We start from the raw sequence: 288,358 nt of genomic DNA on the forward strand, positions 1-288,358 counted from the left end.
TTATTAGGGAGAAGGAAGTTTTTCAGACTCTCTCCCAGAATGTCCTTATCTTTTTTTTATTTCGGAAAAAAATCTAAGAGAACTTAGCAGGTAATATATTAGCAATGGTCCCTCAAAAATTTTAAAGTAGCTATTGTATTTCTTTTCTTTAAATTGGGAGGTCAGAAATCGGGGCCTATTCCCCCACCTAATGTCAGGGTCTGTTTACTGAATAGGCCAACTAGTCCGTGGCCTAGAGAGCCTGCTATTGGGGGACTACGAGAGGGCCCCAAAGAAGTGCTTGACCTACGACCTCTGATAAGGGGGGCTCTAGCCCCCCCCCCCTTGGAAATTAGAACTTCCCTTCTTTTTGTGCTCTTTTTCTTTGGAAAAATTTATAAAAATTATTTCTTCTCCAGCCATTAATGAATAAATAATTAAAAATGTCAACTTTTAATGACTCTAATCTGTCATGAAATCTGCCTCCATGGGGAAAATATCTTGCTAAACCATGGTTAAAATTTCTGAGCTCCCCCTTACAATTTTTCATATGGACGCCTTATGACCTCTGATATCTTAATCGGGTGCCCTAGGCTGATATAGGTAACAAAATAGGTAAAACAAATGTAAGCATTTAAAACTAAGCTTGGTTTACGGAAAAAATTAATAAAATTGAATGAAAACAGCTAAAAAAATTTCGGGCCCCTTCCAATTCCATCCTCCCCCCTCCCCCCAATCCAGATCCTTCCCAAAAACTTTTCTTGGCCCCGATACGGTCTGGACTTTTTCCTTCTTTTCCTTTTCTTTCAGGAGTTTTCCCTTCTTTCCGTGGCAGGTGGCCTAGGGAGGGCAATCTGGTACTTTTTGCATCGAATCAAGGTTTGGTTTTCGCATAGGGAAGTTGGGTTGAGAGCCCCCTTCCCCTACTCAGCAGGGCCTGTTTACTGAATAGGCCATCTAGGTCCTGACGTAAAGCTCCTGCTATTTGCGGGCCCCAAATGGCTAAGATTGTTTTAGCAAGTTTATAGCAAAAATTGTAATTTTGGACTACATGAGGGCCTCGAAAAAGTTTTTGGCCTAGAGCCCCCAATTACTTAATCGGGGGATCGGTCAAGGTTCTGGGGTTCTAAGGGGTTCCCCAGAACCACTATAAGCTTTTAAAACTAAATTTGATTTTCGGCGAAATTTAATCGAATTGAATGAAAACAAAGCTCAAAAATTTTCAGGTCCCTTCCGATTTCCCTTCCCCTTGCGTTGCGGGGTCACGGCGGTATGTAGTTGCAGCATACATTAGACCCTTTTAGAAGCGACACATTTGTCAGAAATAACAACATTTTCCAAAATACTCAAAGTTTTTAAACACTTGAAAATATTTTTTTTTTTCATTTTTTTTAAAGAACGAATAATGCAGTTTTTTGGGAGTCCTCCCCCCCCCCTCCAACAACAGAATGGGGTCCCTAAGCTGTAACTTAAGCAGGGGTTCCCACCCCCCTTAGAGCAAAGGCGCACCCCCCTAAATATCGCGAAAACCACCCAAAAGCCAGAGCCCCCCCCCCCCCCATTGATGGCGCCCAATCAACGGCACCCAATCTTCCCATTTTGCACATTTTTCGCGGACCGGTACCGATCCTCTGGAGCAGAGGTTGAGAATCCCTGTTTTGGAAAAAATTTCAAAGCAAAAACCAAAATGCTCTCCCTCTTTTTAGAGGGTACAAGGAGATGGTTCTATTTTGGTTTTGATGCCCATAGCTCAAGAGCGGGAGGGGGGGGGGACTGCAATGGACCGTTCTCTCTAGTTCATTAAAGGTGCTATATATCTCAAGAAGTTAAGCTACGTTTCAGATGAAATTTGGAATAAATGCGAACCAACGCACGGAAAGAAACACTGATTAAATTTTGGCGCCAATCGTTTCAATTGGGTGTTGATATTGGCTATTTTTGTGCGAATAAAAATAGCTGAATCAATACATTACTAAGAAAAATAAAATATGTTGCACAATCGCACCGTTTTTTCGTAAGGGCAAGCTGCGAGTCCGTGATCTCCAATTCTTCCAAGGGAGAGGGCAAAGGGAATAAATTCAATGCAGGTTGTATAAAAAAATAGCAAAAATTACGCCTACTTATACAAAAATACATTAATTTTTCAAGGACAATCACCCCCTCCTGAACTCCCTGTACACGTATCACCTTCTGCTAAATTAGTTAAAGGGAGGGTCTCAGAACAAATGCCTCTGAACTTTCATACTCCAAGTTGCTGAATGTATAATGTAAAGTAATGTAGTATGTAGTCAAGCCGCTACGCGCAAGAAGCACGTAGATAAGCAAATTTCGTGCTACCGGTGTTTGTCTAATATCTGCCTGGTTAATATCACTTTTGTATTATTAAAATGAGTATCACAAGTGTTTTAATAACTGGCGCCAACAGAGGGCTCGGTTTAGAATTTGTCCGGCAATTTCTAGCATTGCCCAAGCCTCCAGTTCATATATTCGCATCATGTCGAAACACTGACAAAGCAACCGTATGTATGCTTGATATTTTTGTGTGATGTGTTGTATTTTTATAGTCATACTGTTGTATTTTGTTGGTACAATTGGGTTGCATACTCGCAAAGAAGATGCCGCAAGGAAAATGTTGCTGCTGTAATTTTGTTTTATGCACACGTTTCAAGGAAGAACGGCCTAAAAAGTGACAGAGGAGGGGTGTGTCATATGTGGAGGTTTTCCTAATTTATACAAAAAACTAGCCTATTACATTTTATTTTCTCATTTTTTTATTAACCATAGTTTTACACCTAATCATGCATGCTCAAATATTAAGAGATGTGACAAAATTTTAAAAAAATATACAAATAAAAATATGCACGTCTACATGTGCCATTACACCTATATGGGTTACATTTGGACATGCTTGAGGCACATTTGGACAACATAAATAAAACAATATTAATTACCAGTAATGCACTGCATATCCCGCCTATCCGACTGATTTTTAACTATCCGGCAATATCTGATCAGACCACTCCCCTCCAGACAGGATATCCGGTACTGTTGGAGTGATTATCCGTTGTTGATGTGGGGGATGATGTATATGAGGGGGGTTTAATTGAAAATTTTCTATTTTTGTTGAACCTTTTGGATGATGTAATAACTTTTCATGTTTTCCTTCATTAATTTCTGCTTCTAAAACAAATTTAGTTTATACCTTCAACTTTGTACTGAACATGGAAGCTTTCCACACATTTTGACTTTTTTCAAATTCCAAATTGAATGTTTTTTTTTTCAGCTTTAAAAAAAAAGAAAAAAGTTTTTAAAAAAAAGTTAAAATATTGTATAAAAAAAGCTACAAATCCTAGTAGACATGCGGCAAAACTTTTTAAAAAGAACTTGTAAAGATTATAACACATCTGTGTTTTTTTTTTTTTTTTTTTTTTGAACAATGACAAGTTGCTTATTGCCCTCACTTAACCAAAGTTGTTATTGCCATGATGACAGTTGTTTTCAATATTCATTTAGAGAGCGACATTTCTGTCATCATAGATTGAAATCGTCTGTAGTTTGATTTTATTCATACTGTTTTCAGGGCTTAACTCAAGCTAACTTTGCATTATAAAAGTTTTTTTTTTATATAAAATTACATTTTTCAGGAAAAAGCACCAATAGATGAATTCAAACAACAAAACTAGTAAGGTCCTTCCTATCGCAATTCGTGTTTACGAAAAACGTAATTTGAATTCAAGACGTCAAAATTCAAGTGATTTTATTGTGTTTATTTTTTTAAATTTATTATTATATTTTCTTTCTGTAAGTATCTATGATGGTCATAATCATTTGGTAGCTATTAAAATTGATCATCACATCATTATTAAAATTCATTTTTCAAATTATTTTTTGCATTGTGTTCTTTTATTTTTCGTTTTTGTACTTCTGGCAATAATAAATGCAAAATTTTAACTTGTCAACGATTATTGCCTTAATAATAAATAACGTAAAATTAATAAACTATCTAATCTTGACTATAGTGTTCGACTATACTTGGGGGCAAACGTAACCTGTAGTGCTGTGATTAAGGATCTGCATAGCGATCACCACAAAGTTAGGTTTGCTCCTTAATACAGAAAACATTGATTCTCAATCGGTATTCTGGCAGACTGGAACTGGCCCACAGAAAAATTTGGTTAGTGCCCAGAGATTTTTGCTCAACCACTTACTTAAAAAAAAATATCCATAATAATAATAATATTGATATTTTTTGCATGAATTTTGCAAAACTTTTCAAGGTTGTCTTTGATTTTTCTCAAATGCTTACTTTCTTATGCATAGTTAAGTTATTGAAGCATAGTTATAGAACTGATTTTGTTCATTTTTACTTTCTTCTATATCTAATATATAGAAGAAAGTATTGGATTCGTGCAAAATTTCGAATTTTGACGGATTCGAACGTTTTGAGGTGTGCTGATTCCATTTCGACTATTTTTGGAAAATGTCTGTCTGTGTGTGTGTATGTATGTGTGTCACGTCTGTGTGTGACCAGTTTTTTGTGGCCGCTCTACAGCAAAAACTACCGCATGAAATTGAACGAAATTTGGTACACATATGTGCCCTTATGTGAACTTGTGCCCATTGGTTTTTGGCGCGAATTCCTCCAAGGGGGGTGGAGCAATGGGACATTTTTTGAGTTACGCCTGCTTGCTATTCCCCAGGAAGTAACTGGCGGAATCAAACAAAATTTGGTCCATATGTTGCCCCTAGCAGGAGCAGGTGCTGATTCAATTTTGGTGTCAATAGCTCAAACGGGGGTTGAGTTATAGAACGTTTTTTGTCGTCAATTGTGACTGCTGTATCTCACGAAATAACGAACGGAATGAAAGAAAAATTTATCGGGAAGTAGCCCTTATTGGGTATAAGAGCTGATTTTATTTTGGTGTCAACAGCTAAAAAGGGGGTAGCGCAATCGCCCGTTCTTTTTTTCCATTGTGAGTGCCCTATCTCAAGAAGTAATGCTACGTTCTGGTTGAAATTTGGAATATATGTGAATCCATAAGTAAACAGGCTTTGGTTCAATTTTGACTCCAATCGCTCCAAGAGGGGTTGATTTTTTTTTTTTGTGAATAAAAATAGTTTTATTAATGCAACAATAAGAAAGATAAATCGTAATAGATTGTCATCTGCGTATTTCTCGTGATTTTAATTGTATGGAAATTTTGTTTTTGTTAGGAATATTGCTTCCTCGTCAAGCATGGGGAGGGATCAGAAAAAGGAAAAATATAGAAGAAAGTTTCGTGATGGCCACAACATACTAGTTTTTTTTTTGTTCAGTGGCTATTGCTGAGTTTTAGTGTCATCAATAAATTCTTTTGAAATCAGACGCTAATTATAGTCCGAAGGCATAACAAAAAGATTGTGCATTTTGAGGTAAAAGCAATTTTTTTTTAAAATTATGGTCATTAAGGATCATTTTTAGCCACGGAGGCATTCGCTACATCATTTGGATTGTTTTTATAGCATCTCAAAGTTTTATTTTGCACGGGGATAGGACTTACCTTAGGTAATTTGTTATAAATAGATGTATTTCGGCCAATAGTGTGTGTAAATCCGCCTTTTCATGTCTTCTTATAATTAATATTGTTGAAAACAGTGAGTATCAAGCGTGCTTTCGGAAGCAAAACCCCAGGGGTTCGGCTGACCACCTAATCGGAACATCTGCCTAGAGCCTGTGATGCGTAAAGTAAGCCTTGGCACCCATAGGCTTTTGTGCCACTAGGTTTGGTTAAAAGCAGGGATAGAAAGACGTTAAAAATTTTGGTTCCTGAAAATGTGTCTCAAAATGTGCACTAATGATCTTCAACTTAACTGTTTAGAAAATAACCAAATTTCAGTCAAAAACATTTTAAATTGTGATCCATTAGGTGTTTATATTACAAAAGCAGAGGGAACAAATCTGATATACCCCCCTCTTGGCGACTTTTTCCTGTTGGCGCCAAAAAAGCGTCGCCAAGAAAACTATGTATGACGTCATATGTCATACATCGTTCTTAGCGATGCTTTTTTAGCGCCAACAGGAAAAATTCAAATTATGTCATTAATTATTTAATGAAATTAATGCATTAATTTTTTTCCGTTGTTTCTCCGGGATACGAGCCCTCGGTCTCATAGTACTTTCGTAATGAGACCTCGGCTCGCCGGCCCTGCCTCGGTCTCATTACGAAAGTACTATGAGACCTCGGGCTCGCCAGGACCGAGCGGCAGCGAGGTCCTGGCGAGCCCGAGGTCTCATAAAAACGTTATCCCTCCGACTTTTAATATACATCACAGTCGGATATAAGTCACAGATCTCCTCCGTTCAGTATACAATAAAGTCACAGATTTTATGTGAAATTAACACCATTTTTGTGCTACAAAAATGCCAACCAGACCAAAATACAAACTACCAGAAACACACTAAAAACACAATAATTCAAAATATGTTCACTTACCTTTTTTACTTTTCTTTTACTTCCTCACGTGAGGCAGTGCACATATGTTCCGCTCTTAGGGAAATTATCCCATTTTTTATTATCATTACTTTACAAAAATATTTAAATTATGTTTGTTTTGACAAAAAAAATTCCAAAAAAAAACAACCTTATTTTACTTGTATTTTGTACTCCACCCAATTAATTTCGCGAATTATTTCCAAAAACTTTACAAACATATCCTCATTTTTGTATTCACAATTTTTTTTGTATAAATAATAAGCTAAATAAAATTTAAAATCCCCTAATCTATTATATGTTGGTAGAGTACTTTTAACGTGTCTCCATGTGGATTCAATTGTGTTAGTGTGACATTTAGTTTCTGGATCTACAAAATTTAGTTTATGGTCGACTGTTAAATGCTCATACCCCTCCTCCCCCAATGTATCATATGCCCTCCAACAATCGGAGTGCACCGTCGTGCCTGGTAGTATCCACTGCTTAATTGCCAAAAATAGAGTTTCCCTACCCCTATCCCCAACAGCAACCAAAAAAGTTTTCCCCGAACCCCGTTCAACCCCCCCAAAAACCCATTGTCCCTCAACTGCATGTCCCCGATTATATTTTCTTTTCCCAAATTTAGATTCATCAACTTCAATAACTTTCCCAACCCCCCCTATTTGTTCGGATTTTAATTCAATGTAATTTAATATTTCTTCATTAATATAATTTCGCCAATCGGCTAAAGTTTGTGATGAAAAAAAATATTGACTTTCAATATCAGCAGTTTTGGTCCCAATTAAAATCTCATATGTTATCAAAAAAATCTCCTCTATTTTCAACTTGCTAGAACTAAACCATGACCCACTCCTGATCGTTGCTTCTTTTCCACAAACAACACCCCCAATAACCTTTCTACAAAAAAAAATTAACCCATCTGAACATTTTTTAGTTTTTTTAATTTTCATAACAGAATTACATCTAGAACATAACATTTCATTCTTAAGTAAACCAATTTCCCTTAAAAATTCTAAAAAAACCTCTTTATTTTCAATTAGTTTAAATATAAAAAATCTATTTAGGACTCCGGTACGTCCAAACGTTGGACGACCTGACGAAAAAGAAAAAGAAGATTCATTCAAAAATTTCAATTGATACATTTGGACAACATCACAAGAACTCATAATTAAAATAGAAAATTCAACTAAATTAACATTAAAAAACAACAAGAAAAAGAATACTCTAAAATAAAGTTTGAATTGAAACTTTATTTTAGAGTATTCAACTTAAAATCTCCCTAAGAGCGGAACATATGAGCACCTACCTCCTACCACACAGACACGTGCAAAAAGACAGACTTCGAGAAACTACTTTCCAGCGTTCAAGTTGCAAAACCAGGGTTGCCAAGTTATCGCCTTATTGGCGATTTTCGTATCGAGCGAAAAATTAAAATCTCGCCAAGAGGGGGGCATATCAGAGGAGAGCCAAGCAGAGTTTAAACATTTACTGGGAGCGGGTCTCATCATTTTCACAAGAACATTTACACAAAGTGTAAGGGATGTAGGGTTGAAGGAAGCATTTCAGACCTCAGAAATATCTAGCAGAGTAGCAGTTCTGTTATCATAGTCTAAGTCTGAAAGTCCCCTTACTTGTCTTGTAACTCTTCTTTGAAACCTTTCCAATACAGAAATAACTTTCCTGAGATAAGGAGACCAAAACTGAACAGCATACTCCAATTGAGGTCTCACTAAACTCCTATATAAAAGCAGTAGAACCTTCTTAGTTTTGTTTGAAATAGATCTGTTGATAAACCCAAACATTCTATTTGCTTTGTCGCTTGCAATGCTGCACTTGACATTTCCTTACATTAACTGACATACCCCACTTTTCCGCCCACTTACTAATATGATCTAAATCCCTTTGAAGCTGTTTTACTTGTTCCTCATTCTCTGAAATCCCTTAACTTTCACATTATCAGCAAATCATTTTATGTTTCCAGAAATATTTTCATCAATGTCATTTATAAAAGTAATAAACAGAAGAGGCCCTAAAACTGATCCTTGAGGAACCTCGCTTAAAACCATCGAGAATGATTTCCCCTCACAACTACTCCGTTTCTTTCCAGTCAGCCAATTCCTAACCCAAAGTAAAGTTTTTCCTCCTATTCCTATACGAATATCAGTTAGTTTGCTGAAAAGAGCAACATTCAGTATCTTATCAAAAGCTTTTTGAGAATCAATATAGACAACATCCATACACTTTTTGTTATCTAAAGCAAGTTAACCTTGTCATAGAAATGCAATAAATTAGTAGCACAGGATTTACCTTTCATGAAACCCTACTGCAAATTAGTCAACAGACTATTTGTCTCTTAAGAAATTCATAATCATAATTTTGATCAAAGTTTCAAAAATCTTACAAACCACTGAAATCACACTTACAGGTCTATAATTCCCTGCATTACCTTTAGACCCTTTCTTGAAGAGTGGCTATATGTCAACCAGCTTCCAGTTCTCTGGCAATGCCCCCGAGTTATAAGAAGCATTGGAAATATTTAAAATAACATTCACTAATTCCTCTGCATATGGGGCATTCCAAGGTATTTTTGACATTTATGTAGAGTCCGCAACATGACCTTTGTTGCCATAACTTTTTAATTTACTGTTTGATTAGCATATTATTTTATTTTGATCTTTACCAACCAACCTACCAGCTCAAATTAAAATAATTTGCAAATCAAACGGTAAATTAAAAAGTTATGGCAAAAAAAGGTCACGTTACGGACTTTACATAATGTCAAAAATACCTTGGAATGCCCCATATTCAACTAAAATTTTTGGATAAATATTATCCAGTCCTAGAGCTTTAGTTGCTTTAATTTTTTTCAAATGAAATAGAACCTCCTCCCATAAACTTATTCATAAAATTCTTTTAAAGTTGATCTATATCATTTCATCCAGGCTGTAAAACTTTTGTTCTCAAATCTTTATAATTTTTCAAAAATTTATTCCATCTTTTAAAAGCCTTTTAAATTACAAATAATTTTAATGCAGTGAAATTCTGTTACAACCAACTTAAATGACCTCAGATTTTGTTAGTTTTATTCAAGAATTTTGTTGTAATGGAATTCAAGCAACATGACAGAAGTTAAATCAGGACTGAAACTTTAATTTGTTGAAACATATTTTGTTGTATTGGTATTCGTTGTAATGGTGTTTCTCTGTTTATGGTGGATGTAATGTTTCATTAAATAATAATAAAATACAAACTAGTTATTTAAAATGTTTGTAGGAACTTCAAGCGATTGCCAAGAAAAATTCCAATGTGAAAGTCATAAAATTGGGTAAATATGCTTTTACCATATGCTACTTGACAATATAGTAATTTGATTGAAGTGAAAAACCAACGTAAATAAAGCACAAATTTTGAAGAAAATACAGCATATGGGGCATTCCACGGTATTTTTGACATTTATGTAGAGTCCGTAACGTGACCTTTTTTGTCATAACTTTTTAATTTACTGTTTGATTAGCATATTATTATATTTTGATCTTTTCCTACCAACACACCAGCTCAAATTAAAATAATTTGCAAATCAAACGGTAAATTAAAAAGTTATGGCAAAAAAGGTCACGTTACGGACTCTACATAAATGTCAAAAATACCTTGGAATGCCCCATATAGCAATTTCAAAGCTACAATGGAGCCTCTTCATCAGTGCAAGAAGCTCACCAACACAACCAAAAGTCGCGAGAGAACTGACAACAACCAAGTAGACACCGGTGTTTATACCAAAGAGGGCAAACCAATAGGAATTCAGGACACAAGACAGCAACCAACCAATCAACGAACAGCATGTCAACCCCGGGCTCAGAGCAGTTCTCTTGCGACTTTCGGTTGTGTTGGTGAGCTTCTTGCACTGATGAAGAGGCTCTATTGTAGCCTTGAAATAGCTATATGCTGTATTTTCTTCAAAATTTGTGCTTTACTTATATTGATTTTTCACTTCAATCATATTGTAGCACAAACTTATGTGATAATTTTTCATTTAATAAAGTAATTTATTTTGCATGCTTAAAATTAATAACTTATTTTAATCATTGGTTATTTATTTAGCAAAGATAGCTTGCAGTTTTAATGAATTAAGTAAAATATATGTTCATCTGATACATTTAAATTTTAGGAAAGGCACAAGTTTCCATTCAATGCAAATAAAGTAGGATATTTAATCACTAAGAGGCATAGCTCAATATTACTCACGAACCTCTCAAACTGCATCGGATCATTTCACAATCAAAGAGTTCTTTGTCCCCTCATCAAGTGGGATTTAGAGGTGCACCAAATGTTTGCTTGGTATACTACATATTCGGCAGACAAACTGAATATTGGGTTTGGCAGAATACTTCTATATTCGGGAACCGAATAGTAAACATTTAAATATGAGATGATTGGTAAACAAAGAGATTTTTTTAAAGACAATGAAAATATTTAGTATTATACTAGAGTACAAAAATAATTTATACCTGGTACTTATCAAGTTTATTACATTCAAAGCAATTTAATGTAAAAGAAAATACTTAAATAACCTTTATTAATTTTGTTGCTTTTCAATTTTTTAAAATCTTATGACACATTTTATTACTATTACTCACTCATTGAAGTATGAAGCAGTAAAAGAGGGAAACCCTTGGAATAGTAAGTTTTCATAAAAATATCAAGTCAATTAACTGATATTTTTTAGAAATAAAATATGCAGCTAAAAAAAGTTTCTTAATTTCACAAATGCTTATATATGTGAATGTGATACATAAAGGAAACACTTTTGGACATGTCATTTTGAAGCATTTTACTTTCCAAAGTTTTACCTTATTAAATATTGTTCAAAAACCAGCTAATTAAATTAAGCATTGTGATCAAAGTTGAATAATGGAAAATTATCATGACAAATTTTTTAAACGAAAAAAAATGTTCCGAAGAGTATCCTTCCCCCAAAAGTCCAAACTAACTTGTACCAAATTTAATAGCTTAAGGGCCTTTTGTACGTAACAAAATGGTCATTTTGTACAATTGAAAAGTGGTTTTTCAATTTAGAAAAATTAAAAGTACAAGCTTTTTAATTATTTTTGTTTAGAATTTATGACATCTTAAAATCCCGGAAAAACGTTCCTCCCTGCACTGTTTCAAGAGTTTACATGCGTGCTACACGAAAACTAATGAGTTCAAACTCACAAAAATATTAGAATGTATTCACAATAAAAAAATACTCTTCTTCTTGAATGGCACATCAGCCCAGGGTGGGTTATGGCGGGGCCATCGTGAAGTCAGTCGGTTTCCCTCTTTCTACCGGGCCTGCTTCAAGCGAGCGAATTCCTGGGATGAGTCATCCAAGTGATCCCATGGTCCCCAACCCTACGGCCAGCGGCTATCGACAGAACGGCGTTTGCTTACAAAGGGCATTTAGTTCGAGTCGAGTTTGCTGTCCGTTACAGACATGCAGACTTGGATGAGAATTAGAAAATTCAAAATTCTAACAGGAGATAATGCCTTAAAAATTGAGTAAGTAATATTTTTCTTTTTATAGTATTATTTAATTTATTTATTCTATATTTCGTAAAAAACGTGTGAGGGTATCTGCCTGTTAATAAAAGAGCAATTTAAGTTTAGTCTGAATCACAAAAAAGTGACTACATTTACATGTACTAAAAATCGTTCAGAATTCTGATTATTATCATTTGTTAATCAAATTAATGTTGTGATTTAGTTAATTTTCGTTGACAGGAAAGAAAGTTAACAATAAAAATTGACAGTTCTAAAGGTTAATATGTTTGAAAATGTAAGATTTAGGTCATTTTTAAAGATGAGTCTAATTGAATTTATTTCAACTAATTTTATGCGGAAAGATTTTAAAAAAGGTACCTGTGTGACACGATGTGTAAATAGTATACATTAAAGCACAAGTATGTTTAAATAGACCTTTTCAGTTTCAATAGTTTTAAAGTACTGTGTTGAATGTACGAAATCGATAGGGGGTGATTTTGAAATATATTCCTAAAAATAAAGTCCTAATAGATATCAAATATTTTAAACTGATCAAAATGCGTTTTCTAATTTTTCTGAGTTTACTATGAAATATGAACATATACAATGGTTATATATTTATTAAATATATAATCATAATAAGCCAACAGGTTTACACAGCATAATTTTTCAAACAATGTACTGTGTATCGCAAATAATTTCATCCAAGTGTTTGCTATTAAAAACTTAAAAGTACTTTAAAGACAAAAATACGAATTTCATTCTTAACAACTTTCAAGTATCATAGTGACTGTCTCAAGTGTCATATTAAGGATTTGAATTGGTTAATTAGAAACCTCATGTGATTACATTTCTAATTTCTCATGAATTTTTTTTTTCCATAAAATAGTTAAAGAGGCAGTTATATCTCAGATTTCATATGAAACTTGGCTGGAATTCACATAAACAACCATTATTGCAATTAATAAATGTGTTGGGGAATTATGTTCAAACTCCTCTGAACTTACATTTTTACGATCATTGTTATTGTTTTTTAATATTCAAATTTTTGAAAACTTGAGAACACAAACCCTTAGTTTGTAGCTTATGTGTACATTAGTAACTTTTGTGCTTATTAGTTTTGTCACATCGTTAGTAACAGATTATCACTGAATTTGTTCAATTTTAAAGCTGTTTTATGCTATTTTTATGTTTGTAAATAAAGTGTGTACTCTCGAAATGTGTTATATGTATTATTTGAAAAAAAAAATTTCTCACTGAATTTTACTCTATTCTTGAACGTTCTGGTTGAAATTTTCAGATTATTTCGATCAAATAAGATTAACATAATCATAAGCAAAAAGACGAAATTTCGTAAAATCAGGATCTTACTTCTAAAATGTTAATAAATTTTAAAAGGTCTGAGAATTTTCGAAGTTGGTCATTTTAAACACCAAATTTAAACTGATCAACTACCAAAAGATTTATTTTCAGATTATTGTATCTCACAAATTTCAAAAATGTAATGAATAATCTGTTTTCTTTATTTAAGTTTTGACGGCAGTAATCTGAACTTACAGCATTTTTGTCGCACTCAATTAAAATTTAAAAGAATAATTACAATTCAAAACATAAAAAGTACATATGTTAAATACTTAAATGTATGATAATCAAAAATATCATTGCACTATTTATATTGCTTTCTGATCTTTTTTCAATGAAATATGTATGAGAACTATTGTTTGCTGTGTATATGTCAAAATCAACTGAAGATACTGAAGTTTTAAGACTTTCGTGCTCCATATCGAATTGTAAGTTTGAAGAGAAGGGGTGAAGCGCTTAAAAGTATGGGATCACGTGGATTGCGCAATTAAATCTTGAAGCAGGCCCGGTAGAAAGAGGGAAACCGACTGACTTCACGATGGCCCCGGTTATGGCCTTCTTCAGAATGGATTTCCAGGTTGTCCTCTTTAACTCTGAACATTTTGGGCTTCAGTGGGATGAAAATTTTCTGCAACCTTTCATAGCAGTTCGTTAATACACACAGTATTTCAAGCTATTTTTTTCATCCTTATCTGAAAGAACACCATCGAAAAAAGAAAAAACCTTTTTTTTTAAACAGGAAAAAAATATGTTCTTTCAAATGGTACTAACAAAAAGAAGAAGCAAGGTGACAAACTTGAGCTACAGCGAATTAAAAATTGGCCATTTTTCTTGTGAATGATTTTGATAGCCACTTTGGATGACAATATTTGTTAGAAAATCAATATTTATTCTCTGAAGCTGTAACATGTTAAAAAAATATATTTCGATCACAGAATTGAAGTACAAGCCTTCAAATTATTTTTGTCCAGAATTTATGATAGCCAAAAAATCCAGGAGGTTAAAAAAAAAAAAAAAAACTTGATTCTTGCATTCCTGTAAGGAAGATTTTGCATTATAGCAATGTGTATATATGCAGAGAGAGAAAGAAAGTTGTGAATGTTATAGCAGTGAAAATAACTCGCATTTTTTAAATTTTACAATGCATCATCATTTTATTTCTTAATTTAGACGTGAAAGATGTGGAATCGTTTTCATCTCTTCGTCAACAGTTAGAGCTGGATTTGGGAGATAAAGGTCTAAATTTGCTGCTCAACAATGCTGGCATATTGTTTCGTGATTCACTCGAAGAGGTAACCAAAGAGACAATGATGGAAAATTTTGAAGTCAATGTTGTTAGCCCTTTATTGTTGACTAAAGTAAGTGTGTTATTAACTTGGTAGTATCTATTGTGTTAAATCTTGTTATAGCACTTTGTGTTATGCTGTAACCGTTCATTTGTCAAAAATTCTTCAGATTTTTATAAAAGATATGATAGTGGCTATGTACAATAAAAACCAGGTGTTCAAAATTTATAAAGTTATTTATCAAAAATAAAATGGCTGACGGATCTTGTTTTGTATGGTAATGGTTTACCATACAAAACAAGATGGTAATGGTATGGTAATTGTTGTTACGTATTGGTAATTTTTGTTGACGTTATGGTAATGGTATGGTAATTGGTTATTTAGGTGCTCACTCACCTAAATAATAAGTAATCCGTTGTTAGATCTAACTGACAAACTAATTTGGTTCATACCACAGTTGGTTGATTTAAGTCATGATTTAAAACAAGACATTTTTTTTTTAAATCATTGATTTGAATCAAGTGATTTTTTAAACAAAATCATTGATTGAAATGGGTTGATTTTATATTTTTAATTTGCATATTTAGGATGTGTTTCTCTAAATTTAACTATACTGCATTTTAAAATTTTAACTTCAACTGGTAAAACTCTCCCTCGTCATCCCTCTTTCTATGTGTGTAACAGATTTTCAGACCCTTGCAATATTGTTTTTACTTCAAAATTGTTTCAGAGCAAGATAAAAATTAGCAGTTTTTCTTACATACCGTGACTAATATAGTTAAGAAAAATAATTGTTCAACATATTGTTTTACACTGAAAAAGGACAAAATGATGGAAACCTTATCTTTAAGCAAATCATAAAACAAAATCACAAATCCAATCTAAATAATAATGTATTTATAAATCTTAAAAAAATTATTGAATATTTCGAGAACTTATACTAATTGTAAGAGTAAGCTGAATGAATTCATTAGTTCCATGGTTGAGCGATTCAAGTCAGTTGATTTTTTAAAAATAATCATTGATTTAAACCATGGGGGGATTTTTAAAGAATGAATTTTTAAGTTGAAAAGAATAAATTTAATGGGCATAAAGTTCAGAGTATTTTTAATAGAAAAAAAACTATAAACAAGCAAATATTAATTATAAACCACCTTACCAAAAGAAAATAAAACTGTTTATATAGTTATAAAATAAAGTCAATTGAAACCAAATAAAAATAGTCATGATCTCAATAAAATTGAAAAGAAAAATTGCAAAGGATATATGAACTAAGACGTTTGTGTTTGGAGTTAGGAGGGATTCATCTGTTAGGAGTTAAGCTATTAAAGTATTCATACAAAAATGAGCTTGTCATACAATCCTCTTCAACATTCAATAAGTCAAAACAGTGTTAAAAAATAAAATATACATATGAATAGACAAGAATTCGAAAGGAAAAAAAGTCTGCTTTTCAGTCCTTGATGAATTGCATTAAGGATTTAAAAGTCAACATGTAGGTGTTTTTTTTCTCTTCTTTTTTAAATCATAAATTTATCTTATGGTTCTTTAAAACAGAATTAAATAAATTAATGAAAATCATTATTTGAAGAAAATAATTCCAAGCTCTATGTTATTTTTATTCTTTATTTCCACAGTTAATATGATTCTATATTATTTTTTTATTTATTTTATAATTTTTCAAATAGAAAAGGCAAATATTTTTAATTTGATTGTTAAAAGATGTCTGGGAAATAAATTCATCTGGATATGAAACTTTATATTAAAGCAAGTTTTTGTCAAACTCTGATATGCACCTGCAGTCCATGGTTGCCAGAAGTGGTTAAAATTATCCTATCTGACTAAGTTTGAACTTTTAAATATGCAACAGGCATGGAAACAAAAAAGCAGCCAAACTTGTTTTCATTTAGAAATCAACTTAATTCCTGAATAGAGAAATAGTTGTAAAATTTTCATGCAAAATGAAAATTATTCTGATTATCCCTTAGTCTACTTCATCTCTCTAACAATTCTGTGGTTGATGGAGTAAAAATCTAAATTTCTTTAGCATTCTTTATACGATATAGATACGTAAAAGAAGGAAAAATTCGTACATTGTAAGCAATTATTTTCTGCTAATTTATTAATTACTCTTATTTATATTTTTAGTTTTATCTCTTTTTCAATTTATGTATAAAAAAAGAATCTGATTTAGACATGCAACTTGGAAACTTTAATTTGTTAGTAGTAAACATACTTAATTAATCTTAAACTAAAAAAAATCAATTAAAAAAAGTTTTTTTTTTTTCTTTTCTTTTTTTTAATCGTGATTTTTTTATCAACCCTGATTAGTTCAGATTGCTTCCCAATTGAACAATTGAATCAATTTCAGAACTTTTGTTGACTGTAAACTGATAAACATTAAAAACTGCCAAATTAAAAAAAAAAAAAAAAAAACTTTTAAAAAGTATGGAAATTATAACTTTAGGAAATAGTGGTAGTATACCACTGTTCCCTAGAATTATAGTTGAAAGAATAGTGGTTGTAGCTAGGGATGAGGGGGGGGGGGGGTGGAAATGTTAAATTTAATTTGAATCATGCTTTGTATTAAATCAGTCTATTTATACCTATTATTAAAAAATAACTAAAAAACTGCTTTTTCATTTGTTATATGAAACATATTATGTTTATAAATGTAAAGTAATAAATGTCTATAAACTTTTGTAGATTTAAAAAAAAAAAAAAAGAAAATCTAATTTAAATTTAAAAAGAAATTGATTTTTTATTTTTTAAACAAAAAAATTACAAACCCTGGTTCATATAAATTAAGCTTTAATGTGTTATAAGGATAGATTTTTTATTCAATAACTTGCAATAACATGCACGGACCACAGCGCTGTGTCAAACTGTACCAATTGAAATACACTATAACACCAAAAGGGTGATTCTCGAAAAAATGTCCCGTGCGTAACGCTAAGTTTTTTATTTTTTCCAGCTAACCAAAGCATTCAAAAAATAATTCTGTTGGGGAATAATACATGCTTTAATATATTATCAAAGCATAACAGTTAATTCCATATTGAATTAATAGTTAGTTGAATAAAATAAAAAACTTAGCATTACGCACAGGACTTTTTTCGAGAATCGCCTAAAAGTATTGGTACACTTTCACATTTTTACACATTTCTCGAGAAAAAAAAATCAATTGCTCTGTAATTTTTTTCACATGAAAGGTATACCCCAGCTGTCATTTTCCAATAAAAATGAAGTCTACCATTCATTTAGGGGATATGAAACAAATTGAAGAAACAAAAAAAGGTTTTTGATCATTTTTCATCGTAAATGGCTGGGAATAAGCTTTAAATTTCAAAAAAAAGTTGAAAAACTAACTAAAATTAATTTTTATATTTTCGTGAAAGTATCTCTTATACCCATGGAGATATAAGCATTTCTTTCAAAAATACAAATTTTTTTTAAGGTTTTTGGTTCATATCACACAGAGGTTTCTGTCAAACATTATTAAACTTTCAGAATACTTGACAGCATATCAGAGAAATATAATAATATAATTTGAAGTTAAAATATTGAAAATTCAATGAAATATGAGCGTTTAAAGCAATTAATTTTTCATTGTGCATGTGCAGAAAATAGCTTTTATAATCCAAAGCTCAGATAGATCCTGCAACTCATAAAAAATTCCACCTCAATATCTTTACAATTAAAAAAGTTATCAACGATCTAATGAGCCGAATTTCTATAACTCTTGGATAGGCGACGAACAGTGGCGTGCCGCCCATGTACTAGAGGGACTAGGCTGGTCCCTTAAATATTTGCCCCTTCAAAAAAATTACCTTGCAGAGTAATTTATTAAGAAAAAACGTGAGCAGAAAAACAAGTTTATTAGAAAGCGCTACTTCTTTTACTGCCCCTCCCTCCCTTTCTCCCCTGTGTGCGACGTCTTAAATGGACTTGTCCGAGGGACTAGCTCTTAAGAACCTGTTCCCCAGATCTCATATAGCCATAGCTTTGTTAGATCCTTGGCGTTCGCTCGAAAGCTTATTTGATTATTTCATGCATTTTTTAAACCGACGGATAAATTTTTGTTTCCGTACCTAGTGTACAGGTTTCTATGTGAGCTTCAGGAAACAACAAATTCACTAGTCAAAGCTATTTTATTGCGTCCATTGTGTTTTTCTTTTGTAATGGAAGGGGACTCGGTTGAAAAAACAAGTCCCCAACTGGACGTAGTTGAGCAGCATGCGCAATAGCACAGACTGCCCCGGAGCTCAGAAGAGAATTGCTGCCTGCTGGACGTTCTCGCAAACCGTTCGTTCGGAGCTTTGACTTGACCAAGAGAAAGCTCAAACACTTTCACAGAGCAGGCCTACTCCTGACCTAGCAATGTCTGCGAAGCTAAAAAATTACAATCGGCATTTTAAGAAAAATTACTTTGAGACTGTTAAATGGCTGACTGCTTGTAAGTCAAGAAAAAAATTATTTTGCTGGCCCTGCGTCCTTTTTGAAAAGGAAAAAGGCGTCTGGAATGCCAATGAATGGATTTTCAGAGATGAGCAATTTCCGCAAGGCAACGATTCGTCATGAGAAAACCCAAGGACACTACCAAGCCATTACTCAGTTGAAAACTTATGGTAAAACTCGAATAGATTTTCATCTTAGTGAGCAATGTTGCTCATCAACTTTGAAGCATTACACTGAAGTTGATAATAATAGGGAAGATAATCTATATATATATAAATGGAGTTTGGTAAATTTGTTCCCTAAGATCTCAGAAACTACCCGGCAGATTCGGCTGAAACTTTCACCGTTTGTTCATTTTGGTACTGGGAAGGTTTATAGATCAGTTCGAAAAAAGTCCGATTGATAGTTCCTTTTTTATTCCAAATTTAGTCCTAATTTCGCATAAATGCCCCAATATGGGGGTGGAAAAAAACGTGCACATATTAACATTATGTGTTCATCGAAAGCGCTAATTTTTCTGCTGAAGATAGCATCTGTTCGAAGTTTCTAAGTTGTATAAAAAACAATTTATGAGCTTTTTTGTTCCCTGTTCGAAGGCTTTCATCAATCCAATTCATTATTTAGTGTATCATCTCAACTCCCAGTCGATAGCTAGAATTGTTGTATTGTTGAATATTTTTGCTTTTCGTCTGACTTTTTGAGGCTTTTCTCAAGTCAAATCGCAAAGTAACGTTTTCCCACAAGATTGGCTAAAAATAAATGGATTTGACTGATCATTTTCCATTTAAACGGAACTTAAATGTAAACGGTTTTCTTATTATTATTTATGCGGATTGGACACTTACTCACTATCCAATCAACCAGCAGAAATATCGCCAAAATTTTTGCAGAAAGATTTCAGTAGCTGATGCATTTGGTAGTTTTTTCAACTGTGGCAGTTTTTGAAGCCAAAGGCTACGTAATAATGTTTCTCAACTTACACCATGTAAACAAAATATCGCCAATCAAAGAATCTTAAAAAAAAACTTTTTTACTGTGTAAAATAATCCAGCAACTAAATTAGGCAAATCCATAAAGAGAAAAAAAACTTTCATAAATTTTTAGTTTTGCACAATTTCAAACAATCGCCAAATTTTACTACTTATTTTGGAAACATTTCGAATGAAATCAATTAGCACCATTTTATTTTGACCAAAAGTATCTCAGCATTTGGCGACAATATTTCTATAATAAAAATTAGTAAGAAGGGGGAGTATTATCGAAATTGTCCCAAAATGATTCTCGCAAATTTGGTAACATTTTAAACCGCACCAAGTGCCTACAATAATTGAAATTTCCCAAAATAACTAAAGCAAGTGTAAGGGGAACACGGGCGGCTACATTTTTTAAAACAGTTCATACATCAATGACCATACAGAGAAGGTTTTAGATGTTAAAAAAAAGTACTAACTGATAAATCTTTTTAAACATATCAATTTTAATTTCATATTTCGGAAATTCTTCAAATTTGTGCATGCTTAAATGTCGTGCTTTCGTTTCTAAATGAATACTATTTTGTTCTTTATACTTATTGCTATTTTAGTTTTATATGCAAGGAAGAAGCTCGATTTGTAATCACGTCAAAAAGGTTTGTTTTGAATTCTTTCGCTTAAAACAGAAAGCAAAGGCAAGTAACGATTGTTTCTCATAACTATTACTGACCCAGGCAACGCCGGGTATTTTTGCTAGTATATCTATAAATATTTTTACTTTTGTGTATCGTAATTTACCGTAACCAACTAGTCCCCTAAAAAATATTGATCTGCACGCCACTGGCGACGAATGGTAAGGGGTCGTTCGCAAACAGGCAACAATTTTATCTCATCTTTGCAGAGTGATTCATTATAAAAACAGATTATTTGTGAACGAGGCCTCACGAATCATCGTCTAGCCAAGAATCATTAAAACTCGGCTCATTAGATCGCTGATAACTTTTTACATCTTAAAGATATCAAGGTGGAATTTTTTATGGGTTGTAGAATCTATCTGGGCTTCCGATTATGAAGGTTATAAATTGCTATCTTTCGCGCAAGCAAAGTGAAAAATTAATTACATTAAACATTTATTTCAACTTCAAATTTTATTATTATGTTCCTCTGATATGCTGTCAAATATTCTGAGAGTCTAGTGAATTTTGACGGAAAACTCTGTCTGATAAGAGTGGGAAAACCTTTTTAAAAAAAGAATTTGTATTTAAAAAAAAAATGCTTTTATATCCTTGGGTATAAGAGATATTTTCACCAAAATATAAAAATAAATTTTAGATAGTTTTAACTTCTTTCTGAAATATATAGCTTATTGCCAGCTATTTACAATGAAAAATGATCAAAAACCTTTTTTTGTTACTGGTCCCTCAAATGAATAGTAGGCTTAATTTTTATTGGAAAATGACAGCTGGAGCGTACCATGTGAAAAAAATTAGAGAACAATTGGTCTTTTATTTTTATAGTGCATCTGATATGATATTAAGTGATACAAAAGTTGTTTTCATGTTTTGTTGCGCCAAAACCTTATATTTTTTCCTGTATTCGTTCCGCAAAAGATCTACTTTTGTTACCCAATGATCTGCAAGGTTTCCGAACTCTTATAGTCACTGAATGTTGCTTTTATGTTGATCTCTGAGCAAAGAACTTGTGCTTATTATTATTATTATTATTATTTTTAAGCTTTTCAAATGTCAAATCCAAATCCCAAGCTAATCTTGAAATAAGGAAAATATACTGCTTCAACAGGGTTGTAGGTTTTTGGAATAGTTTACCAGAAGCAGCTGTTACTTGCAGTGGAGTGAATAGTTTCAAGAGGGCTCTTGATCTTCCTTGAAAATTGACTATGACCAGTCTAGCTGGGCCCAGAGCCTGTTGCTGGTCTTCACTTTTATATTTGTATTTGATATGAGTAATAAAAGCGGCAAGCAAAGCAAAAAGGGCAAATAAAGGAGCTTACTATTAAAGAAATGGAAACTGTTGATGACAAAAGCTGCTGAAAAGTAAACAACAAAATGCATAAATAGAGATTGTAGAAAGCTATTAACATGCTATGTAAAATATTGTTGTGGTGATTTGAAACTACAGTTGACTTGACTTCACTTAATTTGATTTTCCTCTTGTGTCTTAGTATTTAGATGGTCCCAAATTGCTGTATAAGTGTTGAGTGTTAGATTTTTTTTCCATTTAGTCTAAATCTCCCCACTTCTCTCACAGTTTCTCGCAACTATCTTTTAAAATTTGTTGTCCTGAGTTAGCTTATCAGGGTTGCCACGCACTTGGAAAATGTAAAACCTGGAATCGTCAGGGAAAATGAAAATCACCTAAAATGGTCAGGGAAAGTCACAAATTATTGAAATATCTGGAAATGTCATGGAATTCCTTCCCAATTTTTCCATCTGACGGGTGAAACTGCTGCAGAAAATGCGGTAAATGTGGCACTCCAGATAAGCGAATTTTCCTGATAGTTGAGAGGAAGAAAATTCAAGCTCATTTTTAAGTACTGAATGTAATAAAGCTAAAAATAGAAAACAAATACAAAAATCATATTATTTTGCATCTTTTGAAAGGAAAAAAAAAAGTCAATCTATGCTTAGCTGGATATTTCTAATATTTTCTGCAAATATTGTTTGGTCTGACTAGTATTTTAATAGCTTTTATTCTACGAATTTTCTTTCCTTCTTTCATGATATGAATAATCATAAAAATTTAAAAGTCTCAAAATTTTAGCTTTTATAGGTTAAAACTTGTTCTTTTGGAAATATACCAATATTGAAAGTGACTGCCTAAAATTGCTTAGTGTGTTTGAGGTTTCAGTCCTTATGCATTTTTCAAACTTTTTCCGTTATTTTAACGGTTGGAAGTAGAGACGTACCGAGTACTCGGTAACTACTCGGTACTCGGCCAATTTGCCGAGTACTCGGTACTCGGCCAAATTTTGATCCGATACTCGGCCAATACCGAGTAGTTGCAAAAAATTGAATATTGTCCAAGACAGATATTAAAATTTATAAAAAAGTGCATGCATATATAATATTCTGCAATCATTTATAGAAGTCAAATTTAAATTTTGAGAATAATGAAGTTTGTAATGCTTCAATGGAATAAATCTCTATTTTAATGTCCCCAAAGTAAATAAAACTTATTTATTAAAAATTGTGCAAAAAAAGTAAGTATAGAAAATATTGAATTTTTATATTAAAAATGGATTTTTGCTACAAACAAAAATTAGTTATAAGAATTATAAAAATACCTTTGCTTAAAAAATAAAAGGAAATAAAACAACGTTAAAGGAGTTCCTTTTTCAATGCACAAAGTGTGAGCTCGTGGCTTTAAAGGCATCCGACAAAAGTCGGATTCTTTTGTCAAATGTCTTCACATTCTTTAGCTCACATTTTATGCACTGAAAAAGACGTTCCTTATATCGCAGAAACATGTGTCTGCAGTGTTCCTGCACATTTGTTTTATTTGCTTTTAAAAATTATTCATGTTTGGCAGACTATAACTATAATTGGTATAATTTGTTTTAATTCCAACTTGATTCATACCTTTTATTTATGTATTTTTAATTTTAAATATAATTTTTTTGTAAAATTTTTGACATAAACAAAATGTTTTAAATAATGCGTAATTAAATTTCAGCAGGAATTTAGTTTTAAAAACTATTATATATACAAGGAGGTCTATACAACTATTCCAATAAGTTCAAAATTCATCACGTGTGTCGGTGGTCCTTCTTAAAATGTAATTAGTACTTGGTAACTCAGCCGAGTAGTGAAAGGCTGAGTACTCGGTAACTCGGTACTCGGCCGAGTAATGAAAGGCCGAGTACTCGGTACTCGGCTACTCGGCCAAAGTGCTACTCGGTACGTCTCTGGTTGGAAGTTATTTTAATAAATTCTGAATTAAAATAGCTTTATTTATCTATTTTTTTTTGCACACTTTAACTGTTACAGAGTTAATTAGCAATTACATATTTTTGTTTACTAAATTGTAAAAAAATGAGCATTTAATTTTTTAGTTCTTCATTAGCTTTGAAAGCTAAGGATGTGTAAAAAATATTTTTAAATTAAAAATAAAAGTCTATTTTAGAAGAATAGTGTAATAATTTTCTATATTTTTATGTATTAAGAATATAAATTTAAACTAATCATTATTGCAGAAAATATTTAATTTTTTTTTTTTTTTTAAAGATAGAATGAACTATGATTTTTATGGATACTTGCATGCCAAAGAAAGATTTGTTAGGATTTTATCCCTTTATCACATTGCTGATAATTTTTTTACATGTTTGTGTTACTGTTGAGAATAGATGTTGATGCTTTGGAAACTTCGCGGTTTTTGTAAAAACATTGATGTTTTAATTTTGAAAATCTTTTTTTTTTAAATCATCAATGTTTTTCATAGATCTTGCATCACTAGTTGAGAGTATAGCACCAACAAGGGCCAATTGGTCAAAATTTATAAAGAAAAGTCTTGTAGCATTAAGGGCTGACGGAATTCTGTTATTCCAGGCCGAAAGGGAAACTTAAATGAGATTTCTTACAATATGCTCAGTTGCTTTAGAATGGCCCCTAACACATATCATCATGCCATAGTAAATGGTTGCAAATTAAGAAAAAGAGTAAAAGAGGAGCTAAAAAGTTTTGAGTAAAATAGAATGTTGAAAGGGAAACAAACTTTTGTGCAATTCAATTGCAGAGATTTAAAAATAAAAGTATTACTAATTGGAAATATCTAGTCTTTCAAAGTTTTTTAAAGCATTTGGAATTTAATTTTAAGTTTGTCTTCATTTAACCCAAATTTCGACAGCAATTATTGGTAATGTTTCAAAGCATTATTTAGTTTATAGAGTAGGTTTATTTACAGTAAACATTATATTGTATTGCTATTAAATAACAAAGTTGGCAATGATTAACCTGGAATTTTTTCTAAAATCGACTGGAAAACCTGGAAATGTCAGGGAATTTCATTCTTGAACTTTTGTGGCAACCCTCCTTATTTGATTTTTAGTAATGAAGCCGACTAAACAACAGGGGAGGACAACAGTCAAAAGAAAGCTTTGTATTGCTAATCCCGCACAAAATCAAAAACAAAGAAATCTTATAAACAAAGAAAGAAACAAACAAACACCGTCACCTATATATATATATATATATATATTTAGATTTCAAATCAATAACAGTTTTATTGAATTTATGTCTGTCATTTATCACACTTTTCGCAATTGTGAGAAGTTTTGAACGCTTAGTCTGTTGTCACTTTGCTCATAGTGATTCTTTAATACTTGACCTTCAAACAGAGAAAATTCTCATCATCATGTTTACTGTTTGCTTTCCTTCTTCAACCCTTACTGACATTGAGGGCGGCAGTTTGACAGGTCACCGCCTCTTTCGACAAGAAAGACCCTCCTTCCTGTTATAGATTTTCTTAGTCATTACTGAAAGATAAGTTCTTTTCAGTGGCTCTTTTAGAGCTTGTACTAAAGGGGAGATAGAAATAGAGTTTGATTTTGGTTGAGATCAGCAATACAAAGCTTTCTTGTGACTGTTGTCTCTCTTGTTGTTTTGTTGGTAGAAATCGTCTACAATGTCATCCCCTGGGAGAAGGCTAAACAAGTTGAATTGTTCATTTGAAAAAGTCCAGCTGATTGCAGATTTTAGACACACAACATTCAGTTAATTGCTGTACATTTAACTTTTTAAAAAATTATTTCCTTCACCAATATTATTTATAGTACATTTGTTGCAGGAATTATTGCCATTATTGAAAACTGCTGCTTCTAAATCAAATGAAAAGAAATTGTCATGTTCACGAGCAGCTGTCGTCAACATTACATCGAAAATGGGATCTCTTGATGATAATACCAGTGGTGGTTGCTATCCCTACAGAACAAGCAAAGTAAGTTTCAGTGCTCAGGTTTTGACATTATTTGGGGAAAATTGCAAATTTAATTACAATCATTTAATTGCTATGAATACTGAGTTGATTATGTTTGAAAGTATGTGTAGAGAAAGGTGTATTTCAAAAATTGTATTTACAAAAATCCAGTTGAGGAAAATGCATCTGACAAAAGTAACAAAGTAGTTTAAGCTGTGAAGTAGAGATTAACCAAGCAAAAAAGAAGAAAATTAGAAGACTGAACATAATGGAATGCAAACCATGTCAAGAAATGTTTTCCAGCAGGTTCAAAAAAAAAAAGCAATAGTTATTCCAATCAAGCAGAAAATGTAAAGAAATTTGAACTGTTAGAAAAAAAAAGTCATTGGAGTACAGTTAACAATTGCTATATTAATGTCTTTCAAGAGACAGATGTAAAATAAGTAAACATACTTTTTTAGTCCAATTGTAAAGTAGTGATTACTACTTAAAATACAAATGTAGTAAATTACCCTCTACAAAATACCATGCTTTGCCATCAATCTTTGAGTTGAACCGCACCATTGCTGAGGTCACTCATCTGGTGTGCTAATTCTACATTAGCTAAAAGTTTGGCTCCCTTAAGAGGTTTTTTGCCTCCAGCTCATGTAATTCCAATTCTGGGCTGATGAGTGCTAAAAAGCATGAAACTGCAGTCCTCGGATGGAATAACTGAGCTGGTGGTACATTTTAAGTATTTCTGCCTTAGCCCTGGCTTAGGGCGGTAACTTACTACAAAATAGTGATTACTACTTTGAACAATTAAATAGGTTAAAATAGTGATTTTAAAGTTATCAGAAATAAAATATTAATGTATTAATGCAAAAAAATTTTAATTAAAAACATAGCAACCCTGAAGCAGACTTCTGGCAAGCTATTGTCTTATCCATTAGCCTTTTCCCTTTGTTTGTTTAACAATCCTCACTGACGCTCATTGTTAGATGAGAAACTATATTTTTCAAATGCTTTTCAAATTTTACTTTGTTAATCTTGTACTCTAGTCAAACAAATTTTATTTTTTTCAAAAATGTGACATTACTTTTTCGAAAGTAAGTTTTTAAATAAATTAAGTAAGAACAAAAATTGACGTAAAAATATAAATTAAAATTTTTCACTGACAATGGGCGAGAAAAACATTATTCATATTCCATTAAAATAATTCCACTTGTCTATAAAATTTTTTTTCTTTGCCATTACAAAAAAAACCCAATTGATACCGCAGGTGATAATTAAATAAAATAATTGTTTATTCCAGTTATTTCAAAAAACTTTTTAACAATAATATTTATTACTTCCTTTATATAGCTGTTGATTTAGTATTATCACATTTTAAGACAAATGTTGTCAATTTAGAAAGGCAAGAAATATTTCCTTGCTTAATCGAATAATATTTCTTGGAACCGACGATATTGGATTAAGCGAGGCCAACACTTTACTTTAAATACCTTCATTTTGAAAAATGCAGGGCTCATTTTCCTCCTACTTTTCCTACTTTTTCCTATTTAAGTAGGAAATGTCCTACTTTTCAGCAAAAGTTCCTACATTTTAGCAAAAAATTCCTATTTTTCAGCTTGAAAATTTCTTCAGAAGACTTTGAAATTGATGTGATTTCAAGAAATTTGCATTCAGAAATTAAAAATTTGTTAATTGTAAATTGTTTGTATTTAATATTGAATTTATTTCACAAAGTTATACATGCATGCAATTTCTTCTGAATTATCTTGCTTGTATTAAGAAACAACTTTAGTTTTTAAAAAGTACATTGTGTAAAATCTATCAATATAAATACCAACTTTTGATAATTATACTTGATTGTGTATGTTATTATTATTATTATTATTTCACTGGCATGTAATGTAGTTATTATATTTGAATTTCAATTTAAACTATACTTGAAAAAAAAAAGATTCTCTCCCCCCCCCTCCCCTTTTTCAGTTACATTTTCTTAAAATTCAAGAGTTTTGTAAAATAGACATAATTTTTAGTATAGCAGAATGAAGTTTAGTTTAATTAGAGAAACTTTTTTTATAAGTAAAAAAGATTTAAATTTGAAAATTCATGTTATTTCTGACCTAAAATATTTTATTGCATAAGTACTGAGCACAATTAGTTCAAACTTTCTGCCTTCTTTAAATTGTTTGGTTTTAAGATGTAGTAACACTTTACAATAAAATGCTTCAAAAGGGTTATCATGTACTTGCCTGAACCAAAAAAAACTTCTCTTTCCTCAATCGACATTGATTTTGAAGCTGGCGCTTTGTAATAAGACAATAATTCTGAAATGTTCAATATTGCTTAAACTTCATTTTCATTGTCCTAAAAATGTTCTAAAATTTCGTCTAAATTGTACCATAATTTCTTTAAACGAGGAGGGGCAGAAATTCTGAATTTGGCGAATGATAAAATACGTTTGTAACACATAAATATAACTAATAAAAAGATACATTTGTGTATTAAAAAATTGCAGTTATGTCTCAAATTTGCCAAATTATCAGAAAAAATTTGCCGAATAAAATTTTTTTCGGAAGGTTATGCAACCTCCCAGTGGAGCACTCTAGGCTTGACTGCACAGTAGTAGATTTTGATTAAATTTAACATAGAGGGTGATATCGATAACTCATAAAAAGTCTTTAAAAACATTTCAAAGTATCCATTCATTTTAAAAGTACGGCAGTGTAAAAATCCCCTCCCCCCCAAAAAATCAATTAACTTTGAAGGCTCAATATCCAAACTGTTCCTGAAATTAAAATTTTAAGTAAAGTTTTTATTTTTTACAAAAATGCATCTCTTCAAAAATTAAAAAAAAATGTATGTATTGAAATGGCATGGATCATTATGGGGTTCATATTTAAATGTAAAAAAAAGCTTTCTATGAATATGTAAACATTACCTCTGCACCAATTTCATTGAAATCCTAAATGCTAATGTACATTTTGGTAGAAAATTGTATTCATTTGACAACGAATGACCCACAAGTTCTTGAACGAATTTTTGAGTGAAACAATTTTTGTTGCATAAAAAGATTTATTTAAAGGTGGTGCAACAAAAACTGTATATTTGATTTAATGTTTTAATGATGTGTATTGAACAAGGTGTCTTATTTAAAATAAAAGAAAAAAGAAGGGAGTAGGTTCAGAGAAATAGAATAGCATTTGATTTTAAACAAGTATTTAACTTATTCTTATTCAGGGGTGTCCTCTTAGAGTGGTCATGGGTTTGACTGCGGCGTTGTAATTTTTAGGGGGAGGGGAGAGTGTGTTTTAACACTATAAATATGGAGGGGCTTGTGTGGCCCTTCGCATACTTTATTGTTCAATAACTCGAATAATATCTGACGGAGCTTAGTCAAACTTTCTGACTTTTCATTAAGTGACACTACTTGAATGATGGTTTAATTGTTTAATTATTCACCTCATAGTGCTGTAAATATTGATCCTTATACCTAGATAGACCGAAGGGGCCACAGTGGCCCCTAAGCTATTTTACAACAAAAAAAAAAAAAGATTTTTTTCCCTTTCTCCAAATTGTTGTAGAATAAAAAAAAATTGCTATTCATTTTAGTTTAACCTATAACTTCCACTTTATGCATCCTGTAGGATATCCAAATACTACAAACTGTACCGAATCGCTTAGCAGTCACACAGTAGCCAATGCTCTAGGAAAGATAAACTAATTCTACCTTTTGGTGAGTAAAGAGAGAAAAACAGAAAGCAATTACGTACTAAGTTTTTATTTAATCATTGAAGAAGGTGCATTGATCATGTGGACTCACTCAGGAAGAATTCATCGCAAAAATGGGAAAGGGCCAGTTGTATATTTTGCATGTAAGATATGTACTGAGGTGTTAAAAATGTGAAAGGGAAGTTTTTTATTAAAAATACTTTTCAATTAACTTTTTAATTTTTTTGAAAATTTCCTATTTTTGCATTAAAATACTAGTTTTACATTTTCCTATTTTTTTTGTAAAAGTGTCCTACTTTTTTGCGAAAATATGCTACTTTTCCAACTTTTAGACAGTCAAAATGCGCTATGACCCCTGAAAATGTAATCTCTTAACATCCAATTCTAAAAAAGGTTGTGAAGATTGTTGTTTCACAGAACTTTAAATCTTGTTTATTAGGTTGTTTCATTTCAAAGCAATTTGAAAATACAAAATAATGTGTGATATAGCCGAATAAATAGTTTCCTTTTAACTAGGGCTATGAGATAAACAAATCAAATGTAATGAAATAAACTCATAAAATCCTTATTTTTTGAATCTTAATTCAGAATTAAGTTGTGTCCAGATATCTTCTAGAAAAGTACTCATGGTCCTTTCTTTTACTTAAAATAATCAAAAATTCAGGAGAGACAGCACTTATCTTTAATTTTTTGTGCAATATTTTAAAGTTTGTTTTAAGTTATCTAAAATCTTTTGTTGTTTTTTTCATAGTTTGTAAAAAAAAAATGTTTTGTGACATAAATGCTTTGAGCGCTGGTGCTTTTGTCACGACCTCCCTTTTCGATACTCACTTTCTACGGAATTCTCTATACACCAAGGTAGTAGACGAAATAACTTTTCACCGATAAAACCGTGCATCATGGAAAATTATTTGAACTGAATCTAAGCAGCTTTGAAGCCACCTAAGTCAGTCAAAAGTGCCTTGTAAGGGATTACCTTATTTAAAACCTGACCATATATCCAATACTCCATAACATTGATTATCTATTCAATGAGCTGAGACTAAGAAAAAGGGACCTTATTGTGTGGGATGAACCTTATCTAATCCTGACTGTACTATGGTTGCAATACAGTTGTAGAATGTTGCCAACTGGGAGACCCTTAGTTTCCAAAAGCGAGAAATCCATTTCATTACCATTGTGCCCTTATCTATACTCTAGCAGCTTGTTTTAAAAGTAGCTTTTTTATGTGTTCATAAGATAGCATCAAATCAGGCACGGATCCAGAGGGGATCATGAACCCCTAAGCGACAAAACATAGCCTAAATCTGAATTTTTGATGCTTATGTGTCAGAAAATTTTCCCTAGGCCCCCATTTGTGCCCTAAATTTCTTACCCCCCACCTCCAGAAAAAGATTTGCCCCTGCATCATATAGTAACAATTTCTTTCTGCTTTCATTTCAGACTGCATTGAACATGGTGTCGAAGTCTTTGTCTGTGGACTTGAAACCTCACGGCATCTTGACTTTCGTCATACATCCTGGATGGGTCTTGACTGACATGGGCGGGAAGAATGCGCTCATCACTCCCGAGACAAGCGTCGGGGGCATGATTGACGTCATCGTCAATGCGAAGGATGACCACTGTGGCAATTTCTTCAATTATGATGGCAAGAAAATTCTCTGGTGAAAGTTAATAATGTTTTATAAACCTGTTGCCTAATTTTGTAAACATTTTTGGAATAAATTGTTATGTTTTTTTAATTTCGTTTAAGACAGCGTTACATTATTCTCATTTTTTGCTGCTGTATAAAGAAAATACAACTGTCGTATATTACAAACAACTTTGTAAAAAAAGAAAGTCCTCTTATCTGGATGCATTTACCCTATCAACAAAACTATGCTGTGAGTTCCGTGTATGATTGGCACAGAAATATTAGGACAGTCAGAATTATGACTTTTATTACAACAGTATAAATACATATTTATATATTTACATAGTGTTTAAAAATGGCTATACAGTACAATGAAATGCAGTGGAAACAAATGTATATCAACAAATCGCATGTGCTAAAACTATTCTACATGCATATGTACATTCAGATGGAAATAAATTAAGATGAATATAAATTATTAAAAATTTAGTTTTGATTAATGTAATCTTACTAATTTGAGCTATGCTTTTTAGAATGGTTATAAAGGTAATGAACAAGAGAGTATTAATGATAATCCATTATTGACTTTCTGCAAGTTTTACTTACAACTTGCATAACATGTTGGAAATGAACATGGTATAACATTTCACACCCAAGTTTCGCTCAGTTAAAAAAAAAATATACATGCATGGCACTAATGAAATATGTGTTGAATCCAACCGTTATTCATCACAGATTAGGCTTTTCTGTTTCTGCTGACTTTTAAAAGGACCTGTTAACAGCAAACTGTTTGCTTAGCATCATTTAGGTAATATTAATATTGTATAACACTTTGAAATAAATGTTAGACACATAAGTCATTCAGCAAAACTTTTTGTAAATCATAACAATCTTTGAAGAAGAAAAATATAAATTGATGAGATATATGAGCCTTAAAAGCTTTGCATCTCTTACAGAATTGTTTTTAAGAGAAAATTTGGTAGCGGTATGTTTATTGCATAGATTAATTTTATTGATGTGTTTATTTTAAATTTATTAAATGGCTGAATACTGTATTGAGATATATTTTTCCTTTTGCAGAATTTTTTTTATTTCAATTTTTCAATGAGCTTGAGGTACAGTAATGAATGGCACATGTGAGCTTTGTGAATATGCTTTTTTTTCATGGGTGTGTTTGTAATTTGCATGGGAGCTCGCAAAAGCTCATTGCCTCCTGTTATTTTCATTTTTCAATGAATATTTACATATTAAATGGAATTCAGACTATTTATGTGTCATATGTTCTGAGACATACAGGAGATTTTGCCCTTATTTTAGTTAAGACTTTGTTTATCATTAGTTGAGTAAGTTGGATTTTTTGCATTAAAGAAGAATATTCAATGAATAAATAGGAATCTTGAGGGGGAAAAGGCCAAAAAACCTAAACAAACAAAAAAAAATATTCAAATTCATCTCAATTTTTTAATTTTAATACTGATTTGGAAATAAATTAGACACTTTAGAAAAGTCACACTTTTGAACCCGTAATATGGTGATTCTTCAAATGAAATTTGGAGGGGCTACGTTCATTGCAGTCTATATACTTCTGATCAGCCATGAATGCTGCCGGAATCCTCGGCCTCTGCTTGGAATGTGTGAACATTTTCCGCGGCAGGGAGCCAGATCCATTCGTTCCGGCCGAATTGTACTCGAGCAGTTCCGGGCTGCGGAAATCAATGTACTCTGAAGTCGGTCTGGACCGTGGTGAACTCACTGTGTGCCTGTAGTGCCTCTTGTTCGAAAGGGACATCTGAGTTGGTTCGGTTAGATCGTAGGGAGACTGCCCAGACGTCCGGTCAGCCATGAACAAGCTCTGGTGGAATCGGAACTGCTGCAGGTGCTGTTGTATTTCCTGGAAGTTCATGTAGTGGCTGTAGCGGTTCGGATCGGCAAATCCTTTTCTGCTGCCAGGCCTGAAATAAATAGAGTTCTTCAAATTTGTTTCATGTTGGAAATATTTTCACAAGATGCATTGTAATAATGAACTGATTTATGAGTTAAGTAAAATATTTAGTTTCACATTGTGTAGTTACTTACTTAGACATCTCTTTATACATTTCAAATGTTTTAGACTTGGAAGATAGTTCACAGATATTCTCCTATAAAGATAAGCATAACTTTGTTAATGAAACAATTTATTAGAATTTCATACAATACAGGAATTTTTTATATGTCATGCTGCAAGGACATTGAAAACTTGAATCTCTAAATCAGCAGACACCCTGAATTATTTACATTATAAATAGTCTGGTGTTACAATATCTTAAATAAAATAGAGAATAAAAATAACTGGTACTAGAATAAATGGATTATTTCTACTCTATTACACTCACTTTTTAAGGCATTGTAGCCCAGAAACAGAGAGCACAAGAAACAGAGGATGTAATGGTCTCGCACCCTGTGGTTTAAATCATGGTGAGAGAGAGAAAAAAAGGTTAAAAAGGCAGCATGCTCCCCTCTAGAATGTGTTGCAATTTTTAGAAAGCAATTAAGGGCTTAAATTTCAAAATAATTCAATAAATTTAGTTTTTTTGCATGAATTTTTCCCCAATTTTGTAGATTTTGAAAATTTCTTCATTTTTCAGTTTCCTAAACTATAATATTGCATGGGGTAGTTTACTCATTTTAAGAGCAGTTTCATTAAAAATGAAATTTACTTACCCTAGAACGATCTGACATCTGGTGAGGTAGTGGTGGCAGAGGGCGATTCATCTGAAAGTAATCATAGAATCAAGATCTTTTCCAATTGTTCAAACAAACAAAGAATACATGATACACTCAAATAGTATAAGTATATTAAACTATGTTACGAATGCACATTAGGGTGGATCGAAAAAAATGAAATTTTGATTCTTAATTTGGAATACCCCCCAAAAGCTGTGCATGTGTAAGAACAATACACATGTAAAATATTATCAAGTTTAAACAACTCCTTGAAGGTCCTACCAAGGCTTGAATTTCTCCAAAAATAGGAAAAAAGGTCAATTTTCCAAAATTTTTATGAAAATAATAGGGTTCAAAATTTTTGTTCTAATACCATTAAAATGTTTCCTTTTAACACGCTTTTCATATATCTTCAAAATTATTTGCATTCTTTGCAGTATTAGGTTCGCACACAAATTCGTAAAATTTCCAAAAACTTGACTTTTTTCAAGCCTTTTTGCACATTGCAATATTTTTTCTTTTAAATTCCATTTTTTTTTTTGCAATGACTGTGCAGAATGCAGTTTTAAATGGAAATGAAATTACACTTTATTATATTAACAGCCCAGCACCTACGACAAGGAGCGCAATTGCTTCAAACTGGACCAGTCATAAATTGTCGCACTTGTCTAGCAATTTACCTATTGGGCCTGCGAAAATTCACATGGACCAGCAGTTTCACCATCAAGTAATGTGAACAGGTGACGCATGCAGTTCGCAGATTAACTATGGGACAGGATGTCCAATTTTATTCTCTATGGCCGCAATTGCACCGTTCGTTTTTCTGGTATTCGTGGCCATGCCATCACAGCCAAAAGCTAAAAGATCCTTAAGGCTTAAACAAATTTTCAGTTCAAAAATCATATTGCTGTCACAACATGTTTTCCCGTTCCAGAAATTGGTATCACATGACCCAAATAAAGAGAATTGGATTTTTCAATCATGGATTCCTCGCTTATGGTTCTTCTATGATATCTGTGTCCAACCATTTCTTTTTGTCATAGTTTTGTCTTTTTGGTTATCGAAAAATGTACTTTTTAAACCCTTTCACTTCTAGTTTGCAGGTTTTGAAGAGAAGCACGTACTTTGTAACACCTGTGACACTTCTGTCGCTGTCTTCGAATTTTATTTCTATCAACGACTTTAGAGAGACAATTATTTGACACTGTACCAAATCCTGTAATCTTTCTTAAGTAATTGCTGCAGCACATCACACATCTGTCAGAAATGCCGTACTGGTAGCACACTCTTGATAGCGTTGGCAGAGAAAGCCTCATTTGTTCCACTTTTGAAGTGACATCAACACCAAAAAATGTTGATGGTTCTGTTGACGGGAGTATAGCCGTTGCAAATTTTTCTTCTTCCAGAATTGAAACAAAACTTTTGCTGTTCCTCATCAGTGTTATTACAGCATTTCGTTACGTAAGTGAAAATCTGAAAAAAGTATTGATCCTGTCATTCAACGAAATGCCTATTTTTACCACCCGGGAAAATATTCTCTTAACAGTGATCACTGATGAACAAAGTACATCAGAGAACTGGATTTGGGAAGATTTTAAAGGCCAGACAAGTGGCTTCTGTTCATGAAGAAATAAGAGAATTCTATTACTCAAGGATTAACTTTAATGCATCAGACTAATATGATGTTATCAACCGGCAAGAATGTGCAATAACTGCCACTCCTCTCCTATTTTAGCTGGCATATCTAATGAAAGTCTTCAACAATAGATTGAAAACACCAACGCCAGTTTTGCGTTCGTTTAGTTCTGTCACACTCAGGCGGTGGAACGCTGTGCTAATATGGTGACAGAAGCTTCTTTGTGATTAGTCAATCAGCAAGAGATGACTTCAGAAGAGCAAAAATCAAATCTCGAAGTATATCATCATTTGAATCAAAAAATGATTTCAAAGAGGTTTCATGAATGGATGTGACGAACTGACTATTTTCTGTGGCTTTAACTAACTGATACTTTTCAAGACCCTCATTTCGTGAAATATTGATGCTTATATTTTAGAGCGACTGTGTGTGAGTAAATATACATTCTTTGTAACCAATGCACTTCTCTCCATGTTTTTTTAGTTAATAAAACTAAATCATTTTGATAGTTTACTTCTAATGTAAAAATGAGCAATAAATTTATACTTAATACATGTGGCTCGGCAGATGGAAAAGGTAGAATAGAACTCGAAATGCAGCCACCTGTTTTTAGTGGATGCTGGGCTGTTAATGTAATAAAGTTCAACTTCACTTCCGTTTAAAACTGCATTCTGTACAGGCGTTGTAAAAAAAATGGACTTTAAAAGAAAAAATATTTGCAATGTGCAAAAAGGCTTTAAAAAAGTCAGTTTTTGGAAATTTCTCGAAATTTTACGAACTTGTGTGCGAACTTAATACTGCAAAGAATGCAAATAATTTTGAAGATACATGAAAAGCATGTTAAAAGGAAACATTTTACCCATATTATAACAAAAAATTTATACACTAATATTTTCATAAAAATTTTGGAAAATTGACCTTTTTTTCTATTTTTGGAGAAATTCAAGCCTTGGTAGGACCCTCAAAGAGTTGTTCAATTTCATTGATAATATTTTACATGTGTGTTGTACTTACACATGCACAGCTTTTGGCAGGTATTCCAAATTAAGATTCAAAATTTCGTTTTTTTCGATCCACCCTAATGCACATACAGTATACTCTTGATATCACAAAGTTGAAGGGAAGGTAAAAAAAATCGAGTTTTTGAGATAATAAGATCATAATCATAGTAATATTCTGAAAATTAGTCACAGTGGTTAAAAATAAGTGAAAACATGAAATGAAAGTTGAAAAAAAGTCTTAATACAATAACAAAAATTTTAATTTTTAAAATGAGCTAAAAACAATGAAGAAAAAAGAACGCCCTAGTGAAGTAGCAAAATGTTGTGTTTTACCACAACTAAACTTATCAACTTATCAAAGATTTGGATTACCAAGTTGCAGAACGGTTTCAAACGAGTTTCAAGCGCCCTAGAACAAAAGAAATTGGACAAAGAATTGCACCATTCCCTGTGACCAGTACTCTCCATTCCGTTTCATCAGGAGTTAAACTTAAATCATGGCTCAAGATACAAAGTTGAAAAAAAAAAGGTGGTTCCGGTTCATCTCCCCCTTTTTACGTAGGTCGAAATAAGAGTCAAAAGGTCCAACAAAATGGTATGAGAAGGGGGCGAAAGGTTGTAGGTTGGTTTCTTGGGCTTGTCAGGACTTACATTTTCTGACACCCCTGGACTCTAGAATGAAAGTGACAGTAGATAAGCTTCTCCGAATTATTCCTAACCCCTGAAAGAAATTATAAAGGGTGTGAGAAATTTTTGGAGACATTCCTTGAGTTTCTTCGAGACAATAAACTGCGGCTTTTCTGGAAAACTTAGGTTCAATTTCGAAAAATATTTGACATAACAAGGTTTTGATTGAAAACTCTTTGACATAAGAATGAAAAAAAAAAATGTTACATACACAGGCAAAATCAGTGGTGGATCCACCATCAAGGGGGGGGGGGGCTAAAGCCCCCCCCCTTGAGGTTTGAACTGACAGACATAATCGAAATTTCAGAGACTTAGTACTGCAATACATTTGCGAATTTAAATGAACTACTATATATAGTGGCATATTAATGGAAGGAGAAGGGGGGCTGTAACCCTTTCCCCCATTTGATCAAAACTAAAAACCGATTAAATTGTGATTTGTAATGGAATGGAAAGGCTTGGAGGAAATAGTTCCGTTCTGCAATCTTTTTTTCATCTGAAAGTTAGTACTTTCAAATTAAACCAGCCATATATATTTTACTTTGTTCCCAGGCTAAGAATGCTGTAGCACCCCCCCCCCCCCCCTTCCGCATGAGGTCAGAAACAACCCTATACAAAACCCAATGCTTTTGCAAATTTAAATATGCATTATATGTAAATAAATATATACACTATATATGGTGGCGTATTAATGTCGAGTTGGGGGGGAGGGCTATAGGAACAGTAGCCCCTTCTCCCATTAGGTCAAAATTTACAACAGATGACAATGTGATTTGCAATGGTATGGAAAGTCTTAGAGGAAAACAATTCGACCTCCTGTCGAAGCTTTTTTAACTGAAGTTATTAGTTTCAAATTAAGTCATATATTTTACTCAGTTTGCTGGCTAAGGGGGCTGTAGCCCCCCCCCCCCCCAAGGTCAGAACCTACGCTGGATAAAACCGAATTTTTAGAGATTTTGAATACTGCAATACTTTTACAAAGAAGAGAGCCTAAAACTGTTGTTAGGTCTCTAATTTCGGAACATTTTCACAGGTGAACTCCCGCTTCCCCCTAATGTCATCAAGATTACTTAACATTGCATTTTTCAAGCACTATTTTTGATTATTTCTAGAGGACATTTTCTATCTTTTTTTCCCCAATTTACTCAAATCTTCACCCCTAAATTGGACAAACATAGAATAAAATTTTATTTTGGCTTTTCAATTTCAAACTACTTCTGGTGTGAAACTTCTCTTCCGTATCTATTTTTATCCTCGCCTAAGTTAGATTTAAAATATGTTTTTAAGAAGGTGAGAAGCTCCCGAAACTCCTTCCCCTAAGGTTACCATTAAAAAAGCTTAATATTGCTTTTCTAGCTTTAATGTCAAAAAGTAGGGAAAGTGGTCATATTTGGATTCAGGGGGATTTTTTGCATAAAAATCAAGAATCAGCAAGAATAGATTGAGAAGCATTTTGAGAGGGTTTTTTTCCCAGTATAATTATTACTCTCATTATATCAATTTCCATTTACTGTCTGTATATAGAAGTAATGATAAGGAAAGTAAACTAAAATTGTGCCAACAACATGTTGTGTTTATGCAACAATGCAGAGTATATACTTTTACTTGATTACCCATACAATAAAGCTTACCATTTTTTTAGTATCGATATTTTGTTTCAAGTGTGCTTCATATAGTTCCTCTCGATCCTCTTGAGGGTAGAATCCGTTACGCTGCTGGTGCCTTCTTTGATGTTCTGTTCTGAGGAGATGCATTTTTGCTTGGCGGTCGTAAGCAGTCATGGCTGAAGGGTCATTGAGCATCGGGAAAACATTTGCATTTCGAGGAAAAGTGAAAGATAATTTTGTGCTCACATGCCTGTTGATTGGAGATTGAGGTTTTTGATCATGATGTGTTTGATGATTTTCTGCTTCTTTTACATATTTCTGGATCCTAAATTATTGCACAATAAAAGAACTTGTTACTTTCAGTTTTTTGAATTTATATTAAATAAACAAATATATGAGAGGGAAATTTTTGATTGAAGTTCTTTATCTTTTGTAGCAGGTTGCAAAAGCAATATTCATGGGACAGACTCATTGGAATAACTATCATAAAGTAAAGGAAAAGTTAAATAATATTATAGATTGAAAGATATAAATAGTGTTTAGTATCTGGGTTGAGGTAAGTTTGCTGATTTAAATCAACTGATTTTTTTCCCTTTAATTATTAATTTAAATCATCATTTGACTTTTTTCTCTTCCATTTTACATCATTTCATATTTTATGTCATCCACAATTTATGGTTATTAATATACAAAATTGAAATTCATTTTTAAAATATAAATATTGCAATCTTATTATTTTTATAATTTAAATTACTGTATATACTCACATATATATTGACTTGCTAAAAGCAGAATAACATTTCTCTGAAAAACTTTTTTTTCTTCTACAACTCTGATAAATCATTTAATTTTTATATTTAAAAATGACATAATTTTACCTTTTTTGTTCATCCGGAATTGCAATTCTTTGTTCTTGCTTTTGTTCTGTAGAAGCTAATGGTGATGATTCTTTATTGGCCTTTTTACTGGACTTTCCAAATCTGGATATCAAAAAAATATTGAACTAGATATTTCAGCATTCTTAAAGCAAACCATGTAAAGTACTTTTATAGTAGTTGCAAAACATTTTATTAAGAGGGATTCATCATTCATTTTTCTGCTAAATAAACTAATACTATAGTTACGCTCTCAAAAAATTAAAAAAAAAAGAATAAATAAATGTTTAAAAAAAGCAAAAGAGGGAAAAAAAGGATATGTGATTTGCATAAACTTTAAGTAAAATTAAATCATCCAAGATTATCCCTGGACTACAACTTTCCAGTGTAATTTCTGAACATCTTCACTTTTTGAATTAAGAAACATCAACAAAAAGAAAAAAAAAAGTCTTAAAAGACTCGAAACTTTCTTTCTTGTTATTTATTATTTAGTTATGAGTTTAGTATTCACTTATTTTGGGAGAACTTGATCGTTGAAAGTGCTAATTTAATTTCTGTAAAATAACCTTGGCATTGGTTTTGATATATTTTTGCAAAGACTGTATTCGTAATTTTAGTTTTTAATATTTATCATTTCTCTCTCTATTTGGTTGAAATTTGTTCTGTAGGGTGATGGAACGAATTATAGAATGACATCTTGCTTGACCTTGGAGCTGTCCCTGTTCTAAGAACTGTGATACATCTATGCAAAGTAATGCTTAAGAGACGCAAAATGTTACAGTAACCCCTTGTTATATGGCGCTTTTCCAGGGACAACAAAAAAGCATGATATATCAGATTAACTCGATATCACCAAAGTTATGAAACTATTCAGCTTTCATAGAGGTTTATTGTCATATTAGAATTTTTTTACCAAGAACAAAAGAAAATTTGCGAATCAATTATTGTTTTTAAAATAATAATTTAAAATAATTATATTGATTTATAGTGGAATGTGTGTTGAAAGTTGCAGCCAGAATTGTAAATAAATTGTTGTATGGGAAATATACCAGCTTTTTTCATTGATTTAAAAAAGAAGAAAATGCTTTGTTGTGAAATATTATATTTGATTTTCTGCAATGTGAAATGTAAAGCAACATTTTAAAAAATATAATTCCTCGGTGGACAAAGGAAAAGCGCGATATATTCAAATAAGTGATATAACAAGGAATTACTCTATTTTCAAGTTTTAAAAGCAAGTATTTTCAAAGACGATCTCTCCCATAAAATTATCGTAAATTAATCTAAGAAGAAAACAGAGCTCTGTAAAGGAAATCATTTTAAGTAATTTAAAAAAGTATACCTAAAAACAGATCCGAGGCCCCGAAATATTCCTTTCTTCTTTGCTGGTTTATCTTGTTTAGCATGAGTTATTGTTGCTGAGTCTACTGTTTTGGCACGGGTATGGTTATGAGTAGTCTTCAAGTTTTGAATTTGTGACACTTTAGCACCATTTAAATTAGCAGCATCTGAAATAAATTTTAAATTTTTACCTGAAAATGACCCATCAAGTTACTTTAAGAACTACATTAACAATGATATCAACTAGATCATACATCACACATAGTTACTGTTTTATTTATATAAATGCCTGGCATTAACAGTTGAGCTGTTTGTCTTCTGGCTCCTCAATACTTCTGCACAATTCAATTAAAATCTTTAAGTGAAATGCATGTGTCTAAATTAAAACTGTTCACTGAGGGTCCAGAATCGCATAGGCTGCAAGCCGGTGAATCCTTGAGTCCTGTTTTAAATAAATTTAGGCAATTGTGTCCGGTTAAAAGCCAATACATGGCAATAGCAGTACTTCATGGAAGGTCAGGAACAGTTGATTCACTATTCCAAAGACGTTGCCTTAGATAATGTTAAACTACCCAATTTAAACTTAAATATTCAAATTCCATTTTGATAGAATTTTAGCGGAATCAAATGTCAACAGATTATTTGGTCTCAGTAAAACAGTCATACCTTTCTTTGTGAAATAATCAGCTGTTGCATAACCCTCAACTCCGCAATGGGAGGGAACCCACTGTAATGCCACAGAATTGAAAAGTGAATTCAAAAGAGACTACAGTCAAAAAGGCACTTAGAGTTATGAATTTTATTATTGAAGATGGCTTGGAGTCAGACAGGATAATTGCATTACTGAGTTTGTTTCAGCTCACTAATTTATTTCAAGGCAGTATAAATTGCCCCCAGTTCGCCATTGAAGCTTGTAGAAACCTTGCCCACAGCTCTGTAGAAAGTAAAATATTCACACACACACACACACTCAAAAAAAAAAAACCTCTGGCACCAGCTCCAATATATCTGTGAAAGATGAAGCCACCTGTGTAGAAATCAGTCAAGACATTTGTAGGGTATCTATTTTTAATAGTAGTATTTGCAGTGGCATGAATTTGAGAGTACAGTCAAACCTACCAATAGCGGACACCGTCAGGACCAAAGTTTTTGTCCGTTAATAGGGAGTGTCCGCCAGTGGCGTAGCTAGACCCGACTTTCGGGGGGGGGGGGTTACTTCTTTTATATATATATATATATATATATATATATATATATATGTGTGTGTGTGTGTGTGTAATCGCTTGGAATTTTTTCCTTTTCTTCTTTTTTTTTCTTTCTCTTCTCTCTTCTTTTTCTCTTTTTTTTTTGAGACTAACTTTTCGGGGGGGGGGGTTGTCCCCAAACCCCCCCCCCTTAGCTACGCCCCTGGTGTCCGCTATTGGGGAGTCTGAATTTATGATGGCATTTTAATTTTGTATTTTAAACCTAAACATACAGTGTATAGTAGGGTGGGCCGAAAAAACTTTTTTTGGAAATCTGTTTTTGGATAGTGCGGAAAAGTTGCTATATGGGCCCGTTATTACCCATAAAAAATTTCGCTAAATTTGTTTAATATTTAGCCGGCGCTATTTGACCTTGAAAAACTGAAAAAAAGGGCAAAAATGCACTTTTTTTCAAAAAAAAGGGGGAGGGGGGTCGAAAAAAAAAGTTTGAAGCTAGTTTCAGCAAACATTAGAAGTATCTGTCAGTGAATTAGTTGAAATCCTCAAAGACTTTAATACATTTCGTAGAACATTTAGCTACGCTTCTTTAAGGCTGAAACATGGGAAAAATGAAAAAAAAAAAAAAATTAAAGTAGTTTTGAAATAAGTAAATACTGAAATGTTACGCAATACGTTACTTAGAAAAAACAGTGAAAATTCAATCAGTTTTATGCGACATTTGTACGTCAATTTTAAAAAATGGTATACAACACGACTGTTATGGAGAAACGCGTGAAAAAGAAAGTAACACGAGCAAGCACAAGTAGTCTTCTATTTGGACCTGGAAAAGATTTGTCTCCTCCCGATGCTTTATTTCTTCCAACATATGAAGACATTATCAGATGTTATCAAATCACTAGAATGCAAATAAAGGGAGAAGGAAGTAAGCAAACATCTTCTGCAAGTGTGGCCGCTGTAGTTGCAAAAAAGTTATTGATATTTGGGAGCGTGCTTCCCTTCCCGTTGCTTCGATAAGGAGAGTGATTGCCATGATTTTATCCTATTATTATAAATATAATAGTGCAACAAAAAATGCTAAGAATATAAAGACGCAACTTTTATAATCAAAGCTAGGCAAATTTAAAGCAGAGGCTACGACTTTATTTGACATTTGTGCCTGCAAATGCGCAGATTTATATTCGTGTAATTTCAGAAAAAAAAAGCAAAAGTCCCTGATAGAGAAAATCAATTTCTAATTGATCAAAGGACAGTAAGAAAAATGGCTATCGGAAAAGTGGATAAGGTAACAACCCAGAAACTACGAAAGAGAGAAAAAAGATGCCAGAAAATTGAAACAAGTGTTGCTTTGGATGAGTACACCAGCACAAGTGAATTTAGGGTTAAGGAAAGTCATATTACATTGAATGAACCTGAAACAGAGCTTGAATCAGGAGAAAACACAGAAAATACAGATGATGATTTTAAATTGAATTATCCGCTTTCAAGAAAACATAAGCGAACTGATGCGCCATCAACAACGACAATTCAAATGAGGACTTTCTATGCCTCATACAGCTTTAGCAGCAGATCTAACTGGCGCTTCAAATAGAGCAGTGACTAAAATTGCTACAGCAGTTCTCGCTGATTTCGACTTAGTTTCTCCTAAACAAAACAAAAATATATAGTCGATAAAAACAAAGTAAGGAGGGAAGTCGATAAAAAAAGGAGCGAGCTAAGAGAAAGGTATTTAAGAGCAGTTAAAGGGGCAGCTATAAAAAGGTTGTACTTTGAAGGTCTCAAAAATGACACACTTCAAAAGACATCTGACCATCAAAAATTAGCATCTGAAGCACATGTAGCACGGATAGAAGAACCAGGTAGCTAGTACATCGGTCATTTATCACTAACAGTTGGTGAAAGTGCAAAATAAATTTCGCAAGGTATTACAGGCTTTGCAAAAAAGTATAATATGAGCTTGCTTAACTTATCGGTTATTGAATGTGACGAAACAAATGTAAATACGGGATGGAAAGGTGGAGTAATTCGTTTACTTGAGACATATCTCAAAAGACCTGTACAGTGGAAAATAAGTCTGCTGCATACTAATGAGTTGCGACTGAGGCACCTTATTCTGGAATTGGAGGTTGCACAAAGGGGCCACATTCATATTCTGGAGCTATCGGACAATTTTTTAGAGATTATTAAAAAAATCCGGTGGTCAAATTTGATAAAATTGACAGCAATCTTCTGGTTTTGGACATGGAAGATATAAAAAATTTAAGTATATATACAATACTATATTTGTATAGAATATTTGTATAGTACTATACAATATTTGTATAGAATCTGTCTTGCCGTAAAAGATGGTAGTTGTCCTTCTAGCGTGGCTTACAGTAGCCCAGGCAAACTCAGTCATGCGCGATGGCTGACAACTGCAAACCGTTTGTTACGCTTGTATATATAGGCACTCCAACTCCATCAGAAAATCTTAAAATGCTTGTTATGTATGTAATGCTAGTTTATGCTCCAATGCGGTTTGAAATAAAAATGAAACCAAACTGCCAGTATGGTGCCCAACATTTTTGGAAAATGATTTCTCTTGCAAGGCAGTTTCCAGACAACGTTAAGGAGTTAATTTACAAAGTTCTCTTAAATAATGCATATTTCGCTCATCCTGAACTGCTACTGTTGACAATGTTGTTTGACTCAAGAAAATACATTCGGGAATTAGCTGTTAGGCGCATTCTGAACTCTAGATTTAAGAAGACGAAGAGTTCGGATGGTATACGATTTTTTAAGCGTCCTAAACTCAATTTTGAAGCCGTTGATTATGTTAATTTAGTTGATTGGCAAGCTGTGTTGTAACAGAGCCACCTCTTACAATGCATCTAAAAGACCAACAATTGAAAGAAATGTGCAAAGAACAGCCTACAGAGTTCACTTTCGAGAAATTTCCCTGTCACACGCAAGCTGTGAAACGTTGTGTGAAACTAATAACCGAAGCAGCAATAAAAGTTCGCGGTGAAACTGCACGAGATGGATACATTCGTGCCAAACTTTAAGCTAGGAAAGAACTTCCATCATTTGAAACAAGGTACAATATTATTCCAAAAAGTAATATTCATTATGCATGAGGTATTATGAATCAAATTTGAAGATTTCTTTTTCAAAATTTTATTGTCTCTATATGTAATTCTAGAAAATGTATAATACTATTGCGTGATAATAATTACTATGATTAATAGTGCTATTTAATTAATTAGTCTATGATTTAATTTTGAAAAATAATTTTCACATTGGTTTTTAAAGAAATTCAATATTTTTTCATTTTTCTCCAATTTTTGATGTCGGAAAGGAGCGGTTAAATGCTCATTAAAATAAATGAAACATTTTATGGGCTCGAACTGGCTCAATATATAACATTTTCGGTGCATTCCAACAAAATATTTGGAATTTAGTTTTTTAAAAGAAATTTCGACAAAAATTCATTTTTCTATTTGTTTTCGGTTTTTTAGTGTCAAATAGCGCCGGCTAGATATTTTTTAATATCCAAGAAATTTTTTGTGAGTGCTAACTAGCTCACTACACAACTTTTGCGCGCTATCCAAAAATTGATTTCGAAAAAAAAAAATTTTCGGCTTATTTCGGCCCACCCTAGTGTATAGTTCTAAATTAAATGAGTATTGCTTACATAAGTGAACTTAACTAATAAGTAAATAATCCGCTGAATCTTTCGGGAAAATAAAATAGGAAGGCATTTGTGTAAATTGTTTCCTCTAGCTGAACAAAACCAGTCAAGCACAATGGAATCAACGTCGTTGATTTTCAGCACTTTTTTTCACTTAATCTGGCAATACAGTGCCGATTCCTCATTAAGCGTCTGGTGGGAAAGGATGTGGAGCTGACGCTAATCTCCCAAAATCTAGTAGGAAAGAGGGGGAGGGGAGATGCCGTTAAATTGCACAAGAGTATTTTTTCTCTCCCATGCAAACTGATAAAGCAAGGAACATTGTAAAAGGAGAAAGTTTTTTTTTTATTTTGCTTTTTGTTGGAATTTTGTGCATGAAATGAAAACAAAACTTTCATAAGCTTCAACTAAAAAATTCGACTTGAATAGCTCCTGTTTTCGGAGAAAAAGGGGTGTTAACCCTTTTATCAATACTGGCTAGCCCCAGAACATTGTAAAGGAGTAGAAAAAATGCTTGCCACAAAAGCAGTGTTGAGCAAAAGCTTACCAGACATAGAAAAATAAAACAAAACTCGGCTGATTTACTGTCCGCTAACGGGAGTGTCCGCTAACGAGGAGTGAAATACACTCCCATCTCGAGGGTCTGGGGATTCAGAAACTGTCCGCTAACGAGGAGTGTCTGCTATCTGGAAGTGTCTGTTAATGGAGGTTTGACTGTAGCACATATTTCGTTTGTCAATCACATGTCCAGATCAAGAAACACATGTATATCACAGAAATCTGAGGGGCGCCAGGGACCAGCTAATAACTCGGCTTCCCGGATAACACCAATATACTCTGCTATCTTGTGACTCACTTGGTTAAAGCCATGTTGAGTTTTAAGATTTCTCTGCTTGCTGTAATTATAATCTATGTAATAAGAGTTGCCTGGGAACCTACAAAGCTTTTGCAGAATGATGGCAGATTTTCTATGAGTTTCATATTTTACTGGGAAAAGCTTGGTCAATGACCGTACGACTGCAATAGGGGTGGATTTAACTGCCCCAGTGGAAAAAACATAGCTTGGTTTTGCGGGGGGGGGGGGGGGGGGGGGTTTGAGCAATCACAATTGCTAATTGTTTTCACTTGACCGTCCTCGATGTTTGGTTCTGGTTTTCAACCCCACCGTCCTCAGCAGGCGCGACTCTTCCAGGGTGGCGACAGAAACTGGAAAAAAAAGTTCCCTGACTTTTGTCTGATTAAGTTCACCCAATTTACCTGATTTGCGTTACCAATAATAATGGTTTCCTTTCTTTGCCCTACTTGAAAAGCATTTCATATTAAATAAAACGCAGTTTTTAAAATGGTTAAAGCTGTTAATTAAAAATACATTTTGAAAAGATGCTCCTTTTTTTTTGGTAAAAATAGTATATTAAATTATCGGCAGAGAAATATTTTGGAAATCTAAAACAAAAACTTTACTTTCAGGAACCAGTTAACATAAGAATTCTAAGAAATTATTAAAACTACTCTTAAAGACACATCTAATCATGATAAAACTAAAAAATTTTAATGGAAATAATCCTGAACTGAATTTTTAAGCAGTATAATTGTTGCTGCAATAATAAGAAGTGATAGTTAAAGTATAGAAGCAATGTAGTTTTACTTACATAAATAATACTGCTGTGTGCAGGTAAACGGCAGTATCTGCAGAAATTAGTTTTTGAGATATTTGAAGAAATGTGAGTGGATCCAGTACTAACAATAGGAAAATGTTGGAACTAGACGTTTTTTTTCACGCCTCCTTTTCAGTGGAAACCAAATAAGCGAGTATGTACAATAAAGATAATGTACAACAGATAACAAAAATGCAAAAAAATGAAAATTGAAAAATTTGCAGTTAATTCCCTTTACCTGCACACGGCTGATTAGATATATTTATGTAAAACAAATTGAAATCTTTCAACAACCAGTCATATTGAGCTATTTTCTAATCAAGAACTTAGGTTTTAATGAATGAATACAGCATTTTAACTATTAAAAAATAATAAAAATATTTACTTATGTAAACACAACTCAATTTCAAATGATTTCATTAGGTGTCGAAAAAAAATCTTTGATTACTATAGTAACAAACAACATTGAAATGCAAAATCAATTATTAATTTCAAAATATATATGTATATGGTTTTAAAATAAAAAAGTTCTAATATCTGAAGAAAAAAAAAATCCTTCGTGTTGTCTGAAGTGACAGTGAATAATACCATGGCAAAAAACAAATTTGATTTTCAGTCAAAATTTAATTTTAGCAGTTAAATTTAAAACACCAAGTGATAACTTTCAAGATGTTATCAGCAAAAATTTAAAAAACAGATTTTTTCTTCAAATCATGATTAAATGTATGATAATTACTTCAAGACAATGAGTAAAGGCAAGGAAGCAAAGTCATTAATGACAGCCTCCTCTTCGCCTGTAGGGTTGTTTATTTTGCATAGCATGGAATGCGTGGAAGGAAAATTCAAGCTAGCTAAAATAAACAACTTAACAGACACAGAAGCAATCTTAGGAAGCTAATCCTAAAATTGAATACTGTGACCTTGAGGAAAAAAGATGCACAAATATGTGGCAGTGTATAATCGCACCTCATTAATTTTACTTTTTAAAAACAAATAATTGGCGGAAAATTCATAGGGAATTAAAGTACTTCATTTTGTAAAGAAAAAAAAATTTTTTCTTCATTTAATCAATTTTCCCTGAATTTTTTTTATTTTTTCAAAATTCCCTGATATTTCCCTGAGTGATAAAGTTTCCTGACTTTTCCCTGATCTTCCTAATTTCACTGATCTGTCGCCACCCTGTCCTCTCGGAAGCCGCTTCTCCTGGTCGGTGGCGTCCATGTCCTACACACACGCACGCTCCTACTCATACATACACATACACACAAGCCTACATATACACAACTGTACTCATGTGACTGCCCAAGAGGAGGGACAGGACCAGTTTCTATAGGGTAGTAACCAATGACTTAGTCGCAATCATGATTGCGAAAAGCATATTTTGAATTCAAAATTTCAGAATTCAAATTAATTATACAGTTAACTTAAACAGTTTTTTTTTCTTCCAAGTTTGTCAACAGTCGACTTAGAAGCCGATGCAAGAATCTTATTACTGTTTGACCATCGATTACATGGAAAGGCTGATATCCGGTTTATAGGCGGAAATGGACGTATCTATTAGTTTATAGGGATGTTAGTTGATTTGCTACAGATGTGCACTTTTGCCTCTCTATTATTTAGCCATAGTTTTGTAAAAATGAAAATTTGCTCACAGCAACATTTTTTAAATCTAAATTATATTCGATCTATGTTCTCACGGCAAAAATTAACTGATTTATTTTTTCACAACAAAGTTTTGAGCTTACCATTTTGCTTTTACGTTCCTGAACGAAATGAAAATCTTTTCTTTTTGTTATTTCCATGGTAACTATTTTTGTTTTCCCCTATTTTATTTTAAAAAATGCAATAAATGAATAAGACACTAGTTACATTATAAAAAGCATGCATCAAAATCCCATCGTTATTTTCCCTTCTTCCCTGCTAGATTAATTCAGATAGAATAGTCTTTACTTGGCAGATTGCCAAATTACATACAATCCGCGGTCAAACAGTACCATAGGAAAAAATTGGCTTAATATACATTTTGTTAGAGCAGCGGTTCCTAACCTTTTTCTCTTTGCGAACCCCTTGGAACAGGCAAAAAAATTCGCGAACCCCCTGATGTTGAAATTAGTAACATGTAAGAAACAATAAAAAAACAGCATGCTTGCTTTCCATTTTTTGCAGCATTTGATTGCAATAAACAAAAATATAATTGTAAAATATCATTAAGTGCAAACATTAATAAAAAGTTAAAACTACATCTACAAGAAAAATTATAAACAAGAAGTTTTATAAACCAACTATTTTTTTAAGCATACTTTAAATTGAGGAAAAAATCCTTAATGCGATATTTGTGGCTGTTTGACGGAACAAAGAAACTGAAAGTTTGGTTCAATGTCTGACAGTTTGAGTCTTAAATCAGGCTCTGCATTCAATCTGCTTCGGTATTTATCTTTGAGATAAGTATAGGAGGAAAATCCTTTCTCGCACAGATATGTTGTACAAAATGGTAATAAAATTCGAATTGCTTTTTTTGGACAAAACGGTATAGTCATTTCTTACACTGAGCCAGAAGTCAATTAACGAGAGCTCTTTAAAGGTAGTTTTCAATGAATTATCACAGGATAACTCGATGAGCATTTCCTTTTCAGGTAATGTCAGGGTGTTCTCTAAGCATGGATTTCCTTCAAAAGGATTGCGTATCCAGTTGTTTGAGAGAGGGACGTTACGCCTATTAGGAAAATACTCGTCAAAAGTTAGTTCAAGATGTTGCAGATGTTCACAAACATTTCTTTTAACGCTGTCATCAAGTTTCATTGAGTTTCCTGATAAAAAACTACTAAGAGAAGTGAAACAAGAAAACTCACCCATTTCCAGGCATTGGATCCAGAAATTCAATTTTTTTACCATAGCTTCAATTTTATCATATACAACGAAAATATTAACAACTGCACCTTGCAAGGATAGATTTAATTCATTTAATTTTGAAAAGATGTCAGCTAAATATGCAAGCCTTTGCATCCAAAGAGGATCGAATATGCAAGTGGACAAGTGAAATGGATGATCAACAAAAAATGCTTGGACTTCTGACTTCAATTCAAATAAGCGTGCCAAAATTTTGCCACGGGAAAGCCATCTAACTTCTGTGTGAAGAAGTAAAGTAACATGAAGGCTTCTCAATTCCTCACAAAGTGCGTGAAATAGACGGCAGTTTGTGGCACGTGATTTTATGAAATTTACAATTTTTACCGCATCATTCAAAGTAGCGGATAATTCTGCGGGAATACGCTTACATGCTAATGCTTGTCTATGAATGCAGCAATGAGTCCATTCAATTTTCTCGTTAATCTTCTTTACTCGCACCACAAAGCCAACAAATTTTCCTGTCATTGATTTTGCACCATCCGTGCACACACCCACACCACCCACACACAAAGACCAATCTATTCCATTTTCTTCAAAGTAACTGTTGACCAGTTCGAAAATTGCTTCTCCAGTTGTGTTGGTTTTCAAAGGTTTTGCAAATAGTACATCTTCTTTAATTGTATCGTTAAAAATATACCTAACATAGACAAGTAATATTGCAGCGTTTGCTACATCAGTCGACTCATCAAGCTGGATCGCAAAATTATTCTCTTTTATTCTATTCACAAGTTCTTTCTCCACATTACTTGCCAAATCAGTAATTCTGCGTGATACTGTGTTGTTTGATAGCGAAACCAGGTCAATTTTTTTTGCTGACTTTTCTCCCAGCATACACTTAGCAATATCTTTAGCACACTGTCCAATTAAATTTTCTGCAATTGTATGTGGCTGTCCAGATCTTGCAATTCTATAACTGACTCGATATGAAGCTTCAAGGGCCATTTTACTATCTTCGTTGGATTCTAACAGGAACGTAGAGATGCTACACTTTTTATTATATTCCAATTTTCTTTTAAAATATTCGATAGGTTTGTCCTTGTGTGTCGGATGCTTTGTTTCGAGGTGTCTTCTCAGAAGTGACGGTTTCAAACTGCTGTTCGCTAGAACTTCGTTGCAGAGAAGACAAAGCGGTCTAGGTTCAGACTCTTCTCCAGTAAAATAAAAGTCCATTTGTAAATAGTCACTGTCATATTTTCGCTTTTTTCCTTTTTTCTCCCCTAGTTCACTTTTCTGTTTAGTCGGGGGAGGCGGCAGTTCATTACAGCTATCTATTTCAATATCCTGTGTTGATTCGAAAGTTACTGCTGATGTTGAGGGTTGATCGATTGACTGCTTGTCCATTTGTCGCTCAACCAAACTACCAGTTTTCAACCATCGATCCATAACAGCAGAAAGTTATTAAATCATAAAAATTACCAACACGATTATAACTTCACAAACAGAGTAGCAAGTTCACGTAGCAAAACCAATTGCAAACAAAATCACTTGTTTTCAAGCATCTCTAAAGTATCTCTAAAAACGTCTGTTAACAACTATTTCCCCAGAACTATGAGCATGCTGATGTTATATATTTTTGAAAACGAACAGATGGGTAAAATCCAGTAATAAATTTTAAGTTTGGAGCCTTTTGCTGTTATGTCTGCTATTCGATGACTGAATTTGACGGAAATTCCCGAGTTATATTTCAACCAGATTAGAAATAATACCCCTATGATGCATTGTTTGAGAATTCTTTATTTGTTTCGACACATGCATATTATGTATATTGTTTGATTGACTCCCCGCAATGGCGCCTTTTTAAGGTCATCGTGATCCCTGCCACAGCTTAATACAATGTTTCTGCATGGCGCCTCGCAATAAAGAAGGAAGGATATCTCTTTTTGTTGTCTATCGAAAAAAAAAATGAGAAAATTTCTTTTTAACCAAGATTATAAAACCGCTGAAAGATTTTTTTTTTTTTTTTTTTTTGAGCTTAATACAAGAGTCTGGCGCGTTTTCAAATTAAAAAAAAAAAATTTAGTAACTATATGTGCAAATTGAATATTTTATAATTTTTTACCAAACTAGGAAAAATCCGCCATTGCACCGAAATTTTCGCGAACCCCCTTCCTGCACCTCGCGAACCCCTGGGGGTTCGCGAACCACCGGTTGGGAACCTCTGTGTTAGAGAGTTGCTGTTGATGGCATCCCAGAATTCAACTATTTGGTATTCCGTACAGCAACTGCTTCCCTGATTTAAAACTAATGAATTTCAATTTTACTGCAGCAGATGCATGATTCTTTTTATTGATTTACTTATATTTATTTATGTGAATTACTTTTTTGTTAAAAGCAAGATAAATATATTCAAAGGATTATATTTGGAAAAACATACAGTAGCATAAGGGGTCTTTGTTTTAAGCTATTCAAACCTCAGGCTAACCTAGAAATTAGAAAAAATTACTACTTCACTAGGGTTGTGGGCACTTGGAGCAGCTTACCAAAAGAGACGATAATGAGCAAGGGGGGGGGGGGGTAGGACAGCTTTAAGAGGGCCACTGATCTTCACTGAAGACTATTTAACTGACTAGGACCAGCCTAGCTGGCCCCCGAGCCTGTTGCTGGTAGTCATGTTGGTATTTGCATTTGTATGAATATATTTGAAAGAATGGGGAACACACACAATAGTAGAGAGGTATGTTATGATTTTTGATTTACCAGATTTTAGATTTTAACATAAAATTACCTTCAGCCGGAGCCTCGAACGACTTGTCAACGGCCTGCCGAAAACTTTCATTGCAGGCTCTGGCAGAACAGCTGGTGGAAACAATGCCTCGTTTTTGCTGTTCTTGCACCATTGTTTGTAAGCTCTCTAAACTGCTGGATTTCATGAGACCTAGAGAAGGGCCAACAGGGGTGCATGCCTCCTCACTACTTCCACTCTCCCGCCTGGTTGGTACAGCATGGTAGGGACAGTCTGGGGAGTTACAGGACCCTAGTTGGAAAATTTGTTTCATAATTAGAGATTTCTGTCATCAGTTAAAAATGAATAATATTACAGTAGAATACCTTTAAACTGCTAATTTATGTAACGCAATTCTCTAAAAGCCACACCACTTTTCAGAAGAAAACACCAAGTTGTGTAGTAAAAAAACTCTATTTCTTCCAGGAGTGGATACAAAGGAAGGGTCATGGGGTTCCCCTCCTCCTTGTCCCTTAACATTATTATATGTCCACATTGTGTTCAAACACTTCATGAATAAAATGTAAGCAACTTCAGTAATATTTTCCATTCATTAATTACTTTTAAAAATAACTATTTAAAATATTACTTATTGTCATAGCTTACTTATGAAATTAATTTGTAACGTTTATGCTCTACAAGTGCCTTATACCTGGCTGTTTTGGTGCTTTTTATTGACACTCGAGCAGTTTTTGTTCCAAAAGCTGTAGGTTCATTCTTACATGTGCGGAGGGAGAGGGGGGTCATTCTACAGTGTGACCTCTCTAAAATGATAGTCTGTATCTACCCCTGATTTCTGCATTGCAAGCATACATACATTCTTTGACAAACTACATTTTGAAACTGTTTCTCGTTTCTTTTACTTTTATTCAATGCCTTTAAAAGAAAAATAATATTCATAGAAAAAAAGTACTAGATTGACCTTAGACAAATACAACTGCTATTTAAACAATTGAGTGCAGGATAATGCTCTAATATAAAGTCTACTTATTTTTGAATGATAATTGAATTGCATAATTTGAATTTCTATATTCAATTCAGTTATAACTTCTATTGATATGCAAATATATTGATACCGTCTGAATATTATTTTATAAACTTATGAAATGATCCATACAAAGTCAAATTATCCCAATCTTGATATTTCTGATCTCAAGGTATGGATTATAAGTTTTTTATGTTATGGACTGATCTAAAAATTATGCCTTTGTAGTTTTGACTGAAAAATACCTTTTATTCTAAACTATACAGTACTAGCTTCTTGCATCTACAATGGCTTTGACTACACCTAATGCAATAGCTTCTTACTTATAAATAGAAGTGTCCAGATTTTTTTTTTTAAATTCAAAAGCACAAATCTTTTATAAAATATACTTATGTTACCTTTGCTTTAGAAAACTGAATATGGATAATTGATCAAGGGCGGATCCAGAAATGTTTCAAGGAGGAAGCGGTTGATTTTTTCCCTTACCACTTACTACTTGTCAGATTTATGCATGCTTCAAGGGAAGATGGAGGGGGGGAGAGCTGCTACAACCTTCTTATCTAAAGCAACTTAACCACAGAGATTTAGCCAAGGAGGTCCCTGAACCTATTCCTTTCCTTTTTGGTTGAAAAAGATTTTCTAAAATTGCGTTTTAGAACTCCAATATCATAATAGTTCCGTAGGAATGTGTCGAAACCTCCTCCCCCTAACATTATTGAAGGTAGTAAAATTGCTGTTTTTGGAACTTCAGTTTTGAAAAATTACTGGGGGAAATTCCCTGAATCCTTTATATCCCGCAGCACTACCCACGATGTTTATACAATCAAGTATATATGACATAAATTTTGAAAAATGACGGCGAGATGGCCTCCTGTCATCGCTAAATATGGTCTAAATTTGCTTTTTTTTAATTTCAGGTCTGAAACATTTCCAGCAGGGAAATTCAAATCTCATTCATTTCTGTATGTCATCAAAAATGACCTACACTTGCATTTAGGCCTTCAATTCGGAAAAATTGCCAGTGCATGGTCCTTATAGGGGGAGGGGCGGTCGCCCCCATCGCCCCACCCTTGAATCTGTCTTTGTAGTTGATCCTTTATTTTCTATCAGTAACATCTTAGAAAATGGCTGAAATAAGTGTCACAATATCTTTCTTCCTTTAAAATTATTCAACAATTGAATATTTTTAAAGGCAAACTTTAAAAATATTAGATTTTAAAACTTTCAAATTTTAGAAACTACATGAGAAGCAATGTAAAAAATCAACAAACCGTATAATAACATTTAAAAACAATTGTTAATATAGCAAAAAAGTGAAAATGTAACATTTCAATCTGAAACTTCAATGTGCTATCTTGTGAGAATTTTAAAAGAGTGCAGTGAGTTTAAGCATGCTTTTAGTGCACAATAATTCTACCTACAACAGCAAGTTGGATAGAAGGTAACTGTTGCTCTTTGTGCTTGTTCCAATGCTAAATTGTTGCTTGAAACTGTAGGAGATTAAATGTAATGTTAGTAATAAACAAGATGTGCATAGATTAGTCATATTGAATAAAGACAGTTTGAAAGTATCATGATATTTTCGAAAATATCCGATATTTTGATATATCTATACATATAATAAAATAAGATGTTTGTGTGTGTGTGTGTGGCGCGCATCCCGGGAAAACGGTAAAGCCTAGACAGATGAAATTTGGAATACAGGTGTTGTTTTTGCTGAAGATGTGCACCTCGGGCTTCGATTTTTGATATTTTAATTAGAAAAAAAGTTTTTAATGTTTTATGTGTTTTTTTGCACTTTTTAGTACTTTTTACCTCACAGACCCCAAACCAATCACACTACCCAAATTATTTTTGTACTATAGTGTAGGAAATTTAATTCTAAATATGATGAATGAAAAAAATTTGAAGACAGAGCAATTTTTGTATTTTGTACGAATTTTTGAAAAAACCTTTAATTTGCAGTTTTTCCTGGGTTTTATTTTTTTCTAATATCATCCTGCGAGAAGTATCAAAGCCTCATTTCTAAAATTTAATTTGGTAATAGTAAAAACATTTCGCCCTATTCAGAAGAAAAAAGTTTTTAAAAATACGCAATAGTTTTTTTTTTTACAATTTTTTTAATGCTGAACACATTATGACTTTCCACGCATCGGTCGAAAAAAGGTTCTTCATTTCCTTATGCCTGTGACGTCACTACTTGGATTTCGATTCGATATTTACGACGGAATCTTAATCGCAAACAAATGTTAATCTTTTTTTTTACATATATAGCTTACTTCTACATTTTATGAAGTGATGACCACGGGTTTTTGCAGCAGCGGTTGCTTTTTTTCTTTCCTTTTTTTTTTGTTTTATTTAGGGATTGCATTTATTTCTTTTTCCATCCCCCCCCCCCCCAAGCTGTACGTTTTGCTGTATCTATATTAGGTTACATTGCATAGTTGGCATTGCATAGCGGTTTTTTGAGTGATCTTTGTTTTTATTAGGAAATGGGAGGGAAGGTTAAAATAAGCGAGATTTGTTTTCTTTGTCAAACACTACTTTTTGCACACTACGGGGAATTTTGGAGATAACTTTTTTTTTTGCCCTACTTAAATTTAAAAAAAGCAGTTTTTTGAGTGATCTTTGTTTTTATTAGGAAATGGGAAAAAAGGTTAAAATAAATAGAGATGGAAAAGAAAATTTAGAGATAGATCGTAAAGGTAGATAGCCGCCGAAGGCGGCAATATTTGCGTACAAATGTGAATGGCACAAAAAAAGATAGAGATGGATTGATTAATACTGCTGCCAAATTTATTTAAACAGCTGCCGAAGGCGGAAAACTGGAAGTAAAAAGGTAAATGACATGTTAGGCAAACAGCCGCCGTAGGTGGTTGCCTGCATAGAATGGCGAATGGCGTAAGAAGGCGAACCAGCTGGTCGCCGCAGGCGGCTATGATGAAATAAGATGTTTGTGTGTGTGTGTGTGGCGCGCTTACCGGGAAAACGGTAAGGTCTAGAAATTATTCTATACAAATTAATAATGGTATAGATATAGATTGATTGATACCGCCACGAAATTTCTTTAAGCAGCCGCCGAAGGCGGCAACCTTGGCGTAAAAAAGGCGGACCAGCTGGTCGCCACAGGCGGCTAGGATCCAATATTTTTAATCAGCACAAACTAAAGTCTTCAAAATAGTAAATGCATCCTCAAATCACACTATATATTTTTTGATATTATTATTACAATATGTAGACTTAAAATTCAGGTTTCTTTCATTGTTTATATCTGATATTTTATTTTAAAATTTTATCATATGTAATGCAGTGAATTAAGCATTGGCTGTTTTACTCATTTTTTTTTTTCTGTTCTAACTTTTACACAGTTATATTGATTCAAAAGTAAAAAATATGCATCAGTCGGTGCACAGTCATAAGACATTTTCTTTTTTTTCCAACCAATGTTTAATATTTAATTAGTCAGTGTGACAACATGACAGGAAATAGGTTTTGTTTTATGTTCAGGCAGTCCATTGTGAAAAATCTCATTGTTTCACATTTCTTCTACAGTAAGATCATAAAATCCAAATTTTAATTATGTACGAAAATGCAGCAAAGTTTAGCATTTGTAAGCAAATATTATTCAAATGTTTTCATTTTGTTTCTGTTCAGGAACTTTTAGTACGGATGGTATCATTAATTATTTTATTTTTAATTTATACATCTAAGCGTTTAATGCTTGGAATGTTAAGTAACGATGGCTTTAATATATGGGTGGTGCACTGCTCAAACCCTGTTTAAACCTCCAAGAAAACCTGGCAGTCAATCAGCCGGGAGAGATAGCTAATAAGTTGACCCTGTTCAATGATCCACGATTGAGACAGTGTGAAACAAAGGGATGTAAGTGGATTATTTAAAGTTTGAGAAAAAGGAGTTTTAAGATCAGATCCTAGGTAGGGTTCCAATGATTTTTTTTCTTCTAAATCTTGCTGTATAGCAGCATCTTCTGGAGTTACTAGTAGTATCTCTTGCCCCATAACAGAGAAGAGGTTCTCCTAATATTTGCACTAGATATCTGAAAATTTTTAGTTTTGGCACTTACATACATCCCTTTGCTTCTCACTGCCTCAATTGAGCAATTTTGCCCGTAGCTTGGAAGTTGGTTCTATGCCATTTTGACCCTTCAATTTTAAATCAAATGCAAGTAAGTAAGCAGATCAAATGACCAAAACATAGATAAAATAAGTACACATTGCTTCTAAATATAATGATAGTACTATAAATTATTTTTACAAGTATATAATTCCAGCCTGATTAAAACATTTTTTAAAAATGTATAGCGACTAACCTCTCGTCCGATGAGGCCTTTTAGGATGGAATTTCGCATAAGCTGAAAATAATGATGGAAAAATGGGATTAGTTAGAAATTTAACTTTGAGATCACATACATTGATAAATTAAGTCGGTGGTTTGCAAACTTTATGCTTGCGCCCTTTTTTTCATAAAAAAATTTCTCTGCCCCGCCCCCTTTAATTTATAAATAATATCCCTATGTTACAATATATTTAACGGTTTTGAAAAGCAGTTGTAGTAAATGTTGTAATTATTTATACAAACTTAACTCAGTAACCGCTCAATGCTCATGTGGCATTGCAGTCATTTGCAGCCAATTAATTTTCCTATTAAATCTAAGTAATAATCTAACACCTAAAATGTTTTCCTGGATCCTTTAGATTTTCCAATTTTTTTGGGTTTATGAATATGAGTATTGGTAGTTTTACTTTATTTAACAAATCTTATAAAATTGTTTTTTAGAGCAAATTTTCTAAATTGTGTGAATACCATAGTGTGGTGGTTTTCTAATTCTTACACTCCGACACTTTTTTTTGTACATTCAAAAACAATATTTTTGGTAACAGTTGGGTGCCCCCGCCCCCCTTTGCAAACCACTGATTTAAGTATTACAGAATCATACTTGCCAAGTCTTCTAAATTTGGCAGAACACTTTGAAATTTAATGGGTATTTGTTTTTTTCCTAAATTGTTTACTTATTAGCTAGAGAAATTTTCATTAACTTGAATTTTATTGTAATAGAAAAGCCCTTGATAGTTTCAGTGGATAACTCTGATGGAAATAATTTTTGTGATACTTCTGAAACTATAGTTTTATCTCCCTATCATCCTTTCAGAGTGAACAAATAATTTGCAACATTTATTTTATTTTATATATGCAAAGCATTTTTTAAAGAACTTTGTTATTTCTATCTATTGTTGATCATTCCTTGTTTTGAAATGAGCTAAGTCATGACAATCAGGGCAAATCATGCTAAGTAATAAATTACAGTCATAAAAAAAAGTATGTAAATAAGAAAATATTTATTTTACATATAGTGGCCTCATTCAAATGCTACCAATCTTCTAAAATAGCAACTGGCATGTGACCTTGCTCAAATAGCCTATAATAACTGCTTGAATATCATTGTTATGAGAACAAACATAGCACTGCTGAGGTATTTTGATGCCCTGAAAAGTTTACAGATGATTTTTTTTTCTTGTATAACTGATAATTTTAATTGAATACTCGAAAATCCCTGGCAGATACTGAACACTAATTAATCCTTTAGTGTATGGTCAAAACTCTATGTAGGGGAATATTAATCAACTAAAAGCTAAATCAAATTGTTACAGATTTGGAACTTAGTTCATTTTTCATTTTTTTAGAGATTTTTTTTTTTTTTTTGTTAAGTTGCTCAGCAAACTGGAATGAAATAAGTCATCCCAATTTTAGTCAAAAAAAAAAAAAAAAAAAAAACAGAATGCTCAGTGGTAGTGCTTTGCACATCTCCACCACAGACAATTCCCGGGTTGGGCACGGTCAACTCCTCCCCTCATCCCTTCAGTGGGTCGATAAAATAAGCACCAAGCATGCTTGGCCACTAAACCCTGGGGGTTCCCTGCTTCGGTGACCACCTAACTGGAACATTTGCTTTTGTACCTCAGAGCCCTCAGTCTCATAAACTGAGATGGGCAGAATAGGCCTTCGTCCCCATGGTTGTGCTTTTAAGTTTAGTCTAGTTCATTTTAGTAAAATATTTCTACATTTGAACAAATTCTTATCTCCTAATGGCAGCAAGTATTCAAAATAGAGGTCAATAAATGTAATTACTTTCATATGGACCAACATCTACAGGCATTTCTCTGACAGGCATTCCATCAGAAATATTTTGGCATTCTGGTGATTGCAGGTACGAAATGTTGCTGTTTGAACCATTTTCCTGTAAATGACTGTTAGGAAAATATCTGCTTCTGTAAGCTTGAACAAAGCTTTTTTTCCGGCATGCTTTGACGTCCAAAGCCACTTCGCTTAAAGCAATTATTTTTTTCTTGCAAAGCTCTGAAATCAGAAAATACCATTTTAAAGTTTTCAATCCAAACTCATGCACATGTTAATACATTACTTAAACCCCTTTGGGTAATGACTTTTTCAAAGTATAATTTTCTCTTTTTTTTTTTTTGATTTTACAGAAAAAAATATTTTTTCGTATCAGTACATTCGTTAAAATAAGTATTTTTATTTTAAATCACACCACACTATTATATAATTCGTTAGACAAATTTATTTATTTACTCAACATTGAAATAGTTTTTCTGGCTCTCAAAAATCCTTCAACCAGAAATGCATTCGCTTGCAGTAGGATAATTTAAATCTACTCCCTTCTTCAACACATGCTTTTGCATGGGAAGAAAAAAAAAAGGAAATATTTAAATAATGTAATGTTTTGTTTTTAAATTTGAAACAAACAACAAACTTGCTTTTTTTCTGAAAATTAATAAATGTTTATTTGTAAATTTAGATAATTACTTTGAAAATGTAACTATAAATTTTATTATTTATATTAATGCTTGTTTAGATTCAATGTTGATTTTAAGGACGGCAGGGCATCCACAATGGGGTTGTTTCCAAAATTTTAAAAGTACTTTTTTTTCTGAAAGAGCATGCTTAAAAACATAAGATCTAAACATTTTTTAAATAATTTGACCAAGTTTAATATTTTTAAAAAATTACTTTCATCGGTTCACTTTTATTGTTTACTATTCTGCCAATGACATCACAAATGGTGAAATGTCATTCACTGTTGCCATTCACAGAGCATAATATTTAATTTGCTTCTTTACTCACATGTGTTGATAACTATATGGTTCATAACAAGCCAAGAACACAATATTCAATTCACTTTTTGATTATCATAACGTGGAAACGTGGTAAACAGATGCGCCAAAGATACCAAAGTACATCATTTGTGACCTCATAAAAACCACTACTTATTTTCAAATTCAGGCATTTAAAAAAGTTGATTAAAAATTAATCGTTGAGAAAATGAAAGTTTTTTTTTCCCCCTTGCCCCATGTTTTTTTTTTTTTTTTTTGTTTACTAAAAGTAGTACTTTTGACTGAAGGAAACCACACCATTATTTAAAAAGGTCTATTTTTCTTTGAAAAAATTAAGGATTTTTAAAAACCTTATTTCTTTTGCAATGGCCTCAAAAAACAGTTACACTGTTTAATTTTTGTTTATCTCAGAGGTGGAGCTTAACCAAAATAAGAATATTTAAGCACCTTCATTGATGGAGTGTTCTTTTTTACCATAACTTTGGTGCTTATATTTTTTTAACTTTGCATATATGTTCTATAAAAGAAAAGTTAAGTGGCCATCATACTCATGTCCATACTGTGACACATAGAGTATATTTACATCAACCAAAAAGCTGGCTCACTGCAGGTATTTATCAACTACGATTTAAAAAAAAAAATCTTCATGTAGGGAAAAAAAATGGATCATTGCAGGTAGAATTTTTGACTTATTCCTTACCAGAGATAAAAAGCAAGATAGCTTAGATTTAAGAAGATGCTTAACTTCAGGTTGAAATGTAAATGCATGATATGGAAAACCTCTACTGCCAGCTTTAAGCCAGTTCATTACATTTCCATCGTAAACATGTTAAAAGTAAAGGAACATAACCTTAAAATGCCTTAGTTGCCCCATAAAAATGGTTTTTTTCAACAATTATATTAAAAGTGGAAACCCTGATTTGCCATATAGTATGGTAGAAAGTGCGGTTTCTTCAAATGCAGGGGATTGGAATTGGGTCATTGGATGAAAAACAGTGGCAACCTAAACATAAGACCACATGGGAATTGCATACTGCAGCATTACAAAGTTGCTTATTTATTCCCAATTATAAAAACAAGGAATTTTGGAATTGATCGTGCATTACTTAAAAAAAAGAGACTTACTTTTTATGTCTGTACTCTTTTGTAAGTGATGCCCCATTTTCATTGATTTGCTCCAATGAGGTGTTGGGTTCAGACTGTTGAGAAAAATCTAACCTGACTGGACTTGAAACCGATTTTTTGTGGTTCACAAAACTGTTCAATTCTTCCAGAACATCATCTTGCATTTGCAAGTCATTGTTTTGAGTCCTCATTGCACCTTCAAGTTGTACAGATATTTTATGATAATTAGATGAATTCGAATTATTTACACTCTGCTGATAGTTCTCAGAGAGATTCTCACTTATGAGCCTCTCCAGTATGGGATTGTGATCAGAAGTCAACGTCACGGAAGACATCTCCGTGAAATCATCTTCCTTCTCTTCATCTATATCACTTTCTGTCCTTTTGAAAGAAGGAGATCTGAATATGACAGTATTTGCGGAGTTATCGCTGGTGGAAGTGTCTGGTGTTTGGCCACAGAATTTATTGTTAGTTGGCGAAAGATTTTCATTTGACACATAAAAAGAATCGCCACTTTCACTCAGCAAAGAGTCACTTCTGTCATGACTGGAGCCGTCTCCTGCATCGGACACTGTGTCCCTTAAAATTGATGGGACGCGTCTTGCGACAGTTAGAATTATTGCATTCTGGACGACATTCGGTCCTTCCCCTTGGATCATGGCCCTCCGTAATGTTTCCATGGCTTGCCCATTAGTCATTCCTAATAAAGGAATTCCATTGACATTCAGAAGCTGATCGTTGTTCTGAAGTCTTCCATCCTGAAAATGAATGATCAGTTTTAGTTTTTTTCCCAATTGAAATTTAAAATTAGCTGTCAGACCTTGCAGAATTTTAGAGATATCAAATTTATGGAGCATTATATTTGGCAACCACACCTGCTGACCAAGCTAGATTTGCATATGCACAGGCCCCACAAGGGAAGATCTGAGGGAATGCCCCACTTAAACCCCCCTTTTTTAAGCTAACACACTTGAATTTAAAATACTGATTTTTTTCTATAAAACTTAATACAAATATCTTACCAGGAGCCTCAAAAACGTACATCTCAAATACAGTCAAACCTCCCTTAACGGACGCTCCCAGATAGCGGACACTCCCCCTTAGAGGACAGTTTTCTGAATCCCCAGACCCTCGAGATAGGTGTATAATGTATTTCACTCCTCGTTAGCAAACAGTATATCAGTAGAGTTTTGTTTTATTTTTCTGTGTCTGGTAAGCTTTTGCTCAGAACTGCTTCAGGTTGCTTGGCGAGACTGGAGATAAAAAACGGACTTGGCGGATTAATGTACATTTTAATTGATTTTTAAAATGTTATTTGAACGTTTTGTTTTTTTTATTTGGCGGATTGTTTTAAACTTTAATAAAGTATTTAATGTTTTTTTTCACCGTAATTTATTTGGCGGTTTTTTGCCATTTTAATGCAACTTTTAAAAACAGCTGGGTTGCCAAGATTTTTGAATTTTTTCATCGCGACCTCATTATCCTAACCCTGCCCACTAAATAAATAACAAATGTCATTAGATTGTAAATGTCAACGTTTAATTTTCAATTTTTACCATTAAATACAATTTAAAGCTGCATTGAAAAGCAAATTAGTACTCCAATACAACTCATATCACCACCTCCTACATAGATATATGCTGGTATTTGCCAAAGGACCACTTTACCATTCATTCAGGAGAAACTTGCCAAGTTTATGATACTGCATAAAATATTTGTATGTTCAAATTCATAAGGTATACAACTTTTAAAAAGAGCAAATGTTCAGCACGTGTTTGGATTCTTGGCGAAAATAAAACTTTTTTTAAATTTTTGACGCTAGCTGGGGGTAGTGTGTGTGGGGGGGGGGGAGAGGGTATTTAATGGCTTTCTATATTTTATAACCAGAATATTTTATATTAAATCGAAAGTTTCAAGCTTGTTCTTTTGGAACCCCTTTAAAGTTTCAAAAAATCTTTACCATGTTAAAAAGTTTTTCTGGGCAGGTAGGTTCGATAGTTGAGACTTTAGTTGGGGAAATTTCGGAAAAATGATCGGTTTTTTCATGCATGAGTAGTCTTTGGCGACAAATGGAAAAATTGTCAAGAGTATTAGTCGTGCAAGTTCCACGAAGTTCAGGCTTAGCTGAGTAATACGTAAGGGCCAAGAAGTAAAAAAAAAAGTGTTGATGTTGATGGTATGTTTATAATTTTTAAAAAAAAGTTTAATATAAATTGAAGACCTTCCCTTCTTTAAAACGTTGAAAATGCAGGCCTGTGCTGGTTTTTTAAGAAATTCCAGTCAGTAATTTTTTCCCTGAAGCAAGACTAACCTATGCATTTTTTTTTTCTTTTGGTTTTTTTTTGTTTCTAAAATGGTTGCGATTCAATACAAAATTATATTACATCTAATGCACACAGGGTAATGAATTAGAGATAAAAACAGTTTGAACCAGACTCATAGATTTAATTCTAAAGAAAAATATTCATGCATTTGTTTCAAGCAAAATGCATCATTTTGGTGACCAAATGACTACTTGTCAGTAGCAGATTTAAGGGGGGGGGGCACGTGCCCCCCCCAAAAGGATTAATTAATTTCACTATTTTATTTATTACTTTTTAACTGACCTTTCCTTTGCACTTTTTTTATGTAGCTAATTAAAAAGAACACAAAACACACACACACAGCATATTTTGAATAAAAGCATTTTTGTTTGCTAAAGAAGTATTACTGGAGTCAGAGGCCCAGAGTGTCATCATACATTTAACTCATTGGCTTCAAATTCAAGAAACGGCATTATCGCGATTCGTCCATTAATTCTTCTTTGATGGAATCAATAAATTAACATTTTTTTTAAATGTGTAGATCTATATTAGACGCATCTAAAAGAGTCATTTTGACCTAGGAACCTATTTGCGAAATAATAGATTTCTTTTTCAGCTAATAAAAGATGCAAAAGGAAAGAAATCATGTAGTAGTTTCTTAGAAAAACCATGATTTTTAATAGAAATGGCATGTAGTATCAATATGTTACCTTAACTGTATCATGGCTTTAAGAACAAATCAGCAATTGTTTTGAAATTCACACAGAAATAGTTTCTGAATTCTTCAGTGAAACATATATGTTATGAAGTTATGATTAAATTAATTTTAAAAAGCTCAAGAGAGGTATGGGTTTATTTAATAATCGTGCCCTCATGTTATAATCATTATGATAATGTTCCTAGGTAAAGCCGCTCATTGTCTAGCATTTTGGTGACATTATATTGGGTTTAGTATTTAAATGGCTTGAAACATTAAAGATGTATTTCGTCCACATCCAAAGTGTATTAGTGCATAATATTCATGTACTTAGAAGTAGATTCATTGACCTTAAGGAATCCTAAAAAAATAAATAATAATAAAAAAACACACACAATTTAAAAATAAAGTCGTCAAAACTTTGTTATGAAACATCGAAGGTGGGGGGGTTATTCAATTTCCTGTGTCCCCTCCAAAAGATTTTTCTGTATCCGCCCCTGCTACCTGTCTTGGCACAAACACAATATAACTCTCCAAAACTAAAGATAAGCCTCATTTTATACTCGCAATTTGTAAATACTTCTCGTTGTCTTGGTGTCACTTCGCAAGAAAGTCTAAAAATCAAGATGAGCCTCATTTCAGGTTATAAATCAACTTAAAATGTCAAATTAGGAATGTTCCAACTAACCGCTCAAACTTCGGGCAAAGTTCACTTTGAGCAGCTTTTTAAGAGCTTCAACATGCTGCAAAAATAGAACAAATATGACTTTTTTGTAATCAGATATTCGCAAATTTATAATTTTCTTTAAAATTGGAATAAAAACCACGGAATACTTTTTTTCTAAATGAAAGGTACCCTATGTTCACCATGGCACAATTGACAACGTGTATACGAAATTTCATTATGATCGGTTGGGTAGTTAGGCGTGAAAAGGTAACAAACAAACAAAGTCACTTTCGCATATATAATATTAGTAAGAAAGCTGCCAACATTAAAAAAAAAGAAGACATCATTACAAAAACTGCAACAATATAAAAACCACACAATCAGCCCTGTTATGATGGATCAGAACCTGGGGACCACCCCTTTTTTGTGCCACTGCTCTGCATGTGAGCAACATTTCCTTGCATTTGTATTTCACTTCAAAAGAGATAGATCATACGTACTTTGTGAGCAGCACCACCGTGGAAAATGTTTTTAATAAATATTCCCATATCTACAGCACCATTTGAAGTGTTCGAAGTCTTCCCTTTGACACTGACCCCCAAACCAGCAGAACCAGTGTCATTGAGAGCAACTTGAAGAGTGAAAATGTCTCGCTTTTTGGACAAAGCATCCATTTCCTCTTCACATTTGTCAGGAGGCTAAATAAATCAAGTGCAAAATTATATTAATATCTTAAGAAACAAAGATAACAAAAAATGTAAAAATACAGGTAAAGTACAAAATTGAAGCTATTTGAGCTATACTGCTGTGAGTTTTCAATACTTAATATCTGTAGTTGAATGTTGGGCTTTAATGTTTTTTAACTATGTACCTTCATCATGTTTTATCTTAATTTGAGTCACTGAATATGCCACCAAATGCAGTAATCATGGAGCAATTTTTTTTAACTACTAGATTTTTGATCTGAAATGCATTTTTCTATATTTTACAATGTGTGTTTGCATGTGTGGGTGTTCAGAAAAGTTAAATGAACATTCAAAAGATCTGCTTTAAATTATGCATAGTATTGTATTTTTTGACAACTAAAAGCAGAATAAGTTAAAGAAAACAATCTTTGCTTACAAAATAAAACTCAGACCAAAAATGATTAACAATCAAGTTTCCTGAAACATTTGATCTTTCAAATGAAATAAATTAAAAAGAAGCTATTGATTTTACAGCACTTAATCACTTCAATAGCTCCCATATAGGGGGGTAAGGGGGACTCAAGCCCCTCCTTAGAAATGATAACTTCCTTACTCTTAGTGCTTTTCTCTCTGCAAAAATGTATAAAAATTTCTTTTCCAGCCATTAATGAATAAATTATTAAAAATGTCAAATTTTAATATCTCTAATCTGTACTGAAATCGGTTTCCATGGGTAAAATATTCTGCTAAATCATGGGGGAAATTTTTCAGCCTCCCCTTAAAATTTTGCATATGGGCACCCTTGAATCACTTGCTAATAAATCAATAGTTTTTTTTTTATCTTTTGAAGCAAACAAAAGGATGTTTTCCCTTTTTTGGAAAGCAAGCATTGCACAAAATATGGCAGTTTAAATTTCACTTTTTTAAATTAAAACTAAAAACAAAATGTATTAATAAAAAAGCTTTGCTTCTAACGAGTAAAAGTAGTGAAAGTAAAACATTCAGTGTCAGAGAAGATTTAATGACAAGTGCTTATAATATCCTTCAAACTAACACTGAATAGTTGAAAATAAACAAATATTTTTAAAAACAATAATGAGATTTATTTCTACACTTAAAAAATTAAATTTTAAAAATATTTTTGTAAATTAACACAGCGTACCTAGCATTGTTGACACCCGGGGAGGTAATTTGTGGTGCCCACTTCATCCCCCAACAAATGCAAAAAAAAAAGAGTTTAATGTTCTATGTAAACATGAAATTCATACAATTTTTAGAAACTACATTTGCATTACTAAGAAATTTTAAGTGGGCTAATGTACAAAAGGCATATAAAGACTATGAACACTTTTTATGTAACTTGCCGTAGACGCAAATGTGCAGGCCTTCAAGAGGACAAAAAAGTAAGTGGGTGTAGGAAATGGATGCCCCCTTAACTATTTTAACCATATCTCAAACACAGGGAAATATTTTCAGTTTTTTAGTATCATCATTCAGTTTTTTGGTAAAGAGGAAGTTACTATCAGATCTAAGAAATGACAATGTGAACTAAACCTGGAATATAGTGATCATTCCATGATGTGAGGGTGGGAAGCAAGGGGCTTTCCCCCAAAGAAATTTTCAAATTTGTAGTCTTAAAATGCATTTTAGCTTCATATTTTTCCAAATCTTGCAATTCTTTTTCAATTCTACTTACGGTGTCACTCCCCCCCCCCCCCCCACCCCGACAGGTGACGGGCGAGAGGGACCCCCCCCCCCCCCCCTCTTAGCAACACCACTGATTTAAATGACTGGAGAAGGATAAAATAAACAAAAATCAATGATAATGAATGGATGGAAAATGCTTTTATGTAGGAAAATATAGCTTTTAAGAAGATAATTAAAACTTGAATTTCTTTACAAAATGCAAAACCATAAATAAATGAAGATTGTTTTTTCTACTTGCTTATAACTTTGTTCAGATAATAGATAAAATTTAATAACACAATTGAAAAGTGGAATTTCTTACCAGTTCACGGGGAAGACTTGGGCTAGGTGACAGGTCAGTTTCTTGTCTTGAAATGACAAGTTCAACAACATCACCAAATGGAACTTTCCTTAAGAGATTCAATACTTCACTTTGGGTCATGTTTGAAACATCTACCTTATTCACCTGTTAAACATAAAAAGTAAAGACTTTTATTAATAAGCTGAGCAATAAATATCTAAAATATTATATTTTAAAAACATTTTATTCCCTGTGATTTACTCAACACATTAAAACTTTTTTTTAAGTTTTATTTCCAAAAACGTATGACATTAAAAAAAAAATGCTGTCCTTCTACATAGTTGGTGTAAGGAATCCTAGGTACCTCAATAAATACAAGCAATTCCTATTAAGATAATGCATGAAAGACAACAAATTGTTTCGCAATAAATGAAGTTTATGAACATAAAATTAGTTTGTATAAAACTTGCTCACACTATCAATGTTCCCTAAAAAAGTTTTAATAAAATTTTTAATGTACAATGCAGACAAATTAATAATTATAAATTATGTGACTCCAACTTCCATTACCTCTAACAGCTTATCACCCGTTTTCAATCGACCATCATCCACAGCTGCTCCAGCTGGAAGAATGCTCTTAATAAAGAAAGGTGGACCATTTTCAGGATCTTTGGAAGTAATACTGAACCCTAAACCTTCAGGACCTGTAAATAAAGATATGACTTTGTGTATACGGTGTAAGAAATTTTAGGGCAAAGAATTTGAAAAAAATTAGCCATCAGCTCATAAATACAAAACATTTACAGTGGTAGTAAACCAAATTGCATCACCCCCGAAATCCAAATATTTTTAGCATTTATAAGTAATTATGAAATATTTAACGGTTCTTGCATCATATAACATGAATTGGGATCTGGCATCGGTATGTGACGCAAGCTATTGTGTAAGATTGCATCATCTTTCTAATTGCATAAAAAAAACCAGTTCAACGTTCCACGCATTCATTTATGATCTGGACTTATGATTTTGCAGTATGTCAAAATAGGTTCAACTGATGCCACAAAGGATGGGTGTTGCCACTGCATTGGACAAAGAAGGATGTCGTCACGTTCCATAGCAAAAAGAATAAACTGTTCGCAATCGACTGTTGTTCGACTACTGAATAAGCTAAAGAGCACCGGAAGAACATTAAGAAAGAGTGGCAGTGGTCGTCCACGAATATCCAATGCAGCACATGACAGGTATGTGATACGACTCAAGTCTTTAGAATAGACAATCATCCTTCACAGACCTTAGAACAGCATGGGAAAACGAATCAGGTGTTCACGCATCGACGTCTACTGTACGAAAACCACTGCGTGGTGTGGGTTTGGTGGCACGTTGACCAAGAAGCCATTGTTGACCAAAAAAATGAGGAAACAGCGTCTATAAACTGGGCAAAAGCTTGCCAAGGAAGGACTGTCGAAAAATGGAAATCAGTTGTGGTTTTGGACGAGTCCGAATTCAATCTGCATGGGTCTGATGGACAACACACAGATGCCGCAAAGGAGAGGAATATCATCCCAACTGCATTCAACACACAATCAAGCATCATGTATCCCAGATGATTTGGGGATGTATTTCTGGTCAAGGAGTTGGTGGGCTTCACTTTGTGCAAGGAACAGTAAACACTCAGGTGTATATTGGAATTTTGGTGAAGAAATTGCTTCCTATTATTCGGGATCACTTTACTTCAGTTCCAAACGTCATTTTCCAGGATGATTCTGCTCTTTGCCATAGGGCAAAACTAATAAATAACGATTTAAAACCTTTATCCTGCCATTAGACTTAAATTGACATGGGGTTAAGTAATTTTTTTTCTCTAAACTCACACGCAGGTTCAGAAATGGAAAAATGGGGTCAGCAGTTTGCCTTGGACCGGAAAAAGGCCCTGATCTTAATCCGATCGAAAATTGTTCAAATAGAATGGATGTAGAAGTGATGAAGCATAAGCCAACATCACTTGAAAAAGCTCCGGGAATCAATAATTCGTGTCTGGCACCATGAACTCAGTAATAGAATCCCGAAATGAATGAAACAGACTCATTCAATCACTCATCCGTCCTAGATGTTAAGCTGTCATTAAAGCTAGAGGCGGACCAATGAAATATTAGGTTATATTTTATGATGTTCAAACATTTCCATGTTACTTTTGTTTGAACGAACTAACAGAAAGAGTGTTAAAATTGAAACCTCTACTAACTTTTTTGTCGTCCACTTTGCAAGGTGGATGCACTTCACATTGTACTTGTTACAGTTTTGGCCATGTATTTTCATAAGTAAAGTAAGCAATTAATGGATTCCTGCTGTTAAATGTTTATTTCATAGGCTTTGTAGAATTTCATACATTCATCGTTAATCGGTTGACCAAAACTTCTCACATATCCCATTGTTATGAAAATATGAGGGTGATGCAATTTTTTTTACCGGCACTGTACTTTTCTAGAGAAAAAATCCCTTTTTACAAAACAAGGCTAAATAGGTAAGATAAGTCACCTGTTGTTGCAATATCTTCCCGATAAAATATTGGAAGGTTACGTTTAAGGTTATTAGGAAACACACAATTCAGGTTGATCAATATTTTGTGTGGAGTTGTTTTTCTGTAAACAGCTAAAGCAGCATGCAGTAAGTATTGTTCTTCAATGGATTTTGAACTATCACAAGAGCTAATTAATGCTAATTGTTTGCTGAAAGCAATGACATTGTATGTGATGATTTAAATGATGAAAATGTCGAGTTTTTAGAAAGCGATATTGTTAATTTACTGTGGGGATTATGAAAAAACTCTTGTTGTTATTAATGATGGAAAAGGAAAAAGCATTGCTAATATAAAAATAGAGAAGTGGGGTAGGTAACGGAAACTTAAAAAGAGGTGGAAAAAATCATCAAATAGGAAAAGGAAAGCTAAAGTAGAAAAAAGGTTATAAGAAAGAGAAAAACAAACAAAAAGTTGCAAGATTGAAAAATTAAACTGTCATATAGAAATAAATGAAACATGCACATCAAAATTTTAATTTTCGCCCTCATTCAGATAGAGATAGAGCTGTCTTAACTGGGTGTTTGCCAATTCTATGACAAACATGGTCAGACAGTATAATTAAATCTTTCAATCAAAACTTTTATTAATCTTAATAACAATGGTGGGGCGGGAGAGAATAAAGTAAAATATACCTTTTGAAAGATGAACTAAAATTCTTCTGCCAACCTTTCTGATGCTTGAATGGTTGGGTGTACCTTTGTGAAGTAAATTTGTGGGGAGTTTTTTAGTGGGTGTTGAATACAACAATGGGAAAGATGAATTGTCATTTGAAAGACTAGCATCGTTTTCTTTGGTGATCTGAGCCTCTTTCAGTTTATCTGAATCAAGCTTTGGTGCACTTTTGCTTGGACATGAAACCTTCTTGATGCAATGGATGCTCAAAATGGGTTCTTTAAGAGCATCTTTCAGTATCTCTTGTGCATTTCGGTAAGAGTCTTTGCTCAACTTCAGCCCATTTATTTCTGTGATGCGATCCCCAATGCTGAAACGGCCATCCCGGTCGATCCTTCCACCAGGTTCGATGCCTTGTATGATAACACCTTCATTCCTATTTCAAAAGAAGATTTATATGGAAAAAATAAAATCAATAAAATGAGACATTTACAAGGAGTGAATTTTTGAAATGTATACTATTGTTTTATTAAATTTCTCACCAGGCTGTTGCTTAATGGAATCTTTTAAATATTTTAATGTATGGGGTATGTTGAGTGTAGCGTTATCCATTAGCAGCAGATGAATGATCAGTTCTTGCAAGTATATTATGACACTTTTTTTAACACGTACACAAACACGCGGCCGTAGCCATTCGAACTTTTCTAAGAACTAACTATGTAGAGTGACCAAGTTACAGTTACACATACAAAAACAGATACAAAAGTGACGACCAGCAACAGGCTCTCGGCCCAGCTCGGCGGGTCCTTGTCAATTTACTATCCCCAGTGAATAGCCCGGTCAATTTAGACATAAAAATAGTGATCAAATAACAAAAATTCTGGGAAAGCTAAATTTTTGTAGAGACCTTGGGTTTAGCATTACAAATAAGGTGCCAAAAGTCCCCGTCGATCCCATGTGCGCTAAAAAAGTTATTCGGGGTCAAAGGTCAAAATTTTAGGTTTTTTGGATTTTTCTCAAAAACGGTAAGTTTTATCGAAAAGTACCTCAGACCAAAATTGTAGATCTCAAAATTCTCTATAAAAATGGTCCTCATGATTTTTCTCCAAGACCAAACCATTTCCCTGATATTGCGTACTCTCAAAAGACAGCCAGTCATTTACAGAGTCCCCTCTACTCGCATGGCCTTGAATAACATCTAGTCCGTGTGGCGTCGTTCACATACACAGGGGTGCCCAACCCACTAAGGGCATGGGCACACCCCTCAATATCACGGAGCCCCCCCCCTTCAAAAGCAACAGCCCCCCTCCAAAAACTGAGAAAAATACCTCTCAAAACAGCCCCCCTTGAAATGTTTTTTGAGCTCTCAAACTGTAACCGCATTTCATACAATAAAACAGTTTGGCTGGCGAGTCTCATTATTATCTTCACTCCTGACAATGTTTGGCCTTAGTGATACATTGTGGGTAAGATTTCTGGATTCTAATCTGACTTTAAGTAATCCATCTCTCTTGGTTAGACAACAAACCGTGGTTGACGCTTCTTCATCTAATTTTGCGCATCATCTCACTGCTTTAGTATAACGTGAGGTATTGGAAATCATAAATATAATTCATTAGTTATGCCTTCAAGCACCATTTCTTTTAAAGTTTTATCTGATATTCTTTTTTAAAGAAGATGATCCGAGTTTTCCCACTTCTGCTTATCAAAGAACTCAAGTTGAAATATTGTAAATTTTCTCTATACAATCGAATTCTTCAAACTTGCCATCGTACTATGTTTGGATCATCAGCTCTTGTTCCGCAAACTGGTTACTTTGAGAATCTAAAAAATATAACACTAGGCATTGCGGATGACCATCATCATAGAACTTGTTTTGAGATGGATTACGACGACCAGTTCGAAGATAGACAATGAACATTTATAATTCCAGATTTTAATTTTGAAGCTGAGAGACTACTATGAGCTCATCGATAAGCAGAACTGGTAAAACTCGCCAGCTCCCTCTTTCAAAAAGGGGATTCCCGATAAAACTTTGAAAGGCTTGCTTGATGATGTACCTACTGAGTAGTATAATTTTCAAAACCTCACATGTCATACTAAAGCAGTGAGACGATAGGTAAAATAAGAAAAAGAAATGTCAGGTACAGTTTGTTGTCTAACCAAAAGGGATGGATTTATTCGAGTCAGATTAGAATCTAGAAATATTAAGCCACAATACCATCAAGTCACAATTTCAATCAAGAATGAAAATATGAGAAGTAAAATAGTTCAACTCGCACGCCAAACTTATGTTTTATTGTAATCAATGTGGTTACAGTTTGAGGGCTCAAAACCCATTAAAGTTTCTTTAGCAACGTCTTTTGTTTCAAAGGGTGACTTATGTGGGCTGTTGCAAGCCACATTTTTTTTTTCAAATTTTTATACTTAACCTTTGTTCTCTATCATAGGTAAATTTGACATTTTGAGCCAAAGTTATGGGCTAAGTGGATAATTACCTTTTTTTTTTACTAGATAAGAAATGCTTTTATTACTTATTTTTTCCGTATCTATGTAAGAATTAATTAATATGAAAACTTTTACAAATCATAACTTCTAATATTTTTTCTCTAAGTATAGAGCAACATGATGTTATTCAATTCTGACACTATATTGGTCAAATTCAAGATTCAACACATGTGTGGAACTTTAAAATACAGTTTATTATTAAAATGATCTTATGCAATGTGTAATCTACACAAAAAGTCTGCTCTTAAGAGCGATAACATCAAATTTATCAAATTTTGATATTTGATGAAATTATTATAATTTTTTCTAGTTTTTATGCATTTATGGTCAATTTCAAGGCGCGAGCGACACCTCAAGATATTTTTTGCGGTCAGAATCCTTTTGCATAACCAAATATCGCAACAAAAGGCAACTTTTCCGGGCTATTACTTAGCGTTTATCAGATTTTGATTGTCTTCAATCCACCCTAATGAACATGGCCAGTACTTCAAAAGTAAGTCCATCTCGTACTAGAGCGGGATTAAGCGAATCTGAATCCAGCTTTTGTTGTAAAAAAACACTGCTTATTTTGTGGCAAGGAAGCGGATGATGATGCTGAGAACAAAACGCAGAATTATCGCAGAAAAATTCATAAATTTTCTACACTTGCATTCAAAGAATCCCTTTTAAAGTTAGCTAAAAATCGTTCTGAGATGTGCCAAAAGCTTCCCTTGCACGTTTTAATTTTGAGTATGATCTGGTAGATGCTTTATGAATTTTTCTGCGATAATTCTGCGCTTTCTTCTTCTCAGCCTCCTCATCCACTTTACAGCCACAAAATAAGCAGTGTTTTTAAAAACAAAAGCTGGATTCAAATTCACTTAATTGCGCTACAGTACGAGAAGGACTTACTTTTGAAGTTCTGGCCTGTTCATCCTCACTTTGTTGCAGAGATTGAACTTTTCCAGGTGTATGGTTTTTTGCAATCCACGCGACTTGTAACGGACTTTTGACTTCTTAAATAATCCGCATTCTTATAACTTCTCCCGACACTTGCATCGATTAAAGTTGGCAATCCACGACTGCTCCGCACAACAGTTTCACTTTCAGTCCAAAGTTTATTGCAAATAAAGCAAAATTGTGACATTTTTCTTAAATATTGATCAGCACAAACAACAGTAGATGCTTGTAATAAATACGTTTATTCACTTGAACTGCACGTTTAACTCAAAAAGAAGCAGGTACGTCACCTAGGAGGGGTCATGGCCCAGACTGCACCATCAAAATTTTTGGGGAGATTGTTTTGAGGGGTATCTTTTTATTTGGGGGGAGGCTTGCTTTTGGGGGGATCTCTGCGATGATGAGGGGGGTGCACCTTTGCCCTTAGTGGGTTGAACACCCCTGGGTATGTGAATGATGCCACATGGACTAGAATAGCCAGATGTTATTCAAGGACATGCGAGTAGAGGGGATTTTGTAAATGACTGGCTGTCTTTTGAGAGTAGGCAATATCTGGGAAATGGTTTGGTCTTGGAGAAAGAATCACGAGGACCATTTTTATAGAGAATTTTGAGATCTACAACTTTGGTCTGAGGTACTTTTGGATAAAACTTACCGTTTTTGAGAAAAATCCAAAAAACCTCAAATTTTGACTTTTGACTCTGAATAATTTTTTTAGCGCACATGGGATCGACGAGGACTTTTGGCACTTTATTTCTAATGCTAAACCTAAGGACTCTACAAAAATTTAGCTTTCCCGGAATTTTTGTTATTTCCATTGTCTAAATTGACCGGACTAGAAAATCAATGGCCCTCTTGAAATTATCTATTCTCTTGCTCATTACCACCTCTTCTGGTAAGCTGTTTCAAGGTTCCACTACCCTGCTAAAATAATAATTTTTCCTAATATCCATGTTAGCCTGAGATTTAAATAGCTAAAAACAATGGCCCCTTGTCCTATTTTCAGTGCTAAATTTTAGCCCCGTAACATCTCTCATTCTAATAAATTTAAACAACTGAATCCTGTCCCCTCAGTCTCTTCTTTGCTCAAAACTGTACATTTTTAGCATTCTAAACCTTTAACTGTAGTCTAAATGAGAAAGTCCATTTAGTAGCCTTGTAGCCCGCCTTTGAACTCTTTCCAATACATTAATATCCAAAAACTTTAGTTGAATGTGCAGAGGAATTAGCAGATGTAATTGTAAATATTTTCAATGCTTCTTATAACTCGGGGACAGTGGCGGAGGATTGGATGCTGGCTAACATTACAACACTCTTCAAGAAAGGGTCTAAGGGGAGTGCAAGAAATTATAGAACTGTGAGTCTAATTTCGGTGGTTTGCAAAATTTTTGAAACCTTGATAAAAATTAAGATAGTAAATTTTTTATAGACTAATAATCTATTGGCTAGTTTTTAGTATGGTTTAAGGAAAAGTAAATCTTGTGCAACTAATTTATTACATTTCTATGACAAAGTTAAGATGGCTTTAGGCAATAAGAGGCCTGTAGATGTTGTTTACATTGATTTTCAAAAAGCTTTCGATAAGGTACCGTATGTTGCTCTACTTAGCAAATTAGCTTATATAGGAATAGGAGGGAAATTTTTCATTTGGGTAAAAAACTGGCTGATCAGAAGGAAATAAAGGGTAGTTGTGAGGGGAAATTATCCTAAATGTAGTGAGGTTTTAAACGGGGTCCCTCAAGGATCAGTGTTAGGGCCTGTTTTGTTCCTTGTTTTTATGAACGATATTTAAAAATATTTCTGGGAACATGAATTGTTTTGCTGATGATGTCAAAGTTATGGGGATTGTAGAAAATGAAGAACAAGCAAATCAGCTGCAAGAGGATCTAGATCATATTACAGAGTGGGCTGATAAATGGGTATGGCTGTTAATGTTGGGAAATGTCAAGTGCTACATTTAAGGCATGTAAATAAGTGTACAAGTTATTATTTGTAAGGTTCAATCATTAGTCAGGCAGAAAAAGTTACTGATCTGGGCGTCTTAATAAGTCAGGATTTAAAGTTTAGTCAACATAGTGCAGCATAGCTATTAACAAAGCCAATAAGATGCTTGGATTTATCAATAGATCTATTTCAAACAAATCTAAAGAAGTTCTACTGCCCTTATATATAAGTTTGGTAAGACCTCATTTGGGGTATGCTGTTCAGTTTTGGTCTTCTTATCTTAAGAAAGATATTAATGTATTGGAAAGAGTTCAAAAGCGGGCTACAAGGAGAATAAATGGACTTTCTCATTCAGACTACGATTCCAGGCTCAGAATACTAAAAATGTACAGTCTTGAGCAAAGAAGAGACCGAGGGGACATGATTCAGTTGTTTAAATTTATTAAAATGAAAGATGTTACGGGGCTAAAGTTTAGCACTGAAAACAGGACAAGGGGTCATTGTTTTAAGCTATTTAAATCCCAGGCTAACATGGATATTAGGAAAAATTATTATTTTAGCATGGTAATGGAATCTTGGAACAGCTTACCGGAAGAGGTGGTAATAAGGAGGGAATAGATATTTTTAAAAGGGCCATTGATATTCACTGGGGATTGTAAATTGACTAGGAACAGCCTAGCTGGGCCCAGAGCTTGTTGCTGGTCATCACTTTTGTATTTGTATTTGTATTCTTTAACTAAAAGTCATATAGGAAGTTCTACTGTCTGATTTTGGCAAAAGTTTTACTGATCATAAGTGTCTCATTTAAATTAAAAATATTTACATAAACATGCAAGAGATTTAACACTTCATATTAGTGTAAAACGGCTCCTCTGTTTCACATCATATTCTTAATTTTAATCATTAAAACTTTAATTATGGATCTTGATATATAGTGAACTTTATGAGAAAAGAAAATTGTGTGAACATTTTAGTTGCAAACTTTGTAAGAAAGTATTCTTTAAAAGGAACTTACTTATCAGGGCTTTCATTAGCAGGAACAATTTGAATACCCAAGGGTCCATCTTCATTTTTCAATTTTAGAATTTCTACCATTCTGGAAAAGAAAAAAAAATGCTCTGTAATATCTAAAAAATTCTGGAAGCAATTTAGTCACATCCACTCAATCAAAAGTTCCTTATTATATTGTCTAACACTCCAAAAAGTTTGAAGCTGGAAAATAATTAGGCTTTTTTATCTCTAATCTCTAATGCTTATCACCATCAGTTGTAAATTCATAATTTTGCATTACAGAAACTCCAATGAGAAACAATCGAACGCGGAGTCATAACCAATTTTATGCGGAAGGGGAATTTATTTTTTCAGAAAAGTAGTCAGTTAACAGTCTTTTGCCACTAATTGAACCCTAATCTGCAATTAATAGATTTTGTGTGCTTTCATGACTGCTTTGTATAATATTTTTTTTTATTCTTGGGTTTTCTTATCTTTCTATTAAACTTTGTTCAGAAAAGTGTTTACTTAGAATTGCAACTGAAATCAATTGTTTTTTATCTGAGCCTAAGTGGTGCTATCTATGAGACAATTACCTAACTATAGCGGTAGATCACCTGCTACATGAATAACAGAATCAATTTGATGGCAGTTTTGGCGAATGATTGATTCTTGTCGCCAAGTTAATTCAAAGTTATAAAACACTACTCAGTGATACCGTAAAATATTTAATCTTTTAAAGAAAACTAGTTACTAAATAAATTAAAATTAGTTCCATTAACATGTAAACGTAGCGCATGAGGATCAAATATGGCGGCGATGTGAATGACAGTTTTCTGTTTTCGCCAATTTGGAAACTAAACAAGTCACTAATTGCCATTGAATCTTGAATAACACTGTGCGGCAAAAAAAAAACCTTCAAAATGCTTCTGACACTTCGTTGGCTGATTATTATGTAAAATGACCCCCTGAATCCGAATGTGACCTCCGTTTTCCCCTATACGTACCAATTTTTTTTAAGGCCCCCAAGTTTTTCTTAACTTTCCTTTGTTTCAGAGCAATTATTTTTTTTTTGGAGGTTAAAGCAGCTTTATATTAACTGCTAACATAGCTTTGACGGGCAAGAGAGGTTCAAAGTTCAAGGTCATGGACACCGATCGCAAAAACGGGGACTTGGGGGGAGGCATACCCCCCCCCCAATAGAAAAATCACGAAAAACGATCTTTCTATTCTGCTTTTTAAAAAAGATGTTTATAAAAAAAATTTCGGTGTAGAATGAGAGTATAAGAATTGTTTCTATGAATCACATGTCCAAAAAAGTTTTTGCGACGTAAAAAAAATTAAAAAAAAAACTATCTTATGAATGTTGCACGTTGCATACGAATTGAATTGCAGATCTTCATTCAAAGAGACATTCTTATGGCTAATTCTTATGTAAAATGACCCCTTGTTTCCAAATACGACCACCTTTCCCCCCATCACGCCCCCCTTTTTAGAACCTTCCCCTCCTCTGATTCAGAGCCATTTGTTTTAATTTGGAGGGGGAAAAAGCATTACAATAACCGTAAACATTGTTCTGAATGACTATGATGTGCAAAGCTAAAAATCTTGTGCATATGCAGCAAAAAAGAAAACCTGCCCCCCCCCCACCACCACTAAATTTTATGAAAAGGTAGGGGGGTGCTTTTCTACAAAAATATCAGTACGTGTATGGGGAAAACGGAGATCATATTCGATTTCAGGGGATCAATTTGCAGACGAATCAGTCAGAAAAGCCTCAACAGCATTCGAGAGTTTTTTTGCTGCACAGTGTGTTGAGGGGAGGGGTACCCCCCATGTTTTCCTTTTTGCTACACATGCACAAGATTTTGAGCTTTGCACATCTCTAGTTATTCAGAATAATGTTTACAGATATTGTAGTGCTCTTTTCCCCCTCCAAATTAAAACAAATGGCTCTGAATCGGAGGAAGGGGGGGTTCTAAAAAGGGGGGGCATGATGGGGGGAAAGATGGTCGTATTTGGAAACAAGGGGTTATTTTACATAAGAATCAGCCAGAAGAATGTCTTTTTGGATGGAGTTCTGTGATTCAACTCGTGTGCAACGTGCAACATTCACATGATAGTTTTTTTTTTTTTTTTTTTAATTCATTTTACATCGCAAAAATTTTTTCGGAAATAAGAGTCATATCAGCAAGTCTTATACTCTCATTCTGCACTGACAATTTTTTTACAAACATCTTTTTTAGAAAAGCAGAATAAAAAGATCGCTTTTTGTGATTTTTCTAATATTTGGGGGGGGGGGCTTTAAAAAAATTGGTCTGTATAGGGGAAAACGGAGGTCATATTCGGATTCAGGGGGTCATTTTACATAAGAATCAGCCGCCAAAATGACGGAAGCATTTTAAATGTTTTTTTTTTTTTTTTCCCGCACAGTGTAATTAATAAAAACAATATGGTATAGCTCTTGAAATACGTTTAAAAAAAAATAGTAAATATTTCTTTAAAAAACACACACACACACACGCACTTTTTATTGGATGAATTCGAGCAGTCGCTATCTTCATCAAAGCTTTCTTTTGGTGAAGTAATGGGTCCTCCCAGAGGCTCCTTTCTTTTATCCTTAAAAAGAACAGGTGAATTAAAATATAATTGGAATAAATGGGAAAACAAACAAAACATTTTACTTTTAAAGCGTGGCAGCTAAACTTTGACGATATTTCTTTTAATTCAATTTAGTTTATTTATTTAGATGACTATGCCAACCCTTTTGCTGCTCATAAACCAAACCATGTGACTGGTGGATATCCTAGCAACAGCGGGCGTTGATCGTAGCAGAGGATCAACGCCCGCGAGAAATAAAATAAAATTGATGAAACACGGAAGAATGATCTTTTATGGATTCCGATTTGTAAATTTGTTATTCTAAGTTGTAAATATTTTGTTAATATAGTGAGTTTTTCGTTTAGATAATATTGTGCATTTTTTAGTCAATTTCAATAACTCCCTAAGCAATTAAAGATGCAAGCGCCCAAAAAGAATCGGCAAACGGTTAGATTTTTACCTACAATTTCAATTTAAGATACCGATTAGTACATTTTTGCGTTAACGCGCAAAACGTTTACGCCATTACGTTCACACCAACGCTGATGTAGCAGTTCCAAATGAAATAAAAGTTAGTGAAAACTGTGATCAAAAACTAATTACTAATGCCAAAATAATGCATAACCAAAAGAAAAACAGTTCAATCTCTGCACCTGGAAAAAAAATATAATGAAAACACATTGCGTCTTAAAATACATGTCGAGTGCCCAACTATAGATAATGCTACCATCTTGCAACCATACTGCCAAAGTTTTCGCCAAGCCTCCCACCAATCACATGATGTATCCATGAACCAATTTTTTCATCAGCAAGTCTGGGAAAGCTCGGTCTTTTCTTATTATTAGTCTATGGCTGCACGTGAATTGTTTATTAAATAAAATATTCTCGGCAAATTTGGCGAAATCCGAAACTTTGTGGTAACCCAAGCAGTGCAACAATGAAAAATCGGATCCAAAATGGCTCGACTTAAGCTGATGCACCGGCCTATCTATATAGCGGCTCTAGCACGTTCGGATAAACCTGTGTCTCCCGGCCGTTAAGGAACTCAAAACTGTTAAGTAAGAGAAGGAATGTTTACGTTTCATTTAAATTATGAAAGTTATGAGCGCTCATATACAAAATTTTAAGGGGGGGGGGCTCAGATATTTTCCCTATGGTTTAGCACGATATTTTCCCCATAGACACCGATTTCAATACAGATTAATTTAGTAAAGTTTGAGATTTTTAATAAATTATTCATTAATGGCTGTAGAAGAAATGTTTTTACATTTTTGCAAAGATAAAAGTAATAAAAGCAAGGAAGTTCTAATTTCTAGGGGGGGGGGGTGCTTGAGCCCCCCCCCCTTGAACCCCTATATGGGCGCCCTTGAAAGTAAATCATTTAAAAATATGAGATAGGGCGAAATGGGTTCCTAATAAAATTTTGAATCTTTGGATATCTGGTTCGACTTTCCTCTCCCGGCCGTTCCAGAGGAGATGTTTGAATAGGGAAGAAAATATGTTTCACAGATAGGTCTATTTAAACGATTTATAGCGCTAAAAATGTGAAAGAAAGAAAAACCTTCATTATATTTGTTTCTTCTGTCCAAGAATTTATGTTTTGAAGGGATAAAGATTTTTCTTCACCACTTCCATCTTCTCTTTCACCAGGTGGAAGGTCATCCTCCGACTGTTCTTCGCCCTGCAGATCAAGTTAATAACATTTCAGATCTCCCGGCTTAAATCCAAAAGTTAATTAGTGAAAAACGCGCACTTAAAATATACAATAACTTTTCATAGCTTTTAAACATGCAATAACCCATGCTAACTTTCTGAACTAGAATGTGGTCAATTAATTCACAAGCAATGTCTGTTGACAATTTTTGCGGATAATTTTATTAATTTTGTTCATAATTCATTTGCTAAAAACTGTAAACTTGAAGTGCAAAATAATTCTTTAAAAATTTGAATCAAAAAGTTTTGTTTAAATGGTTTGATTAAAGACTTTTAGTTAGATTTTAAAATAAAAATATGTAACTACAGTCTGCCCACGAATTATATGAAATCGGCAAATGTCCAGGTAAGACGAGTCTATTTGTATGAGGGGGAAAAGTAAAAGTATATTGATCGCGATATTTTGTAAAGGATTCAATTTCGCTGTTAATATATTCGTTACTTGTTGCTTTTATTTTGAAATAATATCAGTACAGTTTTGTGCTGTAGCCATATTATACTATTTCTTTAAAAAAATTTGCAATGTATCGCTACTATCAGGGAATAGTTGCGAAAACGCAGTTTTCACGTAGTCGGTCTTTTCCTGTAATTAATTAAACTTTATTTCAGTCAGGCCATGTAAAATTATGACAGAATGTGTGAGTATTTATTTCTTTAACGCTGTTCATAAGGATTGTACTAAAATCGGGAAAATGTTCACGTTTTCAAATGTTTTTTTCCAAGAATTTTTCGGGAAAAACTTCGGGAAATTCTGTCCCGTATATAAGTCGACCCTCAAACTTTTAGCCTCATTTTTTGCATTAAATTTCTCGACTTAACACGAATATATACGACACTTTTTGACAATTCAACGTGAATAACATGAAATGGTTGCGGCATTATTGATATTTATGAATGCTGATTGACAACAGTGATATTGCACAAAGACGTGTACTGCCGTGGGCAGGTAAAGGGCAACTGCGAACTTTAAATTTTTTGCATTTTTGTCATCTATTGTACGTTAGCTTTATTGTACAATCTTGCTTGTTTGGTTTCCGTTTAAAAAATACGCGAAAAAATCGTCAAACTCCAACATTTCCCTGTTGTTAGTATTGAATCCAACACATGTTTCTTCAAATAACTTGAAAACTCATTTCTGCAGATACTGCCATTTACCTACCCAAGGCAGTGTAAATCTCGATACAATATCGCAGCAACTTTTATTTCGCAAAATGGGATCAGATTGGTAAAGCTAAGTGTAATGTGTGTCTGTTGTTCATGGACGCAGTATTTCTGAAAATTGATGATGTACTTTACCTCGCTGTTTAACTGCTTATACGAATCTCCACTCGCCAACACCGCAGCAGACCATCTTTTGCAATTGTCGTTATTTTGCAAAAGAGAGGGGGGCAACTGATTCAGGGCGGGTTCACTGCCTCTTCGTACATGAAGAGGGAGGAGACCTGAAATGCGTGGAAGAATTCGTTAGATCATTTGACACCACATAATCCTTTTTAGCCCACTTCCACACAAAAAGAAAAGAAAGTTATAAAATTTAAAGGGACGTGACTTTTCTAAAAAAACTGAAATATACCTGCATAGATTTTTTCGTCAGTTATCTCCACGTCCGATTCATTATAAGATGATTTGCACAAGCCATTTGGTATGAGATCCCCATTTTGAAATATGTCTGGACTTGCGGTTCCTATGGAGCTAGCGCTGGTACCATCGCCACCGTTGTGTAGCAAGTACGATGAAATTTCTTCGTCGTAGACGGCAGTTATCTAAAATGAATACAATGATTTTTAAGAACTACGCACTCCAAGTGAGAGGAATCGATGGCACAAATATCAGGAGAGAAAAACCCGTGCTAACGGAGCTAGCGGCAAACGTGCGGAGGGGGAGGCCTCCTGGGTCGCTCTTTCTCAGCTTTTAGTCCAGTGGTCTCCAACCTTTTTTGCTCAAGGGCCACATTGTTAATTTTTGGAGGCAAGGCGGGCCAGCAATTCAACAATATTTCAGTTCATTTGGTTTCGTTTCTGCAAGCTCCCCCCCATCACCCACGTTTTTTTTTTTTTTTTTTTTTTAAATTTTCGCTCAGTAGCATGAGTGCAGCCAGGATTCACTTTAGGTAGGGGAAGCCAAGGTACAGCAAGAGAGTGGTTTTAGCTGTCTCTTTGCCCAGTGCCAAATCTTCGTTTTTTCGAGGCTAGGCAAAGACTTGACGCAACCGCCCTACACATCTTGCTTCAATTTCCTACTCTAAAATTTAATTTATTGAAAAAAAAAAAGAAGTGAATCTATAAAATGTAAGATAAGTTTATTACTGAGAAATTCTTCAAGTGCAATTTATTGCTTTGAAGAATAGATAAATGCCAAAAGTAATAAGTCCTTAGACGCTTTTTACTGCCTTTGAATCAGAAGGACGAAGGTTATGGGATCGCGTCGTATCCCCCGGAAAATTTTCCGAATTTAAGTCCTAAAAATGCAGTTTTAGTCTATTTTTAGTGGTGTTAGAGATGTTCGGGGGACAAGTTTCAGCGTCCACCTCCGGAGAAATTTTCAAAATGCACATCAAAATTCACACTTTCAGACAATTTCAGTAAATTTAAGGGAAGGAAAGAGCGGTTGCAATTCTCTCCCCCAAATTATTTTTCAAAAATGAAGTCAATTTTAGGTAATCTTTAGTAAAGTCAAATGTTTTTCCTCATTACAAACTGTTTTGAAACTAGTTTGAAAGCTACTACAACCAGGGTTGCCAGAATCAAGAACAGTAAATACGGGACAGGAGTGAAAAGGTGGGGGAGGGCAGGGGTATTTTTAAGACGTCTATTCATGATAAATCTGAAAAATTCAATCGCAACAAAGCATTAAACCTCGCAAAAATGTAGCTTATTAAAGTATAAAAATCGTTTTCATTGCGATTGACTACGCATGCGCAGAGATATATTTCCAACATTAGTCAATGAGCAAGGAAGAAGCAACCATTCAGTGCCTCATGGTCTGCCGCCAAAACAAAAACATACAAACCAAATTAAAAGGAGAATAACTTTTGCGTTTGCTGCCACATGATTTTATTATTGCTCATTATTTCACATTTTTTGTTATACTTGTTTTTTTCTCTTGAAGTAATGTCGTTCTGTAAAACATTGCTATCAGCTAAAATACGGGACTTTAGCCGTCCCGTATGGAAGTTCTCCGGGACGCGGGACAATTTCTCAAAATACGGGACTGTCCCTTGAAATCCGGGAAGTCTGGCAACCCTGACTTTGACTATAACCGCTCTTCGGAATAGTAAGGACCAAGAGAAATTCTGGGGTCCTTTCCCGAATTTTTTTTCGAAATTGAACTCATAAAAATGCGATTGTATTGACCATTTTAGTAACAGAAGGAAAAATGAGAGATTCATAAAACATCCCCCCTATTTCTGAAAATCTTAAGTTTTAAAAAATCAATTTTAGGCACTCTTTGGTGATGTTGAGGAGAGAGGGGGATTCGGGACCTCCATAGTATATTTGAAATTTGTATTTCGAATGCTAGTTTAGACGATTTTTTGTGATGTTAGCTGCTGAGTATTGTGCGTTTATGAGGAGAAGACCCTTCGGAACGCCTTCCCGAAAGCAGAGCTAATTTTAGCGCGGGGGTGATCGCTACCGCTTGCAATTGAGACAACCCTAACTTTGGCGGGCATTTAAATTTGCGAAAATGTCTTTGTGTTCTTTCCTTTCGTTTCTAGCTTCGAGTGATCGTCGTCAACGAGGAATCTTCACCTTTTAAACTGAAAATTTCAGAACTATAAATATTGTACTATTTACAGAAAAAAGTGAGGTATTTTGTTTTCCGAATTAAACATTTCTATTAGGGATAGGCTTTCTGAGTTTTGAACGATATCCTTTTAAACACTAACGTCCTATATTCGTTGCCACACAGATTGTGGCATTGAAATACTTAAGGGTTGCGTTCTTTTTGAAGACTTAGTATCTCTCTCTATCTCCCTCTCTCTTTTCCAAAGGGGGGGGGGGGGTGACTCAGCAGCTCTTAGGGCTGGGTCTTGATGCATCTGTATGGATTGTACAAAATTTCAGACCATATAGAGTGGATATACAGTCAGTAGATCTGCAGTGGCAATTATTTTTAAAAAATGCTGAAAACATTATTCAAACAAAAGTTGCCCCCCCCCCTCTCCCCAAAAAGAAAACCTGGTTGAACCAAAGGCGGGGACAGGACAATTGTTACAGAAAGGATTTACATGTGAGAAATAAAAGTAAATGAGAAAACAATAAAAAATCAATCTGAAATATATTAATGCAATTGACTATTAAAATCAAGATTATTTCTCTAAGTATTGCATGAATGTTAATGTTTAGAAATATGTAATAATTTTCGGTGCGTTATAAAAAGTGACTTTGGTTGGAATACTGTTTTAAAATTATAGGTTCATCGGTAGGACCGTCTTAAGAGATGACGACTACCCCCAGGGCGAGTATTTGCCAGTGCGGGAGGGGGGATCTAACCAACTTCGTTTCTGGGGGAGGGGGCAGAAACGAAATTATAACACTTCAGTAGACAGTAGCTTAACGATCCACACGGATTGTCAGGATGTTACACTTCACCTTACCCTCTCCCCTCGTCACATCTCACGCAATGTTCGATGAACATAAGTAGGGAAATAATGAGAGTTCTGCAACAGGAGGCGGTGTTGCGGTGTTAACACCGCCTCCCCCTCCCACTCTTCCTCCCACCGCCTCCTCCACTTCCTCCCCACCCCCTCCCGACCTTGGGGTTGACCATTGCAAATTGACATGATCAATTACACGTGATTGATCATGTCATGCGTGAGATGCGAAACCGTCATCGACATTCGGTGTGATGTGAAAACCTGCTACCATCTTAAAATTACTCGTAGTAGGTCAGGATGAATTTGGAAGTCAAAGTGTTGGCATTTTCTAAAAATCTGAATACTGTGTAAAACAACACAATTCTGCTCAAAAGTTCATGTGATATTCTATGACGTCAGTAGCAAGAGATTTATGTACACTTCTCATTGGTTAAAGTGAATATTCATTGGTTTATAGTGGATGTTTGGAGAATCATTTTCAGGGTGATTCTGAGCTTTGAAAGAGATCGTGAAATTTTATTCTATGTACTTAGGATTTTTCTTCACCAGCTAGTGTTAAAACCTAGTTTGATTTATTTTTCAAGTTCACAGGAAGTTGTTTTAGTATTGTGACTCCTAATCCTATGAGAGTTAAGAATGACTAACGCTGGTGAAAATCATTCTGAAACTTTGAAGCCTGAAGATGAACAGATGGGATGCAACGAACATGAAAATGAACATTGAGGCTTCTCCACAGCCTGATGATATGATACACTTGGGTGATTGTATTTTCACTTTAGGTGAATGCTTTTCGGAAACGTACACGCGTGCATATTAGAAGATATACGTGTGGGAAAGATGGTATTTTTCGACCAACTATGGATGGTATTTCCTTAGAACCAGATGTGTGGAGATCAGTTATTTCAAGCCTACGTAAAAATATAAATCAAAAATTAATCGAAGACCGTGATTTCGTTTTTGTTATAAAAAAGGAGAGTCGAGTGCGAATGGTAACATCTGTGTTAGTGTGCAAAGATTGTTCAAACTGAAACGAGAAGTGTTCCAGTTGATGCCTGATAGAGTTCTACTTTTGGAAAGCCAGATTGACAAATTGTGCTACGCGTCCCCTTGTATCTCACGTAGTGTCAAAGACAAACTTATGACTTATACTCTAAAAGAGTACATCCTTTCGGAAATTGAGAAAAAATATCCCTGTGATTGTCGATGTGATAAAATCAGCACATATACATCACAAGAAGTTCGTAAACTGGCTGATTCTCTACGTAAGTGACTATTTGATGAGCTCATATGCAACATAAACTACCTTTCTAAAAAAGAATGTGTGGATTGTAAAAATGGATTCATTTTTTACATGAGAGTGCATGAATGTGAATCATTAACAAGGGGTCGAAAGTTCGACACTTTTTTCGAACGGGTTCTTTTTAATGTTAATTGGGAAAACTTGACTCGTGACTTCGTTACTTTGAATGTTGATAGTCCATGTTTAAAATGTCATGTGTCTGATTTATTTGATGCAATCGATGTTAAAAATACGCTTGAAAGTTTTGAAGAGTTTTACTTAAGGATGAAAGTTTTTTTAATTGTCTTTTACTGTGTGTGTGAATAAATTGTGTTTATCATTTTAAAAGAGACTTGTGTTTTGATTGAGTTGTTGAATATGGTTGATGGATTATACTTTGAAATCACTCTTACATATATTTTTTATATGCACTTTATTGTAAGTAATCTTTATACTATCGGTGTTGTCTTCATCTTATTGTATGGTTTTGTAATTAAGACTGAATGAAAATATAATTTTTGTAATATTTCTATAGTTTAATGCATGCGAAGGACTTCAAATAATGCTAAGTGGAAAGTCAAAATTAGAACCGTAAAGCTTAAACATGACAATGGTTTGAAAACAATACACAGTTATATTCACATACACAAACTCGTACGTATCAATACACTTACATTAAAGAGAAATATTAAAGACTTATAAATTCTCATATGAGATAAGAACGCTCTTTCTTAACTTAGTTGGTCACATGATCGATAAAAGATCCTCACCTATTTGTGATTTGTCATGAAATAATATACATCGATAGATATGTTACTAAGTGTGTAATAGTTTTTATTTTTCTTAAATTCAAAGTTAAAACCAATTTGTTAATTGTAGGATTATATTAAGTGCTAAAAAAATGCGATATTTTCGCTTATAATTTCGGTTGATAAGTAAAGTTTTATTACAAGTTCCCTCACACGAATGAACAATAACATGCTAGATGGATATTTGAAAGCTTGAGTGGATGATTTGTAAGTATCTTAAACATTATTATTATTATTTGTAATGCGTGTGTGTTAATTAATACTTAGAGTGCAAAGAGTAAATGGTTAAGTGCTATTGGTTATTGATACTAAGAGTAAAGTGATATTGAGTTTTAAATTTAATTAAATCATTTCGTTTGAAGATTCAGTTGAAAAAATTTTATTTTGTAAGTTTGAAAATTTTTGAAAAAAAAAAAAAAAAAAGATTGAAAGGAAAAAAAAAACAATATGTTACAAAAATATTATTATTATTATTATTTTGATTTGAAAAAAATATTTTTGCGGAAAAATTTATTGTTGTAAGAATAAAAATTTATTTTTATATGATTGAAAAAAAAAAAAAATTGATTTTTTTTTTTAATTAGTGGAAAAATATTACAAGTTTGAGAAATTATTTCTTAAAAAACATTTTATATGATTAAAGAAAACAAAAATTTTTGATTTCATTTTCTAAGTAGAAAAATATTACAAGTTTGAAAAAATACTGTTTTGAATCAAAAATCTGTTTTTGAAAGAAATATTCTTACAAGCTGGAAATTTTTTTTTATAAGTTTGAAATGAAAAAGAAATTAATTCGAAACTACGAATTAAAATCTAAAATTTTGTTTGGAAAACCAGACATCAGGCTATTGCCGATCTATGTGCTTGATATTTGAGAAACGTGAACTAATTTTAATTGGTCAGAAACAGTGACATCACTTGAAAGACGTAGGCCAGGTGGTGAATAATACTCGCACGTGGGGTTTGTTATCTGTTATCGGTAAAGGGGTAGATAGCAATATTGATAAAGTCATTTTCTCAATTCGTCTCGGTGAGTGTGGACGATCCGAAGTGCTGTAGCATTACGGTAGTTTTTTTCAACAGCCGAGTTGATTTGCGATATCACGGCATGCGTTCTGCAAATCGACGATGGGCAGCCAGCCGTATGCAGTGATTTCAAATAAAACATGCGTGTAATTGTAATTTTGTGAGATTGAGTTATAATTAACAATCCACTTATTACAATTTCATTCACTGTTTTTAAATAACTTCGCGATAGCTGGTACTTGAGGGATTTCACCCCAAAAAGGTTAGTCTTTTGTACTTAATTTTAGTCAGTATTTAGCTATAACTTAATTTGTCAAAATTTAGATTAAGTTTCTTAATTTAACGTATAGCTGTCCATTTGAATGTATCGTTCGAAAAGGATAAAGACTAAAATAAATGATATCGATTTTGTTAAAGAAATTAGTTGTTAAAGTAAAATATTATTGGGAAAATGAAATAGCCAAAGTGATTCTAATTCATGAAGGTTGAAAATTTTGTTTTATTCTAACAAGAGTGCTTGTATGAAAAAAAAAAATAATAATAAAGTAAAACACTATGCAATAAAATGACTAAGTTAAATACTAATCAAAAATAATTAATAGAGTTGATTAAATAAAATGTGATAAATTAAATGAAACTCTTGAAAAGCATATAAAGTGATGAAATGTAACTTGAGTGCGAAATTTTCTTACTGGAAAAAATTAAATAAGTTGATTTTTAAAATCCATGAAAATTTCTTAATGATAAGTGTTTATTAATGCTAAGAGTAAATTGATTCCAAGTTTTGAAATGAATTTCAGTAGAAGTTATTTTTCGGTAAGTCTATTTTTAAAATTTGCTGACATGAAGTTTTGATACTTGACTTATAATTTTAACATTTCTCGGGTTCTTCATTGATGTTTAACTTTTTTATGTGATGTGTTTTATTTTAGCGTAGGTAAAAATAATTAAATAAAAGTGAAATTTATAAATTGTAATGAAAATTCTGTTAATGAAATTAGTTGGTTGTAAAGTAATATTTTGGAAAAGCTGTAATGAATGATAAATAGTAAAACGCAGTAAGTAAAATAGTAAAGTATGGTAAAGTAAAATAAAATAGTCAGAGGGGATTTAATTCATGAAAGTTTAAAAATTTGTTTTATTCCATCAAGAGTGTTTGCATGAAAAATAAATAAAGGAAAATATGATTAACTTAAATATCGATGATAAAAAATAATTATTAGAGTTAATTAAATGAAATGCGATAAATTAAATGAAACTCATGAAAAGCATATGTAGTGATGAAATATAACTTGAGTGGGAAATTTGGTTACAGTAAAAAATTATTTAAGAAGATAATTTTTAAAATTCATGAAAATATTTGATAGTGATAAGTGTTAATTAATACGAAGAGTAAATTGATTGTAGATTTTGGAAAATTAAATGGATAAATGTATAAAAATAATAACGTATGTGATAATGTAAAATATTAACAATGAAAAAAGAATCAAAGACGATTAAATGAATCTAAATCGTAAATGAGTTGCTATTTTAGTAAACTCAAACTAGAGTGAAAAGCATTTTAGTAGGAACATGTTAAAATCTCTTGTGCTAAGAAAAATAAATAACTTTTAAGCATAATTTTGTAACTGGAATAAATGTATGATAAAATGATTAAGTTAAGTATTAATGAAAAAGTAATTATTAGAGTTAATTAAATGGAATGTGATAAATTCAATGAAACTCTTGAAACATATATGCAGTGTTGGAATGTAACTTGAGTGCGCAATTTGCTTACTGGAAAAAATTAATTAAGTTGATTTTTTAAAATCTGAGAAAATTTGTTAATGATAAGTGTTAATTACTACTACGAGTAAATTGATTGCAAGTTTGACATGATTGCAAAAATTGAAGACATGATAACGTTTTGAAAAATTTGAAGGTTCGATTCCTGTCACTACTTGTGAAAAATTTCTAAGTTTAAAAATATCGGGGAAAAAAAAAACGATAAAGTAAAAACAAGCGAGAAAATGATCAAACTCTAAAATATACTAAAAAAAAATCGAAATCACGAAAAAATAATCTAAGTCTGAAATGCTTGAAATTAGTTAAAGACTAAAAAGTTAAGAAAATAGTTAAAGACTGAAAATAATTGAAAAACGCTAAAATAGTGAAAAAAAAAATCAAAGTGCTAAATGACAGGAAAAAACGTTAAAGTTCAAAATGTATGAAAGAATATTTAAGTTAATTATTTCTTAGAAAATTTAACAAATAAGAAAAAATATTTTGTTGTATGAAAGTCAAAAAAAAAAAAAAAAAAAAATTAGTTAAGAAAATTATTTCTTCGAAATTTTTACAAGTTAGAAAAATTATTTGTAAATTTGACAAAGAAAAAAGAAAATTTAACAAGTTAGAAAAAATAAAAAGGATAAAGTTTGAAATGCATGAAAAAGAAAATCAAAGTTTAAAATATATTTCAAGTCCACAAAGCATTGAAATAAATCTAAAATCTCGAATGGGTTGTATTTAAATAAATCTTTACTTAAGTGAAAACTTTGTTATTATGAAAAATAATAATAATAATGATGATAGTTTCAATTATGAGCTGAAATTCAGTTAATGATATGCCATGATTAGTACTAAAGAGTAAATTAACTGATGGTTTTAAAATTAATTTAATTGTAATATTCGTTGTCATGGTACAGATTCACATTAAGACTGAAAGAGTAATGAAAAATATAGCATAGTGGTTAGCATACGTTTTTGCTAACTCAAAGTTTGGGTGTTCGATTCCCAACTTCAACACTCTGTAAAAATAAAAATAATTAAATTCGTAGAAATAAAAAAATAAAAATAAACCTCTCAATAGATGGCGCCATGAACGTTAAACACCGCATAAGTTAAAGCATAGCAACAGGTGTTGCCATCCAAAAAGTAAAAACTTTGTGGATACCATGACAACAAGTTCAAAATATTCTAAGTCCGAAAACGCGGGAAAAATATCTAAAACGCGGGAAAAACCCTCGTCACCTTCTACGGGTTCTCGCGGCGGCCCCGGTCGTGGGGAGGGTCAACCCCAAGGTCGGGAGGGGGTGGGGAGGAAGTGGAGGAGGCGGTGGGAGGAAGAGTGGGAGGGGGAGGCGGTGTTAACACCGCAACACCGCCTCCTGTTGCAGAACTCTCATTATTTCCCTACTAACATATTGCTATAACAAACGCTTTTATTTGGACCAAAATGTGTGAAGTCACATTTCTTGTAATTCCCTCCTTCCCCCTTGAGACTAACTGTCAGAAATTCATGAACCCCAAACCCTCCCTCCCTACCTCTTTCAAACGTGACATCATTTGTGAACGGCTCCTTAGGTTTGCTCTAAGTCACCAAAATCACACTAACAATTGTTTTAAGGGAAAAGATCGGCTCCCCCCTCCCCCCTGGATAGCGCTAGTCACAATTTTTTTATGATCATGTATGTTTGTAACAAAGAATCATATCGCACCCCGGCAAGGAAAGTGACACAATTCAAAATTTGGGAAAACCGTACCGGCTATTGATTTAAAATCTAAATTTAATGCTCTTTCTCGACACAAAAATCGCAAAGTTAGCTCACCTAAATGGTGCGGGGGGGGGGGGGGCAATGTGCGATATGTTGAACAACTGAATAAGTTGACTATTGCAACGTTTCTTGCTAAAAATTACGCCTTTTACATTCAGAGTCAAGGACGGATTCAGAGACTATTCAAGGAGGGGGTGATTGATTTCACTCCCTTACCCTTTTATAAATTCGCAAACCTCCCCCCCCCCTTCCAAACACCATGAAAGATCGTCTCATTTCAGTTATTTTGGGAAGGGGGGGATTTGATTTTCTACAAAATTGCGGAGGAGTGTACCAAACCCCATCCCTTACCTTTACGCCATCGAAGGTGTCCCATAATAGTTTCTCTTTTTTTTTGAGGGGGGGGATGGGGACTTTTATTTTCGACACTTCACTGAGAAAAGCCCTTGAACCATAACCCTATTTCATATCACTAAAATCGTCTAAAATTGAGTTTTTGGAACTTTGAAATATTTCCTATATAAAGTTCGGATCCCTATCACTAAACTGTTAAGATATGTGCCAAAATTTTATTTTCCAGACAGCAAGAGCTTCGTAAAACTATTGAAGATAGGTTAAAACAATTTTCAACTTCAGTATCAAAAATATGCCGTGGAAGAGTTCTGCATCTCGACTCAAGGAAGGGGCGATCGCCCCCATCGCCCTCCCTTGTATTCGTCCTTGTTCGGATCTGTATTAGAATACAGGCAACAAACTTTTGCCTATTTTACGATCCCCACACGTAACGCTGCTCTGTAAAAGTACTGGAAGAACTGAATTACTTTTAGGGTAATCGAAAAACTTGAAAAAAAAAAAAAAAAAGCATATAGATTTTTTCGTATTTACAAAAATAAATAGGTCAAAACAGTAACATAAAACGTTGTTTCAGGCACTTATTCAATTATTCTGTAGATAACCATATTGGTATGTGAAAAGCTTTAATTTTTGTTTTGTTCCTTTTTTCATTTCTGAAGAATAAAAGCCATGTTGAAAAAAAAATAGTACTAAAGTATTGAAATGTGTTACACAGAGTGCAAAATACCTACTGTGGCTTCCAAAATTGTTCGTACGCTTTAAATGTGTGTGGTTAAAAATGAAGTGCCTAGGAATTAAAATAGTAGTTCAATACTTTTTCATACTGTCTCTACATGATTACATCAATCCAACATTTTTTACAAAATAATGACTTTGAAATGGGCCAAAAATGAGGTGATAGAGAAATATTTTCAGAAAAATTCGAAATTAAAGTTGTCGTTTGTCATTTTCTTTTTTTATTATTTTTTCATTGCAGTGATAGTTAAAAAATCGTTTGGTATTAATTTTTGCTTGTTTACTTCACAAATTCTACGTATTATTTTCAAAATGGCTCGAATTCGCAAAGTAACAACAAACGCAATTCAAAAATGTGTTAATTCTTCATTATACTCGAAGTAAATCAGTTCGAAATATTGCAAAAGTAGTTCATTTATCCCATACTAGTATATAATACTTTAAAAAAAAACGCTTTAAAGAAGAAAATTGGATCGAAAATAAGGTGAGAAATGGTTGACCAGCAAAGTTAACAAAATGCGATCAGAGATTTATAATTAGAAAATGCGTGAAAAACCCACGTTTGAGAGCTGTGAAAGTTTCAGCAGAATAAAATGAAACATTTTCGCTCCAATTTCACCTGTAACTGTTCACCGTGTTTGCAGAAAATGTTTAGTTAGTGTGAAAAACAGAAAGTTTAGGATTTCCTTTGCAAAATCAATGATAAATTAACCCGAAACGTATAGAAATACACTGCAAATCTTAAAATACTTTTATGTCGAACAATTGTCTTTGTAGCACACCTTTTTTCTTAAGAGAGAATGTGGAAGGTGATTTCTTAGAAAATTATAGAACACTCGTCTTCTTCCAACGCGATAACGATGGCCAACTGGCAACCTTTCTCAGTGTTAGTCTGAAGCCTCATCCCCAAAAGACGCATATAGAATCTTCCGATACCACGTGTTGGGGGCGTGACAAAGTCTCAACTGCTGAAAAGCGGACAATAGTCCTATAAGAGACAACAGCGCCGGGGGAGACAATTTTCAGACCCCCCTCCCGCAAATACACAGAGAAATAAAGCTTGTTATAAAACATTTCAAAAAACAGTAAGATGAACATTGACCTTCTTTTAATTTCAAAAACTAGCGCAAACATCTGAAGTGGGCGTATAAGGAATGGAAAAGCAGTGAATGTTTTTATTCCCGTTTTTTTAAACACTAACTGAGAATCCAGGTAGTTGCCGGATGAGTTGACTCTGAAACATAGCGGTATAATGCTTTGACAGCATCACAGGTTGAAATTTACTCGATACATTTCAGATTTTCTTAGCGAAATTAAAATATTTATACATGGACAATGCTCATCTAATTGAAAATTTCTTTTCTTGTTGGTAAAAGATGTACCTAATTTTTAAATTTAACCAGCTGGTACGAAGTTAAGTCAAGAAGCTAGCTAAACTTTACCATTTTCCAGTAACTGTATCCAAAAATTTCGCTATGAGATGAAGTTCATGGACTACCTGTTTAAACAATACGAAATGCTTGAAAGATTTAGTATAATGCATTAACAAACTAATTTTTATCTACCCGAAAATAAAATCAATGATTGTGCCAGAGTTTTCAAAAGTTTGCTACTTATCTGACGTATTGTCTCGCCGACAATTATTCTCGCCAAAAACTTGCAACGGGCGTTTTAGAAAAATTCGCTTATAGATTTCCTTTCTTTTCTTCTCTGTGTGTGTGTGTGTGTGTGTGTGTGTCAGGCTTTTAGTAATCGCCGATTACGTAATTGTAATCTGAGTAATCGATTACATTTTTTGTGTAATCATAATCTGTCGATGAGATACCCCCATAATCGTGATCGAAATTATAATCAGGATTTTCATGCGTAATCGTAACTGTAATCTAAGTGAAATAAATCGTAATCCAGCCTTATAATCGCGTAATCTTAACTTTCTGAAAGTGAAAAAATTTAAGCCGTCCTTTTTCTATTGTATGGAAAGATAACATAGTTCAAAAGAAGCATAGAAAAAGACTTCAAGCTATTCACTGCTCATCCTTGTTTGCAAATGAGAGTCATAAATCGAGACCTATCCTAAGTGTTAAGTATAACCAGTACTCTGTGGGCGCCTTTGACGGGAACGTCTCAGTGCCTCTGGGGAATGACTTCCCAAATCCTTGCAATTGATCATTCATCAATTTCCATTTTCATCTGTCAATGTTCGGTAAAGAAGCGAAGCACATTGCCAACTCAAAATCGTATTTTAGCAGAAAAAGTACAACTAATTTTGCGCAACAAAAAGCTTTTGGTTTTCGTATATATGGTAGAATCCATGTCAATTCAACAAGGGCTGTAACATAATGATCTCGAACTTTTTTGAATTTAGCACGTGTTAAAATTCATAAAAAATTAAGAAATATGTTTTTTTTTTTTTTTTTTTTTTTTTTTTGCCCAGAAAAATTCCTGGGACGAGATACAGGCCACCAAAAATGGCGGTCCTGTCATGATTTATCACTTGGGATTTTCATCAAAATCTTTAAAGTACATTAATCTCAGGAACGGTAGAACATATTTTGTTGCGGTTTGTTTTATTTAAAAGGATATTTTTTCTTGTTTAAAAACATATGCGATTTTTGAAATATGTGCTTTAGTTTTTTTTTCTCACAGTCTATTGAAAATAAAAAATAAAAATAATGTTTTTTTATTTTTCTCAAATTTGTCAATTTCAAAAATTTTCATTTTTTTAGTTTATTAGTACCACTTAGCACCACGTTCCCTGAAAAGGAGAGTTTCCACTTTTTCGTTTAACAGATTTCAGAGGCATTTGAAAAAATGAGGGTTTTTAATGAACTTTTACGTAAAGGCAGACCTGAAAATTCAAAAAAAAAAAAAAAAAAAATTCTGCAGCAAGTGGCCAGAAAACACTTTCAATTCAGTCATATAGCGAAGATTTCATTTTGAGTAGCCATTTTATTCAAGATATTTATACACATATTATAGGACATTTTATACAGCGAATCGGCTGGAAACCGCGTTCTAGTTTTCATAAAAAATAAAACGCCTGGATAAAGTAGAGACTCAAAATGAAAATTTCGCTATATAACTTAATTAAAAGTGTTTTCTCGCCACTTGTAGCAAAATTCTTTTTTGAAATTTCAAGCTATTTGGTTATGTCTATAATTTCACAAGTTTGAGCATACGAAGCGCAAGGAAATTGCTATTCTCCATTTTGCTTCTTACGGTGAATATGTTGCATTATAATCTGTACAATATGTCTATTTGTGATTTTTAACTATTGTTCGCGGTAATTTCACTACCGTGTTTTTTATGTTATCATACATAAAAAAATACTGTAAGCACATTTGCTTATAATTTAACTGTGCATAATACACATATATTGCAGACAATAATTTAGGTTACTTTTTAGTTCCGAAAAGTAACGACTTAACTATAATTACTCTACCCCCCCCCCTCCTTTCTTCAACTATTTGTGTACTAAGTTAAAGAAAGAGCTTTGGACAATGTGTTTGTTTAGATATTAAATTATATGCCTTTTTAACGATTCCATAATTTAGAATTTTTCGTTTTACCGGCAAGTATCAGTTTCAGATTTTTGGTGAAATATCCTGTACAATATTATCCTTTAATTTAGAAATATAATCACTATCCTCCTGCTCCGTGGCGCAACCAGGGGATGAGCACAGGGCACCCCTCATGTTGCGCCACCCTGCTCCCCCCCCCCTCCAGAATGCTGAGTTGAATGTTTTTTCAAAAATATTCTCTATTATTGAAGAGAAAAAAATGCGTCTTTGTAAGACAAAGTGATTTTAAAAAGAAAAACATAATGATTTTGGGGTAAAACTTTATTTTTCTTTCTTTCTTTTTTTTGAAAAGAAATCTTTGAATTAAAAGTTTTCATTATTTACAGCTATTGGTCAGCTACTCGTCCCCCTCCGTCCTATTTCTTTCCTTTTTTCTTTTTTCTAGTTTGCCTAAATATAAGAAAGTCTTAAAATGCTCTACTCCAGTAGCTCTATAAATACTACTCCTCCGAATCTTCCCCTCTCCCCCCACCAAAGCATTCCGGAGCATCTCAAATTTCGTTTCCAGATCTTCAATATCGCAAAATTTTCAGGGAATGCCCCTGAATACCAAACAGCATTGAACTGTGTTCGAAAATCAGCCAAAATAGCGTTTTTGGGAGCTTTAAATTCGAAAGATTGCGGCCCTAATGTTACCAAATATGGTCTTACAATTCCGTTTCTAAGATTTCAATTTCAGAAAATATTCGGCCATATCATCAAAAAATAGGTTTTTTAGACATGACTTACGAAAAATTTAAGTGGAATTGCCTCTGAACCTCTTCCCCTAACATCATAGAATATTGCAGAAGTTTTTAGGACTTTAATTTTGAAATATTTTCTAGGGGGAGCTCCAGAATACCATTATTGTAAAAATCTTCAAGTTGTCTACAAATGCGTTTTTGGAAGTTAAATTTATAGGAAAATTAGAGGGGAGAAGAGGAATTCATTTCTATCTGTTTTTCAAAAAAAAAAAAAAAAAAAACCCGTCAGGTGGAATCCCAGAGTTCTATCCCTTGTTCTAACATCAATAAATATCGCCTGCACCCCTCTTTTTAAAAGATAATGTTTTTTCAATGTGCCCCCTAAAAGTATTTTCTAGTTGCGCCACTGCTCCTGTTGTCATGTTTTTACAGGCAAAGGCATATAAAAGTTTTATTAATTATACATCACTTAGAGATTAGATAGATATTCAAAGTGGCGTTAACTTTGACACTTAAAATATTTTTCTTTTCTAAAACGCATTATTAGCATATCAGAGAAGCTGCTGAACTCAAAATTATTTCAAAATTTGAAGTAAAAATGTACGTTATTTTCCAAAATTAATATTCACACATTATTTTTTTTTTATAAATTAAATGTCAAACGTATATATATGTATTTTTAAATATTTTATACTTTTTTACAAAACCTCGCACCAGGTGTTAACTATATTTTCCCTGAATGTCAGAGCTTAGAGGCGCTCACAAGAAATTTGCACGACGGCGCTGATAAGGCTAGGCTCGGCCCTGCCCCACACTTCTACTTATCTGTTATATATAAACAAACATTCCTCTAAAAATAATTATAAATATCCGTATATTAATATTGGGAGGTCAGGGACCTTTTGAATTCATAAACTTTTGACGCAGTTGCTTTTTTATTTTATTTATTTATTTTTTGTATCTTTGTCCTCCACTTGTTTATATCCTTAACCCAGTTGTACTTTTGTATCTCTAGTTGCCTTAAAATCTTGCCATTAGAAATAAAATTAAAAAAAAAAAAATGATACTGCAGTCTTCCAGAAAAAAAGGAAAAATATATTTTTTTCACTTTCGATAAAAATAATAAATTTGAAAAAGATGTTCATTTCATAAAATAAGTACCTTTTTGCTTGTGAGAAAGGTCTTGTAGATATAGAAACGCTTCTAGGTGATAAACTGAAAATGTATTTTTAAATTATCAATTTGTATTAGTTAAAATTTGAAGATTGAATGTTAAAAAGAAAGTATTAATAGTTTTTGCATTGTTATTAAAGTGCTACTAGTAAGGCATCTATTATTTTCTATTTAAGTTTATTGTGCAGGGTTTAAATTCCTTTGTTTAATTGCATTTTTTTAAAAATACCTCATATGCTTATTAAACATTTATTTATGAACAGTTGTGAACATATATTTTAAACTGTATTTCTCACTTGACGTAGTTTTTAATTAAAATGCAGTGCAATATTTTCAAATTTTAATTAATAAATACTTGAAAACCACTATAAAAAACCACTTCTTTTGAAGATCCTGCTGGGACGGAACAATAACAAATCGCTTGTGAGGAGTTTTTTTGGATGTAGATACGCATCCAGGAACGAAGCAATACTTGTAATTGATTCTACTAGCCATGACAAAGAAAACCAAATTAAAACACAATTCGCAGAATGCATTAAACTCTACAGACAGCAAAGGATTTTCACGCGGCAGTGACGTCAGTCAAAGGACCGATTTCGTGTAAGGCGCCTATAGGGGCCTTACACGAAATCGGTCCCTATAGGGGTTCTAATTTCGTGAACAAGCAAATGACGTCACACGCGCGTGAACTTCAAAAAATTATTTTAAAAAAAAGTATTAGTCGTATCGTAAAATTTTTTTCACAGATGATGTTCACGTATGTTACTTTATCATATAAAAAAAAAAAATTAGAAAATCGAATACTTCCCTATTGCAATGGCATTTTCATTGGAATTTGAAACTTTGGGACAATATCTACCCTCTCAAGACAGTCGGCGTCTCTTGTCAGTACAACGAAGGGGAGAGGGGGAGATTTATTCTATAATGAATTTAATTGGCATTACTGCATTGCGAATGCAAGAAAAGCGTAAAAAAAAATTCATTTCAAAGGAAAAACCATTGCTTTTCTGGACTCAAATAACAACTTTGGACGCCTGTTGCAGCCGAACTAGGGCCTATGCAGTCAAACCGCTTTGCACGGGTTCATATCTAGTGCGAACTGACCTAAATCTATAATTCCATCCAGATCTGTGACTCTCATGGTCGAGCCGTTTAGTAGTTAGAATCCACACAGCCGTTTTCGCATAAAATACGAAAATTATTAATTTTCAATTATTATTATAGTAGTAGTTTGAAAAACTTACCTGTTCTCGATCATCGGCAACATCATTCAATTTGTCATCAGGATCCAAAATACCTCCATCGCTTAGAAGTTTCAGATTGTGAATGGTCACCCAAGAATCCAGAGACTGAAAAAAAGAAACAAAAAACATAAGACAACTTGTATATGTATTACAACAGAAATCAAGAGAATGCAATTATTTTTAAATCATAGATAAGTTTTTTCCAAACAGTATCATAGTTTAAGTAAAAACGTATCCTTCAATGTGTTTTTGAAAAACATGAAATCGTAACTTTTACAGCAGTTAAATAAAAAAAAATAAAACGTTTGCGAAATAGAGAAGCTGGAAAAACTTTCGACCAAACCACTAAAATGATTAGTTAGAAATAGAGATGAAAACAGTCGGAAAAAAAACCGGAAAATTTCCGAAAAAAACGAAAAAAAAACGTTTTTTTTTTCGAAAAGGTTTATTTCTACTCCGGAAAAATTGAAAAAATTCATTTTTTCAATTTTTTAGGAATTTTAATTGAAATTTTCAGCAAAAAGTGATTAGAAATTTCTTATACTCAAATTCTGTTGCAATTTTCTCTCCCACCCCCTCTTTGTATATTAAAATACTATCTAACTTTGATAATGCAAGTTGTTGTATGATAATACAATTTGAATAGAGATCAAAAAAACATTAATTACTTGTTGCAAAAAAATTAAAACAGTATCCTTAGTGAAAAAATTATTTTCCTTCTTCATTAAACAGGCAAGCATAACTTTAATCACAGAACTATGTATCTGCTAACAGTGCGAACCAAATGTACAGGGTGCAGCAAAAAAAGGGGGGGGGGCAAGCAATTTCCTATGTAACTTCATTAAAAATAAATAAAGTGAGAAGACCTTTAGCAATCAATGAATTAATTGGTTTCAAACTGGCCGCCTTTTGAAGTAACTCAAAGGTGCAACTGCTTATTGAAATTTTCGTTTAAGGGCAGCAAGTCCTTTAATCAATCATATTTCCTATAAAGAAATTGGTTTAGAGAGTCCAAACTTATACGTACAGTTAAGGGTAGACCTTTGACTCTAAAACAGACCATACAATGTAATAAATGGGATTGAGGTCTACCGAGTAGAGCATCCACTCTAAAGATGATATCATGTGAAAAACAGTGCTCCTTGCACCACTCTTTTGGCCATATGAAGTGGTGTGGAGTCAACTTGAAATGTCCAGTCTACATTGCTGTGCTGAAGTGCTCTTATGTCCACAGAAGTAAAACAGCTTCTAAAATGTCCTTCTGGGTACACTTTTTGATTCATTTTATGGCCCTCATCCACAAAAAACAGAAATTTTTGGCGTTTGTGCTGATTTCATCACAGACAACCGTAGTACCCAATATGACTGGTTGAATGACAACTTGACTTATTTCTGGTGTTTGACCAAGAAAGTTCTCAGTTATAAAGCAAAATGTTTTTGTTTTTTTTCTAATTAAACCTACCTTTATCTGTATTTCTGTTAAGCAGAAAAAGAAGATATGTGGGTTGCATATATTTTTTAATGCTTAACCCTTTATATGTTCCAAGGAACACAGAGCTATGAAGAAGCCCTATTTTTATTCATTAAAAAAATCAATTTTTCCATTTTTTCCCGAAAAAAAAAACGGTAAAAACATCCGGTTTTTTCCTTCACTTCAAAATTTCTGGAAATTTTACATCTCTTGCTAGAAACCAATAATGCTATTTTCACATCATTTAAGACGGTTACGAAATCTCTGTCACATGCACTATTTGACCACCAATGTGAAGAAAATGCGAGCATTCGGACGCAGAATCGAACGTATCTATTAGTTTCCTAAAATGCCACAGTTAGCCTCTAAATATAACAGAATCTCATTGAAATGAGCGAAACACGCACGTCACAACTCCCCTCCCCCACTCAGATGGTCGCTATAGCTAATTCCATGGCAAACGTGGTCCGTGACCGTACTGAATTGTCATCCTCGACAACGATTTAAGGTTTTCGTAGTTGTCGCCGATCGTATCAAAAACAATCGAGAAACTACCATTAGTTCCACTCACTTTTAATTAACCCGCTCTTGAGAGGCCGTCACCTGCTCATTGACTGTTATTTGTCCCATCATCAAAAATGATGCTCATGTGACTATTCCAGAGGGTTATGATTTGTTTATCACGCTATGACAATCGCCGATTACCGACAGGCAGGGCAATCACTAATTTATTTTACTACACGATGACCGTTTCGGAGGGGAATTGGATTGAAGTAAAAATCAAAGATCTAGTCCCAAATCCAGGGTTTAATTTCTAGCTAAAAGAAGTACGAGGGCATTAGAGTGATTAGAGCTTAGTATTTCTTACCAAAGTAGTCTAATTTCCGTCCAAGAGCTGAGCTTCCGTGGGCCCCTATTCAAATTAAAAGCTGATCTAACCAAAAAGTGGCAGTTGAAAAGGAATACTGATGGGGAAAACCAGAGATTTTACACACATAAAAAGGGTCGTTCGAGGGCAGAGAAGCCCCGATGGGAGGTTACTGAGATCTTCCAAAAATTCCCTTATTCGGCAAATTTTGTCTGGTGATTCGGCAAAATTTGGAGTCCTATTCGACAAAACTATCATCATTCCGTAAAATTGGGAGTTCCATTCGGCAAATTGAGACTTTTCGACCTTCCAAAAATGTAAGTTACAGGGTACCCCTGTTCGAGAGATGATTGTTAAATGGAGCAAAGTAAAATTCGATGATCTTACCAAAAAGTGGCAGTAAAGAGGAGATTGACATACAGACATGACAATATTATTTTAACCTTATTATATAAAGGCGCTTCCAGATCTGCACATTCGTGACGAATGTGACGGGAACTCAGTTCAGACTAGTATCTGCTTCGAGCCTTTTTCAGCGAATGTTTCTACAAATCCACACAAGGCGAAGTATGTAATACAATCTTTTAGTATGTGTTATGCTAATACTTTAAGCTGCAAAAAAAATAAGAAATCAATATTCATGTCAATTTGAAAATCTAACTCCTTTTGTATAAGCGTACAATAGTGAAGACAAAGGGAGAGCTTTAGTGGGAAAATATTAACTTCCACGTGATACCGTCGATGTTTAGACATTCAAATTTGTCGTTCGCAGATGCATATCTAAACTCATTAGCAACACCACATTAAAATATTTGTTTATTTCAGAAAAATGCTAATGAAACTTAACGGATTTTCTCATCCAAATCACAATTTTATCGCGTTCAAAACTCGGTCAGCCGCTAAAATGAAGATGAAAAGATTATTTGGCGACCCCTTGAAGCGCCCTGTTGCCTTTTAAAGCACCCTGGAGCCTTTCCCAAAGTGCCGTTACTAGTACCGCTTCCGCTTCTCACAAAACAGGTCCACCAAAGAACTTAACTGAGCCCTGTGCCAAAAAAAAAAAAAAAAATAATAATAAAAATGCGGGCCCGGGCCCATTGTCCCACTTCTACCTAAAAATTTCTTCGCCAGGTGCCGAGATGAACCACGGGAACCTTCTAGAATGTGTTTGCTTTCCATATGACACGTAGTTTTTCAGTGTAGTTAAAGGTTCCGGAGAGAAAAAAATTGAGAGAAAGGGGTAATGATCACCTCTAAAACAAAACAAAACAAAAAAAAGATTTATCCGCCTCCCCCCCCCCACTCCAATATAGTGAAATCCCGTTGCAATGAACTTCAAAGGACCGCAAATTTTATTCGTAGTACAGTGACCGCGACTTATTAAAATAACATTCGTTCTGAGGGATATTTGATTTTATATAGCGGCTGATTTAAAAACCGGCATTCCTACAATAAAAAAAAGAAAGGTTTTGAAGTTTAACTACTCTAAAAACAAAAAGAATAACTTTCATTTATTTTTGTTTTAAGTACTTCAAAACACAGTTGTCATTTTAAGTAAACTGAGGTACATTTTTTTAATTTGCACTAGGGTCTTAAAATAGTGGGGCATTGTTATTTGGTTAGCAGAATTGGCGAGCAAAGATTCAATATCGTTTGAGAGTTTACAAAATGTTTTGTAACTTCATCATACGTCATCAAGCGCTTTTCTGACATCTATTGAAGATGCAAATTTGGCAATAAGGTTTCCTCATCTTCTGTGACCGATTCCTTCACTTTTTGGTGCTTCTTTATCAATTTTTTACGTACAATGTCCAAAAGTTTGATTTTATAAAACGGCGATAGTGATTTTATTAAAGGATGGTTTTAACATGTTTTGGTATTGCAATGATTCTGTTCTTGCAGATTTGATTTTAAAAAGCGGCTGACTTTATAATCCAGTGGTTTTATTTGTGGCGGGTACTATCGGGATTCAATGGCAATTAAATCGGGACTGGAAATGTATTTCGTTGAAAAGGAAATTCCGTTGTATTGATATTCATTGTCACAAGATTTCACTGTATGTACCACATATCGGAAAATCTGAGAACCTCTTCTTTTTCTCGAGTTTTTTCCATTTAAAATCTTTACAGAGATTTGTTTTGCCAATGAACACTGAAAATTTCGTGAAGGGTCCATTTCTGCGAGCACGATTTTCTTGACGGATCTTGTTTTATGATTGTAAATTTTTGTGGAGGGTGCAAGTTTGCGATCTTGATTTCTGAAAAGGGTAACTTCTAGTCTTGAACATAATAACTTTTTCGCACATTATCTTGCTGCTTGCATTATCAAAGTTAGTGTTTTAAAGTGAAATAATGAACAGAAGAAATTTTTTAAACAAAAAAGTATTGTAAATTTCTAAATACGTTAGTTTGTGCCAGAAGTATTAAAATTTCAAATTTTGCCCCAAAATAAACCCCTTTGGAGAAAACGAAAAAAAAAAAAAAATCGTTTCTTACCCAAACTTTCTATTTTTTCCCCCAATTAATTCTATCTCTACCCCCCCTCCCCAAGCTGATTTGATTTCTCAACCCATCTGATAATCGAAACGAAATGCATGATATCATATATCAATATAACAGGGGTCATCGCGCATTTTGACGGTCAAAAAGTAGGAAAAGTAGGATATTTTTGCAAAAAAGTAGGAAAAGTAGGACACTTTTACCAAAAAGTAGGAAAATGTAGGACCAGTATTTTAATGCAAAAATAGGAAATTTTCAAAACAATTAAAAAATAATTGAACAATATTTTTCATGAAAAACTTCCTTTCATATTTTAAACTTGCCAGTACATATCTTACATGCAAAATATATAAATAAATGAACAAACAAACAAAATTCAAACATAATTATACTTAACTGGAGTACTATATACACTTTTTTTTAGGTTAACTCAACTTCTTATTCGAGTTATTAAAAATTACATTTCTTTGAAGTTTTTTTTTTTTTTTTTTCCAAAATATTCGTAAGCATGAAATCAAAAAATGTATGCAATACTGATGTAGAAGCAATATTAGATTGTTGACTGCAAAAACTTCAAATTATAAGTAAAACTTACAACTTTTTAGAGCTGTTGGTGCATAAAGCTTTGTTATTTTAATTTTACCATTTTTTGAAATTCTAATAAAACATCATTCATAAGCATGGAATCAAAAGACATGTACAATACGTATGTTGAAGCAATATTAGATTGTTGACCCCGGAAACTTGTAACGTTTTAGAGCTGTTGGTACATAAGGCTTTGCTATTTTAATTTATTATTTTTAAAGGCAACATCCTTAGTTAAATGCCTTATCCTAGAGCTCAGTTACATTTCCTCTAAAATTATTCTTTTAAACGAAAATTTTATTAATTTTAAATTGTAAATTTTCTTTTAAATACAGTCGACTCCCGCTACAACGCGATCCGACTTACGCGAAATGGTCATAACGTGATTTTTTCACCAGTAAAGAATTTTAGACCTAACGCGAATTCCTGGCGCAGCACGAAAATTTTTGGAACGGAATCGTGGTGTGTAAGTATCGGCTTTGTTATTGGTTACTAAATTTTCCTTTTTCATCCCTTTAACATCACTGAGAACGGAATTTTCCACACCGTTGCTTATACAAATAACAACTCCTCATTTTCCGTTTATTTTTTTCATTCTAAATGTGATATAATAATAATGTGATATAATAAAATGTGATATAATAGATAATCTCTATGTGATATGTTGATAAAATATAATGACACCTAAGAGCACTGTTTCATCTAAAGTTTGTGAAGATAGAAAGAAAAAGTTTCTGAAAATTGAAGAAAAGCTAAAAATTATATACTTGAATATGCTATAAACTGCGTCGAAGACAGCACGACAATTAGGTATGAGTAAATCTTCCATTTGTACAATTAAAAGCGAAAAACGGGAAATCCGTAAAAGTTTACCGAGTAGTATCTAAACAAAATGCAAAAATTATGAAAATGGAAGCTGCTCTCGTATTGTGAATTTAAGAAATCATTAAGAGGGGTTTTGTCATAGATGGAAAAATAATAAAAGAACAAGTGAAGCAACTGTATTGTGTATTTAACAATATGTAAGAATAAAGGTTTGATCACACAGTATCCATCTTAATTTTCTTAAGTTACAATCATCATTACTGGATATACTGTACATTACAACTATAGTGCATTTGTTTTTCTTACTACATACTGTACGTACTGTAGTGGCTTATTTTATGCCTTTCTTTCCCATTAATCATTGATTTTGTGCATCGTAGCAGTATTTTCTGTGGAATAAAACGTTATGTTTTTAAAAAATGCAAATAAAAACTCGGTTTTTTATGTAAGAAACAGTAATTGTTATGAAATGGTTTTTAACAGTTTGTGGTGGTGTTTACAAAGGTCTAAAATAATTGGGTATGTTTATAAAAGTTTTTATACATACCCTTTTCCACAACGCAAAATTTCAACTTGCGCGAGTGGTCTTGGAACGCATCCCTCGCGAAAGTCGGGACTCGACTGTGCTAATATATAAATTTAACTAAATACTTCTAAAATGCTAGCTAAAAGCATGCAAATAATTTATTTTTAAAAAAAGAAGAAGAAGAAATATAATAGTTTGTCAACTGTAATAGGAAATTTGAGTTTATTGTTTCAAAGCAGTTTACGTATTACCGGTAGAATTTGATATGAAAACATTATTATCCAGTATCACAGGTTGACAGGCAGTATCTTGAACGTAATACAAAGAAATATGTAAAGTTATATCACTGAGCAAGAACAAATAAGTTATGAGCGCCTCCTCGCAAAATTAAGGACGCACCACCCTAAATACCACAAAGAAAACCTACATAGGAAGCCCCCCAAAAACAAATACCCCTTAAAACACCCCCTCCCCTCCCCCCCCAAAAAAATTCAACGACATAATCTGCCCCATGACCCTTCTGGGTGGACATACCTGATTAAGAATAAATACTTTAACCAAATGCTATTCTATTTCTCAGAACCCCCCCCCCCTTTTTTTTTGTTGAGACTTTGTTCAATACACTAGTAGCAATATTAAATCAAATATACAGTTTTTGCTGCACCACTTCTAGAAAAGTCTTTTAAGTCAACAAGAATTTTTTCACTCAAGAATTTGTGGGTCATTCGATGTAAAATGAGTACAATTTTCTACTAAAATTCATGTTACCATCAATGAAATTGGTGCAGGGGTGACACATTCAAAGAAAGTTTTTTTTTTTACATTTAAATATGAACCCCATTATGATTCATGCCATTTCAATACATACATCTTTTTTTTTTAATTTTTTAAGAGTTGCATTTTGAAGAAAAAAAGACTTTATATTAAATTTTAATTTCAAGAACAGTTTGTATATTAAGCTTTCACAGTTTATTGAATTTTTTGGATTTTTACATTGCTGTACTTTTAAAATGGATGAATACTTTGAGACGTTTTTAAAGACTTTTTATGTGTTATCGATAGCATCCTCTATGTTAAATTTAATCAAAAAATACTATTGTGCAGCTAAGCCAAGAGTGCCCCAGTGGGAGGTCACTGGGGTTTTCCAAAAATTTCTTTATCCCGCAAATTTGGGACATAACTGCAATTTTTTGCTACTCAAAAGTCTCTTTTTATTAACACACTTTTATTAACTTTATGTGTATGTATGTATGTATCTTGTAATAGAATCTTGCAACTCAAATTTCGTCCACTTCCTGGAATCAGATTCTTTTTAAATTTGGCATGCGACCTCAGTCCCGATTACAATGCAATATTCTATAATCACACTAATTAATTAACTATTAATTGTTAGTTTATTCCAATTTTAATCAATATTTCGGCATAAATCCAGCAATGTAAAGAAGAAAAATGGAAAAAAATATATATCTGAAAATATCTATAAAAACCTTGGATTTTTTGCACCAGACAATGTTTGTTCCAATGTTCTAAGGTAATTAGAACATGAATTATAATTGTTTTTAAGTTACTTACTGCCAAAATTTAGAGCAGCCTTCAATTGGTATTTCATTTTTGATCAGACAATTGTCGAACAATACTTTTATTAAAATATATCTCAAATTTTCAAAGTAATATAAATATAATTTCCACACACATACATTGATGACTGAGATGGATTAGCTGGATTAGACAATTACTCGACAGGCAATTTATCGGCACAGTTGAATGTTTTTAGAGCTCGTAATTTTGGAGTTCAAGAGACTGCGTTTCGAATGCTGCCCGAGACCTATAGGCACTTTTTTTGGGCAAATTTCATGAATATAAAAGATTTTGAAAAATGTTGAAATGAATATCTTTTTAAAAATAAATATTAGATGATAAAGTTCATTTTGCTACAAAAGCGTGGTTTTTTTTTTGAAGTTTTTTAAACTACTATTTTACTATAAGTTATATTTATATGTTGATACTTGTAATTTATCATCCGCCAAATTCAGAATTTCTGCCATTAAAAAATTAAAACTCGAGACGCCCCTGAGCCAAGCTATTGTCAGGAGCAAGAGCGTTTAAAGAAATTATGATATAATTTAGATAAAATTTCAGAACATTTTTAGGACAATCAAAATAAAGTTCAAACAATATTGAATATTAAACATTGCAGAATTATTATCTTATTGCAAAGCGCCAACTTCAAAATCAATGTTGATTGAGGAAAGAGGAAGTTTTTGGTTTCTGGCAAGAGGGGTACCGAGTGCATGATAACCATTTAGCAGCATTTTATTGTGCTTTAAATGTTACTATATCTAAAGACCTATCTACTTAAAGAAAGCAAAAATTTTGAGCTAATCGCGCTCAGTACTTGGTACTTAATTAAAGTGTTATTAAGTACCAAGTTAATTTAAAGTGTTAATTTAAAGTGTTAGTGTTTTCATATCATTGCAGAACAGATTCAAATTTATTGTGATATATTTTGCATGTACACTTTTAAACGTGTTTGTAAGCAGAGATAATAATCAAACCCATTTGAGCTTGAATTGAATTGAACTGAACTGAAATGACTAACACACAATCATCTTTGAAAGTTTCAAAAAATACGGAAAAGAATTGTTTGTGTACAACAGCTAATGTGGTGTGGCATTTGTAGTTAGTACTCAGAGATATATTTTTATTGAAGAGTAGATTATATCCTATTTGGTGTTATTGCAATATTTAAATTAAATGTAATTAGCTTGGACCTGTCCGAGAAATAAAACTAATAAACAGTGCTCAACAGCTCAACTAATAAGACTGCATTTATCAACGTATAGGAAGGCATTAAGCAAGCATTCTATGGAGTTTGGAGTGAAAGGAATAAATGAGAACTACATCTCAGCAAACTGTTTCTTCATAGTAAGTAAATTTAAAATTTCATTCAAGTTATTACGTTTCATAGCTGCTATTTCATGACTTTCAGATTGGAAACGAGATCTAGTCGTACATAATAAAAATGATTTTTTATTCGGCTCTCCTCTGATATGCCCCCCTCTTGGCGAGATTTTAATTTTTCGCTCGATACGAAAATCGCCAATAAGGCGATAACTTGGCAACCCTGGTTTTGCAACTTGAACGCTGGAAAGTAGTTTCTCGAAGTTTGTCTTTTTGCACGTGTATGTGTGGTAGGAGGTAGGTGCTCATATGTTTCGCTCTTAGGGAGATTTTAAGTTGAATACTCTAAAATAAAGTTTCAATTCAAACTTTATTTTAGAGTATTCTTTTTCTTGTTGTTTTTTAATGTTAATTTAGTTGAATTTTCTATTTTAATTATGAGTTCGGTTTGTGATGTTGTCCAAATGTATCAATTGAAATTTTTGAATGAATCTTCTTTTTCTTTTTCGTCAGGTCGTCCAACGTTTGGACGTACCGGAGTCCTAAATAGATTTTTTATATTTAAACTAATTGAAAATAAAGAGGTTTTTTTTTAGAATTTTTAAGGGAAATTGGTTTACTTAAGAATGAAATGTTATGTTCTAGATGTAATTCTGTTATGAAAATTAAAAAAACTAAAAAATGTTCAGATGGGTTAATTTTTTTTTTGTAGAAAGGTTATTGGGGGTGTTGTTTGTGGAAAAGAAGCAACGATCAGGAGTGGGTCATGGTTTAGTTCTAGCAAGTTGAAAATAGAGGAGATTTTTTTGATAACATATGAGATTTTAATTGGGACCAAAACTGCTGATATTGAAAGTCAATATTTTTTTTCATCACAAACTTTAGCCGATTGGCGAAATTATATTAATGTAGAAATATTAAATTACATTGAATTAAAATCCGAACAAATATTCCTAAGAGCGGAACATATGTGCACTGCCTCACGTGAGGAAGTAAAAGAAAAGTAAAAAAGGTAAGTGAACATATTTTGAATTATTGTGTTTTTAGTGTGTTTCTGGTAGTTTGTATTTTGGTCTGGTTGGCATTTTTGTAGCACAAAAATGGTGTTAATTAATTTCACATAAAATCTGTGACTTTATTGTATACTGAACGGAGGAGATCTGTGACTTCCCTGATCTGTGATATCCGACTGTGATGTATATTAATAGTCGGAGGGATAACGGACCGAGCGGCAGCGAGGTCCTGGCGAGCCCGAGGTCTCATAGTACTTTCGTAATGAGACCGAGGCAGGGCCAGACCGAGGGCTCGTATCCCGGAGAAACAGCGGGAAAAAATTAATGCATTAATTTCATTAAATAATTAGTGACATAATTTGAATTTTTCCTGTTGGCGCTAAAAAAAGCATCGCTAAGAACGATGTATGACATATGACGTCATACATAGTTTTCTTGGCGACGCTTTTTTGGCGCCAACAGGAAAAAGTCGCCAAGAGGGGGGTATATTAGATTTGTTCCTTTTATTCCCTGGCAGATGTCACAAAATATTTGACATGGATTCAAGAAAAAGCTTGGTTTAAACCTTCATTAGTACAGCATTCTTAGATTGAATTTCTACGTAACTTGCTGTATTTTTTTGTAAATAAATAATCAATTTTTCGAAAATTTTACTTATGACTTCTAAAAGTTTTCAGTGTTGAGAGTTAATTGTTCCCTCAAAAGTACTGTTAAATGTAAATCACTTACTTTTTTACGCTGCAGCATTCTTAGATTGAATTTGTGCGTAACTTGACATATTCTTTTTGTAAATAAATAACCGATTTTTTGAAAATTTTACTAGTGACTCTAAAAGTTTTCAGAATTGAGAGTACTTGTTCCCTCAAAAATACTGTTAAATGTAAATCACTGTTTTTTTTTTTTTTTTTTTTTTGAATTATTTCTTCCCCATACTACTTTTTATGCGAAGGGCGTTATCGTGCGTCGAAACAGAATTTAGCAAAATTTGTTGCAACAAAAATCTGCTTCGCTGGGACGGAGTTGTTGAAAACTTTGCGGTTGCAAGAACGAACTCTTCACAAAATAGTTAATTTTACTGATTAATAGCAAAATCCTAAGAACGGAGGAGGAAGCGAATGTTTGAGAGAAACGTTCAGAAGCTTAGTGGGAAATTTTGATGAATATAGGTTTTAAAAAAATGTTTCTGAAAAATTCGAGTTTTTGCAAACAAAAGGATTGTAATTTTGGAACATTATTTATCATCGTTATTGTTTGTATATTATTTTGAAAACTCCCCCCCCCCCTTCCTGAATTTTTATGCTTGTAATTGATTGCTCCACGTTTCTAAAAGTACTGATTTTGTATAAATTTCAGACTATTTGCTTTCCAGATTTTTTATTCACACAGAGGAGCACTAAAACAAATCGGAATAATTTAACACGTAATGTTATAATCAAAAAATAAATTATCGATGCAGTAAGTAATAAGAGCAACTGTAATGTTAAACGAAACATACTGTTAAATAAAATATATGTATTGTATGGTGTTAAAATCAAGGGGGGGGGAGACTTTTTCGATCGTCTGTTATTTATTAAAGCATCCGTAAATCAAGTTTGCTTAAAAAAAAATAAATAAATAAAAAATAAAATGCGAAAAGTTTTATCGTTTATAAATTAATTAATTAATTAATAAACAAAATAAAACAGACAAAATTAAAATAAAGCATATTCCAAATAAATCCGTTCAAAAATCTTTGCTATAAGGATTTGTTAAATTGAATATCATTTGAAGAGTAATCAATTGTAATAACCGTATCTAATCATTTAAGTTAAATAATGTTCCTAAAAATATATTGAAATAAAAATAAGTTAAAAAATTATTCAATTTCAAAAACAAATTGCAAAAAAGAAAGTGAATAAAAAAGAAATGAAAATTAATGGAAAACACGTCAGCTACAATAAAGTGAAAACAATAAGCAATCTTGATCGCTCAAAATAATTCAACTGTGAAAGGGATAGAAAATAAATGGAGGTAGGGGCCGAGTGTAGCACTATAAAATGCCCTCGCAATTCGAATTTGTATTCTTTCCGAAAATGGTAAATCATCGTAGTCAATCAGTCATGACTCTTTTGACGGACTATTGTACAAAAATAGCTTGCACACTGTTATGGTCATACCGAACAAAAAGAAAAGCGCATTAGAATGAAGGCGGGTGTTCTTCCCTAACGGTGTTTAAATCGATTTACGAATGGGTGTTGCTGCTCGTTAATTGCATGAAGTAATTTGTTAATGATGAGGCAAAATAAATGAAAAGAAAACCACATACCCTATATGTAAGACAGGCACTGTGAACTAAAACTAATTACTCACTTGAAGAATGTGCTCAACGTTCACTGTAAGTGTTATTGTGTTGCTTATTTGCTCATCGTACTCCCATTCTGATTTAAGTTTGCTCCATTTTTGGATTGACCTTATTTCTTTTTTTTTTTTAATTTCTTTATTCGATGTATTTGCCAGTTTTTGCGAGCTTTCGCACAAGATTGTTAAGAAAATAGATTTTACTGATATCGAATTTTTAGATTTGCGGCAATGAGAAGCAAAAGGATGAAAGTCCCGAAATTAAAAATTTGGGGGTTACACAAATGATAGGTGAACCTCTCTTCTGTTTTAGAGCAAGAAATAGAACTAGCAGCTCTGGCTGCTATACGGAATGATTTGGAAAAACTTCTTAATGAAAGCCTACCTAGGACTTAAAACGCGTTTTACTAAAAATTTGAAAATATCCACTAACATCCCTTTGCTTTTCACTGCCTCATTTGATGAGAGCTGTAAAAACACTTGCTTTTCGCGAGCCGTAACTATCGCGAAAAGAAGATATCGGTGATTTCGCGAGATGAAAATTTCGCTAATTTTATATGAACAGAACCGGATTTTACAGAACCAAAAGTTTAAAAATCGGCCGCGAAAAAACATTTCGCGAGGAAGTTTCGGGTGACGCTTGCGAAATTCGCGAAAATAAGTGCTTTTGCAGTATATATTGTGCTAAATTGATTTGGTAAAATAAATAAGACATTTGACGCATGATTGTGTTTCACCATATGAATCAAACGAAAAAGAGAACAGTAAAGTTGTTTACTACGTTGAACGAAAAAAAAAAAAGATTGAGAAAGAGAGAGAGAGAGAACATGAACTTGTAGAACTTGTATTCAAAATCTATTTAAGCCTCAGAGGCACAAATATCATTCATTATATGCTAATTGAAAACAATAAAACAATAAAATGAATACCATGGAAAATTAACAATACGATAAATACTGGCCTAAGAAAAACTAGTGGCTAAATTTAGCTCATTAGTATTCAGAGTTTACTTATTAGGATGCATCAAGGTTTTTGAACTGCTAATGAATGCCACAGGAACTTCAGAGTCACGAGTACTTTGGCATATAAACCAGACAATCAGAAACAATGAGTGCTTTGCAGTGCTTTTAATTAGATATCATCATAATTTTATCTTTAGTTCGAGGTCAATAGGTTGGTGAAGATTAGTTGCTGGTGGGGGGCGATAGATATCTCGATTCCCGACGTCGCTTAAGGGGCAGTTCATAAATGACGTCACAATTTTTTTCCCAACATTTCTGTCACCCATCCTCCTTGTCATAAAGTAGTTTTTCCTTACACCGATCACCACCCCCGTTGTCGCATCTTGCGCTATTTTTCCTAAACATATTTTCATTGAAATAATATTACCTCAGTCAAAAAAAAAAAAAAGGTATATGTCGGAACAAATTAGGGACAAGCTGAAGTCTTGGCAGTTGTTAGTACCCAAGGAGGAGAGTATTTTCCCGAAAGTCCCCACCTCTCCCTTGAGCTTTCCCCCGTGGCCCTCCCCTTAAGTATAAAATTACAGGATTTTAAACAAACGCTTATATGTCATCTCCGTTAAATATTATTCAAATCTTTTAAACTTAACATATCTTTAATCCATATAACATGATGAATGAGAAATTACCTTTAAATTTGTTTTACAATTACTAGTTTTTTTTTTTTTTTGGAATTTAAACAAATAGGTCATTTTTTCTTTATTTTTCGTTTTTAATAATACACTCTTGGGAGCTTCTCCCGTCAAATATTTATTATTTGAAAAACATATTAACGCGTACTTTTAAGAGCAGCTTCTGAGCCTGAGTTTTCCAATGATATATACATGTATAGAATTATACAGTTAAGTTTACGCATACTAACGTGCGACAAGACGGCAAGCACCGACTTGCTAAAGCACAAGAAGTTTTCTTCTTACACCAGTCAATAAAAGGTTTCTGTCGCAAGAAATTAGGGACAAACTGATATTTTGTCCGTAATTAGTACCAAAGGAGAGGAACATTTTCTCAATTATCCACCTCTCTTCTAGCCCCCTACCAGTACCCCCCCCCCACTCCCCCAAGTTGGTTTTGCACGCGTATCTAATTATGAGCGAATCTTGGTGACTGTTCACTCGAAATGCATAAATATTGCACTATTTCATTCCTAAAAATTTATTTTTTAATTTTTTTTCAGGAAAAAATTCCTTAAATTACGAAAACGTTTTGATTTCAAATGTGTATTCCCTTTTTATTTTAGAAAACATTTCCTACATTTTTGATAATATTTCAAAACAGTTGAAAAAAAGTAGTAACACATGTTTTTATCTTTTGGTTAGAACAAATCTTTTGTTATACCTTTTGGTTATATCAGAATGCAGCGCAATGTGTATATGTGTTCATACAGGGAACATTAGATCCCGCCAAGTTTTCAGGTACTTTTGTTATTGATAATTAAGAGTGGAAAACCAAACCAAAAAGAGTGGGAACCAAAAGGTGTTTTTTATCAGGCATATCGATAAAATTGTCAAATCTGCATTTGCATTGATTATAACTTATTTTATCGTTCCACATTATTTTTTAGCTTTTGTGCCTGACGGAGGATTTTTAATACCTTATGCAAGATAGTCACATAGCACCACTTATGGAGAAGTTGTAAAACTCTATCGTAGCTATATTGTTTCTAATTATAGATAGAACGTTACTGTAATCTTTGAAGGATATCCAGATCATTAACTCCTAAACACGAAGAGCAAAGTAGAAGAGCCTTAAAGAAAATTTTATGTGCTTTGCACTTTAAGGACAACACAGTATGCACAACACAAAAAGAAAGTTTTTTATGAAATATGAGACGCAAAAAAAGATTGCTGCAAACAATAGTTTATAGATGGGCAAAAGAAGAATACCAGCAGCAGAAGAAAATGCTGATGTACATATTATAGTGAAATTTGCTATACAGAAGTTCAAAGAGTACTCGAAAGTTGTTGTCTTTGCTTGTGGCTCTTATTATAAAATATAAAAAAATGTATATTTTGTAAGATTATAGGTGGCAAGGAACCAAATAACATCTATTACAACATTGGCATTTTGATTCAGCAGCATAGGGAATTAGAGAAAGTCTCTTGTTTGCTCATATAATCACTGGGTGTATCACATCAGCTTTTATGGTTTGGGGAACATTTAAGTCATTAAAATGATAAAATTTTCAACGGAAACTGGGCGACTGACATACAAAGTGCCAGAAACTACCCAGTGACGTAGCAACAAATTTTTCATGTGAGTGTGGGAGGAAGGCACTAAGCACATACATACATACAAGTACATGAATATGGACTGACATATAAAGTCCCGGCAAGGTTGCAAAATAATTTTTTGACTCTAGATTTTGCAAAAAAAAAAAAAAAAAGTGTTCGCAGCTATTGCAACATTAAATAATTTTAGAAGCTACGTTTTTTTTTTTTTTTGAATTTGCAGAAAGTGATCTCCGTACAGTGTATCCTACGCAATATAATAAATGGTGACAGAAATCTAAAAATGTTGTGCATTACAAAGGGAAAATTTTTAAGCATTTCGAAATTTTCTTTCGCCGCGCATTCAAGTTGCCCTACTTTTTACTCAAGTAATTTGTTTTGCATCCCAGTTCTGACGTAGCTCAAAGTTACCCTAACCGACAGGACAGCTTTGAACCAAGCAAATAACTCATTTCAAGTGGATTTAATAACTTTGGAAAACCATACAATAGTTTGGAAGCGTTTCTTCCTCTTAATACCAACAAATGCAATAAAACTATTGAAATCTGAGTGAGGGAATTAAAAATAGAATAATTGTTATTCAACTCAATTTTACCCTTAATAACTGTAATTGAAACGTTCGTTAAGGTTCCACATATTGCCCCATTTTCAAATGTATTTTTGCACAAAAATAAAAAAGCATTTTTTTTTCCAAATAATAATTAGTAGTTTCATGTGCAATTACAGTAATTTCAAGCAACTCAATTTCGTTGTGCGATGTAAGTAAGTGAGAAGGTAAGAAAAAAAGTTTTGTAAATTGAAAATGCACTACTTTCATTTTCATTTATCTTGTCTGGATTCTATTCACATTAAAAGAAGTAGAGCACAACAAAATATGAAGTTTGATCATGTTCTGATTTTCCTACTTAATTGTATAGTTGATTCTTTTCCTCTCAATACCAGTCTTGGTAAACATTAGAAACATAGCTTTCTGCAAAGTGACTTTCATTTTTCACATAGCAAAGTATAGATCCCCCCCCCCCCCCCATCCTCTCCCGTTCAAGAAATCAGAGCAAAAATGTTTTTTTTTTTACTTTTTCCAAAAAAAAAAGCGACTGTTTTCATACAAAGTTCAACAAGACTGTCTGCGAACGAACGACATATTCAAATGTTATACAGTATATATATAAGAGAATAATGCTACGAAAACAAAATAAGATATAATAACGGAGAAACAAATATACATTGCATATTCTTTTTATCTGGTTTTTTGAAACGGGAAAGGAATTGGAGGAGAAGGTCATGGAAAATTCTCTTTTAATCATAGCTTTTAGACATCTAACTTTGATTTCAAACTTCATAAAAAGTTAATTCTTTTTCTATTCAAAAGTTCTGCCGATAGAAAATATAGTTCAAATTACGTCTTGAGGAAATGAATTTTGAAAATTTTCCAGAGGAAATCGACCTTTTCTTTTTCCTTTAACGTCACAAAAGATAGCCAACAATTACATTTTTCCGGGTTCAATGTCAAAAAATATCTTTGTTTCTATACATTTCTGCCCCCAACCCTTCAATAAAAAAAAAAAAAAATCAAGTGTGCAGAAATTTGTAAGGGCGGCAGTTTCAAGTCTGCTCCGCCTCAGAAAAAGAGCTTTCGGCACTTTATATGCCAGTCCATATTCATGTATTTGTATGTATGTACTCGTATGTATGTGCTTGGTGCCCTCCCCCCACACTCAAATGAAAAATTTGCTGCTACGCCACCAGAGGCGTGCGCAAGGGGGGAGAAGGGACCAGGGCTGGATTCAGGGGAGGGTCAAAGGCTCAGCTGACCCCCCTGTGACAAGACTTTTATTACGATTTTCAATTTTTTAGATCCGAAAAAATAGTTCATGGAATTAATTAGTCTCTTACCACACGCCGTATTTGTGTTGTGCGTTTTTCAACTGTTTTTTTAGCTGTAATCTCATATATTCAAAGCTTACGGTAAAATGTGACCATCCTGTCTGCCTAAAATAATGAGTTTTGATGAAAATTTGGGGGGATAAGATCCATGGCGCATGTTGCACTATTAAAAAATTAGCGGGGTGGAATTTGAAATGGTTTTGCCTTCATTTGAGGGGGGGGCGCATTGAACGGTGCACATAACCCTTGGGTACGGGAGGAGGTGATACTTTTTACGTAGGAGGTATAACGTTGGCCGTTGAAACTCGACCCCCCTTACAAAAATTTCTGGATCCGCCCCTGGAAGGGACATCTGTTGGCCCGAACCCGAAGGGGACCCAATGTATGGAAAACTGCGTGAAATATAGAGGTAAACAATATGGAGGGGGCCCGGAAAAATCATTTGTGACGGACCCCAAAATATATGTGCACGCCCCTGGGTAGCTTTCCGCACTTTATATGTCAGTTCATACATACATGTATTTGTATGTATGTATGTGCTTAGTGCCCTCCTCCAACACTTACATGAAAAATTTGTTGCTACGCCACTGGGTATATATGTCTAAAAGAGCATACCTGCAAACCACTGCTTTGAACTCCACTAAAATGTTGTTATGGTTACTATAAATTATTGGAAGACACTTCTGATTATAGAAATCTTGCCACAATTTCGATTTGGGTAATAATTATTTCATGCAATACCTTTCATTTCAAAAATTTGTTTTGTGCAAAAGTAGAAGAAATCCCCAACAGGCTTATTACTTCACAAATTGATTTATGTGTACTCGAAAATGTGAACTTGATAGCATGAACGATGATACGAGTCGTTTATTTTTTTATTGTTCTAGAATTCTCAGACAACGTCAAAGAGAAGTAAGACTATTTTCGATAATGAACTGCAGTCAGTACATATTCTTTGAAGTTAATCGTTAGGAATGCTTTTGTTTCTCTCTGACGTAAAAAAGGAAGGCGGCGAACAACCTGTGTGTGTGTGATTAAAGAGTCTTTTGATACTTTCAAAAACATGATTAATTTAGGTCTTAAATCGCTACTAAACAATGAGTAGTGGTTTTTCTTCCGACAGCTTTTTTTTACTTCATAGAAAATGCATTTTTAATCAAGCAAATATAAGAAATCAAAGGAGAGTCATAGATAGAGGGAGGGGTACCAAAAAAGACATTTGCAGAGACATTTTTGTCTTGCAGAGTGTCTGGCCCGTTCCTTCTAAGGCAAAAATGTTTTACTTTTTACTTTTGACTTGTTCATTATTTAACACAGAATCCAAAAACACTTTACTTAAATATTGATTAGAATAAAATCAAATGCAACGACAAATATTTTTTTTAAGAAAAAAAATACATTATTAGCATTTCTAAAACTTTTTAGAATTTCTGCATTGAAATATTTTCATGTAGACAACATCAAAAAATAGAAAACGGGCGAATACTTCATTTGAGAAAACATGCGAAACATAACTACTAACATACATACCGCTCAGCACCACCATCTATAGTGGACCATCCCCCCCCCCAAAAAAAAAATAATAAAGAAAAAAAAATCCAATAATTTTGTACCTCAAAGATAGACCAACGAAAATTACACGATCACTTCTTTTCAGGAGAGCGTAAATTTGTCTGGAACAACAAAAGTTGGAGCTCGCGCTGTTATAACACTAATAAATAAATATAAAGGATTTTTTTTTTTTTTTTAGAATTACGTTGATATGACTAGATGTGAAATAATATTCTACAAGTAATGCAGCAATAACTTGTAATTCGCCATTTTTGGAATGTTAGCCTGGCCCTGAGGTACAATTTTTTTTCCCCCTTCAAAATCTAAATTTAATGTCCTTTCTTTTCACAAAATTAGCGCAAATTTAGTTCACATAACTGATGCGTAGTCGAGGATGGACACGAGGGGGTCATGGGGATCATGATCACCTCCCCCCCCCCTTAAACCGCCAACAATAATATCCACTCACATTGTGTTCAAATACTCCATGAATAAAATGTAAACGTTTGCAGAAATGTTTTCTCAGTTCATAAATTATTTTTTTAAGTAAATATTTAAAGTACTACTTTCTTTAAGTACGGAACATTTCACAGCAGAATGCTGTGGAATGCTCCTTAAGAGTCATTCTCCAGAAAGTGAAACTTTTGAACGAAAACATTTTTCAATTTCGAAACATTTTTTTTTTCTTTTTTTCCATTCTTACATGAAAGTGTTACCTGCTAGAAGTTTCCATAAACAATGGTCCAACTAAATTCCAGGTATGTTACTTATAAATAAAAAGAATTAAAAATGCCTTGTTCAAATCGAGGCAAATATCAAAGTAGTAATTTTGATGATTGTGCAAACAATGAGCTATTTTAATGTTTAGTGTGAATCTAATATTGAGCTCTCTTAATTAAAGTACGGCTTAATTTTTAGTGATCCTTTTAGTTTATATGTGTGTTAAAAATAGTATAATATTGATATGTTTCCAAATTAGTAAATTTGAGAATATGCTGGCAATTTATAATTTTGGTAGAATGCCTAAAATTGATGTATTTCCTCTCCATCACTTATTTTCACCTCAGAAATAATGACGTTGATAAGGTCTGTCACGGAGATGAGGAATTTTCCTTTAATGTAGTCCTAATGGATACAATTTTCAAGGAAATATTTTTTCTCTTCGTTGCTATAAGCTGCAAATGTTAAGCATATGGAAGCATGTTCACTTCTTTTTAACCGACTTCAAAAAGGAGGCGGTTATTAGTTCATACCGTATGTATGTATGTTTTTTTACTTTCTTCTATATATATATAAAAATGGACTTTGGTAAATTTGTTCCCTAAGATCTCAGAAACTACCCGGCAGATTTGGCTGAAACTTTCACCGTTTGTTCTTTTTGGTACTGGGGAGGTTTGTAGACCAGTTCGATGAAAATCGGATAGATAGTTTCATTTTTATTCCATTTATTCCAATTTGAGTCCCAATTTTAGCATAAATGCCCCAATTTGGGGACGAAAAAATACGTGCATACAGTGGCTCCCAAAAGTGTTCGTACACCTACGACTTTCAATGAAATAGGACTCTATCCATTAGTTAGAATTAATATTTCGGAATAGATATTTAATTATAAGATCTATGATCATTTTTCAACAAAACTACATGAAATTTTTTTAAAGAATATTAAAACCTAATTTTTTAAAAATCAAAAACCAAAAAGTGCCGGAAATTTTATCTCACAAAAGTCTTCGTACACTTTAAAAAATGTCTATATATTATTGAATAATCTAACTTTTTATTAAGTTATTATTTAGTAGAATATCATACAGTATCAACAACACCTTTTAAACGTCTGGGAATAGATTTCATTCTTTTTTCTTTCTTTTTTTTTGCGTAATTTCTGAGTAAGTGCTCAACTACACTTCGAGTCTTACTGTTTCTAGCTCTATTTTCGTTTCAAAGCCGTATTTTCGTAATATAGCCCCCAGATATCTCTAAATATGTTACATTAAGTTTAAATCAGGAGATTGAAGGGATATTTTCTAAACTTTAGGACAATTTTTGAGGCACTAGACGCAAACGTTGAAAACCGTGTGCTTCTTATCGTTATCTTGATAAAAAAACAAAGTTGTTTCCGATAACCAAATTTTTGGCTAAGAGTTTAAAATTGGTTTTTAAAATATTTAAATAAACAGCATTATTCATTATTTCATCAAAAAATTCCAAACTATCAAGTCCTGATGCTGATATGCACCCTCACACTAGAACACCTTCACAGTCCTGATTAACTGGTCAAACTCAGTTCTTAAGATTAAATTCCTAATATTTTCTTCTATTCACAATTATACAACAATTTAACCAAAAATGTTGAATTTTTCTTCATCTGTTAGTAAGACGTAATGCCAAAACATTTTGAACTTATTTATCATTGATTTTGCGACGAAAAACGTTAAGCTTTCTGTTTTTCGCACGACCAAGAAAATTTCTGCGGGAAGAGGTCCCATTTAATCTAGCTAATCAGAGAATTTGGCGAACAATTTTAGGTAAAAATTAAATGTAAAAAGTTTCATTTAACTCTGCAGAAACATTTACAGCACTCAAATGTGTATTTTTCATAATTTTTTTAACTGTAAATCGCCGATCACGCTTTGTCAACTTTACCGGTTGACCTTTTCTTACCTTGTTTTTGAACCAGTTCTTATATTTGAAGCATTTTATCGAGCACTTTACTATAGAATGGAATAAATTAACTAATTTAGAGACATTTCAAACCAATTTACCACTACTGCGAGGAAAAAATTCAAATTTCGAATGGTGTTTGTGGTTTTTTACGAATACCAGCCATTTTAAAGTAATAAGCACAATATTAGGGATTAAATTAACAAAAAATTAAAGCCAAATGACTTTTAAGGGTCCACACAATGCAAAAATAAGAAAAAAACGACATATGATAATTTTAATTATGAATTTATTCGAAAATATTTGAGTGTACGATGACTTTTGTGGCGTATTATTTCTCTGTCTCTTCGTTTTTTGACCCATTTCAAAAAGAAGATCCGTCAATATTTCGAAAAAACTACAGGGTTTTATTTAGAATGACATAGGAATGATGTGAAAAAATATTGGACTTCATATTCGAATTCAGTTTCGCTTTATTTTGGTGTTACTAAAAAATTTCAAAGTGTACGAAGACTTTTGGGAGCCACTGTATATCAAAATTATGTGTCCATCGAAAGTGCTAATTTTTCTGCTGAAGATGGCATCTGCTAGAAAGTTCTAAGTTGTATAAAAAACGAGTTATGAGCATTTTTGTTCCATGTTCGAAGGCTTTCATCAACCCAATTCATTATTTAATGTATCATCTCAACTCCCGGTTGATAGTCGGAATTGTTGTATTGTTGAATATTTTTGCGTTTCGTCTGACTGTTCAAGGCTTTTCTCAAGTTAAATCTTAAAGTAACGTTTTTACACAAGATTGGCTAATAATGAATGAACTTGGCTGATCATTTTCCATTTAAACAGAACTTTAATATGTAATTAATGGTTTTTATTATTATTTATGCTGATTGAACACTTACTCATTATCCAATCAACCAGCAGAAATATCGCCAAAATTTTTGCAGAAAGATTTCCGTAGCTGCTGCAATTGGCAGTTTTTTTAACGTCGCTGTTTTTGAAACCGAAGACTACGTCATAATGTTTCTCAGCTTTCACCATGTAAACAAAATATCGCCAATTAAAGAATATTTAAAAAACTTTTTTTTACTGTGTTAAATAATCCAGCAACTAAATTAGGCAAATCCGTAAACACCACAAAAACTTCCATTAATTTTCCTTTTTGCACAATTTTAAACAATCGCCAAATTTTACTACTTATTTTGGAAACATTTCGGATGAAACTTTTTAGCGCCATTTTATGGTGACCAAAAGTATCTCAGCATCTGGCGACAAAATTAATATCATATCGTTTTACAAAGTAAGGAAAGAAGGGGGAAGCATCATCGAAAGTATCCCAAAACGATTCCCGCAAATTCGGTAAAATCGCACCAAGAGCCCACAATGATTGAAATTTCCCAAAATAACTAATGCAAGTATAAGCTATTTTAGTTTTATGAGTAAGGAAGCTGGTCGATTTTTAATCACGTCAAAAAGATGTGTTTCAAGTTCTTTCACTTAAAACAGAAAACAAAAGCAAGTAACGATTTTTTCTCATAATTATTACTGACCCAGGCAACGCCGGGTATTTTTGCTAGTCTAATATATAGAAGAAAGTATTGGATTCGTGCAAATTTTCGAATTTCGAATTTTGACGGATTCGAACGTTTTGAGGTGTGCTGAGTCCATTTCGACTATTTTTGGAAAATGTCTGTCTGTCTGTGTGTGTGTGTATGTATGTGTGTATGTATGTGTGTGTGTATGTGTGTGTGTGTGTGTCACATCTGTGTGTGACCAGTTTTTTGTGGCCGCTCTACAGCAAAAACTATCGCATGAAATTGAACGAAATTTGGTACACATATGTAACCCTATGTGAACTTGTGCCCATTGGTTTTTGGCGCGAATTCCTCCAAGGGGGGTGGAGCAATGGGACGTTTTTTGAGTTATGCGTGATTGCTATTCCTCAGGAAGTAACTGGCGGAATCAAACAAAATTTGGTCCATATGTTGCCCCTAACTGGAGCAGGTGCTGATTCAATTTTGGTGTCAATAGCTCAAACGGGGGTTGAGTTATAGAACGTTTTTTGTCGTAAATTGTGACTGCTGTATCTCAAGAAATAACGAACGGAATCAAACAAAATTTTTTTGACAAGTAGCCCTTAGTGGGTATAAGAGCTGATTTTATTTTGGTGTCAACAGCTAAAAAGGGGGGTAGCGCAATCGCCCGTTCTTTTTTTCCATTGTGAGTGCCCTATCTCAAGAAGTAATGCTACGTTCTGTTTGAAATTTGGAATATATGTGAATACATACGTAAACAGGCTTTGGTTCAATTTTGACTCCAATCGCTCCAAGAGGTGTTGATTTTTTTTTTTTTTTTTTTTTTTTTTGCGAATAAAAATAGTTTTATTAATGCAACAATAAGAAAGATAAATCGTAATAGATTGTCGTCTGCGTATTTCTCGTGATTTTAATTGTATGGAAATGATCGGAAATATTATCTCAATGAATTAAAATTTTTAACTGTTGCCATCTTATGTTTTTTAATAAATAAAATATTTGTAATTAATTCAAGTAAGGCTTTTAAAGTAACTTTCAATTTTCGCTCTTTGCTTTGCTTTTACAATAATTTAGACATTGGGATGGTCGTCAAGTTTTTGCATGTGTCATTTTGTTTTTGTTAGGAATATTGCTTCCTCGTCAAGCATGGGGAGGGATCAGAAAAAGGAAAAATATAGAAGAAAGTTTCGTGATGGCCACAACATACTAGTTTTTTTTTGTCTACTCACAGCGTCTCATCTAGTGAACTGATTTTGATGATTCTTTTTTTAATGGGTAGGGGATGGCTCAACTTAGGTCCCATTACTTTGTTTGACCATATTTGTTATTTAGAAAAAAAGTTATGGGCAAAAAACAGAACATTTCATGCAATTCCCTATTAAATGATTAAATATAAAACCCATTGTTACAAAAGTTTGGTGCCATACAACAGTAACATTAATAGTGATTGTAATGATAATTTTGAATGAAGGCTTCTCTGAAGCAAGCATCAAGTTTCTTCCGTGTTATTGCCCTAAAGTGTGCGTAAACCTAACCTGGAAGCGAGGTTATGCAGTGATTACGATCTGCGTCGCCTTCACAATGCTACCAGGTTAGGTTTGCCTCACCTATTAGTAGTATTTTTATCGTTATTATCTATGCCAATAACAAATGATCGAGGCTAAGTAAGGAGATACAGGATTACATCACAAGCAACTTGTATGCTGTGAAATGTAAATTAGTTAGGGAAAACGTAATATTTGAATGGTTATAATTAAATTAACTCATAAATAAATTCCAGAGAGGAACAAAGATAGATTTTTAGCGCCAATCGCTTAAAGTTTAAGGCGTGTTTATAGTTCTTTTTAGTATGGAGCATTTTATGAAAAAAATAAGGTGAAGTTTCGTGATGGTAACTTCCTACTACAGTAAAACCTGTGAAGTTGACCACCCTTGTAAGTTGACCACCTCTCTAAGTTGACCGCTTTTTCAAGCACAGAATTAGCCCTTATCATATGAATCAACCTCTCTAAGTTGACCATCTGTTTAAGTTGACCACTAAATTAGGGTACCGCAGAAGGTCAACTTACACAGGTTTCACTGTATTTCCAAAATACATTTACACTAAAAAAAATGAAATAAAAAGAATTTTGAAAAAAAAAAAAAAGAACCAATTTCAAAATTGCTCTAAAAAGTAAAAAATAATTTTATTCTTTAAACACCATCGATAATACTTTTAAACATAATTTTTGAAATTGACGCAAAAACGACCCATAAACTCAACTACAACTATAAATTTAACCAGGCCCAGTTTCTTCACTACCACATACATTATGCATTGATGACAGCATACTTGAGTAACGATATAAATGTTTCTTTCCTAACTTTGGATAGTTTTCTGCAAAAAATATAAACGAAGCATGGTTACCCTGCATTTTACTTTTCGTTTTTGCGCCAACTTCAAAAATTATGTTTAAAAGTATTATCGATGGTGTTTAAAGAATAAAATTATTTTTCACTTTTTACAGCAATTTCGAAATCTGTTCTTTTTTTTTTTCAATTTTTTTTTTTAACCTTAATTTAAATCCCTAAAATTCAAGTTCAAGGAGGTGAGAATTCACGGTGTTTTTAAACCAAAATCTATCTTCTTGGTTTTCAATAAAATCTCACAACTTCTTTATGGCTGAAAATAAATAAAAGGGCTCCCTTGTATCATGTAAAAATAAAATATTAAAATGTAATGTGTTAGTAGTATTGGGCGATATGTACTAAACAATTCAAAGTGATAAGTACAGAGGCAATTAAACGATGAAAAAGAAACAGAATAGATAAGTATCAAAGTAATTATTTCTCACTATGCGGCTGAAAGTATTCATTACTTCACACTTTTGAGACCTAATAGGTACATTAAAACTCGAAAAAGTATTTTTAATCCACAGAAAATAGAAACATAAACCAAGAACAATTGTTTTCGTAGCCCGCACGAAAGCCGCGCTTGTTATGTTTTATATGCTGGAACAATTGAAACAAAAGCTTTTCTTTCCTTGGAAATGTCAAATATTATTCGAAGATAAGAGGTTTTGCAAGAACAGCCGAACTGTTTCTGGGTTAAATTTGAAAAGGGCTCATTGACTGGGAAACGGAACGAGAAATGATGCTTTTCGCAGAATAATGGAGGAAATTCAATTTAAAAAAAAATTCTGTTATAAATTCAGGAGCGAATACAGATTACCTTTTAAGAGGGGGGAGGGGAGCGGAGCGGGGGTCATGCTGAAGTATATAGTATTTTGGGCATGAAAATTTGGAAATCGACGAAGTTTTCGCCTCTTCGCATGGCATTGAAATCACCATTAAAGACATATTTAAGTCACCATCATGCTGCGAAACTCATTAAATCAAATCACAATAAAAATTAATTACAAATCACAAAAAATCAACTTTTTTAAAGGGCTCAATTAAGATAATTAAGCTCTATTAAATTAAATTAATACTCGAATAAAGTCACAAGATCAATAAGGAAGTGAAAGTTTTGCATCTTTTCACACACACCGTTTCAAACTCGGGAAAACTCATGAGTTAGGATTGAGGCATTCACTTAACACATCCACAATAAGGTTCAAAAGCGTGGACATGGCTCGACTTGAAAAGTAGAGTAAACCCCGCCAAATGTTATTCAAACATGATTTTATTTGCATCTCTATAACCGTTGAAACAATAGCCAGGGAGGATTCGAAATTCAACAATGAAATTTCGGAGCGTAAAACATGACTGTCCTACAATCATGCTGCAAACAATTAGGCGTGCCCATGAGTTTTCAGGAAATCATAATATTTCTGGAGTGCGTTCTGAATGGAAACTTCTTACTGAATTGAAACTATACGCACGTGATGAGGAAAGAATTTAACTGCATTTTAACGTTTTCTTTTATTGCGCTAATTTCCTAATTTTTACTAAGTGAGAACATGTGGCTTAGTTAAATGGCTTCACACTACTTCAGAATTGAAAGAGTCTCGGCAAAATGCTAAAAACGAAACGTGGAATTATTTATTAGAGCTATTTTAGCCAAAATTTTTCATTCTCCAAGAAGCAGGGTTGGCTGGGTTGGACGCAATGGGTTTTTTTGAAAAAAAACCATTTAAAAAAAACCCATTATTTTACCCACTTTTGGGTTTTTTTAAATTTATTATTTAAATTATTTTGCCCACTCAGAATTTTTTTTTAAATTAATTAATTTAAATACTTTCACAATTTAAACTCCTTTTTTATTTGTTCTTCACCACAGACAATGGACATAAAAATAAATTTTGAACTTTAATAGCATTTCTTAACTCTTGACGGCATTAAAAAAATACTTCAAAGATTTTAAATAAATATATTTAACTTTTTTCTTTAACTGGTCAGTAACTCAAATTATCTTGACTAAGTCCTGTCACGTCTGATTTTCTCAATATTTGTAGGTTGTATCTACTCTAGCTAAAAGGCTTTCATGTGAATTATTTTCTGCAAACCAACACGTCACAAATATCGTATAAACAAGGTATATTTTTTAGAAATTAATAGGTTTTAAAAACGGTCGGACAGAAAACAGAATAGGAGTACAGTATTTTCATTATCTTACGAAAAAGTTTAATATTTCTTATTCTGTTCATAGAAATAGAAAAACGGGCAACATAAAATTCAAAGAAATGTCTTGATTAAGGTGGAATTCAGTAAAAAGGGATTTAAACTACTTGAGGTTAGTAGTTTTGCATAATAAAATGAAACACAATAAAGCAAATGCAAAAAAAAAAAAAAAAAAAAATGCAGTAATTGAAAGCGAACAAACGAACAATAGATTAATCACTCGAGAAGTAACTTTGCCTTAACTGTTGGTAATCATGGAAACTAAAAAATCTGAAACTTCACCATATTTGGGCTTCGTCATCTTTTATCAGAAAACGCTGAACAGGGTTCATACTCTATTTGGATGAAAGAATTCCCGGACTTTTCCAAGACTTTTTCATGACTTCAATGAAAGTTTTCATGACCTTGTTACACGAAGAGAACAGCACTATTTAATCTCAAACTTACTAATTTTTGGAAATGAGCATTAACAAAACGTCTACATGAATGCCACAGCCTCATTGAAGCACTTACTTGTAATGGAAAAAATATAAGTATACAATTAAAAAACTATTCTTATTTGTCTTCATCATATAAATTTAAGTAACTTAAAAATACAGTGAAACGAATATGATGATGCTTAAATATGTAACTTTTTTTTTTAATAAACAAGCAGAATGATATTGAATGCGACAAAGGTTGAATGAGTGAGTCATCACTAAGTTTCAATAAATTTGCTTCAAAAGTTGCCTTTTAGTGTCAACAGAACATTTAATCATCCACGTAACTTGACAGTATTTTGCTTCTTTAAAATAAAGCCGCATAGTTTAGTTCCTTAAGTTTCTAAACCAGATTTTTTTTGATTCATTACTGAATGGTTTTTTCAATCTTCTCATTTAAAAGTATATTTGTTTTGTTTACTTATTTGCACATTTTCAAATGCATATAAATTAATAGGTTCAGAAATTCCAGAACAAGTTAGATTCCTGACATTTAGCGTAGCAGTGGTTGCATAGATTAGTTTTGCGGGCCGTATGTTGGGCACTACTCTTTTCGAGTATTAGAATTCCTCTTTTTCTGTATTCTATCGCCTGACTAAAGTTCTTTATTTTCTAAAATCTTCAATAAATTACGATCAACTCTGATAAATTTAATAATAAAGTTCTTACAAGTGATGGAACCTAACTCGGATGCAATTAAATTGCCTTTTTTGACTGGGCGTGGCAAAACCAAGAACGTGCGAGTTCGCTACTACAGAATATGAAACATAAGAAGTGTTGAAAATAACAATTTATTCGAAATCAGTGATGTCCAAGCAGAAAAATCACATCTCAAAAAAAGGCAAGCGGCTGCGACAGAAGTGGATGCAATGAGATTTTAAAATTAAGATATGATTTTGGGATCGTTCAGTTTTCCACTTTTAATAGTTTTTATGCGCTACAGTGTTAAATCACTTACAGGGTGGCGACAGGAACAGGAAAAAAAAGTTCCCTGACTTTTCCCTGATTTCCCTGATTAAGTTCACCAAATTTCCCTGATTTACGATACCAATGATAATGGTTTCCTTTCTTTGCCCTACTGAAAGGCATTGCATATTAAATAAAATGCAGCGTTTAAAACGGTTTAAGCTGTTAATTAAAATAATTTTTTGAAAAGATGCTCCTTTTTTTGGTAAAAATAGTTATTAAATTATCGACCGAGAAATATTATAGGAAATTTAAAACAAATACTTCACTTCCAGGAACCAGTTAACATAAGAATTCTAAGAGAACTTATTAAAACCACTCTTAAAGACATATCTAATCATGATAAAACTAAAAAATTTAAACGGAAATAATCTTGAACTGAACTTTCAAGTAGTATAATTGTTACTGCAAGAGTAGCAAGTGATAGTTAAAGTATAGAAGTAATGTAGTTTTACTAACGTAAAAAATACTGCACCGTGTGCAGGTAAACGGCAGTATCTGCAGAAATTAGTTTTCGAGATATTTGATAATCTGAAGTAACAGGGAATAATAGCATGGCAAAACAAAAAAAAAGTCAACAATAATTTTAGCAATTAAATTAAAAATGCCAAGTGATAACTTTAAAGATTTTTTCAGCATTAATTTAAAAAATAAAAATCCTTTCTTGAAATCGTGATATATTAGTATGCTAATTACTTCAAGACAATAATAAGTAAAAGCAAGGGAGCAAAGTCATTAATGACGGCTTTCTCTTTGCCTGTTGGGTTGTTTATTTTACATAGCATGGAATGCGTGAAGGAAAATTCAAGTTAAGTAAAATAAACAACTTTACAGACACAGAATCAATCTTAAAAAGCTCATCCTAAGATTGAATACTTTGACCTTGAGGAAAAAAGATGCACAAATATTCAGCACTGTATAATCTTACCTCATTAATTTTACTTTCTTAAAACAAATAATTGGCGAAAAATTCGTAGGGAACCAAAGTACTTCATTTTGCAAGGAAAATTTTTTTTTTTTTTCATTTGATCAATTTTCCCTGATTTTTTGTTATTTTTTTAAAATTCCCTGATATTTCCCTGACTTTTCCCTGATCTCCCTGATTTCCCTGATCTGTCGCCACCCTGACTTAAGATTTCTAATGCTCTTTTAGTTACTGTTACTTTCTCTTTGTCCAGGACATTTTTCCATGACTTTCAATGAAAATTTCAATTTTCCATGACTTTTCCAGGTCTGAAATTTGCTTATTTTTTTTCCATGACTTTCCAGGATTTCCATGACCCGTACAAACCCTGGCTGAATTTTCCAGCTTTTTTTACCCCAAAACATTTTTGGGTTTTGTCCATATACTTACTACAATATGCTACAAGCACCCCACATTTTCCCTAAAAAAAAGACAAAAAAAAAAAACACATTTCTTTTTTAAAAAACCCAGCTTTAGTTGGGTTTTTTTGGGTTTTATTTAAAAAAATTCAAAAAACCCTGGGTCCATGGGCTTTTTTTTAAAAAAAAAACCGGGTTTTTGCCAACCCTGCCAAGAAGGGATTACTTTTTATTCAGAGTTGTACATCTCATACGCTTAATATGTACGAAACAGATTTACAAGTAAGTATGGTTTTGCTCTCGTCGTGTAGTGACGTCCTTATAATATATACTCACTTAGGGTTACTTTGAACCTTGCGTGTTAATTTGCACCACTTCATTTTTTTACTTCCTTTTACAAAAAAGGAAGTATTGTATTCGCGAAAAAATTTTCACTCAAAAATCGCCCTTAATTTCCATTTTGCTCAGCCCCAAATGAATGTTGAGTTTTTTTTTCGATTCGACCACATGCGGAAAAGTGCCTAAGAATGTATAGACACGCGAAATATCCATTTTGACCATCACCGAGGTAATTACAACGACTTTTCTCGTGACGTCTGTATGTATGTGCGTATGTGTGTATGTGCGTATGTGCGTATGTGCGTATGTGCGTATGTATCTCGCATAACTCAAAAATGGTATGTCTTAGAAAGTTGAAATTTGGTACATAGACTCGTAGTGGGGTCTAGTTGTGCACCTCCTATTTTGGTTGCATTCGGGTGTTTCTAAAGGGGTCTTTTGCACCTTTTTGGGGGGAAATCATTGTTAATTTCGATGCAAACTCAAGTGGTGTTATAATTTGGTGGTCACTTGGCGATATATCGCCAGTCTTTTGGTTGCCAAGTTTTGTCGCCAACTTGGCGAAAAATTTGGCGATTTTTTTTTTTTTTTTAAATCTGCTTTCAATGTGGCCATTGCTAGTGATATTTAAAGAGTTAGAGAGAGAATCCCATTAAAATTGCAATAATAGGGAAATAGCATTAAATTGGTGTAAAAGGAAGTCATGTGATGCACACATCAGCTCGTTTAAAGTACATTTTTCATCATCAGTAGCTGTAGAAAGCCGAGCCTAATCGGGGGCAAGGCTATCATAAGTTTGTTACTTTTAATTTTTCAAAAAGAGTTGGCAACACTAAACAGCTCATTGTAACATCCAATCATTCTGAAGTGACTGTTTGGAAGCTACTCTCGAATGCTCATTTGAAGTTATCGAAATCCATTTCCTTACATTGTACTAAGCAATATTTTAAGTTATAGAAATACACGACTTTGTGAAATAAAAATTTGGATTTTTAAACATTAAAACTTTTAACTAACTTTTCATTTTTAAAAATAATTTGGTAACACTAAACAACTGCCGTTTACCTACTCACAGCAGTATTAAATCCAATAGAACCGTTCAAAGCTCTAATAAGCAAAGAAATGTTCTAAAATGGTAAAAAATTCCTTTTCCTAAGCAAAGGTAATATCGTCGTAAAAGCACACAATGAATTAAATTAAAAATGCGATGTCTCGTCATTTAATCCTACATAGTCGAAAATAAGAAACAAATTATACATCATAATATAAAGCATCAACTTTATAAAAAGTTTTCTTGGATTTAAAAATAATGAATTGCATGTGTTCAAGCATAAATCAGTATTTTTCAAGTGCAAGACTTTTTTTTAGAAAGCTGATACTTCATTTTATGATACGTAATGGTTCCTTTTATTCGAATGTGTCACTGTTATTTGCCAATGTTTAAAACTCCGAAAATTAATTGTAAATATGAGTAAAAAAATGTCACACCCATGCAAATGGATTGAGAATCCTAGAAAATGTTGACGATCCTGGCATTATTTCATTGACTTCACTTCTGTAGCAGAATGCTATGGATGAAGATGACATTCAAAAGCTCAGAAAAGGTAACCTTGTTATGGTAACAAATCCGACAGCGACTCAAACAAAAGCAAAAATACCGAATCCTTCATGAACCCGGTGGGACAAAAGGCAACTGCAAGTGGTTACGTCCACTGTTATGCTATTTCAATTGTCCGACGAACTCGTAGACATAAGGACATCAGAGGATTGTTAATTAAAAAAGGGCGGGAGTCAAGGTACGCACCTTACAAAGGAGATCTACAACAAAGTTGTTAATATAACAGATAGAATTCTGCCCATCAGGGTGTGATTTCATTTTTTAACCTACACTTCATTATTTCAGTGGCATTGAAAACACTGGCGTTCGTCGTGTAAATACAATGTGGCGGACAGAAAAAAAAAAAAAAATGAATCACTTGCAAAAATTCACATTTTAAAGACTTTTTCGAGAAATAAGAGTTTTGTAACTTTTGTCACAGAAAAGTTATGCTTCTGCTGACATTTTTCAATAAACAATATATTCCCATGCATCAAGGGGACCAGCAACAAATTGAAGAAACCAAATAAGAGTTTCGATCATCCTTCTTGGAATAAGCTGTAAGTTATAGAAATTGGTTTACTTGCTATGAACAATTTTTCATTGATTTCCATAAAAGTATCCCTTTCGACTCATAACACGCAAAATTACGCAGATCATGAAATCACTACGTATAAAACTATGTCTCTATTACAGCTATGTCTAACTAACTGTCTCTATTTACTGAATAACATGAATACCTCCTGCTGATTCCCACTTGTTGAAGAGAAGGAGTGCAGTACTTGTTGAACAAGGGAAGAAAATACCTCGGCAGGGGCACCCCGATGGGAGGTTATTGTGACCTCTCAAAAATGTCCTTATTCGGCAAGTTTTGTCTGGCGGTTCAGCAAAATTATCATCATTCGGCGAAATTGGGACTTCCATTCGGCAAAATCATTATCATTCGGCAAAATTTGGAGTTTTATTCGGCAAATTGAGAATTACAGCCCTCCCAAAAATTTGAGTTCGGGGTTTAATCGTAGGATTAAATTAATTTTCGGTTAGTTTAAGTCAAAGGAGTTTTGAAAAGGGATGAGTATAATGACTCAGCAAAAAAAGCCAACAAAAATTCTTTACTAGGTCAGGAAAGCGACCTTCAAAAAGGAACTTTAACTCGTACCAAAAAAAACCTTCAAGGACAATGGTAAACAACCAAAATAAATGAAGTTGACGAATAAAACTGGCATGTTTTGGAGATTAAAGGGAAACTCCGGTTAATAACCTATTTCGTTAATTGTCGTCGTTTTAAAAGAGAAGAAAAAATAACTAAACAAAACAAAATGCGGGAACATAATTTTTCTCTTTTCTCTCTCTCTCTCTTTTTTTTTGCGAACTTCCACAAGAAAACGAGTTTACTCATTTGTAGAAGCTTTAATCTTTCATCTTTCTTTCCCCCCCCCCCCGAAAACGAAATTAAAACTGTTTTTCGGGAAGTTGGTCAAGTGTGCGAGGTGTGTTTTGAAGAAATAAGTGACGGTTCTTCGCACGTAATGGAACGCATCGATGAGAAATAATGCGACAAATTAGTTGAGATGAGACAGTTGAAAGGGACATGAACTGAAGTGTTAAGATTCTATCTTGATAGAAGGAAGCATCTCATCACGATGAAAAAAGCAACGTTGAGGCTCGTGGCACCGACTTCAAAAACTTAATTGTAGTCTGTGAAGTACAGATAAAATTCAACTCAGAATGAAAAATGAGCGCTTTGTGAACAGTGGAGGAACCATTGGAAAGTTAAAAGTTGAAATATTTCATTTCACCGAGAATCTCGGGGGTAAAACCAGAGATCTTGAGCTCCGAGGAAAAGCAATTGGTACAAATGCAAATTAACGGACTGCACAAGATTTGTCTAAAAACTCTGACTATTTATTTCGATAGGTTTTGTTTAAAATAGATCTTTTTAAAAAGCAATCATGAAATGCTTATTGTCCACACTTGACCAATGTTGATGTTGCTCTTATTTTTCAGATTTCCAAGACGACGGTTATTTTAGTGATAGAAATTTTCGTCGTCATTATTGCAAATCGTCTCCAGTTCGATTATATTCATTTTTGGAGGGCTTTTCTCAAGCAGTCTTGACATTAAAAACGAGATTTTGTGTAAAGGTACGTTTTTTTTTCAGGAAAAAACACCGATACAGGTAAACTAAAACAGTAAAACCTTTATCAAAATACAAAATTTCCAGATTAGTAGTGGGGTCAGATAGCTGAAAAAAGTTTCAGATCTGGCTACCAATGCGCTCTTTTGGATTCAGATAGTACATGAGTAGACGAGTCCAAAATGCCGGGGACATAGATTTTTCTGGCCATCTAGCGGCGTTGATGACGTCATAAATATGGCCTCTAAGTTTTGTGATGCGAGTCTACATTTCCCTCCGTAACTCGGATTTGTATTTTCATATTAACATATATTATTAGCGATTCTCAATAAGGAGAAAACGTGCTTTCTTACAGTATATTTGACATTTTGATTCATGTTCAAAAAAACAGGAATGTTTGAGTTTTTTAAAAAATTTGATTTTTATTTTTTGAGACATTTTGCAAGATAATTTGAAATTCCGTATTTGAAACTGAAAACTAAATTAAAAAAAAGTAATCTAATCGTTTTGCTTAACAAAAAGGGAAAGAGAGGAAGAAAGTACGGTCGCCGCAAAAGGAATTTCAGATCTGATCTCTGATCACTTCCCCAAATAAAACGCACACACAGCATCAAAAGTTATCTAACAAGTGTGTAAAGAACTTTCACTTCATGGCCAGCTTTGGTACAACATAAAGGAAACCATCCTTCTCGTACCTCTCCAACGTCCATCACATCCTCAGGTGTGCTATTCATGTGTTCCTCTTGGGGTGTTCCCAAACGATCCACACAGGAGTCTATTGATATTCTTGGCAACTGATTCCTTGTGGGTGGCAATTTGAGGTTAGCTGAACCCTTTGTCTTCTTCGAGATGGGCAGATCCCAATTGCTGGTTTCCGGCCTTTCAATAGTTCACGTCGCGGAACGGGCTGGAAGCAATGAATAATTAACCAGGTGAGCGACTCTCTTGTTTTCCACCGTGATTCATCGCGAGAAACACTGTGAGTGGAACGTATTGCACAAGTGTCTTTCGCCTTACAAATATTGTTTTGCTTTCTTGGGAATGTCACTCATTGCGACCGACAATGAATCACTGAAGACAGCATGTACAACTGAGCTTGCTTGATAACAATACAGTTAATGGGAGTAAAAATCGGCATCAGCAGCTCCATCAGCACCATTCCCCATCGGGGTTATGTTTCACTCTTTCTGCAACAGTGGTTATAACTCGAACAATTATGGTTTGGACTTCTATTATAGAACAATTGCAATCGTAACAGCTATTATCTTTAGAGCGTATTAACATAAAAAATTCACAAGTATTCAGTATTTCAGTAATGACGATGTTGAGGTTAAGGAGCGATATGTGCAGTACACCTATCAATTTTTATGCAAATCCTTACTTTACTTCTTGCTACACGAAATTAGATTTCATGCAGCGTGATGGACAGCGGCTTGGGGGTAGTAAATTAAGCAGGCAACCTTCTGTCCGTAGAGGTTTTGGTATTGGACCTTCTTATGTACGACGCTCCGTTTTGTAACGCCCTCGGGTGGAAACGGCTACAGAACTAATTAGCACTAATTCACATCTGGACGCAAATGTGCACAATCGTGCAATTCCATGCATTATGGTTTGAGTAAGAGCGGCTGCAGAAAATCGTTCAAACATACAGAGACACATTTTCTGAAAAATTCAAAATCAATATTTTCACGAATCCAATCCTTTTTTTTTTATGTATTTTGAGTACCGAAGAAAGAGGAAAAGCACATTTAAGTTCAATAACATCCTAGTAGAATTTGACTCAGCAAAGTCTTAGCGTAGTTTGGGAGAGTCAAAAAAAAAAAAAAAAAAAAAATCACTTGCAGTTGAAGTTTGACTATTTTAAAAAGCCTGTATGTGATCTCGCCTTTTCAGACCAAGCACTCGCATCGCCATTCGACAATAGCTTAAAGCAAGGGCACCCCAATGGGAGGTTACTGTGACCTCCAAAACTTGCCTCATTCGGCAAATTTTGTCTGACGATTCTGCTAAATTATCATTATTCGGCAAAATTATCATCATTTGGCGGAATTTGGAGTTCCACTCGGCAAAATTTGGAGTTCCATTCGGAAAAACTAACATCATTCGTCGAAATTTGGAGTTCCATTCTGCAAAATTATCGTCATTCATCACAATTTCGAGTTCCATTCGGTAAATTGAGAATTTCCGCCCGTCCAAAAATTTAAGATCGGGGCACCCTTGACTCCGTCTAATAAAAAAGATTCTGGAACGCGGTGTGTGCTGAGGGCGTGGGGAAACTTCCGTTACACACCCACTAGTTCCTTCTTAGCACTTTTGGTTTATTACCGGTGCCCCCTTTCGCCTCTACACGTGTTACTTTCTATCTGAAGAACATTTTTTTTATCCCTCCACCCCCACCAGTGGGGGGAGGGGGAGCGCGGGAATCAGCGAAAGTACCGTACTGGGTTCAGTTAATCAGAGGATGTGGACAAAGCTTGTTGCATGCTTTTCACGACGTGCAGCTGGTAAACTCGGTGTTGCGTAGCATGACCGTCAACAGATGTCGCGTCATTATTCAAGCAACAGGAGAAAGTTTTCAGGCGATTATTTTGTCGGGCTCTGGGTGCAGTGGTAGCATATTATGTAGTACGGTGGCAATAAAAAATAAGGGGGGTGAGATAAAGAATAACTACATTTAGGCACTTGTACTCTCAAAGGAATAAATGATTGTGTCCCCCCCCCCCCAAAAAAATAACATTTAATTTGTGAGTTTTATTTACTTTTATAAGCTGATTTATCTCAGCATTGCGAATCAAACACTACAGTAGGCTTGCCAGACGTCCCGGTTTAACCGGGACAGTCCCGGATTTTAGGCAAAATCCCGGGGTCCTGGCAGGTTTACTTCAGGTCCCGGAAAAAGATAAATGTGATTAGATGACCAATAAAGTCTAAAAATAATTAACTGCGAAGGATTATTTTGAAAAGTAACTTTGTCATTTGAAACATAGACTTGTAAAATTAATACCGAATCAGCTTGTGAGAATTTTTAGAACAACATTAAAACTAAAAAAAAAAGCTTCTAAAAAAAAGTCCTAGCGAATAAAAAATACATGTAAATATTGTTCGAGTTTTTTGTTCCTCATTCGAAGTATTTCTTCTTACTAAAGTAACAAATTAATATTAACATGCAAGAAATAAAATGTTTAAATTTATCCAGGGGTGTTTGTGTTCCGGAAGTTTTCAAAAATTTCTGGCTGACAACACATTTTAATGCTGAAAATTTATTTTTAAGAAAATAATTAAAATGCTTTTTTTTTTCAATAGTTTTTGTTAGCATATTTCAAAATTTTTTACAGGGTTGGGGGGGGGGGGTGTCGAGCTTCCTCATAGTTTCTGAGAATTTCACTGTCTTCATAAAGTTTTACTTGAGTCCACTAGCACCCCTGGTTCCTTTTTTAATCACAACGGGGGACGACGGGGGGGGGCTATCCCGTTGTCCCGGTTGAACATTTCAGAAATCTGGCAAGCCTAGTTTAAAGTATCCCTAAATGACTGTAAAATAGGTATTCATAATTGTTTTACCGAAGTTTTATTTTTACGCGTGGATCCTTTTCAGAGGTTTTGCAAACACGGTTTACTACAGGCCAGTGCTTTAGGGCACAGCCGCCCTCCCAAATCAACAATGCTACTCACAATAAAAAAAAAAGTTTTCAAAGTAAAATTACGTTTGCAAAAAGTCTTCGGTGATTACAAGGTAAAGAAAACACGAAATCACAGTGCTTCATCAAGGGGGTTTTCCCGCAGCGAATGGCCTTCCGCACTGTGTTATTACCATTCACGTGATGCATTCGTTTAAAGACACTGCCGTTAGGTCATTTCTTATTACTAGCACACACACCATCACTTTATAACCCATTAGTTTAACCCATTATCACCGGCGTGGTTACTGTCGTCACGAAAGAGACGAACTTGTCTACCGTTCCAGTGGTTTTTTACGATTGACCAATGACTCCGTTTCATGGCAGATGAATTGCAGACGCCGAGATGGAAAAGTAAGGAATATTTTTGTTTATATTAGGGTACGAGTTTTGGAATTGGTTACGCTAGACCGGGGGTTTCCAAACTTTCCTGACTCACGGCACCCTTTGAAGAATTTGACTATTCTCATTGCACCCCCGTCTATCTCTATTATAGTATAATACGTACGAGTATATATTGATACCATGGGCACAAATCGTTCACAAATAATCTATTTTTATCAAGAATCACTTTGAGCGATTGCTGGCAAGTGTTGCAAATTTTACGAACGATCCCTTACGATTAGTCGCCTACGTCCCATCAGAGATGAATTGAAATGCTGCTCATTAGGTAGCCGATATCTTTTTAAGCGTTAAAGATAGTCAGCTGGATTTTTTTATATGTTGCAAAATCTATTTGGCATTGAAATTTTGAAAGTTAAAAATTGCTATATTTCGCCCATGCGCAGTGAGAAATTAATTGATTTAAATGTTAATTTTGCATGAAGTTTTCAAAATTTTTATATCGAATTTCAGTGCAACAAGTTTCTTGTTTGCTGTCAAGTGTTCTGAACTTTGGTAAAGTTTAACGGCAAACCCTTAGTGTTATGAGTAGGGCCGACGAGAGACTATGTCAGCGTAGACGGAAATTAGGGGCCAAGTCCTTTCGGTTGGCCCGAATCGGAATAGGAGACTATACATTTTATGAGTTTTATTGGGGGAGGTTGTGGGGGCTCGTTGACCAGAAGGGACCCGCCTTGGCTCTCGGCCAAAAACATGATAGTAAAATTTATATTTTCGAAAGAAATGTTTTATCTTCGTGGTTATAAGTGATACTTTTACGAAACTATAAAATTATGGCACATAGAAAGTAAACTAATTGCTGAAACTTATAGCTTATTCCAAGCTTTTTACGATGAAGGATGATAAAAAAAAACGTTTTTTGTTTCTTCAATTTATTGCTGGTCCCCTAAATGCATGGATGATTTAATTTTTACTGAAACATATCAGCTGAAGACACCACTCTTCAAGGGTCCTTTGTTCCTATCACCGAAGTGTCTTAACTAGTATATATCAGCTGAAGCATTCCTCCTGTGTGACAAAAGTTATAGAAAAATTGAGGCAGTGAGAAGCAAAGGGATGTAAGTGGCAAGATTAAAAATTTAGAAATAACCAGTACAAATTGTAGGGGAACCTCTCCTCTGTCTTGGGGCAAGATATAGTACAACCGTGGTAAGTTGCTGCTGTACAGCAGATTTAGAAAAAAAATAAAAAAATCAATCAAAGCCTACCTAGGATGTTATCTTTAAACCCGTTTTACTCAAAACTTGAAAATGTCCACTTACATCCCTTTGCTTCTCACTGCCTCAATTGTTCTCTTATTTCTCGAGAAATTCTTCAAAATGTAAATTTTTGCAAGAAATGTAGTTTTTTTTTTTTTTTGGGGCGGTGGGGGGGGGGGGGTATAAGTTTTTATATATATATATATATATATATATATATATATATATATATATATATATATATATATATATATATATATATATATATATATATATATATATATATATATAAATGAATGCAGAGTTCTGAGGATTGAACCCCTCGTAGTTTCCCAATTTGTGTCTGTCGATACCATTATGAAAGTGGGAAAAGTCAACTGCTTTTGAAAGGATTTTTTAGAAATAGTTGAAATAATTTGTTTTGACAAAGGATTAAACAAAAGAGCAAACCTTCATATTACAGCATGTTTTCTCCTAAAAAGAGGAACATGTGCAAAAACAGTTTAGGGCTTTTCGGCTTTCAAACTATTATTATTATTCTTGAATTATTCATTCTATCATCTACAGATCTAGTTGATTTAATTAATGTAGTATTTATTTTGCAGTATTGAAAATAAATTTTTGCAAATTTTTTTCCTTTTCAATAAATAAACAGCAGTTTTGCCAATCACATACAAAGAGAAAACTTTTTGAAAATTGTAGCTGATGCAACGGCAGTTTCGGCAGGTTGCGTATTTCTCTATGATCACTTAAATACATTTTTAAATTTTAAGTTTTTTCGCATTAAACGATGCTTTAAGTTTTAGGGAGAATTGTTAAGGTATCGTGAGATCTTTTTCAATTTCAGATCGTGCATTTGTAAGACGAAAGCTGTGTTTGAATTGCAACTCAAATTTTTGGCGGTCTTTTCTCACATAAAATGGCAGTCCTGAAATGAAAATCAAGATAAATTGATATGGATTTAAATCATTCAAATCGTAAAGAATTTCTTTGCCTCATAGTGAAACATTTAAGAGATCGCGGTCAAAACAGTGCATTTAAGATCGAATAACAACGCGTTATTTTGGAAGGAATTAAAAAAATCTCGTGAGCTTAAGAAAGAAATGGATTAATATTTAATTTTTTGCTCAAAATTGATCTGTAGCAACCGGAGAAAAAGATTTACCTGACGATTCTGACGAACAAAGTAGTGTTTTGTTCACGAAAAATCCATTTGAAAATTTTCAGCATGATTCATTTGCTCCAACCTGGTTCATAATGCAAAGAATAAAAGCTTAATGAAGTCTCATTATTATGCTAGCAAAATACGAGTATGGGAACAGTTTATTAAAAGTTCCTATTCGGTTAGTATTAATATTTAATCACTTTTTTTTCAACCTTGACTAGTTCTCCTTTTCCTTCATGCAAATGAAAGTTTTTTAAACAAACATCCTGGATGACTAAGTAGCCATTACCTGCCTTACCGCTACAGATTTCCCCTTTAAAATATCGTAAAATTTTCGAACGTCTCAACCCTAAATAAGAAGCGACTGTTTCTTGCTACGCTTTCTTTAGTAATGAACTCATTAACTGCCTACTTTTGAGCTCGTAGCTAAACATTCATCAACTGCTATTTCCCTGAGATTATAGGTTTCGCTGCGGTTTATGACTTCCTCCAAGACGCGCTTTCTCTCGAATTGAATCGTTATTTCTGCTGGTGTCTAGAACACTGACGGTTCCTGAAGATGCTTCAATTGCTTGATGAAATTTAGTTGATTTTGTCTTCTACTCCTGTCCTAACTATCACTTGGGTGCCTACTAGGGTGGTTTGAAAAAATCGATTTCTTTACTTTGGAATCGCGTTACCTATCAGAAGTTGTATTATCCTTAATTGGGGAAAAATAATTAAAAAATTCTACATCTTCAGTTCACGCATGAGGCTGAAAGTTTGAAAAAATAAGCTGAAATTGAATTTTTCAAAAAATAATAAAATATTTTTTAAATATATTTTTGTAACGCAATAGCCATAAATTGTCAGTATGTAGCGTAGTTTCAACCAAAAAAAAAAAATTTTTCATAGCTTTTACATAACATCGTTCGTTTGCGCATATGCCTTAAATTGGGCTAAAATCTCCTGCCCAATATAAGGCGTATGCGCAAACAAAAGCTTTCTGAGAAGCTATAAAATATTTTTTAGGTTCAAACTACACTTTATACTGATAATTTATGGCTGTAGCATTATGAAAAAAAAAAAAAAACTAATTTTATTATTTTGTGAAATTTTCAATTTTTAGCATCTTTTTTCAAACTTTCCGCCTCATGCGCGAACTGAAGATGTGAGCATAGAATTTTTTTTACTATTTTTCCCCAATTGAGGACACCAAACTAAAACTTTTGAGAGGTGACAAGATTTCAAAATTTGAGGGGGGTGCGCATTTGCCCTTAGGGGCGGAGCACTCCTGCATCACTTAAATTTATTTGAATTTAAGAAACATCAGAATAGGCAGAAACGGATTTATCCCCCCCCCCCAGTTCCTGACTCGTACCGAAGGGTAGACAGTGGTGGATCAATCAACTTGGACTACTATGTAATAAGATAGACACCAGGATAGGCTGAAATGGATTTATTCCCTCAGTTCCTGACTCGTACCGAAGGGTAGACCCTGGTGGCTCAGTCACTTGGCCAACTTATAACAGAGCAATACCCGGATATATTCTTGACTCTTTATAGCTCACTAGGTTCTATCTTATTATAAATCTTTTGGTTGTACAGTATGAAATGCAGCAACATGTTTATTACGAGTCAAATTTAAATTACTCAATGGCTGACTTTTTAATCTGGCAAACATTCCCGTACCCATTTCGACATCTGATGATTCTTCCAAAGTAAGTTCCTGAATAACCCCATTTCCACTTCATTTTGAAATTCTTCTTATCTTAAAATATTAACCAGTGTCAAATGCAGTCCAGCAGAAGTAGCGATTTTTTTTTAATTCCTGGGAGCAACGGTCTATAGTGAAGATAAACAGCGTCATACACACACACACACACACACATTCATACTCATAATATCAGCAAACTGCGTCAGTATCGTTAATCATTTGAATGGATAATTGTGAAAAATCAAGATATGCTACAAAGTGGGAGTTACCTGCATTTTTCCATGCAGCATTTGCTGTCTCTTACAAAATTTTATCGTTCTGCCAAAAATTTTAAACAAATGATTAATTATTACACGCTGTGATCATGATAGTGAAAAAATAGTGATTGATAATATTTTCTAGCGTCCTGAAAAAAACACTTAAAAGTGAACGTTTTACTTTCCTTTTTTCCGTTTTCAAAAACAGCGCAGCACATTGGTGACAGTTTTAAGAAGGCAGTAGCTGACTTGCGTTCCACAAGTCTTCAACCATTGTTTTTTTTCCATTTAATGTTATCCAAATGCATTAAGATTTTGTGATACTGAATATTTTTTTTTTTTAAGTTGATTCTAGGGGAGCTGTCTGGCTTTTGTTCTGATAAACCCATATACGCATACGCACTTTAGATCTTCATGCATTAAGATGTAAGATTCAAGCAAAAAAAAAAAAAAAAAAATCTCTACTAATGTCTTAATAGAAAAAAAAGGTCCTTATCTTAACGTCACTAGAAAAAGTAATCAACTTACTTTTCACTTAGTGGAAAGCGAAAAGAGAAAAACCCAAAGAGAGGAAACCGCTTCCAAATGGCCCTCGCATAAAAACTTGCCCCATCAACTCATGACAAACTGAAACAAAGTTCTAGCTCTAACTCTTTAATTTCCCCGCGGGGAATTTTTCCTTTTTTTTACACGGTAATTTCCCTTCGAACTGACAATGACAACTGCAGTGACCGCAGTGAGTCATCCATTCTTTCGGCCAACCGGAGACAGAGTCATTCCGTTTTGAAGATGATGACCAAAAAAAAAAAAAAAGAATTTTTGCTGCCTATTGTGCAGAATCATTGTTTTGTTGTGTATTCTTCAACCAAGCGTGGAATGGTTTTCCACTCAAAGTTTATGAAAATTGGAATAACATTGAAGTCATTTCGGTACAAGGTTCTGTAGCGGACGGATTGAATCGAAATGTTAAAACAGGCAGAATTCGATTTACGTGTGTAACATTGAAATAAAATATGTGCGATACTTAAAATATACTTTTTTTAATCGATTTTTTTTGTCACAGAAATTTTCCTGAACTGCAGTGGCCGCCGCTTATATGAATCACGTTTGTTCTAAACAGTTTTGATTCCATAAAGCGGCTGATTCAATAAAGCGGCTAATTTAATAAAGCTGGATTTTATTCTGTTTTCAACGATTTGATTGATTAAAGCAGTTAATTCATTTAACCACTGATTCAATTAACCGGCGTCCACAGTATCACCAATCCAGTTATCTCATTTCCTTCAGACTGTTTCTCAAATGTTCAATGTTATTACTGGAAGAATGTTATGTAATGTTTTACAATACACCCCATACTTGGTAAAGGGATCATACAATTATATCAACATTGATAATTCATCTTATGGGGTACTTTCGTGCATAATAAGCTTGCCTATTGATTCGCAACAAGCATATAGTTCGACATCAGTATATTGAGACTTGTCTTTCAAAGTCCAAAAAGCTATATTCTTGTCAAAAACCAACTGTGCACAAATGCACAATTCCCATTGCAACTTGAGCCTTACTACTTTATCTTCTAACAACTGCATTTTGAAATAAATTGAGAGAAATTCCAAATAGGTCCTTGAAAACAATCTGACAAATCAAGAAACTATTAACTTCAAAATCACTGTGGCCTTCTTTCACCAAACTAGACATGCGTCAGAATCCGAAACGAAAACTTCTCCATTCATATTCTCGGCACTATAAATCCGATAAAAGATATACAACGTGACGGGTTCTCGGAATGTTGTCAATCCGTTTATCTGCTGGAGAAGCATATCATTTCCAGCGTGACAACTCGTTCTCGCTCTCGGCAAATCACAGTTGTCAGGCTTGTGGAATGTCGATGTCGAGCGAAAAGTTCGATATTTAGGATCAGATTTTGCCGCTTCGCGGACATACGAGTAGTCATTGGAAGAACTCTGGAGAAAGTGCGGCCTTCGAGAGGAAGAAGGGGAATCTGATGACAGAGAGAGAGAGAGAGTCATTTAACGCGACCTCATTACGAAAACAAAGACGATATCGAATGTAGAGACGGGATTCCAGTATTTGTTTACAAGTAATTTCGTCAAAATGGTGGGCCTAAAAATACTGTTGGAAATAGTAGAGAATTTGCAGTTATTTTTGTTCAGTATCAACTCTTTGTTAAATGATTTCTTCAGAGTTTCAAAAATGAACCTTTAATTTTGAAACGCATTAACTACCAGAGACAACCAAGCAGCTTGTGTTACAATAAAACAGTAGAAGAATGCATTACATAAGATTGGGCTTGAAAACCCTGCTCAGTTTTAAAGCGCTTAAAATAATACAGTGCCACAAGGAAAACTATGGGATTGCAAGTTCTGTCAGTAGATAAAGGTTTAACCTCTTCAGAGTACCAAATCAGATCTTCGCAGCATGCACCGTTCTGCGACGGCAAGGACTTACGAACCTAACACCCCACCCCCTTCAAAAGCATCTGCTACCGCTAGTGACACCAATCATAATATAAATTACTAAAGTATTAAAGCTGCATACGACGACGCGACGGTGAGATTTAGAGATCAATCAGCAAATAGCAGTTCTCAGGTAAAAGAGATGAGAGAAATTTTACACTAATTTTGAACTTTCCTAACAGAATATCGAGAGAAGAATGCGGCGAGAAACTAACAAACACGGATTTACAATTTTGTCGGCCAGTCGCAATGTATCATTAGGAGCCCCTTTATCTGTCATAAAATTATGTAAAACATTATACATCATGTGCACTTTTGAATGTGCTTTCTGCAAATACGAAATTTGTGGCATGGTAAATCCGCAACTGGAAACGATGATGCCATCCTGCAACTCTAACATAATTGAACTGCATATCTGCATAATCAGATTTCTTGTGGGAACGTGTCAATCATGATCAGAATACGACAGTTGGGATTGGAATACTAGCTCAAGAAGCTTGTAGCTATCACCAAAGCTGAAAAATAGATACATTCAGCAGAAGGCTGAAAAAAAAGTTCAAGAAGCAAGAACCCTTTACATTTGTGTAATCCAGTTGAACTACATCACTTTAGATTTCCTCAAATAATATACCAACCATAATCGGCCTTTCAAAACCATCACAGCTACAAACGACTAAGACTGGAATTGAAAATAAGCTCCAACAACGAACAGAAATCCTCAGTTCTTGATGATATAACAATTGAAAATTCATTAGCGCTTACGATAACAGCAGGCATTGAATGGAAAACAGAAGAAACTTTCCATACTTATGTGATCTAATTGAATTGCATCAAATTCCAAATGCTTCTGTCATAATCAGAACTTGAAAACTATCTGAACAGAATCTTAAGCTACGTTCCTAAGCTCAGAAGAGACATCAATTTTAATATTCATCAGTATTTTCTGTGTTTCCGAGAATTTTCTGCTGTAGCAGCACCACGAACTCAAACTGCGTGACCACACTTACAACTTCATAATGAATTTAGCAGAACTAATACACGATTTGTTTCCTGCAGCCGGTATCCATTTAAAAGATCATCATTTGCTCCGGTGGTTGATGGTGGGAACAAAGGGCGGCGATCCACACGGAGCTCCTTAGAATTCCAGCAGCAATGGAATTCCTTAAATCCATACAGGAATCACGCTCTCAGTGCTCTCGATAAGGCTCATAGAAGCTCATTCGGTTGAACGAAATCATAGAAAGCTTCAACATCCAAGTACATTTAATAAGACCCGATTTGTTGGCTGGTTGTGCATCAATGGATGGACGTTTATGAGGTGACGAAATGTCAGGGGATGCTTTTGCGCACAGGAGATGGCCAGCCACGCGACATTCGCATTCCAGCTTCCAAGCTGCTTCGATTTTCTGTCTTTGATAAGGTTCGCGGCGATTAAACGTACATTGATTCCTCATTGCTATTCATATTGTCTTTAGAAGAAATATCTGCGAAAGCTGAGAAGTCATGTTGCATTGGCCTGAGGAATTATGTACAACTACTCTCAATGCAGAACATAGCAAAGTTACAATCCGCATATCTATAACAACACCTATACTCGAGAGAATTTTTTTTTTCTGATTTTAGAAAGTAAAAAAATAATATATGTAATTAGTTTAATCTGTGTGCAGCTAAAAATCTGAAGAATGAAGAAAAAAACTGAAGCATGAGGGCTGTATATCGCTCGTTATATTGATTGAGCAGCTTAAAAAAAAGAGCTAAATGATTACATGATAGTTTGCACATGAGGTACATATGCTAGCGAAAAGACTGAAGAAGATTGGATGAGCTTTTACAAGCACAAAATAAATAATGTCGAAATTTCAAAATTCGAGTAGTTTTCAGCAATCAATAAAAAAAATTTTAATTTTTTATTCGCTTATATTTATATTCCTCTCTAACTAATAATATTCATGCCACTTTTCTGAAATATGTTATTAGATATAAGACCCCTATATATACGAGCCGACGCATCAGCTTAAGATTAGCCATTTTGGATCGGAGCGTGTGTTTGAGTGATTGTCTTTTCTGGCGAGTTATCGCGTTTGGTGATTGTTCATTGTGAGCAATTATTAGTGGCACGTGAATTATTTATTAAATAAAATATTATTTTCGGCAAATTTGGCGAAATAAGAAACTTTGCTGTGGTAATTCTAACAGTGCAACAATGAAAAATTCGATCCAAAATGGCTAAACTTAAGCTGATGCGTCGGCCTGTCTATAAAGCGGCTCTAATACGATACATTTCAAGGTAATGTTTCAATAGAGCTTATTAGTGTGAATCAAAAACGTAAACTTGCACCTGTAATTTTAAGTAAAAGGTATTAACTTCTGCAATTAAATTTTGAAACATTGAAGCAACAGTTAAAATGATCAATTTGAAGCTAGTTCAAAAGATATATTTCTTAAACGCATATTACATTATGCTAGACCGACCAATAAATAAACAACCCCCCAGTGAAAGAAAGTCTCGTAATTTTTTTTCAAAAAATTATGTTTTAAAACATTGTTATTAGACGAATAGGCGGTAGGCAATTCCTTCTACACATTTTCAGAAAAAAAAAAAAAAAACGACTAGAAAGTACTGCGTTTGTTTGCTGGTTGAGATGTTAATTCACTGAGACAGGGCACTTTTTTCTTTCATTTCAACCCCCTAAAAAACCCGACGCAGAACCACAAAAGTTCTTGAATTTTTTATTTTTTTTTTAAATTACATATATCATTTGTCATGAGGCAAAAACTATAATTATTTACGATGCTATGAATTATTGAAATTGAAATTTCGCTTTAATGTTCAGTCACTGGTCGGTCTACCTTACAATGTATTTCTAAAACCATCAAAATAATGACGAAATGGTAGATATTCTGCTGTTTTTGGTGCTTAAAATAAATGAAACATTCACAGGAAAGACTGAAGTATCGAATATCCACGAAAGTATGACGTAATGAAAAAAATAAGCTCTGTCATTTTTCTGGGCGTTTTTAACGTAAGTCCTACCCCTAGAATAAGCCATAGTTAAGATCATCATAAACAGAAAGCCATATATGACACGAGAGCCACAGTATGAGTGCAAATGACCAAGCACCGACGCAATGAGAATGCACATTTGAAACGAAATAAAAGGATGTGCTTCTAACAAATTAGAACATTCAGTATTTTTTAAATACTTCCCGATTCAAACAAAAGTTTAGCGTTTACTATTTTCTAGAAGATAAAACATGCAAGGTCCAGCTTTTTTTCGGGGGGGGGGGGGGGTTCATTGAAATATGATCACAGACATTGGAAGGAGGTCTGAGTGCAATACTAGGGCACACTTAAGAGGTTCTGGAGCTCTCCACCGGCAATTTTTCAATCTGAATTCCACAAAACTCAGACTAGATCATTTTAAAGAGAGGTCCTGGAAGACATGATTGTGTCAATGGTTTTGTTCATTTTTGAATGTTTAAAAAATGGGAATGAATGTATTTTTCGAACCAGCTTGCTTTTTAAACAAAGCGTAAATATCATATACGGTGCCAACGGTTCATTAAAAAAAAAAAAAAAAAAATCCCCTGAAACTAAGCCCTAACTTACCTTTTGAAACAAAAAATTAAAAAATCGGGTCTGATCTTCGGGAAAACACGGTACAACAAATGATATTACGCGATAGATCCATGATTTACGAAAACTTAAACGAGTGGTGACATTTCAAGTGATAATTCCATTAGGAAATTACAGTTCCATTTGAATTATGAATGAAAACATCAGATATACCCGATATTCTTGTAAGAACAAAGTCATGTGATGGATATTGTGTTTTGTTTTGTGATTTGTGTTGAAATACGGTAGTTATTTTAACACAACACCAATACCATTTTTTTGCGTACAAGTGATGTGACACACCTCCACTGAACTTGCGACTATTATGCGGTCTTCAAAACTTGCGACTATTATGCGGAGGTGACAAGAGTTAACGCGGTAGATATTTTGAAAGGATGTAGTAAATTATAGCATAGCAACAATTTAAGGGTGTTGTTTTCATGAATTTGTGGCGCACATGTATTGCCAATGTGCTAATAATTTTACGGAGGATCTATTTCTGCTATTAGTCATGATGCTTGTCAAGGACCAGCCTTTTGTCAAGGAGTTAGCGTTTGCTGATGTAAACTTAGTGCGGGGACCCTTTGTAAAATTTCAACAAATTCACTGCTAAGATCGCTCTTTTCTATGTCCCTAAATGCAAAGTCACTGTAGGTAGAGACTTGCACTAATTGAATGCTAAAAATTAGTGCGTCATTCTCTAGTGAATTTTAAGCTACTAATTGAATGCTAAAATTTCTCTCATACCATACGAAGAAAGATAAATTATACATACTTACCTCAGTGTTTCAGGTTCAAAATACAGTATGAAATTGAAAAGTGTGTCAATCACGCTCAATCACAGAGAAATCCTTTTTCGTTTCTTCAGAACAAAATATTCGATAAAGTAAAAAAAATGGCCTACTTTTAGCATGAGTCCGGGAGTGCAGTCTTGATAAAATGCACTGGCAGAATGCGAACTTATTTTCGAAAAACAACGAGAAATCGTGAATCTGACAGCAGCCAATCAAGAGAGACCGAATAAACGAGCTGGGGATCTCGTCCCATTGTTTTGTGCAGTTGCGTGGTGTGCTTTCTCGTCTGCGAAATATATGAATTGATATTCCCAAGCTCGGGGAGAGAGATCCGCCGACGGCGATTGTTTTGTTTGTTGGAATATATATCCATCTGCACTGATTATAAGACGCCGAGTCATTGTTTATGAAATTTCGTTATTTCTGTACAATCTGGAGAAATAAAGTATTTGCCGAGAAAGAGCGTCCACGCGTTGTTGCATAATGTAACAATTGGAAACGGTGTATAATCCCTTTAAAGTGTCACGAATGTGATGAGAGAGGAGCGTGTGAGTTGTCAATTTGAAACAATGACAGCAGTTGCGACATACTAAAGCTGGTGGCTAGTGTGTCCAACCGTACATAACCTTCAGAAAACTTCAATCCCTGTGGTTCGAGTTATTCATCATAACTGTGTATATTATCGACAGATGAAACCTGCTACGGTGAACTCCAAGAGATCGATTGGTAGTCACTATAATTCATTATTCACAAAGCCGTCTACAGTGTTGGCCGAATTATAGGACTCGTCGTAAAAGTAATTTACGGCAGAAAAGAATTGCCGCTTACCCCTGTAGTCACCTGAGCAAGACCTGAATCAGCTTGTAGTGCACAAATTGATTCAGGTCTTGCTCAGGTGACTTTTTTGTGTGCCATCGACTCTACGCACTTACAAGTAACCCTAAACAAGTATGAATCACCGATTGGAATAAAAGTCTGCGCATCTATAGAACACCTAAAAAATATTGAACCCGTACTTTTTTTTAATCAATTACAAACACATTTAACGGGGTGAAATTTAGCCCTAAATATAGGATAATTGGGAATATATTCCATTATTTTATATTTTAATTACAAAAATTCAAACTTTGATTGACAGTTTGAAAATATTAGACAAACTAAAGTTGACGTATTTCAGGATTTTTCTGAGAATTCTATTTTTGGGTTGAAGCATCTTTCGCAATCTTACCTCTTCGCGCGGCTAGTTAGTTGCCTATGAGCAGTTCCATGGCAGAAAAATCACCTTCTTGACCTCACTATTTTCGATTGCGATAAAATTTTTCATGAGGGACACGTATGACCAGATAAATAATCCTGCCAATTTTTAGATTTCTATTTTGAAAATTGTTCGAAATATAAACCAGTAAAATAACTCAAAATGTAGGAAAAAATGAAAAGTGTGTTCTTACAAATAAATGACTATAACTTCTTAACTAATCACAGTACAGCGAAAATTCAAGAAATATTGTAAAGCTAAAAAGATAGAGCTTTCTATTGATGTGTAACATGACCTTCTTACGATAGATTAAAGTTTTAGGATCATTCACCGTGACGGGAGAAATATTGCGGAGGATGGTTTACCCCTATTAATAGTATTTTCAAAAAATCCTGAAACACGTCAACTTTAGTTTGATTAGTTTTTCAAATTTTCAATCATTATTTGAGTTTTTATCATTAAAATTTTAAATAGAAGAATATATTATACCCCCTCTAATGTCCCAATTATCCAGTGTTTAGCGGTAAATTTCACCCTGTTAAAGGTGTTTGTTGCCGATAAAAAAAAAATATATATATTTTTAAGTGTTATATCCATTGAGAAGAGATGAAAAAAAAAATACAGAGTGAAGACTTTCATTCGTGAAGCCAAGACCCCAAGTCACGTGATAAATTTTAAAGCGAAGCACTGGAAGAAGTCAGGTTTCTTTAGCTTGTTTCACGCAAAAACGTGCCAACTATTCGTCGTTGTTGAGTCACGTGACTTAGAGGTCTTTGTGTCAGCTTTTACTAGGCCAATGATTGGACTAGCTCTCTACATTTTCTAATTCCTGCTTCTATCGATGTGCAAAGCTTCATTCCAATCGGTGATTAACACCTAAGTAGGGTTACTTGTTAGAGTTTTCACTTCTTTAAGGTCCATGTGCTGGAATTAAAAGGATACCCGCGATCTAATTTTACTCCCTCAAAAACGTATAATGTGCAGAGTAGAAAATTACCTGATCCGTGTTTAAGTATACTCTATCCCCAATCGAAGCTTAAGTAGCGACATGAAGCCCGTCTTGGGTCTAAACGCAACTTTTTTTCTATGCCTGCTTTGCATGCAGTACCATGTTTTGCTTACTGATTGTGGTTTTTTATTAATTCCTTGTTTTTCTACGATCAAGAAGCAAAACACGCTACTGCATCATGACGGCGATATGTCGCTACTTAAGCTACGATCGATTGCTTTAAAACTAACCTCTCGGGATGAGCGCAAGTAAAGGTGGTCAGAAAATGGTTCAAGCATACAAACTCAACGTCCAACGGGCAACTTAATATCTTGTTCCTGACTGTTCGCACGTGTTGGAAAATAAGGTGCATGCAAATGTACAGGATGTTGTGTCTGGAAACAGGATTTCTTTCCTTATCTTTGAAAAAAATCTCGAGACTGCTTAGATGTGCAGTTGTGAGGAACCATTCATGACATGAGCTACGTGAAGTTGAACAAGAAGGGGAAATGATAGCACTTAGCCTTCCTTTTTTGCACATATTTCATTATTTATTTTTCAAGTGATAATAAGAGTCACTACTTTAGTTCTCCATGAAAAATACTTAACACCTAAATTACGTGTACATAGGGTTGAAATCAGCCCCAAAAATCAGGATTGTCCCTATTTTGGAATGGTAAAATAGTGTTCCACCCAAGGGGGAACTGTTCCCCCCCCCCTAAGAGGGTCCAACCTTGACTTCTAAAGGGTGAGCTGGTACGAGAGCGCAAACAGGCTTGGTTGGGGGCGCCAAAAAAAAAAAAAAAAGAATTGAAGGCGCACTGGCCGGCGGTGGACCAGTTCGCCCCTAGTTACGCTCTCAAGTGTAGGAAGTTCTTAAAAGCATCCATAAAATAGAAATCAGTCCAAAACCCTTGTATCCAAAACTGTCCGAAAGTGTCCAAAACTATAAAAATTGTATTCTGTGACAAAACACCAGAAACATAATAAAATGTATCATGGTAATGTTTTATATGTAACATTTATTCAATGAGAACATTCAACTTAATTATACAGCTAGTTTTAATCTAGTTACATAGAAGTTGAATGCTTGATTAAAATTTGAATTTGAATGCATGAGTTTTTATTTTAATAGTAACCAAATTTTCCTATGTTTATGCATGTGTGCAAATGAAAGCTGGGTGGGCAAGGTTTTTACCCTCCTGTTCAAAACTCTAGTGCCCGAAAGTGTACAAAACTATTTTGAGAAACTACATTTTGTGAGAAAATATCAAAAACAGAACAAAATGTGTCAAAATTATTTTTTGACTATTTAATATATTTATTAAATGTGAACATTCAAGTATATATATGTATATATATGTAACTTATTTATGCAACTGATTTTAATCTACTAGTTACGTAGAAATTAAATTCTTCATTAAAAATAGTATGCAGGAGGGGGGGGGGGTTCCATAAACCAACGTTTCCGTAAACCGTTGAGCCGTTATCAAAAATCTAGGCGCTGTTTTCTAAAACCAATAGAAAATACACATTTTCAACGAAAAATTTTTCGTAATATAGCGATTTATTGAGAAAATACAATTTTTACTAAAAAATTCAGGTTGAAGAATAGATTTTTAGGAATTAAATAGTTTAATATTGATGCATTTCAAGGGAACAATGACTAATATATGCTCATAATCAGAAACGCGTGAAAGACGAACTTGGGAGGGGGAGGGCAAAGAGAGGGGGGAGAGAGGGGGACTTTTGAGTTACTCTTCTCATTGGTACTAATTTCGAACAAAAATCAGAATGTCCCTAATTTCTTTCGACAGAAACCTTTTATTGACTGGTGTAAGAAGAAAGCTTCTAGTGCATAGCAAGTTGGTGCTTGCCATCTTGTCGCGCGTTCTATGCGTAAAGTTGACTATATATTTCTATATATGTGTATATGTTTGGAAAGCTTAGGAACTGCTCTATAAATTACGCAGCGTATTTTTTTTTTTTTTTTTTTTTTTTCAAATAATGAATATTAGACGTGAGAAGCTCCCAAGATTACATCATTAAAAACGAAAAATGATGAAAAATGACGTAATTGCTCAAATTATAAAGAAAATATTGATTGTATAAAACATTTAATGGTTATTGACTGGGCTAATAGTCTCGGTTTTCAGACAAAATCTCGGTGTCTCGGCCAGTTTACTTCATGTCCCGGAAAAGGATAAATTTGATTACAAATGACCAAAAGAATCAAAAAATAATTAACTGGGAAGGATTATCTAGGATAATTACTTAGTCTTTTGTAACATTGACTTGAAAAATTATATCGGACTAATTTGTGAGGATTTTTACAAGAATAAAACCAAAAAAGACTTTGTAAAAAGAATACTTATCAGTGAAAAGTGTATAAGTAACGATTGTTCAATTTTTTATTACTGTCTCAAAGTGTTTTTTCTTACTAGAATAACTTGTAAATATTAACTGGCAAAGGGGTAAAATTTTTAAATTATCTGCTCGTGTTATTTCTTATTGCCCTTGTTTTAGGTTCATAATTCGTACTAATCATTCACTCATACCATTGGGAATGAACTTTCCTGTAAAATACTCTAAACCCAGCTATGGATGTTTACCTTTTTGAATACTCGCGACGCTGAGGGGGGGGGGGAGGGTGCCTCGGTTGAACATTTCAGAAATCTGGCAAGCCTACACATGTCCAATATTTTTAATGGAGGAGAAGTTATAATTTTAAGTGAGAAAAATGCAATTGCGCATAAATTAATACATAAAAAATCAGCTATAACATTCAAAATCAACGTTATGATTCCCATAGCATTCTAAAGTGTATTAAGAGCACTTCAAGGAGTATTTCAAGGTTACAACCCTTTTGCAATGGAAAAGATGGGAACTTCTGGATGAAAATTTCACTTGGATGACTTTCATCCGGGAGCTCATATCTTCAGTGTGGAAAAAGGAGGTTCGTTTTAATTGCAAAACATGATAATGCGATTTTTATTGCTATTGAAGCTAAGTTTTTTAAAAAATAAGTATTTGTTATTGTGTTAAGCGGTTGCTGCTATTGTTTTATAAGTTAGAGATAATATAATCGATTATCCTCATATCGTTTGTTTTATGGAACCGTCAGTTGACATAAAAAGGAATACAAATAGCCGTACGCGACAGGCGCGTCAATAAAATGGGGGGGGGGGGGGGTTAGGGGGAGATGCCACGAAATCGGATTTTTCCCCTTTTTTTAAATCATGAAACTAGGCTTCATTATTGGATTTTGACGTTAATGATTAAATGACCTTTAAAAAATGAAATTCGGCGTCAAAATTTTGGATGGTTGGCCATTGTAGACTCCCCCTTCCAATTCAAAGTTCCATTTTTATGACATAACGTGTGAAAAGTCCATTTATATAGAATTTTAATAGTTTTTATTTTCGAGGAATAAAAAAGGGAAAAAAATTATTTTTCAATTGATAATTCAAATTGATTTCAATTTTGAACTCTGAAAAGTGAGGGAACAGTTAAATAATTTTTTGTTTTGTGTAAATTTTCAGTTTTATTTTAAAAAAGGAGCAAATAATACTTCAATTCACAAACAATTTTAATTATCTTGTGACTTGCATTATTAAAGTTAAGTGTTTTCGTGTGCGATATTGAATATAAAAAATGAAAAGTATGTTTGAAGAAAACGTCCTCGGAGGTAAATATTAAAAATAAATTTCAGAATAGCTAGAAATTTTTAAACATTCAGTTTTACTAAGTGGAAATAAAACTTTTCGGGCCAAATTTTCGCCTTTTTTTTAGATTATTGCCATTTCTAGCTGCTTATCGACTTTTCCCATGAAAAACTCACATATACTCCGAGGAGCCGCCAAGTTAATTTTCTGGGAGGGCGAGAAGTCTCAATTTGTCACATGGAACTTAAATTTTGCCGAATGGAACTCCAAATTGTGCCGAACGATGATAATTTTGCCAAAAAATCAAAGAATATTCGCCGAATAAGGAGATATTTGGGAGAGGTGCTTCTGCATATATGGTACTTCTAACTTAGGAAAGTTTACGTTAGAAACTTAATTGTTTCGAACTAACATTGAAGTTGAGTTAAGATTCAGTTTAAAGTGGTGAGTCTTTAAAAAAACCTTTTCCACACAAGATTCTATTGTGCTGATAAAGTAATTCTGTGGGAGGAGAGGGGAAGCAATGCTGACATTTCAGGAAGAAAATATTTTCTTCGTAACTTCAGAGAGAACTCAAAACCATTTTCTCAAAACAAATAATTTCATTCAAAATTGTAAAAACTGACCTCATAAAATTTTTTGCTTTCCATTTGCTAAAATGCTTTATTAAACAGTGAGTCGAATAAATAACTTTCGGATAAAATTAAAATATTTCGGAGCAATAAATAATTCACAACAATAATTTTAAAATACCCTTTAATGATTCGAGGTAAGCAAACGTGAATTGCTATAATCGGTCAAAGTCCATTATTTTTTCATTTTCATTGCTTGCTTTCAGACAGACGGCATTATCGTGTAACGATAATCATATTAAAGGCAAAATTATGATTTTTTTTTCGACGTAGCATCTGTGTTTACGTGGTAATTGCAGGTAACGCGCGAGTGATTTAGTGATCACTTAAGAAGATGACTTGAATGAGGTACAACTTTAAAAATCTTCGTCACTTCACAAGCCACTGAATCCTTAAAAGATTGTTCTAAAGTTCTTACACATCGGCCACATCTAATCTGTTGTAAGGAGAGTTTTTGAAAAGAAATTGGCAATAGTGTCGGATTTAGAATATAGCAGCTAAGCCGTATGTCAAGATGCGGATTAAAAAAGAAGTTTACATTTTTAGCCGTGACCGTGACGCTTATTTTATACACACCTTGTTTGTGATAATACGGTTGGCGATTTTATTCAGTTTCTAGTAACTTTTGTGGGCAGTTTAATAATGTTATGAGGTGAGTAAAAAAAATGGTGATTCATTACAATATGATCGCGTGATTTAGGGGAACTGGGGCATTGGATCATTGTAATAACTTCTTTTGAAACGTTATGCATTACCAACAACAAACAAACAAGTTTCCGTTCTATCCCGCGGCTTTTTAAGTTACCAATTGTTATAAAGCAAGCTATTGGTTCATTATTCTAAATCAAAAAAATTAAATCAGTGCTGAAAAATTATTCCCGTATTTTGCAATTCTGGTGTATTTTTGAAAAGGAAAAAAATATTTTCTAAATGTTTTCTTCTTTTCTTTCCCTAAAAATTTTTAAAAAAGAGAAAACAAAGCGCGAATGAAGGCTTAATAAAATGTTACTAAAAAAAATCAAAATAACTGTAACCTTAGGGATATACGTCTGTCTTTAAGTTTTTTTCCTTCAATGATTTTTAATAGTTTTGCTCGAACAAGCTTTTTTTTTTTTTTTTTGTCTGAAAGATCTCGGATATGGCATCAAGTTACCATAATTCTTTCTTTTTTGATGAATTTTTCGTACAGTTTTAAATAATTTATGAAATGTAATGATAAACGGAACCCACGGAATATTTAGAAACATATATGTACCACTTGAACTTAGGGTGGATTTACTTCGGACAAGTTGTTTTGTGGCTTTTGATGTAGCATATGTTTATCAAAGGATTTTTTCTTTAAGTGGTTTTTGATGAATTCAAAAATTTTTACACGGCACCAATGGAAGAAATTCAAACCGATCTACATAAAAGAACCAACAAGACTAAGCATATTTTTGTAGCACTGAAAAATTGGGGAAGTTGCTGAGGTTTTGAATCAATTCTTACTCTTTCGTTTTCAGAAATGGGAATTAAAGTTTGAAAAGAGAAAAACTGTTTCCCCATAACTTAATACTGACAGACCGACGTAAGTTTGAAATTGATTGAATCAACATGAAAATCAAAACCTAAAGGACAGAGGGGAAAATCTTAGTGAACAAGAAAATAATCTCAAGTAACTAAGGGAAAAATTCCAATGACTCACAAAAGTCCCAATGATCCTAATAAATAATCAAGGAAAAAAAAAACTAAGGAGGGAGAGGAAAATCTTAATGATGTGATGTGGGATAAATCCTAATAACGAAGAGAAAAATGTTAATGACTAAACGGAAAACCTTTGCTACCGAGAGGGGGAACCTAATGACAAGGGGGAAAATAGCCACTGAAGAAATAAGCCTGATGCCTAAAAAAAAAAAAAAAAAAAAATAGTGACCGAAGAAAAAATTCTTTCGATCCAGAGAAAAATCTTAGACAGGGAAAAACTTTGAAGATTAAATTTGAAGTCAGTACAGTAGAACCTCTCGATAAGGGACACCGAGCGTAACGGAAATTTTGTCCCTTAAATAGAGGTGACCCTTCTTCGGAGGTATTCGAGTTTATACATTCAATGTATTAAATCAGTATAGTTTCGTAATAAACATAAACCATTAAGATAAAAGCCTAAAAATCATTGATGTATACTGAAATGAAATTAAAAATTATTCAAATTTCAAAATTGATTCTTTTTACAATTAAAACTTAATGAAAAATTTGGCAATTTTTATAGTTTTGTAACTCACATTAATTATTTTGAAGTCATTCCTTGCGTAAATTTGTTAGATTTCATATAATTTAAAATTCAATACAATAAAAATTTCAATAAATGTTTACATTTCAAAATTTTCTGCACAAAGTTATCCGTGCGCCGTCGACCATCCATCTGCCGTCAGCCCACACGAATGAATTGAGGAGAGGGAAAAACATGCGTAAATTTCAGCAAGAATTTTATAATGCATCATGTATTATGAAATTCTTGAAAAAATGCATCCTATCAGTACACATCAATGTCAAACTCTCACCAGTTGAATTTTAGATTCTTAAATTCTAGTGAGTTCAATACTTAGTAGGCGTTCACATTCATTTTTTAAAGTTTTTGCTGTAACTGTCCCTTAAATAGAGTGTCCCTTTCAGAGGCAAATACATGCAGGTCTCCATTCAAAGGGACCTGGACCAGAAAAAATGTCCCTTAAATAGAGGTGTCCCTTAAAGGAGGTTCTACTGTACTAACATTTAGGCTTAGCACCCCCCCCCCCTCCCCCCAAATCTTAAACAGACAGCGAAAATTCAAACTTAAGTTTTTAAAATTGGGTTAATTTCTCTGAATTGGTAATGCTGAAAACCGGGTTGTTGCTTTGTCCGTTTTTTTGTAAAAAATATAACGCACCAGAATGAAATCGAACAAATCGGTGTCCCGGTTGGACATTTCATAAATCTGGCAAGCCTACATATATGTCACACAGTTTTCGTTCTGACTTTGTTTCATTAGCGAATGTGTCGAATTTGAAAACTTAACAGAAACTACTATACCTTCAGTCAAAATTCGTTTTATCTATTCATAATGCAATTTATACGTGATGATAATGGTTGTCTTTTATTTTAGCATTATTTTTTTTTTTTTGGGGGGGGGGGGGGTTCTTGTTTTTTTTTTCTCTCATTTGAATGTGAAAAATTCAGAATCCGAAACACTATTATCCAAAAAAATCTGCGTTTTTGAAACCAGAGTAACACATGTCATCGTGCGTGTGATCTGAAAATTGCTCGTTGATCCGAAAATTTGAATTTTCTAGTAGCGGTCAACGCCAATTATTTCGGATAATGGATGTTCTGCAACACGATTTTTTATTATTGTTGTATTTTAACATTTTTAATTTAGAATTTTAAGGGGGTCCGGGACACAAAAATCCTCAAATTTTGCAAATTTTTTTTATAATTTGAAAAATTGCTCCGTTTTTTTCTGCTTAAGAGGACGTTTGAATCTTGTTTCTACCTTAAATAGAACGAAAGTTATAGTTATTTTTGTTGCATGCATCTAACGAATGTGTACATAACTTTAAAACTTTAAGCGCGTTTTTCTCCATGATGCAATTTTTCCCGATTTCCTGCATTCAAACTCTTATAAGTCAGGAACCGATAGAGATAAAGTAATGAAACTTGGAGCATATCTTTTTCAAGCAATTTACTTTAATTTTTATTCGGCGAATTTGAAAGAAACGTTTACTGCAAAAATTATGATTTTTTTAAAAAAAAGTATCTTCGAATTTTTCGAAATTTTTCTTCAAATATTTTTTATTTTTTATTGAATCAATATTTTTAAAATCGCCGAATAAAAATTAAAGCTTAGATATTTGTGCATACTTTTTTGAAAAAAAATTGAAAATTGACCAACAATATTTTGAGTTATAGCAATTTAAAGCAACCCCATTTTTTTGAAAAAAACTAATTAAATTTAAATAAGAAAATAATTTTTTTTCATATTTATGTTATGATTTTGCTTATTAAATAAATGATGAATCAGTTCAAAAAATTTCAAAACTCTAAAGTACATAATAAAAATTTTTTCAAAATGTGTCCCGGACCCCCTTAAGTTCACAAAATGATATTTTCTTCGGAACAGAACCGGACAACCCTGTCTGATATGTCACTAAATGTGACGGGAATGGCCGGCAATTCGAAAGAGAAATCTATTTCTATGTGACGGAAATAATAGATTATCCATCCTCTGCCCTCACGAACTAAAAGTGAGGGATAAGAGTTCATTTCAAAGAGAAAGGGAAGCAGCAGGTGTAGACGAGACTGAAAAAATCCTTTAATTAGGTACAAGAAAGGACGACTCGACTTCACTCAACCGTTTAGAACGCTCAGTCAAGTTTGAAAGAAAAAGAGAGAATGAGATTTTTTTTTTTTTTTTTAAATATACGAATGTTATCGGATGTAATTTATTTTAAAGGTGTCCTTTCACCAATATTGATTTAACTATCTTTGCCAATTAACACAATGAAACAGTTCGACTCCTAAAAAAATGAGTATTAATACATTATTTACCAGTGTTAAAAGAGCGTCCAACTTTTGCATGAGCCAGACAAAAGTTTTTCCTCGCTCCTTTAAAATTTAAATTGTGTGACTTACGTTGTTTAGGCTCTGAGGTACAGATATAAGTTTAAAACGAGCTGATGTGTGCATCACATGACTTCCTTTTACTCTAATTTAATGTCATTTCTCCATTACTGGCAAGTTTAATGTGATTCAATAGTTTACTCTCTAAATATCGCCAACAATGGCCAAATTAAGACAGATTTTAAAAAAAAATCGCCAAATTTTTCGCCAAAAGGCGACTAGAAAGACTGGCGAAATATCGCCAAGTGCCCGGCAAATAATAACACCACTTGAGTTCACATCGAAATTAACAATGATTTCCCCCAAAAAGGGGCAAAAGACCCCTTTAGAAACACTCGAATGCAATCAAAAGAGGAGGTGCACAACTAATCCCCACTAGGAATCTACGTACCAAATTTCAACTTTCTAGGACTTACCGTTCTTGAGTTGTGCGACATACATACGCACATACATACGAGAAAATTCGTTGTAATTAACTCGGGAATCGTCATTATGGATATTTCGCGTGTCTAAGGTTCTTAGGCACTTATCCACGTGTGGTTGAGTCGAAAAAAAAAAAAAAAAACTCAATATTCATTCGTGGGTGAGTAAAATGGAAATTAAGGTCGATTTTTAAGTGAAAATTTTTTCGCGAATACAATACTTCCTCTTTTTGTAAAAGGAAGTAAAAAGAACAGTTTTATCATTATTTTTCTTTACTAAGTTTTGAAAGTTTTAGAATAGATATTAAGGATTAAACTATGAAATTATCGATGATGTAATTTAAAGTTGTATTCGGTGCATATTATAAAGTCGTTTCTTATTCTAAACTTTGAAGCAACGATCTTCGATTTAAATTGCTTTAAAAAATGATAATTTATCTTCACAAAACTTGAAATACAGGTTTTAAGAAACAAATAAAAAAAAAATCTGTTATAAATCTCGCTACACAAACAAAAATTTATCAATAAGAGAGCATAAAATATTAAGTACATTGAGTATAACACTGAGGGCAAAATAATCAAAGTTTAGTAATTTAAAGAAGTGTGTGTACGACTTGTATCAGTGTTTCTCAAACTGATACAACCAGCGAATCAATAAAAAGTTGGGAAAAAAAAGGTCCGCGAACCGTTTTTTTTTTTTTTTTTTAATGTTTTACCAGGGAATTAAAATAATTGCAAGACTTTACATATTAAATCAATATTGTACGTCAGTCAATAAAGCTTTTTGAAAATCTTAGACTGGTGTAACATAATTACATAATTAACATAAGAAATATTGTACAAATTTTTGAATAAATAATCATTTTTAAACATGAACACGGGATAGGTAAACATCTTCGAGGACTGATCAAATTTTTTCAGACCAGAAGTGGAGAATCCCATATGTATATGATACCTTTCCCTAAATAAAACACACAAGAGAGAAGCATAGCTTTTTTCGCCATGTCGTACTCTACGAGCGAAATAAAGATCGTAGGTCAATGGCATGCCAGGTGGGGAGTTACAATCATTTTCATACCTGAGATAATATTTTATCTTCAGCAAAAAGAGGCGCTATCTCCAGCAAATACCGATAAGCGGTTTTACGACTACACGGAAGAGAAGGTAAATATTCAACCTTATGTGACAGATGCAAAGGATCATGGAAGAGATGTGGTGTGAAACAAAATAATAATATTTTTTACAGGATAATTTCTTTTGCGTATTTCTATCCACTGATTAATTTTCCGATCGTTATGGTTAACAGATGTCTGGATTTCGTCCGGACATTCCGGATTTAAAGTTTTAGTCTGAATTGATGTCCAAAAGACCAAACTTGATATATGTCCGATTTCAAGATGATAAGCTTAAAAAAGATTTTTTTTAACAACACGAAAACAATATTATAAAGTTTGTTTCGAAGAGAAAAATGTGTTGTGATCACAGTTTATTTCAATGAAAAGGTACAAGGATTTATTTCTTAAATTGTCATACTGTAGAGCTGTTGGTCAAAATATAAATTAACAGTTTTAGCGTTGTTACTTGTTTTTTAAATAACAATGGTTTTAAAAAAAGTGTTAAGAGGCGAGCGGACTATGCCTCTTTTACAGGAAAGTGTTACAATTTTTGCAGTTTTTTTTTACTTATCTAAGTTTTTTTAGGGTTTTTGTGCAGTCTTTGTGGAGACGGAGAGAGGGAGAACGGGGAGCACAAATAACTAACTAATTAGTTAATCATCAGCAAGCATAAATTTGGTACTCAGCAGTAGTTTCTCTGCTGCAGTTCTGAGTTTCATTTAGTGTAAAAACTATGTTAATGAATTGTGTTTAATGTTAAGTTTAAGAAATTATTGATGTATAACGCTCTCCAACAAAAATAGATGGATAGAATATGGCCATAATGGAAAATCTAAGTTGAAAGAAAGTGAAGTTGTAATTTAAGCAGAGTATTTCTCATCACCGATACGAAATACTGAGAGAAAAAAAAATCTCCACATTAATGATCACGGTCGTCAAGCTGAATTGGTGAAATCAATGCGAAATTGCTTTAATCAAATAGTTTCAGTGAAATAGTTTTAAATACACTCATGTCTGTGAAAATTGCAACAACATGAAGGACTCATTTAACATGAATAAAATTTATTGCACATATTACTCATAGTGCTACAAATAAACGATCAAAATTACAGGTCAATGAAATGAAAAGGGGGGGGGGGGAAACAGGCGTAAATTAATATCGAATGTAGCTACCCCGTGCAGCCATGAGAGCCTGTGCACGTTTTGGCATCGAATCATAGAGGTGATGAATGTCATAATGGGGAATAGCATCCCGTATGGCTTCAGTCTGAATCCATAGCTCATCCGTACCTACCGCATGACGGAAGATACACAAGGGCGAGTCTCCGACAAACGCAATCCAAGACATGCTTGTTGGGCGTCAGATCCGGAGAACAGCAGGCCAAGGAAGTAGCGTCGTGCATCGAAGAACACTTGTGCGATATGCGACATGTGGACGTGCATTGTCATGCTGAAACACTGCACCAGGAATGCTCTGAAGAAAAGCTAGTACCCTTAGCGTCCCTGGAGTAACGTTCGCTATTGAGGTTACCCGTAATTTGGAGTAGATGGGACTGCCCTTAATATCCAATAACGCTCCAGGTCATTGCGCCTGGCGTTGTGGCGGAATGACATCGGATTACACACTCTGGGAGCTGACGTTCCCATGTGTAACGTTTAAAGTGTAGACGTCTATCGTTATAGTGCAGAGTAAATCTGGACTCATCCGAGAAGACGGCTTGTTGCTAGTCCGCATGCCATTGGGCGTGTTGGTGGGCCCATTAACGCCAGAAGCAACGATATTTGAGAGCTAAGGAAATCCTGTATATGTGAATCCTTGCATCCAGGCACTGGCGCAGTAGACGCCGATGAACCTTCGATGCAGCAAGTGTGACATCTGTAGTCATACTCCAATGTTGTGCTAGCATATGAGAGGGCACTGCACGATCCAACAGAGCAAGACGGGTGAAGTGTCAATAGTCCCTTGGCGTCGTACGATTGCGGGGCTGGAGTCTCGGCTAATGCAACATTCACATTACTTCCGCACATCTGTCACCAACGTATGCTTTTCTCCCAAAACCAGTTTTCGGCCGGCGTGGCAATGTCAGCAAGCCGTATTGTACGGGACCCGTCGACGGGACGAGAAGCCTGATATCTGACGGCTCTGACGTCCGTAGAGTTGGGCGTCGCATTTCATTGGTCTCCACGAGATGAGCGCGCTCTCTCTATTGGGTGAGAGACTGACATGTGCCTTTTTCGCGTTCCGCAAAGTATGAATGCTTCTTTCCTTCGGAAAACGTTACTCTGTCAGCTTTACGAGGCGAACGTGATGTGCGGACGCTGTTTGAATGTTGCATAAAGCATAATTCAAACAGCGTCCGCACATCCATTCGCCACGTAATGCAACATTCACATTGCGTTCGCACATCCGTCACCGACGTATGCTTTTCTCCCTGAAAACCAGCTTTCGGCCGGCGTTGCCACGACAGCAAGCCGTATTGTACGGGACCCGTCGACGGGACGAGAAGCCTGATATCTGACGGCTCTGACGTCCGTAGAGTTGGGCGTCGCATTTCATTGGTCTCCACGAGATGAGCGCGCTCTCTCTATTGGGTGAGAGACTGACATGTGCCTTTTTCGCGTTCCGCAAAGTATGAATGCTTCTTTCCTTCGGAAAACGTTACTCTGTCAGCTTTACGAGGCGAACGTGATGTGCGGACGCTGTTTGAATGTTGCATAAAGCATAATTCAAACAGCGTCCGCACATCCATTCGCCACGTAATGCAACATTCACATTGCGTTCGCACATCCGTCACCGACGTATGCTTTTCTCCCTGAAAACCAGCTTTCGGCCGGCGTTGCCACGACAGCAAGCCGTATTGTACGGGACCCGTCGACGGGACGAGAAGTCAGATATCTGACGGCTCTGACGTCCGTAGAGTTGGGCGTCGCATTTCATTGGTCTCCACGAGATGAACGCGTTCTCTCTATTGGGTGAGAGATTGACATGTGCTTTTTTCGCGTTCGCAAAGTATGAATGCTTCTTCCTTTTCGGAAAACGTTACCCTGTCCGCTTTACGTGGCGAACGTGATGAGCGGACGCTGTTTGAATTACGCCGTCTGGCTTCTCGTCCCGTCGACGGGTCCCGTACAATACGGCTTGCTGTCATGGCCACGCCGGCCGAAAACTGGTTTTAGGGAGAAAAGTACCTCGGTGACGGGATGTGCGGAAGCAGTGTGAATGTTGCATAATTTCCTTATCTAGTGTTTATCTTTTGCAAATACGTATCACAGTTGAGGCATTAAACCCCGTGCGGGCACTTATTTCTCCACACGTAACTCACTGCGTAACTTCACTCTCACGCCAGCCGATCATGCAACCCCGTTCAAACTCCGTTACTTGTTCGTATGATGCTCTGCGCTTTGGACGAGGCATTATTGAGTACTAGAGAAACACCTCTTGTCGACAGATAATCAGACACTGATTTCAAAAAACCTTTACAGCCCTTTATTTTTCGGAGATCCTAGATCCTAAGGATTTGGATCTAGGAAGCTGAAAATTTGCATTGGTTAGTTTCAAAGGCATTTCTACGCTTCTATAAAATTTATCCAAATCGAAGATAGTTGAGTGGGGACGATTTGAACAAATTAGGTCAGTTGACGTGGGGTGACTCCAATCCGTTTGCGGAAATTTATTTTTGTCCCTTTCCCTTTTTACCCGACTGCGCGTGCGCGACGCAAAGGAGGGTAATGTGTTTATCAGTCTATGTATGTACGTCCGTTTCTATGTGGCGTTCTACAGGCTAAACGCCTTGGCCAGTTTTGGTAATTCTTACGTCAATCGATTTGTCTTAATCTTGGGAGTGTCACTAAACACATGACAGTAATCAAAAGTACCATTTCGAAAACCGGTTGCCATTTCGTCAGTTCGGGATCGGCGCACGTTGGGTGTTGCACACTGTGTCGCACGCTACCTGCGTGTGACAAATGCAAGTTGTTTTCGCTGCCTGAATTTTTTTGTTCACTAAGCTTACGTACGACGAGCACGACCGGAAGCGACCGGTTAGTCAATCACGTGACAGTTAATGATCACGTGCTCCAATCAACTGCTTAGAATGGTAACCGGTTGATCATAGAACGCTGCGGTTAGTAACCGGTTACTTACCGGTCGACCGGTGAGGTTCGTCGAACGCAAGTTAAGTCTACTAATTGGGGTCTGAATGGTCGAGTGGTCTAAGCGGTTGCTTCTCTCACTTGAGGCGTGGTTCAAACACCCTCGCTCCGGATGTACTTTCCCCTCTTTCTGATGTAAATTCTTTCATGTGTTCTTTATATGTATTTTGTACTGTAATAAAAAATATATCATGCGTAACGAAGGCAAGGCACCCAGATTGTAGTCCTCATCAAAATAAACTCGTGCAATCAGCACCAAAAGAAAGGAAGTCTACTACTTCGATTTTCATCTAACATGTTGCAATTGTTTTTGCTTTGATTCAAAGGACTGAGTTTCACGACGTGTACCTTCTTTTGAGAGGATTTCTAGTTTTGCGAAAAAGATTTGTCTGACGGGGGCGGGGGGCGGGGACGCTTTCGATTTTGCATCATCATTTGTTATACAGGCTGTTTATATAGCTGTGCTGTGGTTGACTTAAGTTCGCGCATTTTTTCCGAAGGTCAAGCACATGTAGCTTTAAGCCGAGTTAGGTCCCTAGAAGGATTAATTATCAGTAGTTTAGACCCCCGCAAGTTACTTAAAAAACCTCACGATACAAACTCTCTCAATGAAATGACAAGGTTGCGAAATGTACCGTCTTATAATCATAATAACTAAGTCAATGAAAGTTAACTAAAAAGTGTAAAATACAAAATTATTAAATAAAAACAAAAAACCCGACTGCGTAAAAACCAAAAAGACTGAAAAGGAAAATGTATAAGCCCAGTTAGTTTAGAATGTATTAAGTACTACTGAATAACTACACCGTTGAAATAGTTTTATAATCGCGTACACAGATAAGACAATTCATAAATTCAAAAGCAGAATAGAAGGATCAACAGTCGGGGCCCATTCAAATTTTACCGGGTTCCTTAAATCAGAAAGGAACATCTTTTAAATTTATGAATTGTCTTATCTGTGTACGGTTATAAAACTATTCAGTAGTACTTAATACATTCTAAACTACTGGGCTTATACATTTTCCTTTTTAGTCTTTTTGGTTTTTACGCAGTCGGGTTTTATTTATTTATTTATTTATTTATTTATTTATTTATTTATTTATTTATTTATTTTTTTTGTCTTCTCAAATTCGGTTAACGGGGATTAAACTTGTGAGTTGAATATAAAATTAATTTCATCCATTTATTATTGATGAATGCTTAATGAACAACGATAAATAAATACTTTAAAAATAAACATACTCGTCGGAAATTTGTAAAATAACAAGCTTCTTAGAAATGGCTCAAACTGAAGTCCTAATAAAATTACCGTTGTATAAAAATAACAAATAAAAATCAATAATAATACGAAAAAATAAATGATGAAAAATAATTTAACAATAAAAAGTCTAAAAGGAATTTGGATTCAACATAATGGCGAACAAACATCAATAAATATCTATGAGTCTTACAAACTAAGATTCACTCTAACAGCATAAAATTTTTGAAATTTAATTACAACGAAATAAAAAGGATACAGCTTTCAAATTACGCATAAAACGACAATAGTGAAAAGAATTCGCTCTGCTACAAACATAGGTTTCGTCATTATCCGCAATATATTCATATAATAAAATCGTTCTCTAAACAATACCGGGTGATAAATACATGATGAACTGCCGGAAATGTATCACGGAACTTCGTGCAGGCGTTTAACGAACCACAGTCCCGAATTTGAAGGACGCAAGTTAAAAAAAAGAATGTAAAATAATAATAATACTGCGATTGTATTGGTGGTTATGAACAAAAAAGTTCGCATTCTTCTTTTACCAGCAAAGGCCGGTGCAATAATTGGAAAAACTACTTTTTTTTTTTTTTTTTTTTTGTAGTGAACTACAACTACTTTATTACAAATGTAGTTAACTATTTTTTTCAAAAATGTAGCGACTACAAAGAACTTTTAAAATGCAGTCGCTACTTCGCTACTTTTTAAAAAATAAATTAATATTCACACACACACCGTTTAAGAATTGAACGAAAAACATTCGAAAAGTGGTTTAGAATGTTAAATTAGCGAATTCAATATGGAGTATTATTATAAATAATCTATTATCCTCCCCCCTTATTTTATTTATTTACTTTTTTGAACAAAATTATCATTCTAAACCATTTTATACGATTTTTACGAATATTCGCTACAAGGAAGTATCGGAAAGTTAATGGTTGAAGTAATTCAACTTTCAAAATTTTAAGCTTTTCTCGCCAGCGAATATTAAATTCAGGAGCTGGAAATTTACCAAATATTTATTACTTTCAGCTCTTCTCGTCTCTTTTTTTTATTTAAATTTTTTTTCAAAAGTAGTTTTCAGAATTCACTACAAACTATTGTTTTCTTGTATCACGCTACTCGCTACTCTACTTTTTTAAAAAAGTACTGCGCTTCACTACTAACTACTAAAAAAAGTAGCTACTTCAGTAGCGTCCCGACCACTGGGCCAGTGCAGATATAATTTGTTCATGAATACATTGGAGCACCAACGATCCATGGAGGAAGACTACTTATAAACTTTTAACCGCCAGGCTCTCTAACTGCTAACCGCAGTTTTACGGTACAGATGACAAAAGAGCCATGTGAGAGACCCGATTTGTTTACCCCTCGGCTGAAAGAATAGGTGAATCCGAAAGAATTTGAATGGCCGTGGCATTTATTAAAGTAATTGGATTGGAAATTTCTGCTTTTAATTGCCAGTATGTTGCCTGAATGTTAAGGTTGAATTAGTAGCAGGTTGGATTCTTTATTAAAAGCAAATCGAGCGGGAGATAATAAATGTCGGTTAATAAATTAGAACTCTTCAGAAATCGGTCATGGTGCCAACAATGCGTTTTTTAGATATAGAAATTAAGCTAATTGGGTTTTAAATAACAGGGAGATTAGTAGTGACAGGTTTAAAAACGATGAAATGAGCAAAAAACAGATGGTCTAATTTAAAGACAAAGCATTCATACCTGGTAGAAAAGGAGGCATGTTTTATTACTTTGGATACAAAGAAGATGGCTGGAAGAAATTTCCATGACAGTAATTCAAGAAATGTTTAAATAACTCGAAAATTTTTAAATTGACAATCAGTTTTTTACAAAATAAATGCAGGATCTAGATAGTTTTCGAACCCTATTTTTGCACGTAGATTGTCTGAAATCCGTGTAATGCACGAAAATTCACAAAAAAACTTGTACAAGAGCTGAGAAATTCCGTGAAAATTAAACCTTGGTACTGGTTTAATGTCTCCAAACATAAGGGAAGGTTGCCGTCAATGAACCGGTTCCATGACTAGACCGCAAAGATATTTCCCGTACCAGAGTTAGTGCAGATTTTTGCCTGAAAACAGTCTACTGCAGAGTTGTCAAGTAGCTAAAATTACTTCATCATATTGTTAATCGGTCAGAAAAGATTTCTGCCATTATCTTTCTAATTATTGAGATTTTCAATAAGTTGTAACATGCTTTGAATATTGCTGATCAATTTTAAACGTGTACATTGATTTAAAAGAGTGCCTTTTCAAGTACAATCCCCCATACTTCATGTGTGTGTGTGTTTCATCATGATTCGTCACCAGCAACCCCTATAAGAATATTCAAAATGACGCAGTTGATATCATTGGACCGCTAGGTATTATCACGAAAGAACCTCTTGACAAAATGGTTCATTCATGGAAAATCTCAAATATTGTTGTAGCTCAATCATCTTTGAAAATTGCTCAGTTGTTTTAAAATAAGTAGGATAATGAAAAAAAGTTTCTCGGTAACTCAGGAAACTCTTTTATTTTATTATAATTTCAACTCAGTTTTTTTTATTAAACTAATGAAAAATTAAACCATAATATTAGAGTTTCAAATACTTTTTCTGTTCCAGAAAAAGTGTAAAAATTAGTCAAATACGGCGAGTAGACAAATGAGAGCATGTAACGTGCTACAGTAGCTTACAGAAATGGTGGTATGGACCTTACGAAGTCTGCCGGCAATAAAGAGTCTAAAAGCAACTTTAAACAGTCGTATGAAAATAAAAACCGGGTTGTTTTTACCTTAGTCATTTATTAGAAATTTAGGAGATAAGCCCTACGAAATAGGAATATGATTAGCGAATCATATTTTGAAACTAGAGTAGACGTTTTTAAAATTACTTCCGAAAAATTGGGGGAATTGGCCTTTCAGGAAGTTGAGAAAAATAACGTGTCCCAAAGATTTAACTAAGACAAAAAGTTTGTTAGTACTGTATTCTCTGGTAGTTTGAGACTTAAGCTTCTGGTTTCAGTAATAAAATGGTCAATAAGTTTTCTGACAATTTAGAGAACAAGTACAATCTTGCGTCGAACTAAAATCTTCAAAAACGATTTAACAAAATTCCTAACAGTTCAAAAGAGGTTGAAAAAAATTTCGCTAACAACAGTGTTGCATTGGTTGGGAAAATATCAAGAGGGGAACGAGGTGTGATGACAACAGCTGTGTGTTGTGTGAGTGCTAGGGGTTTTTGGGTTTTTCTTATCCGAAAATAAAATGTTTTAGAAAATAAGTCTTTTTCTATTACTTATTGTCATTTGTACTGTTTATTGATCACCTGTTATAAATATTTGTAAGTTACGTATTGATTTTTTTAAATCGGAGAATGTGGTTAATCGATGGAAACTCGATGGTCCATTCATAGCAGCCGGTAGTAATGAATGGACCACATACTAAACTATTTATTTTTAATTTTCATTTTTTTGTGTACATTTATCATAAAAGTGAATATTATTATTGAAAGAGAAATGTACTGAGAAATTTTTCCTATAATTAACGTGAAATTTGAGTTGGATTTCCTTCCTAAAAAAATCGAAAACTGTTATGTTGTTCATTGACGGTAACCTTCCCCTACATTTCTTTTTGTCTATTTTTCTTCTATTGGGAGACATGGTAAATAAAAGGTATATAGTATTGCAAAAAGTCACAAGATGCTCATCCCCCAAGAACGAAAGCGAACCTCTCTTAAAAGCTTCGGTGTAAGCGACTTCAGAACAATACCCCCCCCCCCCCCGTAGAAAAAACAAGACTCTTAAATTAAACTCCCTAAAAGTTTTAACGATGCACCACGAACCCACTCGCGAAGGAATAAAATTGGATAAACTGTCCCATTAAATATTCTTCGATATATTTCAAAAGTTGATGTGTGCATCACATGACTTCCTTTTACTCCAATTTAATGTCATTTCCCCATTACTGGCAATTTTAATGTGATTCAATAGTTTACTTTCTAAATATCACCAACAGTGGCCAAATTGAAACTGATTAAAAAATAAAAAATAAAAAAAATCGCCAAATTGGCGACAAAACTTGGCGATCAAAAGACTGGCGATATATCGCCAAGTGTCCGAAAAATTATAACACCACTTGAGTTTACATCGAAATTAACAATGATTTTCCCCCAAAAAGGGGCAAAAGACCTTTTTAGAAACACCCGAATGCAACCAAAAGGAGAGGTGCACAACTAGACCCCACTAGGAGTCTACGTACCAAATTTCAACTTTCTAGGACATGCCGTTCTTGAGTTATGCGACATACATACGCACATTCGCACATACGTACATACAGACGTTACGAGAAAACTCGTTGTAATTAACTCGGGAATCGTCAAAATGGATATTTCGCGTGTCTATACGTTCTTAGGCACTTATCCACGTCTGGTCGAGTCGGGGAAAAAAAAAAAAAAAAAACTCAACATTCATTCGGGGGTGAGTAAAATGGAAATTAAGGTCGATTTTTGAGCGAAATTTTTTTTCGCGAATACAATACTTCCTTTTTTGTAAAAGGAAGTTAAAATTTTTTTTTTTTAAACTATTATTTAAAAGAACAAGTAGCATATTTGAGAAAAATCACTATTCCTGAGGAGTAACTTGGGAGCCATCACAAGTTGTATGAGGAGGAACTTTTGACGACAGAGTAGCAACCCTCCGCTCTCTCTATGGGATATCTTGCTCTAAGAAAAAGCTTTGCTCTTGATTCCGCATGCACTCATCAAAGAGTTTTTACAGGAAGGAGCAAAACCATCTCCGAGGTTTTTATGTATTCTACAAAATTTGGTTTCGAAATTAAGAAATATAAAGTGTTTTTCCAATCAGACATGTATATGTTCTCCATCTCGATCAGATTAATGTTCCGCGTGGTGAATGTTTGAAATAAAATGTAATTGCAGTAGGAAGGTGAATAGGATTTCCGAGAACATATTCACTCTACCGTGGTACACAATTTCCACACAATGTTATGTGACTTAATAAAGAAAAATGGAAAACTAGTAAACCACGCGCTTTTCTTTGTCATTTCTTCTGTCGCATTTTTGTGAGATCTGATAACCGCTTGAGAATGCGATCGTAGAGGCGATTTTTGTTCCAAAAACATACATCAGTGATTCCTATCGCATTCATAACACCCCCTCTCAATCTGTTTCTTTTACATTAAGATATTTCGAGAGAGGTTATGTACAGTTTTCTTTGAGGAACATGATTTGTGCATGTCATTTAGCATTATCCAGGGGCATCATGATGGGAGGTCAATGAGACGTGCCAAAAGTTTCCTTATTCGTCAAATTTTGTCTGAAGATCTTTAAAATTTAGAGACAGTTTAGCAAAATTGCAATTTTCAAAAAAATAAATAAATAAATAAATAAATAAATTAATATGATAATAATGATTCTATGCTCATACATTATCATACGGTAAAATTCTGCGTTTCAGTCGGCAAATTGAAATCCCCCCCCCCCCCTCCCCTCCCAAAAATTTAAGTTCGGGATAACCCAGTGTGTATCTTCGTAAGAGTGACGATAATTTTGGGGCAGAAGACAATAATAATTAAACCGAAAAAGAATTATTGTACAATTGTTTGGTGATCTGTAGTGATTGTTGATAAACAGCAATTGTAATAACTCATTTTCTGAGTTGAGAATGAATATTTTGCAACCATTCCCTTTTTTTCCCCTCTGGATGAGTCGAGTGCTGTTGCTACAATGACAGCAAAAAGAGAAAAAGAAAAAAACCTCAAACAGCGCAAGTACTTTCATCTGAAAAAATATTCACGTGCCGTGCTTCCCCCCCCCCCCTCCCCCTCCTTCCCCGAATTCTAACACACACAATCTTCCGTTATTTGAAACACTAATACAGATTGTCATTCACAGGGGGAAAGGAAAAAAAATCTGAATTTTGAAGCTAGTTGGCTACAATAAAGTTCCTGTTTGACAACATAGAACACTAAAAAGCGAGTTTTCTCATTCTAAACACCGGCATTTTTTGTGAAAGAAATATTTTCTAAATGTCATACACTGACGCCCATATGAGTTGTTGTAGCATCCTGATGAGTAGGTACTTTTATTTATTCCGCTACATCCTCTTTTCTTCTTTTCTTTTTTTTTTTTTTGGCGATATTTTGTGGGTCGAAAACGTGTCGCCAACGCCTATGGATCAATAAAATACCTTCATGAAATAGGTTAATTTTGCTTTCAAAGCGAAGGATATTTCAATCAATACCGAGTAGTTTAATGCACCTCCCGTCTGTGAATGTAGAGAGATGACCTTGAGAGTGGGGTGACGGGGGGGGGGCTCTATTTCAAGGCTGAGATCTTTTCCACTGTCCTCGGGTGTTATTCCGTTCCTTTTTAAGTTGTCTTCCAGAATCCCACGCAGATTTCTGCTTTAATTAGAGACAAGAGAAGCCTTGATGATAAAGATAACAAAATAGATGGGACAAGGTGAATGAGTTATAATTGAACATTAATTAAGAACTGACTGTGAGTGGTTCATAGATTTATGCATGGACTTCATATTTATGGACCGATTAAATTCGAGCTTTGGCGTCACAAAAATATCTAGATTCCAGTGTTCTTCATCATTCCTGTCTCATACATTGTAAATTTGAAGTCATCTATTCGTTCAGGAAATTATGCTGCAATGCGGTGAAAGTAAAAAATTTGCTACGAAAATTGCAACAAACGGATATTTCAATGTCGTCTTGAAAATAATCACTCCCTTTAGTTACACAGCACATACCGGCGATAAAATTCGATTGCCCAATCGGTAGTGTACCTGTCCTATTTTCTTTCGTTAAAAAAAAAAAAAAAAGTCATAACTGTCTTTGTGCCCTTCGATTTCATTGTGAAAATAATCAAAATAATCTTAAGAGAATTTTTCGTTTCACCAGATGACAAGAAAGCCAACATCTGCAAACTCTTATCATCAATTGATAAGAAAAGCCATGATTTAAAAAATAAGGCTTAAGGCAAGGGGCGGGTTTGAGGGGGAGGGGCTATATCTTAAGTGACAACTGGTTGCTAACTGAAAATTTGAATTTTCAGGGTTTGATACAATCATCCTTTTTGAGCAGCTTGCATGTTGTTTAATAATCTACTTTGAATTTGTTCATTAATGTGTTATGAACCGATTAGTAGTTAGTATTCGTTTATTTTATGGTTAAGGGTAAAATAAGTAGAAGAGGAAAAAGAATACTTGCCAAAAAAAGTTATCAAGTCAGAAAGTAATTTTTGCTTAATAACTGTTCTGTTTTGGGAAGTAGATTTTTCAGTATCATGGCAACAAAGTATCTAAAAAGAAGCCTTCCTGATACTAAATCATCCAAGAAGCCGAACAACTGACCCAAACCAACAAAGAAGAGAAAAAAATATTTTTGAGACCGGTTGGACGATCGCTGGAGGGTGGAGTAGTAGGTAACTCGCGAGTTTGAAAGTGGATGGAACGTTCGCCAGGTGTTCTGAGCACCCCTAGGCAAAACACTACGAACGGAAAGGAAAGCAGGGTAAAAAGAGAGAACAATAAAAAGGGATCGAAGATGGTGAAAGCGCACGAGTGCGTGCTCCATGCGATTATATGTGAGCTGAATTGGTTTGAAAAAAAAAAAGAGTTCGATATCTACAGCTGTGTTAAGTAGCCGCCTTCTGTCGTATTGTGAGTTGATTAAGCCGCAAGTGAGATCCCTGGCAGAAGTTAACATATTTTAAATTTTAATTCAAAACTCCTCCCCCCCCCTTCCTCCTCTATGGATGGCAGCTAAAAATTTAGAATGAATTGCTATCACGGTATTGTTGCACACAAAGTGAATATTAATGTTGTGTAGGGGGTTTTCGTCCAAGACAGGTTGGGTTTCATGAAATGAAATTGATACATCCTTGCCATCTGTACGCCTTCACCGCCCTAGTAGAAGTTGAAACAGAAATAGAATTATCGCAGAATTACCTCTACTTGTGTTGATACCACCTGTGCTGTTCGGATGAATAGAATGTATGGTTTATGGTTGGGGGTTCTTTTTCTTTTAGGGGTTTTCGTCCCATTTGAACACTGAAGTGAGATCACCCCATCACCCCACACACCGTCACCATTGACTGCCATATGTGGTTACAAGTAGTACAATCGAAAACCATGGAATTTGAAACCACAGTTGGTAATTCATTGAAAATATAGATAAGTTCGTACACATAATTCAATATTTCTATACAACTTTATTTGGAGCACGTTATTATTAGAACATGTTGGGCGCGTTTCCAAAAGAAAGGAACCGATCCACCAGATTGAGAATGTTATGGTTTGTAATGGGTGTTTTTACTCAACTTTTCAAGCTTTTTCGCCCCACTTGAACACTGAAGTGAAATCCCCCACCCCTCACCACCATAACTGCCCGCCTTACGTGGTTACAAGTAGTATAACCGAAAACCGCGGAATTTGAAACCACAGCTGGTTATTAATTGAAAATATAGAACTTTATGTTTTGAGCACATTATTATTAAAGCATGTCAGGCGCGTTTCCAAAAGAAAGGAACCGATCCGCCAGGTTGAGAATCCCTAGTTTCGAAATTATGCCACATAGAGATGACGTATGACTGGAAGCGGAAATATAATTCTTCATTTTGTTATTGTAGGATCAGCCAGAACGCACAACCACTGAAGTTTTTACTTTTGCGCGTTCTCGCTGATGCTGCCTAACTAGAAAATTAAGTGTTCTGTTAGAGCTTCTAGTTCATCCGCCATCTCTCTGGGGCATAATACCAGCCACACATTTGATTATAATTCGGATAAAATGGTACTGAAATACTTTAGAGTATCAGTCGTAGGTCAAATGATTACGTCTCAAAATCGTACATGTGCTGCATACTTGTGTATCTTTAATTGAATCTCAATAATATTTCTTTTTTTGTGGAAGGCTTAATTTGCATGGCAGTTCTCGAGAGCTCACAGCTCATCGAAGTTTTCGATAACATGCAAACTTTTCTTTCCCGATTCATTGTAATAAGTCCCGTGATTGGTCCGAAGGAGCAAGGAGAAAAATCATTTTTAAATGCAATCAGTTTTGTTTTTAAAAATCTTTTTTTTTTCCGGTACGTTTCATAAATATGATTTTGCCAGTGTGTAGCAGACAACAATTCATATCAGCAGTGCGTTTAATATATGTACTTTTTTTAATATTTGGATTCATATAATGGCCCCTTAGATTGTTCGTTCTGACGCTGACACCTTAATGCCAAAATAAAAAATGATAATAATAATAATAATTATAATTTTAAAAAATGCAGCTAATAGTATTGAAATGTTAAAACTTATCCAAAAAGAAAATGATGGTGGTCAATTAAAAAAGAAATAAATTCAGTAATTTTCTTTTTTGCTGCAGAAGAGTAATAGTTTTATAAGTTTTGAATTCAATTGCCTGAAGAACGAAGATGGAATGAGAGGAAGAGGGAATACAATGTTGAAGGCAATGCTGACGGTGTCACCTAGAAAAATTTTTTTTTGACGCCATCATGAAACCTAGATTTAAACTTTTATTTCTGACACTGTTTCCAATTTAATGAAAAATGGAAAGCAACCAAACTCAAATTTTTGGGAGGGCAAAAATAAATTTTCGATTTGCAGAACAGAACTCCAAATTGTGCTGAATGATGATAATTTTGCTAAATGGAACACCAATTTCCGTCGAATGATAATAATTTCGCCGACTAAAGCTCCAAATTTTGCCGAATTTCGATAATTTTTCCGAATGGAGCTCCAAATTTTGCCGAATTATGACAATGTTTCCGAATCGTCACACAAAATTTGCCAAATAAGGAAATGTTTGGGAGGTCATGGTGACCTTTCGTGATCTCCCATCGGGGCGCTCTTAAAACAGGGGTGCCCACATTTCTCAAAGCAAGGACGCACTCCTCCCAAATCGCAAAGACCCCTACAAAAGGGAGAAATACCCCTAACCCCCCCTAAAAATTTCAATGGCGCAGCCAGCGCCATGACCCCCCCCCCCTTCCAGGTGGCACCCCTACTGAAAAGCAACTCTGACAGATTTTTAACTTAAATTTCATTCATTATGTTCAGTTTTAGCAAACAATATTTCAATCCCGTTTTTTTTTATTATTATTTTCTTCCCCGATTGAATCACATCCAATTTATGAAAGTTATGAGCGAACCTTTTTTCAGTCATGCGCTGCATATAAGGTATGAAAAATGGTAGTCATTGCCAAAGGTCACTATCATTTATCTCTCAGTTTGACAAGAATCCTGAAGTATTCTTTTCCGTCTCCAAAGAAAAGTTCTGTATGTTCGCTCACCTTTGCCTTGCGTTTCTGAAATGATGACTGGGGAGGGGGGGGGGGGGGATTCCATCCAATCCGGTTTTTGTTATTTTGACTTTTGGGGTTCTATAAATGTCCTACTGCAAGCCGTGAAAGTGGCTTTTTTTTAATTATTTTTTTCCTAATAGGAATAATGATTAATTGACATCAGATGAATTCGACTTTTTATGTCTTTTAAATATTACATGATTGATGTATGGGAATCGAAGGTTAAAATCCAGTGTTTCGATAGTACAATTAAAAGAAAAAGTGACTTTTTTAAAACTTTTTCGTATTCATCCTCAATCAGTGGTGTTCCTATAGGGTATATGTACGCCGTATACTCTCAAACTTTTTTTAAACAAGCAAGCTCCAAAAATTTTCATAATATGACATTTTATGTAAATGATCGCATGCACATATTGTGCGTAATGGATTACTGGAAGTATACCTTCAGAAAAATTGATGCGAACATCACTGTGCCATAATGGCGAAAGATCGAGTAACGCTCCTGGCGTCATCAACAATGAAATTCCCGCCGCAGCATGATAATTTGATGCTATTTTTTGGTAAAGTTTGACATGCAGTGAAATGCTTTATTGTGACATGGCTGAACTCAATTCCGGTAACTTAACTGTTTTACTGGTAAGACAGTAATTTTAGGGGAATGAAGATTCGAAAAAGTAGTTAACAATGAACGCTATCAACAGGAGATGAGGGTTAATCCACTGGAGAGAGGGTAAAAATTTCAACTATCAAAATATCATCAAACAGGTAATTGCTTCGTTCCTTCGTTCAAATGTAGAAGTAATTTTCACCCGTCATACTTTGAAAGGCGGTTCTCTAGTAGTATTTAGAAAAAACAGAGAGTTTAGAAGCTACTTAGAATTTGAAATGTCCACAAATCAATTTACTTTACTACCTATTGAAAATAAACAACTGAACATTAATACATTGTGCTTGTGTTGAGAGCATTTGCACATCAATGTTGCATATCAATTTGATTTGCAAAATTTACTAATTGTGTTTTCTTTTCAATTAATATATTTTCGTATAAAGTTTTGAAAAATTGTACTGTTTGTGTACATTTGTTTATTTTTTTGTTATAAACCAGTTTTATGTTTGTTTTTTATTATCACAGTGAGTTATTGAAAAAATGTATCTGGTTGCATATGTTTGTAAAAAATAATAGTAATTAAAAATTACTCATCTAACGCTGAACTGGTTGAGAAAAGAAACTTTATATCATTTTCATTTTTTTAATAGTTTTATTTGAAATAAAGAAAACATGTTTCATATTTTATTTTCAAACTAATACTTCCAAAATTAAAAATAAATAATAATAATTATTATTATTATGCGTTGGTATATGGGGAAATAGGTACAATTAGGTCCAGATAACCTATTTATTAGTTTCAGCCAGTCCTTCGGAAATCTAATTCAGACGACACTCAGCTCTAAATCAGTCTGGATAAAACAAGGTTGTTTTGAGGAAAACAAAGTTCTTTATTGAAACGAGCTTCAAAAATTTTCAATCTGTGTTGCATCCGTGCCCTGTCCTGCCTGTAGAAAGGAGCATCCTTAGAACTTTCTTCAAGGTCGTCTCGTGACCTTGCGAGGAAAATCGTACTTTGAGGGAAGGGGTGTGTTTTACGACCTCCTCGAATACCGGAAGCGAAGGACCCCAACTTCAAGGAATGTTGACTACTGCAAGAATGCGGGAAAATCTCCCTTTTTATTTTCTATAGGGTTTTAGTAGTGCGAATTCCATATCGAATAGCATCATACGATTTCAATTCATTCAATTTGTTTACCTAATTTTATCCCTTGTGACATAAATTAAATTATGCTAAGAAAATAACGTCCGAATTTAAGGTAAAATTATGTTCGATAAAACCAGTCAAAGAAGGGGCAAATGTGTAGAAATAAATAAATACAGTCGAACTCCTTACGACGAGGGATAAGAAACCGCGATATTTACAAGCTATAACCGAGTGCTCGTAAAACGAGTTCATGAAAAAAAAAAAAAAAAAAATCCTAAAATTCATCATAGTTACTTTTCTCCATCTTATTTTTAATCACTGTGTTGGAAGTTGGTTACTTTGCATTGAACTGTCTGAATGACTTTTTTTTATGTTATTATTTTTGAGGAATACACATATTTACATATGCCATGTAATTTTTTTAATTTGTTCCTCAAATTAAAAAAAGTGCTGTCCCCGCTTGTTCTCAGGATTCCTGATTTATAACTAACTTTGATTCACTTTGGAATGTTAAAGAAAATTTACCAAGAAAGAATAAGCTGAGCTGGAAGTCAATAGGAATGTTATGAATTGCAAAAGTATTGATCGCTTTAAGCGGGGTTTGCTCGTTAAAAGCGAGTTATGCTTCCATAAACTTAACATTGTAATAATCAAGTGTATTTGTGATTTCCTCGCTAAACCCGGTTCTCGGTAAATCAGGGCTAGTTATAGGCGAGTTCGATTGTACATTTTTTCAAAGTAAATAAAAGCAAATTAAATAACGTTTGTGAGAATAAAAAAACATTAGAAAAAAAAAGTTTTAAAATATCTGGGGGGGGGGTGGTAAATTTACAGAAATAAACGTTGTTTTGTTGTTTCATTGGCTCGTACAACAACACGCTGAGATTAGATGTGAAGAAAAGAGATAAAAAGGCCGATGTGTTCATTTGTGAGTATCCGGATTCCATGTCCGTGTAAGCATCAGTGAGGAAAACAAAATAAATTTGCAAGATAAGGTTCAATAAGGTTCATTTTCAATTGTGAAATGAAGCTAACGTTTTATTAATAAAAAAATTTAAAAAAAAAAAAGATAAAATCCCTTTCAAATTTTCAAAATGAATTTGAATTCTTAAATTTTTAATTCAAATTATGATTTTCGCAATCACGAGTTGCGACACGACCCCACTCATTGGTAACTTCCCCACTCGCTTGTTTTTAGAAACGGATCCTGCCCCTCCTCTTGGGCGGTTACGTATGTATAGTTGTGTATGTATACGCTTGTGTGTGTGCGTAGACCTGTGTGCATGCACGTTGGCGTATGTGTATGTGTGGAAAGGCGCGTATGTGTGTGAGTGTGTATGAGGCACCTGCAGAGGACGATGGGGTTGAAAAAGGAACCGGACATCAAGGACGGTCAAATGAAAACAATTAGCAATCGTGATTGCTCAAAAAAAACTTAAGAAAAAAAGTCTCAGATGCATCCAGCAGAAACCCAAAGATAACTCCGATTTTTAAATTCTATTTCCGGGAAGGAATTCGACCTTAAATGCCTATACGAGGCGAAAACTTCCATATACATAAACGATTACAATTTTCGTGTTTTTTTTTTTTTTTCTTCTTCTTTTCTTTGGCATCATTTTCTTTCACTTGCCGTCGAACTTTTCAGGAGAAAAGCGTGACCCGAGAAAATAATCACTGCGAAACTCGAGGAATATAATTGGTCATCTTGGTGGAAGTGGATGAAATAGAAAACGCTGCGGCTCTTTTTAGAGGATAAAATATTCAGATAATCTTGACACTTTCTTCAAGAAATAAAATCTGAAGAAGCTGAGAAAGCTGATTGGTTTGCAGTGACCTTTGTTTGTCATCACAAACTCGATAGTCGAGTAAATTTAAGGCACGAAAAATCAACGCAATGAAATATACAGCGCGTTTTTTTTTTTTTTTTTTCGCTGTTTCCCGAAGAACTAAATTTTTATTTTTAATAAATGAGCAAAACTAGTGTTTTCTATTTCTCCTAACTCGCTGCAGCAACTTTGGAGTTTTGAATTGTGAACTAATTTTTTCTTGTCAAGAAAGTCGTCCTGATATCGTGCTTAGCGAAATTCTTAAATAATAAATGGTTACTGTTCATGAACTCGGCTGCATCGCGGTTTTTGTGGTCTCCCGACAAGAGCGACATAACTAAGGGTGCATTTATTACTTATTTATTACGAAAATATATACATTTGGCGTTCTAGCTTGAAAGTAAACATAGTGGAATCCTGCAACATGGAACTGCAAAAGATCGCAAATTTTGCCCGTTGTAATGGAATTTAAGTAATGTAATGGCCATCAAGTCGAGGCTGAACATTCATATTGTTGAAACGGATATTTGGTTACCTTAGTATATTTGTTGCAACAAGATTTGACTGAATCATTTTCTATAAACATCCGCGGAGGAGAGGCGCTGAATAATTAAACTTTGTGGGATGTAAAACTTCTGAAACTAATATGTTGTGGCCATCACGAAACTTTCTTCTTCTATATATTTTTCTTATAATTCTGATCCCTCCCCACGCTTAACGAGGAAGCAATATTCCCAACGAAAACAAAATTACACATGCCAAAACTTGATGACCATCCCAATTCCTGATTTATCTCAAAAGCAAAGCAAAGAATGAAAATTGAAAATTATTTTAAAAGCCTTGCTTAAAATAATTACAAACATTTATCTGTTAGCAGACACAAGATGGCAACAGTTAAAAATTTTAAATCATTGAGATAATATTTCGGATCATTTCCATGCAATTAAAAGCACGAGCTGAACGCAGACGACAGTCTGTTACGATTTATCTTTCTTATTGTTGCAATTAAAAAGCTATTTTTATTCACACAAATAAAAAAAAAAATCAGCCCCCCATGGAGCGATTGGCGCCAAAATTAAACCAACGCCTGTTTACATATGGATTCATATTTATTCCAAATTTCATCCAGAACGTAGCATTACTTCTTGAGATATGGCACTCACAATGGAAAAAAAAGAACGTTCGATTGCGCCGCCCCCTTTGTTGACACCAAAATAGAATCATTTCTTATACCCTCTAAGGGCTACTTGTCGATAAATTTTTGTTTGATTACGTTCATTATTTATTGAGATACAGCAGTCACAATTGACGGCAAAAAACGTTCTATAGCTCAACCCCCGTTTGAGCTATTGACACCAAAATTGAATCAGAATCTGTACCTGTTAGGGACAACATATGGACTAAATTTTGTCTGATTCCGCCAATTACTTCCTGGGGAATAGCAGTCACGCAAAACTCAAAAAAGTCCCATTGCTCTACCCCCCGTGGAGGAATTCGCGCCAAAAACCAATGGGCACAAGTTCACATAGGGGCACATATGTGTATCAAATTTCGTTCGATTTCATGCTGTAGTTTTTGCTGTAGAGCGGCCACAAAAAACTGGTCACACACAGACGTGACACACATACACACACACACATACACACAGACAGACAGACATTTTCCAAAAATAGTCGAAATGGACTCAGCACACCTCAAAATGTTCGAATCCGTCAAAATTCGAAATTCGAAAATTTGCACGAATCCAATACTTTCTTCTATATATTAGATATAGAAGAAAGTAAAAATGAAAAAGAATCATTCCGCCGAAAAGCAGCCATTTTACAGGACATGACAGCTAAAATATTTCATTGAAAAACCCATAAGTTAGTGATCTCTTAAGTAACAAAATTTGGTTAATTACTTTTTTAAGTTGTTATTTTTTAGTGAAATTTATCGTCTGTCAACATGTTCTTTTTTCCGTGGAATAGTTCAAAATCTTGCTGTTTGGAAAAAATGAAAACAAAAAGTCAGAATAATAAAAGAACGAAGTATAAAAGTTTTGGTTCAAAAATAACCAAAAAGTAAATTTCCAGTTCGGGAAAAATACAATTCGGCTATCAACGAACAGCAAATAAATTATAAGTTACAATAAAGGTGCAAAAACGCGAATTTATAGATATTGAATACTAATATGAGAGAACGGTTATCCTTTCTTTAGGATATAAGTAAAATCTATAAATCAATCATCTTTTCATAGAATTACTTTTTACATATCTTCTCCCAGAAGTGAAACTTTAGAGTGGCTAAAATCTACAGCGAGGTAAAAAAATAAATTCATTTTGAGCGAAACAACAGGGGAGAAAATGTTTTGTAAATGTTTCGCTTCAAGGTCATTCGCCATCTCCCCGTGGTCAAGCTTTAATTGCAAGCTCGTCATTTGTTTCCCTCTAGCTTAGCGAAATAAATGCATTTTCATTCATGTGGGGGCAGTTTTTGTTGGTTTTCGAAAACAGTTTGAACAAAATGCGATGTGATTGCCTGTGCCTCCCCCTCCCCCTTTTTTTGTGAAAATTTAAATTGACGGGCCTGTTTGATTGACGGACCCTGGAATTCAAAACTATAGGACCAGTGTGAGCTCTAGCTTTAAGTGTCATTGTGAGATTAAAAACATTTGAAGTATGTGGAATGTAGGAGTGTAAATGTGTGTTATTTTGTTCAATAAATATGTTTCATTTAAGTTTTGATCTTCACCTATCTACATCAATGGCAAATTTGGTAATAAGGATTAACTCAGAATTTGAAAGGGTGGTCCAAATGAATAGGGTCCATATCATACAGTAAGGCTTGGTGCCATTTTCAGTGCAATTGAAGAAGTAAACAACTAAGACCGATCAGGGAAACTTAGTTTCATTCAATCGTCTTGGACTAAAAAGTAAAAAAAAAAAAATAAATATAAGAATATATCGTGATATAAGATCGATATTATTTGAAAACTTTATTTCGCTTCATTTTACGGTCGACTGAAAACAAAGGCTGGCAGCGTCATTAAAAAAAATGAGACCAATGTATTAGAACGAAATGATCGTTGGCCGAGCGGCGGCACGGTTTCACAAAACATGCATTTTATGGGTATGGCTTTGCTGCAAGCCGAAAAAAGTAGGTTTATAAGGTTTATCATGTCAAATAGATGCGATTTTTTGACACTTGAAAAGGAAAACTAAAATTTAGAATATGAAGTTTTTAACGAAAAAGAAAGGACAGGTTTCCATGAGGGGTTCATTCATTCATTTTCTTCTGTTAATATTGATTCATAGTTGGTGCACTTCAGATAGCGTAAAGCAGTGTTTCCTGCACTATTTTTGAGCCGCGGTTCAGTAAAATTGATTAACAAAATTCGTGCCCCCCCCCCAAAAAAAAAGGTTTCTAGGTAATAAAAATCACTAATTTGTTCACTGTTCACTCACAGTATGTTTTTACCACGAGTTATTTTCAAATTAAAAACAGTTTTTAGAGTTATTTTGAAAAGTATACATGCATCTTTAAATTGAAATTGCTAAATATTGCAAAAAATTACAAAATTCGATTTTATCAAAAAAAAAAAAAAATAATAATAATAATTAAGAAATAAATAGGTGTAACAAGTGATAAACGTGAGCACACCCCAGTGTCACGAACTTTCAAAGACAAAATCATGGACTCTAAAATTACAGCCTTAAATGCGAAAAATATCGCAGAAAATTTTATCATTGCTGCTTTAAAAAATAAATAAATGCTGATAGGTAAAAACTGAGAAGAGGTCAAAGTTTTCCGCCGGACCAGCGGTTGAGAATCCCTGTGAAGTATGACTTTGATTAATTGAACTATGACCTTGACAATGTTAACATCTTTTTGGGGGTAATAAAGAATGGTAATTGGCGCTGAGTTTCTTCCATGGTAGTTTTGCTAAAGCATTCCAGTCGAAATCTGTGTCACAATAACACGCCCTCTTTTCACTAAGCACTCCAAAAACAGGTAAATATTGTCAAGCTCCATAGCTGAACTTATCAAAACCATATTCGTCCAATTCGGACGCGATTTTCAACGTATACTTCGTATAAGTTCATCGGAGTTAGATAAAAATGAAAAAGCTTTTTTAACTCAACGGTAAGGGGAGGTGGGGCACGTTGGATCGCTTTTTTACTTATCATTTTTTATCTCATCAAAAAATTTGATGATTAGTTTGATTTTCTAGAATAAGTTTCAATAAACACTTCTCAACAAAACACCACAGATTTTTTTGGAAGTGTTGAATTGATAAACTTGTTTTATATTAATTTTTTAACGGAACCTCGTAAAGTGGACCAACGTGCCCCACAGGTGGAGCACGCTGGACCGCATAACTCAAACAACATTTGTTATAATTTTAGTGATAAATACTATTAAACTTTGTAAGGTAGATTGGTTGGGTTCAACGTGCCCCACAAAGAGTGCACCAACCTATCCCAACTTCTTGGTCTGAAAAAGTGATGTCATAACTTTTTTCTTTTTGACAAAAAATGAAAAAATTGCCAAATATATCGAACTAAAGAAACTTATTTTAAGAAAGGAATTCAATTTTTTTTCCCGCAATCTTGATGAAAACCATTAAAAAAAAAGTAGTTAGTTTTCTGAAAATTACTCAGGACTGCTAAAATAACACTTTCTGGAATAAAATTTGTTCAATATAACTGTACCATGTGATTTCATTACAGGATTTGTAGGAACGTAGGTGCTATTGGTTGGTCATAAAATAAAATAAAAAATATTAATAGCATTAAAATGATTGAGACCGGTCCAACGTGTCCCACGGTCCAACGTATCCCTCCTCCCTCTACTTGTTTTATGAATGTTTATTTTTAATTTAAAATTCTCAAAAAAAAAAAAAAAAAAAGGTCTATGAATTGTTAAACAGGCCTTTTTTTTTAAAAATAGTGCGGTATCGTAGTTCCCTTCTTAAATTTCTTCAACTTATATTTGCAAATACGAACATTCCAATTCATGCAGTATGCCATATGCAGAATAAAAATGCCAAACGATTGAGATTAAATATTCTCACTTTCCAGCAGTAACGAAATAAGGTAAGTAATATGTATACTTTTTTTAAGAGACCACTTTTTAACAGTTTTAAAAAATATTTTATTTTACATATCAAATTTAAGCATCTTCTATGTAGTTATATCATTAGCGTAGTCAGAATTTTTTTCTGCCTCTACCCACGAAGTTTTCTCTTGGTGAGGGAGAGAGTCGTGCAAAATTTCCAAGTAATGTGCTACTTAGTAACACATTAACATACCAACTATGATGTAGGATTAGCAAAAGGGCTTCTAACGAGGGTTCTAAAGGGGTTACCTCCCCCCCCCCCCCTCCTCTGAGCTTTTTCTCTGAAAAAAAAACTTCCTACATCAAATAATAAGCAAAAAATACCCACAGCGTCAAAATCATCAAACCCTTCATTAAGAAAACGAGTGAAAAAAAATACTAAAATTAATTTTAAAATAAAATTTCTGAGGTCGCTGAAAATGAAAGATAAGGTGAAAATGCATCATAAAAAATTTTCTCTCACTGTCTGGACGTCTAGATCAGTGATTCTCAACGCCGGACCACGGAAAACATTGGCTGGTCCTTGGAGATTTTTACCTACTCATGTAAAAAAAAACATATCTTTACTGGAAAAAATAATGAATAAATATATGAAAAAATAGTTATATATTTGTATATGCTATTTTTTTACTTTGATTTTTCTCTTACTTCACAAAATATTCTAATTTTCTCAAAGGTTTATTCAAACAATAATTGCTTTTCTTTGCATACAAGGATTATTACACTTAAATCACGATAAAAATCTCTAAAAGTTAAGTAACAGTTCTTGAGTGCCAAGTAATTATTTTTTGAGAAAAAATAAAAAAAGAAAAAGAAACTTCCTCACTGTCCACTCAGAATTGTTTACAAGTCCGCGGGTTACATAAGATTGAGAAACGCTGTTCTAAATGACAAGACAAACTCAACAATGTTCCAAGGACAATCCTTATGTTTCACAAAAAGATTTGCAGATAAGGCTTGCGGTCATATGTTCTGGGAGAGGTTGACAATATTCCTTCTCCCTACCATCCCCTCATGCGTCTTTGATCCTTGATTCAGTACATCATCTGCTACTAGATAAAATTGTCGATTATTATTAGTCGCGATAGTTTGGGCTGTATTCTGAATGCTTTGTTGTCAAAACTGTCAATCAACCTAGTTAAAAGCTTGGGGGGGAAAGGAAAAATATCTGCCAGCAAAGATAGTTTCCTTTACTTCCCGTAAAATGCAAAATCCCGATCCCTATCTGAGAGCCAGCTTCCACTCCTCTTCGCAGTATTGCTTGTTCCATAACATTTTCTAAATTAATAAATCTCCTGAAATCGCGAACAAGAGAAATTTCGAAGTTTTATCAGCAATATTACCTTTATTATTATTATTATTTGAAAATTAAAGTTCTCTTTGCAGTATGGCACCTATTTCACATTAATTAAGAGAGAAAAAAAAAACATTTTTCAAAAGTCTTACCTTTCCAGTAGCTTTCTTATACCGTGTGATGGCTAGGTCCATGAGCTGCTTCACTGGAAGATCTCCTTTTCCACATGGCACTATGACGCGAACAGAACCGAAGTTCACTGTCACTTTCATCTCGGCTTTAACTTCCTACTTGTGACGTCATAAAATCATCCTTTCGCCCCTCCCCCTCATCAGAGATTCACCTAAAAGAGAACATTCCGAAGTATTCCTTCACATAGCTCCGGTCGCAGTTTCGCGCATCAACGGAAATCCTTTCAGAAGAAAAATCGAAAAAGTGCCTCCGGCGAATCTCTAACCAAACTGCTCTCCGAGAACGAAAGCAGAACAAATAAACAAACTGGGATGTAGAAATGAATATACTTCAAGCTTGAATTGAGGCTTTATCACTCTCCCATGGGGAGAAAATGGAACCGAAATTCCTTTGCAATGAAGAACACCAATATTGAAATGAATGTCGGTTTCATTTTGGCAATGATTAATTCGGCTGTTCTTTCTAATTATCTTCAACTTGCACAATTCTTCTGGGGAGAGAAACAATACATCACAATAAATTCAATTACTTGCACAGAGGAGCGACGTTAAAAATAATCTTGAAAGTGAAATAAATAAAAACCACTTTTCAGTGCCAGCAGGATTTCTAATTACTCACTGTTTTTTACGCCATTTATCTCACCTCGAATAGCTGGAATGAAAATATTTTCGATTGTTTGGCATGATGAAACCACGGAATTATCACGCTGTATGAAAATCAGTGGAGCAAATTTTGATAAAGCCTCCAAACTTTTTGAAAAGTGACCAAAAGTAATGTTTTCTCACACATTGACAGAAAATATTAATTTTATCAGTGGGGCAGTCGCTTTTGATGCAGTTTTGAGGGAACTGGGAATAGTGACAAACTTTTCAACATTCAGAGTCACTAGAGTTGAAATAAAAAATTCGGTAATCCATTGATGCATCCAGGGAAACACTTCCAAACCACAGCTCCGTTTAAGAAGTGGAGAATTGAATATATCTGTTTCACGCCACAGTACCTTGATTGAAATTATAACACTACAGGTAAAAATTTCTGAGTCACACGGTGCTGAATTCGAGCGCGTAGGGCGAGTAAATGCCGCCGGCGTTCTTCGATTACAGAAAGTTCCAACTTGAATGAAATTTTTCTTTGTTGGTTGTGGAACTGAGCAAGCGGCCGCTGAAGTTTTCGAACTTTGATGAGGGGAGCGAGGTAGGGAAGCACAACAACGCTAGGGTTGCCATTGCGAAAAAAGTTTCAGAGCGAGAGCCAAGAGCGCGCCAAGCGATCGCCGTGAAGGCCAAACAAGAGATGTAAACCGGAATGTGCGTGTTGGAGGTTTCGCGGAAATAATCCCGAAGATTGCGAAAATTATGCAGAAAGTATAATGTAATTTCTTCAATCACGATAGTTTTTTTTTTTTTTTTCATGTTAGGAGTATTCTATAATGACGTATCTGTTCATAGAGTTTCATTAAAAAAGAAGAAATGAAACTAAAATTCCAAGTACGATTATTTTTCCCTGACACAACTAAAAGAATTGGTAGGCAAGAAAAATAAAAATGCCCATTTAATGCATACATTTTTCACTCGAAAAAGGTGTCTTTTGTAATCCGCTACAAATGTTAATTTTCTTTTTTTTTTCTTCTTTCTTTTTTTTTATCTCTCTTTTTCCTACTTTTTTTCCCCAATATTCAAATTTGCAGCAAGAAATAATCTCTTTAAAAAAAATAATAAAAAAATTGTGTCGTAGAGACAAGCAATAGAAATGAAACCTTTTCCCATTTTTTTTAAATATTCTGAGCTGTCACTTTACCCGCACGTTTTCTCTCACACCACGCTCTTATTATTCCTGCGCTTGACTTAGACGTATTCGATGTTTATTTATAATTAAATTTATTCATAAAACTGAATATTTTAATGAATAAAATTAATTATAAATAAACATCGAAAAAACTAAAAAATACTCGAAATTCGCTTTTTACTTGTTGCTAGAAACAATGAAAAATAATATTAATTATAAAGTTAATCTTAATATATAAAAATCTTCTGTGCGTACGTTTGTCACCATAAGGCTATTAAACGGCTGGACCGATTTTGATCAAATTTTTTGTGTGTAATTAAATTGTGACAAGCATGGTTTCGAAGCACGATTTATCGAATCGGAAACGTTTTTGTTAATTAATTAATTAATTTAAACATTGAATGGTTATATATCCCAAATGATTAATATTTATTTTAACCTATTGTTGTGCGAGAACTGAAATAAATATTTAACCCGTTGCCAAAGGACAATATGAAAGTCAGCTCAGCTTTTTGTAATGAAATTTCCTAATGTGATAATGGTGATGGTGATAATGAGAGAGTGAAGTCTTCATTTCTTGAAAGCAACGATTTTAGGTCCAGTGATATATTTCAAAGTAAAGTACTGGAAGAAATCAGGTTTCTTTCACTAGGTTCAAGTAAAACGCGTGTTTTTCGTCGTAGTTAAACCATGTGACCGTATCGATGCTTTAGGTTTTCCTAACCAAATGATCGGAAAATAACGTACATATCAACATTTGTTCTGTCTCAAATCCATCTGAGTTTTGGCATCAATGGCAAGAATACTTTAAGGATTATCAAACTAATCAGTACATTCTTAAAGGAAAAGATGGTGGAATTTGAAGACGAAACAAATTTTATTTTCGTCCAGATAAATTACAGCAGGGTAGTTCAGTACACACAAGATCAGTGCAGTGGAAGATTTTTATCTTTGGTGGAAAGAACAAATTAGGTAAATATATATGAAGTTTTCGCTTAAAAGATGGGACCGCTAATCGGTCAGAGTTCGCTTCGCTCACTGATCAGCTGGATTACAGGAACGTGGTGGCTTGGCGACATTGGCCATAACAATACAGTTGCGTGATTATTTGTTTACTACTGTTAATGTAATTTATTGTATTTTTTGTTCATTTGGTGAAACATTTGAAATTGCAAAGAATTGTTTTTTGGTTTTTAAAGAGTGTTTAGTCGAAGAGTTAGTTGAAGAACGTGTTTATTTTACATCTCAAGGGAGAAGGGGCGATTTTCGCTTATTCAGGGAACTGTTTTTACATTTATCATTTTTTAAAACGATATTTATTGGATTGTTTTATTCTTTTTCATATGGGGGACGTTGCAGCGGGATTTCCCGTTTTTTCTAGATGGGTAGTTAGTTTTTTATACTTAATATCTGAGGATTCTTTTTATCCTTTGAGTATGTCTGAAGGAACAAACCATACAATCTATGAAGATCTTTCAAGTACGCGAGAAAAAATAGTTGATAAAACAACTGCTCAGTGGGGATTAGATAAATCAAGTTGTAATAAATATACGCATTCTGACACCAATCAGCTTAAAATATTTTCTATTTACTTATTTTTTTCAACAAAACGGTTCAAATACTTGATAGTTTATTGAAATTTTTCAACTTTTCAATTTACAAAATTTGAACAGAACAACGTCTTTCGGGTCCTCTAGTTTGTTAATAAAAGTTAACAAACTAATTTCAAGGCTGAACTTCAGCAATGTAGATCACGCTTTTGAACGGATCACTTGAATTGAATCAAAGAAATTTTCGAAAACCTGCATTATTAAAAAATTTAAACTGCCTAAAATCCACAAATGTATGCTTGCTTAATTTCGCCCTTGAAATGAATTTGTTTAATTTACTAACAACACTAACCTTTTAATTAGTATTATTTTGTTTACAATTAAAATACGAAAGTATTTTAATTTTGTGATTACTATTATTTTTCACTGTTTTTTGCAACAACTACGTCGCTTACGTCACACAAAAAGCTTGCGGATTAGAATTTCAAAGCCCTTGCACAATGAGTTTCACTTCAAAATCATATTTCTAACCTTTCAGAAGCATTTGAGTCTAATCTGTAGCAAATACTTTTAATGGAAATGAATTAATATGAATCATTGAAATCAATAGCAAAACTCTTAAAATTTGATCATTTTTGTCGAAGTGCGATGTCAAACTGCTTTGTCTGTTTGGCAATATTGGCGATACCTCGATTCCCACAATTCAACGTGAAACATTCGATATTTGCAGAATTAGACTCTGTAAAACAGTTTTTTCTGTATTGGTTCTCATCAGACTAGTATGCGCACTCTAAGGCGTTGTTACAATGTGCCGTTATTTTATAATTTGTTGGTTGAACGTTGTGAAATTGTGCAATTTTTCATCTGCATGGATACAAGAAACTTGCATCGGTTTGTAATTTGAATTATGCACCTCCTCCATGTAACATGTTGCATTATTAACGTAAAACATCCCTCTGGCTCAAAAGCAAGTAAATATTGTAACAAAACTAAAACTTCGTAATCACACCTGGCATAAACACTGCTATGTTCTCGGTTTCAGACTCGCGGCAAAAGAGCGTCTTTTCCTATGTGGTCGAGTCGGGGTTGAACTGTCCCTGTGACCCCATTTGCTCCAGTCATTTTGGGCATCTAAAACTGGTAAATTGCAAACGCGGTAAGCACGGGGGGCTTCGGGGTGCAATGCAATGCAATACAATGTGCCGTGGGCAAGTAAGAGGTAGCAACAGTTTTTTTTTTTCCATTTTTGTCATGTATACATTAGCTTTGTTGTGCAAGCTTGCTTACTTGGTTTCCGCTGAAGAAAATGTCTTTATTTTAGCATTTCCATTTTGATATGTTAGTATTGAATCCGAAACTCGTTTCTTCAAATATCGCTGAAAAACTCATTTCTGCAGATACTGCCGTTTAACTGCCCACGGTAGCACTGTATCTTAGTTTTTCAAGCACGTTCCATTAAGTTTTTTTTTTTTTTTTTTTTTTTTTTTTTTTTTTTTTTTTTTTAAATGTTATTTCAGATCTAAAACGTGAACAAAACCATAACCCATAACCTTTCTTTGAATGGGGTCGTTACCGAAATTTTAAAAGTATTTTTTACTGAAAGAGCATGCTTAAAAACATAGGATCTGATCATTTTTTAAATAATTTGTTTAAGTTTAATATTAAAAAAAAAAAACTTAAATCGGTGTGCTTTCAATATTTGTCTGATGACATCACAAATGATGAAATGCCATTCTGTGTTGCCATTCATGGAGCAAAATATTTAATTCGCATCTTTACTCACGTGTATTGGCAACGATATGTTTGATAGCAAGCGTAGAGCGCAATTTTAACTCGCTTCTTGATTATCATAACGTGGAATAGCGGTAGAAAGATGCGGCAAAGTGCATCATTTGTGACATCATCAAGACCACGCCTTGTTTCAAAAATCAGACACTTAAAAAAATTAATTAAAAAAATAACTGTTCGGAAAATAAAAGAATTTTTTTTTTTTTTTTTTTGGGTTCATGTTTTTTTTTTTTTTTTGTTATTCTATCAATTTTAGTGACAAAAGTACTACTTTTGACTGAAGGAAACAACCCCGTTTCAAAGTGCCACACTCTGTGCTTAATAGTTTAAAATTGGTATAGGAAAGTGTGCAAAAAAAAGTTATGCATTTGGAAGCATTACTGTTTACTTCTAACGTAAAAACATGAGTACAAAACCTATTATTTTGAGTTGATAAAAAATATCGATCATTTAAAAGGCGTACGAGGAAATAGTGTGGGTCTAAAGCTTTTGTGATTTTTACTTACTTTTGTAAGACTCATCTGATACTTTGTGGTGCATGAGGAGTTTTGTAATCTCTCTCAAATGAAAAAAAATATCAGATGTTCTTTTTTTTTTAATGAACTGGGGGGGGGGGGGGGGGGTTGGCATTCCATCGTCATATTTTTAAATAGTTGAAAGCTTTTTTCACTCCTCCTTTTTTTGCATTTTCTTTCGGGATGGATATTTTTTTTACTTCTTATTACTTCTTTATATTTTTTAATACATTATTGACTACAAATGCTTAGATACGTTCGGCAGTTTTGATTGTTACTAAATCACTTCAAACGTAACAATTTTTTATATCAAAAATGGTTGAACGAACTCGTTTGAATATTTAGAATAATCATTTAAAATAAATCGAAATGTATTCAAAATTAAGTTCTTTATTAGCACAAAGTAATAGGAGGTACAGTAAATATTAGAGCATAGAAATTAGGAAAGGAAAACGAAAATAATTTTTCAGAATAAATAAATTAGTTGATTAAAAATAAAACTATGATTCAAAACCTGACTGCAATTCTTGGTTGCGATGTCAGAACCAATTTTTTTAAAACTGCTTTTCGGCTTAATACTCATTTACTTCTTTGATATTTATTGTGAAACTTTTGAGGAAAAACACAAACTGAATCATCCATACACGTTAAATACATAAATTAATATTGCGCATTGCAGAGGGGAATATTGATCAAACCGATTTATCCACACATGGATCATTGGAAGTTGTGCATACTAGCATTATAGTTCTCTTAATAGTAAAACAATAATTAATAGTTTCAACTGGATGATTAATCATTCAGATAATGTTCAAACCGGATCACTCACACACTCGGATCATTGGAAGTTGAGTGTACGAACATCATGTGCTTCTTAATAGTTTTAAAAAAATCATTAAGCTTTTTTGGTATCATTTGGATCAGTATAGTGTCTGTATAATTACACGTATGTCTTCAGAACCGAAAAAAGTTTTGCTTACGCCCATGCTTTACGAATTATTTATGAAAAACAATTGATTTATCTGGATTTGGAAAGAAGCCAGAATCAAGACTATCGTTGGCTAGTACTGAAATTGCCTCCAGTTATAACCTAACACTTTAACGGGTCTCGCTTTAACGTGGACACACCCATATTTAAGTATTTAGACGCTTCCTGTGCACGCTCAAAAGTCTAAGTTATTTACGCAGAAAATACAAAATGCACTCGGCACCGGAGAAAACATCGCGCGCGGATCGTATGAATTGATTTTCGTAGCCCATCCCGCTAAATTGGGATTTATTTTAACTTAGTGGTTGAAATGTGACCAATTGTGTCTAGTGTCTAGCCTTATCTCTTTGGGGTCAGACATAAATGATGTCAAACTTTTTTTCAACACTTTTGGACCTTCTCCCACCCCGCTTTGCCAATGTGTCACATTTCACATACGCCCTCTCCACCCCTTGTCACATGTCATGCTGTTTTTTTAATAAAAATATTGCTACCAAGAAGTATGTCACATTTCTTGTTACCCCCTCCCTCCCTCCCCCTTGTACAATCTGTCGCAATTTTACGAATCCCCCTTCCTCCTAAAAGCATGACATTTATGCTGGACGACCTCTGTTTGCGTATCAACCCAACTTGCCAACAACTTTCTTCTTGCAGCATTACACAAATATATACAGTAAACTCCCGACTATCCACGGAATTGGCGGGGATGGGGGGGGGGGCATGGTAACAGCAGATAATCCGCAACTTAGATAGAGACAATGCTAGTGTATGCAATGGCTTAAAAAGATCAATAATACTCGCCTAATATGTTTAAACTTAGCTAAAATATGTTCTGTGCTCGCTCATTATTTTGAACGAGTTACACACATACGCGAGCAAACAGATAAACCGCTGCAGATCAAACTGGATAATAAACAAGGACAGATACAAGGGAAGGGCGATAGGGGCGACCTCCCCACCATTGAGGGACCCTGCACCGGTAATTTTTCCGAATTGAAGTCTTAAAATGCAAATGTATGCCCTTTTTAATGGCGTTAAGAAAGGAAATAGGGTTCGAATCTACCTTAAGCAAGGTTTTGGGGGAATTAAAGTTTTAAAAAAGACAATTTTAGACGATATTTGGCGATGTTTGAAAAAGAATTTTGGAAGTTTTCCAAGGGTATTTTGCAAAATTAAACTTTTAAAGCGCATTTTAGACGATTTTTGACGCTGTTAGGGGGAGGGATGTTCGAAACTTTCCCCAGAAATTATTACGGAATTGAAGTTCTAAAACACAGTTTTGGAGTACCTCTTTCAATAGTAAAGGAAAGGAATAATTTCGAGACTTCTTTGGCTATATCTTTATATTTTAGTTGTTTTAGATAACTGTGCCCCCCCCCCCTCCTCGAAAAATGTATAAATCAGATACGTAGTAAGAGGTCAGTTAAAAAATCAACCACCCCCTCCTTGAAAACTTTCTGGATTCGCCTTGGCAATAAAAAGACAGAGGATGGGAGGAGAATTTTTTCAAGACTGACCCGGTGAGTCGTTTACGCACGTAAGTAGTGTTTAGTTAAAATTCAGTTAGTAGGGTAAATCTAAAAATCAGTGTAGGTAGTATAGATCTAAAGAAGAAAGTTTAGATCTGAAAAAATAACAACCAACCAAGCAATTTAATCGTAGCCGCGCAGGCTTTTATGTGCTACGGTAGCGCTGCTTGCAGTTAAGTTTCCACATTGTCATTGGAAGAGAGGAAGAAAAAAGAAGTAGGAATGTCTAAAAATAGATTTTGCTCTTGTTAAGTTGTGTGCATTTATATACATTAATTTTCTACACAGTTAATCACCGCCGATTTTCTTTCTTTCTTTCCTTTTTTTCTTTCTTTCTTTTTTTTTTTTTTTTTTGAGAGAGAGAGAGCGAAAGGTCGCGGGGATAATCCGCTTCGTGAATAAGCAACCATAGGATAATCTGTTGTTCACTGTATTTTTCGTTAATTTTTAGACGGAAAAAAAAGTTTTTACCTTGAAAATTATACTTCGGGTACAAGGCCGTATCCAGAAATTTTTTTCGGGAGGGGCCCGGATTAGCACATTGCCCTAACACACACACACACACACACACACACACACACACACACACACACACACAAATAGTATATATAGACACACCAAACGCATAAAAATGTTAACATAGAAGACTTTTTGTCTCGATTTTTAAGGATTGGACCGTTGTTATTTTAATTTCTTATTATTTTTCTTATTCACCTTGTAGTGATAAGGATAACAGGAGAGTGTCCCTTTAAGTCGGATGTAGAAAATTCTGTATTTTGAGGCCTTATATTAGGTAATTGAGACAGCAAAAATATAAAAAAAAAATAGACAAACAAAGTCTTTTAAAAGTTATACATTCTTTTGCAAATCAAGATCACAAAAAATAAAAATTGCTTGCTCGACAAATCATGGAACTTAATGGACAGAAAGGAAAAACGAGAGAGGAGAAAAGAGAAGCACCATCTGCTCATATTGACTTTTAGTGAAGTTTATTTTTGATCACTCCCCCTAACCCCCTATTTTTTTTCCATTAACTGCCCTACAGTATGAAAAATGTACAAAACAGTTTAAAAGAAATGGTGTAGACATTCAGAAAATAAGAACGGAAATGAAAGATGTAAATGGATTAAATTTTTTGCGGGAAAAGCAGGACAAGGGGCCATTGTTTTAAGCTATTTAAATCTCAGGCTAACTTGGAAATCAGGAAAAACTACTACTTTAGCAGGGTCGTGGGCACTTGGAATAGCTTACCGGAAGAGGCGGTAATGAGCAAGGGAGTGGATAGCTTTAAGAGGGCCATTGATCTTCATTGGGGACTAATTAATTGACTAGGACCAGCCTAGCTGGGCCCAGAGCCTGTTGCTGGTCGTCACATTTGTATTTGTATTTGTATTTGTAATATTCTGGTCCTTTGGACAATTCATACTTTATTTTCTTGATAAAATACAAAATTGAAGAACTTTTCAAGGAATTTCAAAAACTTAAATAATTTTCAAAGACTCTCGAACAGTTGAAATTATTTGAAGCTTTTTATTTACACTTTTCAGAAGTTGATTGCACAGTCTTACAAAACGATTATAACTTTGTAAGACACACCCGTTTTAAGTAAAAAATAAATGCAACGAAATATTTCTCAAAACAAATTTTTTTTTTTTTTCAATCACAAGTAGTGCAGAAAATGAAAGAGAGTAGAGTAAGTGTTATTTTTTTCTCATACTTTAAGGTATTAACAGTATGCAGTAGAAGTAAGGGGGAAAAAAACAAGCAATAACAAAAGAACTTCCATGATACTGAATTCGGCATTAAATAAATGCAAGACAAGAAACAAATCAGTCACAAAAATGATCTTGAAAATTATGCTACAGAAACGCGAGAATCGTGATTTTTGCATTTTGTACTCAGGATGTATCAAGGAGCTGAATTTGGCACATCTTGGTAACAAGATACTCGCCTAATCGGAAACTAGGGGCCCAGCCTTTGGGGAGTCCCCGGCTCGAAATCAGTACAGTGTATGTTTTATAAGAGTTTTAGGGGGAGGAGGGCAGGGTCGTGCACAGAGGGGAGAAGGGACACCTGTTGGCCCGGGCCCGAGCTTAAATAGGGCCCAATATTTTTAAACCTAGGGTTGAAAATATGGGTAAACAATATGGAGGGGGCCCAAAAAAAAAGCATTTGTGACAGCCCCAAAATTTCTGTGCACGCGTCTGGAGGAGGAAGTGCACAGAAGTAGACTTGAAAAGTCTACCGAACTGACAAAGGGCCTGCCTTGACCCTGGACTGCCCTGAATTGAATTGGCAAAGAGAGCAGGAAGTCCTAATTAAAGGTCTAAATTTCAAGTGTGCCTTGCAGCTAATGAGAACAAGAACTGCTTTTTCTGTATTTCTTCAAAATATTATAAATTTTGAATAGTAGCAAAATTAAGATTTAAAAAAAAATTGTTATTTTCCTTTTCTGACAATATGAATTTAAAAAAAAAGAAAAAAAAAAGCTTCTTCTGTTTTACGGTACAAAACATTGCGGGTTTCGGGGGGGGGGCGGGCCCGTCAGGCCCCCCCTCTGGATACGGCCTTGTTCGGGTATTTTCTCATCCGTGATATTGGGCATTTCTTTGCAAATGTCGTAAAGAACAAAATCGGATTAGAGAAAATGTTATGCAAGCAATGACTCTAATAATGGAAAAATTTATGACTCTAATGATAAAAAAGATAAAATAAAATCGGAGGCGCGATCAAAAATGCGTCAGAAGAAAGTCAAAGAAGAGCGTAAAGAAAATACAACATGCTGTTCGGAAGACCAAAGAATAAACCACTTCTACTTAAAAAAAAAAAAACACACACACACACACACACACACGCCACCACCCCGGTGGAGTAAATTGCGGTGGACAGTGCTGGTGGTGAAGGCCCGGACATTACCAGATGAGCAGTTCCTGGCTGGGGTCGGTGGACGGTAGTGCTCGCAGAGGCCCTGGCCCAAAAATAAAAGGAACATCTACTTTGGTCAAGTGGGAGTAATAAGAAATTCGTTGGTTGCTTTAAAAAACACAGCACCGCAAGATCGAATTTATTTTATTTTTTAAACGTTAATTACATACGTTCCAATTGATTTAGAAAGTTCTCACAAAACTAATTTTTCGTAAAAAGAATCAGACCTTTTGATTGGTTGGAAAATTAGAAGAGCATCAAAAATTTTCACCCACTTAATAGAAAATTTATCCAATAATTTGCCTTAAAACTGAAATAATAATATGAAGCTGCGTTTTTGAAGATTCTTTTTTTGTGCACATTTACAAGGGTTACGGAGTCGTTGAGAGAAAACTCCCTGAGTCGCAGCCCGGCTCCGGCTGCGACTCAGGGAGTTTTAGGGCCTTCGATTTCTCGACTTCTTTACTTCAAAATCCGTCCGACTCCGATTCCGCAAGCACTGGCAGCGTTGCGAACTTGGTGAGAAAATGATAGACTCTGACTCCGACTCTTGGAATTTTAAACCTTCGGCTACAGACTCCGACTTCAACATCCCAAAATCAGTTGTCAGAAGAAAAGTTGAAGGAAGAAGAAATTATTTCTTCGTGTCTGATGAATTTAGGATCTCCCCACCCAATTCCCCCATTTTTTCTACATGTTTTGCTCACTCAATTAATATTTTCATCTTTTTTTTTTCATATGAATTGCTTTTTAAGCAAAAACTGCTCAATTTACTGCAAAAGGTGTTCCCTAAAAATGTTCGATTGAAACGAAAACCCTACTGCCTTAATCAGAGGTGCCTCCTCCTCCCCTAGAGCAAGGACGCAACCCCGCTCAATATCGCGGAGACTCCCCCCCAATAAGAAAAATACCACTCAAAACACTCCCCTAAAAATTTCAATGGAGCAGTCTGCGTCATGACCTCCCTAGGGTGGAACCGCTGGTACTAATCCCCCCCCCCCCCTACGAACAATATCAAAACAAAGTCTTTTCCCCAAATGCAATTTGTGCTTAATGCAATCTTTTGAAAGTCTCCAAAAATGCGATAACGAGCCAACACTAGTAGCTCGCCTGCTGTCTCTTGTTGACCTCTGTAACGAGGGACGCTGAACGGGAAATATTCATTGGCTGCTAGTTAATCGGTTTCGCCAATGGAAACGGAGCGGCCGTTCGTTGTAGAGCAGATGGCGTCGAGTTTAAAGTGCTAACCACGCTCATCGTTCGTGTACCTTGCTCATCAGTTTCCAAACTTTCTGCTGACGCAGCGCGTAGCGAGAAATTTTTAGGGGGGGGGGGGTCTTGTGTACTCTTTTGAAAATTTAGGGTGAAAAACGCAATTTTAAGCATGTGTGTTCAAACAAACAGTTTTTTTTTGCCTCATCGTGGGTTATGACACCCCCTAGCCTTTTCCTCATGGCTACGCCAATATGCTGCCGCACAGTTAGCAATTTTTGAATTAACTATTCGAATATTGAATAAAAAGAGCTACTGTACTAAAATAATTTGAAACGTTCTGCTTCTGCAAGCAACAAAATTTTAAGAATTTAATGAATATTTTTCTGAAAATATCTTCTGAAAGAGAAGACAATGCACGGCAGGAATCAGGGTTCACGTAAGGTCATTCTGACCTCTCTAAAAATTCTCTCATTCAGTGAATATTATCTGACGATTCGAAAAAGTTAGAAACCGCAATGCAGTACTCCATTAATTTTCTTTTCTTTTGTAACGATGCCTAATGTCACTTCCCATTAGATATAGAAGTGGTAACTAACTTATTTCATCTGATGCTGAGCCTTATATTCAGGTGAACTTCACGGGCCAGAACGCAGTATAAATTTTAAATCGATTTTATTTTTTTCTAGATAACGACGAACAAGGAAAAGGAAATAAAATTAGGCTCCAGTGGGGGAAAGTGATCATAAATCAGATTAAGTGTACGAAATAAATGAAACAATGAGTGTTAATTTTTTTATTTTAGATTTTAACAATCTTATATAATTAAAAACTGAGCCTATGTATCTATATAGTACCTATGTATGTACCTATGTATCTATGTAGTCATCTATGTCCAAGTTTCTTCTCCCGAAAAACTGAGCTGACCATCGAACCAGGTATCGATGGATTTGTAATCTTCCCCTCTTTATGTTTGGCTATTTAACATAATCCTCCGATAATAATTAGCGGAGATATCAATTAAAAACTATATATTAGTTATGACACATAGATTTCGAGATAAAATCCCTATTTTCCGAAGGCTTTCCTCCATTCAAATTTTTCTTCAGTGCTTCATCTCCACTTTCCGCAATAATAGTCCAGTTAATGAACACATTGTAGCGTGCATGGAATATGCGATAATTTTTTACTCCAGAATATTGTTAGGGGTAGTTAGTAAGTCCCGCCCCTAGGGGTTGAGCTAAAGGTGGGAGGGAGGAGGAAAGAAAATTTTGGGCTTTTCGAAAAAAAATGTCGGAAACTGTGAAAAAAATGCGTTTAAAATAAAAATTCAAGCTAAATAAACTTCCTACGAAACTGTTTCTACACATATTTGTCAGATTTTTCCAATAATTTTCCGGGTATATGTTATGAAAAATCGATGATTTTCGGAAAAATTCTCTCTTTTTGCCAAACATTTACTCCTACTGCCTCCCAGGATCAGTACTTATAAAAATTGTCAATGACAAAGTTGTAGAGCTTTAAATTTCCTTAAATTTGATATACTACTTTGTTATATTTTATTCAACCAATCAAAAGTTACAGAATTTCATTCACGCACTTTCATGAAAAAAAAATGGAACACTTGCCATTCACAAATTTAAAACTGACTCGAAAGGATCGCGCACTTCCTCTTTCCTCAATGAATTCGACATTCCTGATGGATAATAAAGAAGTATTTGAGGATTACTACGGCACAAGTGATGTTTAAGGGGGGGGGGGGGGTCGTGAATTTGGGATTTTGTGACAAAGGGGAAGGAAATAGTAAGAAGTGAGAGATCAAGCATTTTTCAATACGAATATGTTTATGAAAAGTAGCTTGTAAAACGAACTTTGTGACAAAGGGAGGGAGGAGGATTAAAAATTTTGAAAAAAATGTGACATTATTTATATATGGACAGTCCTTTACCAAGGAATCGGACGAAAATTTGCAAAATTAAGTATATGCAGTATGAATTGGTGAATTGAGGAAGTGTAGAAAGTCAGCACTATACATACTGTTTAAGGAAATTAATAACGACATTGATTTAATTTAATTTGAATTTGTTGTTACTGAGGACACATTATCTACAAAAGTGTTAGACAAAAAGAGACGACTGTATAAACCATATGGACTTCATTGCCAGTTAGAAAATTGAAACGGCGGTCTAACAAGAAGGTTTTTGTCCAACTTTCATAATAACAGTCAGCTGACAAATCCGGTAATGATGATTGATGAAGTTGTTAAAAAACGAGACAAATACGTTCCGAGTTTTAAATAATGTTGACGTTGATATTACGAAGGCGGCTATCATCAGTTGGCAAAATTCTTCGGTAACTATCATTTGAGAGGAAGTCCTCCTGGTTATTATCTAGATAGCCAAATCCCCAACTGATCACCACACTCTGCTGCCGAAATGTACCAGAAATCTAAAATCATACAACATGTATCGAAGGTATATATCAACAGTTTTTCTTCCCTGAATCCGTTGAGGCTGCTGGGGCCATATGTATCTCCTATGGTAAGGTGCTCAAGTCACAGAAAAGTCCCTCAACGAGTTCCGTTACAGATTATTTATCAAAGTAGCTGTAAACATCAAGATTGATCTCTAACTCTGCCGTACCACCAGGTACACCTGTAGCTAGAAACTTAATGGTGAAGTACCGGTTTGGGGGTTTGGGAAAGGAGGAATGACCAATTCGTGCCGAAACTCTCGGAATCGGATGTTGCTCTTGACGGAATCTTAAAGATGATTTTAACTAATTGCTTTTCTACAAGTGACCGGAAGCTCACTTCTAGAAAATCATCTTTAAACTATTCTGTCGCAAGCTTGCATTGCAAGGGCAGTTGCAACAACGGAATCAAACTATTTATCCAGGACGAAGGGGAAGACGATGACATCAATACATTACTAATTTCTTTGAATAACTTTTCCACTGCTTGTGGCATGACCCTTCCGCCTCAGAATAAAACCAAGATGTGACTTTAAAGATGATATTTTCATTTTCTAATTACAGTCAGTCCATATTCCATATAAACAATTTCAAAATATAATTAGTAATAATGTAATAAAAACTATAACTGCAAAAAGGTGTTACCGGTCAGCTAAGTTTACTGTATTTCTATTATTAAAATTTTTATTATTCTATAGCGTCACACATTTATTTCAATAACAATAATAAAATTGAGCGTATATGCTACAACTTCTTAGTTTTTGATTGCTTGTCAGCTGGGTATCGCGGTGATTGGGCATAGGCTTCGTATTTCATTGGTATCAGGTTTGAATCTGCAGTTCAAGTGTTCAACCGGTAGATTTTCAAGACACAGAAAACCGTCATGGTCCTAGTCACATGATTGTAGCACAAGATCCTTTGAACGCCTGCTTGACACTGAGACAATAAGAACGAGATTCCCCCCCCCCCCCGAAAAGTATTGGTTTTCATGAACGCATATTTAAAAAACCACTGGAAATGTGACATATATGTATGAAAACAATTTCGCAATAAATTTAGTTAACTTTCACTTTTATTCGAAACACATTTTTCCTGCCGTTTCCGAGATATAAGCGAAAACCATAAAATTTGGTTCCCACTTTTAACTGCCCTTCCCCCCTAGGGTCGGGGACTTTCAGTATGTTTACTTATTAAATACTTCTAACAAATATCTTACTGAGGAAGTGCTGTCTTTCTACACTTCCTCAGTTCACTTTCGTTACACAATGCCATGGGTATGAAGCTAATTCATACTGCATATACATAATTTTGCAACTTTTCGTTGGATTCCTTCGTAAAGGGCTATCGATACACAAATAATGTAACATTTTTTCAACATTTTTAACCTCCCTCCCCCCTACTTTGTCACATAGTTAGTTTTACAAGCTACTTTTCATAAACATATTCGTATTAAAAAATGCTTGATGTCTCACTTCTTACTCTTTCCTTCCCCTTTGTCACGACCTCCCCCCCCCCCTTAAACATCATTTGTGTTGTAGTAATCCTCAAATACTTCTTTATTGTTCATCAGGATTGTCGAATTCATTGAGGAAAGAGGAAGTGCGCGATCCTTTCGAATCGGTTTGAAATTTGTGAATGGCAAGTGTTCTATTTTTTGTCATGAAAGTGCGTTGAAATTCTGTAACTTTTGATTGGTTGAATAAAATATAACAAAGTAGCATATCAAATTGAAGAAAGTTTAAAGCTCTATAACTTTGTCGTTGACAATTTTTATGAGTACTGATCCTGGATGGCACTAAGAGTGAATGTTTGACAAAAAGAGAGATTTTTTTTCTGAAAATCATCGATTAATCACAACATATACTCGGAAAATTATTGGAAATTTGACAAATATGTGTTGAAACACTTCAGAAACACTTCTCTGTGTTGAAACAGAATCTTTTTTAGCTTGAGTTTTTACTTTAAACGCATTTTTCCACCGCTTCCAACATTTTCTTGAAAAACCCAAAATTCCCCACCCCCATCCCTCCTTCCTTTAGCTCATACCTTAGGGGCGGGGACTTTTAGTATGCTTACTTTACTAACTACCCCTAACAATATTCTGAAGTCAAAAATTATCGCATATTCCATGCACGCTGTAATGTGTTCATTGACTGGACTAGAAAAAGATAAAACTTGATCATTTTTTCCTTTTGTTTTTTAATTAAGTAATATTTTTTCGGGGCTCTATTTGAGTGTAATATTTTCTTAATATGTAATTTACTTAGCTTAGACATGATTCAGACGCTATCTTTAATATTACCCTAAAAAAATAAAACATTGGAAATTATCCCACCTTTCTTGATGATATTGATGAAATCCAGGAGTGAAATATGATTAAAATTCTTGGTGAGCCAACTTTTGACCATGGTTGACCATCAAAGAATTATTTAAGTATATTTAATGTCTTCAAAAACTAGGTGTGTTGAACATTAAAAAAATTACGGTTATTATGATGGTTATAGAGATCAATTTTTTTTAACCATGACCACTTTACCCCACCTCAGGCAGGGCCGCGCCAAACCTGATCGGCGCTGTCGTGCAAATGTTATTTGAGCGCCTTTATGCTCCGACGTTCGAGGAAAATATAGAAGGAGGTTTTGTAGATAAATATAAAATGGAAAAAAAATACGTTTGACATTTTATCTATGCAAAAAATAATGTGTGAATATTAAATTTCGCAATATGGTGTAAGTTTTTACTTCAGATTTCGAAATAATTCCGAGTTCAGCGGTTCCTCTGATATGCTATAATGCGTTTTGGAAGAAGAAAATATTTTAATATCTAAGTTAAAACTACTATGTAATTTCTAAGTGATGAACAATTAATAAAACTTTTATGCCTGTCAAAACATGGCAACAGGAGCAGAGGCGCAAATAAAAAAAAAGTTTTAGGGGGGCACAAATTAAAAAAAAAATCTCTTTTAATAAGAGGGGTCCAGGGGTTCACCATGAAAAATTTTGAGACTTATAGCTTGAAAAACGCACTTTTAGACGGTCTTTAGTGGTGTTATGGGGGAAAAGGGTACAAGTAGCTCTGCGGAAATTTATAGAAGTTGAAGCCTTAAAACGTGATTTTAGGCTATATTTATTGACGTAAAAAAAAGGGATGTAACTCTGGGTTCTACCCGATCGTTTTTATTTTTTGAAAAATAGATGGAAATCCCTTTTCTCCCCTCTAATTTTTCGAATTTGAACTTGCAAAGACGCAATTGCAGACAACTTTGAAGATTTTTACAAGAAGGGAATTCTGGAGTTCCCCCTAGAAATTTTTTTTAAATTAAAGTCCTAAAAACTTAAGCAGTGTTCGATGATGTTAGGAGTAGTGGTTCAGAGGCTATTCTAAGTGAAATTTTTGGTAAGTCATGTTTCAAAAACGTAACTTTTGATGATATTTAAGAAAGGAGGTTTCGAGGCCATTCCCGAATATTTTCTGAAATTGAAGTCTTAAAAACGTGATTGTAAGACCATATTTTGGTAACATTAGGGCCGACAATCTTTCGAAATTAAAGCTCTAGAAACGCAATTTTAGGTAATTTTCGAAAGCAGTTTCATGCGATGTTGTTTCGAATTCGGTAGCTTTCGCAAAATTTTGCGAAATTGAAGATCTGTAAACGAAATTTGAGATGCTCCGTAATGCTTTTGGGGGGGGGGGAGGGGGAGAGTTGGCCGAGTAGCATTTTGAAAACTTTCTTATTTTCAAGCGAACTAGGAAAAATAAAAATAATACGGAAAAAAGAAAAGAAAAAGGAGGGAAGGGAGTAGCTGACCAACTAGAAGCTGAAACTATTGAGAATTTTTAACTCAAAGATTTCTTTTTGACAGAAATTAAAGTTTTACCCCAACATCATTATTTTTTCCTTATTGAAATCACTTTGTTTTCCGAAGACGCGTCCCCTCCCCCCTCAGTAGTAAATATTTTTGAGAAACATTCAACTCATCATTCTGGAAGAGAGGAAGCACGGGGCGTGCAACTCAGAGGGGTGCCCTCTGGACGACCCCCCCCCCCACACACCGGTTGCGTCACGTAACAAGAGGGTACTGATTATGTTTCTAAATTGAAGGATAATAGTGTAACGGATGTTCCACCATAAAATCTGAAACTGAAACTTGCTGGTAAAACGAATAATTCTAAAGTACGAATCGTTGAAAAGGCATTGAATTTAATATCTAAAACAAACGCATTGTCCAAAGCTCTCTTTTTTTTTTTTGAATTTAATACACAAATAGGTGAAGAAAAAGGAGGTGGGGGAATCGAGTAATTATGGTCAAGTCGTTACTTCTCGGAACTAAAAAGTTAATCTAAATTATTGCCTGCAATACATGCATATTACGCACAAGTAAATAATATGCAAATGTGCTGACCGTATTTTCTAATGTATGAAAACATGATGCAGTAAAATTACCACGAACACTAGTTAAAAATCACAAAAAGACATATTGCACGAATTATAGTAGAAAATATTCATAGCAAGAACCAAAATGGGGAATAGCAAATTTCTTGCGCTGCTTCGTATGCTCAACCTTGTGAAATTATAGATATGTTGAAATAACATTTTTTTTTTTGTTTTATGAGCAGTATAGTTTCACTGCTACTTTTATAGGAAAATGAAAAGTTTAATTTTATTTTTTCCCCTCATTTAGAGCCTTTTTGATTGGTAGAGCCCGGCGTCTTTTTGACTCTGGCGCCGTCGTGGGCCGCACGACCTTGCACATAGGGACGGCGCGGCCCTGACCCCAGGTCATTAACACACAGGAGAAAGAAAATACCATTAAGTTATTGAAATCAACTTTTTTTCCTCCTAAAATTCAGTGCAGCGTGTTCTACATCCGCATCAATATTTCGGGAGGTTTTATTCGTTATAAACGGGGTATTTATTGGTTTATCCATTACCTGATTAAGCGGGGCTGACAGTATCTCAATTCATCCAGAAGTATTTCTTGAATTTAAAACCGCGTCTCAGATTCGCCTTTTCTTTCTTATGACGATCCGCGATGAATCCGAATCAGTAATAATTCACCGGTAAGTGAAACTACCACATTATGCCCTTATTCACTATTGTTTTTGGATAATAAGCGAGATGCTTTCGTTTATGCCTCCCTAAATCGCTCCTTGATAGATTGAAGAAACAAATTTGCATCACGAAATTCGTGTAAGTGAACGATTCGTCCGGTTCCGAACCCCGGAGATCGTGACTCGTTCGCAGACAGACGATGGAATAGCAGAATTTTTCAGTCGTCATTGTCATTAGTGGCAAAGTTTGGAATTCCGGATATTGTTTCTGAGTTTGTGGTTTGCCTTTGCCCTAGAAAAAAAAGGACCGTTTTGTGGGTTGTAGGTGGATCGCGCAGATCGTGGAATCAGCTTCCTAGTTAGAATGTTTAAATTCCTTAGCTTTTCAAGAGCAAGTAAATATCCTCTCAGCAGAAATGAAATGTAATATTGTACATTCAAGTTCACACCAACACAGTAAAGATGATATCTCTATCGGCGGATCGGCGCTATTTTGCACATGCGTACTTCTATTTCCTAGTTCCTAGTAGAAACAGGTCAGTCGGGACCGCCGCGAAGGCCGCCCTCTGATCTCGAAGATTCGCAGTGGTCCCAGCTACAGTGCAGTAGCCGGGGGGGGGGGGGGGCTCACTGGGCCCGAGCCGCACCTGAAATATTTGTTACTGATGTGGTAATATTTATTCATGTGGAAATTATGTTTACCTTTTACTTCCTTTTACAAAAAAGGAAGTATTGAATTCGCGAAAAAAATTTCATTTAAAAATCGATATTAATTTCCATTTTGCTCACCCCCAAATTAATGTTGTTTTTTTTTCCTACTCGACCACACGTAGATAAATGCCTAAGAACGTATAGACACGCGAAATATGCATTTTGACGATTCCCGAGTTAATTACAACGAGTTTTCTCGTGACGTCCTTATGTACGTATGTAAGTGCGTATGTATGTCACATAACTCAAGAACGATATGTCCTAGAAAGTTGAAATTTGGTACGTAGACTCCTAGTGGAGGCTAGTGTGCACCTCCTCTTTTGATTGCATTCGAAGGTTTCTAAAGGGGTCTTTTGCCCCTTTTTGGGGGGAAATCATTGTTAATTTTGATGTAAACTTGAGTGGTGCTATAATTTGTCAGACACTTGGCGATATATTGCCAGTCTTTTGTTCACTAAGTTTTGTCGCCAAGTTGACGACAAATTAGGCGATTTTTTTTTAAAAATTTGGTTTCTATTTTGCCATTGTTGGTGATATTTAGAGAGTAAACTATTGAATCACATTAAAATTGCCCATAATGGGGAAATGACATTAAATTGAAGTAAAAAGAAGTCATATGCTGCACACATCAGCTCGTTTTTCTTTTCAGTTCAGAGACTGCATTTTTCTTCTTTAACTTTTGAAATTTTATGCTAACGTTGCCTATCAGAACCTAAGAACGCATTTTTAGGCCTTCAATTTTGAAAATTTTCCGAGTATTCCCTGTTCTACAGTTTTAACATATACCCTAAAACTGCGTTTTTAAAACTTCAACGTCAAAACGTTTCTAGGGATATTTCCCGAACCCTGACTTTCCTCCAAGTGATAGTCATCAAAGGCAGCCTAAAATGTGCTTTCAGAACGTCAAATTCGCTAAATTTTCAATGGAGGGTCCCCCGAACCCATTCCTTAAACTTACTACCAATTACCAAAGCTAGATAACCTTAAGGATTTAAGGGAGTATGGGACACATTTTGAAAAAAATTTTACTAAACAGCTTAAAGTTTTGAAGTTTTTTGCACTGATTTACCATCTATTTAATAAACAAAAGATTTTTTTTTTTTGTTATTTAAAGAATTTTTTTTATTATTTAAATTTAATTTGATTTTTTTTAAAAAATGGGGTTGCTTTAAATTGCTAAAACTGGAAATATTCTTGGTCAATTTTCAAATATTTTTCAAAAAATTATGCAGAAATATCTAAGTTTCAATTTTTACTCGGTGGTTTTAAAAATATTAATTCAATAAAAAATAGAAAACATTTGAAGAAAATTTTCAAAAAATTCGAAGAAACGTTTTAAAAAAAGTAAAAAAATTCCCATTTTCTGCAGAAAACGTTTTTTTCTTCAAATTTGCCAATTAAAAATTAAAGTAAACTGTTTGAAAAAGATATGCTCAAATTTCATTACTTTATCAGTTCTTGACTTATAAGATTTATCGAGCGCAAAAAAATCGGGAAAAATTGCGTCATGGAGAAGAAACGAGTTTAAAGTCTTAAAGTTAAGCATAATACAGTGAAACCTGTGTAGGTTGACCATTTGCGGTAGATTTTTTTAGTGGTCAACTTAAACAGGTGGTCAACTTACAGAAGTTGAATTATATGACATAAATCTAATTCTGTGCCTGAAAATAGCGGTCAACTTAGACATGTGGTCAACTTACAAGGGTGGTCAACTTTACAGGTTTTACTGTATTAGTTAAATGCATGCAACAAAAAAAAAAAATATATATTACGTTCTATTTAAGATAGAAACAAAATTCAACCGTCCTTAAGCAGAAAAAAAAATGGAGAAGTATTTTAAATGATTAAAAAAAAAGTTCAAAGTTTGACGATTTTTGTGTCCCGGACCCCCTTAATTTCGAATATTTTCATATAGGGACAGGCAGTGGCGCCGACTCCATGGGGCTTGAGGGGGCCCGAGCCCCCTCAAAAAGTTTTTTGAGGGGGCAGAGCCCCCCCAATAATTTAAGAAAATTATTAGTTATTTAATACTTTCTAAACTCACAAATTTGTTCCAGTATTTTTTATTTTCCTTGTTTGAAGATAGTTACCTTGTAAAATACATTCAGTAATGAGTTACAACAAATAATTTTTACGATAAAAAGTATGTCAACTGAAAACGAGTGGTGTGAATAATGATAGTGTTACGGTGCTGCGAGCACTTAGAATTTGTCCCAGTGTGCGAACCTGCGGATAGTCTGTCCGATTAACAATGGGGAAGAAGTGATTGAACAACTTGGCTGTTCCTAACCGGCGATATAATTTGGATGAATTGGATATTCGACCAGTCGTCGACGACTTCAAATTCGGTAATCTAGTCATGCGGTCGACATTTGCACCTTTCTATTGACAGCTCTAATATTGGTATTTAAAGCAATTTTAAAAATCTCTGTAAAATAGAGAATTAACTACATACAGAATGTTGGATTTAAAATTTCAAAATATTAGTACTATTTTATTACCGTATTACTATAGTACTGCATTAGTTATTTTCAAATACTTCAATATTTTTTGGGTATGATAAGACCCTATAAAAACCAGCTATTTACATACTATATTAACTTTATTAAACAAATTAACTGTGGGATATTATTTTTATTTAATGAACTCTGAGCCTTATTAAAAGCAAGTTTAAATTAGCTATTTCACTCATTATTCAAAGTGCGACAGCAATATCTTATGCTTTATTTTTTAATGATAATTTATGATTTATTTAAGTATAATTTCAATCTTTTTATATATATGTATTCACTATTCTGTAATAGTATAAAAACAAAATTATTATACTATAAATTAAATTAACTTTTTACGAAAATACCATTCATGAGGGGGTTTTTGTGTGTGTGTGTGTGTGTGTGTGTTTTAAAGTCAAAACATGTGTCGAGTTAGCGAGAGTAGAGTTTTCGGGGCTCTAATGTTGATAACAAATTACTCTAAAATGCTTAAAAAACTGTAAAACTTACTTTTTCCATCTCCAATTTAGAAAATTTCCTGGGGTTAAATCCGCGGTATATCCCCTACCCTCCCAATATTTTTTGTATTTAAGCGCACTGGGAGTACTCTTCCATGCAAGTCAAGCCCTACCTTATATCAATGCCTAGCCACGGAACTGCACAACTTCCCCCAAAATAGAACTGTAAAAATATCCCACATTGAAGACAAGTGACATGATCTAATTGAACCAGAAAATTTGTATACAAAATCTTAGATTGACTTTGAAAACGCCATGTCACATATTGTTTGTTTGTATAAATCATATACACCAGAAAATATGTAAATTGGCATTTTCAAGGTTCAAAAAATCTTAACTTATTTTTTTGAAAAGTGGGGCGGGGGGACGCCATGGGATTACATAACCCCTGGATCACCGGTGCAGTCTAGCCCCCTCAATAATTTTTGCAAGTCGGCGCCCCTGGACAGTGGTATACTCCACCTCATCAAACGTCTCTCGGGATAGCCTAAAATTGCGTCTTTAAAACTTCTACTGGAGTGTTTTTAATAAGAACACCAGCCACCCTAATTTCATGAAATATAGTCTACAATTCACTTCAATGTAGAAAAGAATTCAGGAGGGCACCCGATTCCCATAATGTTACGAAAAATTGCCTAAATTTAGGATTTTCGACATCAGTTTTGAAAATTTCACCATGGTAAAGAAACCCTCTCCTACATCTTCCACTTCTCCAATACTATAAAAGATTGACTAAAACTTTATCCTCAACAATTTTCATCAATTTCTTTGGGATCACTCCCGATCTCCCACCACTGTCCTTCCTCTGATGGCCCCTTAAAAACAACTTAAAATTATATTTTTAGGATTTGTAACTTGTCACTTCTGAGCAATAATTTACTCATAGAGTGTTAAATTTACTCAACGTCTTCTAAATAAGGTAGGTGCGGGTAATAAGGCCTACCTAAGGGAGATTTGAAATAAAATATAGACTATGTATCCGAATAAACAAATTGTAATATTAATTAAATATAAAGATCAATTACTACAAGAAACTAACAAAAAATCACTAGTTTTGCAGAAAAAAGCGTGAAATAAAACATTTTATAAAACCTTGTCATTAGGCCTTATTATACTATGGTAGGACAATAAGGTCTAAGAACTTTAACACTCTTAAATAATCAAAATAAGCTTCTAACATTGATAATTGAGATAAAATGCAATGCAATATACAGTAAAACCTGTAAAGTTGACTACCCTTGTAAGTTGACCACCTGTCTAAGTTGACCGCTATTTTCAGGCACAAATTAGATGTCATATAATTCAACTTCTGTAAGTTGACCACCTGTTTAAGTTGACCACTAAAAAAGTGCACCGCAAGTGGTCAACTTACACAGGTTTCACTGTACATGCATTAATCATGCTTAAAGTCTTCAAAATGACCAAAAAAAAAAAAAAAAAAAGTTTAACAACCGTCAGGGCACTCAAAATTATCTTTGTCATAGACTTCACACCGACGCATTCCTTATGATATCACTTGCAGCGGTTTGGATATACAGTCGGATCCCGCTACAACGCGATCCGACTTACGCGAAATGGCTATAACGCGAGTTTTCCATGAGTTATTCATTTTTTATTGCGGACACAAATGGTTCGCCTGTAACATGAATTTTTTTTGGAAAGGAGCGGCGGAGCGTTAGAATGGACTTCGTTGACACTAAATATTGGTTTTGTGAATGGACTTTCAACCCTTTAGCATCTCTTTAAGCAGAAGTTTACACTATGTATTAGTCTAAACAACGCTTTGCTTAAAGTTGAAACAAATAACTGCTAAGATTTTTAACTTTTTTTTTCATTTTACATTTTTACGTTGATGACTCTCCAACGCGCTTTTTCATCTAAAGTTGGCGAAAATGGAAAGAAAAAGAGAAAGTTTCTGACCATCAAAGAAAAGGTCAAGATTCTCAATACGCTTGAACCATTAAAAAGCATTTCGAAAATATCACGACAATTAAGTATGAGTGAATCTTCGATACGTGCAGTTAAAATTCAAGAAAAGGAAATCCGTAGATTTTCAGAGCTTAGTGTTAATACTGAAGCTCGCAGAGCAGGGTCTAAGCAAAATACAAACATCATGAAAATGGAAGTGCCTCTTTCATTGTGGCTAAAAAAGGCCAGAAAGATAGGTATTCCAACACTGCATAAACCATCAACCATCTTCATTATTTAAAAAATTATAATTAAGTTTGCGATATCTACTGTTCAGTGGTATTATAATGCAGTAATGTGCTTAATGTAAGTAACGTACTTTGTTTTAGTTCATGTCTCTCATTGATCATTGATTTTGTGCTTCATATTAGTAATTTATGGAAACGCTTTTTCTAAAATGCAGTAAAAAATCAGTTCTTTATAAAAGAAACTTTAATATATAGTTAAAAAAATGGTTTGAAACAATTTGAGGGTGTTAACACAACTTTGAAATAATCGGGTATGCTAATAAAATATTTCTAAACATACGTTGTTCCACAATGCGAAATTTCAACTTGCACGAAGGGTCTTGGAACGCATCCCTCGAGTAAGTCGGGATCCGTCTGTAGTTTGTGTTTGGTCAATCAAATGTACATCAAGGGCGTAACTAGAGAGAGAGAGAGAGAAAGTGAGATTTGGGGAGCCCCCCCCCCCCCCCTCTTGAAACTCGGAAAGTTTTCTCTTTTGGCTGTAGCAAACGACTGAAACTATCGCATCCCTCTCCCAAGTTTAACTTTAACCCCCTGTGAAGGAAAAATGGGATCAGTATTTTTGAAACAATTTGGTGGGTCATTATAAAAAAAAAAAAAAGAAAGAAAAAAAGTTGGGACCCAATGATCTAAGGTGTACAATTGTGTAAAAATAAGCACTAGTAATTTCACTTATAAACACAAAATCTTACTGTACTCTTATTTATAAATAAAAATGTGTATAGATACAATATTCAGAGTATTCTGATAAAGCAGTTGATCTTTCGTACCCAAAAAACAAATGATCATTGATCAAAATGATTCCAAATTTTAACTGTTCATGAGAACAGTCGACTCCCGCTACAACGCGATTCGACTTACACGAAATGGCTATAACGCGATTTTTCCCTCAGTAAAGAATTTTAGACCTAACGCGAATTCCTCGCCAGCAACGCGAAAATTTTTGGAAGGGAATCGCGGTGCGTAAGTATTGACTTTGGTATTAGCTACTAAAATTATTTTTTTCGCAAACAGACCTTCATCCTTTTAGCATCACTGACTGTGGAAGTTCCCACAGCGTACCAATCTGAACATCGCTTTGTTAGTGCGTACAAATAATTTACTTCTCATTTTCCATTTATTACTCTTTTTAACCGACTTCAAAAAGGAGGCGGTTATCACATAGACTAATAATAAGAGTAGACCGAGCTATGGCAACCCTTTTGCTGCTCAAAAACCAAACCATGTGACTGGTGGATATCCTAGCAACAGCGGGCGTTGATCGAAGCAGACGATCAACGCGAGCGAGAAATAAAATAAATAGAATTGATGGAATACGGAAGAATTAGCTTTTATGAAATCGTATTTGTAAATTTGTTATTCTAAGTTGTAAATATTTTGTTAATATAGTGAGTTTTTCGTTTGGATAGTACTGTGCATTTTCTTTTGGCAATTTCAATAACTCTCTAAGCTATTAAAGATGCAAACGCCCAAAAAGAATCGGCAAACGGTAAGATTTTTACATACAATTTCAATTTAAGATACCAATTAGTACATTTTTGCGTTAACGCAAAACGTTTACGCCATTCCATTCACGCCAACGCTGACGTAGGATTTCCAAATGAAATAAAAGTTACTGAAAACTGTGATCAAAAACTAATTACGAATGTCAAAATAATGCATATCTAAAAGAAAAGCAGTTCAATCTCTGCACCTGGAAAAAAAAATTATAATGAAAACACATTACGTCTTGAAATACATGTCGAGTGCCAAACTATAGATAATGTTGCCATCTAGCAACCATTCTGCCAAAGTTTTCGCCAAGCCTTTCCACTAGTCACATGATGTATCCATGAACCAATTTTTACTTCCTTTTACAAAAAAGGAAGTATTGTATTCGCGAAAAAATTTTCACTCAAAAATCGCCCTTAATTTCCATTTTGCTCACCCCCAAATGAATGTTGAGTTTTTTTTTCGATTCGACCACATGCGGAAAAGTGCCTAAGAATGTATAGACACGCGAAATATCCATTTTGACCATCACCGAGGTAATTACAACGACTTTTCTCGTGACGTCTGTATGTATGTGCGTATGTGTGTATGTGCGTATGTGCGTATGTGCGTATGTATCTCGCATAACTCAAAAATGGTATGTCCTAGAAAGTTGAAATTTGGTACATAGACTCGTAGTGGGGTCTAGTTGTGCACCTCCTATTTTGGTTGCATTCGGGTGTTTCTAAAGGGGTCTTTTGCACCTTTTTTGGGGGAAATCATTGTTAATTTCGATGCAAACTCAAGTGGTGTTATAATTTGGCGGTCACTTGGCGATATATCGCCAGTCTTTTTTTCATCAGCAAGTCTGAGAAAGCTCGGTCTACTCTTATTATTAGTCTATGGGTTATCAGTTCCTACCGTGTTTTTTTTTTTTTTTTTTTTGTTTGTCCACTCACAGCGTTTCACCTAGTGAGCCGATTTTGATGATTCTTTTTTTAATGGACAGGGGATGGCTCAACTTAGGCCCCATTACTTTGCTTGACCATATTTGTCCTTTAGAAAAAAAGTTATGGGTAAAAAACAACAAATTTCATGCAATTTCCCTATTAAATGATTAAATATAAAACCCATTGTTATGAAAGTTTGGTGCCATACGACAGTAACATTAATAGTAATTGTAGTGATAATTTTGAATGAAGGCTTCTCTGAAGCAAGCATCAAATTTCTTCAGGGGGATATTTCGATAATCGGGAATATGGCGCTGTCGTCTCATTTTTGGCATAAATAATTTGATTTTGGTAATCCTGCTGATTTATAGTAAGCCTATGTGAATTATCGAAATCTTCCTTTCTTCAGTGCTACTGCGCCATAGTGGGGGTAAACCTAACAAGTAAGCGAGGTGATGCAGTGATTAGGATCTGCTTAGTCTTCACAATGCTACCATTTGGTTTGCCTCAACTACACAATAGTATTTTTATCTTTATCATCTACGCCAATAACAGATGATCAAGGATAAGTAAGAAAATACAGGATTGCATAAAAGCAATTTGTATGCTGTGAAATGGAAACTAGTTAGGGAAAACGTAATACTTAAATGGTTATAATTAAATTAACTGCAAATGAATTCCAGAGAGGAACAAAGGTAAGTTTTTAGTGCCAATCGCCTAAAGTTTAATGCGTGTTTATAGTTTTTTTTTATTAGTATGGAACATTTTTATGAAAAAAAATAAGGCGAAGTTTCGTGATGGTAACTTTTTGCTATTTCTGAAATACTTACATTTACACTAAAAAGAATAAAATAAAAAAAATTTGGCGCAAAAACGATAGATAAAATCATTCACAGCCGTAACTCAACTATAATTATAAATTTAACCACGCCCAGTTTCTTCACTATCACATACATTATGCATTGATGACAGCATATTTGAATAACGATATAAATATTTCGTTCGTAACTTTGGATGCTTTTCTGAAAAAAATATGAACGAAGCATGGTTACACTGGATTTTACGTTTTGTTTTTGCGCCAACTTCAAAAGTTATGTTTAAACGCATTATCGATGGTGTTTAAAGAATAAAATCCCTTTTTAGAGCAATTTTGAAGTCGGTTCTATTTTTTTTTTCAAAAATTTTTTCCCATTCAAAATGTGAAAGTTGATGAAATGTAATGACACCTAAGAGTGCTGTTTCATCTAAAGTAATAAGGTAGCACGACAATTAGGTATGAGTAACTCTTCCATAAGCACAATTAAAAGTCAAGGGAAATCCGCGAAGGTTCGCTGAGTAGTGTCTAAGCAAAACGCAAAAATGATGCAAGTGGAAGCTGCTCTTGCGATGTGAATTAAAGAACCCAGGAAGAGGGGGTGTAGCCGTAGATGGAAACGTTATAAAAGAACTAGCAAAGCAACTGTATTTAAAAATATATTAGAATAACGGTTTAATTGCGCAGCATAAATCATCATGTTCATTTTTTTAGTACAGTACAATTATAGATAATTTTACTATTATGCTGTACGTACCGTACTAGTTTATTTTATGTCCCTCATAATCCTTCATTGATCCTTGATTTTTAATCGTAACAGTATTTTATGTCGTATAAAAAACTTCTTTTTAAAGATACAAATAAAATTCCGTTCTCGATTTAAGAAATGGTAATGTATAGTCAAGGAATGATTTAAAACAGTTTGAGGTGGTGTTTACAAGTGTCGAAAATGATTGGGTATGTTTATAAAAGTTTTTACTCATACCCTTTTCCACAACGCGATACGCGAGGGGTCTTGGAACGCATCCCTCGCGTAAGTCGGGACTCAACTATAGTCTTATTTCTTTCATCTTATCCTCTCACAAGTGTGTGACCACTACCAACTAGCGTCGTTTTCTTTTTTATCATTTTCCTTCATTGAGGGTTTACGTCTTTTTATTTCCTTCTTTTTCTTGTTTCTGTTAAACAGGGGCTTTGATGACTGGGGTTCTCTGATAATTAATGGCTTTTATTCTAACAATTGGTGTTTTCTTCTTTTGTTTCATATTATTCTCTGGCGTAAACATAAGCTCCTGAAATGCTGTACTTTTTAATGGAGCGAGCCACTCATTGTCTTCTTCATCGTCCGAACTAGAACCGTAAACCATGTGGTAAAATTTTTCAGAAGATCTGGCTTGGGGTACTACTAAAACACTGAACCAATCAGTAAATAGTCGTTACTATTTATAAACATCCATAATATATTGAGAAATATTTCAAATAATACGCAAAACTGAAAAACATTGTTGCAAAAACAAAGGAGTATATACCGCCCATGCTTTCATCAATTTGTTTTCTAAATTATGCTGCAGCACCTACTAGGGCTATTAGTACTTTGTCTTGCCCCAAGACAGAGGGATCCACCTATCCTTTGTGTACTGGTTACCTCCAGATTTTTAATTTCGTCACTTACATCCCTTTGCTTGTCAATGCCTCATATGAGGCAGTGAGAATCAAAGGGATGTAAGTGGCAAAACTAAAAGTTTGGAGATAAACAGTACAAATGTTAGGTGAACTGCTTTTCTGTCTTGGATCAAGAGATGGTACTAGTAGCCCTGGTAGGTGCTGCTGTACAGCATGATTTAGAAAAAAAAAATCAATGAAAGCCTACCTTGAACCTTATCTTTAAACGCGTTTTCCTCGAAACTTTATAAATACCACTTACATCCCTTTGTTTCTCACTGCCTCATATGTATAATTTAAAAAAATGAAAACAATGATACTAATGTAATTTTTTCCGCCCCTAAATTTCTTTCAAAAAATATTTCTCCCTCGAAAAATTGAAATAACAAACAGTGAAAATAGTTTCGCTTATCTGGTAAAAGTGAACGGAAATCGCGACGTTCACATTCCGCCTTCGAGCTCAATCGAAGTCAATTGCTGTCAACTCAGACGATTTTTTCTTTCGGTGCCGCACTTCCGCGTGAGAGGGTTCGGAAAACGCCCTGGAATATTAAAAAAGCAGGTAACGGATGCATCCACAAACGAGGCCAAGGACGTATCGCATACCTGTGGAAGGATTTATTTAAATATCCCCCCCCCCTCATCCCACTCTTCCGCCGGCTTGCTTATCCCCTTCGAATTCGGCGTGTTAGGAACAGGGAAATGTCCTTTCTCGCAGGAAATGGAGCTGCCCAGTCCATGGATTATATGGATTATCATATCATATCCCAAGTTCGGTAAAAAAGAGAGAGAAGAGAGAAAAGAAACATGTACTGCACTCTGATAAGCTCAATCCGACTGATATGACAGACCTCAGCGAGGACATAAGTTGCTCAGAGAAACAGGGATTTATGGGAGGTGCGATGGGGTCGATCACCACCCCCAAACTGATGCGTTACAATTTTGCATAAAAGAAATGTATAAAATTAGTGAAACATATTTCAGAGTCACATATTAGTGAAACATATTCAGATCGAGAACAGAAACATGTCTTCATGTTTCTGTTCTCGATCTGGGGAGGGGGGGGGGGGAGGGCGAATCCGTCAACAATTGATAGTCGGACACCCACAAAAGTTGGAATTGTAAGATAAAATCCATTATTTTAGGGGAATTTATTGTTGTTTTAATCCCAACCGGGGGGGGGGGCTGATGTATGCATCACATGACTTCCTTTTACACCAACTTAATGTTATTTCCCCATTATTGGCAATTTTAATGTGATTCAATAGTTCACTCTCTGAATATCACCATCAGTGGTCAAATTGAAACCAAATTAAAAAAAATAATAATAAAACCGTTCTTGAGTTATGCGACATACATACGTACATCCACACATACATACGTACATACAGACGTAACGAGAAAACTCGTTGTAATTAACTCGGAGGATTGTCAAAATGGACATTTCGAGTGTCTATGCGTTCTTAGGCACTTATCTACGTGTGGTCGGGTTGGAAAAAAAAACTCAACATTCATTCAGGGCTGAGCAAAATGGAAATTAAGGCCAATTTTTGAGTGACATTTTTTTTTCGCGAATACAATACTCCCTTCCTTGTAAAAGGAAGTAAAAAGGATGATAATACACAGTTGCATAACACCAAATTCATCATATGAAATACAATTGTGAAATGTTTAATTATTCTATAACTAGTGGTACCGCACGGCTTTGCCCGTAGTAGAAAAATTATATATATTTACAAATAATGTATGGTGAATTTCTTGCCAATGGGGTCGTTTCCAAAACCTTAAAAGTATTTTTTTCTGAAAGAGCATACTTAAAAACATAGGATCTGCCCATTTTTAAATAATTTATTTAAGTTTAATATTTTTAAAAAATTACGTAAATTGGGGAGCATTTATTGTTTATGCTTCTGCCAATGACATCAAAAATGATGAAACGCCATTCAATGTTGCCATTCACAGAACAAAATATTTAATTCGCATCTTTACTTACGTGCATTGGCAACGATATGGTTGATAACAAGCGTAGAGCGAAATTTTAATTCGCTTCTTGATTTTCATAACGTGGAATAGCGGTAGAAAGATGCGCCAAAAAGCATCATCTGTGACGTCATCAAGACCACGCCTTGTTTGAAAAATCGGACTTTTTAAAAAATTAATTAAAAAATAACTGTTGGGAAATATATTTCCTGGGTCCATGTTATTATTTTTTTTTACTTATTCTATAAATTTCAGTGACAAAAAGTACTACTTTTGACTGAAGGAAACAACCCCGTTGGCTTGCCCAGGTTACGGTTCCACGTTATGATAACTTGGTCATTTACTCGTCCATCTTATGATAATCTTGCTTCGGAAAATGTTCTTAAAATTGAAATAGAAAAAGAACGAATTGAATTTTCGAAAAATCGCTTCGAGGTGCACACCCCCATGCTACAAACTAATTTTGTGCAAAATGTCATGAAAATCGGCCGACCGGTCTAGGCGCTATGCTCGTCACAGAGATCCAGACATCCTCCAGACATCCAGAATTCCTCCAGACAGAGAGACTTTCAGGTTTATTATTAGTGATAATGATAAAGATTCAAACAAAATGAACTTCACTAGCAAAGAAAGGAAAGTAACTATGTCTATAATGAAAGTTTAGAATTAAGGAATTGCTGCTGAAACGCTGTTAATTGTAATCAGAAGTCTAAACGACCTCGCAAGCAGGTTCATCACTTCGAATGTTTACGGAGGCGGGTAGGGGGCAAAGAGTATATACTCGGGGTAAATTATGACAAAAAAAAAGGCGAAAACCACGCCCACTTACATAAATACATCATTTTTTCAAAACTACTGGCCCTAAACGACGGGGCTGCTCACAAGACAAGGATTAGCCATAAAAACATGGCAATCGTGAAGGAAACCTCATGCAGCTACTAAGGGCTTGCAGTGAAGGAATCAACATAATCTAAGCCTAAAGTAGGGACTTCAAAGAGAGAGAAAATGTATTTAACCGAATATTCAAAAGGAGAGTGTACAAAATGCTGAGGTTACATCTTATCGACTAAATCAATAGAAATAATTTTATTTTCTCCGTGATTTGCGATGGAAGGACAGAAATTTCAGGTATATATATATATATATATATATATATATATATATATATATATATATATATATATATATATATATATATATATATATATATATATATATATGTGTGTGTGTGTATATATATATATATATATATATATATATATATGTGTGTGTGTGTATATATATATATATATATATATATATATATATATGTGTGTGTGTATATATATATATATATATGTATATATATATATATATATATATATATATATATATATATATATATATATATATATATATATATATATATATATATATATTATACATTATGTCGAGGTTAGAAGACGTTTAAGATCCCCAAGAAACTTTTCTAGGTTTCTACTAAACTGTAGTAACAGCAGAAGATCACCTCTTATAACTAACTAGCTGCATTACCCGGCGTTGCACGGTCTACCTCAAAAATATACGCATATTCGGCGTTCCAAGCATTTTATATAATGATATAAATTTTCCCCTTTTTCATTACATTTCTTATTGCTGACCCACAGGGCCGTATCCAGAGGGGGCCTGACGGGCCCGGGGCCCCCGAAACCCAAAATGTTTTGTACCATAAAACAGAATTTTATTATTATTATTATTATTATTTTAATTCCTAATATCAGAAAAGGAAAATAACAAAGTTTTTTTTTATTCTTAATTTTGCCACTATTCAAAATTTATAATATTTTGAAGAAATACTGAAAAAGCAGTTCCAGTTCTCATTAAGCCGCAAAAGGCACACTTGAAATTTAGACCTTTAATTAGGACTTCCTGCTTTCTTTCCCAATTCAATTCAGGGCAGTCCAGGATTAAGGCCCTTTGTCAGTTCGTTGTTTTTCAAGTCTACCAAACTGACTTCTGTGCACTTCCTCCTCCAGGGGCGTGCACAGAAATTTTGGGGCTGTCACAAATGTCTTTTTTGGGCCCCTTCCATATTGTTTACCCATATTTTCAACCCTAGGTTTAAAAATATTGGGCCCCATTTAAGCTCGGGCCCGGGCCAACAGATGTCCTTTCTCCCCTCTGTGCACGACCCTGCCCTCCTCCCCCTAAACCTCTTATAAAACTTTGATTTCGAGCCGGGGACTCCCCAAAGGCTGGGCCCCTATTTTCCGATTAGGCTAGTATTATCTTGTTACCAAGATGTGCCAAATTCAGCTCCTTGATACATCCTGAGTAAAAAATGCAAAAATCTCGATTCTCGCGTTTTTGTAGCATAATTTTCAAGATCATTTTTGTGACTGATATGTTTCATGTCTTGCATTTATTTAATGCCGAATTCAGTATCATGGAAGTTCTTTTGTTATTGCTTGTTTTTTTTTATTACCTCTACTGCATACTGTTAATACCTTAAGTATGAGAAAAAAAAAAAAACACTTACTCTACTCTCTTTCATTTTCTGCACTACTTGTGATTGAAAAAAAAAAGTTTGTTTCGAGATATATTTCGTTGCATTTATTTTTTAACTTAAAACGGGTGTGTCTTACAAAGTTATAATCATTTTGTAAGACTGTGCAATCAACTTCTGAAAAGTGTAAATAAAGAGCTTCAAATAATTTCAACTGTTCGAGAGTCTTTGAAAATTATTTAAGTTTTTGAAATTCCTTGAAAAGTTCTTCAATTTTGTATCTTATCAAGAAAATAAAGTATGAAGTGTCCAAATGGCCAGAATATTACTCTTCTGTTCTTATTTTCTGAATGTCTACACCATTTCTTTTAAACTATTTTGTAGAATTTTCATACTGTAGGGCATTAAAGGAAAAAAAAAAAGGGGAGTAGGGTTAGTGATCAAAAACAAACTTCCCTAAAAGCCGATATGAGCAGATGACTGGGTGCTTCTCTTTTCTCCTCTCTCGTTTTTCCTCTCTGTCCATTAATTTCCATGATTTGTCAAGCAAGCAATTTTTATTTTGTTTGATCTTGATTTGCAAAAGAATGTATAACTTTTGAAAGACTTTGTTTGCCTATTTTTTTTTTCATATTTTTGTAGTCTCAATTACCTAATATAAAGCCTCAAAATACAGATTTTTTTTCAAAAATTTCTCGGGGGAAAAACTTCCGGACCCCCTGAAATTATGGATGTTCTACATCCGACTTAAAGGGACACTCTCCTGTTATCCTTACCACTACAAGGTGAATAAGAAAAAAAAAAAAAAGAAATTAAAATAAAATAACAACAGTCCAAACAGTGGAATCATTAAAAATCGAGACAAAAAGTCTTCTATGTTAACATTTTTATGAGTTTGGTGTGTCTATGTATACTATATGTGTGTGTGTGTTAGGGCAATGTGCTAATCTGGGCCCCTCCCGAAGAAAATTTCTGGATACGGCCTTGCTGACCCACTCCTATTAGTCAAGGCGTGATGTTGTATAGCCTTCCTCAATAAATGGACTATTCAACACAAAAAAATTTTTCAATTCGAACCCGTAGTTCTTGAGGTTAGCGCGTTCAAACAATAACCAAACTCTTCAGCTTCATATTAATAGTTAATTAATGAATAAGAAAATAAAAACAGTGATATGTATTTTTTTTACACATCATTTTTAGCATCGTTTAGGATTTCTCTGAAAAATCAGGTAGGATTTAGCTATATTTTTTGGAACCTCGAGATTTGCCTCATGGCTGATTCGAACCTACACCCACTGATTGCAAAGGCCGCACTATCAGGTGAAGCCACCGTGGATGCGTCCATTCGACGTTCCAAGCATTTTATATTATGATATCGAATGTTCCCGTTTTCATAAAATTTTTTATTGCTGATCCACTCTTATTAGTCATAGCGTGATGTTTTATGGCCATCCTTAATCAATAGACTATTCAACATAAAAATATTTTTTTGTTTTTTAAATTCGAACCAGTAGTTTATGAGATTAGCGCGTTCAAACAAACAAATTCTACTGCTTTATATTATCGGTATAGATATATCACCCCCTCTTCCTTTTTGTAGTGGGCCCTCCAATTTCATTTTAATGATATAAAAAAGGAAAGCCTTTGCAGTCTTAAAAACGAACAAGTACACTGGCCTCAAAAAGTTAAAGTACAACGTGTTTTTCGAAGCTCACCATAAAAAAAAGCAATAACAATGAAATGCATAGTTTGCATGAATGATAATAACGAACTTTAAAACCGTTTATGAAAAAAAGTTGCTACTCTCTACCTTTATTTCATAAAAAAGAACATATTTTTACGAGTGAGAAAAAAATATGAAAATATCAAGCTTTTGTACTTTTGTGTTTAAGTTGTGTTGATTTTCAACTGTTGTTGGCAGTTTCGGTGACAACAGTCAATAGAGTTTAGAAAATGTTTCAGAGACGTCGTTCACCCCGATTCGTTAAGGTGGAGGGCAGTTAAATGGATGGAAATGGGATTGTCGCAGGCTGATGCTGCTAGACATCGCAATGTGTCTTGTAGTGCCGTTCATCGACTTTAGGGTCGATACTAATCCGAAGATTCTGTGTGCAGAAGAGCTGTTCCACGCCGACCACGAGCTACAACAGCTGCAGAAGACCGTTTTCTATTTCTTTCGGTCCGAAGGAGGACCATAACGAAGAATCCGCTTATGTTGGGCGAGAGAACATGTTTTCTGGACTCAGCGGCTATGGGTTTCTGTGCTGTTCACAGATTAGTCCGGATTTACATTGGATAGTGATTCAAGGCGTCTACTGATCTAGAGGGAACAGCGCAAGAGATTCCATCAATCCAACACTGTTGAAAGACCACAGTTAAAGAGATGGTGAAGTCATGGTTTTGGGCAAGGATCTCGCTCGGTGGTCACATTGACCTGCATGTGTTCCATGGAGAAGCTCTGACTGATTTGTGATATCGGGATGAAATCCTTGATTCATATGTCCGCTCATACGCTGGTGCTATTGGTAATGACTTCATTCTGATGGACTTTAACGCACAACCTCACCGAACTCGGATCCTTGAGGAGTATCTTGAGGATCACGGTTTGGGATGAATGGAATGGCCAGCTCGATCTACGGACCTGAATCCCATAGAACATCTTTGGAACCATCTTGGCAAACAGGTTGATACTTTTAATCCTCCTCCAAGGTCTCTACATGAGCTGGAACAAGGTTTACTCCTTGTCTGGTCTTCGCTTCCTATTCTGGTGTCCGACAACTTAATAAATGGCATTGAAAATCGATGCCGCCAATGAATTCAAGTTAGCGGGGACACATTCCGTATTATAACCCATTTTTGTATTGTTTCTGTAACATTTTACTACACAACACTGTGATGTTCTGTTTTCTTCAAGAGTGGACTTTTCCGCAAAGATTGCTTTATTTTTGCTAAAAATCGTTTTTGCAACACACTATACAGATTTCTATGACGCATTCAATAAAAACCCACTTAATGCATATATCCTCCAATTTTTTTGTTTCTACATTCATCAATTTGCAAATTAGACGCAAAAATTCGGTTGTACCTCAACTTTTTGAGGCCGGTGTAGATGAGCAAATACAACAAAAGTAAAACAAAAAGTACCTTTTTTTTCTGAATGCAATCTTAAACTTTTATTTATTAATGTCGAGATTCTGCATCACTAAATTACCTTATCTGTGTGACCGAAATTTGTTTTAAATATAAAAAAAAAGGTGAAATACAGCGAGAGAGATTTGAAATGTTTGTAACGAATAATTACATCAGAAATTCTTATTGCTAGAGTGTAAGAGGAAAAAAAGTATCTCTTAATAAAACTTTATTAAGAGATTCAGGAGGCATGATATTTAAAATAAAGTGAAAAATAGACCTAAAAACTCAGTGTAAAATACTATTACACTAGTCGGTAAATGTTACAAGTGTTTTTACTTGAAACAAAACAAATAAACTATCCGGCAGGAAATTGAGGATATCTGTATAGCAAGGACGGATACAAGGGAGGAGCGATGAGGGCGATCGCACCTCCCTTGAGGGACTCTGCACCGGCAATGTTTCAAAATGGAATCCAAAAAAGGCAATTTAAGAACACTTTGGTAATGAAAAAGGAAAGGAAAAGGTTTTTAGACAACCTTCTGCATCCCCCTCCTTGTCTATTTGAGTGGTTTTGAATTACAATGATGCAGTACACCCCCCCCCCCTTCCCCCTCAAGTGCGTGCAAATCAGACACGTTGTAAAGTAAAAAAATAATAATAATCGCCCCCTCCTTGAAAACATTCTATCCGTCTTTGCTATATAGAAAACTATAGCAGTGAAATGGTTTTGAGAAAGAAAAAGACTCTCCTCAACCTTTATCCCTTCAGTTTACTGCAGCAGAGGTAGTCTAAAATTTTGTTTTTGAAACTTCGATTCTGAAAGCAAGGAAAATTATCCAAATTTCATTCCTTCTCTTAACGTCAGCAACGATAGCCTACAATTACGCACTTAGAATTTCCATCTCGAAAAGTTTCTAGGAGTAGTACGCTCTGCCCCCACCGTAATCCCAGAGAAACACCCACAACTCCACATCAAAGATCGTCTTAAGTTTCGTTTTCAGGGCTTGAACTTTAAAAGTACAGTATAACTTCGATTTAACGATACACTATTTTACGATTTCCACAATTTAATGATACATTTCACTGGACCGGATTTGACTGCATTTTGAATGTCTATGCTCCTCGATTTAACAATAATTTTTTTCAGTCCCTTGACAATCGTTGAATCGGGGTTATACTGTATTCCAGAGATCTCCTGAACTTCAACCGCAACAAACAGCGTCTAAAGCTTCGTGTTTAAATCTCCACTTATGAAAAAAATTTGGGGAGAAGCCTTTAAACTCCTTTTTCCAACAGCAAAGAAAGTCATCTAAATTCAACATTTTCGGAGCTTGAATTTCAAAAAACTGTTTGTTCCCAAACATGGACTACAATCGAGTTTTTAAAATTTCGATTTCGGAACAATTTCGGACGGGGTCTCCGAATCTCTCTTTACTCAAACATCACTGAATATCGTCTAAAACTATATTCATAGAACAATAATTTAATTTCGAAAAATGTCCGGGAGAAAACCCCCAGATCTGTCTGAGTCAATATTATTTAACTAATCTCAAAATACACAAAACCGATTAAATCATGTTGTCTTGCATTAACGCTTCATTAAAATATCTTAGAAAAATTCGCAACAGGAAAATAACGCACAGTGATATTTATCACGAAGCTATTTGAAATTAGTAGTGTTAAAGTTAGTCCCCCCACACCAATAAATTTTATCTGATGACGCCAACGAATAGTTTTATAGCCTTCAATAAGTCTCAAGATTCAATTTATCCCTATCAAAAAAGACCCCCCCCCCCCCGCCCTCTTCCTATTAAAGTTGATAACGGTCTTTCATATAACATAGTTGCATAGGTGCTCAAAAAGCTGATTAAGTGTCTATGCGCAATTTGGAAATGGCTGGATGGTAGTGTTGCCGAACATTTACCTTACCTAGAATGAGAACTATCTGATTCATTAAATTTAAACTTCAATTTCCTAAAAGAAGTTCCTAAGAAAAAAATTAAAAATCATAATTTTGAAAACTTTGTCTCATTGGCTACGAGCCAGTAAATTAAGCCCTGGTCATAACTGTTGAAAATGGAGTGCATAATTCATTAACTCTTCAGAGCGTCGAAGAACTGGAACTCTCCAATGAGAATTTTTCTCACACCTCCTGTTTTCTTAAGAAAATGTTCAAAATATTTTTAATTAAAAATATTTCATTTACTATTAATTCTAAACAACAAATGTTACACAAAATAATTTCATTTAATGAAAAAAGTTTTATTTATTTATTTATTTATTTATTTATTTATTTTTTTTTTTTTTTGCCTGGTGTGAATACTTTGCTTACGGCGCGCGTAGGGTTAAACAATATTCCTGAAGAAAAAATTATAGTCCCTACTGCATAAAGCTGGACCCATTATACAAAAGGCATGATTCTTGATATAAATGTAAAAAATACTCGAAAAGAATGTGCAATGCATTCATTATACAGAAGAACTTCCTCAAATGGAAAGTTTAATGTACAGGACAGAAGATATAGAAAATAAATTCAATCAGAAAACTCAATCTATCATCGAAGTACATAAACCTTTAGAAAAATGGCCTACCTATGGAAATGCAATTCATCATGTAGAAAACGTGACATTAATATTGATTAAGAGAAATTGGATCAAAAATGATACAATTTATGCAATGTAAAAAAAAAAAATGCATTCTAGATTCAATGAAGAAGAGCAAACTGTGACAATAGTCATTACTATGGTATTCTGACCAACTTTGAAAACGCAGTTTAATAAAATGATGTCTTGGCTTAGAATCACTATTATCAATTGGCATACGTAAAAGATTCGAGAAAAAACTGAAACGACATGATTCATTATTTCCGATTCTATAATTCTGTCCAACCATGTTAACAATAACCAGTCGGTCAAACAGAGCAGGGGGGGGGGGTCAGTTTTCTATTCTTACTTTCGTTTTCCGTCGATGACATCAAGAGATGACATCTTCAGGAGCTGTCATGCGGAATAAGAATTGTCTGCCAGTCAAGTGGAAGAAAAATTGATAACGCAAAAGGACACACACACCAAGGATGCGATGATTCTAATATCTGTAGCCACTAGTGGTATGGTAGTGGGTTCGTGAATGAATAATCAGGTTATCGATGAACGCACTTAAACGGCACTGTATAAATATAAATTGTATCTACTAGTTGCGTATCTTATCTTTTGATCGAATATTAAAAGAGCGTTTAGAGAACAATGGCATCCCATGTGATTGACTCAAGTCAGGGATATTTGTCCCACGGTACAAGAAGAAAGACACTGCCGATGTGCTTTAAATACATCTAATCATGTATACGTGTTTAGAGAGCGAATTAGTGATCTATTTTTTCATCCAACAATAAAAACTGACATGGTGTTGCAAATGTTTAGCAAACTATTTTTTTCATCCGACAATGATAAAAACTAATAGCTGTTGCAGATTTTTAGTAATGTATTTTTTGTCAGACAATGAAAAACTGACACGTGTTGCAAATTTTTAAAATAATGAGATGTAGAGGTTTATCCCCAGTTTCCCAGTTTCTCCGATATTTCAAATTTCTTCCCCTTTTACTAAATCAAAAAGTATGATTGAAATTAAAAAACGGGAGGGGGGGGGGAATGTGGGTTGTGTCGACAAAACTGGGGAGACATCGATATAGAAGTTGTGGTAATTTTTCCTTCTAAATTTACTTCTTTGCAGTGCTGTAGTTATAAAATGCCCAATCCGTTTGTACGTTTTTACTCTTATATGTGCACTTGATTAAATGAGTTTTAAACTTTGGTTTTTGCATATTTGAATTTAACAAACAAAACTTAATAATATGAGGTATCAACTTTCTAAAATGTTTTCAAAATAAATAAATAAATAAATAAGTAAAACTCTTGTGATTTCTCATTTTGTGAAAAAAATCTGATTTTTATACATTTTACAATAAAACCTCGACCTTTATTACATGGTGCTATCCTTCTTCCCCACTGCTAACCAACCATCTTCTCCCCTTCTTTCTATTGAACGCCACAGTCAACACACCAGCGGTTTTGGTCGACTGGTGTTGACCAAAAACAACAACACTTTGTGAACGCTTATTAGAAGTAAGTAATAAAATAAGAAATTTGCTTTGGAAAGTATTTTTTTTTAAAATTTGAACGTTTAAAGCAATTAATTTTTCACAGCGCGTGCGTGAAAGATAGCAATTTATTGTCTTCATAATTTCAAACATAAGTAGATGTGGCAACTCATAAAAAAATCCAGTTGAATATGTTAAGAACTTAGAAAGATATCCTCAATCTAATGAAAAATATTTCATTAGTTTTCTGAAAGTTGATGAATCATAAGGGATTGTTTTTTATCTCAAATCACACTCCAGAATCGTTGAACGACGTTCAACGATTAACTGTTACCGATAGTACTGTTACCAATCTGCAAACGATCCATTACGGTTCATCACCTATTCGAGACGAGAATAATCGATATTCAATTCATTTTCAAATTTTAGACCTTTCTAAAAAATGGATTTTTCTGCAAAAGATGAAATTGTTTGAAGTTTCTAAGTTAATTAGACTAGGAACATATTTATACGTAACATGATTCCGGAATATTTTTCTTGACCCAAATTCGTGATTATAACGCTTTTTTTTGTTCATTTCAAACGTCAAACACTCTTTTTTGTGAACGATATTCATTTCATATCTCAACCATTTTCCTAAGAACGAGACTCTACCAAAAAAGAGACAAAAACCTTCTGCAATTACCCCCTAAAAATTTCAATGTCACATTTTGCGCCATAACACCCCCTTCTCCCAGCTCACTGCCTTCTCCCCTCCTGGTGGGCAGTAGGCAGAGTTGGGCAAATTTTAATTGCATTGACAAGTAAAGATTAACAATTGATTAATTGGTAAATGTAACCACAACTAACAATTGATCAATTGTAATTGTGAAAAATTACAATTAACAATTAATTGTTAATTGTATTTTGCTACATTTAACAATTAATTAATTGTTAGTTGTAGTTTACAACAGTTAACAATTAATTGTTAGTTGTAGTTTACTACAATTAACAATTGTCAATTGTTCTGTGAATTTTATTTAATACTAACTCTTAAAATAAATACTGGTTTTGTATAATATATTCTACAGGCGACAGGTCTACCTGAGACGTGGACTCCGGACGGGTACCATATTACTATCTAACTACTTAAATACACATGTTAGCAACAAATAAAATATCAATGCACAGCATATGACTTTTCTCAAACAATCTTATGACTTCAGCAAAATTTCCCCAAAAAGGTATATATCAATTAAAAATTCAAAAATATATTTTTTTTCCGCACTAGTAAAAGTCCAAAGAACATCTGAGGGAAATTACAGAAATGCATCTTAATTACACGATTAAAAAAAAAAATAAATAAAACAGAGCGGTCTCTGAGATCTTATGTCCCCTGTTATGTCCTTCTTTCTAACCTCCTCTGTTACGAGTTAAACTATATAAAACAAACCTATAACACTTATTTAAAACACAAACATTTACGTGTGGAAAAAATTTGCCAAGGCGAGAATATTTCACGCGGCGAGCGAGCAATCAGCACTGAAAGCAAATACGAAATCGAATAATACTTCGAACTCTGTACCCTGCGCTGTACCTATTGATACATTAAGTCAATTGTTAGTTTTAATTGTTTCATAAAACGATTAAAAAAATTAATTTCAATTATTTTAATCGTGAAAAGCGATTAACGTACATTAATCCAATTAAATTAATTGCAAAAGTACAATTAATGCTGTAATTGCAATTTATTTAATTGCAATTACTTTTTCAATCAATTAACAAGGCAATTGAAAAAAATAATTGATTAATGCCCAACACTGATACGGACCTCAAAATGTTTTCACCAAAGTCAACTATCCAAGCGTAAAATTTGTTACGGACGGTATTCTCATCCGAATAATGGCACGATTTCTTCAAAAAATGTCATCTACGGCGAAAATATAATCAAGACACTTTTCAAAGAAATTTACTTTTCAAAGAAATCTCCGTTAAAATTGAGCGAGAGTTGGAAGGAATGGGTCAGCGCTGCATTAATGCAGTGGCGTAGCTAAGGGGGGGGGGGGTGGAGCATTTCTTTAGGGGCGGCAAATTGACCCTTTTGATATGGAAAAAATAAATGTATTTTCCAAATAAGGATGTTATGGTTTTAATCTGTTACTGCAGGCAAAAAGAAAAATTTTTCTTAAAGCACTCAAAAGGACAAAATAACTTTTCTGGGGCATAATGGACAATTTAAATATTCCTGTAGTTTTCAATAATTCCAAGAAAGTGACACCACAAACAAAGAAAAGTGCGGCTCAAGTCGTTTCAAACAAACTTTCCCCAGAAAAATATTCGTATTTAAACACACAAATTTATGAATGAAAGCTTGATAAGAAAATTCTCTACCTGACTTGAGCCACACTTTTCTCCGTTTGTGGTGTTATTTATTGGAAAAATTGAAAACTTAAATGAATACTTAAATATTCCATTCTAACCCAGAAAATTTATTTTGTCTCTTTTGAGTGCATTACGAAAAGTGCATAGTATTTTTTAAAAAAATATGTTACTTAGACTGTTGTAGAGGTTAACTTCAGGAAGATGAAAACAGTGAACTTTTCCAATTTTTGTTATAAGAAAAAGCTAAAACAGGATTTTAAGAGCGTTTCTTGAAAGCCTACTCGTAAAAGAAAATTTTTTTTACTTCAGAAAAATGGTGTCAAGAGTAAGAAAAAGAGGGAGAGGTGTAAAATGTTACACTAAACAACTTATTGCTCATCACACTTTATACGTTTTAGAGTTTGCTTTAATTTTCCACTCTTTACAAGAAATCTCTTCTTAACAAGATTATAGCTCCTACTGTATATAACTTGGAAGTTCCAAATAAATATCAAAAGCAGAAAGCTTCGTTCTTTCAATTAGGGTCAATATTTTTAACGTACGTGTAAGTTTTCACTACCATAATTGTGAAAAACGTTAAGTCGGCTTTTAATCAATATTTCCGGTAGAGAAAGTTCTACAAAAACGAGGCCAAGCTGAGAACTCTTTCGATCAAGTCACCGAACGAAAAAAAAAGAACTATCAAATCGGTTCATCTGTTTAAGAGCTACGATGCCACAAATAGACACAGTGATACACATTTTAAAAACTTATTACCCCCTTTTGTTTTGTGACGGGGGTTGGCTTCGGAAATGATACTTTATAATTTAAATAGGGAATAAAACTTAATTTAAACAAAGTTTTATTCTGGACTGGAATTTAAGAGTCTTTCATTCAAATATTTAAGAATTTTTAGAATAGAAAACATCCGTTTAAGATCCGTCAAAAAAGTAACGGATACAGATCCTTATTTCCCCTCGAATATCCGCGAATACGGATATCCGGAACATTACTAGCAGCAGGGAAGCCTTGAATCTTCAACTGATAAATTAAAAGACAAAAGTAAAATCACACATTCTTAAACATGGAAATTATTTTGCAGTATCTACAAACAGGGTCCGACTTACTGAAAATGAGGCCCCAGGTCCTTTAATTTCGACGCCCCCTGAATACTGTATAACCTGGTCCGAATGCATTTTGGGGGGCGCATTTGTCAATCAGAGAACTATGTAAATCATTTATCATGTGCATTAATAAGTCCTCTTCGGGGCACCTCATGATTGTGACACGGTAAACTCGCTACTGGCAGTATTAATAAAAATTCTCCTTTAGGAAAGTTCTCTTATAACTAAAAAGTCATTATTTTTTAATTATTACTTTAAAAATACATGTATTTTTGCATAGTTGTAATGTTATGCCCTTTTCTTTAAGTAATTTGAGGCCCCTTAGGAGTATGGGGCCCCAGGCCCAGGCCTAGTTGGTCCGTGTGGTAATCAGGCCCTGTCTACAAATGAATCACAAGTAAGTCTGATGTAGGGGAACATGGAGAAAAGTGAAATAGCGGGGCAAAGTGAAATAGTGAAATATTTACTCTGCTTTTAGCTCCTCCTATCTGGTGTTATTTTAACAATGTAGTGCCATATGTAGTCTGTTCCAGTCAGGAAAAAAAATACCGCTGAAGATTAAATCATTTGATAATACAGGCAAGTTAAAAAAAAAAAAGATACTCATATTGTAATATTTCGTTGTGAGTCAAAAATTATTTTTATAGTTATAAAAATAATCAAGTTCTTGATATTGACATTTTAAATATTACTTGAGACTTCCTAATACTCAATGCAGTAAAACTTTAGTTAATATTGAGCTTAATTGTGTTTTAAATAAATTGTACAATTAGTCAAGAACATACAAGGCAAAGTGGATGGGAAAAGTGAAATAGTTTGTTTCACTTTCTCACTCAATCATTTTAATATAAATCACTTATGTTTTCATTTATTAATTAATTCATTTACATTCCTTCATTAAGTAATTCTTTTATTTATTCACTCATTCACTTATTTTCTTATTTATTCCTTCTTTTACTAGTTCATTTATTTATTTTTACATATTAATTGATTTATTCATTTAATTATTTGTTTGTTTCATTATCTTTTCATTTATTCATTCAATCTTTTATTTACTGATTCTTTTGAACAAAAATGTTTTATATTCGAATAAAAAATATTTAATAGGAAAAATATTTTATTTTTCACTTTGCTCCATGGAAAAAAATGAAAATTTGCCACTTATTTTCAACCTTTTTTTATAACTCAAATTTACTGCCAAAAAATTTAAAATGCTTTTTCAACGCAAGTTTTATAAGAAAATACAATGTTCTTTCTCTATGTACTGTAATTTTCAAAACAAATTTCCGATTTGTTTATTTTGAAAAAATTCAGTCATCTTAACCATTTCACTTTGCCCCACATTCCCCTACATTACAGAACTTTAAAAATCAAAAGATCAACGCATATTTTGTATAAAGATTAAAAAAAAGGTTACAAATCATGTAATTTATTTATTTAATGTATCAATGACAACAATTATAGAAACAGAACAACGCACAAATCTTCATGGAGTCTAGAAGTTTTTTTTTTTTTTTTTTTTTTTTTTTTTTTACCGCATCAAACTCAGAAATAGTGTCGCCATCTAGGTAGTAAATATTAAGGCTTTTTCTCCTTCCAACACTATTGATTATTGTAATAAACCAACCAGGCAGGGTTAGTAAAAAAAAAAAAAAAGGTTTAAAAAAAATATATATATATATATTAATTTGAATTTTTGGCATCTTGAATTCAAATTATGTTTTTCGCAATCACGAGTGAGTGTGTGTATAAATGCGCGTGTGTGTTTGTGTAGGCGCATGTGTGTGGGTGCGTGTGTGTGTATGTATGCATGTGTGTGCATGTTGTGTATGCAGTGCTGTGTGTGTACGCGTGTGTGTGTAGGCATTCGTGTGTGTGTGTGAATGTGTGTAGGCATATGTGTTTGTGTCTGTGTGCAGGCATGAGTGTGTGCATGTGTGTGTGTGTGTAGGAGTGTGTGTTTGTGTCTGTGCGCAGGCATGCGTGTGTGTGTATGCCTGTGTGCACAGGATATGGACGCAACCTGGAGACGGTTTTCGTAAGAGGAGCAGTATCGTGAGGCCGGTCGACGCGGCGGTGGTACTGCCAGAGGGTGCTGGTGGGAAAATAAAATGATAGCACGCCAAAACAGTCAAGTGAGAACAATAAGCAATCGTGATTGCTCAAAAAAAAAAAAAAAAAAAAAAAAAAAGAAAAAGAAACTTAATTTGGTTTAAACCAGGTTTTTTCGTTTGAACTGGGGTTATTTGCTTTAAACATTATTTGCAAGAAAAACAATCTTATTTTAGAAAATCATGAAGATTTTATCAATTAAAATGTTAAAGAATGATTAATATTCATATTTGTACCTAATTTCTTCATAATTAATTACATAATTAAGAGTAAAATCTTGTAATTTCACTTCCTCATAGGAAGATTATTGTTTGAAAATCTTTAAATATTATAAAAAATACTAGACGTAAATGGGCCTGGTATAAATAATCAAAGAAATAATTTACTGTGATAGTTCAGACTTTATTAACTACAAATAACCAAGAACAAATTATTGTAAATAAATTTCCTCATAATCATAGCTATCTACGATAAATAGAAAGGTAAATGTAAAATCACATTCTTAACATTGGAAAGCATTTTGCAGTATCTACAAATGAATCACAAGTAAGGCTGATGTACATTACAGAATTTTAAAAATCAAAAGATTAACGCATATTTTGTTTAAAGATTCAAAAAAAAAAAAAAAAAAAAAAAAAAGGTTGCAAATCATGTAATTTATCTAATGTATCAGAGACAACAATTATAGAAACAGAACAAGAAGGTTTTGAGAAAATTATTATGTTTTCCATTGTAGACATTTCTCCTGGTTTAATGCATTCTGGAATAAAATATTTTTATCAAAGAAAAAAAAATTAAATCTCAGTATGAAAATACTCTTTTAACATATTTTAATGATGACGGCTGTCATAAAAACTAATGTTTGTTGATTCTTCCACCATTCATACATGAGACTTCTTTTATTATGTTGGAACAAAAAAAATTCTTTGAATAGTGAAAATTTGACATTAATTTTTTCTTTTATTTTTAAGAGCACTGAGTTACATGAATATTTTCTGTTTTCATAATTTCATATATTTTCTTTTCTTGCTTTGACTGCATCGTCTATCGAGGATGCAAAAAGTGTGCAGGTATAAGCACAATTTTATGTCTACTCTAGATGTTTTTGGATTTCTTTAGTTTTTTTTTCTCTTGTTGTTTAAATATTCTAGCGTTAAAATTTATATACACTATGCATCGCTTTAATGTTATAATATATCTCAATAAATCTTAAGTAATCAATCAAATTAGGTAGTAAATGAAGTTTTGGTTGAAACATGCTTTTTGGACTATTTTGAAAAGCAAAAGAGTGAAAAATAATGATACGTAATTGAATAAATAAAAAAAGAGCTACTTGGATTTTTGCTCCAAGTAATTTTCGAAAAACTTAGTTGGTCTGCTTTGTATATTTATGTACCAAGTAGAAAAGCTGCATTGATTTAAAAAAAGAAAAAAAAAAAAAAAAAAAAACTTTTTAGCAAATTTGCATTACTTTAAAAAATATAAGTTTCTAAATTAATTAAATCTATAACTTATCTGTAAAGCTTCACTAGTTATTTTACATCAATTAGATTTTACTCTTTGAAATAATATGTAAAATTTATGAAACATTTGCGGGAAACAATGAAGTTTATCAGAAAAACATTTTTGAAAAAAAAAAAAAAAAAAAACACTTGGATTATATCGTGTTTTGTGGTTTAAACCAAACAACCCTGCAACCAAGTTGAACGTGACCGTGAATGAAGCATATCTTATCGCATTATAAATCACTTTGGGATGTTTCACTTTTTTCAGAAAATTTTATTTTAAGAAATTTTTTTTTTTCCATTTTAACGAAATATATATATATACATATTTTTTCACGTACTTACGCATCTCCCACCCCCTTCTAGTCTTTTATATTCAAACTAGTGGTACCCGCACGGCTTTGCCCGTAATAGAAAATTTAAAAGGTCTTTTGGTTCGCCTGTATATTTACAAATAATGTATGGTGAATTTTCTCGCCAATTGACTTGTGCCCATGTTACGGTTCCACGTTATGATAATTTCGTTATTTACTCGTCCATCTTATGATAATTTTGTTCTTAAAATTGGAATAGAAAAAGAACCACGTCAAATTTTTGAAAAATCGCTTCGAGGTGCACACCTTCATCCTACAAACTAACTTTATGCCAAATTTCATGAAAATCGACCGAACGGTCTAGGCACTATGCGCGTCATAGAGATCGAGACATCCTACAGACATCCAGACTTTCAGCTTTATTATTAGTAAAGACAAATGTTTCATAATCACATCCAGTGAAACAAAGAATACATTTACGTAATCATTTAAAAAGCTTAACCTACTGTTGTGTCTCGTTGAAAAATATGTTTATTTAATTTTTTTCTTTTTGAGTATTATTTCTCTTGAACCTGTATAAAAATAGGAAAAGACTAAAACTTGGTTTATAAACTCACTAAAAAATCGCCCGGCAACGGATGACGGGTGAAAATTGTTTCAACGTGTAAACGAAGCAATTGCCTGTTTGGTGATATTTTGATAGTTGAATTTATAACCCTAATTCCAGTGGATTAACCCTGCTCAGTAGTTAGCGTTCATTGTTGACCACTTTTCGTTTCTTCATTCCCCCTGAAATGAAAGTTTTACTAGTAAAACAGTTAAGTTATCGGATCCAGTTCAGCCTTGTCGAAATAAAGCATTTCCCTGAATGTCAAACATTACCAAAAAAAAAAAAAATAGTATCAAATTATCATGCTATGGCGGGAGTTTTATTGTTGATGATGTCAGGAGCGTTTTACTCGATCAGTGTTATTAGGCCCCTACATATACGAGCCGACGTATCAGCTTAAGATCAGCCATTTTGTATCGGAGCGGGTGTTTGAGTGGTTGTTTTTTCTGGCGAGTTATCGCGTTTGGTGATTGTTCACTGTGAGCAATTATTCGCGGTATACGTGAATTGTTTATTAAATAAAATATTATTTTCGACAAATTTGGCGAAATCCGAAACTTTGCTGTGGCAACCCTATCAGCGAAACGATGAAAACTCCGATCCAAAATTTCTAAACTTAAGCTGATGCGTCAGCCTATCTTTATAGCGGCTCTAGATCAGTCTAAGGTCCCTATATAAGGTCCAAAATTCCTTTGGTTCCTTGACCAAATTTACACACACACACACAAAAATAAATAAATAAAAAATAAAAAAAAAATAAAATAAGTAAATAAATAAATGAACAAAATAACAATAAAATTTTTTTTAAAAAATAAGCACTTCTTAAACAAAAATCAAAATTGAGGATTTTTCTAGTCGCTTAAGGCGAGTAACAGCAAATTTATTAGGAGCCAGTCTTTTAATTTCTAGTACCGAATAAAAATCGTTGGAAGAGTGGAAATTCTCAATAAGCTGAATAAAACTCAAATTTTCCCCAGATGCTAAAATACGGGTACGAACACAAAAGTGCATCTAATGAAAAAGGATGTTTGAGGCAGTGAGAAGCAAACGGATGTAAGTAGCAAAATTAAAAATTTGGAGATAACCATACACATGGTAGGTGAACCTCTCCTCTGTCTTGGGGCAAGAGATGGTACTAATTGCCCTGATAATTGCTGCTATACAGGATGATTTAGAAGAAAAAAAAATCAATTAAAAGAGTGATGTTATCTTTAAACGCGTTTTACTTAAAACTTGAAAATGTCCACTTACATTCCTTTACTTCATCTCACTGCCTCATTTGGGCATTACAATTTTTTTTTTCACAATTCGGTTTCTAAATTTGTCGAATCATCAGACATAATTTGCTGAATAAGGATTTTTCCGCAGATCACAGTGACCTCCGTGACTTCCTATAGGGACGCTCCTGCACATAATCAAGGGTTATTTATGTGGAAACAAAAGTAGGGGAATATGGGGCAAAGTGACCTAGCGGGACAAAGTGAAAAGGTGAAATATTTACTCTGCGTTTAGCGCCACTTATCTGGTAACATTGTAACAATGTAGTTGCACATGTAGTCTATTCCAGTCATGAAAAAAATACCGCTGAAGATTAAAGTATAAGATAATACAGGCAATTTTCAAAAATTGATACTCTTATTGTAATATTTGTGGTATGTCAAAAATTATTTTTGATATAAAAAGATTAACTTCTTGTTGTTAATATTTGAAACATTAATCGTGACCTTCTAATACACGGTGCAATATTAATTTAGTTAATATTAAGCTTATTTGTATTTTGAATATTTTGCTCAAGTAGTCGAGTAAATGCGGGGGAAAGTGAAATAGCGTATTTCGTTCGCTCACTCAATTATTTACTAATACACTTACATATTCCTTTACATTTAAGTTCTTTCATTTAGTAATTCACTTATTTTCTTATTTATTCACTATTTTACTCACTCATTTATTTTTCTTCATACATTAATTAATTCACTAATTAAATTATTCGTTAATTTTTCTATTTTCTTTTCATTTATTCATTCAAAATTTTATTTACAGATTTATTTGATCAAAAATACTTTTTGCAATCAAATGGAAAATATTTCTTTAGAAAAATATTTCATTTTTCACTTTGCCCCATGAAAAAAAAAAGTGAAAATTTTCCATTTTTTTTTTTTGAAAGCTATAAATTACTGCAAAAAAAAAGTTTCAGTGAAAGTTTTATTATAAAATACAGTGTTCATTCTTTTTGTACTGTAATTTTCAAAACAAATTTCCAATTTGTTCATTTTGAAAATGCTCGGTCGTCTTAGCCATTTCACTTTGCCCCACATTCCCCTACTACATTTTTAAGAGGAATGTTTTGAATCTGAAATTCAAAATGTTGTTCCCTTAATTACATAATTTCACTCGGAGATCTCCGGAGCCTCATTCCTTCTCGTTAGGTCATCAAAGGCAGGTCAATTTTTCAGGAATTCAATTTTGAAAAAATTCCGGGGAAGAACTCCGAATCCCCGTTTTTTTTTTTTTTTTTTTAAATTACCGAAGATCATCTAATATTGCGTTTTAGGAACTTAAGTATTAAAAATTTCCGGAATTCTCATCTTTGACCCCTTTTCCTCTGCATAATATCCTAAAAACACATTTGTGGACCTCCTTCGATGAAGTTAAGGGAAGCGATAAGGGGGTTTGGAACTTTGCCCAGGAAGTTTTCGAAATCGAAGTTCCAAAAAGCAACTTAAGGATAGCTTGCAATCGCATTTTTAAAACTTCAATTTCGAAAATTTACGAAGAAGGTCCCCCAAAATTCTCTTCCCATTTTCTTAATATCGCCAAAGTTCGCCTAAAATTGTGTTTTTAGAACTTCAATTTCGAAAATTCTGGGGCAGAGTCCCCAATTCAATCCCTTCTTCTAACATCATCAAAAGTGGCCTACAATTACATTTTTAGGAGTTCCATTTCGAAAATTTTCTGGGGGGGGGTAGAAGCCCCCGACCCCTTTTTATTAAATTCACGAAGATTGTCTAAAATTACATTTTTGGAGTTTTAATGTTGAAATTTTCGGAAGAGTCCTTGACTCCTACCCCAAAGATTTCTCACAATCATATGTGTAAAAACTTAAAAATTTACGGTTAAGGACCCCGAACCTTCCACCCTCTCACTGAAGAGAAGAACGCTTATAATCGCTATTTTGGGAAATCAAAAAACTCCTAGGCAGAGTTCCAACCTCATCCTTTCCTCCTCCGGTAACAACCCCTGTTGAACGCTGTTTTTAACATCATCAAAGATTTTCTAAAGTTGCGTTTTTCGAACTTCAATACCAAATAATTGGAGGAAGAAAGTCACTGACCCCTTTCCATTACGTTACAAAAAATGGCTTACAATCGTGTTTTTAAAAGTTCAGTTTCGAAAAATTTACGACGAAGGGTCCTGAACTTCCCTTCTTCCAATTATAGTCTAAAATTCCGTTTTTTAAACTACAATTTCAGAAAAATGTTAGAAACTCCCCCCATCCCCTATTTCTGTACAAGTATTATATTTACAGTTGAATTCATATTGCTTGTTCTTTTTCTCCCCATTTTGATGATTTTTCCGGATTTCTGCTGCTAATGATCCCTTTCTAAATTAAAAGCTCAATATCCTCCCTCTCTTTCTCGCTCTAAATGTGTGTGAGTGTTTGAAAAGAAATCGAACTCGAAAAATTGTACCACAAAGGATTTTTAGTAGAGGGCCCTAAACCAGATTTTGCGGGTGGACCGAAAATTTAAAGTTACGCTACTGAACTGAAGCCTACCCATAAGATATAATTAAAACTAGTTATTAAGTTTATTTTCCCCAATTTGGTTAAAAAATGTGTGCTGTTTCATCGTCATTGATCATATTTTTGCTTTTGAGCACAAGGATATTTACTTATTTTCGAGCGGGCTACATGTAAGTAAGTTTAGAACTATATTTTGAAAAAAAGTTTACAGATGGCGCCACACAGAATGGAATTATTTTTCATACTAGGGGCCATTTATTAGTAACGTAAGGGTCCCGAGGGCGAGGAGCAGTGGCGAGGAGCAGAGCCGGATTTAACTTTTGAACCACTCTGTGCAAAAGGGAAAAATTGCGCCCCTTGTGAACTGCATGTATAAAGAGCCTTCCCCCCCCCTCCCAACAAATAAAAAAATACATGCTCTTTTTTACATTTTTTGGCAAACGCATAAAATGTGTCAAAGTAACTTGGCAGTTAATGTAAATTGTAAATATTAATAATAATTTTTAAATCGGTTGACAGATTTGATTCTGGTGACTTCCAATTCTCTATTCATAAGACAGCTGTCTGAGAGAGAGTGGATCTACTGTCTGGTTTAGGTGGAAGTCCTTACTAGAATATGAGCACACAAATTAGGGGACTTGTGTTATCTATGTGGAATCTGGAATTAGTAGAATTATGCTTGTGTGTTATATGCATATTATTAATCCTTTTTCTATGTGCAAATAACTAAATAAATAGTTTGAATTTTGAGATTTTGAAATCAAATTATGTTTTTAGCAATCACGAATTGCGATAGGACCCTACTCGCTAGGTTTTACTCGTTGGGTTCTACTAATGGCTCTTATCGCAACGAAAATTGGAATTCAAGACTTTAAAAATCAAATGAATGACAGGGGCTGGTTGTTATGTTCTGAATGCTGTGTGCTGGGTACTTTTTCGTGAAAAAAAGATTGTGTACAGTCGAGAAGGTCGTATAAATAATTCGATTCCGAGGCACGTGGAAGCCTGCATTATAACAGGAAAATAAAATCAAGGGACGGACATCGTACAACGTTTTATTGAAAATAGTAAACAATTCGTGATTGCTCAGAAAAAAAGAGCAATGTGAACATTGTGTCATGGGTAAATTTTGCGCATAAATAGGAGGTTCAGGGGTTACACCCTGGAAAATTTTCCGAACAGTAACTCTGAAAACACTACAGTGACTTCTCCCTCATACGCGACCAAAGAGGACAACGAAATTTTCGCGAATAAGTGAAAAACCCAAAAGTCCACTTAAAAGCAATAAGTTCACATCTGTTAAGTAATACTAATAGTTCACTATGAATACTAATGAATAAATACGCACATAATTTCTGTTTATGCATTGTAATTTAATAAAAAGGAAAAATTTGAAATTGTACGTTTTGACATTTTTATGCACTGTACAGTACGTAAGCGAATTCGCCAAAAACCTAAAAAATGTCACATATTCAGACGAGGATGTAAAAGATCCTGGATAGACTACGTCAGTGCTTACCGCTTGACCACGATTTTTAGTGACGTCACCCTTTTCTTATGTAATCCGTTCTCTCCTCTCGATGTCAATTACAAGACTAATTCCACCCCCAATTGCACACTTGTGCAAAAAAAGAACGCGTTCTTTGAAGTATCCGAACAATAAAATAAAGGCGTGTGAATGCATTTCAAGAGACAGAACAAGAAGTGTACAAATCTTCCGATAAACAAAGCGTAAATATACGTGATTTAACTAAAGCTTGAAAAAAAAATATCGTGCATAAGTGAAATGTGCGTTTTAGGTTTCGTGTATAAATGAACAAGAGTTAACATTGTTTTCCTATATCACTGGCCGGGCCCGTGAGAAAATCGCGCATAACTGAAAAACGCGTATAACAGAGGTCGCGTACAAGCGAGAGATCACTGTATTTTAGACAATCTTTGATGATATAAGGAAGAGAAGGAATGTTAAGGGGACCTTACTTTGGAATTTTTCGAACTTGAAAGCTCAAAACAAATTTTTAAACGGTTCGAAATTTTATTTCTGTAAACAAAATTTGAAAAAGGGAAGGGAAGAAGGAGTTGTCGATACGTCTAGAGAGGAAAATTCCCCCCCCCCCAAATTGTAGTTGTTAACAATCTTTGTCTTTTTTCTATTGGCGCTTTGTTAGAGGCTTTGACTTTTGTAGACCTAATTCGATCTCCCGATGTAGCATCCATTCTTTCATGTGGCACCGTACCACGATAATATCGACGTCTAGTTTCCGTATCAGATGGAGGTACCTGGGCTCTTACAATGCGAAACTGAGCTGGGAATTTAATTTTTCCGAGAGTACTTCAAGCCAAACGAATAATCGAAGGATCTTTCACATGCCGCATTATCATACGACTTGTGCGCTGTCTATTCTATGCCTCTTGAAAATCCATCGATTGGAGCCAGGTTTGAACCTGTGTCTTCAGGCGTAAGATGCCAACGCCTAACCATTACACCACTTGGTCGGCAAGCAACACTTGTTGAAGCAAGGAAACAGGATGGGGTCTGGGATCATCCCCCTACATTTTTCGTCCAAAATACGTAATTGTAAGCCATCTTAAGAGAAGGAATGGGATTGGAGAATTTTCCATATTAAATTGTCAGAAGTTTTAATTTCCAAAATCACAGTTTTAGACGATCTTCGGAATGTCTGGATGAGGAGAGTTAAGTGCCTCTCCCTTCGGAATTTTTCGAAATTGAAATCGTTTATACAAAAATTGATCTTTAATAGTGGAAAGGAAAGGTTCGGAAGAACTTCCGCGAAAACTTTTTAAAATTGAAATTATAACTACGCAAATTGTAAGCAATCTTTGATGACGTTTGGGGAAAGGGTAAGATTCGCGCAGACTTCCTCCGAAATTTTTCCAAATTAAAGTTTTGAAAACAACTGTACACAATCTTCGATGATGTTATAGGAATCAAGTTAGAGGGTTCTAGGGTTTTCCACTAGTCCTAGGCAGGGGCGGCATTTCAACATTTCATTTGGGGGGTCGAATTTTTTAAACATGAATTTTCTCAATATGAAATAAAATACCAGTACATTTTTTTAAGTAAGGTCATTAGAGAAATTCAAATTTTAATTTCCACGCTTTTAATTTATTTTATAGTAAACTGTAACGGAAAAGATCTTGATACTGCCGTTTCTAAAGTAAATTTTTAATGTTCGATTTTTGGAATCCAGAAAAAAAAAAAGAAATCTTGGTACTATATTCCGTCAATGTCCAGTGGCATGCTCTTGGCAGTATAGCTGAAGATGAAAGTCTTGCTTGTCCCATCATGCACCAAAAAAAAAAAAATCTCTAACCTTCTGCACTGTTAAAACTACAGGATGCATTCGGCACCTTTCAGGAGTGAAACGCTTGTTCACCAGCGGCACCCAATACGGAGCCGAAATCGCACCTCTAAATAGGGTGAAAAACAGGCACCTTTTAAAAAATAGGCAGCCGGGGTGAAAAGAATGAACCTTCGGAGAGAGAAATGGCACCCTTACTGTAGATCCCCCCCCCCCGTATTGTGTGCGTTTTTGAATACAGTTGTGTATTTTTCTTTTTTAATAGTTTTGTTTTGATTCATGATAGTCTACGTTTTGCACACTTTGTGAGACACGAAAATGATCTTTCACAGTTAGCTGAGTTGATTGGAAGGTTCCAGACGAGTGAATATATTCCCCCTAAGGTGAAAGCATGGTGACCAAAGGTGCCATACTGGCCAGGAAGTAAAGTAGAGGTGCGAAAGTAGCAGACAGTCGTAGACAGGGGTGCCAAAACAGCAAGCAATCGCTAAATGACTTGCTGGCGCATGCGCTTCCGGCATACATTCACCATTCAACCACTTCAATATGGCGGACGAATGATAGGTTGCACTACGCGTGGCTTCTACGTCTTTTACATTGAATGAAGTACATTATTGGATTAAATCTCAACTTTTGTAGGATAATTCTTTAAAATAACAAGTAAGTACAGCTTTTGATCACTTTGTAGCTTTTAGGGCTTTCAAACATAGTTAAAAGTACGTTTAATGGTTTTTAGTTACCGTTAGTCCGTTACGATACCGTAGTACCGTTAGTTGTTTATTTTCAGGTTACCGTTACTGTCGTGAAAATTCCATCATTCAAAACGCTACTAAATGTATCTATCATTATTTTCTTGAGTACTCGATAAGCAACATTTAATCACCGAAATAGTAACCGCAATGATATTTGCAATAATCAACAAGTGAGAGCCTAAATAAAAATGATTCTTGTGCTTCGTGTAGCGAGCGCAAAAAATAAAAAAGAAATCTCTCTTCGTCTATCTTTTTCTTTTGCTTTTTCGTTCAAGTGTTTGAATCATTTCCTGTTAGCGGTTATTCGATAGTGTTAGGAATTTCTTTAAATTTTTAACTGTCGAAAAATTTTATGCGCATTTTATTTTATTGTTATTTTGATTGAAATTTTGAACGTTTGAGAAACGATTTTGTTTTTCCGTAACTTGAATATCCCAGAATATTTTTGGCTGTTCATGTAAATAATTCATAAGTACATCTACACTTTATTTTCGGTGCGGTTATAAATGATCATTAACTTAACTATGATTATTCAAATAATTACTCGTCTTTAACTTTAAATATATTTGTGACAATTCTTTGATACCAAATAAAGTCTGTAGATATTTATTGTTTTATTCATTTTTAATATTACTTTGTAAAACAAAAAAAAAACAAAACAAAAAAAAAAAAAAAAACTCATCAGTACGCAGAATTTTTTCACAAGTTTTTTACAGCGCCGAGAGTTATTATAATTATTATTATTTATTTTATTTATTTTTAAGAAAAGGATAAAAATTTCACAAGTCCGCAATGTTTTTCATTTGTTTTTACCGACCCGTGGGTCAAAAGAGGTTGAGAAACACTGATGTAGAGAACGATCAGATGAATTAAAGCCGTGAGCACTTCTTAACTATGTTGAAAACTCTGAAATATGGTCAAATGCTGTAATTACAAGTTTTAATCATTTCCAGTACTGAATTCATGCAATGTGAAAAGAGTGCAAAACGTAGACTATCATGACTCAAAACAAAACTATTAAAAAAAGAAAAATACACAACTGTATTCAAAAACGCACACAATACGGGGGAGGGGGGGATCTACAGTAAGGGTGCCATTTCTCTCTCCGAAGGTTCATTCTTTTCACCCCGGCTGCCTATTTTTTAAAAGGTGCCTGTTTTTCACCCTATTTAGAGGTGCGATTTCGGCTCCGTATTGGGTGCCGCTGGTGAACAAGCGTTTCACTCCTGAAAGGTGCCGAATGCATCCTGTAGTTTTAACAGTGTAATCTTCATTTTTCATCATTGAAGTACACTGGCTCTTCACAAAACAATTCTTTTTGCTTCGTTCAACAACTTTTACATGTAACTGAAATATTTTATTTATCTTGTTCAATAACCTGCACATATAATATTGAACTTAGATTTATCACTAAATCTTGTGTTAATTTCATTAGAAACTGAATGAATCTATTATTTGATACAAAATATTGAGCCAAACATAGGACTTTGCATCATCATGTGAATTTTTGTCACTTTTTTAAATATTTTTTTAAATGGGTCTAATAATTCCAAATTAACAAGAAACTCTTAATAGGAGCTCAATCAAGAGTTCTAGCTTTAACTTTTGAATACCATTTTGTACCTCTCAGTTAAAGAAATACAAAAGTAAACCCAACAAAAGTACTTGTTGATGCACGAATTTTTTTCAAAAATAGCGTGTCTTTTGTAAGAAGTTTCCATGAAAGTATACAATGTATTGAATTGCTCAAATATGCCTCTTAACAGGAGGAATCAATGTTCACTCACTAACTGAACGTACATTTTAAATACAGTGTCTCCCAAAAGTGTTCGTACACCTTGAAATTTTGTAGTAAAACCAAAATAACGCAAAACTGAATTTGAATACGAAGTTCAATTTTTTTTCACACCATTCCTATGCCATTCTAAATAAAACCCAGTAGTTTTTTTTCAAAATATTGCCAGATTTTATTTTTGAAATTTGTCAAATAATTAAGAGACGGAGAAATAATGCGTCACAAAAGTCATCGTACACTCACATTTTTTCGAATAAATTCATGATTAAAGCTATCATATGTCATTTTTTTATTATTTTTGCATTATGTTGACCCTTTAAAGTCATTTGGCTTTAATTTTTTGTTTATTTATTCCTTAATATTGTGCTTATTACTTTAAAATGACTGGTATTTGAAAAACACCACAAACACCATTTGAAATTTGAATTGTTTCCTCACAGTAGCGGTAAATTGGTTTGAAATGTCTCGAAATTAGGTAATTTATGTTATTTTATAGTGAAGTGCTTGATAAAATGCTTTAAAGACAAGAATTGGATCGAAAACACGGTAAGAAAAGGTCAACCGGCAAAGTTAACAATGCGTGATCGGAGGTTTACAGTTAAAAAAAATTATGAAAAATACACATTTGAGTGCTGAAAAAATTTCTGCAGAATTGAACGAAATATTTTACGTTTAATTTTCACCTAAAATTGTTCGCCAAGTTCTCTGATTAGCTGGATTAAATGGGACCTCTTCCTGCAGAAATTTTTTTGTTCGTGCGAATCACAGTAAGCTTACGCTTTCTGTCGCAAAATCAATGATAAATAAGCTCAAAACGTTTTGGAACAACGTCTTACTTATAGATGAAAATAAATTCAACATTTTGGGTTAAATTGTTGTATAATTGTAAATAGAAGAAAAAAATTAGGAACTTAATCTGAAGAACTTAGTTGCATCAGTTAATCAGGACGGTGAAGTTGTTTGAGTGTGAGGGTGCATTACAGCATCAGGACTTGGAAATTTGGAATTTTTTGATTAAATAATGAATCATGCTGTTCATTTAAATATTTTAAAAAACAATTTTAAACTATTAGCCCAAAATTTGGAAATCGGAAACAACTTTGTTTTTTATCGAGATAATGATAAGAAGCACACGTTTGCGTTTGGTGCCTCAAAAATTGTCCTTAAGCTTAGAAATACCCCCTCAATCTCCAGATTTGAACTTAATGTAACATATTTAGAGATACCAGGGGGCTAGATTACGAAAATGCGGCTTTGAAACGAAAATAGAGTTAGAAACAGTAAGACTCAAACTTTGGTTGAACACTTACTCAGAAATTACGCAAAAAAAGAAAAGAAAAAACAATGAAATCTATTCCCAGACGTTTAAAAGCTCTTGTTGATACTGCATGATGTTCTACTAAATAATAACTTTGTAAAAAGTTAGATTATTTTCTAATTTTTTGACATTTTTTCAAAGTGTACGAAGACTTTTGTGAGATAAAATTTCCGGCAATTTTTGGTTTTTGATTTTTTAAAAATTATGTTTTAATGTTTTATTAAAAATTTTCTTGTAGTTTTGTTAAATATAGACCATAGATCTTATAATAAAATACCTATTCCGAAATATTAATTCTAACCAATGGATAATGGCCTATTTCATTGAAAGTCGTAGGTGTACGAACACTTTTGGGAGCCACTGTATAATCGCAACAATGAACTCAAAATACCAAGGAACTTCTCGTAAAAATCGGGCCAGTCACACCTGTGCACTGCCCTTTCACATTAGAAGCAGACGCATCATCTTAACTCTAAACTTAAAAGTATGAGGCATTTAACCCATATGAGGAAATTTCTTCTTCAGTTGAAACAAACTTATTCTCCATCTGTTTTTTATTCTGGAAGTTCTGAAAATGATTCATGAATTTCTAAGTTATTACCCTAAATAGCGAAAAACAGTTGCTCGTGTCTGGACAGGTCTCGAATTTCATCAACTTTTACTAAAGATCGTCTGCAGATTTTTTTTTTTTTTTTAATTATTGCATATGATCACTGATTCGCGCTTTATGTGAATTGAATTTCCCGATTTTTAATATTTTGCGCAAAATATTTGGGGTACAACCGCCCCCTCTTGCTCCCCCTATTTGCCGCCCCTGGTCCTAGGAACTCTTTCAAAATTACAGTCCTAAAAGCGCAATATTATTTTTTTAAATTTTCGCCCTTATCTTATATTTTAACATGTTTGAATTCAAACGCTTACAGTCCCAGTAGAATATTTCATTGTTTTGGGCGGAGGTGTTTTTATTTATTTATTATTTTATTTTTGACTTTTGTGCGGTAACTATGGTCATTTTTTCTACTATGTTTCATTTTAAATATCGTGCCTCATTAATCTCCTGCAGAATTCTTGTTTTAACCTTCGTTTTTTCCCTTCAATCATTTAACAACTTCTGGTGCGACTTTTCATAACAATCGTTTAAATCTCACTTCTCTCTTTCTCTCTTACTTTGATTTTTTATCTGTTTGAACTGTATTTCAGCGGCACATACATTTTTCAGCATTTAGCTATGAGATTTTCATAGTAAGAAAAAAAATTAAAGTAAGAAAAACAGAAACAGAAAAACATCAGCTCCCCAGACGCTATCTTGTTTATTTATAAATTTATACATTTTTTTGTCTAAAGCTTGCTATGAGTTTCCGAATTGCACTGAATACTGTAAAAGCACTTTTTTCGCGAGGTTTTAATTTTCGCAACCCCGTCATAATCGAAAATTTTAAATCTAGCAAAAAACCTTTTTACGTCGGATTTTTCAACTTTCGCTTCTGTTTACAAAAAAATCGCGAAATCACCGTTATCTTCCTTTTCGTGAAAATTACGGCTCGCGAAATTTAGTCCTACAACAGTAGCTTTTTTTTTTCTGTTTAAAGATATTGAAACGTTCATTTCAGCGGCTCTTAGTTGGTTTTTCTTATTAGTACAGATGTTCTCTGATTTTTTTCTAAATGTATGTATATATATTTTTCAAATTTGCATTTTGTTCTCAAATTTTACAGAAAAAAAAATTGTAATTTTCGTTATTTTTTTTCTTTTAAATCTTAACGCCGCGAAGGATTTCCTTTCGTTACATTAGTAAAATCAAATTGGCTGCCCGTTTTCTGAAAAACTGGGATGTTTACCCCGCTCTCCTCCCCCCTCCTGGAGACTATGGGCACTCCGATGGTCATTGTGATCTTCCAAAAAATTCATAATCCGGCAAATTTTGCCTGACGATTCTGCAAATTTGGAGACATAATTGAAACATTTAAATTCCTAAATGTAACTATTTACTAGAGATGTAAGTACATGTGTGCATATTCAAAATTTATCATTCTGCAAAGTTGGAGCTCCGTTCGGCAGAGAATTTGTCGCCTCCCAAAAAATCCTTCGGGGCGCCCCTGCTGGTGTTGATCCAACTGATGATTCTCCTTCGTTTCAAATGCTTTTAAAGTCTCTGTAATTTGTAAAAGAATTAACATCTTTTACTTCAAACTTGTGCAGACTACGGTATAAAGGGATATTGCGATGCATCCTCTTCATTTGTTGATGGTGCCAGTATTTTTTCCAGAGAACTTAGTTTTTTTTTTTTTTTTTTTGTTTTTTTTTCAGTCGCTCAGTTGCAAATGTTTTTCTCATTTTGATTTGGCAATTTTGCGCCCCTCAAAAATTTTTACTCCGTGCCGGGGCACGGACTGACGGAGTATTAGTCCGGCCCTGCGAGGAGGTTGGAAAAATCTCTACATACCCTTACTTTGGGGGAGGGGGGGAGGGGTCAGACCCATTCTTACGAAAAATTTTATGAGTCGATATTTTACATTAGAAATCGCTCGGTCAAGTGGTTTGGCTTTCATATGCTTCTTCAAGGAAAAACGTATTAGGATGAGCAGTTTTTTACTTATTTTTCAAAGAATGAATAGTGCAAAATGTAATAAAAGAATCGTACTGTGTATGGAGTGTCTTATTTTTAATTAGTATCGAATCATTTTCAAAAAACTATTTGTCGAAAAAACATTAAGTATATTTTCCTTTTAGTAAATATTTCTGCACAAAAAGGTTTTAAAAAATCATTTAATAACGATTACAGTGATGTAAGATTGGTTATTTTGTTGTTTTGAAAAACGAAATGGAATCTTACGTAAGATAGGGGGGGGGGATGGTCTGAAAAATCATGCTCACCCTTACAGGGAGGGAGGGTCAAAATTGCAAAAATCATACTTGCACAGTGAATGAATGGCCCCTTATGCTATTTTGTCCAGCAATACACAGGCGAAATAGATAAATACATAAAATAAAAGAAACTAAAAAAAAAAAAAAGCTTCTGATACCATTCCTGCTGTTTTATATCATACTAGTGGTACCCGCACGACTTTGCCCGTAATAGAAAAATTAAAAGGACTTTTAGTTCGCCTGTATATTTACAAATAATGTATGGTGAATCTTCTCGCCAATTGACTTGTACCCATGTTACGGTTCCACGTTATGATAATTTCGTATCTCGCCAATTGGCTTATGCCCATGTTACGGTTCCACGTTATGATAATTTCGTAATTTACTCGTCCATCTTATGATAGTTTTGTTCTTAAAATTGGAATTGAAAAAGAACCACATCGAATTTTCGAAAAATCGCTTCGAGGTGCACACCCCCATGCTACAAACTAACTTTGTGCCAAATTTCATGAAAATCGGCCGAACGGTTCAGGCGCTATGCGCGTCACAGACATCCTACAGACATCCAGACATCCTCCGGACAGAGAGACTTTCAGCTTTATTATTAGTAAAGATAAAGATATGAAATTTTTCAAATTATACCCTGAATCAAAATATGACCACCGTTTTCCGCCATCACCAAATCCCTTTTTGGAGAAAACGCCCATCATATTTTTTTCGGATTTCAACAATTCATAGCCATTATTTTAATTAGGATATGAAAGGAGAAATATTAATCGTTAATATTTTTCTGAGGTGCAAGAGCAGGAGTGTGCACAGATATTTTGGGGCCCCCCTCCGCGCTATTTACTTCTATACACACACACTATACAATAAGCCTGAACCCCCCTACCCCCCTCCCGAAAAGTTACACACGGAAGAAATTTGCAAACCTGTCCAATCCAGCGAAAGTTCTTTTATTTTACTTATTTTGGGGAAACATGTTATAGAATAAGAATGTAGCTCTACAAATAAAGTTTTAAGTTGCTGATATCATCTAGTACGTACGAATACATAAAAAAAAAACCCCCTATTGAGCAATCACGAATTGTTTGTTGTTCTCTTTTGAACGTCCGCAGGCCCGGCTCCTGGGGTAGGCGACCTAAGCGGCCGCCTAGGGCGGCAAGTTTCGAAATTGAAATTGTTTTAAAAGTATGAATTACTGTTTCAGCACCATAAGATTCACTACTTCAATGCTAAAAAAAAAAAAAAAAAATGGTGGGTACCAGTGCAAAACGAAGATCAGAATTTAACTAGAAGTTCAATTTAATTTTGGAGGTGGCAAATTGCGTGATTTAAAAGTCTTTCGAAAATATTAATGTCTGTTTCAGATCCATAAGATACCCTACTTTAATTTAAAGTGTGTAGCAGTGTTTGGATATGCAAAACTCGATAATCTAGAAAAGTAGATTATTGGCAGTTGAGACCCTGGTTAGCCTTCTTAACATTCCCGTGTCCTTATAATATGACACCGGAGTATCGGGTGGAGGATATGATCATGTACTGCATATGCTGCACATATATGCACGAATTGTGACTATGAATGACAAAAAAACAGAAAATAACGAATTATCAGTTACCCCGAATATGACGATTGATCTTTCTCCTTTCCATGGAAGTAATTATGGAATGTTTGATAATAATTTTGAGGTTATCAAATGTGGTTTAATATAACTAAAATCTCTCTGCGTGAAGTAATCTTTGCCAAGAGTTTTTCTTATTAGGGCCCATGTTCCTAATAAAGCCAAATCGCTTTTCGTTGCTAAAACTGCTGAAAAACATAATTAAAACTTAAATTTTAACATGGTTTCATTTTTTTTAAACGTTTTTATGACTCGTCTGGTTAATTCGAAAAAGTTGGAGCAAATCAATCATAAAATACGTAAGATAATAGGATTTTAACATTAGGGTAGCCTTCTTTGGCGAACTAAGTAATAGAGATGAACTAGGGTGCCGGGAGAAAATTCTAATTCTTCAAACAGTGCCGCGAGTGGAAAAAGTTTGGGAACCCCTGTTATATACACATACCTACACGCTACACGTACACGCACACACGCCTGCACACACACTTGTGATTGCGAAAAGCATAATTTGAATTCAAGGTGTAAAAAATTCAAATTTCTTTTTTAAATATGTTACATACTATAAAAAATTAGAAAAATATAAACGTAAACAATGTGTGAATTTAGTTTATAGGTAGTTTATCAACCATCTAGGTATAGTTTATCAATTTTAACAAGAAGTTCCGTCTAAAACTAAACGAGCCTACTTGCCTTTCAATATCGACTTTGTAGTATTTAATGAATCTTCTCCAAATTCACTAAGACCGCAAATTATGTCAAACATATCTTTTTAACATTTTAAGCTGATTCCTAGAAACAAAATGTGGCTCGCTCATATAACAAAAAGATAGGTAAAAAATAAATAAATGAACAAGTAAAGTAGTAACAACTTTTCACATCGTGGTTAGTGTTAAAACTTTTTATTTGTTCAAAAAATACCCCCCCCCCCTCTTTCGGAAAAAAAAATGTTCAAATCGGACTATTTCCTGAAAATAATGTTTTTTTTTGAGGGAGGGAGGGGGGGGGGGATGTGCAGACAGACTGACCGACCGACTGACACAGCTTTCCCATCTCAAAACTCGAATTTATAATTTTTAATTTTTCGATTTTTATTTAGTAATATTATTTATTTTTGACTTTTTTATTTTGTTTTTAACGATATTTTTGCGATGCATTAAACCTTCTTTCGTGCTCCTTTCTTCTTTTCTTCACTTTTACGGGAAAGCAGGCTAAAAAATGCTGATTGAATCATTAAAATTATGAAAGGCAAGCAAAAGTACAACTCAACTCTGAACTACCTATTTCCTAGTTTGGGTTAGCACACAAAACAGTACTTTGTGCAGGATTTTCCTTTTTTCTGAGATGGGAAAAAATCTTGATACTGCCGTCTTTCCTTCAACTCTATAAGTTTTAATTAAAAAAAAAAAAAAAAAAAAAAAAAAAAAAAAAAAACAGAAATAGTGTGAAATTATAAAACGAAAAGACGAATGCTGCATAAAAGTTTTGAGTCTTAAATATCCTTCACGGTGTTTTACTCATTCTTTTTTGATGTTAAGAAGAAGGTCGAGGAGGGGGGGAGGGAGAGGTAAAGGCTGAGAAGGTATTTTCAAAATTGACGTCAAAAATAGTACTATGCAGTTTTTGGTTACTTTAGAGAATGTTCCTTTCCGATTTTTCTTCAAAACTGAAGTCACAGGATGTCTCTAGGAACATTGGGAGTCGTTCGTGGCTCCACCCGAAAATTTTCCGAAATTGAAAATTTTAGATCGACAATTCCACAATTTTTGGTGATTTAGAGAAAATAAAGAAGATTCGCTAGCTTTCCCTTGAAATTTTTTGGCATTGAAGCCTAAAAATTGTAGTTTTAGGTTCTTTGAAGAGCGAGGAGAAATGGAGAGAGTTCAGCTGAGCTCTGTCTGAAAATTTTTCCTCAATGAAGTCTGATAAATGCAAAAGCAGGTCTTGTAGTAGTTTTGCATAATGAATCTTAACGGTAGAACAGCAATTTTGTGTTTTCTTAGTAGCAGGGTAGAAATAATATAGGAGTGGTTATCATTTGCAGATTTTAAATGAAATGTGTTACTTTTAAATGGGAAAAAAATTATAATGTAAATTTTAAGAACATTTCAAATAGTATCGCATCAACTCTAATTAGCGCTTATAAAATTTTCAATTTGGACAAAACACTTGAAAAATCTGAAACAATTTAGAGGAGACTGAAGTTTGTCCTACAGAAACACATAAGAAATAACTTTTCGACTTAGATTTTAGAAGACAGTTGAACATAAAGGTTTTTTTTCCCGCACTGTAAAGCTTCACCACGAAAAGGACGATGACCTTGAAGCGAAACATCATTTGTATCATTTGTAATAGGTGGAATCTGACTGAAAGCACCGAATAGTAAGAGGCACGGTTTCGCTAATCCTGTATGCAATGTATCGCTCTATGGAGCAATTAGTATACAAGTTATTATCTGTGTTTTGGCAACACTGCATAACTGTAACCGCAATGGAGGTTTTCTAACTGTTGTATTTTGTTGTTCGTCATGTCCTAATAAAGATGTTGTGTTGTTAACCGTCTCTTCTTTTTTATCCTGTTCCATCGCCATGTTTCAAGGCATCTTGTTATATTAAGATATACCAAATTGGCGACGAGGATAAAGTGCTGGAATGCTGAACGTTATTTTTGGAAAAAAGTTCCAATTTATTTAATTTTGGACTCAGCACAATGACAACGACGGGGCCGACAAGCACGCCTGTAACGGTGGTGAACACAGGAATCGTAGCATCGATCAGCCAATTTAATATAAGTGATGATTGGAACATTTTTGTTGAACGCCTGGAGCAATATTTTCTGGCAAACAAGGTGGAAGAAGACCGTAGAGTTCCAGTTTTGCTTACAACGATAAGTGAAGCGGTCTACAAAATCTTGAAAAATCTGTGTGATCCTGATACGCCAGCCCAGAAAAGTTTTGAAGAATTGAAAACGCTTCTGACAGGGCAGTTCAAACCGGCTATTTCGGTATACCGTAAACGAATCGTTTTCGATTCATTGCGACAGTCGCAAACAGAATCGGTTCGCGAATGGTACGTCAAAGTGAAAAGGCAAGCAGCTGACTGTGAATTCGGTGCACATTTAGAAGAACGAGTCAAGGACAAGTTCGTGGCGGGAATGAGACCCGGTAGGATTTTGGATCGTCTGTGTGAGGAAAGGTTAACCACATCACTGTCAAATTTGTTGGACATTGCCCAGAGTAAAGAAATTTTACTGCAGGAGACTCGGCAGGGGGAGATCAACAAGGTGCAAGCGAAAACAAAGCCGCCGAAAGGGAAAATTGCGTCATCGCCAGGAATAAAGAAGGTGAATGTTCATAGTGATGTTAAATGTTATCATTGTGGTCAAGGTAATCATGATTTTCGAAAATGTAAGTATAAAGATTTCAAATGTAGGAATTGCAAACGTAAAGGCCACCTGGCAAAAGTGTGTAAATTTAATGTTAGTGTAAATTCTGTGAATGATGATGTTGAAGTACAGTATGTTGATATGTTTAGTGTAGAAGTTAACTGTGTAAACCCTTTGTTGTTAGACATTAAGATAGGGGCTAAAAATGTTAAAATGGAGGTTGATACTGGTGCAGGGGTTACATGCATTCCTTTGTCTTTTTATAAAAGAAATTTGAGAAATTTTGTACTGGAACGTACAAATGTTAAGTTAAAGTCATATGGTGGACAAATATTAACACCAGAGGGACAAATTAATGCTCCGATGGAGATTAATGGCATTTCAAAAAATGTAGATGTAATCATTGTTAAGCAATCTGAAAAATTGTTGTTAGGACGCAATGTGTTAAATGATTTTGGTCTAAATATTGTTGTTGGTAGTACCAATGTAAACACAATTTCAGTAGAAAAAAATTTGGAATTGCAATCAGTGTTATCCAATTACGCAGAAGTGTTTAATGAGGAATTGGGTGCATATAATGGGGAGAAAATACATTTAGAAGTTGAAAACGATGTAAGACCTGTTTTTCATAAACCACGACCAATCCCTTTTGCATTTAAAGATAAAGTCAAGTCAGAATTAGAAAATTTAGAGAGAAAGGGGGTCATTTCTAGGATAGACAATTCTCAATGGGGGACACCTTTGGTTCCTGTAATGAAAGCTAATGGCAAAGACATAAGAGTATGTGCAAATTACAAAATAACAGTAAACAAATATTTGAAAGATGATAATCACCCTTTGCCAAGGATAGAGGAACTTTTTGCAGCGTTACAGGGAGGGCAAAGTTTCAGTAAATTAGATTTGTCCAATGCATACAACCAATTGATATTAGACGAGGAAACAAAACGGTTGCTCGCTTGGAGCACACCTTATGGTATTTATTCAGTAAATCGTTTACCGTATGGAACTAAACCAGCATGTGCCATTTTTCAAAGGATACTTGAAAAAACCCTACAAGGCCTAGAAGGCACAGTAAACTTCCTAGATGACATTTTAGTAACTGGGAGAAATAAAAAGGAACATTTTAAAAATTTGGAGGCAGTTTTGGGTAGATTACAAAGCGCAGGGTTTCGGGTTAATTTAAGAAAATGTGAATTTTTCAAAGAAAATATCAAATATTTGGGACATACCATCAGTAAAAATGGTCTAACAAAAGATGATACGAAAGTTAAGGGTATCATAGATTTCCCATGTCCTAAATCTGTAAAAGATGTTAGAGTGTTCACGGGAATGATTAATTATTACTCAAAGTTCATTAAAAATCTTGCATCGAAAATGAAACCACTGTATGATTTATTGCAAAAGGATGCAGAATTTAAATGGACTGATGCATGTCAAACAGCCTTTGATGATGCAAAAAAAGAACTAGCATCAGATCAGGTTCTGATTCATTTTGATAGGTCGAAACCATTGAGGTTAGCATGTGATGCAAGCCAAAATGGTATAGGGGCAGTTTTGTCACATGTACTAGAAGATAAAACTGAGCGACCGATCTGTTTTATATCCAGAGTTTTTAACCCGGCAGAGAAAAATTATTCAATGATACACAAGGAAGCTTTAGCAATTTATTGGGCTTGTCAAAGATTGTATCAGTATTTGATAGGGGTAAAATTCGAGCTAGTAAGCGATCATAAGCCATTGCTGGCACTTTTTGGGGAAAACCGCACTTTACCTCCAATGGTAGCAGGTCGTCTTCAGCGTTGGTCTTTGTTTTTATCTGGTTTTAATTATAATTTACGGTACATAAAAGGAAATTCAAATATTCAAGCAGATGCATTATCAAGGTATCCTGTTTCTGGAAATTCTGTAACAGTTGAGGAATATGATTATGTTCATTTTATAGAAAATTATATCCCTGTTGACCTATTCAAAATCAGATCGGAAACAAGGAAAGACCCAGTTCTCGGAAAATTGTTCAATTATATAACCTATGGTTTTCCACAAAAAGTTATGGATGAGGATGTTAAGAAGTATTGTGGTCGAAAAGATGAGCTTTCTGTGGATCAAGGTGTAATAATGTGGGGGTACAGAGTAGTAGTGCCAACCAAATGTAGAAAACAGCTTCTAAGGGAGCTCCATAGTACTCATGAAGGTATTGTAAAAATGAAAAGTAATGCTAGAGCTTATTTTTGGTGGCCAGGCTTAGATTCAGATATAGAGGACTGTGTCAACAGTTGCAGTGTTTGCTCGGAATCTAAGCCAGAGCCTCAGAAAAGTAAAATTATTCCAGGAAACAGAGCTAGTTATTTTTTTGAAAAAATTCATGCTGATTTTTTGGGACCTATTGGAGGTAAAATGATTTTACTTATTGTTGATTCATATTCTAAGTGGGTTGAAACTTTTATCATGAGTAGTATGGAAGCTGATGCTTGTATTGAAAAGTTCAGAGAGTGTTTTGCGCGCTTTGGGTTACCAAAAGTTGTTGAAACTGACAACGGGAGATATTTTGAATCGGGGAAATTCATAAATTTTCTGTATATGAATGGAATCAAGTTTTTAACATCACCACCATTTCATCCTGCTACTAATGGATTTGCAGAAAATGCCGTCAAGAATTTCAAGCGTAGCTTGAGTAAATTGTTAAAAACACCATCAAATAAGGGTGTAAGTTTGGAAACGTTAATGAACAGATATCTTTTTCACTATAGAAATTCAGTTCATGTAACTACAGGTGTAACGCCCACTAGTTTAATTTTCAAAAATAAAGTTAGAACTAGATTGGATTTATTAAAGGAAGGAAATAAATCAGGTATGGTGGTAAGCAGAGGTTCAAGAGATGAAATTTTCAAAGAGGGGGATAGAGTACTTTGCAGGGATTATCGAAATCCAAATAAAAAGGGTTGGGTTCATTGCACAATAGATGAAGTACTAGGAGATAGGATTTACATGTGTAAATTAATAAAGGAGGATCTAATTTGGAAAAGGCATTTAAACCAAATAATTATCGACAAAAGTGAAATTGAAGTTACTGATAACAGTACAAACAAGGATGGTATTTGCGATATTAAGTGTAATTTGGTGGATTTTAGTAAGCATGCCAATGGACATTTACCAATTAGTAAAGGGGCTAATATAGAGCCGGAAAAACATAAAATTAAGATTGATGAAAAGGGATTAGAGCCAAAGGTGGTGGAATCTGACGAAATTGATTATAATAATGAGACTGTTAAGCCTATTCCATCACCGGTAAAATTAAATGTGAATGAACGCCCTAAACGTCAAATAAAGCCAGTGGTACGAATGAATTTGTAGAGGAAGGTATTGCAATGTATCGCTCTATGGAGCAATTAGTATACAAGTTATTATCTGTGTTTTGGCAACACTGCATAACTGTAACCGCAATGGAGGTTTTCTAACTGTTGTATTTTGTTGTTCGTCATGTCCTAATAAAGATGTTGTGTTGTTAACCGTCTCTTCTTTTTTATCCTGTTCCATCGCCATGTTTCAAGGCATCTTGTTATATTAAGATATACCACTGTATATTCCAAAATGATAGCAAACAACCTATTACAAATGATACAAATGATGTTTTTGCTTCAAGGTCATCCGCCCTCTTTTCGTGGTCAAGCTATAAAAGTTATTTTTTTTTTGGTACGACAACAAATCTGTTTTCCAGATTATTCCAAAATTAAATCGAGTAAGAAACTTAAAGTTACAAAAATATTTTTAGACCTTGAGAATAACAATGTTTTCGTGTATGATTTGAAGTTTCTTTTTTTTTTTTTTTTTTTTGAGCAATCACGAATTGCTTATTGTTTTCACTTGCCCGTTGAATGACGTCCGGCTCCGCGTTCTTTGATTTTATTTTTCTATGCTTACAATGCAGGCGTCCTTGTGCCTCGGAATCGAATTATAAACGACCTTCTTGACATTACACAATACTTTTAATGCGAAAACAATATCCAGCACAAAACATCTAGCCCCTGGCATTATTTGAATTTTGATGTCTTGAATTCAAATTATGGTTACGATGAAAGTCATTAGTAGAAACAAGAAGCCCAACTAGTAGGGTCTTGTCGCAATTCGTGATTGCGAAAATCATAAATTTAATTCAAGAACTCAAATGTCAAACAACATATATATATATTTTTTTACTTTTCGAAAATAAGATGTGTGAGATTATGAATAATTCAATTTATTGGTTTTTGCACAAATTCATTGTTACTAATGCAACTGAAAGAGTGTCAAATTGTGTTTCTTTAAGGTTCAATACTTTTCCAAATATACTTGAAAAGCTTCACGTTAACGAAATATTATGTACTCGACTTTCTTATAACACTAAAGTACCAAACAAAGAAGATTCTGAATGTAATTAAATCAACATTTTGCTTTAAACTATCTGTTACGTTTGTTTCCACTATACAATTTTCTTGTCAGTAATTAAAGTATTTTGACCTTAGTTTTGCTATGGTGAAATCGGTTTTAAACCTAATACTTCCTTTCATACTATGATGTGTTTCACGATTTTATCCCAATCGAGATTTTTTTTTTTTTTTTTTGAATAAGTACTTTTAGTTTTTACGCCAGAAAATGCTACATACAGCATGATATCCATCAAAACTGATGATCCACAAACTATTCCAACAAATGATAACAACTGTCTTAACAAAACATTAACAAGAGAAGTGTATGCCTACAATCTCAAGACATACACTTCTTCGAAATAAAATTTATATGCGTGATTTAAAAAACATGTTAAACTATTTGAAATGTAAAAAGAAAATAAATAAATAAAATAAAATAAAATAGGATGGTCAAGCAATAGTTTCACTTAAAAAAGAAAAAAAAAAGCCTTACATCGACTTACATAATGCTTTTGAATTTGTTTTTAGCCAAGTGTGTTTGAAATTAGCCAAAGTGGCCAATATCAGCCAAGCCTGGCAACCCTAAGCAAGTATAAAATTTTAAAGCGAGAAGAGACAAATTTTCATTGTTATGGTTGCAAATCGTCTGCCTGATGCGTCAACTCACAGTTTATTTCAAGGCTTAACTCAATTTGACTTGATATAAAAAACTGTTTTTTGTAAAAAAAATCGCGTTTTTACAGAAAAACACTGATGTAGATGAACTTAGAATGCAAAACTACAATTAAATCCAAAATTTCATCCAAATCGTTAGAGCCGTTTCCGAGATAAGAAATATATATATACCCACAAGAATTGCTCGTTTAAAGATATAAGATTTGAAATTCTTTATTAGTACAATTTTTGGTGCTTACTAAAAAATTGTTTTATGACATTAAATTCTTTGAACATCGTACATACTTATAATTGAACGTATTAGTAACATTTTTATACAAGTTTAAAGCTGGGGGAAAATAATTCTGCACTGTCACACTAACACTAACGCCCCTATATATACGAGTCGACGCAAGAGCTTAAAATTTGCCATTTTGGATCGAAGCGCGTGTTTGAATGGTTGTCTTTTCTGGCGAGTTATCACGTTTGGTGATTGTTCACTGTGAGCAATTATTAACGGCACGTGAATTGTTTATTAAATAAAATATTATTTTCGGCAAATTTAGCGAAGTCCGAAACTTTGCTGTGATAACTCCAAGCAGTGCAACATTGAAAAATCCGATCCCAAATGGCTAAACTTAAGCAGATGCGTCGGCCTATCTTTATAGCGGCTCTAACCATCACCGCGCTAGAGTCAATGCCTGTGAACTGAAAAATGACGTCATCATGCATCGGTCGATCGTCAGCCACACTACTGAGTTACAGATATCCTGTTACATGCTAAATTTTTCAGATCAACGCTTCTTTTAATCTCAAGTATTTGATATTTCAAAACAGAAAATCAAAGTTGGATTCAAAATCCGTAGTAAGCGATATTTTCCCAAAATTACAAAATAATAATAATAATAATAATAATAATAATTTAAATTATTGAAAATTTTAGAGTGATTTTCTTTGACGCAATTTTTAACTTGGCGAGAATTTTTGATGTTATTCTTTGCCTCAATTTTTAGCCTACATTACATAGAAACTACTTTGGCGAATCCATGTACATTTTTGTTTCTGTTCGTTCTTATTTTTAAATTTTTAACAAAACAATCAATAAAATGAGACTAAATTCTCCATTACAATGAAAAAATATCCGCCAAACAATTAAATTAAGCTTTTAAAATCCGCCAAATAAAAACTAATTCATTAAATAACAGAAAAAGTTGATTAAAATAATCCTAAAAACAACCAAACCGACATTGAAAATCAATGAATTACTAGCATTCCCGTACCCGGTATTGCTTGGGTAATGGAATTAGCAGGGGTTAACAATGCTTGGTGCACCTAGTTTCGAAAATCTCCTATAATAATTACTTATTACCTATAACTTTTTCTAATTTGGGGAGGATCCCGTGGCCCCTGGACTCCTTACATATATGCCTTTGTCCTTAACCGATCTTTAACTGTTATTAACGATCCTTTTAAAGTATTGATTATGTTTGCAAACACAGGCCAGTGGCGGCGCGAGAGCAAAAATAGACGTCGGCAATGCACAGTTTTGCGAGGCCCTTTTAATCAAAAAACATTCTGAGACAAATAATTGAATTCATGGAATTAATTTTTGTATTAACTATTGGCACTTGAGTTCCTAATTCACTTAATTGCTAGGACAAAAACATTTCATGATCAGTAGCGAAATCAAAAGAAAGTTTTTTTGGTAGTGGGGGGAGGGGGGCGGCACATTGAAAGGAAGAGAAATGGCCTGGCAGAAAGGGGGGTCCGGGGGTTCTCCTCCGGAAAAATTTTCAAATTTGTAGTTTAAAAACGCCGTTTTAAGCTTTCTTTGCTGATGTTAGGGGAAAAGAGGTACAGAGGTCTTGGTGGAAATTTCTAGAAATTGAAGCCTTAAAAACGCAATTATAGGCCATATTTATTGACTTTAGGGTCAGAGACTGTCCCAGATCAATTCTTAAAAAAAAGGTCAAAATCAATCCCCTGCAAAGTCTTGAAATTGAAGTTTCAAAAAAAGAATTTTAGACAAGGAAGGGAGCTAGCTCTTCACTCGAAAAACTTTCGAAAATTATGGTCCTAAAAACTTTAGCAATATTTTATATTTAGGAGCCATTCCACTAAAACTTTTTGTTAATGTAGTTTAAAAAACCCAATTGCTTATGATATAAAAGAAAGGCGGTATGGGGACGCTTGCCCGAATATTTTCTGAAATTCAAGCCTTTAAAATCCGATTATTAGGCCATATTTTGTAATATTAGGGTCGGAAAATTTTAAATTCAAGCTATAAAAACGCAATTTTAAGCGGTTTTCGATGTTGTTGGGTATTTGGGGGCTTTAAGCTGGAAATATCGCAAAATTAAAGACCTGGGAACGAAGTTTCAGTTGCCCCATAATGCTTTCGGTGTGTGTGTGTATGGGGGGGGGGGGAGTTCGGAAGAGCAGCATTTTGAATATTTTCTTATTTTTAGACGAACGTAGGAAACAATAGAAAAAAGAAAAGAAAAGGGACGGGGGGGTGGGGGGAATAGAGTTGGCTGATCAATAAACTGTAGCTATTGAATATTTTTAATTCAGGTCTCGACAGAATTGGGTCCTGCATTTGCCAAGACTGGCTCTGTGCAGTCTCCCCTGCGCGCACTATTTTGATTACTTTTGTGTCTGCTGTATTTAATAAGAGCTTCAATTGAAAACATGAAAATTTCTTAAAACTTCTGAGAATTTACTTCTGAGATTTTTGCGAGGCCCTATCTGCGCGAGGCCGTCGGCAGTCGCCGACGTCGCCGACGCCTAGCGCCGCCACTGACACAGGCCATCCACATTTTATTGATATACCTATGTTCAAGCAAGAACTTCTTTGTATACAACATTTTTAGTTTTTTTTTTCTGGTGCTAAAATTATTAAGCTGCTTGATGAACTGACTTTGGAGCAAGCTACATAACATTGGCCGTGTGAAAAAAAGTCTTCTCTTAAATCGACCCCTGCTACTTTTAATGTCTGTCCTTGTGACTTATTAATGGTTATTGCAAAGCAAACTTTAACATTAAACTGCACTCTTCTAAATTTAAAAGGATAGTCCGCCTGTGATGATGTTCTTAAAAACTTCGTTTCTAGTTTTGAAAAAAATGAAAGCAATAGACAGAAACATTATGATTTGACTTGAGAAAAGCCTCGAAGAACCACGTGAGAAAACAAAAACAATATCAAATTTATACGTTCGGATAAATCTGCAAACGGTCTACCACTGACGTCACAGTACGTTGCCTTATGATGTCATCGCAATGGGCGGAGCTACGTTTTCTTCAGCCGGTCTGAAATAAGCGGATTTACATTGTTTTATCTCGCTGGTTTTTTTTTTTTTTTAACTCATTCTTTTCCTTTTTCTTATACTTTTGTAATTTTACTGGTACGACAATTATGTGACACCTGTTATTTCCGCAGGAAATAAGAGATGTGCACATGGGGTGCCGGCAAGGGGGGGGGGGGGGTGCAAGGAGGATTTCTTATACCTCACGGCTTTTGAAAAAAAATATCAAAAAAACAATTTTCAAAAAACATTTTTTTTATATTAACTTTTTTTACTGGTTATTTATAAGAAATTTAAACATATATCACTAGGTTTTCTTTTATATTTAGGTGTTTATATTATTTTTAGGGGCATTCTTCATCCTTGACTTATAAAAACTAAATTGGATTAGTTAAACATATTAAAAAATTACAAAGTATCTTAAAGAACTGCAAAATGCATCACGATTAAAATAATGCCATCGCTTATGTTTACCTGAATTGGCAAGAAGCCCCCCCCCCCCCCCCCCGTCGACTTTAAAAAATAAAGTTGCAATAATTTAAAAACAAAAACTTTTTAATACTTTTAAAATATTTTTAAGCATGTTTTTAATTATACTAAATAAGAAAGAAAGTAACTACTTTTACTGAATAAGAAAAAAAGTGAAAATAACTGCATTTTAAGCAAAGGGCAAATACAAAACTGCAGAAATACTGTGATCAGAAAAATGTAACTTTTGAACTGAATAATTAAATAGAAATACGTCTTAGAAGTCGCTTTAAGATAAGTTAAATAAATAAATAATTATTCACATAATTTTTTAAAAATTGAAAAATCAATAAATAAATAAAAATTAATTTTAATTTTCACTATGTCTTTCGCAATCACGAGTTTGTGTGTGTATGTAGGCGTGTGCGTGTAAGTCTGTATGCAGGCATGTTGTTATGTGCAGGCGTGTATATGTAGGTGTGTGAGTGTGTATGCAGGCCTGTGTGTGTGTGTGCAGGCGTGCGTGTGCGTGTAGGCCTCTGCGTGTGTGTAGGATATGGATGCAACCTGGAGACGGTGTCCGCTGGAGTAGCAGTATGGGGACTGGGGAGGGGGGTGGCCAAGGTGGAGTCCCTCCAAAAATCCACCGGTGGTGGCAAAAATAAAATCAGACGGACGGACGCCCAAAACGGTCAAGTGAGAACAATAAGTAATTCTCAATCGCTGAATTTAAAAAAAAATGTAAAATAAAAAAGTTTATATAAATATGTTTTTGAGCAATCGCGGTTGTTTATTGTTTTTACTTGACACTTGACTTACGCCCCTTGGATGGTAGCGACCATGCATCTCGAAATCGAATTATTTATTAACGACCTTTTCGATTTCACACATCTTTTTTAAGCGAAAACATTATCCAGCATGCAACATCCAAAACATAACATCCGGTATCAAGCCCCAGGCAATCATTTGAATCTTGAAGTCAAGAATTCAACTACAGGGTTGCGGTAAAATCCATTAGTAGGAAAAAGAAGCCCATTGAGTAGGGTCCCCAAGTAAATGATACAGCGACCTTTGCATGTTCTTAACATGTGGCCGTATTCTTCTGATCGGTAGGGCGTTGGATTCACAACTGTAGGATCGCGGGTTCGATGCGGCTGGTCGGAGATCCTCCGTGCACGCTAATGGTGACAGGTTCACGTCACGATTAATCAGTCGTGATCACGAAGACCTCCAAGTTTCCATTCCAAATCGATATCTCCGAGGGTGCTGGATCTGGGATTGGCCGGCTCCTGGTCTGGATCAAGAAACTTAACTGTTTTCATCCCATCTGACCAATGAAACCATGTGTAAGCGGTAGTAGGTACGGGAACATGGGCGCCCATATGCATAATTTTAAAAATGGGGGGAGGGGGGTGCTCAGATATTTTTTCATAGTTTAGCAAGATATTTTCCCCATAGAAACCGATTTCAGTGCAGATTAGACTTTTTGAAGTGTGACATATTTAATAAATTATTCATTGGTGGCTAGAGAAGAAATGTTTTTACATTTTTGCAAAGAAAACGTACTAAAAGCAAGGAGGTTAAAATATCTAAGGGGGCGGGCTTGAGCTCCCACTTCCCTCCTATATGGGCGCCCTTGACGAGGGAGCCTGGAGTGTAGGCTAGTGTTATTTAACACGTTGAATACGGAGGTATTGCTATTTCTGTTACTTTAATCTGCTATTAATCTATTACCAAGTATTTGCTAGAAAAAAAAGTTACTCTTCTATCTCATTTCATTCCCCCTCCCCCGAAATTTTAAACTTTTTAAATTCGATCCTATATTTACAAGTTTATTCATTTAAAAAACGTATTGCTAGCTTTATGTCCTTGAAATTAAAATCAACAAAACTTATGAACTAACATTTGGCACTGGAGTGCTAAAATCAGATGTTCTGGTCAGCCGAACGCGGAGCCCCTAGTGTTTTGATTCCAAGCACGCTTGGTACTCTTTTTATCGTCCCACTGAAGAAATGAAAGGCCGAGTTGACCGTGCCGAACCTTGGCATAAAACCCGGGTCTGCGGCGTAGCGAAACGAGCAGGGGACTCTTATTCAAGTCATCTTTGTTTATTCCATAAAATAATACACAAAACCCGAAACTTTGTCAAAAGCAGTCATTTAAAGGAGTTGGGATGCCTGAGCACAAATGCGCTAAACTTCAATAATGTATATTTTTCGTTTTAATCCATGCCTCAGTTTCCTCTTATTCCTTAGAAAAAATTTGGATTTGGTATAACAATATTGCCCCTCCCCCCATCCTGTTCTTCCATTTTCATTGTTTTTTTGTCAGCTGTTTTATTTCACGGACTCTTAAAACCTATTGTTCCCCATAAAACTTAGCTATTAAATTATCCCATTTAGCTTATTAAATTTTATTTAATTGCTAAAATAAAAATTTAATGGTTGAGTAACTTGATAAACTTATTTTGACAATCGCCACCCCCTATTTTAAACTTTAATAATATTATTAACAAGAAATAACCAATGTTTTTTAGTACAAATAAACAGATTTTTACCGGATGTCTTTACATCCAAAAGTTCACAACTTTGAATTGAAAAAGGGGTTCCCGGAAACCCCGAAACACGTGTATTCAGCACTCTATTTATTTGTGCTAATAAACATTAGATAATTCCTGTTATTTCTCGGCTCAAAGGAATTAAATTATTTCTTAACAAAAAAAAAATTCGTGATTTTTTTCCATTTTTTTTTCGTATACCGTTTTATTTTACAGAAACTTAAAATCTATTTCTCCCCACAAAATGTTTCCCTTAAATAGCTAAAATAAAACATATTTTGGTAAATAACTTGAAAAACTATTCTTGATATCTTCTCCTCCCTCCCATTTTTCGAATAAAATAATCATATCTATAATAACGCCAAATATATGTCTTAAAAACCAATAATATTTTAATTAAATATGAAGTAAAACCATTATTGCTTTAAAAAATAAACTCCCTTTCTGTTTCATAACAATAATAAAGGGGAAATAAAGATAAAAAAGAGAAATAAATAAATAAAAAAATATGATCGAAAAGCGAAAAGAAAAAATTATCAAACGCGAAAATCAACTAGCAAAGAAAACGATGTGACGTCAGAAGGTTACGTAGCTCCACCCATTCTAGTGACGTCAGAGGTAGACCGTTGCAGATTTATCCGAACGTAAATTTATAGTTCGCTATCGACCAAAAGTTGAGATGAAGTACTGAATAATGATTTGAATGGAGGAAAGCCTTCGAAAATAAGGGATTTGAATTCAATGACAGGTTTTAATTTCGCAGAAATTAAGAGGTTTTAATTAATTTCTCCTGAACTAATTGAGGTTTCGAAAAATCCTTTCTTAGTGGTTACTTTCGTAATGATGCGGACATGCCTGCCAAATTTCAAGTCTGAAGCTTCAGCGGTTTCGGCTGTGCGTTGATATATATATATATATATATATATATATATTAGGGTGGTCCTTATTTTTGAAGTTGTAGATATTTTACACGACGCCCCCTCAATTTGTTCCATTATATAAATAAATGATCCATGCAAAATTTTAAGTCAATCGATGAATATTAACACGTGCCCCTAGGGCCCCCTTTTTTGAGTTTTAAAGAAAAAATTGCGGATTTTCTCATTTTTATGTAAAAATATTCCTAGGTTTTATTTTTAAAGTAATTTCGAACCTCAATAGATGTTGCTACTTCCAGACCAGCCATTCTCTCACTTTCATTCTGTAAAATTTTACATATTACATAGGGTATATGTACACCAATGGCCTTGGGACAGGCATACCGCTATTCGCGCTCGTTTCAAACCAAGCGGCAGGGGAACATTTCTTTCCACCACGATGGACACAAGGTATTCTAAAGGCCATTGATGAATGGCCAAGGCCATTAATGAATGATTTTTGACAACAACAAATTGCCTTCTCCAGGCTTTGGGGGTGTTGATTTAGAAAATTTTCTGTGTATGTATTAGGTGTGGCAAATAGGGGCATTAGGTTTCCATGCTATAAATATAGGTAATGATAATTATATTTTAATTCGCTGTTCTTTAGTTATATACTAAAATGTTAATGCATTCTTATAATTTAAATTTTGAACAATCCTCGATTACCCTACCATAAAAATAAACTCTATTTTCCATATCTAAAATATAAATTTAAAAAAATTCCAGATCGAAATAACGTAAAAATCTATATTTTAAACTAACTTCTATTTCAGTACATAGTCCTTTATTATCATCAAATTCCCCTTGCAATTCACAAGATTTAGAAACCGAAATGGGTATCTATCCTAACCTGTGTAACCTTTTTAACACGCTTTTATTAGCTTCACCTGTATGTATGTATGTATGCATGTATGTATGTATCTTGTAATGGAATCTTGCAGCTCAAATTTCGCCCACTTCCTGCGATTGGATTCTTTTGAAATTTGGCACGCGACCTCAGACCCGATGACAATGCAATATTCTATAATCAAATTAATTAATTAACTCTTTTAATTGTGAGTTTTCTCCAATTTTAATCAATATTTTGGCATAAATCCAACAATGTGAAAAAGGAAAAATTTTAAAAAATACATTAAAAAATACTCGCAAAAATTATTTAAAAATATCTACAAAAACCTTTAATTTTTCTGCATCAGACAAAATTTGTTCCAATGTTCCAAGGTAATTAGAACATGAAATATAACTGGTTTTAACTAATTTGATGCCAAAATTGAGGTGAGCCTTCAATTGGAAATTTATTGCTGATGAGACCATTGTTGAACAAAACTTTTATTCAAATGCATCCCAAATTTTCAAAGTAATATAAATATGATTTCCGCAAACATACATCGATGACTCACAGTAGCTTCCCATCGGGGTGCCCTTGTCTTAACTTTGAGATATTACCTCGCACTCGTTCATAAATAATTTCGTCAATTAAGTCCCAATCTGATTCAAATTTTCATATACCGCACAAAAAAAAAAAAAAAAAAAAAAAAAAAAAAAAACTTTGCCTGATAATTCTCCAACAAAAGACTAAAAAACAGAAAAAAAATAATAGTTTGAAAAACTAAAAAAACACGCTTTCGTAGCAAAATGAACTAAAAAGTGAAAAATAATCTTTGGATGATAGTAGTTGACCAATCACTTAATTTTAATGGAATACAAAAAAGCGTGGGGGGCTTCTTGTCAGTTGTCTTGAATTTCTTCCATTTAATGTCCAAGCAAAAATGTAAATAGACAGCACCCCACGCTTTTTTGTATTCCATTAAAATTAAGTGATTGGTCAACTACTATCATCCAAAGATTATTTTTCACTTTTTAGTTCATTTTGCTACGAAAGCGTGTTTTTTTAGTTTTTTAAACTATTATTTTATTTTTCTATATCTGATTTACCACAACGCAAAAAAGCTTGACAACTATTGAGATCTGCTCGCATTTCATCAATGTTAGACAAATGCCATATTAGGGATAAAGATGCTGTTCATTTGTTAACAGTCTATGTAGATGCAGTCAATTTAAATCCAAATGACCTTGTGATCAATCGTACATCCCTTAAGAGAGCAAGAGAAAATCTTCGAGAGGTAAAATCAGATTTCATGAATTTAAATTTAGATTTTTTAGTTATTCCCTGGGATACAAAGCTACATCCAGATGTAGCTGGCAAAAAACGCCGATAGGCTTACCATGATAGCTTCAGGTACCAATGTTGAACAGCTACTCAGAATTTCTAAAATATTTTTTCAGTTGTATATGATATCTTAGATGATTGCTTTTTATTGCTAACTGTTCAAGCTGTAGTGTTTTATACAGCGGTTTACAATACCGGCTGTATAAACTGTGCCTGTATTTTTTTAGAGCAAAAGCTGAACGGTGATATATCGCATTTGTATTACTATCATCATGCACTTGAAATCGTACTGCAGAGTGTCTTTAAAGAAGTTCTTGCCTTTCTTTGTTCTAGACTCGATATTCCATTATTTAAGCGCTTCAAAATTCAAAAATTACACATACCACTTAAATTCTAAAAGAAGAATTTGATGACATATTATTGTTCATAGAAAGCGGAATTAAGAAATATTACAGAGAATTCTCATAACGTGTAATAATATTTCTTGGTGAAGTCATCCCTCCTACAGGGATATGTTTTCGGCAACCTGGAGCTTATCCCTGACCCAGAGGGGTGGCAAAAGGAATTTCTTGTTTGAAAATTTATATATTTAGGAAGCAATTTAAATTAACACTACATGAAGAGATTGCCCGTACACAGTTAAATGTTGTACGAAGATATAGTTTTTCTCAGTAACCCATTCTAGGCCTTTTAAATTAATATAAAGTCTAGTATCTCAAAAATCTGCAGCGTACAAAATGATGACAAACATGCAGCAGAAGCAGTGATTGAAAAATTCATAAATCACTTATGGTACTTAGGGGATGAACTAGTAGTTTTGTCCGTATTGGATGAAGGAATTAACTTTGAAGATAGGAAAAGACTACTTCAAAAAATGCTTGCTGAATAGGAAGACGTGTCTGATGACTGTATAAAAAATTTCAAATAACAGTAGATGATTTGGAATACTTTCTTAGTAAAGATCTTCCTCTTTATAGAATCAATTACAAGTCAGTAAAACTGTTTGACAAGTTACAAACACCAAAAGATGTTTTCCTATTTGATCCTGATTCATGGCAAGATGAAGGAAGCTATTTAAAGGGAAGAGTTATCGTTAAAATGCTGAAAGTTTTGAATGATACAACTGAAAGAGGAGCACAATTAATCGAAGAATTTCACAATCAATTTACCAAATATGAATCACAAAAGCAATTTAGTTTTTTACAGACACTCCAAGACTATCGGGAAAAAAATGCACACGATTGAGATACTTTGAGAGAAGCGTACGATTAAGGTAAGTTTCTAAAGCAATATTTCATTCTTATTTAATGTAAAATTTTTAGACGATATGAAATAATTAAAAAGATTAATTTTAGTGCTACCTCGCTGTAAAAATATTTTGCAAACATAGGAGAAACGATGTACGGGGGTCTGAAGTAAAAAATCGAAGATTTGTGGAAAATTATCAAAAGTGTTAAAGTTCAACGTCCTAGGGGCACGTGTTATTATTGACGGATCGAGTTCAAATTTTGCACCGATTACTTTTTATTATAGTGTCACAAAACTAGGGGGCGTCACTTGTTGAATTCCGAATTTTTTTTTCCCATATAAATAAGGACCACCCTAATATATATATATATATATATATATATATATATATATATATATATATGTTATCTCAGGACATTGATTTTTATATATTAAGATAATCCGCCGAAAAGACTTTTTTATTATAGGTGCTTGGTCACTTTACTTGGCAACTTGTTTATTTTCTACATTGGCGAAACAAGAAAATATCGTTTATGTTTGCTCCTCTTTTTCGAGTTTTACATTTCTATGGAACTTTTAATATTAATTAATGATGCAACTTATATGACGGTATGTTTTTGTTATAGTGCGTCGTTTGAAACAGTATTGCTTTTCACGTCTTCACCTTCAACATAGAATAAAATATTTGCCCTGAAAATGACCTTTATTTTGATTAGGAAGATATTATGAACACTTAACTTTTCAAGAAAGTTAAAAAGATTGACTTCTTTAAAATCAAAAGTTTGAATGTACAAGCAATTAAATCTAAAGCAAACATTTCTTCTTATTATTAAGAGGAAAACAAAAACTCTTCAAATTTCAAAATTATAAGTATACTACATATATAATTATACAGAAAATATGGTATAACTTTGATATACCCCCCCCCCCCCCCAAAATTACGCGCCAAATCTGGCACTCCCTACGAACTTTTTAGGGTTGCTGTTTCTTATTTTGGCGTTGCCAATTTAGGTTTTTTCAGCTTTTAAGTTTTTGTTGTTGCAAAATTTAGTATTTTCTTGTATTTTGTACAATTTTTTTGAGTGATTTTTTTTTTTTTTTGAAAGTTTAGAGGCAACAATTTTTGGATTTCATATATGTTTTAGCGCCATTTCATTCATTCGCCATTTCTTTGTGAAGTGATCAAGCAAATTCTGACTTGCTGTATTTTGCCGCAAATCTGGTTGTATTTTCCAATTATATTTTTTTTCTATTAATTATTTTTATCTTTTAGCTTTCATTATGCCTACTGTATATAGTGTTGTTGAAAACCAGGTATTTTGCGCCAACGCCAAAAACAGGTATTTTGCTTTGCGAGGAAAAAAAGTCGGGTAGAATTAGGGTAACCGGGTCGCGGTGATAAATATTTCATTCTATCAACCCGCTACCTTACCTTGGCGAGGGATCAATGTTGGTAACTCTACACCAAATCTTATTTGCTCTTCGTTTGGCCAATCAACCATTGCAGAGTTCACTACACAAAATTGCAATGTATTTGTTTAATAAATCTTTTTTTTTAATTCCATAGAATAAGATTTTTAATTTTCTCAAAGTTTTTTTCCCCAGAAAATGGCAACATATATTGCGTTTCTTCAATTTTTAGATCTTCGAAACATTTTACAAAAATTTACATCGCAGAATGTTTGTCACTATTTCAAGTTGGATTTAAAAATCAGTTATTCATGTCTTTGGATACGTTTTTGGAATTTGTTCGCAGTGAGTAATTTCCTTTGTGTTTTACTGTTCCATCTTTGATTTAATTCATTACTTATTGCAATAACTTAGTCAGTAAGTTTGAACTAAAATGTTAGTTATGATAATATTCTCTGAATGGGTCTTTTGATGTGATTTAACTTATTTAGTAGATCGTTTTAAATTTTAATTGAACATTAAATCTACGTAAGGACTTTTTCTATTTACTTAACAAACTATTACAGACTAATGTCGTTTTTAATCAAACTTTAAATGTTGTTAAATTTGGTAGAAATGTATGTTTCATTTTAATGTTTTTTAGGAAATTAAACATAAAAAGTGTAACATCATTTTTGTCATGAACCATTTCGTTTTATGCGCTTTATATTCCCACGCACATTATGTTAACATGTTGGAAAATGTTACATCTCACTTCTCTTTTCTGCAAACTTAATTTCAAAATAAGAAAAGCAATAAAATTCTATAAAAAAATAGGCTTAATAATATATTTCTGCATATTTTCATCAATTACAAAAGGAAATGTTTTATTACTTTTTTTTTTTGCTTCCTTACGGCTATAATCAAAGAAAGGAGAAAGTTAATAAACAGTTCTAGTTACCAAGGTGATAGTTGGAGCCATTCAAAGCTCCACCCCTTTTCTTTAAGTCTATTCCCATTGGATGATTTCCTTTGTTTACAATGTAGCACTTTGTTTACATTGAGTCTTAGGTGCCAAATTTGGCTGTTTTTGAAAACATACGCCAACGCGATCCGGTTACCGTAATTTTACCAATAGTCGCCAAATTTCCGATTTGGGGGGGTATATCAAAGTAGTTCCGAAAATATATATCGTAAAGGTATTCCAGGTATTAGTGTAGCAGAAATAGTTTCAAAAGGCATATTTTTCATCTTGGCGATTATTTTTCATTTTATTTACTGTTGTCAAGTTTGATAAACTTACAATGAAATTACTTTTTTTGGCGATACCATGCATTATTTTGTTTATTGATGGATTTATGATAAACAAACCACTAAATAAGACTAAATATTTCGTTAAAATAAAAAGTTGTTCGCGCCTAATAATTGAATTAAGCTATTAAAAAGAAAATTGTCCTCCAAACAAAAAGCAACAAAATGTAAACCGTGAATGGTTTTTCTGAAATAAATCGCCAACTAAATTAAACAAATCTTAAGGCTGTTTCTTCAGTGTCAGAAACTTCCGTTTCTAAGACTTATTAGACGTAGCAACAGAAATAACTTTTCAAAATACAACAGGTTTCGTTAGCTAAAACTTTCTTTTATTTACTATACTATAGAATTAAATTAGTTCAAAGACTGTTGGCTAGGAAAAAAAATCAAAATCATACTCATTGAGTGATAACATTGTCGATTGGCAAGTTTTTACTCTCTATATGAACACTTCAAAAATACTTACCCAAGTGGATAAGGTAGCAACTTTTGAATACCTAATGCTGTTACTATACAAAACATTACATTTCTTACATGCGGGATAAAGGGAAATTAGTCCTCTCTGTCAGGATTATTTTATCTAATGATGCGAGGAATTCAAAGATAATTTTCTATCGACGGTCAGTTTTTCTTGAGCCGACATCACACTTGAAACTTTAATGTAGAAAATGCAATATCCAGTTAACTATAATATAACAGGTAACACAGAATCACATTTTTTTTCATCATTATGTACTTATACTTGAGGTAAAACATCAATAAGATGAGACAGATTACTTATGTGCATCTCACTCGGTTTTTCATCATAAAAATAATCATTCACAATGCTACAAAACTCATATGGAGCCATAAAACTCATTTACAGCCTGCTGCAACCAGATTTATGAATCGGATTCAAAGTTGGTCTTACGTTTTTATGATCTAGCTAATTAGCAATATTTCCCAAATCTAGCATCCAATGGATCACTTCGTATAGATCCAGGGCAAAAATGAGGTTTTTTGCTCTCCTATGGAAGCGAAAAAGTAATTTCCTTTGCGAAGTTAGACAACACATTTATGGACTAAAAAGATTTTCGTTGGAGTCAAGAGAAATTTTAAAGGAAAACTGGCCGATCTGCGCTTACGTCATCAAATGTATCGTTGCTAGTTAACAGGCATTGACTCTACGGTGATGTTCTAACTCACACGACGTCACTAACGAAGGTCATAGCGCTATCATGCGCATGTGCAAAAATTAGCTATGTGGCGCCCTATTTCCACGATTTTCAGGGATTGTTACGGACCTATAGACCTCTAGCGGGGCCGTGAAATTTTGTGTTAACATAATTTCAAGGTACAAGGCGCAGATATTTGTCTTTTTAAATAACCAACTTAATTTTCTATTTAAGGAAAAAATAAAAAAAAGACTTTTCAGCTACTTAATTGAAGTACTGAAAAAAAAATGAAAGGGACGAGATAAAAATATTTTCTACCTTACGTGATTCTCCTTAGTATTTTTAAAAAAAATTTAAAATTATGACAAATTGTGTTCTCTAAAGACAGACTGTATATCATTTTTTTTCGTAATCAAAACTAAAGTTACCTAAAATAAGCATCTCACCCGGTATAGCCACTTTTTCAAAATTAATGTAATTCTTTTTTGGGAAAAGCAAATTTTTAATTGAGAACAACGAGACTGGAACAAAGCGGATCTCGTCTAGATTTGCTAAAATTTTCGGAGGCACATTTTCCTGCACTTCTTTATTTATTAGGGCTTTTGTGTCATCCATACCACATGGACCACCTCCAGAAAAATGACCACTGACAGTCAGTGTTGAGTTATTTATTTTTGAGATAAAAGTCTGGTCACGTTTAGAGCCATCTATATCATTTTCTATGATAGCATTAACTTTCGAGGTTAGATTGGTTTGAATATTGTTTACGTCATGATATTCACGAAATGGAACTAACGTATAAGTATCCTGAACAACTGTAATAACTTGCTCCTTAGAAGAAAATAGTTTCATCTGTCCACCACTCTGTGGCTGTAATGTCATCCCTGATAAATTCCAGGTGATCTTATTATCAGGAAGAGAGTACTTAAACGTCATCGTTGACTCTTTATTAAACACAGTTGAATTTAGCGGACTCAAATCAATGCCAGTAGCCGAAACAGGCGCATTGGTAAACTCCCCGCACCATTTTTTATGGTCTGAAGATTTTTTTCCTATCAAACACCACCCCTTAGATTTATCAAAGACTTGTGGAAGCACTTCAGAGAAGAATAAACCATTACGGACAAGCAACGAAGTCTCATTGCCTTCTGGTAATGGTTCAGGTACATTGTTTAGGTAAGTCTGTGTTTCATTTATAAGAGCACGATTTCCAGTTTGGATAAAGAGCTGTAAGATGTCTACCTTAGCTCCGGTTTTTAACACCTTAAATCGAAACCCATTTGGCTTCATGGCGTCAATAGCCGGCTTGTGAGTTAGATCTAGCCTGTTGATAAGGTACTCTACTTTGTTTTCAACGAAATAAGCCTTGATTTTCGCACTTAGCTCAACTTTCTCCTCGTCACTTATATCAATGTTTTCTATGCTGAAAGCACCCTCAGCCATGTTTAGCTTTATATCTAATATGTTGTTACCCTCAGAAGTTGTTCCTGACACTTTCGACAGTTCAACGTAAGCAGTGAGCGTCTTTCCTGCTATACTGATAGCCGGGTCACACTCTTCTGGATTTTCTTTGTACTTTTCGCAATTGATTAACGTTCCTTTCTCTATCGGCATCTCTAGCTTAACAGTCCGAGTATTGTTTCCATCAAAAGTTAACAGTGGGTAACCATATTCCATGTGGAACTTTCTGATTGTAGTGACTCGACTTGTTTCTTTGGTTTCTGTAACTGCATCGATAATGTTTTTGTAAGTGGTGCTGTGTTTGAGATCGTCATACTGGTCTCGTAATGCCCTGTTGATCGGCTCTAGTGCCATATTAAAGACGACGTCCCAGTCGTTGGTTGCATTGTTAACTTCATATAACGTTTTAATTAAGCTCTCCTGCGAACTTCTAATACCAGCTTGTGACCTGATGTTTTTGTGCAAAGCTTCGGCTCTTAAAACACGGGCGTCGATTTGTATACTTCGTAGTTGTGTACTATCCTTAGACGCGACTGTTCTCGATGCATCGACGATTCTGGCTTTAAGAGTGAATGTCAGTCGGATGTCGACGGTTACACCGTTTTCGAAAACCAGTCCGCGATTGGTCTGTGTTTTGGGCAGTGATATCAGCCAGGATCCGAAAGGCGTGACACTGTTCACATTTTCAGACCATGAGTTACCTTTATCGGTAAAATGCGGTTTTCCTGTAGCCACGTCGAACTCATAAGTGCGCTCACGCCATGATGTATGAAAGCGATGGTTTTCGCGCTCGATATCGCGGTCGATGAAGGGCTTATTTTCGAAAGTCAATTTAACAAGGAGTTTTCCACTTTCGGTTGATTTAACACCCATGACTTCAGCGACTACGGATTGAACACGAAGATTGACATACTCCATAAATTGAGGATGATTAGGATCGATAATGATCTCAAACATATTGCCGTTGCTGATATTATCAGCTATTACCCCCTTGATATCGATGCTGATGGGTTTGGTCGTTGAAGCTTGATATTGCAGCAATAGGGATTTAGCTATTTCTGTTTCTTGACTTTGTGCGATGCGAGAGCGCATGAAAGTCAATAGACTATAACTCGCTATCGGCGTTGGATTTTGTAACCACTCGTACTGCAAAGACTGATCCTGAAGCAGAAAAGATTTAACCAATGTCGTGAGCATTTGTTGGCGCAGATAGTCTAAGCTGCGGGTCAATCCGACGAGGTCGATCGCCTCTTTATCGAGTTCTTCAATTTTCTTAGGATGTAAGGTGCCGACTAACTTTTCTAGGCGATCTGCTTCTCGCTTGCTCAATGCTTTTTGGCACTGTGTGGTGTAAATGTCTCGTTGAATCTGCAGCAGGTTTGATTGAGCATTGACTAATGTCTTGCCACGGGCAGCGAGGATTTTGAAAGCGTTCACGACTTCGTTTTTTTGCAGGAATACTTGGTCCATAAGCCATTACTGTATCCAATTTTAGGAGCAATTCTTCCCAATTTAAAGTTGTTATATCGCCGTAGCCCATGTCATCCAAACCATCTAACGCTTTTTGGGCGTCTTTGAGTTTCTTTACTAAGTCAGATGATGAGCTGTAGACTTTCAATGCGGTATTAAGTACGTTCAACAGTTTCTGAATACGTTGTGCTATTGTACACAGCTCTTTTACTCCTGAAAGGGTACTTGACGGAATGAAAATGGCGGTGCCGAAGCTAAATGTGTTGGTCACTATGTCTAAGCCGATCTTGATAGCTTCCATAGTTTCCCATTTTTCAACAGCTGCTTTGTATTTTTGCCCTGCATTATCGACTTCAGCTTGTTGCTCGAAAACAGAATTCGATAAGGCATTGATTTTGTCCTGCTGGTCCTTGGCTTCTTTCTCTTTTGCAGTAATGACAGAATCATAGTAACCAGACAAGTCTTTTGACGATTGAGCATTCGCTTTGATTAGACCTGTGAGTAATTCCCCGGATTGAATAATATTTTCGTTTAATGTTTTAGCAGTAACGTTAGTCAATTCGGCTAGTTTGCGTTGATTAATTTGGATAGTGTTTTCATTAATTTCACGCTGGATTTCTTGAAGGTAATTCAGAATTTTCTTAACTGAATTTTCGTACTCAGTTGCCGGTAAAATTGGCACAAATGCACCATAGCCGCCGTTGGGGGAATAGTTGCTCAAGTCTAGCGCTCGGAAGCGCATAGTCAACAAATCTGTGTCTTGCGTATCTGATGGAATGACCTTGCCGACCCATTTTAAGTAGCCACGGGCGAGCTGTTGCGTTTGGTTATCACCTTTTGTGCCAGTTTGCATACCAAGAACAGACTCGCCAAAGGACAGTGAAAATTCGATATTATCTTTTAAGTCCAATAAATAGGAGGCATTCGGCGATTGCCTGACGTCATCGGTGATCAACGGCCAGCCATTTTCATCCAAATCGTAACGTAAACCGTCGGCTACCAGAAAATGTTTATTCCCGTCGTTGGTTTGGAAACGTGCCACGCCAAGGAAATGTTCACAACCAAGCTGCAGACCGTCAAATCCTTTTGGACTCAGTGAGATTGTGTTGGGTTGTCCGGTAGCCCGCATGTCTAATTTGTACCCGAATAAACGGACATTTTCGCCAGGCAAATCAATTACTTTCTTTGAAGTGCCGCTGACCACGTAACCGTAAGAGGTAAATTTTTTTACCTCTTCCTGTGCTTTAAACTGCATTCCTTCCAGATCAAGTCTCGCTTTATATACATTGATGGTTGGTGTAGCGATGTTGGAAATGACACCGGGTTGGTCTTCTAGAATTATTTTCGAAAAATCGGTTTCGTCTTGTGGTTTAAAATTAGGATTAATAGCGTCACCAAAAACTGTTGACATGGCTGCCTTGAAAATGCGACGCCACACGGTTGCTCGCTTGTACTCGGTAAACGTAGTTAGAGGGGCGAGTGTAAGCCCGATTGGTGCCTGCTTGGTGAGACTTTTATTTAACCACATGAGTGAGACATCGCTATCCTCGCTAAAAATTTGGAACACGCTGTCATGTTTAGACCAAAATGTTTCGTTCCATCGCCCTCTATTCAAACTATCCTGAAATTCTTTGTTATTGCTGAAACAGAGAATTTTTCCATACTCTTTTACGTAGCCAAAATGCCCCGCATTGGCATCAGTTGTATAATACGCAAATTCAGCAGCCTTAAGGCCTTTGAAATCGTTTTGTTTGAAACTTTCTTTCACTTTCTCGAAACGTGTCGCATCGTAAGCAAATACTTGAGCAATTTGATCACCAATAGAGATTGATGAAATGAAGTGGGTGCCGTACTGAGCGAATTGAGCTAAGTAAGTATTGGCGTCTTCTTGTGTTAAATCAGTGAAAGTATCATAAACTGTCGATACTGGAAAATGTCGTAGGCGTGTCATGGAGCTCATAAACTCGGTATTAACCCCGACCCGTGGGTCGGGTTTCAAAATATTGACTGTGGTTAACATGTTATGCTCTTTGGTTGTATGAAGCAGTGTCTGGTCGGAGCGGATAAGTTTGACAAGGACGTAACGGAGAGTAGTATCTTCCAGAGGGACACCTAAAGTTGCCATCAGCTCTTTCTTTGCCTTTTGCCCTGTTGGTGCAGATAGCAACAGGGACCCTGCCGGAAGGTAAGGGGGTGCATCGTCGATAGCTGGCGCATCTATCTTGTATCCAAGCAATTCTGTCATCAAACTTTCTGCAGTTTCGTGTAAGCTTATTACAGGGTAGTCCCATTCACCTCTTTCCCCAGAGGGCTCTGGTGTTTGCAGTTTCATGGGTTGTTCTTTTGACCTATTCAGGATGTCTAGCTTCCCACTAGCAGGGTTCCAGTCGGGAGCATACCCCTTTACTAGGTTAGCGGCAACTCCCAGTTCAATCTTAAGGGGAGTAAAAGAGTTGCTGTCCATTGAATTGTCAATTTTGGTTGTTTCAGCCATTTTTGTTTCCTTGATTGTTTTTCTGTGGATGTGAATTTGTATTTTTATGAAGCGTAAGCTCCTCTCAGTATACCGGTAAGGTTTTTTTAATGACAGCTATAGGCAGTTGGGTCGATGAATTTCTCGAATCGTTTGCCGAAGCGGGTCATCTACCACTGACGAAGGCTACGCACCTTTTCCTTGTGAACTCCTCTGTACCAATGTACCCTGTCGTGCTCTGCTATCTGTTTTACTGGAAAAAGAAAAAAAAAGACAAATCAATGGGTTTCTTTAGCGTATTGATTTTTTTTTTTTAAATTTCCCACACAAAAAACATTCTGAAATCATTCATCAGATACGTGATTTAAAGGGAAGCATAGATTTATACATGAATTTTAACACCAGTGTACCAAAATATCTAGCCTTGCAATTGGGTCGGTAATATAGAATGAGCACGAAACTTTTATCGACGCTTCATATTTAATGAACAATTATTCTGTAATTGAGATGTATGGTAAGTAGAGATGAAAATAGTTGGAAAAACACCGGAAAACTTCCGAAAGAAACGGAAAAAAACCGTTTTTTTCCGAAGGAGTAGATTTCCACTTCGGAAAAATTGAAAAAAAAAATGAATTTTTTCAACTTTTTAGGGTTTTAATTAAAATTTCAGCAAAAAGTGATTAGAAATTTTTCCCACTTAAATTCTGATTCATTCCCCCCCCCCCCCCCCCGTTTTATATTAAAATACTGTCTAACCTTAATGCAAGTTTTTGTATGATAATACAATTTTCATATAGATCAAAAAACGTTTAATAATACTTTTTGCAAAAAAGCTTAAACCTTAGTTTTTTTTCTTTACAATCGCAAAACAAACAAATTTTCGGAACATTCGTGTTTTGAAGAAATGAGACAAAACACTTCTCAAGACAATATCAAAGATCCTACTCTAAAAAAAGGGAGCAAAGAATGATATAATAAGGCTCTAGTGTGTGTTTTTATAAGTTCTCTGCGTCGAGGAAACATGCCGATCATGAAGAAGAAAAAAGTAGGCCAGCAGTTGACAGCCTTATGCAGGTAACACAAACGTTCCTTCCCTTATGTATCTGTACATTTCGCACTGATGAATTTTTAGCCGAATTCCATTTTTCGTCTGGAAAGTATCCTAACGAGTTTGATTTTCAATTGATAATATTTTTGAACAAAAGACTTTAAAAACTCCCTATTTGAATTAGAGAGATCTGAACAAAAGAATGAAAGCAGAATGATTTCAAAAGGGTGAAGCTGTATTAACATGTTAGTTTTATCATTAAAACGTATCCCTCAAATTAACTACACTTTATGTCTTGGTTTGTATAGTGTCCTTGATGGGGAGGGGGAGGAGTACGATCACACTCCCGAACTGAGAAAAAGAAGATAGTAAAAGGTCGATTTTTTTCATTTTACTATTTTTCTTTATTTTTCCTTTTTGTTGATTAGAATGGCAAAGATGTCGTGGAAAACAATTTCAAATGGCAGATTGCACAGAGCTGAGCAGTTAAGACCATCTCTGCAACGATAGCATACTCCCATACATTCCTTTTTGCTCAAACATGAGGGAAATCTAAAAAAAGACGGATGAGGCTGGTTCGTTTAATGTTGTGATTGGGGTGACGAACCAATCTCAAAATTTATGTTAGTCTTCGACCACCTCCACTCTGAGGCATCCTTCTCCTCTGCCAACTATTGGTTTACTTGTCGGTACCTGCGATACGAATGGAACGAAGCTATTCTTTTCGTTGAAGACAAAGACGGTTCACAGTTGCATTACATGCTGCTTTGACAAACAGATGGAACTGAATACTGTCGCAGGATATCGGTAGATGCATCATTTTCATATGGAGCAACTAGCTACATCTCTATAGCTTCGGCTAAAGCTTCGTGACTCACTTCAGGAAGTTAAGCTATGGAGGCCTGGTAAACATAGCATCGGTTCGTTTGAAAAACACAGCACAGTTTTGTTTTCCTTAGCCAGACATGGGAAGGTGTGATATCACATCCACTAACTGCTTGAAGAAGGAACACGAATCTAGAGCTATTAAATTGTTCCTCCGGTGGAAAAAAAAAATTATAAAACTGAATACAAATTAACTGGACTTTGTCACTTGAAATATTTCGAATGTTTGAGACAGAAACAGCAAAAAAAAAAAAAAAAAAAAAGATTCACATGCTCTCCATCAACGATGACGATCTGTTGAGATGTATTTTTTTTAATGGCGGTTCGGACAATGTTTCAATCTATTTCACTTGTTGTTTTTTCTCTTTTTTTTTTCAATGCCCTCAACACCAAATCTAGGGAGCATGTCGTTTATTACATGACTTGGAAAACCGCTTCTTCTGGCGCACTCTGATGTTGAGAAGTCAAACGTAATCATATTGCACTAGCACGCAGTCGTTCTGGTGTATCCAAAGACAGTACAAACGTCCCAGAGTCATTCTAATTCTCCAATCAAAAGTTTAACATTTTAACACAATTCATTAAACTCACCAAAAAAGTGCACAGTGAATTGTTTAATATGTTACAACTATGAATTTCTTCTTTTGGCTTCTCCATTAGTTTCATTTGAACCTGTTCATTACACAAGTATGCTCACAAACTAGACAAAAAATTTTTGATTCGCAAAAACCGTGAAGTTGCTTTCAGTGTGCATAAAAAAAATCCTTTGAATAAATACAGTTCCTTTTTCAGATCTGCTCTGTTGTAAATATAGGCTAGCATTTTTTGAATGGAAATCGAGACTAGCATTTTTTTTAATGTTTCCTGCGGTGTATCCCTATTTTCCATTATTTCTGCTTAAAATGTTTTTCAATAAGTATGGTCATTCAAAAATATTGCACTTAAAGTGTACAAAGAGTGTACATTCTTCATTCTAGGTTTCCTGCTAAAGCTTTACGCTGAATATGATGAACCTGTACAGTTTCATTTTCTTTTGCAAAATGATAAATGAACTGTCATTTAAATTTTTTTTCTGTGTTGCTTGCTCGCTCGTTTTCGAATAATTAAATTTCATTTCAAATTCGTCGTATATCAAAAATATTATCTGTTTCAAATCAAACTCGGTAGGTTACTTTCCAGACGAAAAACGGAATCAGTGCGA

General features: G+C 34.1%; 2 protein-coding genes across 2 annotated transcripts; one reads left to right on the top strand and one right to left on the bottom strand.

Annotated features, from left to right (window-relative positions):
* Positions 1-2,269: 2,269 nt before the first annotated feature.
* LOC129231053 (C-factor-like) lies at positions 2,270-31,439 on the top strand. Its single transcript, XM_054865303.1, has 5 exons — positions 2,270-2,498; positions 9,723-9,774; positions 14,502-14,689; positions 25,849-25,998; positions 31,141-31,439. Exons 1-5 carry the CDS (start codon positions 2,367-2,369, stop codon positions 31,363-31,365), a joined length of 747 nt encoding a protein of 248 aa, XP_054721278.1. The 5' UTR covers positions 2,270-2,366; the 3' UTR covers positions 31,366-31,439.
* Positions 31,440-31,620: 181 nt separating this feature from the next.
* On the bottom strand, positions 31,621-191,179 carry LOC129230337 (partitioning defective 3 homolog B-like). The gene is made up of 21 exons (XM_054864769.1): positions 191,060-191,179; positions 101,837-101,941; positions 84,396-84,585; positions 84,119-84,264; positions 82,671-82,790; positions 81,036-81,127; positions 78,534-78,614; positions 72,148-72,563; positions 69,508-69,641; positions 68,959-69,102; positions 66,765-66,962; positions 62,598-63,355; positions 60,469-60,587; positions 55,743-55,811; positions 53,340-53,588; positions 41,182-41,347; positions 39,843-39,944; positions 38,989-39,289; positions 34,031-34,081; positions 33,407-33,468; positions 31,621-33,282 (listed from the first exon to the last, which is right to left on the bottom strand). The coding sequence occupies exons 1-21, from the start codon at positions 191,177-191,179 to the stop codon at positions 32,838-32,840; spliced, it is 4,068 nt and encodes a 1,355-aa protein (XP_054720744.1). The 3' UTR covers positions 31,621-32,837.
* Between the last annotated feature and the right edge of the window lie 97,179 nt (positions 191,180-288,358).

Source organism: Uloborus diversus, chromosome 1, assembly GCF_026930045.1.
Source record: "Uloborus diversus isolate 005 chromosome 1, Udiv.v.3.1, whole genome shotgun sequence".
Classification (NCBI taxonomy): Eukaryota; Metazoa; Arthropoda; class Arachnida; order Araneae; family Uloboridae; genus Uloborus; species Uloborus diversus.

Coding starts and splice junctions, on each gene's coding strand:
- LOC129231053 (XM_054865303.1), top strand. CDS start 2,367: ATGAGTATCACAAGTGTTTTAATAACTGGCGCCAACAGAGGGCTCGGT. Junction 2,499..9,722: donor GAAACACTGACAAAGCAACC/GTATGTATGCTT, acceptor AAATGTTTGTAG/GAACTTCAAGCGATTGCCAA. Junction 14,690..25,848: donor GCCCTTTATTGTTGACTAAA/GTAAGTGTGTTA, acceptor CATTTGTTGCAG/GAATTATTGCCATTATTGAA.
- LOC129230337 (XM_054864769.1), bottom strand. CDS start 191,179: ATGAAAGTGACAGTGAACTTCGGTTCTGTTCGCGTCATAGTGCCATGT. Junction 101,942..191,059: donor ATAAGAAAGCTACTGGAAAG/GTAAGACTTTTG, acceptor TCTTTTTTTCAG/TCTCTGGATTCTTGGGTGAC. Junction 63,356..66,764: donor ACGGTGGTGCTGCTCACAAA/GTACGTATGATC, acceptor ATTCATTTTCAG/GATGGAAGACTTCAGAACAA.